Consider the following 288,358-nt stretch of genomic DNA (forward strand, 5'->3'; position numbering starts at 1 on the left):
GGCATTTTGGGGTATTTTAAGTATTTTTTTGCTTTCAAAAACGCTCAGATGTGAGCAGTAATGTATAAAACTTGTTTAAGTTCAATTTGTTACTGTACCTTAAATGTGTTTTCCATTTTATTTTCCCCTTTTTACCACAGTGGTTTGCAAGGGGGCGCATGAGTGACGTCAAATTTTTTAGTGCTATTAAAAACAGGGTTAATGACGTCATACATACGCAAAATTTTGCATGACGTCATCATATGACCTAAACTATGTTGTGACGTAATTTCATGATTTTGTGACGTCATTAACCTATGTACGTACAATTGTACACTAGACCCGTTATTTCGTAAAGTGGGAAATTTTTGTCAGGCGGTTGGGAAAATGTGTGAGTGATGTCATTATGTATGACGTAGTTGATCATTTGTAAAGGTTATTGGTGTATGTGCAGGTATGACATTGTTATGAATATGACATTGAAGTATTTTTTGTCATTGAGCAGGTCTAATAAATATTTACATCATAAGAATGTTTTCTCACTTGAAAGGTGTGTTGATTTACTTGGCTTCGTATGCAGCTACAAGTAAGTTTCTTCTGTATAGTTATTCGTCTTTTTTGTTTATGAATCACAGTTGTGACAGTTGCAAATTGGATTGATAATTCTCCTGAAGGCCTAACTTCTACTAAGATTTAACATAAAAAATTACTGATCCTGTGTTGTTATCATGATGTGCATCCAAAAATCGCCCTGTAACATACATTTTGTTATGCGCATATGTTTACTTGGCTTTGAATATACATTTTAAAGTGAAAATTCCCATCCTTTAAGTCAGGGGTGTGTACTGTGTAACTCTTAAATGTCATGGGTCAAACACACTAACCATGATTAGATGGCAAGTTGCACCTTTTCTATAAAACAAGTTAATTGTATGGTAGCAAACACTTATATTAACTGGAGCTACAAGTAACCATTAGGGATTCTAGTTGTTGACCCCAAAACAAACAAATTTCAGTTACTCGTTAAAATAGTTTAGCACAGTGGTTCCCAACCGGGGTGCCGCAGCACCTTGGGGTGCCAATTGCAATGTTCAGGGGTGCCGCGAGATATTGATATTGCAATACTGCGAGTGCGACCCATTCTTTGTTTTAGCTTTCACCCCTTAAGTGGGTTATTTATTTCTATCCGAATTTCAGTGTGTATTGAGTTTCGTGTCACGCATTTTTCGCAGCTAAATTCTGGAGATTCGCCTCGTAGCGAAGTTGCTGGCGGTAAATAGATACATACTTCGCTATAAGCATTTGTTTTCTTGCCCAGTAAAAATCAGAGTGGAAGAGATTTCGACTCGTTGCGTATCAAACCTTAAAAAAATTAGAATAGCATAACGATGGAAAATTTGAGCTTTACAAGCAGATGCCTCTCGACGCGCATAATGAAAATCTTTGCGGTGGAAACAAAGCAATTGTGCTTTGGTTGCAGTTTTCCTCAGCATATCTATGTGAGAGTGGATTTTACGTATTAACGAACATAAAAACTCTTGAGAAATTGAGAACGACTACTTATAGTCGAGGAAGAAATGCGGGTGGTTTTATCCAATGTGCCTTCACATATTAAGGGACTGTGTGCATAAAGCCAAACCCAAATTTCACACTGACTTTTGAATAAATACATTTACTTACACGCGCTATACTGTACAACTCATTCTGTTTTGTTTCATACAGTTATTTGAAATACAGTAACCTCATAAAATTGATCCAGTTTTACCAAGGTGCCGCAAACTATTTATCTCTTTGATAGGGTGCCGCAAGGAAAAGGTTAGGAACCACGGGTTTAGCATGCAACACATCATTTAAAACTCCAAGATCTCATTTGGGCCACATTTGGCCTGAAACTGCATGTCGCATACCCTGGCTGTCAGTAACTGTAGGATGATAGAAGTAAACTACCTTCTCTATTTTGTTACTCCCTGACAAATCCAAAAACAATAATAGATATTTAGCTCTGCCACGGCACGGCAGGAGGCCACTGTATTTGTCAGTATGTATCTGAATTGCTATCTGGATTTTCCAAAATAAGATTTCGCTATTATAAAACAGGTTTTGTACAACAATATTGAGGTTGAATTGAAGTAAAAAACAAAGAATAAAGCCCAATTTACACCAAGTACAAATCTGAACGCTTCTTTTTTCCTCACATGAATGACACTGAAATTATAATTTTCACCAGATGCAAACATTGCGAATAAAGCCGTTTGTTCGGTTATCTGGCATTGTTGCACTACCAATATACAAAAGAATTTACAATTAATTTCTGAATTTCCAATTTCCCAGAATCATGTTGAATATAGCTTGTTCTTTTTAAAATTTAAACACCAGTACACAATATATATATCCATACAATACTATTGACCACCAAAGGGGTGTTTTTGCAACAAATAATAGTAAATTTGTTTCTAAACTAATGTAGGTGTTGACATTGATGGGTCCCCTTCCCTTAAGGAACATATATATTGTTTTTGTCCATATTTTTTTCAGTCTAGCACTGGTTTGTTATATGTGTTTGGTCAAGAAAGAGTGCTTTTATTCAAATTTACAGAGATTTTATTTATTGATCCAAGTTTGATCCTCCTGAAGTTTGGCCCCGAGTGACCCCAGGGTTCTTCCAAAGGCCTCCAAAACGTAAATTTTTAAAATGGCTGTACTGACTAAAGTACATCATCTAGGAGTTTCATGCTTTGTTGTTTGGTGCAATGTAAAGTATTCTAAATAATTTTGTACCTTAGAAAATTATTTACCCATTTTCACCCCTTAAACCCCAAAAATATGTATTTGTTTTTGTCTAACGCCGGTTTGTTAAATGCATTTGGTCAACAAAGAGTGCTTCAGATTTATTCAAACTTACACAGATGTTGGCTATTGATCCAAATTTGATCCTCTGGTAGTTTACCCTCGATTGACCCCATAACACCACCATTTACACCTTTGAAAACAAATGTTAAATAGAACATACCTTAAACCAGGAGCCCTGCCTTAAACAATATCTGGGGTGAATCTGTATAGTTTGTACTGTACATAGTATTACTATTTATGCCTATTGCCGATCACTATGTTTTACCTTACAACACCTAACTTCTCAGGGTTATCTCTTTAAATCCATTATTTTCAACTGTCTGCAGAAACAACTAAAGTTATAAATAACGGTGGTTAATATGAAACTCATTATAAAATCAGCATAGAAAATATATTTATATTTAAAAAAAATGTTATAGTGTATGCGCAACGACAAAATGTGCTAAGCCACCCAGTAGCGTATCCTTTTTTTAAAGTTTTTTGGGTAAATTAAATAGGCTCAAATCGTTCGGTTACGGTTGCGTGATAACAGGGAGTCGTTATCTCAAAGTCGTGAGCTTCCAATCTCTTGTATTCGCTTGTTATCTAATCGCCAATTGTGACATAACAAGGGTTTAACAAGAAGTTTTATGAGCTAACAAGCGGAAAGTTACGTTCCGGTTAGAACGCTGGTTTTAATTGGTTTTTGTTAGTGTTAAATGTACCAAATGCAACTGTTTTTGCAGTAAAAGAATGTAAACTGAGTAAAAATGGTTAAAATGTTTAATGTTGTATTGTTTCTGTTAACTTTGTTAATAATAAAATAACTTAACAGTTTTGTCCTGACAAACACGTATTAGTTTGCCCCACACAGGTAAACGTAATTTGTTACTCGCCAGGCACGATTTTTGCCTTCTGCATTTACCAACTTTAGTGCGTCCGTTACATTGCGCAACTTATCGACTGCAGTTTTGCTGAGTAAGCTAAATAGCAGCGGCGGGTTTACAAAACTACAAAGCTTTTGCTAAAATATTGTCGTTCTGTCAATTGGACAGGTAGAAAAACCGCCGAAAGTTGGGCCGGGTTTCGGTTTTGGGCCTGCTTACAATTTTGGACAAAGCGCTTAACGCGTCGTTTTTACGTATAAGGACGTCATTAGGGAATTTCCCAAAATAAAACGTTGGACCCCCCCTTTAAAAATTTCTGGATACGCCCCTGAAGCCACCCTTCTAGTTTATGTTACTAAGTAGAGATGTACCGAATATTCGGTTTGCCGAATTTATTCGGCCGAATCGGCCACTTTTGCAAAGATTCGGTTTCGGCCGAATAATTTGTTGCGATTCGGCCGAAACCGAATCTTTTATAAACATACATTTGAAGCGTTAAGCGTGTCTTTCCTGCTTAGTGCCGACGAAAATCCTGTCACTTATTATATTTTTTACCATTATCGTTTTCCCCACTGCAGACAACTAAATAGTAATTCATTGCCGGGTTGGAAATTATGCTTGAGGCAATGTTAAACCCCACAGAACTGAAATAAGGACGAAACACAACCATTCTGCACTAATTGCCTGGTAGATAAACTTATGTTTTCATGTCAAACGCGTACCGTACGACTTCGCGTGACGTCATAAATGATTCGGTTGATTCGGCCGAATTTATTCGGCAAAACCGCGGAATATTCGGTTTCGGCCGAATCGAAATTTCGCCGATTCGGTACATCACTATTACTAAGTATTTTTGTGCAACTTTTTTTCTTTATTGTTTGCATTCTGCAACTTAAACGAGTACCAGTTGTTAAATTGCGATAAAATTAACCTTTTCAAGTTTAAAAATACTATGTCATTTCAAGGAACCTATTGGGTTTTAAGGTCAAAAACTTGGTTCCAGCATCTTTTCTTATGTGTTACTATATCACCAAAATAGCAAATTGTAACGTGACATGGCTGTGCGATTTGTGACTGTATAGCACTTTTTCTAGCATAAAATGACATTTTGTTAGAAAGTTGCTGCACTTATACTTCTATGGCAACAAAATATCTGACCTACCGTAATTTTCCATGCATAATGCGCACCTTAAAAATGGCATGTCGATGCTGGAAAAAAGCCTGTACCCATGTATAATACGCAGCCAAACTTTGACTCTTACTTAAGTCCGTAAACGTAAAATTATTTCAGAAACAAGGTCGTCTTTGGGAACAACCGGATGTTATTTTGCCGGTCAGTATTACTGTGCATGCGCTAGCAAACTCGATAGCGAAGAAATGTTTCGGATTTGTGTAGGGTACATTGTGACATCAAACGAGCAGGTGATCGAGCAAGCGTCTGATACAAGAGCATTGTGTTTGTATGGAGCGTGTTTGAAGTGAACAGCAGAGAAGAAAGGAACAAGGCAAAGTGTTGTGAAAAAAAGGGCAGTGTGCAGTCTCTGCTTAGTATTTGTTGAAACTAATCGGTAGAGAACTGAACTCTCGCTCTTTATTCGTTCTGCGCATCAGATCCGAATTTCCGCCACCGAGTTCGCATGTCTAGCGCCATCTAGGTGTCAATATTTAAACTAGTACTGTAATGGCGGCCTCCATTTGATATCCGTTCTGCGATGAAGAAACAAACAAATTTGACAATAACACACCATCAAGGATTGCACCATCGCATCAAACGATGTGTCGTCAATTATGAAGTTTTCCTTGTGGGACATTTTTGCACATGGCAGTTAAGGAACTGTTAACCATGTTACTCAAAACACCTCTGGTGGTTAAAACTTTAAACATTGGCCAACTTAAAAAAAATAATAAAATTTCACAGGCTGTAAAATTTCACAGGCTGTAGTTTGGGCCAGTGTGGTTCGGTTATTTGTTTGTGGGGTCCTATGAGTTTCTGCTTGCAGAAACTAACAAAGGTTACAAAAATATTGGCTATTATTGGACCCAATGTAAAATGAGTATACAAAATATAATTTCAAAATAGATTTAGTGTATTTTCAATGATATTATGTGCTAAGCCACCCTTTTTTAGTTTTATTAGCGATTTGCATGTTCAGATTTGGATTCGCTTGCAAAACTAATCAAAAACTAATTTCTTTATAAGACAAGGTGTTTTTTGATCTGGTTCTAATGTTTTTTAGCTTGTGGAGTAGTTGATTTCTCCAACATTGCTGTTGGATCTACTACAAAGTCTATTGGGTCATCTGCAGTGGCTTCATCAACATTAACAGCTGATACTACTGTTGCTTTTTCCTGGTTTCTGGATACTGTAAGTGCCGCTAACACAAGTAGGGCCACTTCTGTGGTTATGTACTACTGACTGGGACTCATTCATTTAGATGCTAAAACAGATGAGTTGTGTTAGATATCACCAACATTGTTAAACATTCATATAGATTTACTTCCAATTAATGTTTGAAATATTTTTAGGGGTCCCTTTCCCTTTTATTTGTCCAAGATTGGATTGTTCCACTCGTTTAGTAAAGAAAAAAATACTTTTTTTAAATCTATGACAAGTTGGTTAGACATCTGCAGTCCTATTCCCTTTGTTTAAAATTTTAGCCTGATCAACCCAGTGGTTATTTACATCACCAATTATGTGTCAAAGTTATCCCAGGTCCCCATAAAATAGTTAAGATTTGTTTGTTATACCAACATTTACCCAACTAGGCTCCAAAAGTAGTTGAATTTTTAAGTTTTTATGTCCTAATTAAATGTAATTGTTATAGGGGACCTATGTGTAGGACGGCAAAAAATAGTGCAGCTGCTATGCATGTTAAATCTTTGTCTTTTAAGTATTACCTTGGTAAGCTTTTGTAGCTTTTTTTCTAAAACAAATGTTTCATTGTTTACAGACAATACTTTTGGAAGCTGCTGTCAATCCAGCAAATGGGCTAGTTTCGTGTACACAAAGGAGTGCCATTGCATTCTAGTAAGATGTTGGTTTATTGTTTTAGAACGAAAGACATGATTGATGTATGAATGGGACACAGCATATCCTAATTGTACTCATAAAAAAAAGTCATGTTACTAACTTAAAAGTTTTTTTAGTTGTCCAGCAACTTCAACAGGAACCCTTTTTACGAATGTCACCACCCCAGCTCTTACTGCCAGTAACTCACAGATATCAATTCAAAGAAGTGGAGTTCTTGTAAAAGAAATCACAATTAATGTGACAGGTAAAAAAATTTTAAACCACCTTGTTTGTTGGCAAATTTTGTTGTGAGTCTTAATCCCTGAAAAGGACCAATATTGTTCTTGTTGGTTTAAGCGTTTGGTTAAGAAAGAGTTCTTAAAACAGATTCCAATTTATGCACATTTTAGTTACTTTTATGGGTCCCCTTCCATTCAAATTTGGAGAGATGTTAGTTATTAATCCTAATTTGATTCTCATAAAGTTTGACCTGGCATGACCCAGTGGTTAACCCACAGGGCCCCAAACATAAAATTTTCAAACGACTGTACTGACTAAAGTACATAATCTGGAAGTTTCATGCTTTGTTGGTTGGTGCAATGTAAAGTATTCTAAAGATTTTTTGTTCAATCAGCCAAATGATTACCTGTATAGTCCATAATATACACTGTTAGTCAGATCCCAGGGACTCACTGGTTTGAAGTCCCAGGGACTCACTGGTTTACGATTGGTTATACACCTTCAACGAGAACTCTATAAATGGTATTTTACTTAGTAATATGTCAGGCAAAACGTTGAACTTTATAAAATAAAGGACGTCAGCTTAAACAGCATGACAATAGGTCACTGAAGATCAACTTATAGGGTTAGGATTCGTTCGAATTTCATATGGCTTCCTAATCTGTAGTGATTCTAACACTGCTAGGGTTTTCTAGGAAAAAAATTAGTTGTTTTAAACTGGCCATGGAGAGCAATTTTAAGGTCGAATTATTAGAGATTATATTTGGACAGGATTGGAAATTTTTGTTTTGTTTGTAAATACATATCAATATAATGATTTAAACAGAATATCCACAAAACTTTTTAGGTTTGGTTTGATGCTTTCTGCTAATTTTTTCTTAAGAATCTAAAAATAATTATTGGTCCCCTTCCATGAAGGGACTCATTGTTTTATCCGTATTTTTCTTCGTTTTTCTGTCTAATGCTGGTTTGTTATACGCAGTTGCTCAAAAAGAGTCAAATTTATTTAAATTTGCACAGATGTTATTTATTGATCCAAATTTAATTCTCCTCAAGTGTGACTCCATGCGACCCAGTGGTTTACCCACAAGCCACCAAAACGTACAATTTTTTGAAACAGATGTACTGACCGAAGTACATGATCAAGGAGTTTGCTTTGTTTGTTGCTGCAATGAAAAAAGTATTCTAAATAATTTTTTAATTTGATTTCACCCATTTTCACCCCTTAAACCCCAAAATATTTTAGTTTTAGACCAGAAATACCGGCTTTAATGTGCTGAACAGTAGATAATCGTTTAGTATTTAAAAATTTGTCTTTATAGGTCAAATGGTTACCTTTGCAGCCTATAATATGTGTACACTGGTTTACGATTATATCAGTCAGACAGAATTCCCAAGGGAGTAATTCACTGGTTTACAATTAAGGAATTTAATGCAGAGCGGGAGTGCTCAGCTTTTCATCCAGACAGACATTTTACGAGACAGTCATCGGTGATTAGAAATCATCTGTTTTTTAGCAGCAATGCCATGTCGTTTGTTAAGTTATCATGCAGATTTTCAGATGAAGGTTTTACACCTAAGACATAATTTAAACTCTATAAATGTGTTTCGGTTTTGTATATATCAAGCAAAACTTTGTTGATCAATATAAAGAAAAAATATAAAATAAACTTGACTTTTTCGAAAGCCGCAATAAATTGTTTTAAATTCTTGTTGTTAGCTTGGCCGCCGCTTGACCAGCGATCACTAAAGGTTAAGTAGTAGGTATTTAAACACAGTTAAGAAAGATTTTTAGTCATAACGTAGCTTCTATATTTGACAGTTCAAGAATCAAAACTTAAGTCATATATAAATTAGGCCAAACCACATTGTTGCACACTAGGGACTGTTTGCTATTGAAACGGTGTCAAAGGGCTATTAAACGATGGTTCAGTGTCTGGATCATTTGAGGTTACTACAGGTCAATAGTACTTGTTTTGTAAACCCAGATTAGGTTAAAAACAATTTGTTATGTACACCTTTGTAGCAAATTGCTTTTTAATTTATAGTGTCTGTAGTACAACTGTTAAGGCTTTCTAAGAAAATTGGTGTTTGTAAACTATCAAGGTCAAAGCAAGAGTCTGAATTGAAATTATATTTTCATTTCTTTTTTTGTAATTATATGACAATAATACAAAAATAAAACAGTCAAAACTTTTTAAAAGTTGTGTTAATGCTTTCTGATAATTTGCCCCTAAAATGGGTGATTTTTTTAACAATGTGCAAAATAATACAACTTTGGAAAGTTTGTAGAATATGCTGTATATAGGTGTTAATTGTTCTGTTTTACTTTATTTTGACACTACTTACCCCTTCTTTCCTTCAAAATATAACATTAAGTAGGGCAAATTTCAAACAATGTTTGCATTAAGCCTTGCATTAAGATTTGTGTAGTTTGTACTTTTATTAGCATGATTATTTAAGCCAAGTACTGATCACTGTGTTTTAATATATTATGTGCAATGGCAAATGTGCTAAGCCACCCTTCTAGTTGTAAATAAATCGCTGTTCCTCAACAAACAGTTTAAGCTGTGTAGTTGCTTATGTATAAAAACTTGACTGTTTTTTTGATAAAGTGTAATATCAGGAAATTAACAAGTTGATTTGAGAAAATGTTTGCACAACTTGTTTTTTTAGTTTGTGCTCCAATTGGTGGTCTTGTCACTTCCACTTTTTCTGATACTCCATGTGGATTTCAATGCCAAGGAACTTTCACCTGTCCAGCTAAACATGTTGGAAATACTACAGGAACATGTCAGAGTAATGCAACATGGAGTGTTAGTCCAGTTTGCACAAGTAGGTTGCACTTTCCTTAATTATATCTTACTACAAAAGTTGTAATGGATATGAATTATTATGGGTCCCCTTCCCTGAAGGGACACATATTGTTTTTGTCCGTATTTTTTTTTCTTTTTTTCTTTTTTCTGTCTAACGCTGGTTTGTTAAACGCATTTGGTCAAGAAAGAGTGCTTCAAATTTATTCAAATTTGGACAGATGTTAGTTATTAATCTAAATTTGATCCTCCTGAAGTTTGACCCCGAATTACCCAGTGGTTCACCCACAGGCCCCCAAAATGCAACTTTTTTAAAACATGGTTTGTTATATGCGTTTGGTCAAGAAAGAGTGCTTCAAATTTGTTTAAATTTTGTCAGATGTTAGTTATTAACCAAAATTTGATCCTCCTGAAGTTTGACCCTGAATGACCCAGGGGTTCACCCACAGGCCCCGAAAACGTAAAATTTTTAACGCTGGTTTGTAACGCTGGTTTGGTAAAGAAAGAGTGCTTCAAATTTATTCAAATTTGGACATATGTTAGTTATTAATCCAAACTTGATCCTCCAGAAGTTTGACCCCGAATTACCCAGCGGTTTACCCACAGGCCCCCAAAACGTAAATGTGTCTAACGCTCGTTTGGTCAAGAAAGACACTGTAGGCAGAAGTCCCAAGAGAGTAACTCACTGGTTTACGATAGCAGGAGGGCTCAGCTTGACGTCGGACAGGTGATCGGTGATTAGAAATCAGCTGTTTTGCACAGCAATGCTATTTCGTTTTATTAAGTTGTCACTCACATTTTCAGTTTTGGCGAAGGTTTCACACCTATGACGTGATTTAAACCTAATAAGCGTGCTTCGGTTTCGTATATGTCAAGCAAAACTTGTTAATCAAAATAAAGTTGAAAAATCAAACTTGACATTTTTGCAAGATAAATGTGTTTTTTTAAATGCTCGTTGTCAGGTTGGCCGCCGCATGACCATGGGTTACTTAAGGTCAACTAGTAGGTATTACTAACACAGTTCAGAACTTTCTTTCATCATAATGTAGTGTTTTTTTGCTATCAATTTAGGAATCAACACTCAAGGCATGTATAAATTAGGTTAAACGGTTTTGTTGAACAGTAAGGACGGCGTCTATTGAAAACGGTGTCAATAGGTCAAACAGTCGTTTGGCGTGTGCACCCTGAGAGGTTACTGCAGGTCAATGGTACGACAATATCTGGGTCAAAGCAAGAGATTAAATTAAAGTATTTGTTTCGTTCTTTTTTAATGTTTTTGTAATTATATGACAATAATAGTGCAAAAAGAATACGAACAATTTTTTTATTGTTGGGTTAATGCTTTCTAAAAATTTGTTTTTAAAAATCTAAAAGTCACCGCAACATTTGTTTACCGTAAATCCGCACAAACACGCGTGTGGGGACCCATTAGTTTTTGTTTACAAAAACAATCATATGTGTGGATCAAATGATGTGTATAGTAAATTGGTAAATATCGTATAGAATATATAAAATGGAAGTATATCAGAAAGCCACCCTTCTAGTTTTACCATACTTTTATCTTCACAATAAAGAACCTGTTAAACAGAAACAATATTTTATTTTTAGAGCAGAATAGAATTATCTTGTTGTAATCTACTTAAGCATGAATGTTAGCTTTGCAAAAATTGTTTTATTGTATTTATGGGTCCCCTTCCCAAAGTTTGTCCGACTCGTTTTTCCATCAAATGTTTGATGGATTTGGCTGAAATTTACACAGATGGTAGATATAGTTATGTAGATGTGCATCCCACTTTGTTTTTGATGATAACCCCAGTATTTACCCCGCTAGCCCCCTAAAATGGGTGTTTTTACCTAAAGTTTGTCCGACTCGTTTTGCCATCAAATGTTTGATGGATTTGGCTGAAATTTACACATATGGTAGATATAGTTATAAAGATGTGTATCCCACCTTGTTTTTGTTGATAACCCCAGTATTTACCCCGCTAGGCCCCTAAAATTGGTGAGTTTTTAAACAGTGTGAGAATTCGCTAAAATTTAGATTTCTTGTATAGTATGCCATTTATAGGTGTTGATTGTTGTGTTCAACCCTGTACTACTAACATTTACCCCACAAGCCCTTAAAGTGTGAAATGTATTTGTATGTTACTGGGCACCACAAACGAAAGATTTCTTTGGAGCAATAGTGTTAGAAGGGCAACCAGTTGTATTTTACTTGTTGGTGGGTTGCTTGGTGCTCGTTTTTGTGCCATGGCAGTTAGGGGCTTGTTAACAGCCCTATGACGTCAGAAACATTAACAGTTGTTGCTCAAAACACCTCTAGTGGTCAAAATTTTAAACATTGGCGGATTGGGCTGAAATTTTGCAGTACTATTGATTGAGTCAATGTGGTTTTTATATATTTTTTAGTTTGTGTGTCCACCCAATTAGTTACCCTACTATCCCCCTAAAATGGGTCAGTTTTTTAAAACGTTAAATAGGACATACTTTAAACAATATCTGGGGTGAATCTAATTTTATAGTTTGTATTCTACATAGTATTATTATTTAAGCCCAGTGCCGATCACTGTGTTTTACCTTACATCACCCGACTTTCTCATGGTTATCTCTTGAATTGCATTATTTTACCCCCAAATATTTGTTTGTTTGTTCACATGTTAATTAGGTCAGAAATACAAGACTTAACCTGCTGACATTTTAAACAGATGTGGATAGGGTGCTCCTTATTGGCTGTTAAAAAATTTAGTGCAATTGGCTCAGTAATTACTCATACAGCCCAAATATGTTTGTACATTCTGTCTTTTGTCAAATTTGTGCTCGCTCAGTGCACAGCTGACGCAATGGGAGTGATTGACGATAGTGACACATGGAAAAAATGCCCCTCCTTGATGCATGAATGCAGTCATCACTTGACCATTTTCTCACTGGTTGGAAATAAGATGTTACGATATTAGTTATACACGCTGTAAACATCAATGTAGGTCAACTTACTCGTGTTTCGAAATGCAGAGTGACAGCGCAGCATGATTTGTTACATCTGTGTAACGTATCTTCTCAAACTGAAAACTGTTTCAGAACAGGTTTTGGACATAAAAAAGCCCAGCTAAGCAGCCGTATTGTTGGTATGTACGAACTAACGGGGCCAGACACATCCATTTTCCTCCTCATGAAAATAACGCACAACTCCATGTCGAAAGAAAGGCCGATTGGGCGCGAAAAGCGCAAACCTGCCCACTGAAAAGCGAATATCTCGGCCTTGTGCCTAACTGGATGTGCTGTCAGGCAGTCTTTTTGCACTGTGCAATTAAGATATGTTTGTAGATCATTTAAAAATGTTAGTTATGCAGTTGTTGTGTCACGCAGTGATTTGGATGAAACGTTTAATGATGGTAGATCTAGCTGTGTAGTTTTGCCTTCTTCATTTGTCTTGATAACCCCAGCAATTACCCTGCCAGCCTCCTAAAATGGGTGAGTTTTTGAACAGCGTCAGAATTGGTCAAATTTGGATAGCTCGTAGAGTGCGCAATTTATAGGTGTTGTGTTCAACCCTGTGGCCCCAATGTGTACCCCACGAGCCCCCTAAAATAGGTGCATTTTCTGAATAGTATTTAAATTAAATAAACTTTGGATAACTTGTTGAATAGGTTATTTATAGATGTTGATTGTTTGTTCATCCTTTAGCTCCTACATTGTTTTTAACAAAGTTGAATTAAATTTGCAAAGCTTGTGGAAATTGCTTTTGGTTTGAATTGTTGCATTTTTTTTGGCCTGGTACTGATCACTGTGTTTTACCTGGGAATGTATTAATGTTTAAAATAAGGTATAGTGCAGGGGTCTTTAACCTTTTTCGCTCAATCACCCCCTTTTCAAGGCAATGTCTCAAAATCGCCCCCTATGAGATTGTTATTTGTATGAAAGTTCTGCCTTTTGAGCAGAATGTAGGCAGTTAGATTCATCCAGCAACAAGAAAGCTTCAGTTAACAGTTAAACATAATTTAATTGCTACTACAACACACAAGGCCTATGCAGCGACATAAAATTAACAAAAATGACTGTAGTACCAAGTATATAATCAAAACTTTGTTGGTTTGGATTTTGTATGTGTTTGTTGGATTTACTCTTTTTTATCCCTTAACCCTGAAAAATTCCCTTTTAGCTTTTTAGTTGTTCGTGTCAGAAATACAAGCCTGAATGTGCTGAATACAAGCATGGGCGCAACTAGGGGGGCAGGTTCGTCGGCATGCCAGGTCCCTTTTCTATTCGTGTTATTGCGTATAACGGCTCTCGTACAGCGCCGAAAAAACATGGTAAAAACGAAGTTTCAGCGATGTTTTTATACAACATCCTAAATTACCGCAACAACAATCTTTGTTGGAACTTGAAAACGTATTTACATGTAAACACACAAAAATAAAATGTTTATTAGCGTGGAGCTTCAGCCAAAAATCTTTCGACAACTTGTTTGTAATTTACGTCCACGTCTCTATGTAAAGCCATCATTGCAGATCACGAGAAACTTACACATAGTATGGTACAGCACTAGTAGACAGATTGAAACGTTAACGTGTAAACACCCAGTCGAACAAGTTTATATGTTACGAAACAATGCCTTAGTTTAAAACATCAATATACTATCGCAATGGACTTTCTGACTTACAAGTGTTACTTTTTAACGGCATTAAAAGCCATACAATCCAAGGACGAATCCCAGTTTTTTTAATATTATTAGTGGAAAAACGCGTCGGACCATTCGACCAATCAGTGATACGCACTTAGCAATACAATAGGTTTTGGGAAAGCTGTATTGGTAATTCGTTGCCTGCCCCCCTAATTTTCCACTGGTTGCACCACTGAATACAAGCCTGAATGTGCTAATGTGCTGAAACTGTTGTTACAAATTTTAGCCTGATCGGTTGAGTGGTTACTTTTACAGCTCCAAATGAAGGAATACAGTGGAGGCAGTTGGAACTGTGTTTGCATAATTTGGTTAACATGCAAACATTGTTTAGCATATGGTTTAACGATGCAAATACCCCCTTACCCATAAGTGGGCAGAAATAACACAAGTAACGAAAATGTGACAGCATTTATGTTACATAACTGAACTTTTGGCTTGTATGAAAAGTATTTTTTTACCTTTACTTTCCATATTTAGTTCCAGTCTGTAGCAATGCAGCCATACCTGCAAACAGTTCATATGAGGCGCCAAACAATGGAAATACAAATTACACCAATACAATCACCTTAAATTGTATTGGAAATTACAGTGGCACTGTGACAGCAGAATGTTTAGCTGACACTACTTGGAACATTGACTACAACTGCATTGGTATTCCTTATTTATATTTGGTGTTTAATCAAAGTTTGCTAAACAATTTATGTATGCAAAGGTACATGCAACAAAAGCTTGATACCTTCTGATGTTTCACTCAGTAGCTTAGTTGGTATCGCAAACGTAGGTGATTCTGTAAATGTTCCATGTAACTCTGGGTATACTGGAAATGGCTTAGCCAATTGCACAGCTCCTGGTCAGTGGACAACTACAAACTGTTTAGGTGATTAGATTGTTTTGACTTATTATTGTTAAATCGTAAATAAAAACGTAATTTGTGTGCTTGTTTAGCCAAATGTTTGGTTTTTCCAAGTGACACAACGAACCAAACATATTGCTCAACAAACAGCAGTTCTCTCACAATAACAGAAGGAAATTCTGCTGTTGTACATTGTTGCATAAATCTAAGTTTAAATGCAACAGCCACATGTTCTCATCTTCAAAATGTCAATGTGACATTAAACTGTGCAGGTATTCATGTGGCAATGCGATGCATGAGTTAATTTTGCGTGGTTCTGCATGTTAGATAATTGAATTACCTATAATTTGCCTAAAACGTTGGTGCTGTGTGACTCAAGTCAATACAATGTGTGTAAAACAGAACAGTAAACTATGGTTTTAATTGTAAGTTAAGAATTTGTCTGTAGTGCTTGTTTATAACTTTTCCCTTGGTACTAACACATGACAATCTGTCATAGCTTTATTGGTGATGTTTGTTTTATGTTCTGCATACTCTTGTGAAGCTCAATTTTAATATATTCTGGTCCAAATTTTAACATTTTTTTGTCAAGAGCATAAATCTGTCTAGTTTGAGTGTGGTTGTATATAGCTACAATATTCATCCCAAAATTTAGACTAAATTGTTAATGCTGATATTGTGTTCCATGTTTTTTAAGTTAAAACATAACTTAATATGTGTGTAAAAACTGTTTTCTGTAGTAAACAAAGCATCAGTGACAGTAGCTGTACCAGCAATGTAGTTGTAAGAATATTTCTTAGTGATTAAGTTAAACTGTATATACGACAGACTTGGTAACAGTCACTTATGTTGATTCATATGAAATGATGTTAGTTGTACCAAGCACAATAGATACTATATAAATTAACTTTAGAGTTAAGTAGTCTTGCCTGCTCAAAACTTTCCTGTTTGTCATAAAATTTACATTGTCTAACAAATTGTTTGCTTTCTTTTAACTCTTCAAGTCAATTCATGTTATATCAAAATTATTATTTTTTGACTTGGTGTTGTCTTGGTTTTCTCTTTTATCTAATCCAGACTTTTTGCATTTCATTTGCCAATTCTGCTTGGTTTGTAGTTTTCAACAAAAAACATTTGTAAATAAAAGATTTTGATTTTTGTTCTGTAGATTGAGGGAAAACTGCACAATTTAAGTTTTGTTTTTGGTGATGTGCTCCCGCACTAAGTACATGTTTGAATTATCTTCTGCCTTTGTCTAATTTTGCTTTGTGTGGTAAACTAACATTGAGTTATATTGTATTAGCATGGTAAATTGTTTACAATGAAAAATTGAATGGTTGTTTAACATAAAAAAGAACAGGGTAATTGTGTGTAGCTACAACTACCAGTTTGATGAGCACAACACAACCTAAATCCACCATTAGTGCTAGTACTCCTCTTACCACCAGTACAAGTTTTGTTGCTGAAACTAGCGACATAACCAAGGAAGTTACCACTGTGGAAGGTGTGCATTTTCTCTTGGCAAACAATTCTTTTTTTGCTTGAAATAAAAAAGGAAATGTAAATGTGCTGTTTGTGCTTTGCCCTTATGTGTGCACTCTAAGCACATCTAGTTTTCTTGCCAGACTTTTGATCTGTATGTCATGGCTACTGTTGTGGTTTCTTATTTATTTTGACTTTCTGAAACAACAAAATGCTTGAGATCTTAAACTCTCTTTCTCTCGTGCATGGGCAACTATATCAGGAGATTAATTTTTGGAAATCTAATAAGCTCTTACTTACTTCATTTTCTTTATCAGAAGATTCTTTTTACTGTGATTCCCATAAAATATGTTTGCCAAACTTGTAAATTAATCTCTAGTTTTAAGTTATTTTTTGTGCCAAAATATGCAATAACCTAAAATAGGTTTGATCCCTCATGCGATTTACCTGGGAGTTAAAAAGTTAAAAGTGTTAAAAGGTTGCATTAATTTTTGTTGGTATTTTTAGTTACAACTGGCAACTGCTTAGCAACAGTTAGGCCTCTTTGTTAAACCTATTTTGAAACACCTGTCACAAGTGCTATAATAGTAACATAGTATTGGTACATCATCTAAAACTTCTATCTGTATTAAAACTTTCTTTGCCCAACCATTAATTGTATTCTCTTGGCTGTGACTTTAAACCTTCACTTGAGGAGTGTCCAAAATGCAGCCTGTGGGCCAAATGCTTAAGTTTGCATATGTTATTATGGTTAAAGCAGAATACGCCTTACAGAAAAACTTTTATTGTTGCTCAGAAGAGAGAAAATAGTCATAGTACAGATACTTCTTAAGCATTAGAAAATACACATTATGCAGCTACAATTTTCATAGGACATGTTTAGGACATTGGTTGCAAACTTTAACTGTATGCTTGCACAAACTGATGCCGGTTTGTAAAATGAGGAAGCATAGTAACAGTAAGGACCACAGTTGTGAAGAAAACAATTAGCTACAGTCTTTTTTAATAAATACTGGAGCAACTATACCAATTTTATCTAAGGAAAATATAGGGAAATAATAAAAAACCAACCAGCTGAAGGTAGCAGGGTTTTCATGCTAAAAAAAAACAAGTTTGAACTGCTTTTGCATAGCAATAGAATTTTACTAGGACCTGTAGGATTTATAAATATATCAAGTGTGAAACAAAATGCTTTAGAGCTGTTTCGTGTTCTCATTGAGATCGTTTGTTGCAGTTTGTTCACATTTAACAATTGCAGAAAAAGCGGGTTGCACAGCTGTGCATTTTTTTAACAATGTTGGTCTGAGTACCACTACTTGATTAAAATTGGTTCCATTTGTAAAACTCTTTGGACACTCTTGCCTTAGCAGATTGTTGTCTCTGTGTTTCTACTTATCTATCTTTTTTGGTTAACAGGACTGATGGGTTTGCATCATTTTCTCTTCCTCTCCACTTGTCTTGTGCTTTTCATACAATAATATTTGTGAATATAAGCTGTTGTTAGTTTTCGTTCTGTTGGGTAAAATGTTGTCTAATTTAAGTTTTGTTTTGTGGCTGCACTCTTGCTTGAAGTGCATGCATGTTTGAATTAAGTTACAGCTTTGTGCATTGGCAAGGCAAAATATATTGTAATGAAATTAATTTAAATTTGTTGGTTTAAATTAAAAAATGTGTGATTGTGTATAGTTACAACTACCAGTTTGGAGAGAACTACACAAACTGAAACCATAGTTAGTGCTAGTACTCCTGTTGCCACCAGTACAGGATTTGTTGCTGAAACAAGTGACATAGTCATGGATACCACCACTGTGAAAGGTTTGAACTTTCTGGTCCATAGCAAACTATTAATCTTCTTGCTTAAAATAAAAATGTTAACATGCTGTTTGCGCTTTGCCTAAATGCTGGTGTAAGCAACCAGAGCAAATCCAGTCAAGAGATGTTAAAAAACAGGCGACTTGAATGCTGGCAATAATGTACAAAATACTTTTTCCATTGTGTCTCATTTTAGACTGCTGCATGTGGTACATACTGTTGCAACAAACAGCATTAGCATGATATGTTTCTTTTTGTTTCTCTGCTTTGTAATGGATTTTTATATTTTTGTAATGTTCATCTCTTATCTCAAAGAATGCTTCGGATAATTTTTTCACTCCTGTTTTAAACCTTTCTTGGCAGGATGCGAATCTGTCCTCAATCTTTAAAAATCTGTCCTCTTATAATTTACCAATTGTTTGTTTTACCCACTATGAATTTGTCAGTCTACAAATTATTAAACATTTTCAAGGCTTTGATTAGCCAAGAAAAAATAAGTAAATTTATGTGTAGAGATGTTTTTTAAGCTATATATACCTAAAAATTGTTTACTTTATGTCCTCTATTTTTACCAACAAAAATGACTTTGTGTGTGTTTGTGTTTTGGTTGCTTTGGGCCTCTAACTGTTTGGTTTGATAGAATCTACTAACTAAAGCTGTAATCCAAAAATTTTGAAACACATTACATTTCACAAAGGGGCTGTTTTAAGAACAAAGTTCAGAATACACTTTCACACATTCAATCCATTGCCAAGTTTAGGAATTTCCCTTAAGCTTAATTGTCACACTTATAGGTTGCCAAGTTTTTCTTATGTGGTAATGTTGAGTTATTTCTATTACAGTTCCAACAACTGCAACAACAACAGTTTCACCAGCAACTACTAGTGGTGGAATTTCGGGTAGGGCTATAGCACAATACTTGTCAATTTTATGAATAAGGGGGGCAGGGAGTCAAACTAAAAATAATAGTAAATTTGTCAACCTGTTAGATTTGAAAATATTAGAACAATATTTTTGGCCATGATAATTTTAACCTTAACTGACTGTACATTTTTTTGCCTCTGTATTAAAGAAATACCCTGTAATTAAAAGCCCATTACACTTTAAATTCACAATCCAAGTTAAGTTTAACCAAAGCTGATCTGAAATAACGCTACAGGTTCTACTATTCAAATTACAACAGTAGGAGGTATTATGGCATGTTTTAGTTGGCACACAAATGGCATGTTTAAAAAAACCACCCCTTTTTATTTCAACTAAAAAATGTCTGACTTCCACCTATCTTGTTTCAGTCACTGGATTTTTGCGGAATGGCCCACTGCTGATCATACTTATCTCTCTCTATATCACCAAAATGAACCTTTAAGTTATCAAACAGCATTTCTCAATTTAATTTGTCATTAAGCGAGACATGGACAGATTAAAACAACTGTGTCACACAAATTACAGTCTGCATTGATTTCGAGTTGTTTTTGTGATGTGAAAAACCTTTTACAAAACTAACACTTTGGACCTTGATTTATTCATGTATATTTGTTGTTTGAGTATAATATTTTCAGATAGTTCCGTGTCTATGTGCTTTATAGTAGTGACATATAACTTGTACTCAGGAGCATCTTGGTTTTACAAAACTGTGCAAAAACAGAGAAATGCTGTTTATTTTCCTGCATGATCAGCTGCTTCAGTGCATGTCATAGTTTTTTCATCTTTGTGGAATGATTTAAACTCTTTTGCTGTATATATTTTACACAAACTTTAAAAGCTATCACAGAGAATGACAAATGGAAAAGTGTCTATTTTATAGCATTTAATAGTTATAAAATTTAAAAGTCACAAAATTGTGAATAATTTCACATAAAGAAGTTTGTAGTTGGTTGTTGCCTCTATATATTTACTTTTAGTCATGCCTTAATTTAGACATTTTCCATATTTAGAGCCTAAATGTTTATGTGACTTTTATTTTTATTTCTGCTGTCCTCGTGATTTTGTTCTGGTTGCTTTTATTTATCAGGTTTTAGAAAAGCTTCACCATTATTTTCTCACTTACATGCAGTATTTATATTTTTTTATACTTACCTCAAGAAATTTAAATCGATTATAACATTTGTGATGCAAACATATGATTCAGGTTAATATTAACTACATAATTTGCCTCACTTCAAAAAATCTTCAGCATTCAATTTTTTCGGAAAAAATGTATCTTATTATATATATAGTAGTCATACAAAAAGTTTATATATGGCTTTTACCCCATATACTACAGATTATATTTGTTTTGGTTGGTCAGACATTGCTTGTATGCTACAAACAAAGTCATACTACATCATACTACGGGCTTACATACCACCAAATGTTTTGTTTTAAAACACTAAATTATAGTAAAACTAAGATTTGCAACACATGTATTATTTCATTCTTTAACAGATTGGTACAAATTGTTGTGATTTTTCTGCGTGTCTACTAAAACCTTTTTATTTCTAATTTCTCGTATTTGAAAGCATATTCTACAACAGAACTGTTTTTGATTATAACACTGATGCCTTAGTTAGAAACCTGCGAAATTTTCTTTGCATGGCACAAATTGAACCTTTATTTGGGTGTTACCGCTATTGTTTGTTTGTTACAGGACATGCAATGTTTTGTTTGTGCTAGGCTTGTTACATAACCTAATTGTGTTTTAATGCTAATAAATAACCAAGTGTGTAATACAAAGTTGTGTTGTGGTAAAAGAACCCCATCTACTGTATTCACAAAGCAAATCCTTTAATTTAGATTTTTTTAAATCTTCAAAAACAATTTGCATTCACTTAATGTAGCCAATTTATGACAGTGGACTGAAAAACAAACCAGTTAATTTTGGCCAACCCATATTTAAAAATGCTTTAATTTTTTTCAGTACCTCCTCAAGGTTTGGACCCTGGAATAATTGCCCTCATAGTGATTCTATGCTTGCTTGCTTTTGGAGGAATTGTGGTAGTTGTCGTTTTGTACAAAAGAGAAACGGCATGCTTTGCTGATCAAGGTGAGTTTATTCTATTAAATAGTTGTCAATTTATTATAATATTTGTAGTCTCATTACAGCTTGATTCTCGAAACGCAAGTAAAATTCTTTTATTTTTTTATTTTACTATTAGCTCATGCATTTTTGTTTGTACTAAAACATGTTGTACTGATTATCATGTCAATTTCCATAAGTTGATAAAAAGGAAGCAGAAATTGAACCCATGTGTCAACATTGCTTCTGCTTTTTAAAATGTTCAACTTTACTGTCTAGTTACCACTTACCCACTTTTAATGTTATCATCAGTTTTGCATGACTATAATACTTCATCTGTAATATTCAGTTTTTAAAGTGATAACTGTTATTCGACATCTAAAGCTTTCTGTTGTGCATGTGCAGCAGTAACTTTTCTGTAGAAGTTCATGCATTATTATGGGTCCCCTTCCCTGAAGGGGACACATATTGATTTTACTCAAATTGTTTTTGTTTTTTTTGTTTGTTTTTTTCTTCTATTTTTTTTCTCCCCAAAGTTTGTCCGACTCATTTTTCCATCAAATGTTTGATGGATTTGGCTGAAATTTACACAGATGGTAGATATAGTTATGTAGATGTGCATCCCACTTTGTTTTTGTTGATAACCCCAGTATTTACCCCGCTAGCCCCCTAAAATGGGTATTTTTTCCCCGAAGTTTGTCCGACTCGTTTTTCCATCAAATGTTTGATGGATTTGGCTGAAATTTACGCAAATGGGAGATATAGTTATGTAGATGTGCATCCCACTTTGTTTTTGTTGATAACCCCAGTATTTACCCCGCTCGCCCCCTAAAATGGGTGTTTTTACCCAAAGTTTGTCCGACTCGTTTTTCCATCAAATGTTTGATGGATTTGGCTGAAATTTACATAGATGGTAGATATATTACTGTAGATGTGCATCCCACTTTGTTTTTGTTGATAACCCCAGTATTTACCCCGCTAGCCCCCTAAAATGGGTGAGTTTTTAAACAGTGTCAGAATTGGCTGAAATTTGGATTTCTTGTATAGTATGCCATTTATAGGTGTCAATTGTTGTGTTCAACCCTGTAGTCGTAACATTTACCCCACAAGCCCCTAAAGTGTAAAACGTGTTTGTATGGTACTGGGCACCACAAACGAAAGATTTCTTTGGAGCAATAGTGTTACAAGGGCAACCAGTTGTTTGTTGCTCGTTGGTGGGTTTCTTGGTGGTCGTTTTTGCGCCATGGCAGCTAGGGGCTTGTTAACAGCCCTATGACGTCAGAAACAGTGACGGTTGTTGCTCAAAACACCTCTGGTGGTTGAAATTTTAAACATTGGCGGATTGGGCTGAAATTTTGCAGTACTATTGATTGAGTCATTGTGGTTTTTATATATTGTTTAGTTTGTGTGTCGAACCCATTTAGTTGCCCTACTAGCCCCCTAAAATGGGTCAGTTTTTTTAAAACGTTAAATAGGACATACTTCAAACAATATCTGGGGTGAATTTAATTTTATAGTTTGTATTCTACAAAGTATTATTATTTAAGCCCAGTGCCGATCACTGTGTTTTACCTTACAACATCCGACTTTTGCATGGTTATCTCTTGAAATGCATTATCTACAACTTTGCATGTGTGGGGTCCCATGAGTTTTTGCCTGCAGAAACGACTAAAGTTATAAAAGACAGTGACTAATATGGGACCCAACGCAAAATAAGCATAGAAAATATATTTATGTTTTAAAATATGCTATAGTGTATATGCAAGGGCAATATGTGCTAAGCCACCCTTCTAGTTCATTAACAATTTGTTATTCTGATTGAAAAACATATATTGGTGTCATAAGGTTTTAGAAGCTTTACTTTTATGAAATGGAAAGAAACTAAAACTGCAATTTAAGCAACACCCTAAAATGCTGATAAAAGCCTAGCTATTGGTTGGTTATGTAGCTGTTGCTGTTTTAGTGGCTAGTTTGTGTCATTTTGGATTTAAGTATTGGAATTACTATGTCAAGCAGTTACAATCAACTTTTCTTGTATACATAATTCTGGCAAATTTTGTACCAAATTTACTAATGTTTTTGTGCAATTAATTGAAATCTGAAATGCAATTAAACAAAATTTATGGTAATTAGGGCTGACTGAAAACTCCTGGTACTAACAATAGTGGCTCGTGGCGTTGCAATGTCATTTAATTTAAACAATTGTAAATCTTTGCAAGGTTTTGTCTTTAATTGAAATGAGCATGTTATACCATAATACCAAAAACAGTTTTGTTCGTTATAAACAGGGATCAATAAACTTAAGACATCAGTTTTAGGTCTAGGACTTTTTTAAATGTACATCTATATGCAATAAAATAAAATCCCCTTACAAGGTTTTTTAAATCAAGCATGGGAACATTTCTGTTTTGAAAAATTCTTAGGTGTTAGAAATGACATTACCGTCAAACAAAATATCGGTTTAAATTGCATAAAACCTCATGCGAATTTTAAATAGAATCCTTTATGTGCAAAATATTCTATTATTTTGTAACATAAAAATTAATATGCTAGAATAGCATGACTGAGACTTGTCTTTTTAAACCTATATTGGTAAAAATTCTAAATGCTGGATTTAAGACTTGTTATGAACTGTTATATGGCACATACCAGGTCTTTGAAACCCTGTTTTAACTGTAATTTTTCACTGCAGGAAGCCTTTTGCATGCTGATTGTGTGTTTTTTTCCACTAATTGCAGCAATCTTTTGCCTGTGCAAGTGCAGTTTGATTTCAAAAATTTTGGTGAAATAAAGGCCTTTTAAATCTGTAAAGCTTTTTGGCATACTAACAATTTTCTTGGTTTTCATTTTGCTGCTACCAAATTTTACCAATAAAATTCTCAATCTCAATAAAACTTATAACAGAGCAAAATAAAGTTGCGCCAAGTGAAAAGGCAAAAGATTGCAATGATCACCCAACCGAAAAGGGTATGAAGCATATCTTTTTATAGGTTTGGCAATTTTACTAAATGATTTTTTTGTTTAATTTTTTACTAGGTCTTTGACGTTATCCAAGGTCAGTTGATGCATGTCCTGGAAATAATATGTTATGCTTTGACCCCAGTCATCATTTCCAATTTGTTTATTAGTCAATATTAGGAAAATCTTATTTTTTGCTTCATTTCTTAACAACGAATAACCCTGACAGTTCATTTGGACTGTTGGTGTTTGTGGTATTTGTAGTAAAGTCATTTTTTTACATCCATTAACATAGCTTACTTTCATTTTCATTTTTTGCTGCTGCAGCACATGTTTCTGTATGTCATGTTGCTTTATTTGGTGTATAAATGAATTTTGTAAATTTGGCTTGTGGTAATTGGTAACGTTAACTTTGAATGGCATTTGAAGTTATGTGTTTCTAAGCTGGCAAATGAAACCTATGAGTTAGTAGATACCTTATCAAGCGCATTGTCTTGCAGCTGACAAAAACCCTCCCACTGAAGGACCAGTGTGTACACCTTTAAATGAAAACCAACCAAAGAACCCTGATTCATCCAATGACAATTTATCTTCAGACAGGGTGTAATTAGTATCATTATTTTTTAGAATTTATTAGTGTTGCTACAAACTGAGAAGCCTGAAAAAGATAGCCTTCTCAAGCAACACAGCTGGTACTTGCATACTCCCAAAAAATGCAGCATATATGATTGTCAGGTTTTAAGACATTTACATAAAATGTCTAAGCATTTTGACTATTTTAGTAAACGACTGCATATGTTCCATGTTCCTATTAGTTTATTACCTGTCATTACAATGCTGGGCTGTATATTTTTAAATGTGTATTACATTTTACAGTATACATTTCTTTGTTGATGCTTATGCCTTTTTGTTATTATGTTGTTTGAAAGCACCAAGTGCTCATTTCATCCATTTATTATTGGGTTTGCAAAACAATTTTCAAGCTCTATATGCAACACTGTACATCTAATATGGAAAAAAAACTGCTGCATGTTTTTTGTCATTATTTTATATAATTAATTCTGAACTCATTTTTAATTTCAAAGCGGAATTTTAGGCATATTATAATCTATAAAACCAATGCAGTGGACAGAAAAGACTTTTTTTACACAATTAAGTCTGATTGCAGCCCTAAAAATCGTATGCCTTTTATGTTGCATGCAACAGTACATTGATAAAACACATATTGTAATACTGTTTTTCTTAATTCGTATGCATGCACATACCCTTTGTCGCTTAACTTGCAAATTTTGTTCATGACGGCATTGGTTAGGTGGTAAATGGCACAAAAGGTCAATATGTAAATTAGTATCGACATCCGGTTGTGGCTACTACGTTATCGGCCTTTTACCGTGGGCACATTGCATAATAATGACTAATTTGATTTGAATTGGATTTATCTTTCTTCATTCGTTTGTTGGTTGTTGGTTTTTCCTATTGCGACATTGCTATTCTTTTTTTACCGTTCTATTTTCACCTATGTCTCATTGCGCATGTTGTTATGCTTCGTTTCATGTTTACCCATGCAAGGCATAACACTCAACAGAGGTTCTACAAGGGACAAAAATTGATGTACATTTGGGTTTTTCCAAGATATGCATACATTTTGACATCAATTGAGATATAAAATGACCTGTCTTAGTCCAAATGGTTTTCCCAGGGCCACAAATGCGCGCTAAAAACACCCTTTTAACAAACTTATTAAAAAAATTAGCCAACATATGTTTTTGCAACAGTATTTTGAAAAAAAACTTAGTTGGTAGGTAAACTTTAACTTCACAAATTGGTTGTGGGTAAACAAGACATAAAAAGGTTGAAATCCTCGGTTTTATTTTGTGTGAGGCAAATTGTTATATTTCGTAAAGCTGTACGGATCTTGTCAATAACTTCATTGCTGTTTTTGACATTTAAATTGATGTGAAACTTTAAATGTATCCGTTAAATACAGTATCATTCAAGTAATATTTAATTTCTGGCCCCATAATATAAAATAAAGCTAAAATATTGCTTGAATTTCACAACGTTTTGCTCATTTAATATTTGCCTAAGCATTTCGTCCCTTAACCGAATTCAGTGTGTATTTGAACAATAAAGGCCGTGTGTTGACTTTTGCTTTGAATCATTGTCAAAACAACAAAAACTGTTGGGAATACCAGCCAAGAGGGGGTAATTCTATCAGCCTTGTTCGCTGGTTCTCGCCACAACAAAATTTCCTTCGCCCTTTTGTTGAAGCCGTCCAATCGCTGCCTAGTCTATGTGTTTGAATAAGGCTGTGTTGCCATCATTCCGATATTTGTATCGGCCTGGTAGTAATTCCAGCGCCAGCCAACCCACACCGTTTCCTACGTATTGAATTACACTATGGAGGATGCTGTATTAAGAGCTGAAACAATGACGCGTTTAAACCGTAAAATCCGTGGGACGCCGTGAATTCCCTCGTATTAAGTCAAGTCAAACAAACCTTAGTGCGATGTCAACTTATTTAGTCCTCATAAAAAGTAAAGAAATGTTAAATTACTCTTTACTGTATAAAATATAGCACACCCTTGTTAAATGATATTACTTTATCGTTTTGTTTCTTATCTTGTGTTTTTATCCGGCGTAATACGTGTGTAGGTGATGTTTTACAAAGTCATTCGTGTTCAAGCGAGATTTGTTTGTCTGCTTCGTGTTTACAAGTTCCTCGTTTACCGTGACTGGGGCTAGTAAAGCGTGTCTTGCATCACTAATCACACAAAACTACCCAATATTATCGCGAAACATATAAGCTATTGCTGCCAGGCATAGTAACAAGTTTAAAGATACACAACGCGTTGTGACGTGCTTGCGTTCCATTCTTTTTTTCCTTTGTTTATCGTGCATTGTACTAGTCGCATTCAGTGTTATTTACCCTGATGAAGACGACCTGTATAGGACGTCGAAACGTCGGAATAAAATCACATTTGCCAGAAGAGCTCTTTAAACTTGATTATTGCGACACTTTGGTTTTCGCTTAATTCGCGTTAAAAAGGCAACTGCGTTGATACTTTTCCCCTTACGGCTTGTTGAACAGACGTCCCCTTCCTGTAGTGTTGCTAGAAAGGGCATGTTGATGTAAACAGTACAAATTCGTCGTTTTTTATTGCAACTAAAGACCGCTGCGTGTGTGTTCCTGCTTCAAACTAGGATTTCGATTACCCTGAAGCCAGGCAGTTTCGCTTCCTCGATGGGCCTTTTTAAGGTTTCTCATTGTGCTTTTGCGTACACAGCATTACGATTAATAATTCGCGTTTCGGCCAAGTCAAAACTTGCAAAGCAAATCAATGGCTGCGTGATAGGCATGGGAAAAGTTGTACGTTGTTGATCGTAAACAATAAATTCTATTGGAACGCAAATAATAAGTTTAACTACGTCCTTCTGGAATCCGTTTTGCGCAAAAAAAACACCTAATAGCAAACATCATACTATGGGAATTGCAAACAAATTGACAATTGTTCTGCAAACTTATTGACGTGTAAAACCCAATGTTTGGCTGTTGCTGTTGGTTTCAAACTTTCCCTGATTGCGACACAGTGTCGAGCTGGGTCATTGTGTTTGGTGTTGTTTTAATGGTGAATCACCAATTAAAACTCTTTCCAAAGACCGCGAACCTTTATCCAACCTGTTGCGTATAGCGTTACGACTCATCACTGGGGTTAATCAACCAGTCACGTCACCACAACAATAGGAAATTGCCTTACAAATAACAGCCGGTTGGGCGTATGCCTTGCTGACATTTCTAAGCCTTTATATCGATGATTCAAACATTTACATGCAACTTAATGCAATGAGGAAAAAATGTGGCCATGATATATACAGAATGCCTTAAGGGCGTGTCGAATTAAAAGCGTGGCATAGTTATAATACCTCCACTGTACAGTCATCAGCAAGTGGCAATGTCGACATTTCCGCTTCAAGCTATTAATATGTGCGTTACGTAGCGCGTGTGCTGTTTTGCATTGGAGGGGGTCAATGAATAATTTATCATCTGCCGAACACGCGATAAGGTTAGGCAATTCTGGTATGTCGTCATAGCAGCTTGCAAAGCCTACGCTGTTAGCTCTTTTAAGCCCAACAACAGTATACATTTGCTAAAGCAAGCTAATGTGTCAAAGATTTTTTTTGTTTTTTTTAATTTTACTTCACTCAAACCGCCTTTGAAACTTACACTACTTTGGTCGTTGCGTTTGGGCAAGTATAGTAAATATAACTTCACTTGTCTAAGATAAATCGGTGGCCAGGACTACCATGAGTTAATTATCCTTCTACAAAGATTGCCCCGCGTGCTGTTGTGTTTCTGTTATTAATGTAGTGTCACGTTTAAAGCGTTGGTGTTCGTTTACATGGGACTGGTAGTTGCCATACAGTGTAACAGTGCAATTATAATATTGCCACCAAGCTTGACTTATAGAGCCACAATTCAAGCCTTGCTTTTGCAAAACAGTGCATTGTAAATGAACCGGCAATTCCTGTGTAGTGTAACAATGCGATTTGTAAGCATTGTTTAATAATGCAACCACAATTACAGCCTTTCTTTTGCAAAACAGCGCATACTGTTGCGTACAATGAAACAATGCTTTTCAAGCTGTTTTAGACAGCAAGGTCATAATTTATACTCGTGAATAGTTACGTTGGTTTCCATAGCATTCAGTTTGGGAAGTTTCCATTCCGCTTTGAAAACTAAATTTACCGTTAGGAGCTATCACATTTTCAAAAAAACACCGTAGCTATTTTGGTCCATGAACCGTTTGAAGTTTCGCAATGCTTGGCTAGTTCCTCTTGGAGCGAGAAACGCGTGTTTACCCGATAACTGGTTCGCGCCCTTTCTCCTCATCACGTGCTTGGCTGGCTAGACACGTGTGACGTAATCGACCGCGCCCTAACAAGCGGCGCTGAATATGCGCTTGTCCGCCATTCAGCGGATTTTTTCAAATCGTATTTGTTAACTTGGATTGTTCACGGAAAGGGCAGTTGCTTGCCTTTAGACTCGGCACGCGAACTGATTTACGCGTAGGCCCACATATATTTTTTCAGGTTTATCGGCAGTTTTGCAATATTGACACAGGCAGTATAACTGCAGCAAAAGAGCGCGTGTAAGCCTCTTTTTGCGGCCACCCACGTAAGCACAAAATATAAAGCAGTGACGTAATAAACATTTTTGACTCCGAATTTTGTGCAATGGCATTGCAGTGAAATCACGTGACAAACAGGGTTAAAATAAAGTTTCTATCAATATCCTTTGCAAATTTGAACGGTCCCAAAATGAACATACAATATACTTTTTTGTGTACCTGTACAGTGCGCTTTGGAGGAGAGACGTATACTTCGGGTTCGTTACGTACAGTACTTTTTGGTGATTTTTGCGTCATACCGCCATCCTTGCCAGCCGGGTGAAAAATTATGGTAGGTAGACAGCAACGACCCTCAACAATCCGTACCTAACATCTCGAGTAGTGAATATTTAAAAATAGAAGTGATGTGATTGTTGGTTGCTGCGGTTTGTTTCACTTTTATCGTTAGTTGAGAGAACAAGTTTTTAAAAACACGATAAAGAGACAAGAAATAAAATTGACAATCTATCGAGCGGAAGGCGCTTGTGCTAACCACTTAGCTGCCTTAAGTGGCATACTTCAGAATTATATCGTATATAGTGACATAACGTAGCACCTAAACAAGCATGCAGGTTTGGGATAATGTTTACGTCTTCAGAGGCCCTGGAATTGTTTTCGTGTTCTCGTCACCAGCTGCAATCATAAGACCTTATACGTGAGCACTGTCTGCAGCTTAACATGTATTGGCTGCTTTTTTCATATTTTTGTGTCCATTCCAAAATTTAAAGCCTAATATAGATTTACACAGCAGTTAGGTATAGCTATTGTCCTTTATTAATACCCCACACTTGTCCAGTCGTCCAATCATGCAATGTGCGATCTTTTTCAGTTTGCTTGGTCCCATTTTTATTGCAAAGGAAAGTTTTTACATCATTCGTTTTTCGAGTCGATGGCAGAGTTGTAGTTGTAACGAGGAGCATGAAAATTCGGTTCGAACCCGAAAGTAAAAGCTCGAAACCCAACCTGAACCCAAAGCCAGAATAACGACAAATTTTCCAAAGTAAAATTGCAACACAATTGTAACCGAATAAAAGTCGGGAGCAAATCGAGCCCGTGTTATTAATATAGGGCGCCGTTGTCGAATAAATTAAGTTGCAGCAAGGTAGCTAACTTGCGAATCAAGATGCATTGTGGGACATCTCCAGACATGTAGATATGAACTTCCCACAATGCACCGGGTAACTTGCGGCAACTTAGAGTCGCAAGTTAGCTAACTGTAGTAACAAATTTTTCGGCAACTTAATTTATTCGACAACGGAGCCCCATATATTAAAACTAAGCAGCAAACAGTCCCGACAACAACTCCAGGCATTCTTTGTCACAGCAAGAAAACATTCACTTCTTACTGCAACGAAAACTTGTCGATGTCACACCCTGCCCGGCGGCATGTGTCATGGCGAGTGTGGGAGTGCGTTTTCTTTCTATTCGGCCCTCGCATTTCAAACAGCACCTCATTATTAAACGTTACCGAACAACCTTGTAATCTTGCCCTCAGATATGTTATTGCAATTTGAGAAATGTCTTTTCAGCACCGCTAGCCTTGACTGAATAGATTTATTCGATTTTCCACTAAAGTTAAAGTTTATTAGAAGAGACTCAGATAAATTTTATGTTGGGGCCGGCAGATTATAATTCATTTTTAAGGAGTTGTCCGAGTCTGTTATGGCTTGCCGAGTCAAGTTGGGGCTTTACTTAAATAAAGCGGTCTTCGTTACGAACTGACGTTACACTAAGCCACATTTACGTCGTATAGTTTTCCTTTGATTTATCGGGCCATAGTTCTGGGTATGACGGTAAACTGCATCCGTCGTTCCATGGAAGTGCACTGAAAGGCAGTACTTTACCCCAGCAAGGGCCCGGTGGCTCCGGATATGTCCCCACTGGCAGTTCTGGTCTCCAATGGAGTGAAGGGTTGCTCATAACTCTTCGCCTAGCCAGCATATGAGATAGGAGAAAGGAAAACTCTGATTTCCAACCACATAGCTCGGTAGAGGATCTGAGCGGATGTGGAGAAGCAAACCTCGTCAAAAACTCCGGCGGAAGGGAACTGGGGCACAACGCGATTGTACTGTAATAAATGGTTAATTTAGGTGATACAAGAGCAACATTTTGACGAGACATTTTCTAAACGTTGCTAAACCAATGGGTTAGCAACGTTGAAGCAAAGTGTGCCAACTGGTAATTATTTAAAAAAAATAACATTTTTTTAAGAATTTGACGAACGTTGTATTCTATTAAAAGTATTTTGGGTTTTGAGTTGGAGCTCGTTTCGTTGCACGCATTGGTGACGTCATAAAAGTGACGTCATAATTACGTCCGCCACCTTGCATTTTTGTTAAACTCGGCGCCTATGGTCGCCGACGTCAGACTCTAAAAGGGCACCTCTATTGATTGATTATTATCGGGCCCAATTCGGGTATGATACTAACAAACTGTTAGGTCACGTCGGGTTTGGGGTCCAATTTTAGGCCCGCTTGCAACTCTGGGGTTCTGTTATGACTACTACAAGGCTGGAAATCATGGCCCTAAGCCGTTCGTTCGTTGTCCATCAGTGCTCGCATTTTTACGGTTCTCGAACCCAGAATGCTCCCGGGGACGAATCCCGAAAAAAAGTTTTATGTCGCGAATGACCGTGCGGCCCAGTTTGTTTCTGCCCAATCGGTGCTTGCATAGTTGCATTTGTGTCACGAATTACAACGCGGCTTTATTGCCTCTCTAGTGTCCAGTCGACGCCATCATCATATACCGCTTTCGGCGCATTATACGATAGTCCTTATGCAGCAGGATTTACCGATAATTCAATAATCAATGGAGCAAAAGCTTAGGAAAGAACCGAAGCCTATTACATTTGACTCTACAGCTGTGTTAACGCTGTTAGGGATTATTTCTCGAGAGCATCCCGGGTCAAACAAATAAATAAAAACAATTAACGAAAATATACTAACATATTATTAAATCACAGAGCACTAACCCGCAATATCATTGAAAGTAGGTTTAGACCTATGCCACTTTTTTAACCCAATAGTGGTACTCTTTAATTGCTCGAAAAGTAATGTCATCCGCTTCGATACTCGATAACGTAACGATAACTTTCAAAAATGGAGATACTTCTTGCAAGGCAACAAGTTTTATTTTCGTAAACATAATTTCGGGAAACGACAGAATAAAAGTTTGATTCAAAATTAGACAAAACATTTTATTATTGCCCTCAGTCAACATGTTTTGCGTTGCCTGATGCCACTAAGCACGTTTTTAATGGTGATGCATTAAACCTGTAACAAAACCTGTACCGGGTCCTCTGATGATACGTTTTGCATTTTAATACATGGACGTCGGTCTACGTTATACGAAAACCTGACAGATTCGACGAATGAAGTCCGAGCCATCAACCGACAACTTTGTGACACCACTTGATACGATTTATTCATTCCGTTATCTCTTTTACTTTTGTAAAGTCCGTTTCAATCGCACCACAACAAATTGGTTGGTCTAAAACAGTTGTTCTCAACTCGTTTTAGGCCACGGACCACCAGTTCAATTCAGTGAGGATAAAAAAGCATTTAACATGTTTGAAAATATTCCTTCAATACAGAATTTCGAGGAAACAACTGACAACAATAAATAGCAAATAACTTAGATATCTTTTTCGTGCAAAATATTCAATAAATTAGGTCCAACTAATTCCAGTTTATCATGAAATATAATTAACGTCATGTGGACCACCAGTTGAGAACCACCGGCCTCAGGGAATCACCGTAAGCAAACCGAACCCGTGCTTCGTCACAGTCACGCAATCAACCCTTCAGCAGAAAAGTTGACCAAACCCTGTGTGATCGGTGATCACTCATCACTGCTTTGGGATATTTCCTGTAGGCTACGTTTTCTGTCATGTTGCGAAAACCATAACTATATGCATGAACGCACGGCAAACACAGTCAAATTTGAAAGCTTTCAGAATCAAAAACCAGTAACAAAAGACCGGATAGCCATGACATTGCTGGAATTAGATGTCTAGAAGAAGTGACAAAAAGAATGATTGGCAGATTACAATACACAGGTACCCAACTTTGCCCTTGAAATCTATTTTAAATCAAAATTCATTTATATGGATATGGAGTATGTAAATAAACAGAAAGTAACCATGGTAACAGAGTGTGAAAGATACTTTAGGTCAGCTCGCCTACTACCAGATACGAGGCAATTCGTATTCGTCGTATTCGAATGCATTCGAATACAGGTTTTGCCAGCGTCGTGCTGTATTCAAATGATTTTGGCTTTCGTTCGACAGTGCATGAATACAATTCGAATAGTTGACGTTATCTTTTGAATCAACCATTCACGAATACAAAAGCTTAAGTAAATTCATTCGAATACAATTCGAGAAGTAGATTAAGTAGCCACAAGATAGTGTTGCGCTGTCTATAATTATCAGAAGGCGTGACTCCATGCGCCTCCAGACTAGTGATGCACCGAACCCGACTAAAAAGGTTCGGGCCGAAACCGAATATTCGGCCATGAGAAAATTAAATTTAAGGCCTAAATTCAATGCAATAAAAATGTTCGGTTTCGGCCGAATTTTTAATAAAGTTCGGGCCGAAACCGAAACATTGGAAAACAGCGGATTCGGCCGAAATGTTTCGGCCAACCGAAACTTCGGTGCATCACTACTCCAGACAGCACAGCAGGGGCGATCGTTTGTGTTCCTAAAATTGTCTTTAACGCGCCTTTCCTTGCGCTCAAACTCAAAGACGCCAAGAGCTTTATAACGAACTCTTTTATTCTACAATGTAGCCGAATGATGGCGCTCGAGAGTACGGCAGCACGGCGAGTACAAGAGTCAAAAGGTGGTTTCTGCAACCGTGTTTAAATTTAGACAAGGCAACAAACGGAAATTCAGTGACATTTACGCTTACCAAACTATTACAAAACTCGAGTAATTTAGAACACTACATACGGATCTGTTCATAAGTTTAATGGTGAAAATAACGGCCCGAGTAATTTAAATACAAGCAATCAGTAGTAGGTCTGTAAATTCAGCACCAATAACATCACTTCATCACACTAGTGACGGACGAAAACACTTAAGCAACAATAATCTTACGGGAGTAACACAGTTCGGTTCAGAATAACATGTGGGTGGACGACAGCGGGATTCACGTCTGAGTAAAGGTTTTCACATAAATTCAAATCCGAAATGTTAAAAACCAGGTAAAAGTCACACAATGGACGATTCAGGTTTTAACAGCATAATTTTACTGTTCGTTAAACTAAAACAAACAGAATTGACCAGTTAAAAAACGCTTGAAGACGCTGTAAGTTCCAGTCACTAATAAACACGAGGAAGCATCGCTTACAAGACGTGAAACCAATAAACAATCCAAAGGTTGTGACATCACAATCACCGATAGTGTCCCAGACAATGTTCCAGGTTGCACAACACCGCGTCGTACATATGAATCAAGGCTACTGGCGGGAAAAAAACAGAAAACATAAACATATGTACAAGGCTATGTAAAGCATGGAGTTCAGCTAAGCATATGGATAACAAGGTGTATTAATAAAATTGTTGTAACCTTATTGACATTGGTGAGTTTAATTGAACTAAAAGAATAAGTCAGTATTTTTCAAGTGTCTAAATTAGGTTAAATTTAAAAACATATGACCTTTTCTGCACAAAAATCCCTTTGTTTTGAAAAAAACAGCATTTTTAAGGTTTTTTAATTAAAACCAAATCTTTGCGAATCTGTAACTGTGTTGCTGAATTTTTTAACTACATTTTGTTTTTCATATTTAGCCTCAAACGAGATTGGCATCATTACAGCAGGATTTGCTTTTTGTACATAGAATGATCACCAAACTACAACTATAGTACACAAAGCAGAAAAATACAAACACAGTTCATTTACAGAAGTTTATATTCTCCTCAGAGCGCTCAATCTCTGCTACCCGTTGTTTTTCAGTTAAATCTTCCGCTGTTTTGTAAACTTTAATTGCTTTTGTGTAATATACGATTGCTTCTTTGATTCGTGACGTTTCCTCGCAAACCGCACCGAGATTGTTCAACAAGGTACCGTAGATTGAATACTTTGAACTTTCATTCCCGAACTTTGATTCCATAAGTTCAAGCCCAAGTTTTATGGTTGTTTCCCTCGATGTCAAATCCCTGATGTATTCTTGACTACATTCAATGTAAAGCAAACACCAAACCTCATTTTCATATCGAATTTTTTCGTCTATTTGAAAGTCGCGGATTTGCTGAATTATGTCACGCATCAGTGGGATCACGTGATCGCGCACGATTTCTCTGTTTCTAGACTCCAACGACGAATCAGAATTTTCCATAAAAAGTTCGATTGTTTCTTTAATTTCTCCCGCATACTCCGCCACATGCTTCGCTACAGCGAAGTCGGGAGTTTTCTTTACACAGAAATCCGCAGTAATACTAAAAAACAAAATTGCTTCCAAATAATCATGGTTATTTCGAAGCTTCCTGGCTTCCACTTCTAAGTCGTCAGCAGTGATCTCTAGTTGACTTTCGATTGACCTCAAGAGTTGTTGTTTAATCGCTTTTGCTTCATCAAACTTTTTTGTTTGCAATAAATCGACGTAATTTTGAACTTGTGTTGAAATGTCGTCTAAATAAAAATAAAAAGTATTTTTATGATGTTTTGATTTCTTTAAATTAAAATAACTGATACACTTATGTTGGCAAAAAATGTGTTATTATAATGCCATGTTTGACCTTATTTTGCTATATATCGTATCGTATTTTGTTCACGTGCATATAGCTAGGCTTTTACACCAGTCAGACTATTAACATACGCTCTTATTAAATTATGCTCTTATTTGAATTTTGATTGGCGTTTACGTTAGTTAGAATAACCATTTTTGCAGGCAGAATGGTTTTCAGGAGCGCGAATCCAATGCAATTAGGTTAAATTAAAGTTAAACTTTCTTAACTGATAGAATTATATTTGGTAGTGTCGCCATAACAAATAAATAAAGACTTAATAGTGTCTTGATATGCAAATAAGGTGGCTTTTTATCATATGGTCATTAAAACCAGTTACGGATTGTACGCGAGGAGCTTTCTGTTATACTGAATTTAAGTCAAAATCAAAATTGTACCTAAACTAACCCAACTGATCAGCCCTAGTTTGGACATTTCTTTTAAATTATTAAATTTGCTGGTTTTGAAAAAAGCTAGCCTGGAGAACATAAATGGGCCTATCCCTTGGTCTATCCATTAACACATGGCATAGGTGGTACGCAGCAACATAAAAAGTTGCCAGGGGTTGAGATGCACTGGTGTAGAGAGAAGGTATTCACTGACGACCGAGTGACAATTTCATAATGCTTTTCTGAAATATCATTCGTATGTTATATACCTGCTTTCTGGCAAATAAAAACTAAAAAGTGCACAGGCTATCATAGCAGCTGCCTTCCTACTGTGTAAGGAAAAGCAACAATTTTGTGCATTGCTGCCAAACCAGCCAAGAAAAAGCGAAACAACGTGACATTGAGTTTGTTATTTAATAAAACTACAGGTTCCTCCTTTTTTCCAAAACAAACGTGTCTTAAATATTGGAAGAAAATTAAAAGACCTCAAGACAAAATTTTTTTGGGGACATGTCCATTAGGGATTGCACTTGTGGTCTCCAGATGGTAAGGTTAATAAATAGGCATCTTACAAGACTAGCAGGTGAAATACTGGAGTTATGTCTTTTCACAGCAAATCGGTATAGCATTAATTTTTGTAGCCGTCACCAATTGCGCACTTAGTTGCCTGACAATGTACCCGGTGAAGGTAGCAAGTATAAAAAAAAAACACTAAACACAAATTTTAGTGTTTTTTTGGGTGCTTATGGCAGCAGTATCTGCTGGTGGAAATGTCCATGAAAAATCTTTATGTCTAATATATTTATGACAGCAAATGTGAAGATCATATCTTCAACTAAAACTTGCTTCTATTTTCACCAAATGGCAGTTTGTGACAGGGTTTCCCTGTCAAACAAATTTAGAGAAAACCTCATTACCTTTGGTTACACAAACTCAGTCCCACTCCAGGCATAAATATTAATGCTAATAATCGAATAAAACTTTTCCAAAGTGTTTCCTAAAATTAAAGAACAGGGGTCAGTAAAGTCAAATCTTACCTTTTTCTGTAGGTGTGTTAGTAGTTGGAATGTTTTTTCGTCGACGAAGTCCTGCAAATAAAGATGTTGGATTTTTATATCGTGGTTACAAAACTTTTGATAAATTCCCAAACATTTTAAACACACTCCAAATTTTTGAAGAATTTGTTAAACAAATAGGATTTACATATCACTAACCAAGATATCACTTCATAATGCTAAAAAATTATGTGTATGGTAACTATGCTAGTAGTTTTGTGTGAAATTTAAAGTACAACTTACAACCTGACAATTAATCATGTATGATCGTTTAAACGAAACATACAAACATAAGTATGTGTGGGCGATAAACGTTGCAGAACACATATGGGTAAAGATCAAGTCTTTGTGTGGGGAAAATAGGCAAAATCAACTTGGGGTTTATGGGTTATTTTTTTCAAGACAACTAGGCAGTTTTGATATAGCTTAGTTGCTCATAATGCTCAATTAGCACCTACCCAGCAATTGATTAATAATATATTTTTATAAAAACAATGTAAAGGCTTTTGTACTGACAAAAGTTTTTTCATACTAGCAAACGAGAGGCATTCTTAGTTCTGACACGTAACCTCAACATTCTAGTTGAAGAAATGGGTGAGTTTTAGTCGTGAATGTTTGTGAACAATTGTTGTGCTCAATTAGTTTGCACCAGTATCTATATATTGTAAGACTTGACTTATATAAAAGGGTCTGTGATAAAATTGTGCACAAAAAATTTGGTAATGCTTATGGTGAATGTTTCAACATGTCAACAAATTTTACCTGGTTCTCCAATGAGAGGGGTGTACTCATCGCTCACCGCTCCCATTGGTACGTTGATTATACGCATATCTCGGGAAGAGCTGGACGATTCTGCTAAAAATGTCAAGAAACAAAGTTAGCACTAGAAGGGCGGTTTTCCTATGCATTGCCATTTTATATATTCTATATCCTATTTAATGATTTACTCTGAACTACCATCAAGATTGTTTTTGCATGCAAAAATGTATGGGTCCTCACACCAGTGTGTATGCCTATTACTTATGGGATAAAAATGGTGGGATTTATTTTAGATTCTTTTTACATTTCTGTGAAATATTTACAATTGTAGTAAGTAACTAGAAGGGTGGCTTAGCACATTTTGCCCTTGCACATACACTAAGATCTTTTTTGAAACGTTAATATATTCCCTATACTTATTTTATATTGGGTCCCATATTAGCCATCGTCTTTTATAACCTTAGTTGTTTCTGCAAGCAGAAACTCATGAGTCCCCACACATGTAAAGTTAGAAACAATGTAGTTCAAGAGCATGAGAAAGTTTGGTTTTGTAAGGTCAATCATGGTGATCGGTGTTCTGCATAAATAACAAAAGTTTTCTCCTTTATTATTAGTTTTGTCATAAAATTAATGTGACATTCATAGTTCTAACACATAACCTTAACATTTTTGTTGAACTGATGGGTGAGTTTGAGTCGTGTATGGAATGTTAAATAACTGTTGTACAAAATTTGTTTGCACCAGTATCCATATAATTTAAGACCTGGTTTACATTAAAGCATCAGTGATAAAAATGTGCACAAATAGCTTTGAAAACGAATAGCTTTTAAAAGGAGGTCAAACAGTTCAATTTGGGTATACCCCTAATGATGCTCAATAATGTCATTCATTCTGCTTTGGGAAATTTTCTCTGTAAAACAGCTGTTTGTTGCCTATTCCGTTTTCTAATTCAAACCATGTGTAAAGCTGCAAACTGCTTTGTCCAGAATTGTATGAAGGCCCAAAATCAGAAATTACAAATCCTAAACCCAGTCTACCATGTAACTTTGGTACTTTCTACAGCTCAAGGCTGCTAAGGCGAGCGGCATCAGCTCTCCTTTTTATCCGATATCCAATTGACAAAAAATAAAAATAATTTATTTGCATTGGCGATGCAACAATCACCAAAGTATAAAACTCTTGGATCCCATACTGTAGTAAGTACAGTCGTTTTTAATTGAAAATCAATATGTGTTGGGGGTCCATAATATGCACTTGCTATCTTGGGCAACAGAGCCAGCATAAGTAGCAAGAATCAAACCAGTAATGTTTCAAAAAATAGTTTAGCACTAAACTAGGACACAAATAATCACATTGTTAATATATTACACCTGAAAGGTTAGTTTAGGTCCTACCTGATATTTTATGTTGATCACGTTGACGACTGGATTTCCGTTTCAGTACTGTAAGGAAAGACAAGGTTGATCAAAAAGGTATATTTTAAGTATATGCCAGGTTATCAAGAAGTTCAAATCTAATTGTGAAATTGTACTGTTTTGTGGTTATAAATGGGGTATAAAGAATTTTATACAACAACTTGACTCATATGAATTAGGTTAATAGCAAAAATTATCTAACTACGATTTAAACTGCAGCATCTAAAATACAAAATATAACATCTAAAGGGAACAATGGAAATAGGTCCAAGGGTTTTGCTGTATATTCTTAAATGTCAATAACTTTGGAGTCCATAAATATGTCAGTTTTTTAACCAATGTGTCAATCCTACATTTTAAAAAGACATATTTCATGTAGGTGTAAGCTAAGACATTTTAAGCTACGTGTTACAGCAGTCCTAAGCTATTAAATGCCGCATAATTATTTTTTTAGTGACAAGAGCAGCTACTTTTTAAGTTGGTTTTGTATTGTTTATTTTCTTAACTTAATGATAAACTGTTGTGTAATATTACTTTGAAAACAACTTTTTTGACATGATAATGGTTGAATTTCTTTGCGACATAATATGTTGTTTGTTAGCGCACAATGTGCGGTATCAAAATCGGAACAAATACTGTTACCGCTACAAACAGGAAAAATTAAATTTGGCTAGTCATTTCTGGAAATTAATGCAAACCTGCAAGACAGAAACTGCAAATGGTTACAAGCCACTAATATTACATTCTTTTATGTTTGCCCGATGAAAATAATTAACAAATATTTTGTTTTTATTACAATTTTGTCTAGACATGCAGTTACAACATGGACAAGCCCTGGCCGAAAAATGGAAAAAAATTGAAGTCATTTTTATATGTGGCCACTAAAGTATCGGGTATCTTTTTCTGCAAAATATCGGGTACTGGTTTTGGATTAAAAACTAGGTTTAGGGTCACCCTTAGTCGGAAACAAAACCAATAAAGTACATGTTTACAGAACTCTGGTGGAATGATTGGCAAGTGACCCCTTGCCTGTAAGTGCCAGCACCTATATTCATGGCAAAAAAGTAAAATAGGGCCACTGCATACACATTATATCTGTTAATGTTTTGACCACATATTTTTACTTTCGGCCACAACCAAAAATTTGTTTTACTGTCAACTTTTTGGACGAAAGGGAAATACAAAAAAAAAATTGCTTTACATGGGGACATAAACTCATCTATTTAAAAACAACAAAAATTTGTTGCAATAACAAACAGACATACACAAAAATAGGACATATTACAGCTTAAACTTACTCTTTTTGTATGAAAAGCAAATGGAACAAATCACAATAAAGACAACCACCTCAGCTACTAGCAGGATTCCGACTATATATCCAACAGGAAATCCTTTGGCTGCGATAAAAAACATTATTTCATGTATCGTTACATTTTCTGAAACATTTGTTGTTTTTGTATAGTTTAGTTAATGATGCGCTTTATCAGAATCATGAGAAAGTTTGGTTTTGTGAGGTCAAACACAACATAAATATACTGCTTAAACAAACTGCCCACATGAGATTATCTGCTATTCACATCTCATTTGATTTTCATCATTGTTTTTCAAAGAAGTTCTACCTTCACGGGCTAGTGGAATAATTGGTGGGCAGCAAATTTACACACTACAATGCCACATTGTACTTTTTTTTAAATTCTGGCACTATTCAAAAATTGTGGAGCAAGTGCACTGAATGATAATAGGCTCGGAGTAATGAAACACAAAACTATTGAAATACCATTGCAACCTACAGTGCGCATAGCAAGTAGTAAATTTTTTGGAGTCATTTTTATTATCTTGAACAAAATTTACAAGAAAAAACTCTGCCACAACTTTTTTTATTTGGTCACAGGTAAATTGTGTGTGTTACAGTAAATCCACATTTTTTCCAACATTCATGATTTTTAAAATCTGAATAGGTGGATAATGTTTTGGACACAGTTACATTTTGTTTAGGCAACAGGCATTTTTGTAAAAAACCTACTAAATCAGATTTTACCTGTGCAAGTGTTGGTTATGTTCCATGTTCCTTGCTTTGAACATTGTGCTGTTACATTTCCAATGTAATGTTGATTACAAATGAGAGTTTTTGAATAAGGATAATAGGTTGTTCCAGAGGTTGGCTGTTGGTACAAATCACTGCTGGGTATGTCCGTGTTGTTGCAAGATTGGACTAAACAGTAAAAAAGTTTATTACTTTTTTGTCTTAACCACCAAACATTTGAGCACGATTTGAACGTTCCAAAACAAGAATTTTTTTTTCTAGTAAAAAACAGATTTGTTGGGGACAAATCATCTGGGTGAGTATTTACCGCATAAATATAGCTTTACTAGCATAAGCAAAATGGCTAAAATCCCCCAAATAAAATTTCAACAAAGTTTTGGAGTGAAAATTAAACATAAAATAAACATTTTTTTTTACCCTTGGTACAAAATGATGTTACATTCCATGCAGCATCTGACTGACAAACAGCTACAGCACTGGCGGGTAAATAAAATGGCTGAATACAGGAAAATGTGTGTGTGCTGAGGTAACCTTTGTTGACAGGAACGTCTTGCGCAACACCAGGTAAGGTAACATTTCCACAATCTGCAAAATATACGAGTCTTTGACTGTTTTTCAATGCTGAGCTGTGTAGCATGGGGCCAAATACTAAGGCAGAACCATTTTTTTAAACATACCTGAAATGTGGATCACTGTTTTCCATCCAGACCTGTTTGTTTGAAATGTTACTGCTGTGTTATTGAACTTAATGCGAAGATGAGTTTTGGTTGCTAACTGACTGTAGAAGTATTCACCTGTAAAGAAAACTATAAATTTAGGAAAGGTATGTCAATATCTGACTGGGTATTTTTTAAATGTCAGCATTATGCAAAAATTCTAATAAAAGAAGGATGTCCACTTTATGTCAAAGGAGGTTGGCAACATGCAAAATGTATAAAAAATGTTTACAGTTTTGGGACTATTGGATAACCACTGGCGCACTTAAAACATTTCCTCTTATTCCAAAGAAGATTTTATGCCGAAAATGCATGGAGACACTCCACCAGAGAAAAAAGATAAATGTGCATGAATACAATTATCACAGGTAAAAGTTTCATCCTAATTCATTAAACATTTAAAGGCAGAAGAGTATAAACAAAGTACTAGAAAAAAATCAAAAAATCAAAATAGGTCTGCATAATGTTGATCTATAAAAAAGCTAACATTTGACATGTTTTTTTAAGCTTGAATTGCAATTAATATTTTTCATTGCCACATTGAGATTGCTGTCTTGGCTGTGCATTTCCTGCTCAATAGCAAAACAATCACAAATATTGGCTTAACACTATTTAATCAGTCCTAACTGTGTTGAAAAAAACTGCGTAATTTTTTATCTTCAAGAACAATATTTACTAAAATACCTGCTACACCATTTTCAGTTGGCCTCAGGTAACCTAGGTGGTTAACACATATCCACATTTTTACATCACAACAAAAAACGTATGTTATGGATTTTCTATCTCCTTACATTTTTGTCAGTAAGATGAGTTTATTAAGACTGGGTTAATACCTGAAATAACCCAGCTACATTTGAAGTGGTTCATTCGAGAGTTGCTTAAAGTATTATTTGCTTTCCAGTCAACATTGCAGGTTTCTGTTCCCAGCAACCACTTTGCGGAATTCAAATTATGGGTTTTTAGAAATCTCAGTTCATACAAATCACCAGAAAAGTTTGTAGACCATGTTTCACTGTGGGAAAAGACTTCAATATCTGAAACAAAAAAGTGCACATTATCATTAGCTAAAAAGCAAAACAAGCTGGATGTTGCGTTGTAACCAACATGTTTGAGAGTGGGATATAGTAACTGATTTAAGATTTTACTTTCATTTGCGGTTGACTGGTATTTACTGCAGTCATGAATTAATGACCCATTGCAGTTTTTTGCTTTATTTGCAAAGAAATTTTATGACGATGTCACGTTCCGTTTTCATGGATACGCAAAAGATTGGGACTGACTATGGAAGTTCCTTAGTAGTGCACATGTACTCTGATCAGCAATAAATTTGTTTACCACACTTCAGTCATCCTTATTCAAATAGAATCAAATACAAGAAATATGATTACTTACAGACACAGTAACAAAGTTAAACCATTAAATTAAATTACAATTGTATGGCCACATATACGCTAAAAGTCCTAATGTGTATACTTCTACCAGCATGAGTTTGTACGAAAAATGAGTCGTTTTACAAAACAGGGCTACTTATATCGTTCAAGTAACAATGGTGGCTGCAGCGAGTGACAGGCAACACGATAAGACTGGCACATCATTAATAAAAACAAAAGAAATGGGGGTGTGAAGCTGCAGCCTGCAACAAAAGACTTGGTACGCACAATGAATGTCCGGTGGTTGCAAGATATTGTCGCATGTGAATTAGGTCATGTACTATCGCGTGAGGTCGATCTATAGCACATTTGTGACAACATGGATATTTAAGGAACTACTAATAAAACCAATAAAGATGGATTTTCAAACATTACCAATATACTGTATATTTTATTTATTGATTATCCAAATGCACCATTTCCAAACTTGCGTAAGATAAAAATTTATTCCTTAATTTCAATTTGGTCTCTAAATTCACATGGCACTTAATGTCATATTGTTATTGCAAGCAGAAACGAATGGTTCCCCTGCGCATGTATATGCAAATTTGTTACATTATTAACATTGACTGGTAATAATTGTTAAAAGTGTGGCAAAACTATTGCTCTTAATTGTGCGTGCAATAGTAATGTGTATAGGATGACAGAGACCAACTGAAACTGACTGACTGGAATAAAATGTATGAAACTTTAGAATCATGTACTTAAGCAAGTATAGCCAGTTTTATTTAATGTTTTGAAGGCATTTGGGTAAACGGCAGGATCAAAATGTGATAAGGTAGACTTTTTTAAAACTGCCTATCATGAGTGTAAATTGTTTAAACTAAGATTTTTTAAATTTTACCTTCAGCACAAAAAGGTTTCAAGCCCCATGTAGCGTCTGCTTGACAAACAGCAACTGTAGGAATTCCTTCATAACCGGTGATACATTAAAAAGTATGTGTGCTTAGGAAACCCTTGTTTATAGGCACATCCTGCTCCACTCCAGACAGAGAAACATTTCCACAATCTATAAAAAAAGATCTATAAACTAGAAGAGTGGCTTTCTGATATACTTCCATTTTATATATTCTATACGATATTTACCAATTAACTATACACATCATTTGATCTACACATATGATTGTTTTTGTAAACAAAAACTGATGGGTCCCCACACGTGCGTTTGTGCGGATTTACAGTAAACAAATGTTGCGGTGATTTTTACATTCTTAAGGACAAATTTTTAGAAAGCATTAACCCAACAATAAAAAAAAATTGTTCGTATTCTTTTTGCACTATTATTGTCATGTAATTACAAAATTAAAAAAACGCAACAAAGACTTAAATCTAATCTCTTGCTTTGACCCAGATATAGTCCTCCAAGGTCGGGTTTTGAACACAATTTTTTTAGAAAGCTGTAACAGTTGTGTTACAGACACTTTAAATTAAAAAGCAATTTGCTACAAGTGTATACATAACAAATTGTTTTTCATTTAACTTTGTTTCGCAAAACGAGTACCATTGACCAGTAGTAACCTCTCAGGGTGCACACGCCAAACGACTGTTTGACCTTTTGACACCGTTTTCAATAGCACGCCGTCATTCGTGTTCAACAATACTGTTAAGCCTAATTTATACATGCCTTGAGTATTGACTCCTTAATTGATTGTCAAAAAAATGCTACGTTATGAAGAAAGTTCTGAGCTGTGTTTGTAATACCGACTAGTTGACCTTAAGTAACCCGAGATCATGCGGCAGCCAACCTGACAACGAGCATTTAAAAAAACATTTATTTGGCAAAACTCAAGTTAATTTTTTCATCTTAACTTTTATTAACAAAGTTTTTCTTGACATATACAAAACCGAAGTTATTAGGTTTAAATCACGTCATAGGTGTAAAACCTTCGCCAAAACTGAAAATGTGAGTGACCACTTAATAAAACGACATAGCATTGCTGTGCAAAACAGCTGATTTCTAATCACTGAAACGACGTCTCGTAAAACGTCTGTCCGACGTCAAGCTGAGCCCTCCCCCTATCGTAAACCAGTGAGTTACTCTCTTGGTACTTCTGCCTACAGTGTCTTTCTTGACCAAACGGGCGTTAGACACATTTATGTTTCGGGGGCCTATGGGTGAACCTCTGGGTCATACGGGGTCAAAATTCACATGGACCATCTTTAGACCAATATCTGCAATGTGTGTAAATTTGAAAAAGTTTGAACCATTCTTTCTTGACCAAAACGTGGGAACAATAGCCGCGCTAAAAATTTCACGTTTTGGGGGGCTGTGGGTGAACCGGGGGATGAAACGGGGTCAAAATTTACATGGACCATCTTTAGACCAATATCTGCAATGTGTGTAAATTTGAAAAAGATTGAACCATTCTTTCTTGACCAAAACGTGGGAACAAATCTGCGTTAGAAAGAAAAAAAGAAAAAAAGAAAAAAGAAAAAAGAAAAAAAGAAAAAAAGAAAAAAAGAAAAAAGAAAAAAAAAATATAGACAAAAACAATATGTGTCCCCTTCAGGGAAGGGGACCCATAAAAAGTGATTTAAGAAAAAAGCGTTTCTCCATGTTCCCAATATTGTAGAAAAAATTTTTCCTCGACAACAAACTACAAAGTTGCTGTTTTAAACTAGAAAGGTGGATTTCCTATATATATATTTCCATTTTATATATTGTGTACCCTATTTATCAATTTACTATACACACCATTTGATCTACAAACATGATTGTTTTTGCTTGTAAAAACAAATGGGTCCCCACATACATGTTTATGCGAATTAGTCATGGTAAAAAGGTTTTCAAATTCATCATAAGGCGGCCAAGCTAACTTAAAAAACAGCAAAGCATTACTGGGATGATGCCTGATCATCAAAAAGACTGCCTCGTAAAATGCCCTTCCATGCGCCAAGCAGTGCATTAAATTGCCGCAACTGTAAACCAGTGAGTTATTCCTTGGGCTTTCCAGTGTACACATATTATGGGCTGTAGACTAATGGTAACTATTTGGCTATTGAGACAAAATTTTGTACACTAAATGAGTAACCCACTGCAAAAAATGTTTATTAAATTTTAGCACATATAACGGGCTTGCATTTCTGCAGGACTGGAAAAACTAAAACCGATTATTTCGGAGTTAAAGGGGTGAATCCAAAAAACAGTTACAATTATTTTAGAAAACCTTACATTGCAACAACCAACAAAGCATGAAACTCCTGAGTGATGTACTTTAGTCAGTATAACCATTTCAAAAATTTTACATTTTGGGGGCCTGTAAGTGAACTGCTGGGTCATTTGGGGTCAAACATCAGGAGTATCAAATTTGGATTAAGAGCTAACATCTTCGTAAATTTAACTGAATTTAAAGCACTCTTTCCTGACCAAACGTGCAGCGTTAGACAAAAACAAATATTTTGGGGTTTAAAGGGGGGGAAGTGGGTAAATCTTTAAAATCAGGTAAGAGTGCATGACAGAAAAAAAAATGATCCCAGTGCTGGGCAGGGCACCACATTATTTGATGAGGTATATTGACTAGGTGCTGATGATGCAAAGCAAGATGAACTAGATAAAAATGAAAATATCTTCAAAAATATAAATGAAAATTGACACACAGGTTGCCATATATATGACACAAGATTTTTCTGGGGCACGAGAAAATGGAGCATACAATTTGCTTAAAAAAATCTGATTTATAGCAATTTGTTTTTATAGCCAAAAATTGTGTAGTACAAAAATGTTAAAGTGACATGAACATTCCTAACCATACATCTATAACTTTTATTGTGCCATAGCATAGGGCAAATGATTTTACACAAATAAAAACTTACCAGTGACGTTTAATCTGGTGTAATGTATTTTTATGTTGTCGTTCCAGATTATCATTTGATGATCAAATGTCAATTTGTTGATGACAATCTCAATTGTTTGTATTTGAAATGAATTTACTTCACTTGTGGAGCATCTACAAAAATCAATCATTCAAATAAAACTATTGTAAAAGTGATCAGAATGGAAATTAGAATAATTTCACATGTAATTTTACCAGCTAATAAAATGGAAATAAACACAAATCATGCAACGATGCAAGTCGTAAAGCTTGTAAGTTACCTAAAATCCATATCTGGTACTAGTTTGTTTTGACACTCCTCTGAGTCCAAATAAAACTTTGCGACTCCAATGGTCTAAAGCAGTGGTTCTTAACCTGTGGGTAATTACCCCCAAAGGGGTAATTTGGCATTTTAAAAGGGGTAGCATAGATTTTCTGTTATAGTTATCATTAGATTCTTGGTTATCATTATTGCAACCAGCAAACATTTTGTAATGAGGGTAAAATGTATTCAAAATAATTCAATAAAAATTCAATCTTAATAGATTTATCGGCGTCCTGCCACATTTTCAAAATAAAAAAGAAGTAACTTCGATGGCAAACGTTTCTAATAAGGGGTAATTGATATCCATCAAAACATTTTGTGGGTAACAACAGAAAAAAGGTTAAGAACCACTGGTCTAAAGTAACAAGTTAACAATAAATCTATCTTGAAAGCTTATCTTATCTGTATTAACTGTTTTTTTTAATTACCATTCTTGTTATTTGCTATTTTTAAAAAGACATCCTTGGCTTTTTATGCTATCTACTGTACTATAAATTTTGTTGCCTGAACAAACCTAGTGCAAACTTACATTTTCATGGTTGCGATTGTTTAGATGAGCTGCAATTGCATAGGTATTTGCTGAATAGCTTGAAATAGTAGCAGTAACTGTCCCAGGTGATCCTCTTGCTTGATTTGGTTGGGAAGAAACTGTAAAGCTAACATCCATTCCTGCAACAGACATCATCATGTTATTACATAGCTGGTTCATGGATTGGATTGATAGTTGAGAAGTTTACACATGCAAATTTGCTGTTTTAAGCTATGAACATTTGGGCATCTTGTACAGCAGGGGTGTCCAAATGTGGCCCGCAGGAAGGTTCTGAGTGGCCCGCGCGGTTTTTTCGAAATGACTTATGTTATGAACCTTAACGCCTGCCCAATTTATGGCGATCTTACATGCCGAGGATTGGCATTTATTGTTTACCTTATTTCTTTGTTAATAGAGTAATACACGACTGTTCAAGTTACTTTTATTACATCACAATGCACATTGTTACGCATCACATTTTCTGCATTGTTACGTCCACAATCTTACTCTTGCTTCAAGAGTCAGTCAGAAATATTTCTTGCCTTATTGAGGTTCATCTGTTACCATATCAGAGACTCGCGCAAAACGCATTTAGCAGTGAAATATCTTCAGCACACTGCAGTGATAAGGATTATGCTAAATAAAAAACAAAAAGCAAGTAACGCCAACAGAATATTCTAAGAAAAGTGGACATGTGGAAAGCCATTTTAAGATTACAAGTTAGCAGTAAACACTCAAGTGGCCCGCGCAATCATTCGTAAACCGCATGTGGCCCTTTGGCCAAAAAGGTTGGACACCCCTGTTGTACAGCAACTTTGTGCACCATTCTTTTTGTAAAGCCATATTTCCAACCTGACAAAAGCAAAAAATATATCTGTTAAATTGTATTAATTTAATAAATATAACTCGGGCAGAAGATGTTTGACTGATTTTCTATTAGCAATGTGGATTGACATGCACTCATGCAGACAAAATCATCAAACAAGCATTACATAAAGCAACTTACATAAAATTGTTCTTTACACAAAAGGAACTAGTAGCTCGAAAACATTTTACAATTAGGCTGTGAAATGTGAATCAAGCAAATGGATATTATATGTTAAGCCATGCTTTAACTAAGAAAAACCATAACATCAACATGTTTCTGTACTTAAAAATTATTTATTAAATTGGGTTGTTATTGTTATAAAGCCAAGGGTACCAAACTACCAACATTAATCTCACAGCTGTGGTCTTGAGTGCAAGAAAATCGATGTTCTTTCGCACATTTTAAATTGAGTGATACCAGTAATAACCACTACCTTCTCAAAAATTAACGGCCTGATTTCGGTCATCAGAGAACGATGGTGGGATTTTCGCAAATTCCTAAATATCTAAATGTTTGGCAAAAAGATTCGAAAATTTCGAATACTTCACCAACATCCACTCAGCCATGAACAAGTGCTGAAGTTCCATACTGCATTGTTGGAATGTTATTTTCATTAAAGCAAAAGTTGTTAAGGCTATATTCCACCGGATTTTTAATTCCTGGGAATCCCGACCAAATAAGTTGTCAACAAGTTTCGTAAATTACGAAAAATAAAGTCGTATTTTTAGTACCACTGGATGGCGCATTTTTGGAAACAGTCGGCTGGAATTTAAACATTGCCGTTATTTTTTCACAAAACTGTCTTTTTCCTGAAAATTGAAAACAAATTTTCCGGGATTCGATAACGTAATTTTCCTGGGAAATCTCTGGCATTGTGGTTCAATCATACGACATGAAAAGTGACGTAGGTTACGTTAAGGCCATATATTCAGCCCGAGGATTGTAATAATTACTTTTAGTCAGGTAGACCTGGCTGTCGGGTAGACTTGGTGAGCCCACGTTACGTACTTTGGATAACTTACTATACTGCACAAACACAAAGATATTATTACGTTATTATTAAACGTATAGTCCGCAAATTTATTATCGTAGCGTAACAATCTATTTCGTTTCATTATTGCCCTCATTGGTCATTGAAGTTGTGTGCAAATTTTGCGACATGGAATGAAAAAGTTGTGGTCGAAATGAATTGAATTATATCACAATCTGAGTCCGGTTTTATTTCGTTTTATTGTTTCGGCAAATCTGTTGCGAATGTTTTAATTTGATCAAAAGACAAAAGTTTTAAAATTAAATTTGTTTATTTACTTTCGTTAGTTTTGCGTCAACTGATACAAAGTGCCTGAATCATGATTTGATTTTTAAAAATTTCTGTAAAATGTTTCGTCGGACTTGTGTGGATACTTAGGACTTTACTTAGCCAAATAAGTGTGCAAGTCCAATGCAATACCTGCCCCATTTTCAGCAAACAACAACAAGTAGCCTACTCACCGCCAGCAAAAGTAACTCCAATAACAAAGCTGACCGAAGCAAGTAGAATATGATGGAGTTTGTCAATCCGCAACATGATTTAAGAGATAAAAGTTATAAAAAAATCTGAAATAAATAAACTAAAAACAAATCAAGAACAAATTTACAAGCCACACTCAGAAAAACATTAACCGATATTGAAAAAGTGATAGTGGTAACTATTATGGTTGCTTGGTAAATGTTATTAGGCTTTAAATTAGTTCAAAGTGGAAATCATGATCTATTGTAGGTGTGCTAGCAAACAATCCGGCGGTCTACCATACAACATTCCTATGTAACAAGCTAAACGGTAAGCCTTAAAAAACTCAATTATAGGTTTTGTCTTCCTATAAGCCTTAAAAAACACTCATTATTTTTTTATCGTCAAGTCTTCACACCAGGTTAGGCACTAAATAATAACATAGTATTTTTTTCGCTCCTGATCCGCACACATAGCATACAACTGTCCATATCTATAGGCTACTTCTTAGAGAGAAAAAGCTAAACTGTTGCTTCTGTCTGAGAATCGATTTTATTGCCCTAACGTAAACAAACAAGAACACACATATTAAAAATTATGCATGAAAACCCGATGACAAGGTCAGAAACCGACAGCAGAAACTGGTGACAAGACGCGTTCATAGGCACAGGATATCACGTAATAAAATGGCCGTAACAGTGTATGTGTTCAACGCTGCCTATGTTGTTCGTTAATGATTCACATCTTAGTCAATGTACATGGGTATTGTTGGACAAACCCCGATTATAGTGATTGTAGGCGTCAAACGGGCGGCATTTATTAAACTATACCCCATCCACAAATTAACTGTAAGAACTTATAGAGAACGCTTTGCTGGTCGTAACATATTTTTAGGTGAGAACACGGTTAATTTCATTCAACCCGAACCGAACGCGAACCGCTAATTACGATTTTCTAACAACCCGAACCGAAGTTGAACCTCACTTTTTGTTTGCCGTTGGACCCGAACCGGAACCGAACCAGTAAAAAATGCAGTCTGTTTTATTTTTTGTGATTCTTTCAAAACAGCGCACTTAACAATACACAAGATAACACATATAGGGCGTGTCAAAAATAACAGTGCATTGGCTAAATTCTTTTGGATTTTTGAAGGTCGGGTAGATATAATGAGTAGAATTAAACCAAAACGAACAAAATTTTGAACCGGTTTAAAAAACCCGAACCCGATTTTTTTCCCTTTTTAAAAAACCTGAACCGAACCCGAACCCTTAAAAACAAAACCAAGTGAATCCGAACTGAACCTGAACCCATATGACAAGCGGTTCGACTCCCTGATTATACCTAATCCACCTATTTTTATCACGGCCGAATCCTTCCGATATTTATAGCCTTTGGTTGAACCCCAACAAGTTACATCCTAGGTTTCTAATCCATTTTGTTTTGTGGGTCATAATCAGCTTTCGATTAAACCGCATGGTAACAGGTACTGTTTGTCATATTGTCAAATTATGACATCATAACACGTGCATCTTGTTTTAGGATTGCTTTAATTCCAGCAATTTTTATGTCTTTTTATCAAAGTTAGGTAGTGTATTTTTAATAACTGTACAGCAGCGGTTGCCAACCTGTGGGTCGCGACTGCTGTACAGAAACATATTAGGTTTTTACTGCCAACAAAAGTTCGTTGTTTGTACACAAAGTCCTTTGTTAGGTCAAAAAAGAAAACAAATCCGAAGGTTAAGAATTCTTGGTTAACCACTGGATTAGGTGCATAACTTACAATAGTAAAAAAAGTTTTATTTGATACAGCACGCAACAAATTAAGTAACATCTGTCTGCAGTTGTTCGGAAACTTGACAATTTGCTAATGATTAATGATAGTTAAATAAATTGCACAGTCTATTGATGTTGCGTAAACAAACCTTCTGCAAGCTTTGTAATTCATTACAATCCAGAACTATACAAATAATTTAAAAGACAGACACGAAGTAAAACACGACCAGACAAACATTCTGCGGGATATTCGATCTTGGTGTCAGGCACCATCGGGGTTTGCTATCTGGTTTTTTTAAAAGCTTTTCGCAAGCGTCGACCGCCGAAGGCCTGCATTCGAAAAATAAAGTGACAATGGTATTAATGGAAAGGTTTTGTCAGCAACCATAAACTAGGCTACATTTCGCAAACGATGACAACAGGCTTGTTGCAAATGAGAGATAGGCTTTTTGTCTGCTAACGGTAAGAGACGGAAAATAGAAAGGTGTAGAGTAAGACATAGATGCTACATCAGAGTTGAAAAAAGCCCCGAAATTTATGCTCGAACCTGGTTTAAACCCAACAGTACAAATCCGAAGCCCGGTCAGAACCTGACAGGAAAATCCTACAAAAAGTACACAACACAATAAAGAAGACATACACAATGGACATGGCTCAATAGCTTAAACAAGACGTTATGGAGTTGTTGGCATTCGGTTAAGTCCAGCAACTAGATCAGTGGTTCTCAAACTTTTTTATTGTCGGGGCCAAATGGCATTTTTTTAAGTGTGTAGGGAGCCGCAAAAAAACGAAACCTTGAGAAAATCACTAAAGATTATGACTTTGAAAGCTAAAATAGCAATATTTGGTGGTTTTCTCAGGTCTGGTGCGAGCCGCAAAATAAGCAGTTGGGAGCCGCATGCTGCCCCGAAAACCGAGTTTGAGAACCACTGAACTAGATACTTAGCTCTGTAATTTATATTTACAAATTAGGGACACAGAACGCGTTGTCACACCAGAAGCAATGTCGTTTGTTAAAAAAACGTAAGCCTGAACCCGGTCTGACTTACAACTCTGTGCAACATGTCTGCGGTAGCCTATATGCTGTGATTCTAAGATTTTTTTCTCTGTCCGAAAATCTCTCCAGACACCAATCAGTTTCCGCAAGTTTTTTCTGTGATATCCTGACTCTGACAATTTAACGTAAACGGTTTTCCCTAGGGGCGCACCCCCAGTAAAGAACATTACTTAGCAAAGGCTGCACAATACAATACTGGGTGTTTATTCCAGTGACAAGGTTACCAAAAACAAAGTGGCCAAAATTTAACAAAACGATCAATAGTCATAGACTCACCGGCTGCGTTGTTCAGGGCATTAAAAGTATTAACCCAAATTTTTTGGCTATTTGTTCGATTTTGGCCTAACATGTGTTACAACACAGCCCGCTAAGGTTCTAACGGTAATGGCTTTAAAGTATTTAATTGTTGGTTTAATGTGACGTAGTTTAAAAGTTACACTTTCTGCTCTGTTGCAGGCTGCGAACTTTTTATTCCGACGTTTAGAGGCCCAATCATTCGTTATCGGGCAGTGTTTTCGTTGCGTTGTGACATGCTTGCGTTTTATTCATTTTTTTCTTTGTTTATCGTGCACTGTACTAGTCGCATTCAGTGTTATTTACCCTGATGAAGACGACCTGTACAGAACATCGAAACGTCGGAATAAAAATACATTTGCCAGAAGAGCTCTTTTAACTTAATACTATGCATGGCAGCCAGTGGCGCAACTAGCAGGAAATTGAGGGGACAGGCAACGAACTGCCAACTTTCCCCAAAACGATTGTATTGCTAAGTGCGTATCATAGATTGGTCGAATGGTCCGACGCGCTTTTCCATTATGAATCTAAACAAAACTGGGATTCGTCCTTGGAATGTACGGCTTCGAATGCTATGAAAAAGTAACACTTGTAAGGCACAAAGTCCATTGTGATAGTATATTGACGTTTTAAACTAAGGCATTGTTTCGTAACAAATAAACTCGTTCGACTGGGTGTTAACACGTTAATCTTTCAATCTGTCTACCAAGTTCCAACAAAGATCGTTGTTGCGGTTATTTAGGTTGTTGTATAAATACATTGAAGAAACTTCGTTTTTACCATCGCAATCCATGCCGATGAAGCGATTTACTGCTGTATCGGCGCCTTGTCCTGTCATTTGAAAGTTATTTTGAGCTTTGATGCGAACGAACGTGTTTTCGGCGCTGTACGAGAGCCGTTGTACGCAATAACGCCGATAGAAAAGGGACCTGCTGAACAGGCGTTTTCGTCCACCAGGTTGCATATTTAACAAAAATGTCGTTCAACTGGTGTAATGTTATAAACAAAAATACTAGTTGTTTCTATCCATAACTTGTATTTTCGCTGACGTTTCGTCCACCAGATCGGAAGGGCTTCATCAGAGCAATGAATGACGATTGCGAGCAACAAGCGAAAAGGCGCAAGAACAGCGTGATACCATGAAAAATAATTATATTATAACAAAGGCCATACGAAAAGAGTAGCGCCCATTGCAAAACGATAAAGCGGCACTAATGTCCGAAATTTGATGGATTGGTTGGACGTAAACTTTAAAAGTTAAAAGTTTAACATTACACCAGTTGAACGACATTTTTGTTAAATATGCAACCTGGTGGACGAAAACGCCTGTTCAGCATTTTCTATTATCAGAAGAGATTATAATGAAGCGAGTCTGTCGGCGGTCAGAAGGTATGTCAAGGCAGTCGGTATACCATCAAAAAAGAAAATGGCCACATCAGATTTGGATAGACTACATTACGAACTTAGGCTCAATCGCTTCTAGGGGACAGCTCGATGTACCAACGGTTTGAAAAGGAATCCACCCAAGACGTCCAACCAATCCATCAAATTTCGAAAATTAGTGCCGCTTTATCGTTTTGCAATGGGCGCTACTCTTTTCGTATGGCCTTTGTTATTATATAATTATGTTTCATGGTATCACGCTGTTTTTGCGCCTTTCGCTTGTTGCTTGCATTCGTCATTCATTGCTCTGAAGAAGTCCTACCGTTCTGGTGGACGAAACGTCAGCGAAAATACAAGTTATGGATAGAAACAACTAGTATTTTTGTTTAACATTAACACCAGTTGAACGACATTTTTGTTAAAAGAAAAGGGACCTGGCATGTCGACGAACCTGTCCCCCTAGTTGCGCCCATGATGGCAGCAATAGCTTGTATGTTCTATTGGGTAATTTTTTTAATCAAAAATTGTTGTTTCTATTAGACATAGTCCTGACAAAACAGTGGAGTAATGCAAACAGACCGTAAAAGTTAAGTAAGCATTAAAAACTGGTTTATTTGGATATCAATCTGTTGGTTCTACTGCTCAACCTATATGTAAACCGAGAGCCAGCACGATTTAAACTCTTCACAAAAACCAACAAAAATCGAAATACAACAGAAACATGCAGGATGGGTTAAAATTGACTTGTAATAGATTCTTAGAAAAGATGTTCGATTGGATGACAAATAACTATGTCGCAATCCTTGGTACCAAGTCAAATGCATGGAGGCCGGACATCCTGCCATCTGCAGTACTCAGTGCGCACGACAAAACTTAAAAAATAGACTCGAGGCCATGATGAATTACGCATCAGTGTACTAGGTATGCAAACAGTAAATGTACTTTTACTTGGGATCCATAGACAAAAATATTTGGATTTTGAAAGTACAAGATGTTTTCACATCTTAAAAAATCATCACCAAAATAACTATTGTACACAAAGCAAAAAAGGTCAAACAAAATTTAGTTAAACCAAAATGTGATTATAACTTGTTCCACAATATATTCTCTTCGCTTTTTGCAATAAATTCTGCTCGATTTTCTTCAGATAAATCTTCTGCTGTTTTAAAAACTTCAATTGCTTTTGTGTAATATTCGACTGCTTCTTTGTTTTGTGAAGTTTTTGCGCAAACAGCACCAAGATTATTTAAGAAGTAACCGTAGACTTCATATTTTGAACTTTTATCCCCGAAATTTGTTTCCATAAGTTCAATCCCTTCCTTTATTGTTGTTTCCCTCGATGCCAAATCCCCGGTGTAATCTTGACTCAGTTCAATGTGATGAAAACACCAAACCTCCTCTACACATCGAATTTTTTCGTCTATTTCAAGGCCCCGGATTTGCTGAATCATGTCACGCATCAGTGGAATCACGTGATCGCGCACAATCTCTTTGTTTCTCGACTTCGAACACAAGCCACCATTTTCCATTAAAAGTTTGATTGTTTGTTCAACCTCCCCCGCACACTCCACTATACTTTTCGCTACTGCGACGTCAAAAGTTTTCTTTGCGTAGAAATCCGCAGCAATACTAAAAAACAAAATGGCTTCTAAATATTTGCCGTTATTTCGCAGTTTCGTGGCCCTTTCTTCCAAGCTTTCCGCAGTAAACCTTGGTTGACTTTCGATTGACTTTATAAGTTGCTTTTTTGTCGTTTTTGCTCCAACAAACTTTTTGTTTGCAATAAATCAACGTAAGAAACGACCTGTGCACCGAAGTCATCACTCTCATCTAAAAATTGAAAATGAATAAAGTTATTAAAGTTGTTTCCTTTTCTCCAAACAATTCCTAATTACACAATTAGTTTTTTTTTAAGTCACAGTACACAAAACGGCAGTTGCTTGTTTGTCATATTGATACATGCAGGAATAAAAATATCTGCAGTAACCCTCGGCTGACGTAAGAACCCACATTAAAGAAGGTTTGCTATTGACTAATAGAAAGCGCAAAGTGCATTTGCAAATATTTGAATGCAAATTGTGTGAAAATGCTGACGATTACGGCTATTCAGGGTTGGGATAAAGTTTTATAATACAACAACAATAAAACCAACTTAGAAACTAAATTTCTAACCCTATTCCAATCTCACTGTCAATTTAAATAACTGTGCTCTTCACGCCATTTATTAGTATTTTGCAACTTTTGTCTGTTGTGAGTTGAAACGTTAGTAGTTCTACCCATTAGTTCTTGGTGTTGTGCTTGTTTTAACGAATGTGTGTTCAATTAAAGGTCACCAAACACAAACTTATACACGGGGTTACCAGTTTGGTGCATTCTAAACAATCAGACAAAAGTATATTATCTATATTGCCAATCGTCGCGCCCACGTTTAGCATTAAGCATTTCTTGGTTGGGAAAAAACAATGTTGGGAAAAAATGAAGTAAATACCAAGGACACGATAATTCACGGTACTGAAGGTTGTGGGTGGGTTAGCCATCTTAAAATATGGTGGCCGACCAACCAGAAAACGGCAGGATTCCGGCTCAACGGGACCCATCATTTGCCAATGCATTACATTTTTTTATAATGTACTAAGTTGTATGTTGAAAAACATATTAGTCATTTCCTGTCGAAAATAATTTAAAGATCGATTTACGCATTTCGTAATACATTTGGATGAAACGTACCTTATTCATACTTATGTGCCGGCGTGTTCCAACCCCAATTAAATGATTTTTTTAGTTCAAGAGGTGGGTGTAAGTTGAGCAAATTCGGCTAATGTTTTCGGTGATGGCAAATACACAAATAAGTCGTGGTTTCGTCCGATTAAGGCAGGATATATAAAGAATAACACATCTTTTACTGTTTCATTGAGATTTAATAAAGAGGTCTCTTTTTTCGACTCCTTACGACTGTCCTCTTTACTAACTCGACCATCAAGCGGCCTAAGTAAAAGTTCTTCAGATGGAGTATTAGCCGTTTTTTTTGGAAAATTCTGCAAATTGAATCAAGAAAACATATAAACGGGATTAGAGTAAAATGGCAACATTTTCCACATTGCTCATGCAAATGCAGTACGACTCGATTAACCAATACAGTATGAAGGGAAGCATAACTCTTTGCGTTGTGGTCGGGAAGTTCGTAGAGCTCAGAGAGGGTATAATTTATTTTAATTTGGATTATAGCACAAATAAGCATTTGTCTTTGTTGCTGTACGTAAGCGCAGTAGTAAAATTTCTGTTGTTGCAAAATAAAATTAACAACTCTACAAAGTGTGTACTGTTTAAACCAGCGCTTCCCAACCGGTGGTCCGCGAAGCTTTTTAAACTATTACTATACCAATATAAAAGGGAAAAAAGTTACACACCATGTGCGAACGTACTTTGATTTTTACCACTTTTCTTAACAATATAATGTTACTCACTATGAATGCCGTACAAGATTTCACGTTAAACAAAGCTTTGCTCTGAAGAAGTCCTACCGTTCTGGTGGACGAAACGTCAGCGAAAATACAAGTTATGGATAGAAACAACTAGTATTTTTGTTTAACATTAACACCAGTTGAACGACATTTTTGTTAAACAAAGCTTTATTACACAGACAAACTGCAATTGTCGCGTCACAACAGTACTTGTACTAGTTGTAAAACCTTGATGGTAGAACTGTCTTTGTTAGCTATATTTGGTCTTTGCGTAGCTACAAAACGCATAGCATTTAAAAAAAAAAAAAAGCAAGGAAAGTCAAGAAAATAAAAAAAATCCCAGAAAGTAGTAGTGATCTCATCATATCAAATCAGTACGCTCAGGCTTCACATTAACAGAAGTATTGCTTGTGCGAGAAGTATTGCTCGTTATTATTTTTCTGTCTCAATTTTAGTTCTTGATCGATTAAACCAGTGGTTCTCAACCTTTTTTCTTTCGTGGCCCACTTTCATTGCAAAAAATTCTGTGGCCCAGTAAATTTTTGAGATAGAAAGAAATCAACAATAAAATAGGTTCAGAACAAAAAACAAAACAAAAACATTTCTTCTCAATCCCTCCCCAAGCCATTATTCTTGTAAAATTGAGTGTAGTGACACAAATGAAAGTAAATTCTTAAAAAAAACTTTCTATTTGGTTGGTCTGTGGCCCAATCAAAATGCTGGTGGTCCGTCAAAAAAATAATTTTATTAAAGTGGGCCGCGAGCTGGAAAAGGTTGGGAAGCACTGGTTTAAACGGTATTGAGAGAATCCGGAATTCTAGTAGGTGACAAATCTACAATGCAAATGGAAGTTGTAATTATCCGGTTTTGTCCATGCATATGCATCGCCGTACGTTAGTGTAACAAGGTCAAGGGGCGGAGATTGGCTTTTTCGCCTAACATATTTTTTCATTATTTGTAGAATGGATATATATTTAAAACTACCAAGGTAATACCAATACCAGTTGAATATTTGCAGCGGCTTCCTCATGGGCAGAATTACAATTTTGGACTTTTTTTAAAACGGCATGCACTGGAGAACAACAATATGTTCATGAGTAGTATTCATAAGCGTATTAAGATGTGTGGCATTCATCTTTTTCTCTACAGTTGATCTCGATGGTTTGTTAATGCTGTAGTGTGCAAGTTTTCCTGTTCAGCTTTGTTGGTTTTTTCGCAAGATATTGGGGTTGAAAGTGGGCGCTTTTGGCCGGTTGCACCTCTTTGTGCGTTGGTGAGCTGGGGGGACGACAATACGCCCGAGCAGTGTTTTTTTAAGGTGTTTTGGGGAACCGAAACGGTCCCCCAAATTTCTCCAGCGGTTTCCCAAAATTTGGACTTGCAACTACAACTACAGTTTTTTGTATTTAAATGAAACACTTGCGGTCTCCTAAAACTACTTAGCGGTCACCCAAACCAAACCTTAAAAAAACCTGCGCCCGAGTACTCTTTTTAAGTTAAATATTCGGAGCCGCACTCTAATGACCACAATACGAACTTGTGACTTTTAAAGAACGGCATGATGTGCACATAATGAATATGGTAATGGTTTTTATTCCGTAAACAGTAGCTCAAAATGTGTTTAAAATTCGGACCATCGTAATCCGTTATGACATTTTCCCAATTCATTGAATAATTATGTCGTGCAGAAACGATATTTTTATTTGATTTTTGCATTTGAGAGCGCAAATCCTTCACATTTACTTTTTTGTGTGTTTTATCCCTTTAAATGCCAATTCCTTACGTAACCCTTACGTAATTTCCTTACGTAATTGTTTTTTTCAAGGCGTGTTTTTGCAATTATTACATTCAATGGGTTACTAATATATTCCGATAGCTTACTTCGAGTACTTTTTCCTGTTAAAGGCAATGACCCTGCTCAGTTATCCTGGCAATTTTTATTCAAACAATCGCGATTTGGTTCTCTAAATGGGGGACCAAACTGGAATTCTGACGTTTTTTTCGTTGTAATATTTTGCAACAATATTTCAATTTTTGAAGTAGAAGCCCCAATATTTGGGCCAAACCACTTGTTTTCGCAAAGTTACCGTTTTTTTTTTCAAGCAAATCGCAACACTTCAGTCATTCCGCATTAGTTTAAGTTGCCCTTTGGACATTTTGACCCAAAATTCTGGTCTAATTGTCCCAGATGCTGTGCATGCCAAACCACAATTTTTCAATATAACAATCTTTTTGTGTTTACGGATTAAACCAATACAGTGCACTAGGGGAATTTGATCTAAACTATTTCAGTCCATCAAAATAATCACTGTATACCAGGTGTGGCCAACACGTCGATCGCGATCGACTGGTCGATCGCCTGCTTTCGACTGGTCGATCGCCACTAAATTCTCCACTACTAATCAAAAACTTATTAATTGAAAAACAAATTAAATAATATAAAACAGCACTTCTGACATTTTGACACAACGCACAAATGTGCAATAAGACAATAAGTATGTTATTGTCACTTTGTTTGTTGCGTAACAATTGTTATTTTGGCACCAAATTTTGTCGTAACAACTACAATGTTTGTCGTCACAACTTGAGTGTTTGCAAAAACGAAGCAGTTGCTATTGATTGGGGTGATTTAAAAGTTTCCATCACTGATTACTATGATAAAAATTATGTACAAATGCGACGTTTTATTCTTGTAAGAACTATAGGTGATGCTTGCCAATAAAACTCAAGACTATAAATATGTGGTAATCGTCAATCAAATCGCATGAAAAAATTTGTTTATTGCTTTGTGTTAGTGGCAGCGACTGATCAGTCGATCGCGTACAATTATGAAAATTTTCGTCGATCTTAACGACTGGCAAGTTGGCCACCCCTGCGTATACAATGACAATTAATAAAAATATGAACTATCCATAATTTCAACTTACTCATTTTGTAGTATATCAAACAAATCACAACGAAGCCAACCACCTGAACTATCAGGGTGATTCCAACTATATACTCAACAGAAGGTGACTTGGCTGCAACAAAAACACAGTCAATGTCATAAACCTAGCTAATGTGTCAAAATAGCTTTGAGTTGCGAATTATGTTACAAATATGTAAATAGTTATGTTCCAAACCAGGTTCCAAATATTTAAGTATTTTATTCGCTTGGTTTTAGGAGTTTTCATGATGTCCCTTCAAAAATATTTAACACTTGTTCTGGTGAAACTTCCAACAACATTCACAAGGTGCAAAAGTAAAATGGACTTAGAAAATTGTTTTAACACTCAAAAGTATTGACTTTACACCCAACTCTATATGCAATTGTTTCAAGTTTAGGAACCATTATTAAATGTTAGATTAATTTTAGATAATTGTGTGACAAAAAAAGGAAAAGAGAGGAGCAAACTGGTGGTAATAGATAACATAATCTTAGCAAAATCTAAAACATATGCTTAAAGTTCCACTTCATACTTTGTACATCTGACATGGTGTTTTAATCAATGATGGTCATTAAATTTAAAACTTTACTGCCTGTTGGGTATTTGTCAAAGACACACTTACTAATCTTTATGCTATGTTTACATAGGTTGGAAAATATATTAAGGGCACAGCAGGGCAATTTAAAGGAATGTTTCTTTTTACAATTTATGAAAGTATTTTTTATTTGTCCATTTTATTTGTCTAATGAAAAATCCAAACATAATGAGTCTTACTAAATCATTTCACCTGTGCAATTGTGGCTGATGTTCCATGTACCATGTTTTGAACATTGTGCTGTTACAGTTCCAAAGTATCGTTGATTACAAGTGAGAGTTGTTGAGTTAGGATAATAGGCTGTTCCTGAGGTTGGTTGTTGGTACAAATCATTGCTGGGTATGTCAGAGTAGTTGCAAACTGGAACTGAAAGCCAAAAATTATCAGTTTAACCAGTGTTAATTCTTTCATTAGAAACAAGTCCAGCATATACATATATATAGGCAATTGTGGCATATATTTAATTGCAGGCTTAATTTTCACAGATAAACTATGTTGCACTGATTTTGTTGTTGTTAATAAATATTAATAGTGTAATCTTGAAACGGGAACCTAAACAGAACCTATGACTTTTTTCTGCTGTTTCTAAAAAAAGGTATTGCTTCACATTAACCTATTTTTTGCTCCAAGTGATTAGCCATACATATAATTTTTTATGCCACTTGTTTGACTTCTTAGTGCAGGCCTTGTAGTTTTACTAAACAATTAAAGGTGTGTTTATTTATTTTTTGCCAGAAATACACCTACAAAAGTATTAGAAAACTCCATGTGACCTGCAACTACAAATTTTATGCCTGTTGGCCCTGAACGTAATGCAACTAGAGATTTCTTTCCTTTTCCTGGCCAACAGCTGTAAGCAAGTAAGTGAATTTACCTTTTATGCAAAATGAAGTTACATTCCATATAGCATCTGACTGATGAACAGCTACAGCACTGGCGGGTAAATAAAATGGCTGAATACAGGAAAATGTGTGTGTGCTGAGGTAACCTCTGTTGACTGGAACATCTTGGACAACACCAGGAAAAGTAACATTTCCACAATCTGCAAATTAAAGTAGTTTGTCAATGAACAAATAATTTAAAAGCTGTTTTTTTGCCTTTAGCAACAGTTTTCAACCCACCTGAAATGTGTACAACTTTTTTCCAAGCAGAACTGTTTGTCTGAGACTTTACCTCCGTATTATTGAATATACTGTGAAGATGGGTTTTAGTTGTCAACTGACTGTAGCATAATTCACCTGAGAGAAAACTCATAATTTGTCTTTCAATGTGTAGTAAATTAGTCTTAATTTGCTGATTATGTTTGTAAAAGAAAACCCTCTGTAATTATAAACATTAACTCCACTTCGTTTTACACAAAGTATCCTCATCAATGCATATTTTTGTCAAACAGCAACAAAAACATCTGCTAGCTACTATGCTTGAATTGTTAAGATGTGTTTATGTTGGACATAAGCTACCACTGTACCTGAAATGATACAGCTACATTTGAAGTGATTCAATTCAGAGTTGCTTAGAGTGTTATTTGTTTTGCAGTCAACATTGCACTGGTTTGTTCCTAGTAACCAACTTGCTGATTTAAAGTTTTGGTTTAGCAGAAATCTTGCTTGATACAAAGATCCAAAAAAGTTTGTAGCCCATGTTTCACTATTTTCTGTTTTTTATTTTTTTACTATTTGAGGTAACTTCAACATCTGAAACAAAGTACAACTCTACAATAAAACAAACATGGAAATTGTTGACGATAACATCTATTTTTTTTAAATGCATATATTTTAACCACAAAATGTGAAAAACAACAGTTTCTGAAGTGAACGCATTTGTTTTAAAGCAAGTAACATCTTTTTAAAATTAACCTTCAGCACAAAAAGGTTCCAAGCCCCATGTATCATCTGCTTGACAAACAGCAACTGTAGGAATTCCTTGATAACCAGTTATGCATGAAAAAGTATGTGTGCTAAGGTAACCCAGGTTTATTGGCACATCTTGTGCCACTCCAGACAGAGAAACATTTCTGCAATCTTAATTTGTAAAACATGTTTATGCTTCAAACAAAAATGTTACCAAATTAGGTTGTATTTAGCACATTTAGCACTAAAGGTTAACCCATTTGTTTCATCTGTTTGCAATTTTGCACCTAAAATAGTGTGGTTTCAAATAAAAAACATATCTGATAAGATGGTCATAAAGTTGGGATCAGCAGTAAAGTTTCTATGCAGACCAGCGATCAGGGCCAACTCATAATCATAGTATGCCAAGGCCACTGAAGGCGTTATATCAAATCAGCTAGTCACCAAACATTTTCATTTGTCAAGATGTAAGGTAGAAAAATCTAGCATGTGGTAGTTCGAGCCTACAACAGTTACTTCAGGACTCACAATGTACCAACAGAGCTACGAGGCTCAACTAATTTATACCAAAATGCGTTAACTTCACTTTTAACAGGAATTATTTTCAAATCTATTTAAAAATCAGGCAAAACATGACACATTATTGGATATTGACAAAAGAGGTCTTAAACACATGAATTTGAAGACACAAACAATAATTTTTAAAACATAGAAATTTAGTTTCAAATGCTCAGGACTTAAAATAATCTACTATTTTATAGGGCGCCATATGAGCAGTGGTGTTGTGGCGCCATCAACTTGTAATTTTCGGAAGAGTACTAAACCATAAAATGCAGAACTTGGCCAAAAAACAACCCAAAGTCCAAACACAAGAGTAACACACAAAGTACCCATAGATATAAAAAGTAAAGATACACCACTTGATCTACAACACATAGACATATAATTCAACTGTACACAAATGGTAACTTACCAATGGCATTCAAATTTATCTGATATGGATTTTTATTTACTTTCCAAATCACAGTTTCATGATCTGCTTTTATTTTGTCAATAAAAACTTCGACGATGTGTATTTTGGTTAACTAAACTTTCACCAAACAGCATCTGTAAAATCATCAATTCCAGAAATCAGTGAAAATGTTTATTCTATTTATCATGAAAACTGTTTTTTTCAATAAATTACAAACTATTATTACCTGTAAAAAGTTAAAACAAACCATGTATGTGAGTAAGCTTGTTAGTTACCTAAAATCCATATCTGGTACTAGTTTGTTTTGACACTCCGCTGAGTCAGGATAAAATTTTGCAACTCCAATGGTCTAAAGCAACAAGTTAACATAAATACATGTTCAACGCTTATTTTATTTGTAAATGTTAATGCACCTAAAGAAACAAGGATGAAAGTCTTATAATTATTTTTTATTAAGGTCTTAAAACACAAAACCCTTGTGAATATGCCATTCCATTCTCTGCATGATTTATTTTGGTGCATAAAAAAATTTGGCATGTCCAAATCTTACATTTTCATCATCATGTTTGTTTAGATGAGCCACGATTCCAATAAAATTTGTTAAAGTACTTGAAATTGTAGCAGTAACTGTCACAGGTGATCCTCTTGCTTAGTATGGTTGAGAAGAAACTCGAAAGCTGACATCCACTCCCGCAACACACATAATCATGTCAGTCAAGTTGTAAAGTGTTTGTTACATGATGTAGTTGTCAAATTTTTGATGGTGTCTTAAACTTTGAAATGTACCAACAAGGCATATTTTTTCAATCATGGTCACTAACTAATCTTGATCAGCGATGCCACTGCTTGAAATTTTACCCAAGATCTTGGGATTTCAGCTGTGAGCTTGGGATCTGGGAAAAACTTTAGATACCTTGGGATTTTTATTTTTCGTTGAATACGATATTATTCGTTGAATACGAAGGTTCACTACTTCACTTATTACAATTGCTGCCGACAAAAAATCACCTTTTGGCTGATCAGATATTTTTAAAGAAGGATTCGCATAACAGTGCATTATTAATTTAGTGTTCGAAGCCTTACTAACTCACTCGTACAAGTTGATTGTTGCTTGAAATGCTCCATCAAAACTTGTAAGCCAGGCCATGCAGGCACGAGGGGGGGTCATGATTATTAAAAACGAAATAGGCAATTATGTTGTAATTCTTTTCTATTTCTATTATGCTGAAAGTGTTGGTGTAATTGCCCAGTATAGCATTTTGTGTCTATCTTTTGATACGAAGGCAAACTAAAATATGACCCTTTGCACATGTTTTTCTCTCTCCAGGGTAAGCTGCCATCACACGCCAGTAGATGAAATGTACATAACAAATGTTTTTTCTTTTGTGATTTGCTGTTATTTCTAAGCGTCCATTTGTAGTACGTCATGTCTGGAAGCTAACATAATTATCGAAAATTATGTTGCCTGCGCCAGGTAGGATTAAGTTTGTGTATCTGTAGCCGTTGCGACATAATTTGTGCAAACTTTGCAATAATTGTTTACCAAAGTAGCTCGGTTTGACTCGCTAGCTCAAAGCTTGCGAGGATGTTAAATTGTGTAGCACCAAATTCAACTGTATTGACAAATCATGTTCGGACTTTGTAATATTTCCTGTCGCTGTTAATTGGGATGTAGAAGCGTCTTTGTGATCTGGTGTTCATGTGCTTTTGCCGTATGTTTTGTCTCGTGCTGTGATTGGACGTTGCTTTCTGTGGGAATTTGTGCAAGAGCCAATCGCAAGAGCACATGTGTACGATTTAATGCCTTTATCCGGGGTATATATAAAACCGCACTCGTTCATTTCGATTTTCTTAGCTCTCTTCTTCTGTTTCTCATTCTCTCCAATAAACAAACGAACTGAAGTGCAAGACACGTGTGTGGAGTTTCCAGGACTCTGTCCTGACAAGCCCAGGAGCTTGGGAGGTTAAGGACGGTGGTATAACTCTTTTAATTTGTAGTGACTCGGTTTATAGCTTGTACCGAGACAACTTATTTAACACTACATATCTGCCATTTTTTTATCGATTGGTTTATTGCAAACTTGACTTAGATGCTGTACAAACCCTAAAGTGCCTCAGAACTCGATGTAATACAACTCGAGACGGCGGCAGAGTGGAAAGTAATCGATAGGTTTACGATCGACCCAGTGAAAACCTGGTAACGTTGTATTTGTTTGAATTCAACAAGCTGCGTTTGCGTAGCTGTACATCAGTGAGTATTGACGCCACAATGCATTATACGACAGCTCCATTATCAGTCGGTTTTGCTGCTCTGCTGCCATGTAGAGTAGTAATTACTTAAGGTCTTTGTGACACAGAGGCAGTATATTTTCTAACAATTGTAAGCTCATGCGTTTTTAGTTTCGTTATATATGTTTATTATCCTGGGTTAAAATTAACTTATGAAACTTCGTTTTTTTGTACACCAGCGGCAAAACGTTATAGTAGTACAAGCTAATAAACTTGGCTACAGATCGGCGAGAGGTGACTGCAGGTCATACGCAATGCGCCGACTTGACGGTTCCCAACCTTTCTGGTGCCGTGACCCCTCGATAACTCTACAGTTTGACAAAATAAATTTTAGTTTAGCTGACTAATATAGGGTTGCCAAACGTCAGGATTTTCCCTGACATGTCAGGGAATTTGATGTTTAAATCTGCGTCAGGGAGAAATGTTAAAATGTACTTAAAAGTCAGGAATTTAAGAAAAAAATATAGATATACTATGAAATTAATGTACCAACGGAGAAAATTTCTAGTAGTTAGCTACAACCGCGTCTATACCATGAAACGCAAAGAGGTAAACTGGCGGCGGGCAGGTTAACACACAAGATTACTGTTTCGTTTTGCAGTGTGTGTGCGCGCGTAACAATACCTGTTTGTTACTAGTTGTCTAACAATACGCGTTAAATACACAAATAAAAATCCGCGTCTCAAGAAAACACAGCATTCGATACTACGTAGGAACGTGGAGAATTTCATTTGCTTTAACTGTGTACCAAATATGCAAGGAACTAACTAACAACGAAAAATCGAATGTCGTGAGACATAAAAACGTTTTTTCAGTGGCATTTTATTTCAAATTTAAGAAGGTTATTGTGGCTCCCGTTGTTAGTTTTTTTCTGTGTGAAATTGGTCCGAATGGTTATAAAGTGGTAAAGGTTGGCGACACCTGATATATGTGCTTATTGTTTCACGGATAGTAAGAGTAATGAGCTTAGCCTAATAAACTTAACTAAACGGAAGCCTACACAGAAAGTTAATTGACAAGGATGCACCGTAGCACCGACCACGGTATCTAACGTTTTCCTGTGTCGCCGTCCCTGTGACTTCCGAATATTCTAAATTTATCCCGGAACAGAAGTGGTTGGATCGCAAAAATGGTTAACGCAGCGGTTCTCAAACTGGGATCCGCGGTCCTTTAGGGTATTTTGCGGGGACCGCGAAAAGGTGGAAGTAATTCTATATTTATGTTTGGTGTCAGTTTGTGCAACTGAACAAGTTTAAATCAAAATGAAAGTGAGAATCGACCGTCTCCATTGCTAAACAATAGGCTGTATTGCATAACAACCAACAAAAGTGCAATTGTTCGCGCACAATTGTAATGCTTTCGCCTTGTCTGTGATGTCAGGTTTGGATCATTGTTATGCTAGGGTTGCCATATTTTGTAATACACAATCCCTGACAAAATTTATCTCAATTGCGTTAACCCAATGGTTCTCAAACTTTCTCATTATTTTTTCTAAACGGTTCCTTTGCCATTATTTCGAGGGCTCGCGGTACTTAAGCCTGAATGTGTATTTCAGAAAAACGAAAGTTGATCGCATGATTTTAGCTATTTATGCAAAATTGCGCATAACAATAATCCTAATCTGAGATCACAGACAAGACAAAAAATCATTACAGTTGTGCGCGAACAATTGCACTTTTGTTAGTTGTGTTACGAATAATATTATCAATTTCTTTATTGCACTGTTTTGTCACTCGTTTCGTTTGTTTTTTGTCACAATATGTTGTTCGTTTCCCATAATATTATTTATTTGTCTATTGCACAGCAATTTCACCATATGATACTTATTTCCATGTGTTGCTAATATTATCACCTTTGTTTATTTAGTTATTTCTTCACTGTGTTAACACTAACTTTGTTTGTTGCTTCGTCACTGTATGTTTTCTTTTATTTTTATTGTTTTCCATTTTTGCGTTTCGGACGCAACCGTCCTTGTTGCCTTGGCATTCCTGCGCGTGTCCCTAATTACAAACATCCTCGGGACTTTGCTTAATTTGCCTCAAGAATAACTGCTGTTTTTTTCCTCGTGGCTGGCTCCCTAACGTGAGGGCTGTGAAAATGTGATCGGGGAGACTTGGTTGGTCGAGCTTGGGAGAACGTGCTTCTTTGCTTGTGAGATCTTTTACCTATTTGTCCGTTTTTACATTGTATTTTTAAGTGCTACGTTAGCCCGATTGTGTTGTCGAGAACCGTGCTTATTTTAGTCCGCTTTTATAATAAGAACAAAGGATATATCGCATATTTTGTTACTGTTTGCAAAAGTGTTAAGAGTAGCGCGCGGTCTAGTTATTGGTTTTACCGGCTAGCCGTTAGAGCAGCGTCCTGAACCTTAGGCGCAGAATTAGTAGCGCTACAGTTGTCATGCAATAAAGCCTATTGTTTAGCAATGGAGACGGTCGATTCTCACTTTCATTTTGATTTAAACTTATTCAGTTGCACAAACTGACGCCAAATAAGAATATAGAATTACTTCCACCTTTTCGCGGTCCCCGCAAAACTGTGCCTCACGGAACCCCTAAAGGACCCCGGACCCTAGTTTAAGAACCGCTGCGTTATTCATTTTCCGATCCGAACACTTCTATTGCGGAATAAATTTTGAATATTCGAAAGTCACACGGACGGCGACACGAAAAAAGGTAGATACGATACTCTTATCCTTGCCAATTAACTTCTGCGTAGGCTTCTGTTTATAGTTAAGTTTATTAGGCTAAGCTCACTACTCTTACTCTCCTTAAAACAATAAGCACGTATATCAGGGGTCGCCAACCTTTACCACTTTGAAAACCGTTCGGACCAATTTCACATAGAAAAAAAAAAAACACAAAAAAACACTGGGAGTCACAAAGACCTTTTTAAATTTAAAATAAAATGCCACTGTGAGAAGGTATTTCTGTCCCACGACATTCGACTTTATGTTGTTAGTTATTTCCTTGCATATTAGATACACAGTTAAAGCAAATGAAACTTCCCACGCTCCCACGTAGCATCGAATGCTTTGTTTTCTAGAGACGCGGATTTTGTTTAACTCGTATTGTTAGACAACTGGTAACAAACAGGTATTGTTACGCGCGCATGCACACTGCAAAACGAAACAGTTAGTTGTACGTTAACATGCGTGCCGCCAGTTTACCTCCTTAGCTTCAAGGTATAGACGCGATTGTAGCCAACTACTAGAAACTTTTTCCGTTGGCACATTAATTTCATAGCATATATTTTGTTCTCTTAAATTCCTGACTTTTAAGTACATTTTAACATTTCTCCCTGACGCAGATTTAAACACTAAATTCCCTGACATGTCAGGGAAAATCCTGACGTATGGCAACCCTATGTTATGCGCAATTTTGCATAACTAGCTAAAATCCTGCAATCAACTTTCGTTTTTCTGAAACACACATTCAGGCTTGCGGTGACCGCGCGCCTTTGAAATAATGGCAAAGGGACCGTTTGGAAAAAAATAACGAAAATGTTTGGAAAAAAACTGTGTTAACGCAACCGAGATAAATTTTGTCAGGGATTGTGTATCATAAAATATGGCAACCCTAGACTAATATGAATTAGAGCAGTGGTCGTCAACCTATGGGTCGCGACCCCAAGTGGGGTCGCCTAAACTTTTTCTGGGGTAGCGAAATGTCGCCGAATTTAATTTAGCGCATTTTAAAATTGATTACAGAAAATGAAACTAATATTATGTTCTTTTAGATCGCAACTTTTGCTCTTGTTTTGTAGTACAGCTTGCTACCTCCTGTTGCAATTTATTCGTGGTAGTGGAAAAACAGAAAATGCCTTTATCGCGTAACAATGGGTTTCGACAACGTGTATTATGACTCAACACTATAAGTTTGTATTATTTAAGGTGAGACCAGAACGAGTGAATAGTTATTTATGCAACGTACCGAACTATGCCAAATTTTTCTAATCCCGTTTTCAACCACGTGGCTGTGTGAAGCAGGATTTAGTGCAATGAGTGTATTAAAAACGAAACGTCGTAATCGATTGGAAGTGGAGCATGACGTGTGGTTAAGCTTGTGCAAAGTCAAGCCGTGACTTCAAAAACTTGTGGACAGTGTACAGGCGCAACCATCTCACTAACAGTGCAAACTAAATGTTGAACAATTTGACAAGTTTGTGTTCCGAAAATTCGGTTTATGTCTTAAATGAAACGCCTTAAAAACTTTTTTCGTAATACTTTTGTATCGCCATATTTGTTTGTTATTATGTACAGTTTGTGTAATTGTTCTTTCGGTTCAGCATTACTAAAAACATTTTTCTCAGTGTTGAAAAAATGGGGTCGCATGTAAATTCTGATTTCATTTTCCCTTAAATTGGGGTCGCCTATAAAAAAGGTTGAATACCACTGAATTAGAGAATATATATAGGCTACGGCATTACTGCGAGAATACAACACAAGTTGGCTGGTGCTGACTATGTATTAAAATGCAGTACTATTAAGTAGCCTAATAAAGGTCAATGATCAGATTTTTTTGTGAAAGTCTTAAAAAATTAAAGATCTACTCTTGCAGTTACTAGTTCAGATTCTAATTAACGAAAAATGGCGGGATGGAAACCATTCTTTTGTATTTATTTGTTAAATACACTTTAAACCAAAATACATACGTTTGTTTACTGTTTTTGCTTCTAAAAAATAAAGTGGCATACGAGTTATTTTTCTTGGGGCTAGTGGTCGATGGCCTAAACCGAACTAGGAACCACTGGCTTAGGTGATTTGTCAGGCGACCCACAGGTTGGTAACGCTGATCTAGAACGAATTTTTGTACCATTGTTATAAGTCTGACTAGTACACATGGCTAGAGGTAAATACCAATTGCTGCCAACACGTAAACTATTCCATGTGACATGATTAATAGGTCTTGCGATATTTTATTACATTTGTAGTTGGTATTTCTTTGCGACTATACATGGTCAGTGTCGTAAGCAAAACTTTCAGAGTGACCTAATAAATTTTGTCCAATGCATTTTTGGCTAACAGAAGGCGTGTTTTCACCAAACCAGAGTTGCAAGCGGGCCCGAAATCTGAGCCCGAACCCGGCCCGAACCCGAAAGTATAAGCCCGAAGCCCGGCCCGATATTAAACAACAACAAAAACACCCTACAAACCACTGTTAGAAATTCAGCACTTCAGGCCTTGTATTTCTTATCTAATGACAGGTAAACCTAAAACTGATTCCAGGCAAAGAGGTGAAAAATGGATGAATCAAACTAAAAGTTCAAAAAAATGATTTTAAATAGTTTACAATGCACCAATAAAGTATGAAACTTCTAGATCATACTTTAGAAAGTACGACTGTTCTAAAAATTCCTTGTTAAGAGCCTGTGGGTAAAGTGCTCGGTCACCTGGGAGCAATCTTTAGGTGGAGAATCTTTGGAAAACTTAAACACATATGCGTTAATTTTTTTTAAAAATTAAGAGCACTCTGTCTTGACCAAACAGATGAAACAAACCACTGTTACACACAAAAAACTAGAAAGGTGGCTTTCTTATATGTTTTCCTTGATATCTGTACTATTTACCGATTTACTGTTTACACCATTTAACCTAATACCATGACTGTTGTTGCATGCAAAAACGAATCGGCCACCACACCACCACACCAAAACAATGTGTGGCCCTCATCACCAAAGCAGATCCATTAAAATACTACTATTATCTAGCTTTTACATACTGTAACCTTGTACCTAAACTGAAAATATAGGGCTTAAAATTGTAAGCACATAAACTAATATACATCACAGCAGAGTTAGACCAACAATACAATCACCGCCTTTACAGGGTGATACAAGTAACTAAAAATATGAACAATGCTATTGCCTAGTGGCATGCATGGTCATAAATGAAGCAGAAACCATTTCTCATTTATAACCAATCAATCACTCTTATAGCTTTCTGGGCAATTAAATGTCTATCAATGGCACATTGGCACTTATTAGGACTATATTTAGGATTGTAAACATAACTGTGTGAATCCAACTAAAAGCTACAATGCATCAACCAACAAAATAGGAAACTCCAACGTCATTTACTATAGTAACTGTAACCATTAAAAACATTACATTATTTGGGGTTGTATTTATTTTAGTACATAACTTATTACTTACTTGTACAAAAACTGGTGTCAGTTATGTTCCATACTCCATTGATACATTTCCCAGTGACTGTGGTGTTTATAGTACTTAAGCATGTAAAATTATGAACGGATTTCTGTCCACATGTTGCAGGAACATCTTGCTTTATATTACTTCCCACAATATTTGGACAACCTTAAAAATATAAAACTGACCAGAAAACAAACATATATGGAAAATTAACTATTAAATAGCACAGATTAGAGTTTCTTTCCCAGGAACCGGTCACTTTCAGCACAAAAATCTATCCCAGGTTACCTGGACAAGAATTGATCTTGCCAAATGCCATTTTGCCAAATAAAGTAACAAAAAAGATGCATTAATACCATTTTTGGCCTAAATTTTTGTTTTCCAGCAGTTTATTTGCGCAGTAACCGACATTTTAAAAACCATTTAAACTGAGTCTTCGGTTTGCCAAATTTTGTATAAAATATTATTTTTTCACTCCAGACCAAAAAAAAATCACCTAGTTCATTGATGAGCAAGAGGTTTCAGTTGCCCATGCAACCTTAAACTCCACAAACTAAAATGATGACCAAAAGGGTAGCGTAGCATATTTTGCCATTGCATATACACTATAACTTTTGAAGTTTGGCGTGGTGAAAGTTTCCTTTTTTGGTGTTGTAAATGAAACACAGTGATCAGCACTGGGCTTAAATAATCATGCTATTAACCCTTTAACTGCGGGGGGCGCATCTCGAGACATGCCTCGTTGTAAACAGCGTTAAAAATCATATCATTGCGAATATTTTTTCAAACTGGGGTGCGTTTGAAAGCTTGTGCATATTGGATTCAATTTATTTAAAAAAATGATATGTCAGTATTTGAAAAAAATTAATTACAGTAAGGAGAAAGTAAAAATTCAGAAAAAAAAAAGGTTTTTTCCTAATTTTTGTTTTTGAGCCGTTTTTTGTTATTTTACGCTTGGTTGATTCAGACAGCTGTTTGGAGTTGATTTCAGGGCTTTGCGTGCGTGTTGCGGCGATCTTTGTTTACAATTTGATATGTGTGCAGCTGAATTGGGCTTGAAAGTGGGTAGTTAGGGCCTGTAAATTTGACTTGATTTGCTTGAATATAGTGCTGTATCAGTCAGTTTGGCTACTATTAGTGGTGACAGCAATTATTTATCACGAAAACAACTGTTGTAGAAGCCTTTTGACTCGAGAAGTTTATGGTTGCTGACCTATATTTTGATTGTATTTGGTCATCAACTGTATTTATATTTGTCAAATGATGGGAGGATTTGGCCTCATAAATGGACAACAAATACAGAAGAATCAGTGCAAAGTTCCTTTGGAATGCTTGGAATTGTGTTTTTTCTGCTAATTTCTGTGAACTGTGTTTCAAAATTTTACATGTTGTGGTGTAATGATACATAATAAACATCCCATGTACAAACACTTGAATGCATTATGTGTACAGGTATTGGAAAAACATTAGAATAAGTCAGTAAATTGGAAAGATTACCAATAATTATTATCAAAAACAAGTTTTATACCCTCAAAAACATTAATTTTGTCCTTTACTACAGTAAAACAAGAAACTAAAATTGTTCATTATGACGTCATGGGCTAATTAATGACCTCATCGAAAAAACACACATCAATATTTTTTTAAGGAATTGTTTGTAAAACAACTTGGAACTAATAATTGTAACGAAAAACATAAATAAACTGCAATTTTATGAAAAAATATAATTGAAATGACGTCATTTCGTAAGTAATGACGTCATTGAAAAAAAAAAAATTAAATTGTAGAAAATTTTATACCCAACAACTTTCCCAGAGAAAGTTTTGCCTATCTTCTATCGATTTTGCATAAAACCTTAAAGAGCAAGAGCATGTCTAAACCATAATTTTTGTGAAAAAGAATTCAGCAGTTAAAGCAGTGGTTCTCAAACTTTTTTGACCGCGACCCAAATCTGGGCCGTATGAACATCTCACTACCCAAGCCTCAAACATCAAAAATGTATCAACGAGACGGACTACAATTTCGAGGCCATCCTTAAACGCTAATTGTTACATCTCCCGTTAAGTTACCGGGATGCAAGATTAACTTCTTATTATTTCCCGTGCTATGACGTTGCAATCGCCATGTGCGTAACAGTAAAATTGGAAGGCTATTGTCTGTATGTTGTAATGATTGGTTCATTTTACTGTACAACGTGGTCGAGTGATGTGACTTTATTTTGCCTTAAGTAAATTCGTTTGTGTTTACTTATTGCAGTAATAGTTCATTTGTGCAAAATTGAATCACCATAGCGCGACCCATACTTTGAGAACCACTGAGTTAAAGGGTTAAGTACCAACTACATATATATATCTGATTCAATTTGGACATCGTTTGAAGTTCGTCCTATTTAATGTTTTTTTTAGTAAAGAAGGGGTAAAACACAACAATGGACACCCATAAATAGCAAAATCTACAAGCTGACCAAATTTAATTTATTTTGAACATTGTAAAAACTAGAAAGGTGGCTTTCTAATATACTTCTATTTTATATATTCCATATCCTATTTACCAATTAACTACATACATTATTTGATCTACACATATGATTGTTTTTGCAGGCAAAATCGAATGGGTCCCGTTATATTTAGATTCTTAAGGAAAAGCTTTTAGAAAGCATTTACCCAACTTTAAAAAATTTGTCCGCATTCTTTTTGCATCATTATTGCCATATAATTACAAAAAACATTAATAAAGAATGGGAAAAATACCTTCAATTTAATCTCGTGCTTTGACCTTGATATTGTCGTTCAAGGTCAGTTTTTTAAAAAAATTCCAAAAATAAAAATGTACGTGATAAAATAAAACGACATAGCATAGCAGGGCAAAAACAGCTGATTTCTAATCACCGTAACGGCTTTCTCGCAAAAACGTCGGACGTCAAGCTGAGCACTCTTGCTCTGCATTCACCCACCTTAATCGTAAACCAGTGAATTACTCCCTTTAGAGTTAAGACTTCAATCTGACTGACAGTGTACACATATTATCTATTCAAAAAACCTTTCGTTACCATAAGCGTTACAAACCAGCGTTAGGCAAAAAAAAGAAAAAAATATACAATGTGTCCCCTTCATGTAAGGGGACCTATATTAAGCTAACAAAACAACTGTAATCTTTCTTTTTAATCACACAATGACTTTTAAAATTATGTTTGACAATAAAATAAAATTTATGTCTTACTTGTCAATTGAAATGCTGGAGCAGTGCTAGTTGTGGACCCAGCCACAGCAGTAACAACTCCATTGTTGTCCGAAGGTTGTAGGGCAAATATTGTCAAACTAAAGCTGTAGTATGATGAGTTTAGGGCTATAAGGCTGTTTATAAAAAATATATATTTATATTTAAGTGATTAAGACATTTACATGTTAATTATAACTAGAAAAGTGGTTTTCCTATATATGACAAATATTGTATCCTCTTTATCCTACCTCATAATTTACACATACCATTTTACTTCCCAGTATATATAATTTCTTTTCCAGGCAAAAATGAAATGTCCCCCAACAAACATGGACATGCAAATTTGTAACAGTAATAATATGTTGTGAATATATTATTCAAAAAAACAAACCTTAATGGGGCTGTAAAAACCAGTTTCACAAAAGTTAAAACTTTTCCTAGAAAACCCTTTTAGTATTGCAGACACCCATAAATAGTAAACATATTTTTTACATCAAAGGTAGCTAAATTGTTTTTCACTTAACTTTGTTTCACAAAAGTTTAAATCATACATAAGCCATGAAACCTTTACCAAAACTACTACAGTCATGCCTATGAAGTTACCACACTATAAAAGTAAACGAATTTAAACACTTTTTCCACAGTAAAAATAGCATTTTAATTAAATTTATACAATGTAACAAAATTAAATGGTAACTTTGTTTTAGTGCATACACTTAGGCCAGGGGTTGCCACCCTTTACCAATCTAGGAGCCATTTGGACCAATTTCAAGAACAAAAAAATATGCTGGGAGCCACAAAAACATTTTTTGTCTCAGGATATTCGACTTATGTTGTTAGCCAGTTTCTTGCACATTAAATGATCTGTTGTTTTTAAATGCTGATTTTTATTACTTTGTGTAACACATACTGCCAATTTTAAACAAACATGTATTACTTCCCGCGCGCACACACATTTTTTCTGTATTCTTTTTGTATCATTTTGTCATACAAAAAAGTTGTTCTTCACTGGCCGATCGCGGTTTAGGTATCGAACAACCCTTTAAAGATCTTGTGACACCTTTTTTAACAGCACATAGTCCTTAGTGATTACCAATAACAGTTCTCCAATTCTTTATTTATCTTGTGTATTGTTTCTGGAGTATATGTGTAAAAGTTAAAGAAGCTATGTTGTGACAAAACAATGATTCTTAACTGTGTTCTGCGTTTTCTACAAGTTAACCTTCAGTTGTCAAAAGGCGGTCAACTTATCAATGACCGTTTAATGACTTTTTATTGCATCTTTGGAAAACATGTAGTTTTTTACCTTCATGTTAATCAACAATGTTTGCCTGAAATGTAGAAAATCGAAATATCGTTTTAATCACTTCAAAGATATAAAACTTTCGCTAAAACGGAAAATACGTGTGCTAACTTAACTAGAAAGGTGGCTTTCTGATATACTTCCATTTTTTGTATTCTATATCCATTTTTCAATTGACTATACACATCATTTGATTTACAAATATGATTGTTTTTGCAAACAAAAACTCATGGGTCCCCACAAGCGTGTTTGTGCGGATTTACGATAAACAAATGTTGCAGTTATTTTTAGATTTTTAAAAGCAAATTATTAGAAAGCATTAACCCAACTTTAAAAATGTTTTGTCCATATTCTTTTGCATTAACATTGTTATATAATTGCAAAAAAACAGAAAAAAACAATGGAAAAAATACTTTTAATTTAATCTCTTGCTTTGACCTTGGTATTGACGTCCAAGGTCAATTTTTAATCACAAATTTTCTAAGGAAGCCTGAACAGTATTATAGATACTATCAATTAAAAAGCCATTTGCTGGTATACATAAGAAGGGTACACATAAGAAATTGTTTTTTACTTAACTTTGTTTCGCGAGTGCCATTGACCAGTAGTAACCTCCCACAGTGCATGCGCCAAATAACCGTTTAATGACCTTTTGATACCGTTTTTAATACCATGCAGTCCTTAGTGTTCAGCAATACCATTTTGTGTAATTTATACATGACTTAAGTTTGGATTCTTGAATTAATTTGTCAAAAATAAAGACGCTACGGTATGACAAGAAATCTGACCTTTAGTAACCTGTGGTCATGCGGCGGCCAACTTGACAACAAACAGTGTATATTTTGGACTATAAAGGTAATCATTTGGCCAATTAAGGCAAAAAAATTCTTTAGAATACCTTACATTGCAAAAGCATGAAACTTCTAGATTATGTCCCATGTAGTCAGTATGGCCATTTAAAAATTTTACAGTTCGGGGGCCTGTGGGTGAACTGCTGGGTCATTCTGTATTAAACTTCTGGAGGATCAAGTTCGGATTAATAACTAACATGTGTCCAAATTTAAATAAATTTGAAGCACTCTTTCTTTACCAAACGAGTGTTACAAACCAGCATTAGTCAGAAAAAAGAAAAAAAATAGGGACAAAAACAATGTGTGTCCCCTTCATGGAAGGGGTCCCATAATAAAACCATGAAGCATTACTGCTCTGATCTAATCATCAAAAAGACTGCCTCGAAAAATGTCTGTCCACACATCAAGCAGCAATCTCCCGCTAAGCATTAAATCGCCACAGTTGTAAACTAGCAAATTACTCCCTTGGGCTTTCCAGTGTACACATATTATAAGCTGTAATAGGAACCATTTGGCCATAGAGCCAAAATTTGAAACACTAAATGAGTAACCCGCTGCAAACATTTTTTTTTCTTACATTTTTACATTTTAGCCTATATAACAGGCTTGCATTTCTGACCTAAGAAACTGGAAAAAATAAAACGATTATTTCGGTGTTAAAGAGGTGCAAAAAGGGTGAATCCAATAAAAAGTTAGAAAGTTATTTAGAATGCACCAACCATCAAAGCATGAAACTCATTTATCATGTACTTAGGTCAGTACACTCATTTTAAGAAACATAGTGTTTTGGGGGCCTGTGGGTGAACCGATGGTCATTTGGGGTCAAACTTCAGGAGGACCAACTTTGGATAAATAAATAACATCTGTGCAAGTTTATATAAATTTGAAGCATTTTTCTTGACCAAACAAGAATGGCGGGAAAAAGTGGGGAAATGGGGATGCTCCATCCCGGGAAATCGGTCACACCTGCAGGATATTTTTAGCTCTTTGTGTATAAGACGAACACAAAAGTCGAAAATAAGTTTTGGGGTGCAATAACACAACAGCGCCACTTTTTACTACTGGTTACACCCGGCGATGCAACGAAATGTGACTAAAAAATGCTGCAAAACGTAGTTCAACACACAAGGTGCTGAGTGTCTTTGTTCGCATTGTGTGTGTGTGTACGCACGAGCACAACAATATGCATTTATTTCACGACAATTATAGCAATGGCGTGATAAGCTGCGTTACTTTTGTATTCCTGTTGCGTATCAACTTGGGGAATTTACCGAAATATGGCGGGAAATTTTGGTGGCTTCCCGTGAAATTTGCATTTTTTCCAGCCCTGCAAACGCTTATAACAAACCAGCGTTGGACAGAAAAAATATAGACAAAAACAATATGTGTCCCCTTGATGGAAAGGGACCCATAACAATGTATCATGGTTGTACTAAACCAGCTGATTTATAGTCACAGAAAAGACCGCCTAGTAAAACTTGCTTTAAGTAGAGACCTCCTGCTCTACATTAATCACCATAATTGTAAAGTTGAAAACCAATGAATTACTCCCTTGGGACTTCTGTATGTCCAGTGTACACATTGTGTACATATTATGGACTGTAAAAATATCACTAGGACGATTGTTCTAAACACCAAACAAGGAACCCACTACAAACAATTGTTCAAAATTTCACAACATTAAGTCTTGTATTTCTGACCTAAAGGTCTGGTAAATAGGGATGTTTCAAGTGGAATAACTGGGTATTCTTGAATAACTGTTTCGAATCCAGAAATTTGAATCCAATTAAATATGCATATATATATTTAATCTGGACAACAATGAAAGTAAACCAATTGAATACGTTATGAAACATATTTTTTCATTTAAAATGCAATGAAACAAACTAGCAAAACAAATAAAATCCACTATAGAAAAAATCGCACCTCTTCATTAAAACAAAATACCCCCAAAAGTACAAAGACAAAAAATATTTGAACAAAAAAGATATATGAAAAATGGAAATATATATTTAATTTGGTAGTTTTTATTGCCCTTGTAGGAGTAATGTAAGCGTGCTGAGGTAATTTGCTTTTAGAGGAGTTTCCAGAGTGCAATTTATTTAACTTATAACAAATGTTCCAAAACAGGCAGCCTGTAAACAAAATTGGGACATTGGGTCACTATTAAACTACTTGTGCTTTTGCAGCATTTACTCACTACATTTTTATGTTTGTCGGGTGCAGAAATGTCCCAAACGTCATGTGTTTTTACACTGGGCATGACTGATTTTTTTAAGGATAGTTACAGACAATCAAAAGCTTGGAAAAGTTTCTCTTTGTTGCCTAATGCAAAATCGTTTCTTTCAAAGTCAAAATCGGAAATCGATGAAACAACGACATAGTGTTGCAAACCGCATCACACAAACGTAGTCACTGACTGATGCATAACATACAAGCTCCACATACTAACGGTTAAGCACGCCATACACCACCGTCGTTATAGTGCCTTCTGACTTGACGCATACGTTCTTTATCGTACTTTGCGATGGGTAAAAACACAGGGCGACGACGCAAACAAGTACACATGTGTTTACATTTTTCCAAACAGTCAGAGTTCCAATTACCCGATATAAACGACAAAATTGAATTCGAATCTCATTGGATTATATTCTACTTTACACATCTCTACTGGTGAAAATGGATGCATCTGAGTAACTAACTAACATGTGTGTAAAAAACTAAACAAGTTTGAGGACACTTTCTTAACCAAACACATGAAACAAACCATTGTTAAACAGAAATATATAAAAAATAAATATAAAAGATATGAACAAAACAATTAGGCCCTTTAGGGGGGCCCTTCCAATGTTTGGAAAGGGCACCCAAAAAGACAGAATTCAACAAATATCACTTACTTAAAACCGTGAGTTATCTCAGTGTACGGAGGATTGTAGCTTGTTCTTGTAGTGATAAAATTGTGTGACACAATGTCATCCTGAAATATGAAAAGACAATTCCAAAACTTTTAGAAGTATACATGGCATTATAAAAAACATTTTCTACACGTTGGTAGCAACAACTACTAGAGGATTGAATGCCTTTCTAAAACTGATGATCCAACTGTTAAGTTACACAAGTCAAACACGTAATGGCATAAATTATGCCAGGCATTTACCAATTACATGAACCTAAACAACATAGTTTGATTATCTGCGATTTAACATTTATGACAAACATTACGTATTTGGAGGGTCATAAACAATATATATATATAACAGTACCTCGTTTTACATTTAACATTGTTCAAATTTCAATACAGTTTGACACTTTGATGTTTGACGTGGTTTTTAACCTTATTTTGTTTCTTTTTAACCTTATTGTTGATGTGGACCACCTAAAATATGTTTAAATGGTTAGACTAATAGTCCGGCCTGCTTGGGATTATCAGGTCAAACGAAGCAGAAGCAGATGGCACATCTACATAACCATATCTAACATCTGTGAAAATTTCATCAAATTCTTTAAAGATTTGATGCCAAACGTGCACAGACAAACTTTACTGAAGAAAAAAAAGATTGAAATCACAATGCTTAATTAATGGTATAGAAAGAAATAGCTGATCACTAATCATGGAATAGACCGCTCAATTAAACGCATATTTGTGTATACAGCAGAGACCTCACGCTTTGTATTACAATGCCACATTTGTAAACCAGTGAATTACTCTCTTGGGACATTTGTTTAGTGACTGACTGTACAGTTTGCACATATTATGAACTGTATTAGTAACCACTTTGTAAGGTAAAATGTTTATAACAGACAAGAAACACACTACAACAAGTGTTCAAAGTCTCAGCACAATAAAAGATGTGTTAATAACTTGGGGCAAAGGGGTAAAAAATGCCTAAAACCGACTTAAAGTTACAAAGTCATTTAAAACACTTTGCGATGCACCAACTAACAAAGTGTGGAACTCCGGGATCATGTGCCATAGTAGGTAAAACTGTTTGTTTTTTTTACTTTCACTTTTTGGGAGCTGTAGGTGAACCACTGTCATCCACAGTCTACTACTTGACTGGGTAACTAACTAACATGCAGGGTTTTTTAAGGTTTGGTTTGGGTGACCGCTAAGTAGTTTTAAGAGACGGCATGTGTTTCATTTAAATACCAAAAAATAGCCATATTTGCTTAAACGAATTATTTATTAGGCTACTGGCAAATTTTGGAAAACCGCTGGAGAAATAAAACACTGCTAACATGTATGAAAATTTGAATCAGTTTTAAGCCACCTTTCTTGATGAAATGCATTGACCAAACCAGCTTTGAACAGGAAAAAAACATGAACAAAAACGAAACGGCTTACCTTCATATAACTATAAGCAACATTTGTAAACTTAGAATGTCAATTTTCTTGAACAATAAACAATAAAAAAACTGAAGGCACTACATACATTAAGCTTTAGTTAGACACATACCCCATTAAATTGCCAAGAAAACAACACACAGGCTCCACGCGTAAAGGCTTCTGCACTCAGTGTAACAGAAGTGCCATACAAACTGTTAAAAGCTCCTTCAATAAAAGAAACTTCCTTTCCAATGCATTGATCTGAAAAGCAAGAACTACTGTAAAGATTACTTTTCAGTTTGTTGCCCATTTACATTTTCTATATTCTAATAAATAATACCAGGAGTATCTCACATGAACATACAGCCACATCATTTTTATCTTATAATTCCTACCCATGTCAATGTTTGATGTACATTGTTCAACTAACCATACTTATACTGAATACAGCTCCTCAAGTGCTTGAATAATCGTAATTGTGTTGGCAAAATACAGGCTAAAGTTTCAACGATTAATTCTTTTTAGGTCAACCTTCTTTAAAAATGAACAGATTTCAATTTTTTTATCACACAACCAAGATTAAATGGTTTTTTTAAAATTGACAAACTATGACAAATCATTAATATAAACTTTAAGAAATCTTGCTTTATTATAATTTCAAGAAATAAAAAAGCAAAATTCTAAGTTCTGTCACAGCTTAACACAAAACCATTAGTCAATGTAGAAGCAAAGCTTTGAACAGTCTTCTGGGTCTAAAAGTAGAGATATTTGACAATTGGTTGAATTAGTTATAAAAGGTACATATAGTATTAAAAATTCCACCAACCTACCAGACGTTTGAGAATTAACTTTCAATAAAAAAACACTAAACACCAGCAATATAATTCTTTTGTCCATTTTTTTTGAAAACACTTTAAATTTACCTGTAAGAGCAAAGCAGAAATAAAAACTACAGATAAAATACTCTTTTGGGTCTAGTGTGCAATTGTACGTACATAGGTTAATGACGTCACAAAATCATGAAATTACGTCACAACATAGTTGAGGTCATATGATGACGTCATGCAAAATTTTACGTCTCTATGAAGTCACTAACCCTGTTTTTAACAACATCAAAAAATTTGACGTCACTCATGCGAAGCCTTGCTAACCACTGTCGCAAAAACGTCGAAATAAACTGCCGAACTATAGTTAGGTACCATAACAAATTACAACTTAACTGGTGAAAGACCAACAAGTAAGCCGCTATGAAACTAAAGTGGTAAAAAAAATACGTCGAAGTAAGTGTCAAATTTTAAGTTCCACAAAAGCTTACGATAATTAGCACCACAAATAAGAGTATTAACAAAACACACGAAAAAATACAAAGCATTATATCTCTGTCGATATTGGGTTCTTTCTTACCTGTTTCATATGGAGCGCCGTTGTCGAATAATTTAGGTTGCTGCAAGATAGCTAAGTTGCTGCAAGACAGCTATCTTTCGTCGCAAGTTACCCGGTGCATTGTGGGAAATCGAAGCTGGTTCCGGTAACGTGGTTGTAATACCCGCGAAATATGATGTTTAATCCTTTTGCTCCAGCGTTGCCAGGTTGCGCTTTTGTCGCCGAATTGGGCTACTTTCGACCTCGAGTTGCGGGATTTTTTCATGAGCTGCGGGTTGCGCCTTTTTGGGCGGGTTTGTAAATGACATTTTCTACCGTATGACGAGTAATGATTGCATCATTATTGTAACATGGAAAACGTTGTAAGTTCAATTTCGACAAGAAAAGAACCAATGAAACCGCCGAGCGTCGGAGATTTAACATTCAGCTGAGCAAAAGAATGCTTTTAGTCCACGCAATGCGGTGTTCATTTTTCAAACAAAGAAATTTAATAAACGCCTTCGTTGTTACCACGTAACAGGAATTGTCTCTTGGCAAAGACCCCTGTTTCAAAGGTCATTTTACTTTGTTATTAATGCGAAACATGTTTATTTAAGTAGAGATTACAAAACTTTAAAAAAGCATGAAAAGTGGGTAAACAGAGTGTGTTCAATACAGTGTTACTGGAAACAGCTCAATTTCACGTGAACAAAAATTAAATGCACAAAAATTATATCTGAAACGGAGAAACCTGAATAAAACAGGTAAAAGCAGTAAAAATCAATTGTATTTCAGATATTTGTAAAATTGGACTCCTTTTGACGGGTAAAGTTGCGCCTTTCCACAATTTGACCTGGCAACACTGTTTTGCTCATTCATATCGTTTCATTGCACTTGAGTGCGTATGTATTCTGCTATAAGTACATAATAATAGCGGTTTGGATTGTATGATGGAATCCAACGATAAATACGTGCAATTAGACTTGCAAGAAGTTGTAAATCACTTGACTTCAGTTGTTACTACACTATCAAGGCAACAAACGGGACGCGTCAGTGCTAATACTTGTAACTCTTGCTGGACAATCAACTTCCAGGAGTGGACAGGTACATCACCAGGGGACAAGGCAGACAAATAATGTATGTAAAACCACATGCTATAGATTGCTAAGCATGTTTGTATCTGTTTATACCCGGGATTACTACGGCAAAATGCTTTTGCTTTATATGATATTTGTGATGTAGGCCTATTGACAGAATCCAACTTTTGATAATGACAAAAATGAACCAAGTCATTCCACTCTAACAGATAGTGATGATGATGACTTTCAACCTGTAAGCTTGCATGTTTATATTTGTATTTGGATACATGCAAAAAATATTATACATGGTTTTTGTCTGTGTTAATAGGAGCGGAAGAAAGTTTTCCGTCCATTTCATTCATACACAGGAAAAAGATACACACCAACTGCAATCAAAGGAGGTCTTAAACTATCTCTTAAAAATAAACAAAAACAATGGTACTGTTCAAGGACTGTGGTGTGCATACCGCTTCAAGAGTTTTCCCAAACAATACAAATAATGAATGGTGAATGATTTATGGCTATACCAAGATGCCAAAACAAATTAAAAACATTCGGTTTGCACAGTGTTTTGCAAATTAACAATGCGTGGAATGCTTGTATTAAATACTAAATATATATATATCTGCACAAGCGATCATCTTGCAATCAAAACTGTGGAAATTGCAATTAACCATTGTGACTTGGTATGTTAGTTTTACAATTGCCATTCATTCTTTTGTACATTAACCTAATAAATTAAACTTCATTCTTTAGGAATGCAATGATACTCCCACCAGTTCAAAAGGCAATGTTTTAGAAGATACATCAAATGAATGTTCTGAAACCACTGCAGAATTTCCAAATTTTTTAGAAGATACAAATTTGCAAGTTAAATCTTTTTTCTGTAGTGAGTATGTCAATCTCATTGCGAGTTGCAATGACGAATTTAATTGTTCAAGTGATAACAGTGATGGGGGACATCCAACAGGCCATTCAAGAATCTTTGCTTGCAGAACCATCCATATCAGAATCAGTTACATATGTATTTATATTTCCTTTAATTTTTGTCAATAATGTACACTGTCACCAACGAATATTTACATTGCAGAAAATCCCAAAACAATGTCACCGCAGAACATGAACAGTATAATTTTTGAAGGAAAACAAAATAAAAGATTTCTTACTCACAATCCGATAGGTAACACTTTAAATTTTTTTTTTTTTTAAGCTTTTGTGTAGTCAAATTCTAAATCTCCCGAGGGACTATATGGAGGCTCTAACGCAGGGGTGAGCAAACTACGGCCCGCGGGCCGCATGCGGCCCGGCAAAGGAGTTCATGCGGCCCGCAAAATGTTAGTAAATTTTATAGAGAATGTTAGTGACGCTGAATAGTATTATGAGCACAGCTGCAAAGTTTTAAAAAATACCGGGGGTGCGACTTGCCGATACCTATACCATGGGCAGTATCTGTACCCGTACCATACTTACTTTGGAACTAAACACAGATACTTTTTGCGTGCTTTAGCCTGTTGTTTTTGCCATGTTATTTTGCAAATCGTCACTTGACACAATTTCTTGCTTCGATAAAGGTAAATAAAAGTAAAAGCGATTCACGTTTTCAAATACAGCCCACTTTGCACTGTTGACGCCAAAACTTTGTGTAACGTCCCGTGAACGCGCCCCGGTTATAGCGCGGAACGTCACACGAGGAGAGAATTGAAACGCGATTCCTAATAGCCTCCAACAACCAGTCCACACAGATAGATGTTTTGCTGATCTTATTAGGCGAATTCTTTGAATGTAGGACGATGAAAACGAATAGGAAACGTATAGGAAACGTTAGGAAACGTATCGGAATCGGTTTCTGCACAAAGCATGACATTAACACACTGCGCTTTAAATGCAGAAATATAGCACAAATCTTACCAACTGTTGTGGTAACCGGAGAGAGTAAATAGCACGGGTATTCAACTCGCATCAATTACTGGTACACACCTAAACATTCAATTACATATATCACCACACTGCGCCTTTATGACGTCACACACAGTTCTTACCAAGCTATGTTGGGTGACAGTTCAGAATAAGTCACGCTTCACGTGAAGATAAAACAGAAATACTGCGTAAACAAAATGCAACTTAAGCACCTTGTCTAAACCCAATTACACGTACAGTACAAATATTACAAAGCGAATGACATATTAAGTCATTGCGGTTAAGTTCGCATTCATTACAATAATTCACATTTTGGGGTCATTAAACACATATGTACAAAGTGACTCACCAATAATCGTCAACACGACAATAAATAGCCTTTTCTAATTCAACCGACGCAGCACCGTGCTCCACGGAAGTCAGCAACAAAAAGAACTGAACCACGTTGCGTTATCACACAAAACTGGCAGCCGATTATTACGTCACACAACGCCATAGATTACAACACAAGTTGTACTGAGGAAATGCGGGAATCAATAGAAATCTGCAATTACTGGCAAATAAGATGTAACATACCCCCCCACAATGTACGAATCCAAGGAGTACATTTACAACACAACACACAAACATCGGCAGTAATTGCGAACACAATAAACACACAACTAATCACGCATCGCGTCGTCGCGGCATAGCAAGCACAATTTTGCAATTGGGCGTCTGAGTGCTCCAGTGTGAGTCTTGACGATCACCTGACGCACTACTCCCTTCCGATCAGGAAGCACATCGGTCACGCGACCCAGAAGCCATTTGCTCCTAGGCTGATTATCATCCGCTACAAGCACAATGTCGCCGACCGTGAAATTAGAATGTCCATTTGCCCACTTCGATCTGGGCATTAGCGTCGGCAGGTACTCGCGCGACCATCGCCGCCAAAATTGGTCGGCCAAGTATTGTACTTGGCGCCAACGGTTACGATGGAAACAGTCCTTCCCCGTAAACAGTCCAGGGGACATATTCGGCGCTGCACGTTGCAGCAGTAGGTGATTTGGTGTAAGGGGCTCCTCATCCTTCGAATCGAACGTCACCGGAACCAAGGGACGAGAGTTCAGGATGGCCTCGACCTCCACCATCAGCGTCATCAATTTCTCATCGGACAATGTCTGCTCCGAAAGCAGAGCGTTGAGAATTTTGCGCACAGAGCGTATCATTCGCTCCCAAACCCCACCCATGTGGCTGGCAGTGGGAGGATTGAAGCTCCACGCAATATCACGTTGTTGCAGATATTTGTAGATCTGCCTTTGATTCCACCTGTTCAGCTCTTCGCGCAGGATGCGCTCAGCTCCAACGAAGTTTGTGCCGTTGTCGCTGTAGATCTGGTCTGGTCGTCCTCGACGACCGATGAAACGTCGGAGAGCTCCGATAAAGGAGTCCGTAGACAGTGAATGCGCTATCTCGATGTGCGCGGCCCTGGTGGAGAAACAGCTAAAGATGCACCCGTACCTCTTTACCTCACTTCGTCCTTGCTTCACAAGGAAAGGTCCAAAGTAGTCGACACCGACCACTGAGAACGGCGGCTTATTGGCCTGCAGTCTCGCAGCAGGAAGGTCTGCCATCATCTGTTTGCCCAGAGAGCCATTTCTTCGTCGACAGGAAACACACTTGCCGAGAACACGACGAACCGCTACCCCTCCTTTGATGATCCAGTAGCGTTGCCTGAGAGACGACCATGTGTGTCCCATTCCAGAATGGCCAACCTCGTCATGCTGCTGCATAATCACCAGGTCTGTAAATCGATGGTCGTATGGAAGAATCATCGGATGCTTCACATCAAACTCGACACATGCACGCTCGAGCCTTCCACCAACTCTCATAACTCCATTGACAAGAATTGGGTTAAGCTTTCCAAGAACCCTCTTTTTCTTTGGTAAACGAACAGGTTCGCCTTTGGCCTTTGACATCGCAGCCATAACGTCTGGGAAACTTCGTCTCTGCACATACTTTACAATCTCAAGCTCGGCAGCCTTGAGTTCAACAACGGTCAGTTGCCCAGTAGGTGCTTGATACTTGGCAGGAAACCTCCTTGACATCAACATCGATTTGAATCTGAGCAACCAGCTTACAGCCCTTTTCAGCCGATTGAGTGATGAGTATCTGGCAATGAGTCGATCCGTAGCGGATTCGCTGGCGACCAGACAAACGGTTTGAGTTTCTTTCTTTAACAAAAGAAATTCGATTGGCAATGACGACAAGTCCGGACAGGTAGGCCATCCATCTTCTTGCTCCCAGAGAAACTGGGGTCCAGTAAGCCATCGGCTGGACCTAAGGAATTTATTCACACTGAGTCCACGAGACGCCTCGTCCGCTGGATTTACCTTGGTGCTGACGTGTCTCCATTGACTAGGCCGGGAAACATCCTCGATTTTGGCCAAGCGATTTGCAACAAACACTGGAAAGCGCTTATTGCAGTTGCGAATACTTTGAAGAACCGCAGTCGAATCCGTCCAGAACACGGATTGGCATTCGTCCAGTTGCAGCTCCTTTCTCACAAGTTGATCCAACTTGGCTGAAACAACGGCCGCCGTCAACTCCAAGCGGGGAATCGAACATGTCTTCAGGGGGGCAACGCGTGCCTTGCCTATTACAAACGAGCAGTGAATGCGTCCTCGCTCGTCTACCAGCCTCAGATAGGTCACCGCACCGTAAGCTGTAGATGACGCATCTGCAAAATGGTGCAATTCCGTTTTTCGCACCTTACCAAATTCGTGGGGCTTCACGCATCTTGGCAGAACGACGTCTCCTAACCGCGGTAGTTGCTGCAACCATTTTGCCCACGATTCGGAGTCTTCATCGGAAAGAACGTCATCCCATCCCAGCTGCTTTCTGCAGAGATCTCTTTGCATCGTCTTTGCCACCACGATCACAGGCGCTGCAAAGCCAAGAGGGTCGTATAAGGAACTTACCACCGACAGGATTGACCTTCTGGTGTAGGCTGTAAGCTGCTTTACATCGACATTGAAACCGAACTCGTCCGAAGAAACGTTCCATCGAACGCCAAGTACCCTCTCGCACGAGGAACCATCCACGTCCAGCTCCTTCACCGATTTAGCCCGTTCCTCTTCATCAATGGACGCGAGAACTCGCTCGCTGTTGCTAAGCCACTTGGTTAGCCGAAATCCCTTCTTCTTAAGAAGTGCACAGATCCCTTTGACCAACTGAACTGCTTCTGCTTCAGTCGACACGGATTTTAAACAGTCGTCAACGTAAAAGTTATTTTCTACAGTCTCGACGACTTCATTAGGAAATTCGCTTCGCAAATCATCAGCGGCTTGTTTAAGACAAAAACTCGCACAGGAAGGTGAAGAAGTTGCTCCAAACAAATGAACAAGCATCCTGTGCGCGGTGGGCCTTTTCGACACATCGCCATCAGGCCACCACAAGAACCGAAGTGCATCGCGATCTGTCGTCTTCACACGTATCTGATGAAACATGGCCTCCACGTCGGCCACGAGAGCTACCTTTTCCATCCGAAACCTTGAAAGAACTCCTACTAAGGAATTGGTCAGATCCGGACCCTGGAGTAGAGCATCATTCAACGACTGGTCGCGGTATTTGGCAGCACAGTCAAAAACTACCCGCACCTTTCCGGGCTTGTGTGGATTTGTAACAGGGTGATGCGTCAGGTACCATACTACCTCTGCTGACTGTTCCTCATCTGGAACTTCTTCGGCATAGCCTTTAGCTATGTAACCCTGCACCGTCTTGGTATACGCATCGCGTAGCACGGCGTCGCGTCTCATGCGACGTTCCAAAGAACCCAAACGATTTAGCGCCATGTCCCGGTTGCACCGAAGCGGTTGTGCGTTCGGGCGCCATGGCAACGGCAACTCGTAATGACCTTGCTTAAATTGCACACTGGTTTTCATTTTATCCAAGACGAACCTGTCTTCACGCGACATAGGCATCGCGTCGGGGTTGGTGTCTTGAAAGTCGGTCTTCCACATTCGCTCTAACTTCCCTTGCAGCGAATCATCGGCAACTTGAGTAAAGTTGACGGAAAACAAATCGGTTGACTTGCTAGAGACAGGTCCTGCCAATGCCCATCCAAGTGGAACTCTAAATGCAACAGGTTGCTTCGGTTTTCCCTTTCGTACCTCTTGCACGAGAAAGGCCTCTGGAACGTCCAGCCCGATGAGCAACAAAGCTTCACTGCAATCTACCTGTGGGAATGACAGGTCTCTGATATGTGGCAGCGCATCCAATTCCGCGTTTCTCGGAAACTTGTTGGCGGCAATAGGCAGACAATCAACAGCGAACACCTCGGGAAGTTCCACAGTTGTGGAGCCATCGAGCGAAGCAACAGATAAATTTACTCTTTTGCCCTTGCGCCTGCGACTGTCCCCGTTGATCGTTTTAAGCGTCACGTTGCTAGGTTCACCTTGCAGCCCAAGCTTATCTGCCAGTTTCTTGTCGCACAAGGTAATGCCCGAGCCAGTATCTAAAAGAGCGTATGTATTAACAGCCCTACCGTTAGCACGGACTTTGACCGCAACCATCATCAAGTTGACGCTCTGTCTACCAGAGGAAGCATGACAGTCCTTTCCAATCGCCGACACAAGCGAACAAACTGTCCGTTCCAGCGCAGGTCCTTTGACAGGAGACTCGTCCTCTCTCTTCTCTGGCGGATGCAACAAGGTGTGATGGGCTTCATTGCAGTCCCTCACGGTACACGCTTTGGGGCTGTTGCACTTAGTGGCAAAGTGCCCAAATCTGAAACAATTATCACAGAGTCTACGGCGCCGGGTGACGCGCAGACGATCGCGGTAAGGAAGGGATTTAAATTCCTCGCACTTAGCAAGCACGTGGTTTCCCGAACAGCACTGGCACAACGGGGTAGTGGGAAAATGGGAAGGTCCGGCACGAACCTTCGGCCTAGATTCTTGTTCGCTTACAACGACATGACTGGAAGCCTTTACATGACTACTTTTACCTTTCGCCTTCTTAGCTTCGTTGCGATGCTCATCGAGCATGCGGCTGAACAACGAATTTGCAATCCGATCCTCAGTTTCCACAAAGTCGACAAGATGCTCAAACAAAGGTTCACGGCCAGTATCTCTGAGGATTTTCTCAACACGCCGTTTCCAAGCCTCCTGCATCTTAAACGGTAGACGATTCACAACAGCAATCAACGTAGGGTAATTATTCATCTCGGAATGCTCGTCAATGTCTGAAAGTGTAAGTAAACAATCGCGCAGCGACTGCGCAAACTCGCTTAAACCAGCAGCATCGTTCGGTCGCAATTCTGGACCGTTGACAACACACCTCACACATGCATGAGCGATTATGTGTGACTTGCCAAAGTGGTCGTACAGTAACTGTCTCGCTTGTTGGTACCCGTTTACCTTTAGTCTAAAGCAGTGTTCAATCAATTTACGGGCTTTGCCATCACAATGCTGCGCCAAATATGACAATTTGGCACCGTCGTCATCGACCTTGTCGTCGATACGAGAATCAAAATTGCGGACAAACTTCCAATAGTCCATTGGATTGCCGTCAAAAACGAGAACTTTAGGCTTTGGTCTGTTTATGTGCTTCACAAGCGATGCAATCTCATTGTCATGTACGCCAATTGGCTTGACTGAACCATATATACAAGAATTATTTACAATTGGGTTTGTTGCGGTGAAAGAACCTTTCTCATCAACCGAAGATTTAAATTTAGGCGCATATTGGGACAGGGGATCTGACGGAGCAACATAGTCAACCACATACCGCTGGTCAGGAGGGCTTCTCTGCGACGTGACAGGCGGTGACGTGAACAACACGCGACGTTGATCCCCGAGCGGCTCCTCCAGGGGAGGCGTGGTCGATTCACCAGAACCTTCCTTCACCGTCACGTACTCCGTGTTTCCTGACATCTCGTCCCAAACCTTCTCTTCAATCTCTGCGGCTTGTAGCTGATGCTGCAGTTCCAACATTTCTATTTTATCTCTTTGGCGCCGTTCTTCTTCAGCACGACGGATTTCTTCTTCGGCCCGTCGTCTGTCTTCTTCTGCGCGTAGTATTTCCGTTTGCCTGACCAGCTCCTGCTTCTGCGCAGTCTGTTGAATAGCAAGACGCGCGAGCTGTGTCGTTACTTTAACTCTAGTTCTACTGTTAGTCGAAGAACTCGAGCGCCTACTTCGTCCGCAGAACGAGTCGTTGTCCTTTGGACTCTTATCACCGCTTCCACTCGGACTAGCTATGTTAATAGGTAAAACATTGCTAGATAAAGAATTTACGTCACGAACCCAGTGGGAAACACGGTCATCGAATTCGGTCTTGTTTTTTCTCACGCTTGCTAGTTCTTCGGCAAGATCAGGATGCGCCTCGTAGGCAGCAACAGCATCGACAAAAAGATGTTCAAGCGCAACCAATACCGTCTCGAGCATCTGTTTGTTGTGGTGGTCCTTCATCAGGTACTCGGCGACTAGGTATTGTTCACTGAGACGTCGACGACAATCAGCGACCGCATCAGGAGTCGTGACGTTTGATTGACTCATCTTTGAACCGCTTAAATATTTAACAAACAGTTAAACTTGTCTCCAACACACAGTTGAAGCTTGATTTCAACTGTATTGTTCTGTTCAACGAACAGTTGAAACTTTCTTTCAGGAAGCAGTTGAAACTTGATTTCAACTGCAATTGTCTTCAACACACAGTTGAAACTTTCATGTAACGTCCCGTGAACGCGCCCCGGTTATAGCGCGGAACGTCACACGAGGAGAGAATTGAAACGCGATTCCTAATAGCCTCCAACAACCAGTCCACACAGATAGATGTTTTGCTGATCTTATTAGGCGAATTCTTTGAATGTAGGACGATGAAAACGAATAGGAAACGTATAGGAAACGTTAGGAAACGTATCGGAATCGGTTTCTGCACAAAGCATGACATTAACACACTGCGCTTTAAATGCAGAAATATAGCACAAATCTTACCAACTGTTGTGGTAACCGGAGAGAGTAAATAGCACGGGTATTCAACTCGCATCAATTACTGGTACACACCTAAACATTCAATTACATATATCACCACACTGCGCCTTTATGACGTCACACACAGTTCTTACCAAGCTATGTTGGGTGACAGTTCAGAATAAGTCACGCTTCACGTGAAGATAAAACAGAAATACTGCGTAAACAAAATGCAACTTAAGCACCTTGTCTAAACCCAATTACACGTACAGTACAAATATTACAAAGCGAATGACATATTAAGTCATTGCGGTTAAGTTCGCATTCATTACAATAATTCACATTTTGGGGTCATTAAACACATATGTACAAAGTGACTCACCAATAATCGTCAACACGACAATAAATAGCCTTTTCTAATTCAACCGACGCAGCACCGTGCTCCACGGAAGTCAGCAACAAAAAGAACTGAACCACGTTGCGTTATCACACAAAACTGGCAGCCGATTATTACGTCACACAACGCCATAGATTACAACACAAGTTGTACTGAGGAAATGCGGGAATCAATAGAAATCTGCAATTACTGGCAAATAAGATGTAACACTTTGTTCACATTGGATCAAGTTTAGGTGGTTGCAATACTTTGCAAACGGACATTAAACACGGCTTTAGAATCGTTAACACTAACCCGCAAACCACCTAAAAATGGATACTAAAAGCGGCTCGCTTTGTATAATGTTGGCGCAAGAATTTATCAACAAAAAGTCGTAATGAAGCCAATGTTGCAACAAATGCTTGTTTGTTTTGAAACAATGCAATTGTGGCGTTTCAACCGACGTTTGTCCAGTAATTTCAGTGACAACAGACGTATTTGCACATAGCGGACATAGATATTACTATTTTGGGCTAAATCGAGGGTGCACAACCTGCGGCCGTACGGCCACATGCGGCCGCGGAGACGAGTTTGTGCGGGTGTGACCATGTATGTTGAAATACACGTGCTGGCGGCGGTGACGTAACTAAAATTATTTTGCCAAATATTTTGATTTTGAAACTGCTAAAAACAGATTTCGTGAAACTGGATAAAAAAGATTACCAGCCTAGTAACCATATGTACCAGGCTTTTTATCCGCTTATTGTGTGCAAACAATGCGAAAGAACAGGCACCGCAATCGTCACAATACAGATTATGACGTCATAAACAGTTAGCTCAGTTTAGCTAAACTTATGCGTCAAGTAAGAATATTTATATGATATGAACCTAATTCTTTACACCAGTTATTTAAAAAAAAAGCAAGCAAGTGGCGGTCGTTGGTGAAATACTATGCGGCCCCTTGAGATTAAGAACTTTTGAATGCGGCCCTTGCACTGAAAAGTTTGCCCACCCCTGCTCTAACGGATATGACTGATATTGGTTGTGAATATATTTCTCAGCTTCAGACGGTAAAGCAATTTTCATCATTTCCTGTTTGTATATATGTGTGCATTTGTTACATAGTTAACTTGTTTTGCTTATGCAGATACATGATGCAGTATCCCTTGATGAACTGAATGATTGCTTGATGGATTCATTTAACTTTTTAAAATTAGCTGGTTGCCACACACATTGCACAAATTTAGCGGGTAAAAATGAAATTATAAAGACTGCAATGAAGTTTTACACAGAAGGCAAGTCAGAACCACTTCACAGGTTTGTTACAATCAAAATTGTCATTTGCAAGTTCAATAAGGTTTGTTTATTTTTAGGTTCAGTTTAGGCTTAAATCAAACTGACCTCTTGGAGCTGTTGCAAAAAACAAGATATTGGCCGTTTTATGCGGTGCAAACGTTAGGTTAAAGAAGAAAGTGCGCGATCTGACTCCAAAAATAAAGAACTCTGACGACACCTGACTAATTACAACTAGAACGTAAAACAAAGTTTATTAAAGAATACATGACAAACTACAACAAACGTAAAGTATAACGTTAGCAATAACTTTGTCTAAAGTAAGTGTAAGTTAGGCTAGATCCACACAGGTTTTCTCGCGGGCTTAGCGTACGCCCATGAGCTGCCCCGCTGGCGCAGTGATGTACACACAGACATAAAACTCAAGCTTGCGCGCTGGCGTTCTGGCTAACACACAGCCGCACTTTTACTATGGAGAATGCTATCCTTATTATTTATTATAATTTGAATTTAGTTCTGTTTGGTATGCTTATAACAGTGGTTGAAGAAGTTTGCATTGGCTAAATCAACATGTGTTTTGCTACCAATAAACATAGTTCAAAGTAATGCTCCAATTTGTTTTATTTGCAAGAGTTGTGAACCACATCATGAAATAAGCAACTTGGTGGTTTCAAATAAATGTGTTGCAAAAAGGCTAAATGCAGTTTTAACAGAACCAAATTTTCTAAAAAGTAAATTCACCTAAACATAAACCACACAAACAATGTTAAACTAAACACAATTAATCAGCCTTCTTCTGCTTCATAAACCATTTACAATATTTCTTTCCATCAAATCCTTCTAGGGAAAAGGCCAGTGTGGCACAAACTGATCATTTGTATCTAAAAACAAACAGATGAGTAAACATTTGTCTAACTGATTGTAAATGTGTACTTTGGCAGAAATTATACATTTACAATTAAAAAATACCTTCATTTGCAGTGTTTCCAAGATAGGTAACACAATGTTTTACAGCATCAGTCGGTTTTTAGCGTGATGACCTATCCTGAACCTCTTTTTACTGGTGTTCCATGTTTTTCTGTTAAAAGTATTTTGTAAAGTTTTTAGAAATAAAAGAGACCAATGTTTGCTTTCCTTTTTCCGTTTCTATTTTATAAACTCTAAAATACAACCCTGGCTGTGTTTACATTTTCACCTACACATATACAAGGCCAGTGTTTTTTAAGGTGTTTTGGGGGACCGTTTAATTTCTCCAGCGGTTTCCCAAGATTTTGGACTTGGCTATTTTTTGGTATTTAAATGAAACACTTGCGGTCTCTTAAAACTACTTAGCGGTCACCCAAACCAAACCTTAAAAAAACCTGTACAAGGCAATGTCAGTTTTATAATTATATTCCTACTAAGTTTCCAAAATGCATAACCAAACCTACCACATAAAAGTTTACTTTTCAAAATTATTTTCTTCCAGGCATTTTTAACCATGTCTTCCGGGTAGGCTTGAACACATACAATATAATTTAACAATTCCTGATTGCTGTACATTGACAAAACCATGCTGAATACTAAATAGTGAATACAATCTTATTTTGCTGAACTGTAGGGCTACTTCAGAACAATAAAATAGTTTCGTGGGAGCACAAAAACGAATACGACTAGAGCAGCGGGATACGAAAAATTAATTAAACTCGAACGAAGGCTATCAGGCACGTGCCCCGAAAAGAAACTGTGCACAATTAATGTGTGATCAAGTGCCTGCCATCATTGCAATAGAGGACATTCAAATTGGTACTTCGGTTTTTTCGACTTAAAAAATAGAACTACATATGTATTTCTTGCCCGAAAATCACTATACATTACACACACGATACACATTTCGCCGAGCAAGTAAAGTTCCTGAACATCAGAAGTTCACAATTCAAAACTGCGCTGGCTTGCCGGCGTTAGCTAAATCAATTTTATTTGGCCAGCGCTCGCGCGTTTTTTTTTTTCACGGGGTTTCAACCCAGGAACCTCCCGGGGACGAATCCCGATCAGGTTTTTTATGTCTGTCTGTATATGGGTCAGGCGCGCCAGACCATTCGGTTTAGCAAAACGCGAGCGTGGTTTCAAGCTCCGCGCCACCTTGCGGGCGAAACCTCACGCTTTGCAACCCAGTCGAAAGCGTACGCTCGCGCGCCGGCGTTTTACGCTGGCTATAAAGAAACAAACCAACTATGCGCTGGCGCGCGAGCGTGTGTGTGGATCTAGCCTTAGTCCGTAAGTAAGTTAGCAAACGCAAATATATAGTGAAATGACAACGCATTATTGTAGCTCGGAGCGAAGGTGGTGTCGCTCCGAAACAAAGGAAATAATTATTGTGCAATGAAGGCCGTTACAAGAAACGTTTTTACGATTGCGAAAGTGCTAGGGCGTGTAGTTTTAGAAAACGCGACATCTAAGGCCGCTAGACTTTAAAGTAAATACAAAATTGCCTTGACGTGTCAGATGTGCCGCTAAAATAAAAATACACAAAAATATAAAATACGCATTGCTACAGAAGCCCCCCTCGCTTAAAATGGTTTCCGGATTGTTTGATATAAGTCCTCCTGTTCCATATCTTCTTCTTGTTTCTTTCGTGATTCCAATCATCCAAATGCATTGTCTATTGTTCACGATGCGCAAGTTGCGATGTTCCATCCAATCGTCAATGTTCATCAGAAGCAAGTCTGCCAGCATATGTAGTTCATTCGTCAATGACGACCTTGTAACAGTTGGCTAATCTTGAAAAACTTGCTTGTTGGCATGACGACTGCTTCTGGAATTTTCGAACGTACATCAAGCGACATGTTGCGCATCAAGGAAGTTGGGTTGTCTTCTGCTTGGTGTTTGTTGCGTCTTGGAGATCTGGTAAAACTTAAAGAGGGCTTTGGTAACCGTGAAAACAATATCACACTAAATACATAATGTAACGACAAGTAATTTTACAACTTTGCGTCACCAACTTCTTAGTAGAATCGAACTGTCATGTCAAATATTGGTAACGGGCCAAACAAGAATATATGCGCAATGCTACGCTTGATAACGGTCTGCAAAACAATCCACACCCTAAGACAAAACTCAGCACGTCAACATGCAATAACGAGGAGCTGTCGTACCCTAAAATTCAAGGACTTTAAATAAGACTGCGGAGCGCTGTGTACCGGTCACCGTATCTCGGGATTCTTCGTCAAAAGTATCTGACGGGGATTTGCGACTATGCCATCTCTAGCCAGTTTGTCTGTGGAGGACTGGTCTCGTCAACTCCAACCAGACCGTGGGGTAAAAATAGTAAATAAAGATAATGAATAAAAATAGTGGCTGCCTTGAAAAGTCAAACGATAGCCCACAATATCGTACCTCAGTATAGAAAATGGAGGATTTCTAAAACTAAATAACAGACTAGTAGATTGCTATTCGACCGTTTCAAACTCTCACGTTGCATATTTCTTAAACAGTTAAAGTTAACTGACATGACACTCTTTTCTATGCAAAAGTTGGCAAGACTCAAAGTGGCGTATTTGCGAAAAAAATACAACACATATCTCAAAAGGGTAGGGCAAGATAAGGGAGCAAAGGTAAAGAGAGAGCTTTAAAGAGGAGATGGGTTAAGTAGCGACAATAGTCATCGATTACAGTAACCTGCGGATTACATGGTCTGGTAGATTGATGGTACTGACCTTGACCTGAGCTGGTCGCTGTAACAGGAACAGAATCTGGAGTAGATTTTGCAGGTTCCGAAACAGAAGAAATAGTGCTAGTAGGCAACACTATGAGGGGAAGAGAAGATTGGAAACTAGAAAAGGCTGACTCAAACGCACAAAGATTGAAAACCGAGTTCGTAGTAATCTCTGAGACAGCAAACGAAGTATCTTGGTTATAACGATACCAACTACGCGTTAACGTGGTAAGAAGCCGAGCAAACATTATGCTAGCTGACAAAAGGAAATGAAACTACACAAAAACTAAACACAACACAAACAAATTTATAACAGGCGTACAACGATTATTGCGGTAACTTTTAAAAAAGCGAACAACAATTATAACGGATTTGTATTCAGAAAGTTAATTGCGTGTTCAAATCACACGAGGGCTCACCACTGTTGCAAAGGAAAAAAATTGTTGGCCGATGCTGCGGTGCAGCGTTAGGTTAAAGAGGAAATGCGTCTGTAAAGGTTCGATACATAAAATACACACATTAAAATACACCACAAAATAATAAACACATTGATACATAAGCCCCCTCGTAAATGGCACATTATGAATGTAAACAATTAATTTTATAATTTTCACTTAATTTGTCTAATTCCTTCATTTCTTGTTTTAGTCATTAGGTTTTTGTGGAATCGACCACTGTTGATCATGATTATCACTTTCTATCACCAACTAAATCTTTAGTCATTCTTTATGGAAAAGGATTTGTGTTAATAAATTTTGCACTAAAATTATACCTCTTTAAGTAATGTTATAATTGCCAATTATTGTCTAATCTTTATCAAACTGTTTAACTGGACAAAATAGTGTTTTGTTTGTTTTAATATATTGCGCTAAAATTTACATTGCAAATATTTATTATGCACTAAATTTTAACATGATTTTTTTGACTTATTTAATGGTAGATGCTCATGCTTCCACTGAACTACTTTATTGATTTGCTGGATATTGGTTTTGGTACAATAACTGTGTCCTAAATATTATTCATTACAAGCTTTGATTTTATTTGATACTTTTTTATCAATTCATTATTTGCATTTAGAACTTTTGTGCATCTAAATCTGTGTGTTTTGACCTATTGACCAGTGCAGAAATTTTAACTTATCATGACACAAATTATATTTGGTTTTACTGCCATTTTTATTTTAGAAAAGTGCACAATCAGCCATTTTTGTTGCGAATTTGACACTTTTGGACCTCACTGTTGTTTTAAAGTTCATTTTTTTCTCATTACAAGTGCAATAAAAAGCATATTTTTCAGTAGCACTGTATTATACATAACTTAAGCTAAATAATATGGTTCTAATCAACTTAGGCAGAATAATGTATATTTTAATTTTGTATTTATCTGTAAGTTTATTTAGTTCCTGCAGATATTTAAACAAGTTTTTTGAGGACTTTCAAAAACACAAACTTGTATCTAAATCAAACTCATAATGATCTGATACCACACTTCCTTCCCTCATCGCACATGTTTCTTGTGAACTTAAAAACTAATACATTTATGTAAAGTGTTTTACATGTTGTGTCATGTCATTATGTGTCTACGACACGTCACAGCCAACACTATTCAGTCAAGTTAAATATTGTATATTTACTGTTTCCCAAAAACTTGTGTTATTTTGTGTTTTAAACTTGTATGAATGGTTTTTCTATAGTAAATCTTACGTTTTAAATTTGTGACATATTTCTCGTTGATCCCAATTACTGTCAAATTTTAAAACTTAATTTTACACATTTTGATAGGTACTATTGCATGTTTGTTGTGATATACTTATTTGTTGTTTATATGCTTTACATTGGTACAAATTAAAATGACTTATTGCCATTGTAAGCATTTTGCATGACATTATTGCGCCTACTTTCTACCCAAAGTGCAATTTCCTGTACCTTGTCATGTTACTAACTCTATTGCTTCCTGTCATTTGCGAAAGCCATTTACTATGAAAATCTTATGTTGGCATTATAATTACTCTGATTATATAATTGTAACAAAGCATTTTTTTCTTGTGGTCAGACTTTCGTTTATTTAACCACTGAATATTTTTTTTTTCTAAAATGCATTTTTGTGCAATGAACACATAAGTTTTAAACTATCTACATTAATATATTTGTGCATGGTATATAATGCAGATTTTCACTTTATTAAACAAGATACAGCACACTATACAGATGTATTAATACTGAATGCAAATAAATTAATAAGCTTAATATAATGTTAGTGTATGTTATATTTAGCCCAGTTTTAAGTTTGTTATTAAAGGGGAACTAAACACTGTGTAAATGTAGAACTTACTGGATAAATGGAAAATGATTTTATTATCCAAACAAAGATACTATTGTGTTTAATTTTATGTCTAGATTACAACACACAACTTGAGAATAGCTGAGAATGAATCAATTGGATAAAATACTGCCTTAGATTGATGATCAATGATTAAACATGATGTGTCAATGAATTTTTAAAGCTTGATTAAACTTCTCTGTCTGTAATGAAGTCTCAATAAGCATGACATGGAACATATACAAACACAACCAGTTTTTTTTCTGCTTTCTTAAATGGCCAGTGTTATCATTTGCATCAAGCTTAAAAAAAAAAAATTTTTTACAATATTGAACTTAGTTTCATTTCAGCTTGTAAATCAAATCCACCAATAAATGAAACTCCATTTATGAAATGATGATTAGAAATGTCATCAGTGCAATTTAAGGGGAAGGGTTTTAGTGCCCCAAAAATTTTTTTTAGTGAATCTTACATGCAACATAATTTGCTCAAAATACTCCCTTGAAAGGATATTGTCTCCTGTTAGTGCTTTATTTGTCACCGAACACCATCAACCCAGTTTGAACTACATGTCATGGTAATTTTTATTTTTTTACTTTAAAAAAATGATTTTTGTTCTTTTAGTTTTACTGAGTGTGATTGAGTTCTGTGTTCACTCTGACAACAAACACAACTAGGAAATCAGACTTTATATGCTTTTTGAATTTAAATCATAGCATTTTTTACTGTCTTTACGAATTAAAGCATGATTCAAAGGTTAATAAACACCTAGATTATTTGTGTTTTGTCGATGCTGATATTCTTTTTTAAATAAACAAATTTGTTAAAAGTGCACGTTCATGGTTTTATGTTGACTTTATAACCTTGAGTGAATGCTGTTATTTGCTGGTTATTTGAGCCTCGTTGTAATGAATTTATGTTTGAACAATTTAAATATTTAGTTTAACAGCTTTTAGTGGCAAATTGATTGGTAGTCACGTGTTACCACGAAAATAGAGTTGCTACATATGCACCATGTTTTTTGGAAACATATTGAATGACATAAAATGTGCTTGCAATTTTTCATTTCATTAGACATTAAACTCGTGAATTTTGCAAATAAACCAAAAAGGGGATGTAAACCTCATTTCTCTAAATTATCTCCAATTTTTTTCTTTTGACTCTTATCACCCATTTAAAAATGGTTCACTAATTATTATTGTTACTGAATAACAAACCAAAAAATGTTACATTCCAACATGGTCATTTTTGCTCATATAGGTTTGATATTATATAGTAATGCTGTAGGGTGGTACCTTTTGTGTCATCTAGAAACAGAATATAATGTACATGAAAACAAAATCACACGCGTTTATAGGCGTTCGGTCTCGAAAAAGGCATTTAAAGCTATTCCTTTGCCGTGTAAAAAGATCAAAATAAATCATTAAAGGGAAATCCCCATACTTTTATACTGCGGGGATTTCCCCAAAACAAACATTTTCTGTCAAACACATTTTCATCAAAAATAAATGCTAAAATATTTTCCAAAGTGATAATTAGTAAAAGAAAAAAACCTTTAAGCGAACTACACTTCTATTTTCACGTCAAAAAATGAAATGTTTATGTCATAATATCAACAATATCGTTTCGCGCATGCGCTGTTTTATAGCAGAAGGCATAAATTAAACGTTAAAGTTAAGTATGACTTTTAAGTAAAACTAAATGATCTGAAACGTAGAAGTGCTAGATTCGTCAAATTGCACTTACTTGAACTTAATCACCAACATTTTGCAGAAGTAAAGAACTAATTTTGATGAAATTGATAGTTCACAGTTTGTGCGAAAAGACATTTTGTATGAATAGAGCCAAATTTAATTTGAAATGTATGGTTTTCTTTTCACTTGGAACAGTCTTTCCCGAATACGACCAGAAACGAGCACTTCTATACTGAGTATTTTTTAACTTGATGCAACCACTTATTTCTCTGTATGCTTCGTTTTGCTTTCATTTGTTGTAGCCTATGTATTAAAAATTATTTTAATGCTTTGCCATTACCTGTAATCAGGGGTTTCAACATGAACTTTTTAACTTGTTTCGCGCATTACACCGGTTACTTATTGTACCACTGAAATTAAATCAAGGCCATGATTTAAATTTGCCGTCGTTTTGTTGATTTTCAAAATTAGATTTAATTTTGCTCACTCAGTATTCTTGTAAGTCAATGACAACAAAACAAACGCTAGGTAATTATGTTCTTATGCCATTAAAATGTGATATTATTGGGGGCCTAGAAGTTAAACGTGTCTATAATCGCACAACTGATGGCTTGGTTTATTGTTTTACTGTATTAACGCTCTTTTACATCCTATTTGTGTTTGTTTACAGTAACTGAATATAAAGTAACTGAATATGTATACCGGTTGATTAGCTCGTGGACATTCAGCGCTTTTAACAGCTAGGGCCGTTAACAACAATTCCAAAATATATGCAACCATATTGGGTCCTAGCAGTTTATAATCGATAGTTTTTAAGACAAAGTATAGTTACAACTTATTCAATTCTGCTCTTCCATACGTTTCAAAAAATGTATAACAGGTACAAAAAAGTAATAAAGCTTTGATAACAACACACAGAAAAAAAATTCCATTATAATAGGCCAGGGGTCGGCAACCCCTGGCACCCGTGCGAAGGTTGGCACGCGAGGTGGTTTTTCATGGCACGCCAACCAATTTGCGTCTTTATATTACTGTAGCAATTTAACCTTTTTAACTGCTGCTTGCTTCCAGTCGTTATCATGCCATTGTCATGAAATTCAGCCTTACATGCACAAAGCATTCTGCTATCTCTTTATGATTGATATCAGCTGGCACGACCCACTATTATTAAAAAAAACCTTGGCACGCGAGGTCATTAACACACATAGGCGTCGATTTTTTAGCATAAATTTTCTTTTGTGGGGTGGCGAAATTTGGTCAAGTGGTTCCTTACGTGATCAAAACATACTGGAGTACACGTTAGGGTTTGTGGATGGTGTTGCGGTTATTGGAAGGAAATAAACACGTACATTACTATGTACGCAATATTGGTTAACTTGGATGTAACACGAAAGTCACGTCACCAACCGCCTGTCTAGTTGTGGAGTTGTAATGTCACAGTACGTTAGCGATATAATGACAGCAGTGTACTGGTTACTGGGGGCAAAAGTGTATCTCGTGCTGGGTAGCGTTAATAATCCGTAAGAAGTAGTGCGGTTTGAAAGGTAACATAACGCACAAAGCGCAAACGTGCCTTGGAATACTTGAGCTCTGCAGAGGTCTGTACATTAATTTTACATGTTCAATTTTTGCAGAAGTATCGAATCGGCATTGCAGTTCCCACACGAAGTTTCGGTACATGAGTGGTCACTACAATTATATTTTCCACACATGAAAACGGAACACTTATGTAACAATATAATCCCCAACTGCCAATTAACATCCAGAATACATAAAAACGTGAAAATTGCAATTGTTACGTCAAAAGTCTTGTTCAGACTTGCTTTTGAGGAGCAAACTTGGCGAAAATCACTGAAGCGAGTGGCGCAAAATGGGTTTCCCCCATGCGTTGTTCAAAAACAATAACGATTTCACATAGCTTGCGTTGCACATGCTCGATATATACCGACCATTCGAAAGAGCGCATGTAAATGAAAGAAACGCATATCTGTAATGCACGAATATAAATACGGCCAGGCAATTTCTGGGGTGGCAGCATAGCTATTTTACAATGGCTGCCACCCCAGAGATTTTTAGTGGGGAGGCCGCCACCCCTGCCACCCCGGGAATCGACGCCTTATGTTAACACATGGATATAACAAGTAAATTGGCACGCGTCATCTAAAAGGCTGCCGACACCTGCAATAGGCTATGGTTTTCCCAAAATGGCACTTGACCAAACAGTTAGACAGTTCAAAATGTATCCTGTATGTAGTTGTTGATGCATCAACGTGGTTGGCACTTTATTTTCATGGCTGTGTGCAGATTTGCTGTTCTCTTTCGTTTTGGGGCCCATCGAATGTTTGGATAAGCCCTCCTCTGTTTTCGTGGACCGTTGAGGTTAGCAAATCCGCACTCGTTAAACCACCAGCCTCCGCCACGCCTCTTAGCACAATGTTCTGTCCTGCTAAATACAAACACTGAGATTTGGAAGTCTGGTAAAACTTAAGATTTTAAATTACATCATAGAAACAAACATAAAGTACCAGTCTGTGCATAAATTTCGGCAAGGTTTGGGTCTCACTTCAGGATTAGGGCCTCAATGATCTTATTTGTTTAACTCACTGTGTTTTTCAACTGAGGCGCAGAGGTTATATTAAATCATCTTTTTGTCATTTAAAACACAATATGTTGGTAGAAAAATGGGATGTTTTTATCTATATTTTAATATAACACAAAAAAACAGAAAAAAAGAAGCCAGATACCATCAGTCCATCTCAAGATTATGTAAAAAAATGATTTACGACTTATCGTTGTCGGAGTCCGTGGTACTGAACTTCATTTTGTCGTGCACTCCATTAGGCTTAAACGCAACATCTGTCATTGCGTCCCCAGCTGTTGATGACGTGTCGTAGTTGGCGATATGCAGCTTGTATTTGGTTCCCTCAGGTCCAATCGAAAATGATCTGAAATTGAGATATTTTGACAAAAATTTGAAATTTCCCAACCGCTGCATCGTAAAAACGAGTATACGATCTAAACTTACTAAAGAAATCTACAATGTTAAACGCTCGTAAATGTTAAGCATTTACCAGCTACAGTCGTTCCACTTTTCACCAGCGATCTAGCGGTCGTGTGTCGCTAGTGTTAAAGCGTCTTTTCAACAGACCAGCAAGGATTTATTTTTGACGGTCGCTTAAACCTAATTCTAGCAAGCAATTACACTGCGTTTTAATCTAGTTCTGTGAAACACCATACTGTTGCAAAGACGCACTAAGCAATACTTCACTGCAATTAATAAAAACTGTTACCACGTGTACCTGTACAAAGCATAAGTGTGAATTCCAGATGTATTGAACAGTTCAATTCGAAGCATGCAGTTGGCGTTTTTTGTCAGTTGGTGCACCTGCTCAAGACCTGGAAAAAGTGTTTGTTAAGAAACTGAAAGTAAATTGAACCCTAAATCGTTTGGTCACAAGATTTCTGTTGTGAAAATCCTAACCAGTTTACAAGTATTTGAAATGCTCGATAGTGTGACAGAAGTTTGATTGAACTGTGGGAAGGAAAGTACAAGGATCCCAGACTATTACAAGCATAAAGCACGTTTTTGTGCAGCTGCTTTGCCCATTTCTTCTTTTTCCCACGCAAGAAGTGTCGAGTACGGCGGCATATCTTGTTACAAGCGACATGATATTTTTAAATTGTGTTGCACATTCACATAGTGCAATAAAAACAGACTTTTATAGAAGAAGCGTACAAACTCCTTCAAATGTGATCAAACGTGATAGTAATGAAGTTTATGTAAACTTTGGGTTGCATATACTTTATTTTACCGCACTTGTTAGCATATTTCCTTTCAACACGAAAAGTGCGTGAAAAAGATCGTTAAAGCTATATATTTGTAATTATTTAGGTGTCTATTCTGAATAAAGTTTGGGGTAGCCTGAAATTATTAAAGTTGATCATCATTGAAAAATTTGAGCATCCCTGCCATATGCAATAATACGCAACTTTTAAACTTACCCCACCAAAATTCACCAGATAGATTTCCAAATCCTGTTTTGTACTGTTCCCATCCTCGGGTAAAATTAACGCTGTCATCACCAATCCTTCTTTGCATTACCTGCGCGCAAATTACATAACGCACAAACGACCGGTGAACTGTATTGGACATCATAAAATCTACAGGATTCACTCGTAACAGTTATTTAGGTTTTCTCTTACCGCCCATCCATTGTCGCAAACTGTGTTGGTTCCGTCTGCGGAAACTACACGAGTGCTGTATTCGTCCAACCAGCACATCTGCTTTTCTGAAACCGAAAATAATTTGATACAGACCACTTACTTTTTAAAATACGTTGACTTTTTGAAATAAACTTCCAACTTTGTTTACTACCTGAGCTAATTTGTAGCTTTAAATACAAATAAACAGGCATTAACAAATTGAGAACACATGCCAGCATAGCAAATGTGGAAAATAATGTCACATTACGCCCAGAAGACAACAACACAGATGTGTTACGTCTCAGTCAAAGCCGGCTAATTGTACCTTGGCAATATCGACCAGCGAACCCTTTTGGACAAAGGCAGAGATATTCAGTTATTCCGTCGACGCAAGTCGAGTTGTTTTCACACCGGTTGTTGTAATCACACTCATTGAGATCACCTAATTAAAAATAAAATAAAAGTACAATTGACTTTGTCCCATTAGTGGGTTATATTTGTGTCTCAAACACACCAAATGTTGTACATACGATTAAAAGAAAAGGTATGGGAAGTAGTCCAGCAACTCTTGTCGTTTGCAGCAGCTGTTTCTCCTAAATCAGTGCGTTTGTAGAAAGTAACGAAGTTACTCTTTCCTGAAATAAATACAACGATGGCAATTTGCTTCTGATTGAAAAATAAACAAAAAGTGTTTTAAAAAAAAATAAAACACCATGATTACACTCTTTTTGTGGAAATTTTAAGGTTGTGATTTAGTACACAACATAGCTTTATTTCTGTTCCTCTATCCCCCGTAAATGACGCTTGAAGTATAAACATAGTTCTTGTATCAAAATCACGCTTTGATACATATCAGAAATTGTTTGGCCAATTATTCTATGTAAGGCTGCTGTAAACAATAGTTACCATCCATTTCTCCGGCTAGCAACGCTGCAGAACACACTGAAGAGTTTTGATGGTAAAATCCTGTTCCACAAGGGAAAACGGCAGGTGCTTTGCATTTCTTTGGGCACTGGACTTTAGTGATTGCAAATTCAGCGTTCCCGTCAGTCATGCACGTCACTAGAAGCGACGTCACGAATTTAGACTGAAGTCATGCTTTAATTACGTTTTTGTTGCGGTAGTATGCTTGGTTTAATTCTACTAATTAAATTTTTGATTGAAAACCTTTTTTTCCAGTTTTTCCGTTTTATTTTTGTATTGTTTTAAAACAAGTAAAGTTTCATAACAGTCATGCCTTCTGTTTTCAAAGACATTTTGACACCATATTTAGGATTCATAAACTCGCTCCTCTACACATTACAACATACTTCTGAACGCGTATGAAACGTTGGCTGCCGAGCAAGTTGAACTGGTAACACCATTTCGAAAGTCCCCTTTATATCGAAGCTTTCCAGATGTTTTGAAGACTTCAACCAAACCTCCTGAGTCTGAAACACAAGGGAAGAAAATGAGTTATTTCGCTAAAAATACAATCGCTACTGAAACATCATGATAAAGAACGCAGTAAATTTCCAAAAATGTTCCAACAAAACGAAAAATTACATTTTTGGGCCACTCTTAAGTCATTTTTGTCGTATCGTAATGTATCTAGTTCAAGTACACCTTGTGGCACGAAAAAACATGGGACATAGCTGCGAAAAGCTGATGTGTTTTTGCTTTTTTTTTGTTCTGAGTAAAGAAACTGGCCGGTAGCAATGTATTATAAATGATTTAAAATTGTACCATGATGTACAAAAAATTTCGTCCAAAGGTTGTGACAATTGTTACGAATTGGTGACCAAAATACTCTTAACTTTTATGCAGCAATGTAGTAATCTCGTTGAAGTTTCAAATTGTACATTCTTGACTAACAGCATTTCTCTTAGTCATTCATTATGGTAACATATAGGGGTACGGAAGAAGCTTGTACTTAACATTCAGAGATTTGTGTATTTTGCCTTAACAGCTTCATCGATGTCTTATTCAAATATAATCTGACAGTCTACGTCAGAGTAAAAATCGGGCCTGGCTTTTCGGGTCGGATTCTGAGTTAGTTTTTTTTTTCAAAAAACGGGCTTGATTCGGACCTGACTTTACGCTCTTTGTCTACTATTTTTTTTATCAAATTTAACCAGCTAAGAAACCAGTTTCTAGACCTGGCCTTATGCCAAACAGCCCTAAAACAACTTGTTCAAGACCAATTATCTATTGTGTTAATTTGTTGTCTTGTCTTTCCTGAGGCCTCAATGTATAGGCCTGTCAATCAAACTTTTTTATGTGAATAAGCGTAAACGGGCGTTAGTTGATCTTAGCGATCATCATTACATTGTGGGAAAAATCGTGTCTCGAGTCACATCGCTACAGCGATTTAAACTTACTATCAATGCGCTGATCGTGAATTGCTGCGAGGCAAATAGGACCTCGGGCGTAAACCCCGCTTCCACACAGATTGGAGTGTTTCTTCCAACAGTCAGCTGGACATACCATCTTGGTTATCGAATGCTTCAAGTCCTTGAACTTCGTGTCACATGTCACTGTAACAGATTATTATATGATTGTTACCACACTATTGTCGAAGAGCTAGCTTTCTTGTGAACTAGTTTGTTTTCGTTTAAACGAAATTATACAGTAATGTCGATCGGGTGAAAGTTAAACTTTTTTAGATCTTTAAATTCACTTCTCGGGGCAATGTATATATTACGCTTTTTGATATATTTTTTGTTAGATTTGGGCACAGTAATGCAAGTAAAGACATTTTCTACTACTTACAGAGTCATCAACCTACCTTCTAAACTCGACGCGCAGTGCACATACAATAGTATGGCAATGAAGTAAATCTTGTTTGAAATCATGTTGGGGGGTCGCCCTGGGGGCAGTTTTTTCGGATAGAGACCCTTTTTAAGTTTCGACCCCCATTTGCAACCTTACCTTGCCTCTGAGGCCACACAAACTCTACATGCAATCTGACTTAAAAGGTGCTTTGAAAAAGATTGGTAACTAATTATTGCTTGTTACATGCTGAAATATTTAATACGCATAGACAAACTATTATACACATGTTCCTCGAAAGTGCTAGTCAGTATAAGTAAGCAACCTGCACACAAATTCGATTATTGTAGTTCCTTAGGGCCGCGACCCGGTGCCGGTTTTTCAGCAGTTCGTTATCTGGGCCGTATACTTTCTCATCGAATCAAAGTTAAAATAATTTAGATGAGCTAAAAAAAATTTCATTGCTGAACATCTTTTTTTTTTGGAGGCCGGTCTGTGATAAAATTATAGTTTTAAAACGATCTGCAGTGCAAGAAATGTCGCCAACCGCTGAGATAGTTAACAACACCTATAACCGAACACTCGCGCAATCAAAATGATGTTATTGGTAGTGCAGCAAAAGTGGAAACACGCGCACTTCCGCTTATTTATTAACGTAGCACGAAGAGCCAGTACAAAAAAGTGATTTCCTTGGAATATTTGACCGTTACTGGGAGTATGCAGGTACAGCCTTGTCAAAACATGTAATTTTTCACTGAACCGTCTGCTGTAATATGTTTTGTTTTATCATACGATTGTACCTGGCTAACCCTATGAATATTGTTAATATTGTCCACCTGCACGCAAAATTGCAATCATCTTGTTTTTCAATTATTAGAAATTACAAAATTAAATCATTATTATCTATGACAGTGGTTCTCAAACTTTTTTTGTTGCGACGCCTTTGTAAAAGTTTTCTGGACTTGCGACGCACCGGCAAATACAAGTCAAAGAGGAATTTAAAACCAAGTTTAATGCCCGCCAAGTGTCGCCCCAGAAACTCACCGATTACGCACTTGCTGCATGCTGGGCTGTTTAACCTCGACGTGCATTAACGGACAGCCGCATTTTTGACATAAGTTTACGTCGATCCGCACTCTACGCAAAACGTCTTTGGACGTAGATATACGTCAACCGCACTGAAAGTGTTACTGAGTTCAGCCACCAAACGGAACTATGCTGCGACGCCCTTGGGAAATTAAAACGACGCAAAGTTTGAGAACTACTGATCTATGAAAACAATTTTCCATATTTAGCATTTAACCCTTTAACTGCCACGGGCGCATAAATGCGCATGGAGACATGCCTCGTTGTTAACAGCGACAAAAATCGTATTAGTGCGAATTTTTTTTCCAACTGGGGTGCGTTGGAAAGCTTATGCATATTGGCTTCAATTTATTTGAAAAAAATGATATGTTAGTATTTGAAAAAAATTAATTACAGTAAGGAGAAAGTGAAAATTCAGAAAAAAACAAGTTTTTTTCAAATTTTTGTTTTTGAGCCGTTTTTTGATATTTTACGCTTGACTGATTCACAGACAGCTGCTTGGAGTTGATTTCAGGGCTTTGCGTGCGTGTTGCGGCCATCTTTGTTTACAATTTGATATGTGTGCAGCTGAATTGGGCTTGAAAGTGGGTAGTTAGGGCCTGTAAATTTGACTTGATTTGCTTGAATATACAACTGTATGAGTCAGTTTAGCTTTATTATTAGTGGTGACAACAGTTATTTATCAAGAAAACAACTGTTGCAGAAGCACTTTGGCTTTGGAAGTTGGTGCTTGCTGACCTATATTATGATTGTATCTGGCCCACAAATGCATTTACATTTGTCAAATGATGAGGAGATGTGGCCTCACGAATGGACAACAAATACAGAAGAATCAATGCAAAGTACCTTGGGAAGGCTTGAAATTGTGTTTTTTCTGCAAACTTATATGCACTGTGTATACAAATTTTACATGTTGTGGTGTAATAATACATAATAAACATTCCATTTAAAAAAAACTTATGAATGCATTATGTGTGTACAGCTGGTTGGTAAACATTATAATAAGTCAGTGAAATGTCAAATTAGCCAATAAATATTATTGAAAACAAGTTCCATACCCTCAAAAACATTAATTTTATTATTTAATACTGTAAAATAACAAACTGAAATTAATGATTATGACGTCATGAGCTAATTAATGACGTAATCAAAATAACACAGATAAAATTTTGTAACGAAGTGTTTGTAAAACAACTTGTAACTAATAATTGTAACGAAAAACATCAATAAACTGCAATTTCATGAAAAAATAGAATTAAAATGACGTCATTTCATAGGTGATGACGTCATCGAAAATTTTTTTATCTTAAAATTGTAGAAAATTATATACCCAACAACTTTCCCAGAGAAAGTTTTTGCCTATCTTCTATCGATTTTGCATAAAACCTAAATGAGCAAGAGCATGTCTAAACATCATTTTTTGTCAAAACAAATTCGGCAGTTAAAGGGTTAAAGGCAAAAATAGTAGCTACTTTGCATTTAAGAACAGACTAAAAGCTCAATGTTGCGTGCTGAGTTTAACATTCCTCTCCGTGTTTCCTCACAAGACATTGCGGTCAGTTTGGGTCATAAAAGGGACAAAGAAAACAAATAGGTTATTTTTTTCTTCCCTGGAGTTTGTCCACCCCTATTTGCCATGAAATGTTTATAGGATTTAGAAAAAATGTTCACAGCTCTTAGAGATAGTCAAATAAATGTGCCGCATGTTTCATTTGACTGAATATAGCCTCAGTGGTTACAATGTTAGCATCAAAACTGTTTTTCGTGTTTTCATTTGAAATATTTTCAAACAATGTCCAAATTGGATGAAGTTTAGACAGTTGGTGCAACATGGAATTGTAGAGTGTTAATTGTTGTGCTGCACTCTGTACCCCCATTTACCCGACAATAGCCCCCAAAATAGCTGAATTAGATTTATATGTTTAAATTGGTAAGTTTTGTTATTAGTTTCAGATTTGTTGTATATCATTACTATGAACAAGGCTTTGTGTGATGTGGTTTGTGTATTGCGACATCACATTGAAAATAGGATTTGCGTACGCAAATAGGCCAGACACGTGTCATCTGGCCTATCGGCACCTTATTATGAATACTATCCTGTATTTACATTTTCCCTACATTAATTTTATTAGAATCCGCTTGTGCTAAAGACTAAAACTTTATCCATTTAAAATTAACTCAACCTTTTATTCAATAGACGCATTGACCATACACAGTGCTGGATTAACCTATAAGCAGTATAAGCACGTGCTTAGGGCATCAAGTAATGGTTTCTGGGTAAATTATTAAACCTAACAAAAAACTACAACTATATTCAAAATGTAATGAAAATGAATAATTTCTCTTTATAAATCGAGAAAATCAAATATAATAACTGACAAAAGGGATTGATTGCGTGCTATATGACCTAACAACGTTGCGTTGTTCTGTCTGTTAAAACCTAAAACAGTCAAGACTCATGGGTGCCCAACCCGTCGATCGCGATCTCTAAAAACGCATTACAAAACAAGTATTTTCAACACACCAAAACCACCGGGCGACGTGGTCGCACTGTCGGTGTGTCTAAGAAGAAGTAAACAATGACCTTCTTTAACATGAAAAATTGCTGCAACTTTACAAATTGTGCGGCAGGTTACTCTACAAATAGAGAATGTTGCCCTACATATATGACTTTATTGTGAAAGTTATTCATTAGGATTTGTTAATGTGTTCATACCACAAACACTCAGTCGACGCTTTACGTCGCAAAAGTAATAGTTACGTCACAAAAATAAAAGTAACAGTAGTAATGGCTACTTTGTGCTGGTACTTTTTCTATTATCAAGATTAGCATTGGATAAATTATAAAAAAATAAGTTCAATGAGTTAAAAGTCACACTCAAACCACGATAAAAAACGTAAAACAGGGCTCGGAAAATGCTAGTTTTCCTTTGGTAATACACGCATAGTCTTGCATTATCTTGTTAGTTTGTATTGGAATGGTAGATCCCGAGAGTTGGACTACCTCAAACGACTATAAGTTATAGTCTATACCAGTGGTTCTTAACCTTTTTGGGATAGTTTCCCACTAAAGCCGATCACCAAGTTCGAATTTCCCCCTCTGTTTTTTTTTCATAAAGATGTTTTGTGGTCGACGTAAACAAAAAAATGATTTGATTGAAATACTTTTGTGAAGCAATTTGGTTGGGACCATATAGGCTTACTGCAATGTTATTTAGTTTGAATAGTGCTACCGTGAGAGAGCAAAAGTGTGTGGGATATTGAAATGTCCTTTCTGTTGCATTACTCATCTTTTGATCAAAATCAACAAAGGGAAGGCATTTATTCGCGCACAATAACAAAAGCATTGATATTTTAGACATGTCTGTGATGTTACAAATGACCTTCTAACATTAGGTGAAATTAATCTTACATGATGTTGCAAAAAATGTATTAAATTAACTTTAACAGTTAGTTCAAGGCCGGATTCGACGGAGGGCTGGAGTGTGGTTACTCCCGACTTACAAAATTTCCCTCTGAATGCAACAAATTTCCCACTAGTGGGAAATTTCCCACCGGTTAAGAACCACCGGTCTATACCCTTAGTGTATATTTTGTTAAAATCGAAATTTCGGTGAATAATTTTGTTTTTACGTATATATTTCGAATTAACAATGGTGTAAGGGGCACCAAATTGTTTTAGTGCTTAGGGCCTCTAATGGTGTTAATCCGGCCCTGACCATACATTATTATAATACCCGAAGTTACGATTTGCCATGCGTCAGTATATGTCAACATGCTGCCAAGGGAGCGACTGAGCAATACGCAAATGTATTACTTGCAATAAAATGTCGATGAGTTCTGTCATTTAACCTTTGACGTAATTACTTGCAGATTAGTTGAGGGACTTTGTCTGTGACAGCTCTTCAGTGTTATAAGTGACACTAGTGTTTTGGGTGGTTGGACGGATTGCACCTTGCAGGCTAATATCAGATAATAACATTTTGCTCTGTTTTCGGATACTATTGACAAACATAATGTTTCATCCCTTCATAAAAATATTTAACGAAGGAAAGCACGAAAATAAGTTATTTCTTCAGTTCACATCTGAGGGAAAACCCCACATTTTTGCTCGGTAATTTCTCTAAAACTTACGATAAGTCACAAATGTAGTTCTCGTGGCAAAACTATATCTAGAGTTTTGTCATAAAAAATTAAAATCGTATCGTTTTTTGTTTGTTTTTGGGACATCGACATTGTGCGCTAGTTTCATTCTGGTCTATATTAGACTCAAACTATGGTTGGACATGCAAAGAGACTGCTGAGTGGTGAGTCTAGCTTGCTCCCTGCGCTGAGCGAGTCTGTCTTGTTTGATATACTGGACGGTCTGTAGTTTTGGTGCAACCACGTGCTTTAAAATAGTTTTAAATATTGACTGAGTCCAGATGTTTACCTTAATTTTATCTTCAGGGCATGAATCTGTTAGGAACCATAATTAGTATTTGTGTTTTACCAGAAATGTTGAAGCTGGCACTTACTGGTTGGATTTTCCTATTAGTTTCATAGTGCAAGGTGTATCTTACATTTGGGTTGTTAATTTTTGTTAAATGCTAAATATGTTTTGATTGGTTTAAAGTTTGTTATATATAAATATAGTTCTAACCAGCAGAAGCAGAACTTACATTTCTGGTATTTTCTGGTACATATTATGAAGTTGTGTGCTGTATTAAACTCTATAGCACAAAATTTACACACACTTAATAATATTTGTAGAGTTTATGTTGAATGAACATAATTATATCTCTATGTTTTGCAGTAGTTGATTGTTAAAATATGGTTTGTGGGCAGGGAGCAATGGACCAAGTATCTTTTTTCAGTTCTCTAAAGTGATTTTATACATCAAATCTAAAATCTCTATTTCTGCTTATTTCTGTAATGTGAACATTTTAACTATTTCTAAGCAATTCCAACAAATTTAAAGCTTTAAAAAAAACTAAAATACTGCCAGCGCATCAAAAACTTTAGTGACTCTAGGTGACATTGGTTAGAGAACAGCCCGATTGTTAATAGTCTAACTGTAAAAAACCAGCTCTTCATTTGCTCACTTTGCTTGATACAAACCTATATCTATAGCAGGGCTTCTCAAACTGTGGGTCCAATTTGGACCCCAATTGAGGTCGCGTAATATGATTTTGGGGTCGCAAAACATTATGGGTTATTATGTCAATCACAGTAAATAGTATACGAGCATACATTTATTGTTTAAACATCATTCCCGTCTATTTAAACTGCTCTAAACAAATTTTGTAGAACTTCAAATAGTATTGCCAGCCTAGTAGCCATATGCGCAAGACTTTTTTATGCCTATTGTGCGCAAACAATGCGAAAAAGCAGATACCACAAAGCATCACAATATAGTTTATTACGTCATACAAACTAAGACTGTCATTCTGTGTAACAAGTCAGAAAATAATTTAGGCTTTTTAGGTACTATGAGATGGTATAAATAAATAAATAAGTATATTTCTTTACAGAATACCCATCAAGGGGTCGCGTAGAAATTTCTGTTTCAAAATGGGGTCGCAGAGCAAGAAAGTTTGAGTAGCCCTGATCTATAGTATATGAAACAGTAAATTGAAGGTTAACAGTTTGTTTTGTGTTTTTTTTGTACAAAAAAATCATGTTACAAAGTTATGAGCATAACATTTGTTTGTAGGTTTTCTTTGTAACTGCTGAATCTACTCCAGTCTTACGTAGGTGGAGGGCTTCTTGGTGTCTTCTGTCAAGGTTGGTGTTCATTCTTGTCATAATAGGTCTAAAGTAGAGCTGTACTGAATATTTGGTTTGCCATATTTATTCGGTCGAATTGATCATTTCTGCTAAGATTTGGTTTGGGCCAAATAATTTGTTGCGATTCAGCCGAAACTGAATCCTTGAACGCACATTCAAAGCATAAACAGGTCTTTTTTTGCTCAGTAAGGTACCATGCAATCTTTTAACTACCCCATAACGAAAATCACTAATTTTTTATATTTTTTAAAACATTATCGTTTTTCTACTGTAGACAAAAAATCAGTAATTTATTGGCAGGTTAGCAATTATGCTTGAAGCTACTTTAAACTCCACAGAACTGAAATAAGGACGAAACACAACTATTCTTCACTTATTGCCTGGTAGATAAACTTATGTTTTCATGACAAATGCATACCGTACGACTGCACATGACGTCATGAATAATTCGATTGATTAGTCCAAATTTATTCGGCAAAACAGCCGAACATATTTGGTTTCGGCCGAATCTAAATTTTTTTGATTGGGTTCATCACTAGTCTAAACTGCCTAAAATTGTGTTATTTATTAATCCCACTACTATATGGCTTAAATTTTATTGTAAATTTGGTTGTTGCTTCTGTTCATACAGTTTGTCTGACCCTTTCACAGGTGATTGAAATAGTCATGTACATATGCCATATATTTTGTTTGACATGATTTTTCCAGTCATTATCTTGTTAGCTCTTCAAAACGGGTCAACAAATAAAAACAGTTGTAGGGTACTTGATGCACCAAAATTTCTATTAGCCTGATGGCCGAACATGTTATTAAGTTGATATTTTGTTTTTAACCCAAACTTTTCCAAAAATCAGCTAAAAACAAACTCTTTGGGGGGGTTAAGAACCAAGAGCCTAAACTTTCAATGCCGCCAATCCAAAAAACGCATATATAACCCAGTTTGCATCCACGAGCTTTGAATGTCATGCCTTAAGGTCATTTGCATTACCGCACTAGATTCAGTTGAAAACTTACACAATAAAGAAGGTTTTAGGTTCAACTTTGGGCCTCACTTTGTAAGCATCTATTTAAGTTTTGTAACATTGCAAAATCTTGGTTGGCCAGGGAATCTCCCATAAACCTTCTCAACAAGAATTATTTAAAACAGCTGTACTTGTGCAAAGTGCAATAGAAGTTTTTGACATTGTTGGTTAGTGTAATTCATTTTGTCTCTTTTTTAACAGTCAGACATTGACAATAAACATTTTAAAGTTGTACAGACACAAGCCCAACTAATGTCACGTGGACAGTTTCGTTGTTCAACATAACATTGGGTGATAAAATGCTGGAAATTCAAAATGCTTTCACCCTCCGGCCGTTGGCCTCAACAACATTGAATCCTTCATGTGAGTAAATTGTGTTGATTGTTTTTTGACCTATTTCTCAAATGCCTGCTAGCTTCCTTGCCTGAGTCTTATTAATAAACATTGATTGTGGTGTAGGTGGTTTGAAAATGTCTGATTGCATAATTATGGCCCCCCTTCCCTGAAGGGGAGGCATCTTGATTTCACTCATTTTTTTTCTTTTTTCTCTGGTGAAGTTTGTCCATGCACCTTTGGTATAAAATCTTTGGTGGATTTGGATGAAACTTTCATAGGTAGTAGAGAGGGGTTTTAACTGCCTTATGACATCAGAAGTATTAACAAATGTTGCTAATAACACCTCTAGTGGTCAGAATTTTAAACATCGGTCTAAAAAAAAATTACACAACTGTTAATTGGGTCATTGTAGTTTTACATTTTATACTTTTGGGTGTTGAACCCCATCAGTTACCTCACTAACCTCCTAAAATGAGTGAGTTTTTTAAACAGTGTCAGATTTAAATGAAAATTGGACAGCTTATAGAATTTGTCATTTATAGCTGTTGTTGTTTTGTTTAACCCTGAAACCCCAATATTTATCCCTCTAGCCCCCTAAATAGTGAGTTTATAAACAGTTGCGGAATTGTCTGAAATTTGTATAGCTTGTAGAATTTGCCATGTATAGGTATTAGTTGTTGTGTTGTACCCTGTAGCCTCACCATATACCCTATTACCCCTAAAATGGGTGAAATTGGTAAACAATTTTAAAATTGGATGAAAATTGATCATTTGTTAGATTATGCTATTTTTAGGTGTCATTAGTCTAACCCAGGGGTGGGCAAACTTTTCAGTGAAAGGGCCGCATTCAAAAGTTTTTAATCTTATGGGACCGCATAGTATTTCACCAACGGCCGCCAATGGCTTGCTTGTTTTTTGTTTCAAAATAACTGGAAGAATTAGGTTTATATCATATAAATATACCATTCAAGGTCTTCTAAACGCTCAGATTAATAATTTCCAACTTGATGAATTAGTTTAGCTGAAAGGAGCTAACTGTTTATGACGTCATAAACTGTATTGTGACGATTCCGGTGCCTGTTTTTTCGCATTGTTTGCACACAAGCGGATAAAAAGTCTGGCGCATATGGTTCCTGGGCTGGTAATCTTTTTCAAATCCTCACGAAATCCGTTTTAGCAGTTTGAAAATCAAAATATTTGGCAAAATAGTTTTAGTTACGATACGGTCGCCAGTACATGTATTTTAAAATACATGGCCACGGCCGCCCTAACTCGTCTCCGCGGCCGCATGTGGCTTTACGGCCGGCGGGCCGCATAAACTCCTTTGCCGGGCCGCATGCGGCCCGCGGGCCGTAGTTTGCCCACCCCTGGTCTAACCCAACAGCTTTAACATTTACCCCACCAGCACCCTAAAATGGGTGAGTTCGTTTAAACATTGTCGGAATTACATGAAAATTGGAGAGCTTGTAAAATGTTCTTTTTATAGGTTTCGATTGTTATGTTTTATTATATTTTGCCAGTATTTATTCCTTTATTATAGAAACAGAACATTAAATAGGACAAACTTCAAACAATGTTTGTGTAGTTTAAGAACTACTGCTATAGCCTATCATTTGTGTAAAAAAAACATTATTTGCATCTGGTGAATCTTGGTCACATGGATATCACCTGATACAGGCAGTAAACCAAAACATTGAGGTTTTGTGGAAGTATCACAATCCATCAAATCTGACATTGTACTTACGTATTTATTGGCAACGTGTAGAAGTCACTTCTAAAATTATCGTTGCTAGACCTCTAGTTTGTAACTTTTTTGTCAAATTTATTTTATTATTTGTGAACATTTTTTTTGCAATAGATTGTTCTTCACCACAACTTTCAAGTGATTTTAACTTTAAGTGAAACCCCATGTGGATTTGGGTGTGCCGGAATTTTTTCTTGTGCAACACCTGCATACACTGGTGGTGCTGTTGGAGTTTGTCTGGCGGATGCAACATGGAGTGTACAACCTACATCAACTATATGCAAAAAAAGTAGGTTGAGTTTACTATAGTTGGATCCGAATACTGTAGTATCTTTGTCTGTTCCTTTTATACAAAGACATTTCCTCACACTTTGCAAATAAACAAGCAACCTTGCATCACAGCATACAATAGTGTAAGTCGGTGTGGGCCAAGACTGAGAGGATAGAGGTCCACACTAAGGTTTCGTGAGTACTTGGTGGGCTTCAAAAAGGGGATTGGTGTTGTTTTGTGTTTAACTTAGTAACACTGAATTTACTGTTCTAATGGATTCCATGTTTTGAGACCCAAATAATATTGAAAACATAAATGTGTGTATATCAGCATTAGGTTACCTCACAATCAACACATATTGCTGTGCAAATTGGTAATTAGCAACTTATTTGGGCATTGACCATGCAATCCAGTAATGCTATTTTTGGTTGGACAAGTGTAAAAAGCATGTGTTGTGTTTAACAATTGCACCATGTTGAATCATCCATTGGTTGCTTCATCAGGAAGAATAATATATATTTTTTAAAATTTAAGGGTTATTTTTTTACTCTTTTTCCCTGCTACAAACCTTTTGCTGCACTAAGACTGACAGGCTGTTTTTTGCTTTCTGTTGTAAGTCATATTTTAAAGATCAATACTAAAGTGTTTACAATATTTTTCTGCTCACCTTTTTTTGTGAGCATCAATGCGATCTTCTTGTTTGCATCTTCGTATTTGTTGATTTTTAAGTTTTTTTTCTTAAATTCAGTTTTAAATTAAAATTTGGTTTTTAGTCGGTTGGTTGTATATAACCTGACTAACTAAGTTTTTTAATTTAAGTAAGTTTTTAAACTTTTTAATTTATAATTTAAAGTTATTTCTGTTTCAGTTGCAACAACAACCCATCTACTTTCAACTACTAGTGGTGGAATTTCAGGTGAGCAATTGTGAAAGTAAAATTGAACAAAACATTTGTTGCAATAAAAAAAAAATATTAAATTAGACACAAGATAAATTCCTACACGTTGCCATATGGTGGTGAATGCTTGGTGCCCGGCTGATTCAGTATTACGCCTTCAATTGGCCTGGCGCTCAAATTCCGCGTTTTTTTTGGTCATAAGTCGTTTTACAGCAAAAATACTAGACTATTGCAAGTGTTAAAATAGGGCACATCTAGACAAATAGCGGGGAGTCCAACATTGCAACTCCAGTCGCTACACCGCCATCATATTGGTCCTTAGTTTCGATCGGAGCAAATGTCCAGCAGCGTAATTCTCCAACATCTTGTCACCGCAGGCAAGGTAGACTACGTATATTCCTAATTCCGAAATAACTTCTTCCTTCGTGGCGGTTCCCCCACATATTGCATAGTTCGGAGTCGGTTTTGGATTGATAAGGTCCATGAGGATGTAGGCACTCCGTCAGCTGTCGTTTTCTATTTCTCTCAACAGTTTTGCAATATCTTCAGGGCTGATCCCAGTTGTGAATTTATGTTCATCTTAATTGATTTCTTTTGGTTCATGGGTTCAACAACTCTAATCTAAACCACAAGTAAAATTCAAGCAAATATAATAACTAAATAACTAACAAATAATATTATAATAGCTAAAATGCAGTATAGCATGTATTATTAGCATGTTTTAAATGGCAAATTATGAATGTTACAATTACTTTTATAATTTTCACTTATTTTTTTCTAATTCCTGCATTTCTTGTTTTAGTCATTAGGTTTTTGTGGAATCGACCACTTTTACATTTCAACAAGTACTATTGTCATCGTCAGGTTATAAGAAATAAAAGCGACAGAAGGCACACAACAGGGTGACCCACAAAGGTAAAAAAAGGCGACACGAAGTTAAAATGTAAAAGCAATTAAACGGAGATAAAATAAGAATGCACGCGGAAAGGGTGCAAACGAGTGTACCCGAGGCAAAGCACGACCGCTAGATATTGGATAAGTAAAGTGGTGTTGATTCCTGGTCTTTGTTTAATTCCGGGTTATATTGTTGTATGTATGACCACTGTTGATCATGATTATCACTTTCTATTTCATCAACTTAAATCTTTAGTCATTCTTTATGGAAAAGGATTTGTGGTAATAAATTTTGCACTAAAATTATTCCTTTTTAAGTAATGTTATAATTGCCAATTATTGTCAAGTCTTTACCAAACTGTTTAACTGGACAAAATAAGGTTTTGTTTGTTTTAATATATTGCACTAAAATTTACATTGCAAATATTCATTATGCACTAAATTTTAACATGATTTTTTTTGCTTATTTAATCGTACATGCTCATACTTCCACTGTACTACTTTATTGATTTGCTGGATATTGGTTTTGGTACAATAACTGTGTCCTAAATATTATTCATTACAAGCTTTGATTTTATTTGATACTTTTTTATCAATTCATTATTTGCATTTAGAACTTTTGTGCATCTAAATCTGTGTTTTTTGACCTATTGACCAGTGCAGAAATTTTAACTTATCATGACACAGATTATATTTGGTTTTACTGTCATTTTTATTTTGAAAAAGTGTACAATCAGTCATTTTTGTTGCGAATGTGACACTTTTGAACCTCACTGTTGTTATAAAGTTCATTTTTTTCTTATTACAAGTGCAATAAGAAGCATGTTTTTCAGTAACACTGTATTATGCAGAACTTAAGCTAAATAATATGGTTCTAATCAACTTAGGCAGAATAATATATATTTTATTTTTGTATTTATCTTTAAGTTTATTTAGTTTCTGCAGATATTTAAACAAGTTTTTTGAGGACTTTCAAAAACACAAACTTGTATCTAAATCAAACTCATAATGATCTCATACCATGCTTCCTTCCCTCATCACACATGTTTCTCGTGAACTTAAAAACTAATACCTTTATGTAAAATATTTTACATTTTTTTGTGTCATCTCATTATGGGTCTATGACTCATCACAGCCAACACTATTCAGTCAAGTTGAATATTGCATATTTACTGTTTCCCAAAAACTTGTTTTAAACTTGTATGAATGGTTTTTCTATAGTAAATCTTACGCTTTAAATTTAAATTGTTGACATATTTCTTGTTGATCCCAATTACTGTCAAATTTTAAAACTTAAGTTTACCCATTTTGGTAGGTACTATTGCATTTGTAGTGTGATTACTTATTTATTGTTTGTATGGTTTACATTGGTACCCAGATAAAATGATTTATTGCCATTGTAAGCATTTTTACCTGACATTACTGTGCATACTTGCCACCCAAAGTGCAATTTCCTGTACCTTGACATGTTACTGACATTATTGTTTCCTGTCATTTGCAAAAGCCATTTACTATAAAAATCTTATGTTGGCATTATAATTACTCTGATTATGTAATTGTAACAAAGCATTTTTTTCTTGTGGTCAGACTTTCATTTATTTAATAACTGAACATTATTTATTTTTCTAACATTAAATAAAATGCATTTTGTTCAATGAACACATAAGTTTCAAACTATCTACATTAATATATTTGTGCATGGTATATAATGCAGATTTTCACTTTATTAAACAAGATACAGCACACTATGCAGATGTATTAATACTGAATGCAAATAAATTAATAAGGTTAATATAATGTTAGTGTATGTTATATTAAGCCCAGTTTCAAGTTTGTTATTAAAGGGGAACTAAACACTGTGTAAATGTAGAATTACTTACCTGATAAATGGAAAATGATTTTATTATCCAAACAAAGATACTGTTGTGTTTTATTTTATGTCTAGATTACAACACACAATTTGAGAATAGCTGAGAATCAATTGGATAAAATACTGCCTTAGATTAATGAGTAATTATGAACATGATGTATTAATGATTTTTATGCTTGTTTAAACTTTTTCGGTTGTGATATGGAACATATACAAACACAACCAGTTTTTTTCTGAACTACTTTCTTAAATGACCAGTGTTATCATTTGCATCAAGCTTAAAAAAACACAAAATTTTACAATATTGAATTTATTTTCATTTCAGCTTGTAAATCCAATCCACCAATAAATGAAACTCCATTTATGAAATGATGATTAGAAATTTCATCAGCGCAATTTCAAGGGGAAGGGTTTTAGTGTCCCAACAATTTTTTTTTAGTGAATCTTACACGCAACAAAATTTGCTCAAAATACTCCCTGGAAAGGATATAGATTATTTGTGTTTTATGGTACATGCTGATATTCTTTTTTAAATAAACAAATTTGTTAAAAGTGCATGTTCATATGGTTTTATGTTGACTTTATAACCTTGAGTGAATGCTGTTTAGGTTATTTAAGCCTCGTTGTAATGAATTTATGTTTGAACAATTTAAATATTTAGTTTAACAGCTTTTAGTGGCAACTTGATTGGTAGTCACGTGTTACCACGAAAATAGAGTTGCTACATATGCACCATGTTTTTTGGAAACATATTGAATGACATAAAATGTGCTTGCAATTTTTCATTTCATTAGACATTAAACTCGTGAATTTAACTCGTGCAAATAAGCCAAAAAAGGGGATGCAAACCTCATTTCTCTAAATTATTTGCAATTTTTTTCTTTTTTGACTCTTATCACCCATTCAGACGGTAAAAATGGTTCACTGATTATTATTGTTACTGAATAACAAACCAAAAAACGTTACAATGCAACATGGTCATTTTTGCTCATATAGGTTTGATATTACGTAGTAATGCTGTGGGGTGGTACCTTTTGTGTCTTCTAAAAACAGAATATAATGTACATGAAAACAAAATCAAACGCGTTTATAGGCGTTCGGTCTCGAAAAAGGCATTTAAAACTATTCCTTTGCGGTGTAAAAAGATCAAAATAAATCATTAAAGGGAAATCCCCATACTTTTATCCTGTGAGGATTTCCCCAAAACAAACATTTTCTGTCAAACGCATTTTCATCAAAAAACAATGCTAAAATATTTTCCAAAGTGATTAGTAAAAGAAAATAACCTTTAAGCAAACTACACTTCTATTTTCACGTCAAAAAATTGTTTATGTCATGATATCAACAATACCGTTATGCGCATGCGCTATTTCATAGCAGAAGGCATAAATTAAACGTTAAAGTTAAGTATAATTTTTAGGTAAAACTGAAATTAGAAGTGCTAGCTTCGTCAAATTGCACTTACTTGAACTTAATCACCAACATTTTGCAGAAGTAAAGAACTAATTTTGGTAAAATTAATAGTTCACAGTTTGTGCGAAAAGACATTTTGTACGAATAGAGCCAAATTTACTTTGAAATGTATCGTTTTCTTTTCACTTGGTACAGTCTTTCCCGAATACGACCAGAAACGAGCACTTCTATACTGAGTATTTTTTAACTTAATGCAACCACTTTTATTTCTCTGTATGTTTCGTTTTGCTTTTATTTGCTCTATGTATTTGAAATTTTTTTAATGCTTTGCTAGTAACTGTAATCAGGGCTGCCACTGAGAAATTAAAAATATCCAAAGGTTTAATTTAATAATTGAATACACATACTTGTGTTTTTAAACACATTGCCGTTGTGCATATAAGGCGTTTGATATAACAATAAAAACTAGAAATTTAGAACCTGTGTTATCAACACGACTTGTGGAAAATATATAGGCAAAGTGCGCAACTCCATACGCGCACATTTTTCGAAAATGTGTTGGTGCCAAAATGTGTGCCAAAATGTGCGCACGAAAATGTGCATTGAAACAAGTTTTTCTGTCCCGTTTACACAAACAAAACTTCGCTGTTGGCTTGTATAATCTGGTATAAGGTATAACATAATAGAATGCAGTAGGCCTATGTTAAACAAGCCGTATACGCAAAGAACTAAACTGATTCTGAAGTTTACACTTTGATGATCAGACGAAGTTCGCATTATTTTATAGCCTACTTAAAACAATAATTTAACTTGTAATTTTTAACATAGCGACATATTGGTGTGGGTAAAGTTTTATTAATGTTCCTTCGTTAAACACTCGACGGGTGAGTGAAACAAAAAAAGATTAGTATTTAGCCGAGAGCTGGTTTATGACCTGGTGCAGTGATTAGCGAAACTTGTATTGTCAGATTAGTAGCCGGTAAAGATCTTGTGCAAAAAAGCACGATAGTACCAGGTCAAATTTACAGTCGGAGTTCCCTACAGTTTCCATAGCGTTTTGGAAGTTTCCATTCCGCGTCAAAAACTAAATTCACCGTTAAGGTTCATGAATTTTTAAAATAAAACACCGTACCTTTTTTAGTTGTTTTGAACAATTTGAAGTTTCGCAACCCTTGGCCAGTTCCTCTTGGAACGAGAAACGCGTGTTTAGCGGATAACTGGTTCGCGCCTTGTGTATGACGTAATCGACCGCGCCCTTACAATCGGCGCTGAATTTGCGCTTGTCCGCCACTCAGCGGATTTTTTGAGTGCTTACAGTTTTTGGCTTATTTCGTGAGTGACCGTTACAATGTCTAAAAGCGTTATGTTTATGTAAATACGCGTTCGAGCTCCCTGTCTGTTTGCGGGATTCTTATTTATTGAATATTAACTCAGGGTCTCTCAACTGTTCATAGTTGGGTCCCACTTTGAACTTAATGCAAACCCGTGTACTTTTGTGCTACATACGCGAGTATCTCACGCTACTTCATATCGACGCAGAGGTTGGGTGGAAAATGGTCGACTAAATCAGATAAAAAAGGATAACCACTGGTAATAAAACGCTTTCGTTAAAATTTTAGCAGCCTAATTCTGTACGTTTGGTAAACAAAACGACACTTGCGCTAGCCGCTATCTTATTTTTTGCACACGCGAATTATCACAATATAATACAGCATTTCAACAAGCCGAAAAAAAATCAATATAGCGGCGTACAAGTCATCAGAGCAAGAATGTCACCCTTAAAAATTAGACGTCTGGCGGTAATATTAAATCAACATGTAGTTAATGCGTTTGCAACCAAATTTGGTCGTTGCACAAAATTTGGCAGCGGATTTACTCCGAAATAAAGAAAACAGATACAAGAAAACATACATGCGTTGAATAACGTCAATTAAAATCTGCCAAGGGGAAGACTAAATAAAAAAAGCCGAGAAGTCAGAAACATTTTTGGCTTGTAGGTATTGACAACACACTGCTGTTTCAGTAACGCGTTATTATACACGGACGAAAAAAAGGCACAACACCAGAAATAATTTGTTTGGGTTAAATTATACAACCTTTCAAACAAAATAGTTCTATTTTTAGGATTATTATGACAAAGAGTCATCAAAATTCAGAATTGTACACAAAGCCAATTATATGTTGAATTAAAATTTTTACTTTTTTCTTAATTCTGTACTCTCTGCAATGTCTTTTTCTCGTTCTATTTCGTCTGCATATTCAGCTGTTTTGAATCCTTCAACTGCTTTTGTAAAACATTCGAATGCTTCTTTAGGTCGCGAAGTTTCCTTGCAAACAATACCGAGACTGTTCCACAAGACACTATAAATGCGATGCTTTGAACTTTCATCCCCGTACTTTGATTTCATTCGTTCAATTTCACAGTTTATTGTTTTTTCCATTGATACCAAATCCCCGATGTAGAATTGGCTTCTCGCAATCCAATGCACCCACAAAGCGCGCGTTTCACATCCATTTTCAAGGTGGTCGATTTTCCCAGGCATGTCAAGCATTAATGGGATCACAAATTCGCGCACAATTTCTTTGTATCTCGACTTTGAATATTTACTACAGCTATTCAAAAAAAGTTTTATTGCTCGTTCAATCTCCGAAATACATTCTGTAACATTTTTCACTGCCTTGAAAGGATTTTTATTCACATCGAAATCTGCAGCAATGCCAAAAAACAAAATGGCTTCCAGATAGTTTTTGTCATTTTTTTCTTTTGTGGCTTGTTCTCTTATTTGTCCAAAAGCCTTTGGTTGATTTCCAATTAAATCTGAAAGTTGTTTTTTGTTCTTTTTTGCATCATCAAACTTTTTTGCTTGTATTAAATCTAAACACTCTTCGAGTAGTTTGAATACTTCATCTTTTTCTAAAATACATCAGTTAAATATTGTGAGCTTTCAAAATTTAAGGAAGGTACTGCAATAAAAGTTGCAAGCTAAGGGAAAAGTTGCAATCACCGACTTGTGTCAACGCGGTTGCAAATGAATAACACTATTTTTTTGTTCTCCGTACGACTTTTTTTCATATGGAATATTTAAAAAATCTAAAGACGTCTATACAGGGCCCTGGAGAGAAAAAAAATATGCTGGTGCAATTCAATTTCTGGGCCCCCCTTTGAACATTATTTGTGTGCTGATGATCAAGCGTTTAATACGTTTATTCGCCAAAAGAACAAACAAAAGCAAGCTAGCTGCACTCATTAAACAGCTTGGACAATAACGTCAAACCTTTACAGGTTTAAAAACCTAAAATTCCTGTCTTTTTACTGCATGCACTATAGCGTTCGTACAACAAAGTGAACGCTCAAAAGCAAATATTGGTCTTGACATGTACTGTGTTCGCTTAAACCAGGGGTCACCACAACCTTTTGCAGCGCCAAGACATGGTATTTCTAAAATCCCAAAGTCGGGTAATGCGACTGTTAAACTGTATAGTTCAAGGATCGGCAACCTTTTAGGCGACGCGTGCCAACGGCTGAATTAAAGAATTACGTGTAACAAATGCTTTTATAACGTCCAGAAAACTCACCAGCACATAAAAAAGAGATCTCGCTACAATTCGCGCATGCACCAACGTAACAATCATAAAACTTGTTGCATAGAGTTGCACTACAAACAAATCAAACTCCACATTCGGCAATCAGCATCAACATTTTTCAGTTTAAAATTTTAAAAGTACACATTTCACCCTGGAATCTTCAACTTAATAATTATGGGCCCCCTAGACTCTCATGGGCCCCGGTGCGGCGGCGAGAAAGAGAAATTGTACACCAACATAATATGTATTTTTGCATATACACAATTGTATACCTCATCAATAAATACTGTGAATTTCATAAAAATCGATTGTTCGGAACAGTGTTTTATTTTGGAAAGGTGTTGGCAGGTCGTTATGACGGGCGGCGGCTCGTGGCTTTGGAGATAGCCGTCGATAAGGTCTGAAGTTTGAAGTCCCATAACTTTTGTTAAACAAAAAGGTAGTTAATGAAATTTTGCACCGTGTTTTATTTAACATTTTAAACAGGTCAATTGTCCATATTTTTCTGCCTTCTCTTAGATTTTCCAAACAATATATTTTAATTTTTGCAATTTTTTGGGTTTTGCTTCATAATTTGATGTTATATCTAGTACTTCTGCAATTTTCAGATCTTTTCATCTTGTTTTGGTAATGTTATGACCGTTTTTAAAATCGGCACTTTTATCCGACTGCCTGCAACCATGCGGCTGGCGAAAGTGCGGCGGGGGAACCTTTGGTCAAATATACTGCTGAGTGGCAGGGCTGCCACTCCTTGGGATTTTTCCCAAGATCTTGGGATTTCAGTGCTGAGCTTGGGATCTTGGGAAAAACTTTTTAAACCTTGGGATTTTTTTAAACTATCCGTTTAATACGTTTAAGATTCAATTAATACTATTGTTGCGAACAAAATTATCCTTTTGCAAAAATCATCTTTTTATGTAACGATTTGCGTATCAGTGCTTCACCAATTTTGTGTTCGAAGCCGTGTAAGTTGATTGAAATGCTCTGTCAAAACCAGTGAGTCAGGCCTAGGGTTCCTCTATTTCTCGAGAAACGAGAAATTAAAAATCCATTTCTCCAGAATCTCGAGAGTCTCGAAATTTTTATTTAAGCCGATTTTGTAACAAAAACAAACAAAAAAATTTCCGATTGTACGTTTTTTCGCTTCTAGTAGCGATCACAAGTAGTGATTCGCTAGCAAATCAGCCAAAAACGAAGCGACTGTTATAGATCTTACGCAACCAGGCGTGACTTCTGCTTGGGAAAGGTGAAAGTTTAGCGGCAACGCACGTTAAAAATCGCTGTTTCGGAAGCAAAATAAGAAAGTTATGTGCCCAGTCCGCTCTAGAGGCGAGTTGAAACGAAAAATGCACGTAATAAGAGGTGTCGCATTTACTTTTTGTTTAAGATACGTGACGTAATTTTTCTCGAGAAATTTTTATTTATTTCTCGAGAATCGAGACTCGATTTTTTCGAGATTTCTCGAGAATTTCTCGTCGAGAAATTCTCGAGAAGGAACTCTAGTCAGGCCAATACTACAGGTTTTTCGATGTGTCATGTGCCAGTAAAAAATGTACACAAAAAATATTTTTTCTTTTGTATTTTTCTGGAATTTTTTTTCAAAGATACGTGATGGCTGGGACCTGGTGTAACTATAAAGATTATGTTGCCTGCACCAGCTAGGATTTAAACTGTGTATTTGCCATTTTTTGGTTATCATGGGATTTGTGGACAAACCTTGGGATTTTTGGTGAGGGAACCTTGGGATATCTTAAAATTCTCAGTGGCAGCCCTGCTGAGTGGTGACTGGTGAGTCTAGTTTGCTCTCTGCGCTGACCGCTGAGCGAGTCTGTCTTGTTTGATATACTGGACGATCTGTAGTTTTGGTGCAACCACGTGCTTTAAAATAGTTTTAAATATTGACTGAGTCCAGATGTTTACCTTAATTTGATCTCCAGGGCATGAATCTGTTAGGAACCATAATTAGTATTTGTGTTTTACCAGAAATGTTGAAGCTGGCACTTACTGGTTGGATTTTCCGGTTAGTTTCATAGTGAAAGGTATGTATCTTACATTTGGGTTGTTATTTTTTGTTAAATGCTAAATATGTTTTGATTGGTTTAAAGTTTGTTATTTATAAATACAGTTCTAACCAGCAGAATGATTTGAGAACTTTATTTGACTAAAACTGATTATTTTTTGTGACTTACATTCCTGGTATTTTCTGGTACAAATTTTAAAGTTGTGTGCTGTATTAAACTCTATAGCACAAAATTTACACACACTTTAATAATATTTGTGGAGTTTATGTTTAATGAACATAATTATATCTCTATGTTTGTGCAGTAGTTGGTTGTTAAAATATGGTTTGTGGGCCGGAAGCAGCGCACCAAGTCTCTTTTTTCAGTTCTCCAAAGTATACTTTGATTTTATACATCAAATCTAAAATCTCTATTTCTGCATATTTCTGTAATGTTAACATTTTAACTATTACTAAGCAATTCCAACAAATTTAAAGCTTTAAAAAAACTAAAATACTGCCAGCGCATCAAAATCTTTATGGACTCTAGGTGACCCAGTTAGACTGACAACATTTTTTAAACTGCATACCTAACATGTAAAAATTGGATTTCTATATGTAGTTTCTCATAGTCCAAATTAATTTTTTGGAGACACTTGGCCAAACTGCATCAATCGTGAGGCTTTCTTCTTCTCCCAAGCAAGCTATTGGGTCAAACCTAACTGTTACAGCAAATATCATTTTTCCGCCAAGAACAAATGTTCTTATTTTGATTGATGGGGTATGGTTTACAAATAGAAATGTGTGGTTCTTTCTATTTTTTGTTAAATGTTTTAAATACAGTCAACTTTTCAATGACAGCAAAATATATTTATTATTGCTCCCTTTCCCTGAATCCATAAGTTTCATAGTTTGTTAGTTGGTGCATTGTTAAGTGTTATGAATCTTTTTGTAACTGAAACTGAACATCTCTAAACATTAAAATTAAATCTGTGTGACTCCTAAAAGACATTGCAATAGATTCATTATTAGCTGAATAACTGGATAGCTAGAATATCCATATATATTTGTTAACGGGATAGTAGAATTAATTCATATCTGGACTAACCCTAAGTATTAGCTTGATCAGCGCAGTGATTACCTTTAAGGCCTTAAATATGTGTCATTAGGGTATTTTTCCCACACTAAACACTTCATTCCCACAAGACAGGATAAGACTAATGATTGATGTCTGATCAGGAATGACCTTTGCCTTGTGTATGACCATGCATGCGACTGGACAGTGCTTTTTTTGCTGTGAATTTGCTGTTGCATAATTAAACCCTTGTATTTTGTTGTGAATGATATGTTTGGTACATTTTCTGTGTATTTGTTTGTTAACTATAGTAAGCCCATGAGTTTTTGGTTCAGGCACAGGTTTTTTTACATAAAAAATTTATACATTTTACATTGAGATAAAGCATCTCTCTTACCGTTGATAATAAATGTCATAATAACCCTATTTTACCCAGAAAAGTTTAAATTAGCAATTTTGTTAACAATTCGTACTGTTAATTCAGGATCTCAACATCTGGTTAATTCTATCAAAAGGCCTGGCAAATTTAGCTTGTGATGACAAAAATGACTTGTGCAAAAGTTTTAGAAAGCAGTTTTTAAATCCTGTTTTCAGCCCTGAGTTTTGTGGAAGACATTGGTTATAGAACAGCCCAGTTGTTAATACTCTAACTGTAAAAACCAGCTCTTCATTTGCTCACTGTGCTTGATACAAACCTATACCTATAGTATGAGAAACAGTAAATTGAAGGTTAACAGTTTGTTTCATGTTTTTTTTGTACAAAAAAATCATGTTACAAAGTTATGAGCATAGCATTTGTTTGTAGGTTTTCTTTGCAACTGCTGAATCTACTCCAGTCTTATGAAGGTGCTGGGCTTCTCGGTGTCTTCCGTCAAGGTTGGTGTTCATTCTTGTCATAATAGGTCTAAAGTAGAGCTGTACTGAATATTTGGTTTGCCGAATTTATTTGGTCGAATTGATCATTTTTGCAAAGATTTGGTTTCGGCCAAATAATTTGTTGCGGTTCGGCTGAAACTGAATCTTTGAACGCACATTTAAAGCATAAACAGGTCTTTTTTGCTCAGTAAGGTACCATGCAATCTTTTAACTACCCCATAACGAAAATCACTGAATTTTTTATATTTTTTAAAACATTATCGTTTTTCCTACTGCAGACAAAAAATCAGTAATTTATTGGCAGGTTAGCAATTATGCTTGAAGCTATTTTAAACCCCACAGAACTGAAATAAGGACGAAACACAACTATTCTGCACTAATTGCCTGGTAGATAGACTTATGTTTTCATGACAAACACATACCATACAACTGCGCGTGACGTTATGAATGATTTGGTTGATTTGTCCAAATTTATTTGGCAAAACAGCCGAACGTATTTGGTTTCGGCTGAATCAAAAGTTTGTCGATTGGGTTCATCACTAGTCTAAACTGCCTAAAATTATGTTATTTATTAATCCCACTTCAACATGGTTTGAATTTTATTGTAAATTTGGTTGTTGCTTCTGTTCATACAGTTTGTCTGACCCTTTCACAGGCGATTGGAATAGTCATGTACATGTGCCATATATTTTGTTTGACATGATTTTTCCAGTGATTATCTTGTTAGCTCTTCAAAACGGGTCAACAAATAAAAACAGTTGTAGGGTACTTGATGCACCAAAATTTCTAACAGCCTGATGGCCGAACATGTTATTAAGTTGATATTTTGTTTTTAACCCAAACTTTTCCAAAAATCAGCTGAAAACAAACTTTTTTAAGGGGTTAAGAACTAAAAGCCTAAACTTTCAATGCCGCCAATCAAAAAAAAACATATATAACCTAATTTGCATCTACAAGCTTTGAGTGTCATGATCATTTGCATTACCGCACTAGATTCAGTTGAAAACTTACATAATAAAGAAAGTTTTAGGTTTAACTTTGGGGCTCAGTTTGCAAGCATCTATTTAAGTTTTGTAACATTGCAAAATCTTGGTTGAGCCAGGGAGTCTCCCATAAACCTTCTAAACAAGAATTATTTAAAACAGCTGTACTTGTGCAAAGTGCAATAGAGGTTTTTGACATTGTTGGTTAGTGTAATTCATTTTGTCTCTTTTTTAACAGTTAACAGTCAGACATTGACAATAAATATTTTTAAAGTTGTACAGACACAAGCCCGACCAATGTCACATGGACAGTTTCGTTGTTCAACATAACATTGGATGATAAAATGCTGGAAATTCAAAATGCTTTCACCCTCCGGCCGTTGGCCTCAACAACATTGAATCCTTCATGTGAGTAAATTGTGTTCATTGTTTTTTGACCTATTTCTCAAATGCCTGCTAGCTTCCTTACCTGAGTCTTATTAATAAACATTGATTGTGGTGTAGGTGGTTTGAAAATGTCTGATTGCATAATTATAATGGGTCCCCTTCTCTGAAGGGGAGGCATCTTGATTTCACTCATTTTTTTTCTTTTTTTTCTGGTAAAGTTTGTCCATGCACCTTTGGTATAAAATATTTGTTGGATTTGGATGAAACTTTCACAGGTAGTAGATATGGTCATTTAGATGTGACTTCTGCTTTGTTTGACTTGATAACCCCAGTATTTACCCCGCTAGCCCCCAAAGTGTAAAAGGTTTTTGTATGTTGCTGCGCACCACAAACAAAAGATTTCTGTGGTGTAATAGTGTAATAAAGGCAACAGAACATATGGTACTTGTGTCTGTGCAATACTTGGTGGCTGTTTCTGCACATGCCATTCAGAGGGGTTTTAACTGCCTTATGACGTCAGAAGTATTAACAAATGTTCCTAATAACACCTCTGGTGGTCAGAATTTTAAACATCGGTCTAAAATTTTTTTACACGACTGTTAATTGGGTCATTGTGGTTTTACATTTTATACTTTTGGGTGTAGAACCCCATCAGTTACCTCACTAATCCCCTAAAATGAGTGAGTTTTTTTAAACAGTGTCAGATTTAAATGAAATTTTGACAGCTTGTAGAATTTGTCATGTATAGCTGTTGTTGTTGTGTTTAACCCTGAAGCCCCGATATTTATCCCCCTAAAACTAGTGAGTTTATAAACAGTTTCGGAATTGTCTGAAATTTGTATAGCTTGTAGAATGTGCCATGTATAGGTATTAGTTGTTGTGTTGTACCCTGTAGCCCCTCCATATTACCCCTAAAATGGGTGAAATTGGTAAACAATGTTAAAATTGGACGAAATTTGATCATTTGTTAGATTATGCTATTTTTAGGTGTCATTAGTCTAACCCAACAGCTTTAACATTTACCCCACCAGCACCCTAAAATGGGCGAGTTTGTTTAAACAGTGTCGGAATTACATGAAAATTGGACAGCTTGTAAAATGTTCTTTTTATAGGTTTCGATTGTTATGTTTTTATTTATTTTGCCACTATTTATCCCTTTATTATAGATACAGAACATTAAATAGGACAAACTTCGAACAATGTTTGCGACGCACCAGGGCGTCACGACGCACAGTTTAAAAACTACTGCTGTAGCCTATCATTTGTGTAAAAAAGACATTATTTGCATCTGGTAAATCTTGGTCACATGGACATCAACTGATACAGGCAGTAAAACAAAACATTGATGTTTTGTGGAAGTATCACAATCCATCAAATCTAACATTGTACTTATTTATTGGCAACGTGTAGAAGTCACTTCTAAAATTATTGTTGCTAGACCTCTAGTTTGTAACTTTTTTGTCAAATTTATTTTATTATTTGTGAACATTATTTTTGCAATAGATTGTTCTTCACTACAACTCTCAAGTAATTTTAACTTTAAATCAAACCCCATGTGGATTTGGGTGTGCCAGAAATTTTTCTTGTGCAACACCTGCATACACTGGTGGTGCTGTTGGAGTATGTCTGGCGGATGCAACATGGAGTGTACAACCTACATCAACTATATGCAAAAGAAGTAGGTTGAATTTACTATAGTTGGATCCGAATACTGTAGTATCTTTGTCTGTTCCTTTTATACAAAAAAACATTTCTTCACATTTTGCAAATAAACAAGCAACCTTACATCACAGCGTACAATAGTGTAAGTCGGTGTGGGCCAAGACTGAGAGGATAGAGGTCCACACTAAGGTTTCGTGAGTACCTGGTGGGATTCAAAAAGGGGATTTGTGTTGTTTTGTGTTTAACTTAGTAACACTGAATTTGCTGTTCTAATGGATTCCATGTTTTGAGACCCAAATATTATTAAAAACATAAATGTGTGTATATCAGCATTAGGTTACCTCACAACCGACACATATTGCTGTGCAAATTGGTAATTGGCAACTTATTTGGGCAGTGACCTTGCAATCCAGTAATGTTATTTTTGGCTGGACAAGTGTAAAAAGCATGTGTTGCGTTTAACAATTGCACTATGTGGAATCATTCATTGGTTGCTTCATCAGGAAGAATAATATATTTTTTTTAAATTTAAAGGTCATTTTATTTGACTCTTTTTTCCCTGCTACAAACCTTTTGCTGCACTAAGACTGACAGGCTTATTTTTGCTTTTTGGTGTGAATCATATTTTAAAGATCAATACAAAAGTGTTTATAATATTTTTCCGTTCACCTTTTTTGTGAGCATAAAGGCCAGTCAGAAGGGTGTTAACTGCCTTATGACGTCAGAAGTATTAACAAATGGTGCTAATAACACCTCTAGTGGTCAGAATTTTAAACCTCGGTCTAAATTTTTTTTTACACACTGTTAATTGGGTCATTGTGGTTTTACATTTTATACTTTTGGGTGTTGAACCCCATCAGGTACCTCACTAACCCCCTAAAATGAGTGAGTTTTTTAAACAGTGTCAGATTCAAAAATGATTATAATATTTTTCCGTTTACCTTTTTTGTGAGCAAAAAGGCGATCTTCTTGTTTGCATCTTCGTATTTGTGGATTTTTAAGTTAATTTTTGTGCTTCAGTTTTAAATTAAAATTTGGTTTTTAGTCGGTTGGTTGTATATAACCTGACTAACTAAGTTTTTTAATTTAAGTAAGTTTTTAAACTTTTTAATTTATAATTTAAAGTTATTTCTGTTTCAGTTGCAGCACCAACCCATCAACTTTCAACTACTAGTGGTGGAATTTCGGGTGAGCAATTGTGAAAGTAAAATTAAACAAAACATTTGTTGTAATAAAAAAATACCTGAAAATAAATATTAAATTAGACACAAGATAAATATATTCATACCTGGACTCCTGTTGTGGTTTCGAATCCCACCGCAGGCTAAATTTTATATAGCCTACACCTTGCCATATGGTGGTGAATGCTTGGTGTCCGGCTGATTCTGTATTACGCCTTCAACAACCCTGGTGTACTATAATTTAAATTAGACCCGTAATAATTATAATGTGGACCAAGTATACATGTTTATGCATGTTGTTTAAAACCCCGAGATTGGTAGAATTGATTTCTTTTGGTTCATAGGTTCAACAACTCTAATTTTAAACCACAAGTAAAGTTCAAGCAAATATAATAACTAAATAACTAACAAATAATATATTTATAGCTAAAATGCATTATAGCATGTATTATAAGCATGTTTTCAATGGCACATTATATGAATGGAAACAATTACTTCTATAATTTTCACTTAATTTGTCTAATTCCTGCATTTCTTGTTTAAGTCATCAGGTTTTGTGGAATCGACCACTTTTACATTTCGACAACTACTATTGTCATCGTCAGGTTATAAGAAATAAAAGCGACAGAAGGCACACAACAGGGTGCCCCACAAAGGTAAAAAAAAGGCGACACGAAGTTACAATGTAAAAGCAATTAAACGGAGATAAAATAAGAATGCAAGCGGGAATTATGCAAACGAGTGTACCTGAGGCAAAGCACGACCGCTAGATATTAGATGAGTAAAGTGGTGTTGATTCCTGGTCTTTGTTTAATTCCGGGTTATATTGTTGTATGTATGACCACTGTTGATCATGATTATCACTTTCTATTTCATCAACTTAAATCTTTAGTCATTCTTTATGGAAAAAGATTTGTGGTAATAAATTTTGCACTAAAGTTATACCTCTTTAAGTAATGTTATAATTGCCAATTATTGTCTAATCTTTATCAAACTGTTTAACTGGACAAAATAAGGTTTTGTTTGTTTTAATATAATGCTCTAAAATTTACATTGCAAATAATTATTATACACTAAATTTTAACATGATTTTTTTGATTATTTAATGGTAGATGCTCATGCTTCCACTGTACTACTTTATTGATTTGCTGGATATTGGTTTTAGTATAATAACTGTGTTCTACATATTAATATTATTAAATATTATTCATTACAAGCTTTGATTTTATTTGATACTTTTTTATCAATTCATTATTTGCATTTAGAACTTTTGTGCATCTAAACCTGTGTTTTTTGACCTATTGACCAGTGCAGAAAGTTTAACTTATCATGACACAAATTATATTTGGTTTTATTGCCATTTTTATTTTAGAAAAGTGCACAATCAGCCATTTTTGTTGCGAATTTGACACTTTTGCACCTCACTGTTGTTTTAAAGTTCATTTTTTTCTCATTACAAGTGCAATAAAAAGCATGTTTTTCAGTAGCACTGTATTATACGTAACTTAAGCTAAATAATATGGTTCTAATCAACTTCGGTAGAATAATATATGTTTTATTTTTGTATTTATCTCTAAGTTTATTTAGTTTCTGCAGATATTTAAACAAGCTTTTTGATGACTTTCAAAAACACAAACTTGTATCTAAATCAAACTCATAATGATCTCATACAATGCTCCCTTCCCTCATCACACATGTTTCTTGCGAACTCGAAAACTAATACCTTTATGTAAAGTGTTTTACATGTTGTGTCATCTCATTGTGTGTCTATGACTCATCACAGCCAACACTCTTCAGTCAAGTTGAATATTGTATATTTACTGTTTCCCAAAAACTGTTGTCATTTTGTGTTTTAAACTTGTATGTATGGTTTATCTTTAGCAAATCTGACGTTTTAAAGTTAAATTTGTGACATATTTCCCGTTGATCCCAGTTACTGTCAAACTTTAAAACCTAATTTTACACATTTTGATAGGTACTATTGCATGTTTAGTGTGACTACTTATTTATTGTTCATGTGGTTTTCATTGGTACAAGGTAAAATGATTTATTGCCATTGTAAGCATTTTTGCACGACATTACTGTGCATACTCGCCACTCCAAGTGCCATTTCCTGTACCTTGTCATTTACTGATTCTGGTGTTTCCTGTCATTTGCAAAAGCCATTTACTAAAAAAATATTATGTTGGCATCATACTTACTCTCATTTTATGAAAGTAACAAAATTTTACTATTTTGCACAAGTTTTTTTTTTGTTTTTTTTGGAATTTTTTATTTAATCAACATATAAGCTATACATTATCTACATTACTATGTTTGTGCATTGTATACAACACAGTTTCCTGAAAATCTTGTATTGGCATCATAATTACTCTGATTATATAAAGTATCTGAGTATAAGTTTATCTTTTAAAAAATCAAGTTTTCTGCCAATTAACTGTTTGCCAAATGATTTCAAGATACCAATGGGCTACAAACAAATCTAGCAAGTTACTGTGCTATTATTGCTATGGCTAACGTTTCTGGTGTTGTTGTGTTTTCATTTTAAGTCGTAAACTGGTGGTACTAAAAGCCGCATGTTAACCCACGTGACCGCACGTACTTAAAATACTGCATGGTATGTGAAATGTGAAAATACAGGCCTCCAAAAAGGGTAAACTAGATCAGGTTCCATTTTTTTAAATTACGAAACCTCACCCAGCGAGAATACCTCAAACCGTCAGCGCTTTCAAAAGTCCACAAAATTATATTTTCGTAGAAGCATTACATGCGGTCACTTGCGGTATACCATGACAACGTATTTAGTACCACCGGTTGCAATTAATTCACGATGGCGACATCCAGATTGATGTAAAATACTGAACGTTTAAAGTTAGGAAACAAGTCCAAAATGAAAACATTTCTCAGAAATAAAACATTATCATTTTTACGTCGTTGATCCAATACAATACAGGGCATATCTAGCAAATAAGGATGTTTTGGCAACTTTATAGGATCTCTTTCATAGAACTCTAAATCCAGTGTTTAAAATAACGAGGTTCAACAGTCTTGGGTTAGGAATAGCATTTGTTAAATGTTTATTCGATTTGGAATCTAATCTAACTATCTATTCCAAAAAAGGGAGCGAGGTTTACCAATACCCAAGACGTTTATCGATACTACATTAAATTACCACGAGTCGTTCAAATACGAATTTTATCCATCCCTTTGCTACGTATAAAAATTAAAATAAATCATAGATGGGAAATCCCCTTACTGTATCCGAAGTTAATTTGCCGAAAGCAAATGGCCTTTCCATTTGTAACAAATTAACCGCATTTAAACAAAAAATCAATGCGAAAATATTTTTAGTAAAAATCAGAAATTTGTAATTACCTTTCAGCAAACAAAGTTTCTATTTAAAAGTAAAAAAGTGTGTGCGTCATGAAATTGACAATATGGTTCTGCGCATGCGCCACATTATAGCAGAAGGCATAAATACAATTTAAGGTTAAATACGACTTTTAAGTTAAACTAAATGGTTTAAAATTTAGTGCTAGATGTTTTTAAATGCCTTTACCATCACTTACCAACATTTTGCTTTAGTTAAAAAATATGTTTGGTGAAATACACCATTTACAATTTGTGCAAAACGAAATTTGGTTCCAAATGAGGCCAAAAAAATGTTTTGACATGTTTAATGCCGATTGTTTGGAATATGTAGCACCGCATCTTTTTCCACTGTCAGTGTATGGGATTGTATTTGCCCAATTCCGCCTAAAACAAGTTTGTTTGTGTCTACAAGGTTTGAGTTTTTTCTAATCCAACCAATTTTATGTTTAATCCACTGTATATTGCGTTTTTTAATTATATCTAGTTTTTTCGAAATGTTTGTGGTGCTTTGCTATAGTATCAATAATGTGAATTTAAAGTCATTTTGTGGTAATGGCCGCAAAATATTGCTTTGCAAATTTTTAAAATATGTATACACATAGGTGAAAAATGCTTTTTGTCATTGCTTGTTTCAATACATTTGGTTTAAACTATTTTTCTTTCTCATTTTATTTTGGGTAAAAATTATCGGTTTAACAATAGTACATCGTTGGGTGTTGTACCTTGCTCAAATATGTATAAGAAAAAAGTTAGAGGTCCAATTCAGCTTTTTTCACTCACCAGAACTATAACAGTTAAAACAGCAGTCTTTAAAATGACTAGCGTTCTTACCAACGTTTTTAAAATATAAATAGAGAAAAGTTGGTTTTTAGACTAGTTTTGGCAGTTTGTAAAAATCGTGTGTCAAAACTTTTGTTGAAATAATATGTCTAGAAAACCGTGTTTTATGTACAAATTTTAGTAGCATAAATCAGCTTGATCTGCCATAAACAATGCAATATTATTTGTATTTAGATATGCATTACATTGTTTATCATTATCAACAAATTTCATCTATGCATGCTTTGGAAAATTGTTTTGATTGAAATATTTTGTTCTGGGACAGGAAAAAATAACTTGAATTTATAAGTTAAACTTAGTTTTAACACTAAAATGATTAATTTGCATTTTCAGCAAACAAAAATGAGAAACAAGAGAACTTGAAAGAATGTGGTCAAAAGTTTTTGGCCAGAGATTACTGTGAGTGTTATGACACAACACATTTTGTGATTTATTGTGAGATTAAACAAGTTGGTTAAAAACACCTCACTAATTATGGGATTTAGATAGATACATGTTTACTTTTGGGAGGGCAGTCCCCTGGCTCCTAGCTACAAACAGCGAGAAACCAGCATAATGTTCAAAACTGATCTGATGCTAAAGTTTAGACCAAATGTTCTACAGTTTGTATCCATTTCAGTGCACAAACTTTTGTAACAAAACATTTTTCAGTTATTAATGCATATATTTTTGAATTGTTATTCATTGATGTGATTGTCATAGCATTAATTGTGCTCAATCAAACTTTCACATAAATTTTTGTTGTTCTGAACGCAAACATCAAGGCTTGATTTAAAGATATATTTTAGGGAACAAGAAATGTAAATTTAACAGAGCAGCATTGAATTTTAGGGCTCAAACACACTGTGTATCTTAATTTGTAATTTGTATGTATTCTTTCATTAAATTTTATATCTGTTCTTTTTACTACATAAGAATTTTTGTAAAACATTTTTCTATAAGTTTAAACTGAGATAGGTAGCAACCCTCCTGTGCTATAAGTACATATATTGACAAAGTTTAGAAAAGTCACTCATGTGCCTTTTTTCATTACCAGGCAATTATTGCAGACTTTTGTTTGATACAGTGGAACTTTTTTTATGATACTGACTTTTACAATTCTGAACAAGTAAGCTGAACAAAACATCCTAATTTGTTAAAACAACTTGTCTCATCCTTTCTACATACAACAATTAGTTTATTTATGATGTTTTAAATTGATGACCTAAAAGTTTGTGCATTAATTTTGTACACAACAAATTTTCAGACTGAATTATTATCAAAACAGCATAGTTGGCTGAAATGTTTTGGCCCACCAAAACTGAAAAAAATGTATACCAATTGTACTATAATTATTTATTTTACTCAATTTGTTTGTTCTTTCTTGTTTTTAATTTTTTCTTCCCAAATTTTGTCCAACATGTTTTGCTATCAAATGTTTTATGAATTTAGATCAAACACAGATGGTACATATAGTTATGTAGATGTGCACTCATTTGTCTTGATAACCCCAATATTTACCCACCGCTAGCCCCAAAATTGTTTGTAGAATTTGACATTTTTCGGTATTGATTGTTGTATTTAACCCTCTAGCCCCCTATGTTGCTGGGCGTCACAAAGAAAAAGTTTCTGTGGTGTAATAGTGTTACAAGGGTCTGGTGAGTTTTACTAACTTCCTGAGATTGTGTCCAAACCCCAAACACCCCTGTCTGAAAGTACTGATCACAGTTTTGCAAACCAAACTTACTCATAGCGACCTCTCGAAATGCATTGTTTTTACTGTGCTTTTATGGGGACCCATGAGTTTCTGCCTGAAGAAACAAATTAGGTTATAAAAGATGGTGGATAATATGGGATCCATTTTCAATGAAGTAAAGGGAAAATATTAATGTTTCAAAATGGATTATACTGTATGTGTGATGGCAAAAGGTGCTAAGCCACCCTTCAAATATTTTCATTAACTTTATGGCATTATACCAACAAAAGATTTAAAAGTTTCTACAAATGTATAGTGTGTCAATAGTTTTTTTTTTTTAAAAAGGATATTTTGCACTAATAAGCACACACTTGCAGAAGTTATACAAAATAGGTTAATGTATATCTATTTTGGAAATTGGAACATAGCCAAGGCAATAACTCTAGTTATGGGTCCTCTTTTTTCATAAACATTTTTTTGAAATACCGTATTTTACGGACCATAAAGCGCACCCAACTATAAGGCGCACTGTCAATAAATTGCTTTGATTAGATTTTTGTTCATACATAAGGCACACCGGGCTATAGAACACAGCGTATTTTAAGGAGTATCGGTTACCGTATAAAGCATGGTTACCGTATAATAGTATCGGTACTGGTTGGAGTGTAGGCAATAAAGCACTACTTGATCCATACATTAGGCGCACTGGCTTATAAGGCGCACGATCAATTTATGAGGAAAAAAAGGATTTAAATTGCGCCTTATGGTCCGTAAAATACGGTAAACATGGCACTTGGTAGAATAAACCATGTCATTACGCCATACCTTTTATTGCACTTTATTGTTCCCGTGTTTACTTTGTTGGCTTGACATTTGACAAATATTTTACACAAGTTGCATGCACCAAAAATCACTACCAATGAAAAATTTTTGTTTGTGCATATATTTTTGGGCCTTATGATTTCGGGACTTACATGGCACATTGCAATACAACTTTTTTTTATGGAAATTTGAAACTGATTATCTTGCCCATTTAAATAAGAAGGTTTAATGTTTAGGCAAATGCTTTGTCAGTGGAATTGCTTTGGAGCCTGGGAGTTCATTTACCACTGCACTTGGGGGAAGCTTTTCTGTGTCAATCAACTCACACATTACTTCAGCATGCAACTTATTATTCTGGGCCTTTAATGAAGTACACAATATATGGTCAAATGGTCAACTTATCACCTGCATCATTTATCATTTATTATGAGTCCTCCTCCCTGCAGGGGACACATATTGACTTTACTCTGTGCTTTTTTCTTATTTTTTCTTCTCAAAGTTTGTTTTTATATTTTACTGGTCTGGGTGTAGAACCCCATCAGTTACCCCACTAGCCCTCTAAAATGAGTGATTTTTTTAAAATAGTGTTAGATTTGAAAGAAATTTGTATAGCTTGTTGAATTTTCCATTTACAGCAGCTGATTATTGTGACTAACCATATAGCCCAATATTTACCCCAATGGACCCCTAAAATGTTTGAAGAATAAACTTTCTTGTAACTATCCCTTGAAATGCATGATTGCAACTTTGCATGTGTGGGTACCTTTCTGCCTGCAGAAAATAAGATTAGAAAACAGTGGGTGATGTGGGACCTAACATAAAATAAGTATAGGGGATATACTAATGTTTCAAAATATGTCACACTGTCTGTGCAAAGGCAAAATATGTTAAGTCACCCTTCTAGTTTTAGTTGAACTGAATGTTTCCATTGACAAGTATATAAGCCCAGCACACTATTACAAAGTAATGAAACAACTTTTTTCAGACAAATGTTATACGACACACGTTTAGTACCAATCAGACGGCCTATGATACAGCATACAACTCATCTCAAGTAGCTGTCAGGTGGGTACACCAAAGTAAAACAAGTATTTTTTGCTTTTTTTTGGTTTTTGTGCACACTCTGCAACTGAGTATCTAGTTTATGGGTTATCCTATAAAAGGCGCACATGTTGTCTTTATCCCATTAGTATTCTTATTTTTTTGTGGTGTGTCTACACAGTTTAGCCAAGGAAGTCAAACTTATTTAACTTTATTGTAATCATGAGGGCACTTTTAAACAAAATCATGGGGTACTGTCATTTTTTTGCAATATTTAAGTAAACTCATCATGCATGCATTTGTATAAGGTATACTATGTGTCACTAAACTGGTGAAAAGCACCCTTTACTTGATTTCTAAATGCACATATTGTCAAACAAAGTTCAGCCCAACTTGTAATGACAATAAAGTTTAGGATTATTTTTATTCTGTTTTTTTAACCACTCTTTTGTTGTTAGTTTGTTGCTTGCCAAGCATTTTATGGCAAGATTTCAACAGAAAAATAGGAACAAAAATACATAAAAGCACTTTTACATAACACCGAAAAATAGGAGCAAAATACAAGCACTCTTGTCTAGCAGGGTAAAATTGTGTCGCATTCGGTTTGTATTAAATCATCTCATTTTCTGTCTGATGGTTACTTGGCAACTAATTAAAAATTTCATAAAGTTAAATTTGCTTGTCAAACACAACATATGTTGGTTTATGCTTTTCTAGTTATAATATTGTTACTACAAGTGTATGCTACCAATTTACAGCACAGTGGTGCATTCTTACTTTTTGTAGCCTCAAGTACAGTTACTCTGTTACAATTAACTTGTCACCTAAGTCCTGCATTAGTGACACTGTCTTTGAGGTTTTGGTTTGCGTCCCATATGCTTGACTTGTCTGAAAAATAATGGCCACGTGTAATAATTTTTTTAAAGTAACAAATGTCATTATTTTTGTAGAATCTTAAATTTTTGAATTAGGAATTTCGGACAGAACTTACCTTGACCAATTACACACTTAACATACGTAAAAAACTATGTTGTTTTAATTTTTTAGGGCAGAAGTTGTATCCCCTACTGTTACAAAAGTCTTTCTCACTTTTCCAGCAGTTACAAATAGATTTCAGAGTTTGAACATCTCAGCATGCAACTCTGGCACGTTTGCATACACAGGTCTTCTGAAAGTCAATGGTAAGTAGCTGTGTTGATTGAACTGTGCAGTATTGGAATAGTTGATATTTTGAAAGTAATACAGGTTTCGTGACTTTGTAAAACAAGACATTGTCATGTGTTGTTTGTGTCTTAATCCAAAATATGGATATTATCCTCAAAATCCAAGACATTTTTTTTCAATTGGGAATTGGACAATGTTACTTTATGATGTAGGGTTTTTTGTAATTAATTGCATTCCCCACTGGTATTTTTACTCATTCAGAATGCCCCACTCTACCTTCACCTGTTATATCAAACATAACAACTTCACCTTGTGGACTGGGTTGCAAAGGAATATTCTCATGAGCGATGGGCTATTCTGGAAGTGGAGTGGGAACTTGTCAAAACAATGCAATGTGGAATATTGGCACATCTATCTGTCATCAAAGTAAGTTATTGTTATGTTTAATGAATTCTACAAGCCAAACATTGGCTTGATGTTTACGCTGATACCATGACACTAACCTGACATCACTTTGGTTCTCAAGCAGTTGCTTGGCCATTGTGAGCCAGTTTTCTCTGTGGTGTAATCAAACAGAATAGGGAGGCATGGCATTAAGCCTGCCAACTGTTGTGTCATTGGATGGCTATGCTAGCCCATATGGTCATCTCTTGTCGCAACCTGCACTCATGGGACCTAACAGGTTGAGTGCGGTCAGTGTTATGTAATTTTGTGTGCCCAACAATATTAATCCAATGAGTTTACAGTTGAGGTACAAGTTTTTATACATCAGTATTTGTAAATAAAAGCTGGTAATTTTCTCGGTAATAAAATGTTGTATAGTTCAAATTTTGTTTTGGCTGCTGCGCTGCAGTGTTAATCATATCGATAATTTATGGTACATTTTTGCCTATTTTTCTGTGTGTTGAATTCCATCATTGCTTTGTGTGGTTTAGCAAGATAACAAGTATGTTGATGATAAGATTGCCAATTTGATGTTCAAAGGCCAAAAAAGTGTGATTGTGTATAGTTGCAACCCTAAATTTTGAAAGCACAACACAGCATAAACTGGTACCACAAGTGCAAATACTCCTGTCATCACCAGTACAAGTTTTGCTGCAAAAACAAGCGCCATCACCATGAAATCCACCACTGGTGCTTGCAAACAGTTAAATCTTCTTGCTTAAAAACAAAAAAGTAATGTTAAGTACGTGCAAGAGCAGCCACTCGTTTTACTGATACTGTTGTTAGTACTAGTAAGTGAACTTTCATTGTTTACTTAGGTATCATTTACCACTTTTTGCTTCACTAAACATTAATTTAATCCAAATACAAATTGCAACATACTTCCCAACTTCATTTATCAGAAAAATAAAAGATTTTTTGATGTTTTCTGTCCACCTTTTTTGTGTGTAAAAATGTGATCTTGTTGTTTGCTTTTTTATGATTGGTGTCTTTTTTAAGCAAAAATATGGGTTTTTAGCTGGTTAGAGTTAATAAACCTACTACCTTAAGTTGTCATCTGTGAGAAACATAAAAATAAATAGTAATATTAGGTTACTTATTTTGCAGTTACAACAACAATGCCTCAACCATCAACTACTAGTGGTGGAATTTCAGGTGAGTTATTGTGAAAGTAAAATTAAATAAAGAAAAGCGGAATTATTGTGATCCTAAATGTTTGAAAATAAATTTTAATTTGACACATAATAATAGTGCGACCATAAATTTTGTTTTGAAACCAGTTATAACTGTTCTATGATGTAAAATTTGGTTTACCAAATCTAATCCAGAATAGAAGTAAATTTTGAGTGAACCTAAAACAAAATAACTAAAAAAATTTGTTATTTGAAAGTCAGTCCAAAATGCAATGGAGGATCTAGTATGGCAAGTTTTAAATGTAAACAATTAATATTTATGTTTTTAGCTTTAGTTTATCTAATCCCAACCTCTTTTGTTACAGTCGCTGGATTTTTGTGGCATGGCCAACTGCTCACCATGCTTAGCTACTTCTATATCACCTTCTTTTATTAATTCGTTGTAAAATAGATTGTGTCTTGCACTAACAATTTAACAGTAACCAGGTTCTATGCTTTGGTTGCCAAATAATGTCAAATTTTTACTTGACCTATTAAACCGGATAAAATGAGGATTTATATTGCAATTATGTATTATATAAACCCATGGCTATTTCTTGTTTAGTGGATCATGTTCATGCTTTAATTTTTTACTGTATTACTTTATATTAACTAGACAATTTTTTTGTACAATAACCTTGCCCTAAATATTTTTTAATGTGACCTCTGTTTTCATTCAGTACTTCTTTCACCGATTTGCTATTTGCACTTATAACTTATGTGTACTTATCTGAAATCTGTGTTTTTTGCTAATTGATGTGAAGAATGATTAACATTGCCATGACACAAATTGTTTCTTGGTTTACTGCCATTTTTTAGAAGCATCAATTTGTATTTCCGATTACAAGTGCAATAAAAAGTATAATTTGCAGGCCCACTCTATTATGCATAACTGACGATAAATAATCTGTCATATAATTTTTGTTTTTATCTCTTCATTTAATTCATTATTATATTTAAACAGGTCTTTGTAGGACTTTGTAAAAACACTAAACTAGTATTCAAATCAACCTTATAATGATCTCATATCAGGTATCCTGCCCCCTCATCATGTGTTAATTGTGAACTTACAATCTAATAACTTTATGTAAAATGTTTTACTTGTTTAGTCATTTTATTCTGTGTTCCAGGATATGACTAACTATGGCTAACACTAAGCAGTCAAGCTAAATATTGTGCATGTACTGTTTGCCAATCACATTTGAACATGTGTATAACCCCTTTTTGGTGTGTGTTCAAAACTGGTCTTATGTTTTAAATTGACAGCTGTGATTATTTGTTGTTGAGCCTAATTACTGTCAAATTTCAATATCATTATTTTTTCCCATTTTGATGTTAAAATTGCATGTTTAGTGTGATATGCAATACTTATTGATAGTTTATAAGGGCCGATAACAAGTTATAATGATATGTTGCCCATTGTAAGCATGTTTGCATGCCATTGCTGTGCCTACTTGCCAACCAAAGTGCACTTTCCTGTACCTTGTCATGTTACTCACTCTATTGTTTCCTGTCATTTTATGAAAGCCTTTTACCATAACAATTTTATGTTGGCTTCATAATTATTCTCATTGTATAAATGTAACAAAGTGAAATTTTATCTTTTAAAAAAATAAGTTTTCTGCCAGTTAGCAACTACACATCGTTTATTTTTTTCTAAAATTGAGAGAAATGCATTTTTTATTCAATGAACATATAAGCTATACATTATGTACACTAGTATGTTTGTGCATTGTATACAATGCAGATTTCCAATTTATTTTTAAACAAGAAACAGCACACTATGCAGATATATTAATCCTGAATGCAAATAAATGAAAAATCATAGCATCATGTTAGTCTATGTTATATTTAACAAGGTTCTAGGTATATCATTACAGAGGAAATGGACACTATGTAAATGTATAACTCACTTAATAAATGGAAAATAGTTTGATCAGTAAACCAAACATATTAATGTGTATTAAAATGGTTATTTATGTTTAGATTATAGCACACAATTTGAGCATGGCTGAGAATCAATTGGATAAAATATTGCCTTGGATGGATTGAGTATTGATTCTTTTTTATGTTTGGTTAAACTTCTCCGTCTGTAATGAAGTCTCAATAAGTATGCGACAAGGAAATTATGCAAACACAACCAGTTTCTTCTGATTAATCCCAAAATAGTGAGTTTTATCATTTGCATTAAGCTCAGACAGTCACAAATTTGTTACCATTTAAATTTTCATTTTAGCTTTTCAACTCAATTCATTGATCAATAAAAAACACTTTTCAAAGTGATGATTCACAGAAAAATGAGAACATTGGTTTGTTTGCTTCAAGGGATAAGAAACAACAACAGCAGCAGCTAGTCCAACATTTGAAAGAAATTTTGTTTGTGTCGTTTGAGCTCATTAACATCAGTGCCGGATTAAGGGTCTGCTGGCCTGTAGGCACATTTCATAAGTGGCCCGAAAATCAGGATTGCCAACTAAAAAATTATAATTATCAGTGTTGCTCATTGTTGCTCAATCATTGTCAAAAAGATCGTTGTGGCAAATGGCCTGGATTTTTGACCAGCCTGTAGGTACATGCCTACTTTGCCTAACGGTTAATCCGGCACTGATTAGATTAACATGCATCCTTACAGTTCTTTTTGCGAAATTCAAATATTTAGTTTGGCAGTTTTTAGTAGTAAGAATCACTTCACTAAACAATCACAATGACTCCAGGCAGATTGGTTTCTGGTTGGATACACAGTTACCATGAATTCTAAGTTGCTTTGCATGTATATTTACGATACGTTTGGAATTGACGTGATGTATGTATGTGTTCAGTTTGAAACCTGAAAATAGAAAATGAAAAAAAAGTAACACAAAAGCAATATGTGTAAAAAAAAGATTTTTTTTAATCTTTAGTCAAGTTTTCTGTCCTACGATCTTCTGGTATAACTACGTATTCTGACTAAGGTTTTAAAGTGTTTTCCCATCTAAAAAAACATGAATATTGTGATTGTGATGCAGTCAAGAAGCGTGGTGTTTTACTTACAATTCTATCAGCACATGCAAAAAGAATCCAAGCACTTGCCAAACTTCGATAAGTATTTCATCCAAAAACGGAAGAGTACTACTAATAAATATAACGCATGCATTTAAAAAGAATAATTGGTTCTTTACTGTTTGATGAATGGCAGTTCGCACAAACTTATAAGTGGTGCCAACGCGCTGCAGTTACACCGTTACCACAACCGAGTTGTCATCAATATAAATATTATGATTTCACAATTAACTGCAACTTTTTTGCCCAATAATTTTTCGAAAAACACCATAATACTACAAACAAATGTAGCAAGTTACTGTGCTATTATTGCTATGGCTAACGTTTGTGTTTTTTTTATTTTTTTTTTATATTAAGTCCAAAGGGTGGTACTAAATACCGCATGTTATTCCGCCTAAAATAGTAATTAGGGTCAAATGCGGTATCATAAGGTATTTAGTACCACCGGTCGCAAATCATGATGGCGACATCCAGATTGTAGTAAAATAGTGAACGTTTAAAGTTAGGACACAAGTCTGAAATGATAACATTTCTCAAAAATAAAAACCTTATATTTTTCACGTCGTTGAAACAATTGATGATGTATTTAGCAAATAAGGATGTTTTGTCAACTCTGTTCATAGGACTCTGAAGTCAGAATGCTGTTTTTAAAATAACAAGGTTCCACAGTAATGGGTTAGGAATAGAATTAGTTAAAATAATTATTCAATTAAAAACCTAATCTAACTATCCATTGGAGAGAAAGGGGGCGATATTTACAAACATCCAAGTGGTTTATCGATCCTACACAAATTAAATGCATTTCCATAAGTCATTCAAAAAAAGTTTTTTCATTCCTTCGCCAAGTAAAAAAATAAAAATAAATCACAGATGGGAAATCACCCTACTGTATCCGACGGTGATTTCCCGAAACAAAGCTTTTTTATGTTTAATATATTTACCGCATTCAAATAAAAATTTAATGCAAAAATATTTTTACTAATATCCAGAAAATTGTAGTTGGCTTCTGACAATCTAAGTTTGTATTAAAAAGTTAAAAATTGTTTACATCGTGAAATTAATAATACGGTTGTGCGCATGCGCTACATTATAGCAGAAGGCATAAATACAACTTAAAGTTAAGTGTGACTTTTAAGTTAAACTGAAGATCCAAAATTTAGTACTAGATGTGTTAAAATGCCAACACTTTGCTTTAGTTACTTTACCAACATTTTGCCTTAGTTAAGAAATATGTTTGGTAAAATAAACAGTTTACGATTTGGCGAAACGAAATTTTGTTTTAATTTTAACGTAAAAAATGTTTTGACATGTTTTATATCGATCGTTTGGAATATGTAGCACGGCATCTTTTTTACTGTGGGTGTATCAGGTTGTATTTGCCCAATTCCGCCTAAACAAGCTTATTTCTGTCTACAAGGTTATTTGTCATCCCACCGCTTTTATGCATAGTTCTCTGTATTTTGTGTGTTTTAATTGCTCTCTAGTTTTGTCTGAAATTTGTGTGATGCTTTACTAGTATGAATAATGTGAATGCAAAAACACGCAGACAGGATTAAATTAATAAAAGCCAAAATTTTGTGGTAACGACGGCAAAAAATAACTTTGGAAATATTTTTAACATATGGCAGAAAAATACTTATTGTCATTTTACTTTTTTCTACAGTCGGTTTAAACAATTTTTCTATCACACTTGAATTTGAACTAAAAATATCGGTTTAACGATAATACATTTTTGGGTATCGTACCTTGCTCAAACATATACAATAAAAAAAGTTAGAGGTCCTATTAAGCCTTTTTCACTCACCAGAACTGTAACAGTTAAAAAAGCAGTCCTTAAAATGACTAGCATTCTTACGAGAGTGCCCTAGTGGCAGCGCGCAGGTCCTGGCTGTTGTTCAGGAAATGTCTACAGTTGTACTAAAGGGTTTTATATCTAAAAGATATGATAAATAAGTTTCATAATTTATAAACAGATAAAACTTAGTTTTAAAAATTTTCGGGCTGTTTAGAACGAACTTGTGTGGACCTTTTTGTTGAGACTGAATGCCTTGTTGCACAGAAATTAGCGTTCCGTTTGTGTTAAAATTAAACAGCTTAAATCGCGATAAGTTGCCGTAAATATTGCAATATCATGTGTATTAAGGTAGTCATTAGATCATTATTAATAAAAAAAACTTAGACATGTATATTTTGTATAATTGCATTAATTGACAAAATTCTTTTCATGACTGAAACTTGTATTTCTAACTTGCGAAAAACATAAAAAGCAATAGATCAGATTTGTATTTGTTTAAAGATCTTGTTTTAATAAACATTTAGTACCAAAGTTAAAAATGCTCAAATTTGCGTTTTGCAAATTTCTTGTCGGAATGTTTTATTTTTTATATTATGTTTGCTCTTCAAGGTCCTCTGATAGAAACAACCACGGTTAAACTACTAAGCCCTTGTCTAATGTTCCTATATTTATTGTATCGGTCTATAGTGTTGGCACTATACCATTTTTTGCATTTTCAGGAAATCGAAAGAGAGCACCAGAAAACATGAAAAGAAATATGGGTGCAAATTTTATGGTGGTGATCACGGCAATTGTTATGCACACTACGAGACTTGATGCATTTATCCGTCATATCTTGTAAAGTTTGAGTATAATAGATGTCACTGACAATCCAGGTATAAATTGTGTTTTAATATCAGTTATAAAAGCACTTGTTTTATTGTTCCTCTAGGTCTTAGTCTTTTCAAGAAATGAATAATTGATTTGACCCAAATTTTGCTTCTTATTTTTTTTCGGTGACATTTTTAAACCGAGGCAAAAGATAACAAAATGTTATGCTTGAACGGTTCATAAGACTAAAGCACATCGTTTTGAATGCATTGTGGGTAACCTATTCGCCACATAGTTAAAGCACATATCCGTATACATTGCTCCTAAGGATGTGGGTCCGTGGTATTAGGAACATAGTGTTTAAACTCTTCTTTATGATATTGTGATCTTGTGTAGGAAAAAACAATCAAGACCCATTATCGTTTAATAAGATTGTGTTAGAAAGGGTGTACTTGATAAGAACACTCAAAATAATATTGTGTGTGTAGTGAGTGGTGATTTTTTTTAACTAGTTTAAAACGTTAAACTTAACAAAGATATTGAAATATTAAGTTTTATAATTCTCCACATTTCATTTTTCGCAAGTTTTAAGTCATTTGTTGAGACTGCATTTTACGTATAAAAAAATTATGTTTAATTCTAAACAAATATTAAACAGTCAATGTTTTGCGATAAAATGAATATTCCTGGCTTTTATTTATTTTAAACCATGTTACCAATCCAACAAATAACGACCAACAAATAGCAAGTGTTTATGCGAGTTAAGTCAACGTTAAATTATACAGAATACAAAATACAACTTTGTCCATCTTTGACTATTTCTTACAGCTGGAATAAAAGCACCAAAAAACACTTTGAAACGTAACTTTATTATTACAAATTTATAACTACTGTAAGTAGATGGAAATGTATATCTAGACACTAGGTGGAAACATTGAGCGTTTGAATCGATATTTTGACACGTTTGCTCTTTTTTCTAGTCCTGTGCACGTGATTAGATGCACCGCAAGTCAACTACGTATGCAAAACCGCTTACATAAAGGTCACGTATGGTTTAAGCTTTTTAAATACAATTAAAGCCTAAATTTGTAACGCCTAAACATTTCTGTTCCGATTTAATCATTTTTTGCACGAATGGATGTGCTATGTTTCGTTTGGTGCAGCTATTGTTCCGTTACTTTTGGTTTAGTCTTTCCTGTCAAGTTGACTTTTTTTGTAAATTCTTTTGTATATACATTAGAAACCTACAAAATGGCAAACCCTAAAACAAATCGGTCAATTGTGTGATACTACATCAAAGTATGGCTTTAGACCAAAAAGCGACATTGCCTGATACATTGTACGTAGTAACATTATGCTTCTAACAACCATCGATGAAACATCATTTAAGGCAATTGTCGGCACCGCCAGGCACGATGGGGACGAGTTCGTTACAAGGTCGTTTGATTTTTCAGGGTAAATGCTACAAAACATTTAGCCTCAATATCCCGGGGATGATAAACTAAGTTATGCGTTTTCATTGCTAAATATTTGAAGGTTTTTCGAAGGCCGGTCCTTTTTGTGATGGCATGTTCTTGTCATGTATTTAAAGACCTAAACCGAAACGCGGATGGTAATCATAATTGTTTGGTTTCATTATATTTAAGTGAAAAGAAGTTCATTGTATATTAATGATATAGCTCATTAGCATTTCCGGGCATGGGGTGTTTCGAAATTCCGTTTTTAATATGCGCGCTGAACTTTGTTTGCGTTCACAAGCGCTAGTGTTTTTTTGGCGCTATACTAAATTTTAAATAAACTTCCAGTTATTTAAAGGATTCCCCCTGATGCCCTCTTTTGTTGAATAAGTTAGTAAAATAATACACCACAAGAATAAACGTATGCGTTATGTGCAAGAAAAATATTAAACGTTACATGACTGTGTGATTGGACAAAATTGATTCTAATAACGTTATGGAGCTGAACATGTTTTATTACATCTGTTAGTATGCTCCCGACTATCTCCTTTACAAAAAATATCCTCGCGTTTGTTCTTTCACAACATACCCACAAGGCGTTTAGTGTTGTAGTGTTTAGTAAAGTAACTATACGGAACCACTATGTTGAAACAAAAAATATAAACGGAGCTTCCAACAATAGATTCCAACTATGAATATACCACGTGGGTCTGTTGTGCAAACTTTGGCTTTCCTGTGCGTTGGATAACACAAACAGTTTATCGAGCTATTTTCGGTGTTTGGGAAATGACTGGCGGACGTAACCTACACTGTTGGAAGTATCTGGTTCTTAATACAGCATGTGTTGGCGCTGCTCAGCTCTTTTGCAGCTCAAAAACAACAACAGCTATGTGAGCTACAGGGTAACCTCCTCCTGGTGTGTGTCGCAAACTTAAATGGTATGATTCAACACAACATTTGAGCAAAAATGATGATTTTAAACGTTTAAGATATCCCTAAGGTTTGTTTTCAATCCATTGAAGCATAGCTATTACATGATCTGGTTGGGGAGGGCCAGCACTTATCAGATTTCGGAAGGCAAATATGCATTTCCGCAGTTGGCAATGCTTTAAAAACACAAACAGAGATTAAGCTTATGTGTGCAATAAACGAAGGTTAACGTAAATGTAATAAAATCAGAGTTGAATTAAAAACAACTACAACTAACTTACTAACTTTAGTTGCATATCCGAAATTGTTTAATCCGTTTTAAATTTCTAAATCCATCTAAATTTGAAGTTTTCTTGTAGCTAGTAGGAAATAAGCTGAATTTGTTCTACTGCAGACCACAGATAATTGTTTTGGCTTGTTTTTGAAATAATTTATTGATGAAAAATCATAGTTCGACAATTAAAAATTATGGAGGCACACTCTTGACTACAGTGAAAGTACATGCAACAAAATAACAGTTCGTATTGACGCAAAGAAACGCCACTGAACGCATTAGGCAAATACCTAAAAGCGTATTGAGCATGTCCATAAAAACATAAGTGCCTAAAGTATATGAAAATGTTAAGCACTTGAAACTAGATTTCAAATTTCTCTAATAATCTACAAGCATTACAATAACACATTTAAGAAACAAGTTTGTTACGTCAAAAGAAGCGCCATCAAAAGTATTTAAAACTATAGATAGCTTAACAAAAACGTTCATCAAATGTCGTTTAAATACTTTGTGTGCAATTGGGTGTTCATGTTTGCCTGTTGGGTACGATGTTTTGCGTTGTATGTAGGAACTTGCGTTATACTATGTAACTTAGTTATATAATGGTACTAAATTAACCACAAAGCCGGAAACAGATGCTGAATAGCGAAACAATCAATATGTAAGATGGTATGGATCACGGTAATTCAAAGCAAACGCGCCGAAGTCAACATGCCAAAAAACAAAATAACTCACATTATTTGAATTCACAATATTCATACAAAAGTTGCCAGTGCATCAACAGCAAAATACGTAATTTATTAGTCCGTTGTGCTTATCATCCATCATAGTTTTCAAGGGTTTAGCTTGTGTATTTTTGTTATATTTGTTGTATTTTTGGTAATTCTTACATTGTGGATGCTTTAAAACTACAACAAGAATTTTCAATAAAATACACACAACTAAAACACAGGCAGAATATTTTTGTTGTCAGTATGCAGTTTTTGAATTGTTTCTTCAGGTATCCACTCTTAATCCTTTAAAACATAATACAACATGTTATTTAAACTTACATGTAGTTTTACACACTTTTTTCACACACAAAATAAGGTAAATTTTTTCACATATTTCAAAAAAATCTTTTCTTCGTAAGGTAAATCAGACAAAGAAACAAACTCAGAACATGATTTTTAGTTTCATTTGCTTACATTTCACATAAAGTCTTCACTGCTGGTCTTCCTGCTACATCAAGCAAAGTTGTTTAATATATTACAAACAGTGCTATCAATAAAGCACATTACTTACTTTTCCATGTAAGTCGACTTCAGCATAAGGATCATCATCTGTACCTAATTATAAACATACTTGAGTTTGAGCAAAGCAGAACAACTATCAACAAAGTTTGTTCTTCGATCATTTATTTAATACGGCGTCTCAATTACACTATACATCAGTTTCTAAAGTGTGGCGTGACCTGAATCTGGCGGAGGGTCATTTGGTGGCTCTTTCTTTTTCTTTTTCGGTTTGCTTACTACAGAGTATGTAGCACCCTTGCTGGATTCACCATGTTTATTTCCTAAAATATCAATGGGTAGTAAGTATATGTGCAACTGATTGGTAACCAGTAATTAATAGGTCAGAGATTTTTCCGGGGCAGGTAGTTTTTGTTCATATAAATAATTACCTTTTGTGTCTGCTTACCAGTTTTTTTCTTTCTTATGTCAACCTGTGCATAAGCATCATCCATACTTGCACCAGCTTGGGAGGTAGCATACAAAATATTGTCCTTCATTTCACTTTCCCCAGAGTCTAAAAACGTTTTAATTCGGTATAATAATAATTTCACCATAGAAAAAGTAAACACTGTGATACTTGTTTTTGGTTTCTTTCCCTTGTTTTTCTTTGTCTTGTCAACTGCTGCATATGCTTCCTCTGGAGCATCAGCATTTTCCGGGGTGGGTACGTATGCCACATTCACTTTCATTGGAGTTTCTGCAGAAAATCTTTACTGATGTAATAAGTTTCTCATTTTTTATGTCAGCAAACCTTTCTTTAGCTTTTTCTTTTTATTCACTGCTGCATAAGCTGCTTCCACTGTTTGTGTTGATGGTCCAGCTGTATCATATAGTATATTTTTCTTCATCACCTTTTCATCTGTTTACAGTTAACACAACATAGGTAAAAATTCATTGATTCTGCAGTGAAGCAACAAATTCAGTAATAACTGCATAAATACATAACCTTTAGTATTTTCCAGACTTGGATTTTCTATAGCACCAGGAGATTTGGTAGTTACACTATCCAGAATAATTTTTTTCTCTTTATATTTTTTGTTTTTCTTGTCAACTACAGCATATGTTTCTTCATTGCTTCCACTATTTACTACACCATAAAGCGGATTGGGCCTGTCTTCCTTTATACCTGGTATGAAACAAACATCTTAGAGGGTTTGGTATTTTTTTGACTTCTAAATCTTTTAGATAATAGTGTAAAATGAATAACTATCATATTTAAAACCAAGTAACAGGTGCATTGTGTCAAACAAAACTTTTTCTAAACATGATGTAGCTTTTTGGTCATAAAACTGTTGCCTATAATTTATTGTATTCCTATTGATATTGTTTATATCGCACACATATTTCACACTTTACTAACAATTCACATCTATGTGAATATACAATTGTATGTTGATAACCAAAAGTATACAATTTTAGAAACAACGAAACCAAATATATAAAAGTGAAATAATAAAAGAGTAAAGTTAAAACTTTAAAATAGTTCACTTACATTTGTTTCTGTTTCTTTTCTGATAACAGATACATGATATGACAAAAATCAAAACAGTTACAAAACTTCCAGCTATTCCCAGGCCTGCATAAAGTCCAAGACTTGGTTTGTTTTCTACTGTAATAACAATGGTCAGATCTAAAGTTCCATTTATCTCAGCAGTGTAAGTGCCCATATCCTGTGCTGTAACCTGCATGAATGATTTGAATTAATTTTCACAAATTAATGAACCTGTCCACCAGAAAAATAAGCACCAATTGTAACCTTTTTAAACATCCTTATTTCCAAAATTTTTACTTACCTTCTCTTTTTGAATTTTGAAATGTTGGAAATCAGTGAAAATGGGTTCACAAACAAATTGAACAGTTATATTAGCAGGATGATTGACTAAAGTACAGTTAGTAGGGGGGTTGGACCGATATTGAAGAGAACAAATTCCACTTTCACCTACATACCATGTACACTCATTTTTTGAGGCTTTAACAATTTCTGGCGAAACTGAAACATACAAAACAATGTTAGTAATTGGAAAAAACATTTCTTAAAAAACATCAAAAATCTGATTTAATGTTTGGGTCCAATCGGCTAAAGACAAACCCAGGTTTACTTTACATATGGTTTGCTTTAGGGATTTTTAATCTCCCAAACCTACATACAGCTACACAAAGATAAGGCAAAACTTAAAACTTACACAAAACATTTAATAAAAAAGATTTCTTGTAGCTTCCAAACAGATCAGTAGCATTGCAGGTATAAGTTCCAGAGTCCAAATAAGTTGAATTAAAAATCACAAGGGAACTTTTATTAAGCAATGTTTTCATTCTTTCACTATTGCTTGTCCATGTGTAATGTGGATATAAAACTGAATGTGATGGCAATGAGCAGTTGACAAACAAGTTTTCATGTTTAGTTAATGTTGCATTATCTTTACCCAATCCATCCAGTGTAATATTTCCTAAATATAGGACATTCTGCACCACTGTTGGCCAAGATTTCAAACGGCAGAAAATGTACTCACTATTTGCTTCAATTATGGTGAGGTTAAGTATGTGACTGTCAAGGTTGCTAATTTCATTTTTTGAATTGCAACAAAAACTTCCAGTTGAAAGACGTTTAAAATAAGCAATGCATGTGTTACGATGTTCATTTATGTTACTGATATTGATATTGTTGTTAAACCACTGACAAGTAGGAGCTGGGTTCGCATCACTGAAGCAGTTAAACTTGATGGTTTGATTTGTTCTTATTACAAAACTTTGATTTCCACTTTGTTTAATAAAATCAGCTTTTTCAGATACCAGTTGTAAAAACATATTTTCTGGACCGTCTATCAACAAATTAAGGGTAATGTACTAGCCTGTACATTTTTGGATAAAAATGTGATTAGAATTGCATCACTTTTATTCAAAGATCAAAACTATAGCATTATATTTGTATTGATCAATCAACGAACTCGCAACAAGGATCTGTTGTTGATGTTTAGTTTTGAATTCAATTGAAACTAAACTGCAAATACTAAAAACACTTGTATCAGTTAATATTATATTATGTTCTTTTGTAATTGAAACCAATATTATAAAGCAGGGGTGTCCAACTCGAACACACAGCCGTACCAATTTTGGTTTCAAAATATACTCGCATGCCAACGTTTGGTACTTTTTCCAAACCATGTCTTAAACGTCTTAACGGTACGGGCTCAATCCGAATATTTGGCCAATATGTAAAACCCTAATACATGGTTAGACAAAAATATGTCGTCAAATGCGAGTAAACTTGTTTATGATACTCCAGAAACCTTTTATTCTGTTTATGCGACACAAGATACAAATATTTTGCAACGGGGCTTAAGTTTTGTCAAAAAACGAACCATTTAATTAGTGGGTTGTGTAACTTTACTACAGACTGAAGTTATAACTGAACGAAACTTATGAATAAAGGCGGAGAAAATCAATAGAAACAAGTGTAATTGCGTGACAAATCCTAATGTTTACCATCTAAATGTACAAAAGCTTGTATGCCATTTTCAAATGCTCTCCGTGCCACTTTTGGCACACGTGCCACGTGTTGGACACCCCTGTCATAAAGCATGTACTTAAACTAAAATTTATCTCAAACTGACTTATAAAAAATGTGTAAGTTATTTTAACTTTATATAGAACTTTAATATACTTACACTTTACATGCAAAACTGTATTTATAAGAATATGGACATGGTGTTTGTTATTGATTGTAATATTACATGTCACATTTTGATTATTGTGTGAAGAATCTAGTATTGCACCACTGACATTCTGCAACAAAATGAAATCTGATACATGTAATCTTGACATCAAGGATCTAAAAGTGCATAAAAGGTTTAAAAAAATGTAGAATGAAAACAGTTTAAGTTACATGTACGTTAAACTTTAAATTATGATAAAGTAAGTAATTTTTGTTTGGACAAAATGTAAAGATTTTATAGTTTAGCGAGAACAAACATTTTAAATAAGCTTCTGTTTCCTGGTAAAGCGGGTCTGTTTGGTAAATAGCTTCTATTAAGATGTTTTACCACATATATTTTTATTAATGTCATATGTGTCATCATACTAACAAATTCATGTACAGCTTAAACTTAAAAGAGTATTTAGTTTATTAATAAAAAAGTATGCAAATGCACCTAAAAAAGAATTTAAAATAATAAACTATGAACCTAAAAATTGTGTCAAATTAGTAAAGATCAAAATTACCTTTCCAGCAAGAGTAACTTCTGTTGTATAATTTGAGAAAGGTGAATCTTCCAAGAAACAAGTCAGTTTTAAAAGATCATTTTTTGTGTAGTTGGTTTTTCCATTAAAGACAGCTAATAGATGAAAACACAACCAAATTGGTAACAAAAATATTTATTGCATCAATACAGTGGCAAATGACAAGAAATATGTAACAGAATCATAAGAAACATTCACCTTTCAAGCAGTATATTTCTGAAACATTAACACCATCCCATTCCCCACATACATTACATTCATTCAAAATAGTATGGTTAGTCAACAAATCAGGACCATAGAAAAGCTGAGATTGATTAAGACATTGGATTTTCATTTTGTCACCATATCCTGCCTCTGTAGGTGAAGATATGTTCATGAGACTTGTGGTGTGATTAAAATTCCTGCAAGCTAAAATATTTTTGTTTTAGATATAGAACTAAACCAGCAAATTTTCATACCAGTTGGACTACTAAGTTACCTAAAGTTCTGAAAAAAACGCCAAATTTAACATTAAGCATTAGGTGCATATATATTTTCCTTATTTTGTTTTGTGTATCAAGATATTAATGTTTTTAGTTGCATGCTAGCTTATTTGATTTAGTGTTCCACTTTAATTTTGTATTATTGCATTATTGTGAAATTATTGTAGCACATGTTTCCATCTTCAGAAACAAATCTTGCATTTTCTCACTTATAAAACTAGCAATATCATTTTCTGATTGCAATTAAATCACTGTTGACATCAGATCTGTACAATCAGTCAGCCAAGAAAGTTTGCTAGTTTGTGGCAGTCATTTATAAACGAATTCAGCCCCACCAAACACTACTAGATCTGGCATTTACCAACATACAATGGTACTCAATCCCTGTTTTTTTTAATTTTTACATTTAACTCAAAGGTTAGTTTGTTACATGTTTTATTAAAAATCAATGCAAATATCAGGATTAAGGAATTAGGCACTACGTAATTAACTGGATGATTGTCTTAACAAATGATTGTCTATAGCTGAGTTGCGTTGATTTGTGCAGTTTGGGTATTATTTTTCTCTTTGCAATTTGAACAACTAAAAAAATTAAATTAAACAAATTTGTGATTTACTCAATTTTGCAGTTTGTTATTGTTTATACAAGCAAAAACAAATGGTTTACCACTAGTGTTGCACTTAGAACGATTATGTGAATTTTAATTACCTTACATTTGTTTGTCAGAAAATATTGGAATACATTTCCTGTTGGAAATGTAATAAATTACAAACAACAATACCATGTCACAAAATTTTTAGATTTAACACCCTATTCATAGACTATCACTTCAAATAATTTTTAATTCGTAGCATATTTTCTTATGCTAAGCTCATTCAGCCTAACCAAAATAAAAGTACTTTTAACACAAAAATTACGATAAGTTATCATTGTAAACATAATTTTCTTAATAATATATAAATGTATGCATGCAATTATTTACAAATTTTAAGTATAACAGAGGTATCATTCAATATGTTTTTTATTTATTAAACCTACCTTTTAATTTTAATACAACAGATTTGTCTTGTTTTGTTGATGGGTGTGTTTCTAAAATCACAGTCACTCCATGAAAATTCTTTGTAAGAGTTGAATTAACAGTAATTTTTAAGTCAGGGTTGCAAACTAAATAAACTCCGTTCATGCTATGCGGAAGACATCTTGAGCCAACAAAGGTTGAAAAGGTTTTGGAAAATATTTCTTCTTGACTTTTTAGGTGTACAGAGAAAGTATAAACTGTTTTATTTTCAAATCTATACTTAAAATTAACCATTGGTGCATTAATGGCTCTGTAGGTGATGTCATTTGTTGAAAAGGGGCAAGTAGTATCTTGAATGTAGAAATCGGACTTGTAAGCATCTGCAAAGAATTGTGAAGGGAGAGTTAAAAACTAAGCACCCTTGGTACACATAATTTGAAACCCCGGATTTGGAGATGAAGATTTTTCAGGTTTTAAACAATTAACTATTCCCAAACCTTGCTAAGAAGCACTGGAAAAGCAATGCATGGTAATTTTAGAACAACGCTTCCTAATCGGAACTCTTAAAGGGGCACCGTTAGTTAAGCCAGTTCGCGAGGTGGCCACTATTTCCCTTTTTTCGGTTAGGGGAGATGCGGGACCATTGGGCCAAAATTCAGTTTTTCATGACTATTTCTTTGAGTTCGAAAGAAAAATTGCCATTGAACACCTGTACTAATACTACACGTTTTAACACACTTACACAAGGGCATAACTTTCTTATTTGGAAATGAGTTGGCAAAATATTCCGTTTTAAAAATTACAAAAAATATGGCTCAAAGGTCCTTACCCTTGGGGACCATTGAGCCTCGCATAAAGGACCTTTGGGCCAGTATTTTCATGTGATATTCTGGACCATTGAACCACGGATGAAGGAGCTTATTAAGTGTTGTTTTGAAAATAAAACAATTTTATTGAAAAAGAAATCTAATATTAATCAAAAGAAATAAATACAACCAGCCTCAATAGCTTCATAGGCCAAGGACCTTTGGGCCATGCCCAATGGTGTAAAGTCAAAGGGCCATGCCCAATGGTCCTGTGAACAACTGGCTCAATGGTCCTGTATTGCCGCCATTACGAACTTATCTTACTGAACTACGTTACACAGATTAACTTAAGAAATACTAATGCTCATCTAACGCTACAATTAACTAACTAATATCCTGCAAACTTCGTGTTTTAACTAGCTTTCTCTTATAAAGAAATTACAAAAATGTAAAGGAGCAAAATATTTACTTTCAAGCTGCGAAAACTTAGTTATGCTCACAGTTTCTTCTGTAAGTGACTGACCTTCTTGTTGTTACAGCTTTAAAACTATTGCAACACAAGTACTTTAACGTATGACTGAGAACTCGCTACAGCGGCCAGTTTGAGAGAAACGCATGATGGCCCAAAGGTCCTTCATGCCCAATGGTCCCGCATCTCCCTACTACTAGTAGGTCATACGAACTTTAGAAGGTTGAGAACCTTTTTTCGAATACGATTTATTAAATCATTCAAAGTAGTTTACACTAAAACTGTTTCAATAGTACTACAAATAAAAGGTGATTTACACCATGCTAAAGGTAAAGAGACATTTGCAAAATATGTAATCTACGAAGAAGTGGTTCAATAAAGCACATGGATGAATGCTATTGACAGAACAATTAGATTTGTGTAAAAATACTTTAATCAGTGGTTTTGTGTTTGCTAGGAGTAAATTTAAATAACTTAACACATCAAAAAGGTAAATACCTGAACTACCCAAAACCAACAACCAAAGAACTGAGGCCAACAACAAATATGGTTTCCGCTTCATCAGCATAATGCACGCTACATAAACTTTCTACGTGGTTAACCTACGTATTTACAATAAAGTTATTTTTGACAATATTTCATATTTTATTTGTTTCCTTTTCCCATCGTAAATGAACTAATGTCAGTTTATTGAAAAGTTTATGAAAAAAAACGGACATAATATTCTCGCCAACTATTGTCTAACTCTAAACTTTCGGCAACCATTTCAGCGCAGCAGTTTTAGCTCTTATGATAGCATGGGCTTCCATGCCACCCGTTATAACTACGGAATCAACAAAGAAAAAGGTGGTTGATTGATACCTACAATGTGTTCGGGAAGCTTTTATTCAAGAATTCGGCCTATCGTAATGTAATCGTGTTTAAATTGCCACTCTGGTTAAAGGGTTGTACCAAAAAATATTTCTTCATTATCAGACTTTGCCCTCAAATACCATTTGCCTCGTTTATTCAACAACTTTAACCGATACGGCAGAAACGCACTTTCATTAAAATGTGCATTTGTTGCACCGCAATACAGATACACACTACAACAGCAGTTCTCAACGGGGGCGCCAGCGCCCCCCTGGGGGCGTTAGCTCTCACTAAGGGGGCGCTGGAGAACAATTGGGCGATTGGGGGGCGCTAGGAAAAGACAGAGTTTCCATTTGCCACCAGCAAAAGTAGATTTGACAAAGTATTCACTGTATGGTGTACTTTGTTTGCTGTGCGTTTTTGACTGTGATGTCACAATGCATTTTATACAAATCACAATGCGTAATTTGTCGGGGCTTTGATAGCAAAATGTGCAGGTATCAAATGACTTGTGCTTGGCCGAACCGAGCTAGAACCCGAATACTTGATACCGAGCATCGCACATCGCAATTTTTGATGCTCGGCGCTCGGCCGCATTAACTGAGCCGTTAGACCAGGGATCACCAAATTACGGCAAACTATGACGTCATTTCATCTGGCCTGCGAGAGTGTTTCGTCCTTATATATATCTTGAAAAAATTAAAGTTTGAGTTAAACGTTAAAAGTTAATTTACTGGAAAAGTATTACTGCAACAACATGTAGGACTAAGCTTTCATTTTTGTGCGCGAACAATCGGCTTCCAGTTGTTAATTGTGATAGAATAAATGAGTTTTGTCTGTGGGAGAGATTCTATGTTTTTCAAATCAATTTTTCTATTTGACAGTAGCACTATCTGACTCTAACAAAGATTGCACTTTTGTTGGTCCCGGAATAACGCGCGTTAGGGCTTGTAACCTATGTGACCCTCGCAAGATATTTTTGATGTTATCCGGTCCGCAGTGAAAAAGGTTTGGTGACCCTTTCGTTAGACAAACACTACAAAACCGTACTACGAATTGATTACTTGCTTATTACCCAATAATGCAAAAGGCAAGTCATAAACGGTTTTTTTGACATCACAATTGAACGTGTGGTTTGTTTACTGCGTGTGGTTTAAAACAATTGCAGTTTTGGGCCGTCACGTGTACCAAGCTAAAAGCGACGAGCACTCTTTGTAGTCGGTGGTATTATGTTGAATTAACCATTAGAATATCTATGATTAAGTGCTTAAACATAGCTTGTTAAACATTCGGCTCTTAATTTGCATTCAAATGAAATCGTATTTATTTTTGTCAGTTTCGAGGGGGGGGGGGAGGGGGGGGGGGGCGTTTATAAATAACGAGCACGTAAAAGGGGCGGTAGAAGAAAAAAGATTGAGAAACACTGCACTACAATATAGAATTCACACAATAAATCAAACAACAGACTTACTGTTGCGTAATCCAACAGTGTGCGATTTGCCAACCATGGATGAACGGCACAAGGATGTGATATGGCTCGGTTTGCTCGGGTGGGACAGGAAACGTTTAGGCTTGCGTTGTTAAAAGCAACAAACCATGCATTTCAAAAACGAATAACTTACGCATTCTTTATCGCAACTCTTGTAACTTGACTCGCGTGTATTCTCTTTTTATTGTGTTAAGTTACAAGCGCATTATGCAAGCTGGCAACCGGATATAAAGGCCGCGCCCAGTTGCGTCAGTATATATAGGCCTCGCCCGACTGCGTCGAGTTTATGTTTTATGATTATGATTATGTTTTTGACTTTGTAAATCTTTGTTATTGTATAATCTTACATTGCATCTAATAAAATCAGGTGTTAAAGGTTGTAAGTATTTAGGGGCATAGCCCTGCTAAATAATTTAGGTCTAATTTAAACTAGAAGTGTTGCACAGAGGTCTATCACCCGATTCGTCAACAAGTGCTCGATTAGAAGCGCTTGTGTTATGAAAAAATCCCCGTTTCAGAACATGTGTTATAACACAGCCCGATTTTATCGGCAATGGTAGTGAAGCATTAAATTTATTTTTTATTGAAAAATATTATTTTTTCTGTGGAAATAATCGAAAGTGAAATTAGTTTTACATGAAATTGGCAGTTAAATGTGAACTGTTATGACAAACGCAAACGCATTTTAAGCATTGAAATAGCAGCAGTACCAGATTCTCCTCGATTGTAAACTGTAAAATACAAAATGGGCCAAGGTTGTTGTATCTAATAGGCATCCATGTTCTGATAACAAATGGAGTAATGAAAAGTGACAGTTCAGGGTGGGGGAAGCATTTCTAGTGCTTCATGAAGCAAACTAAGGCCTAGCACACTATCAAATGAAGGACTTGGGACATTGGATTTGAAAAGCAATGATACATGGTAAGTGGTTGTCAATTGTCATGATATGCTTGTCATTCTCAACTGTTTCTATTATTTTAGCAGATGGTAATTTGTTATTTTTTTAGGCATGTTTAAAAATATGGTAGCTCATCTCTAGTGTGATCCTGGTTTTGTAAAACATTGGCTTTCATTTCTACTGGCCTAACTCAAGCATTTTTGTGTAAACTCCTACTTGTCAAATTAAATGTTGCATACACTTTTTCTTTATTTTTTGTTGCAGTTCAACATCTGGAAAACTGAATAGAAGCAGAAAAAAGCAGCAGAATCATTCCAAAGGTAATTCAAGATTGCCTTCGACAACATGGAAGAAAGTAATTGATTGTGGAAGAATGGTGTGGGTGAAATGAGCTCACTGAAGTGTCAGCTAAATCATTGATGCATACAAAATGATTCTTGCCTCACTTGCAGGGGAACATTTTATTTTAAGATATTCACCACACACTTCAGTTTTACATGAATCAAATCAAAATATGTGTGTTTTTGCCGCTGTACTACCCGAAGGCAGGTTTATTTAACAATTCTTGTGCCCAATTTAAAGCAAACTTGTTATGTTAGATGTGTTCAATGATTTGTTGGTGTTATTTTAATCTCGTACCCAAATTAAGGCAAACTTGTTGTGTTGGTTAGATGTGTTTAAACATTTGTTGGTATTAACACTATCTTACCTACATGACATAATCATGGCGTCCCAGCGGGCACCGGGCGTTGCCTAAACGTCATATTCACGTCGAAATTTCATATCGACGTCTTTCTGACAAAAATCGACCATTATGCAAAACTAGGACGTCAAAAAGACGTCAAAGTAAGGTCGAAAATTAGTCACAATTTTCAAGGTCCGAAATCAACCGGTATTCGACGTCGAATTAATGGCATATTAGGCACGTTAAAGCAACGTTGAGTTTTTCACGTATGTTCGACGTCGTAATTTGGTGTCTCCGCAACTTAGTCGTAAAATGGATTAAATTTCGACGTCGTTTTTTTCACGTTGAAATTATGTGCCTTTGTCGACGTTGAAATGAAGTCGACTAAACGTCGCCGATGAAACGTCTTTTGTTGGTTTAAAAATCTACCACATTTCAACGTTGAAATCCGACCCAAACCCAACCCAAAACTTAAAATACAATTTGAAACCATTATTGAACGTCGATTTAACTACAAGTTTTAAACGTTTAAGTAACGTTGAGTTTTTCACGTACGTTCGACGTCGTAATTTGGTGTCTCCGCAACTTAGTCGTAAAATGGATTAAATTTCGACGTCGTTTTTTTCACGTTGAAATTATGTGCCTTTGTCGACGTTGAAATGAAGTCGACTAAACGTCGCCGATGAAACGTCTTTTGTTGGTTTAAAAATCTACCACATTTCAACGTTGAAATCCGACCCAAACCCAACCCAAAACTTAAAATACAATTTGAAACCATTATTGAACGTCGATTTAACTACAAGTTTTAAACGTTTAAGTAACGTTGAGTTTTTCACGTACGTTCGACGTAGTAATTTGGTGTCTCCGCAACTTCGTCGTAAAATGGATTAAATTTCGAAGTCTTTTTTTCACGTTGAAATTATGTGTTTATCGACGTTGAAATAAATTTGATTAAATGTCGCAAAAGAAACTGTACTTTTGGACAAATTACCCACAATTCAACGTCTTTTTTACAAAAAATGTAAACCATTTTTAAACGTCAATTTAACATCATATTTTCTCGCGTGTATATTAACATTAAATATCGCAATTTGATTTTCAGAAGAAAAATCTATGTGTATAATTTAGTAGCATGAATAACAAAAGTAGGTATTGACATCTTAATTTGATAAACACCAATTCAAAAAATATGTTAGCGGTGATCAGAATAAAATACATATTTATTGTCGATCAGGCTCGGATGCCTGTTTTTTCATAAGTATCGGGGAATGACTCTCCCATGGGACGCAAACAATGGCATTTTTCCCTTCAACGTTATCAGCTTATAAGTTCTAACTCCCGCTGTCAGGCACTTTAATGCCAGTTTCAATAAATTTCATTTTGCGCTCATCCCTTCGCGCCTTTTTCGTCTCGTTCTCCAGCGCAAGTGTCATGTGACCACAGGATCCAATAAGCGCTAAGGGCGTGCTCGTCACTTTGGTCCAGTTCACGCGAACTAAGTTAAGAGTGAGATACGAATATGAGCAGTAGGGCCGCATATTACAGGCGTTATAGAACGTTGATGAAGGCTGCCAAAGCATATTCTTCCAGTTCTTCAGTATCAAGCGACGAAGAAGATATAAGGCCAAAAAGAATAATTTTGCATGAAGTGGCAGATGGTATTGACGAAGAGTTTTCTTCGAGTTCCGAAGAACAAATCAACAGTAATTCGGACACTAGCATAAGTGGTTTTAATTTTAGTGAAGACATTGAACTTTCACCAGAAAATGAAAACAGTAACAAAGTTTTTTCAGAAGCTGATTTACTGGTAAAGGAAAAACTGTCACAGCTATGTGCTCAGCATCAAGTGACGCGTGAGTTTATAAATGGCTTACTAAATGTTTTGATAGTACATGCTGGTTTAAATCTTCCAAAAGATGCAAGAACACTCATGCAAACACCTAAAACTGTGGAGACTAAAGCCTTGTGTGGTGGAACTTATGTGTACTTAGGCCTAACAATTGGACTTCTTAAGTTTTTAAAATCCCTTCAGAATCCGTTACTGGAGAACTCCTTACTTTTAAAAGTCAATGTTGATGGTGTACCACTTTTTAAGTCCAATAATGTACAAATGTGGCCAATTTTGTGTATGGTTGAAGTAAGTAAGCCTTTTGTGGTTGCAATTTTTGTAGGTAATCACAAGCCAATTTCAGTTTTTGACTTTATGAAAGATTTTTTAACTGAGTATGAATTTCTCAACAAGAATGGTTTGAAACATAAAGATATTACGCATAATGTCGAAATCAAGGCTTTTATTTGTGATGCCCCAGCAAGAGCGTATTTGAAGTGTGTTAAAAATCACAATTCTTATTTTGCTTGTGAAAGGTGTAATCCCAAAGGTGAATGGCAAGGCAGAGTGGTTTCATGATCCTTTTGAACATCAACTAAGAAATGATCGTGACTTTAACAGATTTATGTTTAAGGAACATCAAATTCAAATATCGCCCCTTGTTTCTTATGGTGTTTCATGTGTGTCAGGCTTTGCTTTGGATTATATGCACTTTGTTTGTTTGGGGGTTGTCAGGCGAATGTTATTGTATCTAAAAAAAGGGCCCAAGAAATGTAGACTTTCATCTAACCAAATTGCCATTATTTCGCAACGTTTGTCAACTTTGAATGGTAAATTGCCCAGAGAATTTGCAAGACAACCTCGTCCACTTTCAGAGTTGGAAAGATGGAAAGCCACTGAATATCGTCAGTTTTTGTTGTACACTGGAATGGTTGTGCTTAAAGGAGTGGTGTCCAGTAAAATTTATGAACACTTTTTATCACTTGTTGTGGCAATGACAATATATCTTTGCCCCAAAGAACAATTTCGCTTGCAGTATTTAAGTTATGCAAAACAATTAAGTGCATACTTTGTTAACAAGTCAAGTTTTTTGTATGGTAAAACTTTTATTGTGTACAATGTGCATTGTGTGCAACATTTGGTGGATGATGTTGAATATTTTAAGTCAGATTTGAACTCTTTTTCTGCTTTTCATTTTGAAAACCATTTAAGAATATTAAAAAAATTTGTCAGAAATTAAAAAAACCCAGCAGCACAAATTTGTTAACGAATTTCAGAGTTGGACAATGTGTCAATTGAATCTGTTAATCAAAAGATACATGTTTGTACTACACGAAAAGATAACTGCTTTTTACTTGACAATGGTTGTTTTGCATTTGTCAAAGAAGTTTCTGAAAATAACTGTGTTTGTGACATGGTTTTCAAAAAAAACTGTACAGTTTTTTTTACAAAGCCCTGTGATTCAAAACTTTTTAACATTTGCTACATGCCAAATCATGTTTCCAGCAATACCAAGCTTATAAATAAGAAAGACTTGCACACAAAATGTGTCTGTGTAACCAATGAAAAAGGTTTTGTCTTGATACCTTTGTTGCATGTAATTTAATTGTCTTGTTGTTCAGTATATATTTGATAAAAGTTAGAAAAAATGTGGTCATTGGCGGCATGGAAAGAAAAAGATAGAGAGGAAGAGGGTGTGATTCCATCAAACTGGATAAAAAACAATCAAGTTTTCTGGCCAAATTGTTCGAATGCTGAAAAAGTTATTAAGACAAGAGAAACACCATCAGGAGATTGGTTTGCATTTCCTTTGATAAAAATTAAGAAGAATTCAGGTAAAATTAGTTCATTTTGTGATGTTCTTGGTAACAAACTTTTTGAGCTTTTTATATGTGCGAAGAGAATGTCAGCAGTTCAATGAATCCACCACCTCATTTGAGGATTCAGACGTGGATGAAGAGAGAAAAAAGACAAGGGCGTCTAGAAAAGCAAAACACCCAAACGACTTTGACATAGGTTTGGAAATGTTTTAAAGCAAATAGTTTTATTTTTTAACTCATTTTACTGGTTTTAGGTGATATACCTCAAAAAAAGAGGATTGTAGTTGAGTTGGGTATGTAGATTAGTTTGTTGAATAGCTTGTGTTAAGTCACGTTTCTAAGTTTTAAATATTTGTTTAGAAAGTGACAGTGGTGATGACACTGAACCTTTGCTACCTAGTCCTCCCCAATCAACAGATACACACTCTGATGTGGAAAACCTGTCCTTTACAAGTACAGATGATAATTTACCACACGGTAAGTTTGTGTGTTCTGTGTTGGAAAAAAATCTATTTTTAAATAAAGTCACATTCAATTTTTTTAACCTTTGACGTTATAAAGGGGCCTGCTCAGCTACTTTTCTAGACATATCAGTGCACCTTGTTGCAAAGGTTAAAACTACTGTTTTCATGTTTAATATTGTAAAAGTGCTGCAGTAATACATATGTGTTTGACTATTTGGTGTCATCCAATGACTACTCTATACATTTTTTAGGTTCAGATGAAAGTTTACAAAACTTCCATGTTTTGGAAAAATGTAAGTTCTGGTTGTTCTGACCATATTTTTAGTACAAATGATAGTTTACATATATGTCTATGTGTAGATCTAAAAAACATTCAAGCCACCAATAACAAAATGTTGAGGACCATGATGGAAATGAAGGAAAGTATGGCAAAGAAAGAAAACAGCGTCACAACTGCCAAGGATGTCTTCAACCAAATTACAAGTCTGGAGGAATTTCAAAAAATGGAAAGTGACTGTCAAAATGAAGAAACGAGAAATCAGCTGGTATGTTTGTAGATTGTAGTTCAATTTTTTTTGCAACTTGAATGAGAATGTTGTGCCAATCACTACAAAATAAGTAGAAGTACAAACAACTACAAGCTCTAATGGTAAAAAACAACTCCTAACTACTTTAAGGTTCAACAATTAAAGTTGATTGGAGGGAACAGTGAAGTGGACACTGTGAACAGAGTCATGCGCGAGTAATAATTTTCTTTTTGAATTAAAAATTATAGGGTTAAACTAAATAGCTGCAAAAGTGATTTCAGTTTATTTTTTGTAATTATTTTTTATTTGCAATAGGTTGTTCAGCAATTTGTTTATGGCCACCATGAACCTTAGAGGAAACCATGCAAAGCTGGCATTTGCCCACACCAATCTTTGCAAAGTTGTGCAAGGTAAATACTTGTATCATTATTATGAGGCTACTAACCTGTCAGGGACTCTTATTGTTTTCATTACCTAACCAGCTTATTTCCAATTCCCCCTCACCCTGCATTGTATATGAAAAAGGGTTCAAGTATATTTAAACTCCTGTGAACAACTTTCTAAACAACCTTTAATGTGTGGGGACCGATTAGATTCTGTTTTCAGAAGCAATTGGGTTGAATTTTTGTTTCTCCAAATGTATAGTAGGCCTTATGGCAGTGGTTCTCAACTGGTGGCCCATAGACCTCAATCTTACAAGTTGTCCATGGTGACGTTTTGGGTGATCAACAGGGCATTGGCTATATAAACTGGAATTAATTGCATGATATTCAGTGCAAATAAAGAGTATTTAAGTACATTTGCCAGAAGGGCTCAATAAACTTGATATTATGCTGGGCAGCAATAGCTTATATATTATCTAAGTTATTAGCCATTTATTGTTAGCTGTCAGTTGTTTGATATCATTCCTCAAAATTCAGGCATTAAAGGTATATATTTCAAGTTAATATGCTTGTTGTGGATGCTTTCTTTATCTTTACTTAACAATGGACTGGTCCACGATATTGGTTTAATTGAACTGGTGGTCCCTGGCCTTAAACTAGTGGAGAACCACTGCCTTATGGTGTATGTATAAATACATAAGACTTATGTTTTTCCAGTGCTTTTGATTAAAGCATGTTTGTTGCACAGAGAGTGTTCGTGGAAATTACCCCGGGATTACCGAGGCGAGTCTGCTTCAGAAAGTCGGAAACTATCTGAAGCATGCGAAATCCCGAAAGGGAGGAATGTCCCCTAACAAATAATGTTATATTTTATTCAACGTGTTTCTTCGTTGATATTTCTTTCAATTTCAATTTTCTTTTAATAAATTTTCCATTTGTTATACAGGTAGTGTTGAAGTTTGTGTTCAACCTTAGCATGTATTGCAAAAAGACGTCGGTAATAGACGCGATTTCAACGTCAATAAAAGTGGAAAAACTGACGTCGTTGTTAGACGTCGAAATTCCTAAAGTTTGTTGCATTTTCGACCTTAGAATGTATGCAAAAAGACGTCGGTAATAGACGCGATTTCAACGTCAGTAGAAGTCAAAAAACTGACGTCGTTGTTAGACGTCGAAATTCCTAAATTTTGCTGCATTTTCGACCTTAGAATGTATGTAAAGAGACGTCGGTAATAGACGCGATTTCAACGTCAGTAAAAGACGAAAAACTGACGTCGTTGTTAGACGTCGAAATTCCTAAATTTTGTTGCATTTTCGACCAAAAAATCTTAGTGGAAACGACGTCTGGTCCGAACCTCATTTCGACTTTATTTCGACGTCGCGGTGCCTGCTGGGGTCGTTAAGAAAGCATCTTTTGGGTAAATATTTATACATTTTCACTTTGATGTAGATTCTTTCAGTAAAAGTGATTCATCAGACAGGAATGAAAAACCTTCATTTTCAACCCGTAATCTCTATGATAGCTTGTTTGATACAATCTCATCTTTCACATGGTAGCTGGTTTAATTTTATTTCAGTAACTCGCAACACATTGCATTTTCAGCTGAACAATGTTGTTTCACCTTTTTTGTTTCTCAGTCTGTTTACTTGATGACCCCTTTTTAGTGTACTCATTGTAAATGCAGGTTTTTGCTTGATAATACAATCTTGTAATTATTTATCCTCTTCACATTTATTTCTTCTTTCATATAAGTGTGTGCCCTTAACTGTGCATTTGTTATTTCATCATTTTAAGTACTAGTCTTAACTGGTTTAAAATCACAAAGGGCTTGATGTAAACAAAAACGGTTTTCACAGGTCAACTCTAAACTACATCTAGTAAACGCATAAAAAATATCTTTAGAATCTGACCACCACATGATAAATGAGAGGCGTACATCATGAGCGAACGAAGGGCATGACCGCTTTAAAATGATTTTTCGCGCTGACGACCCTTGTAGCATATACAGGCTCCAGATCACAAACGGATTAAGATAAATGAAAACGGTTTTCACAGGTCAACTCTAAAATACATCTAGTAAACGCATAAAAACTATCTTAAGAATCTAACCACCACATCATAAATGAGAGGCGTACATCATAAGCAAACGAAGGCCATGGCCGCTTTAAGATGATTTTTTGCGCTGACGACCCTTGTAGAATATACAGGCTCCAGATCACAAACGGATTAAGGTAAACAAAAACGGTTTTCACAGGTCAACACTGAACTACATCTAGTAAAGGCATACAAAATATCTTTAAAATCTAACCACCACATCATAAATGAGAGGCGTACAAGCGAACGAAGGGGATGACCGCTTCAAAATAATTTTATGCGCTGTTGACCCAGTAGCATGTACAGGCTCCAGAACACAAACGACATGTATTGAAAACGGTTTTCACAGGTTAACGTTAAACTAGACCTACGTCGAGTGAACGCATGCAAAATATCAATCAATTCCTATCATTACCCTAAAACCAAGAGGCGCTCATCATCACTATACGTTGAGATTGTATTCTACACGCTACAAGAAATTTACATGCTATAGGCCTACATGAAATCGACAGCACTAGCGGTCGTGCCCTGCGCTCGCTTATGATGTACGCCTCTTGTTTTTGATGTTCTTCTTAGAAGATAAATATATTTGGTATGTGTTTACTCAATGTATTTTAGAGTTGACCTGTGAAACCATTTTCATTTACCTTAAACCGTTTGTGATCTGGAGCCTGTATATGCTACAAGGGTCGTCAGCGCAAAAATTCATTTTAAAGCGGTCATGCCCTTCGTTCGCTCATGATGTACGCCTCTCATTTATGATGTGGTGGTTAGATTCTAAAGATATTTTTTGTGCGTTTACTAGATGTATTTTAGAGTTGACCTGTGAAAACCGTTTTTGTTTGCCTTAAACCGTTTGTGATCTGGAGCCTGTATATGCTACAAAGGTCGTCAGCGCATAAGATGATTTTAAAGCGGTCATGCCCTTCGTTCGCTTATGATGTACGCCTCTTATTTATGATGTGGTGGTTAGATTCTGAAGATATTTGGTATGTGTTTACTAGATGTAGTTTAGAGTTGACCTGTGAAAACCGTTTTTGTTTACATCAAGCCCTTTGTGATTTTAAACCAGTTAAGACTAGTACTTAAAATGATAAAATAACAAATGCACAGTTAAGGGCAACATTTTATTAATGAAAAAATAAAGCACCTCATAAACCCAATTTCCACACAATAACATACTCATATTGGGTGCCACACTTATATGAAAGAAGAAATAAATGTGAAGAGGATAAATAATTACAAGATTGTATGATCAAGCAAAAACCTGCATTTACAATGAGTACACTAAAAAGGGGTCATCAAGTAAACAGACTGAGAAACAAAAAAGGTGAAACAACATTGTTCAGCTGAAAATGCAATGTGTTGCGAGTTACTGAAATAAAATTAAACCAGCTACCATGTGAAAGATGAGATTGTATCAAACAAGCTATCATAGAGATTACTGGTTGAAAATGAAGGTTTTTCATTCCTGTCTGATGAATCACTTTTACTGAAAGAGCCTACATCAAAGTGAAAATGTATAAATATTTACCCAAAAGATGCTTTTTTAACGACGCCATGATTATGTCATGTAGGTAAGTCAGCTGTAATACCAACAAATGTTTAAACACATCTAACCAACACAACAATTTTGCCTTAATTTGGGTACGAGATTAAAATAACACCAACAAATCATGGAACACATCTAACATATTTCGATTTGATTCATGTAAAACTGAAGTGTGTGGTGAATATCTTAAAATAAAATGTTCCCCTGCAAATGAGGCAAGAATCATTTTGTATGCATCAATGATTTAGCAGACACTTCAGTGAGCTCATTTCACCCACACCATTCTTCCACAATCAATTACTTTCTTCCATGTTGTCGAAGGCAATCTTGAATTACCTTTGGATTGATTCTGCTGCTTTTTTCTGCTTCTATTTAGTTTTCCAGATGTTGAACTGCAACAAAAAATAAAAGAAAAAGTGTATGCAACATTTAATTTGACAAGTAGGAGTTTACACAAAAATGCTTGAGTTAGGCCAGGAGAAATGAAAGCCAAAGTTTTACAAAACCAGGATCACACTAGAGATGAGCTACCATATTTTTAAACATGCCTAAAAAATAACAAATTACCATCTGCTAAAATAATAGAAACAGTTGAGAATGACAAGCATATCATGACAATTGACAACCACTTACCATGTATCATTGCTTTTCAAATCCAATGTCCCAAGTCCTTCATTTGATAGTGTGCTAGGCCCTAGTTTGCTTGATGAAGCACTAGAAATGCTTCCCCCACCCTGAACTGTCACTTTTCATTACTTCATTTGTTATCAGAACATGGATGCCTATTAGATACAACAACCTTGGCCCATTTTGTATTTTACAGTTTACAATCGAGGAGAATCTGGTACTGCTGCTATTTCACTGCTTAAAATGCGTTTGCGTTTGTCATAACAGTTCACATTTAACCGTCAATTTCATGTAAAAACCATTTCACCTTCGATTATTTCCACAGAAAAAATAATATTTTTCAATAAAAAATAAATTTAATGCTTCACTACCATTGCTGATAAAATCGCCGATATTTACCAAATTACTATACATTGCCGATATTTACCAAATTACTATACACATCATTTGATCTACACATATGATTGTTTTTGTCAACAAAAACGAATGGTCCCCACACGCATGTTTGTGCGGATTTACGGTAAACAAACGTTGCGTAAGCATTAACCCAACAATAAAAAAATTTTGTCCGTATTCTTTTTGCACTATTATTGTCATATAATTACAAAAACATTAAAAAAGAACGAATAAAATAATTTCAATTGATTCTCTTGCTTTGACCCAGATATTGTCGTTCAAGGTCAGGTTTTAAACACATTTTTTTTCTAAAAAGCAGTAACAGTTGTGTTACATACACTTTGAATTAAAAAGCAATTTGCTACAAGTGTATACATAACAAATTGTTTTTCATTTAACTTTGTTTCGCAAAATGAGTACCATTGACCTGTAGTAACCTCTCAGGGTGCACACACCAAACGACTGTTTGACCCTTCGACACCGTTTTCAATAGCACGCCGTCCTTAGTGTTCAACAACACCGTTTAACCTAATTTATACATGCCTTGAGTATTGATTCCTAAATTGATTGCCAAAAAACGCTACGTTATGACGAAAGAAAGTTCTGAACTGTGTTAGTAATACCTACTAGTTGACCTTAAGTAACCCGTGGTCATGCGGCGGCCAACCTGACAACGAGCATTTAAAAAACATTTATCTTGCAAAATTGTCAAGTTTATTTTTTCATCTTAATATTGATTAACAAAGTTTTGCTTGACATATACGAAACCGAAGCACGCTTATTAGATTTAAATCACGTCATAGGTGTGAAACCTTTGCCAAAACTGAAATTGTGAGTAATAACCTAATAAAACGAAATAGCATTGCTGTGTAAAACAGCTGATTTCTAATCACCGAAACGCCGTCTCGTAAAACGCCTGTCCGACGTCAAGCTGAGCCCTCCTGCTATCGTAAACCAGTGAGTTACTCTCTTGGGACTTCTGCCTACAGTGTCTTTCTTGACCAAACGAGCGTTAGACAGATTTACGTTTCCGCTGGGTAATTCGGGGTCAAACTTCTGGAGGATCAAGTTTGAATTAATAACTAACATATGTCCAAATTTGAATAAATTTGAAGCACTCTTTCTTGACCAAATGCGTCTCACAAACCAGCGTTAGACAGAAAAAAGAAAAAAAGAAAAAAAGAAAAAAAGAAAAAAAGAAAAAAAGAAAAAAAGAAAAAAAGAAAAAAAGAAAAAAAAATACGGACAAAAACAATGTGTGTCCCCTTCAGGGAAGGGGACCCATAATAACTACTGCACAACGAAGGCGGCTACGAGACACGCTTTTACGATTACCCAATCTAAGGCCGCTAGAATTTAAAGGAAAGACAAAATTACCTTGACGTGTCAGATGTGCCGCTAAAATAAAAATACACAAACATTATAATATACACATTGCTACAATAGTAATATAGACTAAGTTATTTACTAACTGTCCTCACTCTAAGTTGTCTATAAAAAGCAGGGCGAAACATGTGCATTTTTATACACAAAACGTAGAGATGTTTAAATAAACAAGGCTGATGAATTAAGTGGAGTTGTTAACTTTGTCAGTTTTAATACCAATAAAAGCATTATGGCTATTTTTTGGAGTGGCAATAATCTGTGAAATGTGTCGAAAAAAAGGCTGTGGTTATACCATATTGCTGAGTAAAAAAGTAAAGAGATTGACTAGATTGCAAGTGGTGCTGCTTCGTACCTGAGCTAATAATCAGTTTTAACTGTTATAATAGTATTTTTCACAAAAAAGACTATTTTATTAGGTTTTCAATAAAACTGGAAATTTCACCTCGATCCTCGATCAAAAGTCGGTTTATTACATGTTTAAACGAAAAAAAAACAGGGCAAGATTAAACACACGTAATGATATCGTGGGGATTAGAGTTGACCTAGTATTCCTACGATTTACGCCACCGACTAGGTACACTGAATATTGTTCCTGATCCTGGACAGAATCCTTCCGTTATAATCGGTGTAGATGAATACAGCCGATATCCTTTTGTTTTTCCTTGCAAGAGAATGGGTTCATCTACCGTTATCGATTGCCTTTTAACCCTATTTTGCTTTTTTGGTTTATCCGACTATATTCACAGCGACAGAGCAACCTCTTTTCTCAGCAAGGGAACGTGTCAATTTTTACTTTCGCTTGGCATCGCTACTAGTCAATCCACGCCATACCATCCGCAAGGGAACGGTGAATGTAAAAAAAATGTCTGATGAAAGACCATGAAACTTCTGCTTTACAACCACGATTTTTTCTACTGTGCACCTTTACTAACCAAACGCCACACGAACGTTTTATTAGTTGTTTCCGCCGAGTCCTGCTATGAGCCTCAAAGCTGCCTTGGCTGCTAAACCGTGGCACTGTTTTTCTTCGTAGGTTTGTTAGCTCGAAAGGAGACCTGTTGTGTGATCCTGTGACCTTGCTGCATGCAAACCCATCTCACGCCCTTGAGCGTTATTCCAACGGACTGGAAAGCACAGGCTCAAGTTCTAACCTTGCTTCTTGTCCGGACTTTTCGAACTCAGCAGAAGAAGAGAAGTCTTTTGCCATGAAGTCGCAAATCAAATGGACAATTCCATGCCCCTTAAATCTACTGAATCATCTGACTAACCAGTAGCCACCTAATTTTCGCCGTTCTACTCGTGAACGCAAGAGTTCGTTATGGCGAGAGGACTGTGTAATTTTATATTGTTGTAACTTTGCGTGGACAATATTTTTATAGAGGGAGAATGCAGCGAGCTACTGAGCAACTTATGCTTGAGGACGCCACTCCGTGTATTGCGCACATTTACGTTTTTGCGTTATTTAGTTATTTTGGAACGTTTTAAAGTCTCTTGTTTTTAGTTGCTTACCTCAGTTGCAGTTTTTGCGTTTACTTCATTTTTGCATTACATGACCTCTAGTTTCAAACGCGTTTTTTTGGAATTTACTGCACACCATCAGATGAAATAGGGTTAGTCATAAGATCCTAATACTCCAGACATTAAGAGTGTTTTTAAAAATATATATAGGACACTTGATTTTACGCCAAAATTCCGACTGTCTTGTAACCCTTATGTTGCGTAATCCAACTTTGTGCGATTTGCTAACCAAGGTGTTGTAATAACATAGACAATCAATCAATCATTTCCGTCATGCCTCCAATTGCAGGCGAACGGAAGGAGGATGTGATATGACTCGGTTTGCTCGGATGGGACAGGAAAGGTTTAGGCTTGCGTTGGTAAAAGAAACAAACCATGTATTTCAAAAACTAATACCTGACGCATTCTTTGTCAAATCTGTTAAGCAGTAGTAAGGTTAGTTTTATTTTATGTGTTTAATTGGACCTACGCGATCAAAATTCAGAAATATGGCAGTGGCTTTTATCCCGTGAAAGGTATCAAAGAGCATTGAGTGTTCAGCTCTGTTTGGTTCGCGAGATATAGGGGTCGAAAGTGACCCCTTTTTGGACATTTTGAGCGGTCGCGCGTCATTGTTTGCTGGCGAGCGAAGACGGCGGCATTATGCGCGAGTTATGAACTTCAAGTTAATATTCGTAACAGAGCCCCCGAAATTCAAATAACGAGTTATGGCTTTTTGAAAACGGCATGCTCTGCAGAAACAGAATATGGCAGTGGCTTTTATCCCGTGAAACGTATCAAAGAGCATTGAGCACCCATATTTATAAGCGTATTAATATTCGTGGTTTTAATATTTTTTCAAACCAATGCCATCGATGCTTTGTTTGGTTGGCGAGATATTGGGGTCGAAAGTGAAGCCCTTGCGTGGTTTCTGGAGTCGTTTTTTGCTGGTTGCCAGGATCGCGTAAGTTTTAATTGGCATGTTAAACACAAAATGTAAAACTTTTGTCCCCCTGCTGTTCAACCCCAAGCCAAAACTTGACTAAATATTACAGGAAACGGTATCAAAAATTATTAATTCTTGATTAAACTTAGCAATAATTCGTATATCCAGTGATGTGCTCATGTTTTCTGCCTTCATCAGCATGTTGAACATGTTAAAAAACCCAAAACTTGACCAAATAGTGCAGGAAATGCCATCAAAAGTATTTTTACCACGTGTGGAGCTGTAATCCTTGATTAAACTTAGCAATATTCCGTATATCCAGTGATGTTCAACATGTTCACCGGCATGTTCAGGTTCGCAACATGTATGTACAGGATGCGCACCGGGTGGCGTATATGCGCCACGGCCTCTGTTGCTCTATTGATTACTCTATGTTTGCTAGATACAATTATTGTCAAAAGCCTTGCTTAAGTCGGTCCACTCTGAGTCGCCTGGCCTTAGAAAACGAAGCACAAAGTTGCATTTATCATTCAAAAGTGACATGATGACCCATAAAACGGCAGTTCTAAATTCAAGACACGATGTTTGGAAAATCACTAGCCCTTTGTGTTTGCTTTGGTTCCAGCATCGTATTTAGTTGTTTTATTATACAGCATAACTGTAACGTAGAGCTCTATATCAAGTTTGTTTACCTTTGATATGCAGTTGGAGGTGGAGGCTACGATTTGAAGCTTTGGAGAGCCTTACATTTCATATGGTGCTGCAGGCTGCAGCTGCATAGTGCATCAATTACTACCTAAATTTGTAAACATATATTTTGAAGTTTAGTTTATCCTAGTTTTTTTGTATGGGTGAAAACAAACTATAAATTTGAAAAAATGGCAGCTGTTTTGGTCACATTCTTTTTATGTCTGCAAGTTGTGCCAGGTAACTTTCTGTCAATTTGTTTGAGATCTGTGTGTTTAATAAATTGCATTTATACCTGCTAATCACATAAATCTGGGTAATCATATAAAAACCTTGGCAATATGGTGATGCAATAAGGCGAAATCATCTGCACATATATATGTTGTTGCCTTTGTTACACATACATGTATATATGTGTAACCTTTAAATATACTTTGAAACTGAAAATTGGTACAATTATTTACCTGAAAATAAAATTCTCTCGGGTAATTCATATTGAATACTGTTTTTAGATGTGTATGGCCAAATTACATCACCAGGGATAACAAGTGGAAATGAGATTTTGCTTTGGGGGACTGATGCACTGTATTCTGTTACTGCAACTCAAACAGGAACCAGTAATGTTGCTGTTTACACCTGGAGCTTTGGGGTACATTTTTTTTCTACTTAACTGAAAGCTTAAGTCAAACTTGTTTAAGAACTGATTGCCTGAACAAAGTATCAATTGTTAAGATGCAGTGTTTTTTTAAATAAATTAACAAAAATGTCTTACAGGGTGTTGATGTGGTTCAGTTTGTAAATGATGTTGGAGGATCTGTTATATCTCGTGTTAATTTGAATGAGACATTGCTGATCCGAATTGATGCAAGGTAAATATTGTTTTCCTTGGCCAAACCTGTATTGGCAAGAACTTATGATATATAGCACAGAAAGTGATTTTGTAAAGTGTTAATTCCATGTATGTAATGCAAGAAAATTGTTTGTGTCTTGAAATGATGTAACAATTGCTTGCTTTGTTATTGGTTAGATTCTAAAACAGGTATTCAGCGAGTTAATTGTAGGTCATTACATTGTTTTGATCCATATATTTTGCAGTCTAATGCTGGAATGTTCTACCCACTTAGGAGATAGAGCTTAATGTTTTTAATTTACACATGTGATAGTTAGGTATCCATTTGCCCCTGGATGGCCCAGCAGTTAAAACACAGGCAAGCTAAACATTAATTGAAAAAATGGCTATAATTGCGTACAAAACCCAGGATGTATGCTTTTTTAGTTGGAACGTCGTTAAGAATTTATAGCACTATGTAACTCAAGTCAAGTCAAGTCAAATTTTATTTGCATTGTCACTATATCCAATTGTCATTGATGAACAGTTTAATAAAAACAGCAAGGACACCGACTTTCAATTGGATTTACACAGTGTTTACCTTTTTACCGCCCATGTAAACTTTTATGTTTTCAGGTCTTTCTTTTTAAAGTACAACCCCCAATATACTGAAATTTTATACAATTGTTGTTAGAGTGGTGTCTGTTTGTTGTCAAAAATTTTGACCTGATCGACCTATTGATTGCCAGGTGGTCTTAAAACTATCCCATTTTTTGTGCACCAATTATCGAGCCAGAAAAAGGCCTTCTGTCAGGGCCAGGTATGACAAATTCATGCGATAAGTACAGATTGACAGGTTAATGAGGCAGCTCTGCAAGACATGAAAGATGAAAGGATGAACAAGCACAAATAGTTTGTTGCTTGTGTTTTAGGTCTTTTTTGAAAATATTGAGTTTTTTGTTTTTGGCTTTTAAGGGCAAATGACAGAAAGACATTAACGAAGTTACTAACAGTTTAGTTGTTGTCAACATCCGTTTAACTGTACTGCAGTTCTCAAGACATCAAAACCTGAATAAATCAAACAATAGTTGGATTGTGGACAAGTCCGGTAAAATGTTGTTAATGAATGAAAAGATGAATAGTAGACCAGTAAAACTGTATCAAGATTATTATGGGGTTATTGTCTACTTTGCTAAGGCACATTCAGCCCTGACTACAATTTTTAGCTCAGAAATTGTGTAATACAGAAAAAAGTCTTTGTTGGTATAGCTATCTGCATGATACAGTTTACTGAAGGTCACCATACAAAACAAAGTTTAGAACAATGTTACCACAGCACAAAATTGTTACTGCAGTATCTGCATTTGGGTAGTTTGGTTAAATTTAACGTTTTTATAAGAAACTTATCAACTGTTTCCATCAGAATTTAACATGATCGCTTTTTATTGATACCATTATTTCTTGTTTTTGCAGTGCTGTTCGTGGTGAATCTTCAAATATAGTTACAACTACATTTACCATTAAAGGTTTAATTGCTTCAGACAATAATAGAAGTGTCATTTTGGAAGACAGAGTAGGAAATAATTTTTCAAGGACAGTCACACTTTTAACCTTTCGTAAGTGAAAATTTTTTTGTGTTGTGTATTTAGCATTATTACATCAGAAACATTACCAGTTATTGCTAAAAACGCCTCTAGTGGTAAAAATTTTAAATAAAAATCTGATTGAGATGAAATTTTACAGGACTGTTGATTGAGTCATTGTGGTTTTAAATCTTTAGTTTGTGTGTCGAACCCCATGAGTTACTCTACTAGCCCCCTAAAATGGGTAATTTTTTTTAACAGTGTCAGATTTGGCTGAAATTTGGACACCTTGTGAGATTTGCTATTTATCAGCTCCAATTTATGTTTTTTTTACCCTTTAGCCTCAACATTTACCCCACCAACCCCCCAAAATGGGTGAATTTTCCAAATAATGTTTAAACTGAATGAACTGTGTATAGCTTGTAGGATTTGCCATTTATAGATGTTGATTGTTGTGTTTCACCCTAAATGTTTTCCAGTATTTACCCCACCAGACTCCTAAAACAAGTGAATTTTTGTCAGAATTGAATGAAATTTGTATAGTTTGTACTTCACGAAGTATTATAATTAAAGCCCAGTACTGATCACCAAACTTACACAAATATTTCCCTATTAATGGTTGCTATGTGCACAGATTGTTATTCCTGACCATGTTGTTTTTGAAAATTCCTAACATAATGAAAACTACTGTCCACTAGCATATTTAAAAAAAAATAATCCTTCTGTTAATGAAACAAAGATTTAGCAACAGTTTTTAACATTGTTTTATTTTAACCCCACTTAAAGGAAAGGGTACGTCATAGTTTAGCATATTTAAAGACCATACCATTGGACTAACCCAAAATTAATTTTGTTACTGTGCAAAATGTATGGTGAATATAGAGAGTACAATAGAACCATTGGTAATGTGGGCACCATTGTATGTTTAATGATAATGATGTTGAAGTATGCTATTGTTTTTGGGGGTTTAGCCTTTCCGGAATAAGTATTATCTATGGACTAACAACGTTTTGTTAAAATACATTACATGTAAATTTAGCATGTCCAGTACCAAGTACTTTAACTTCTTCAACCCAATGTGGACTAGGATGTACTGCTACATTAAGCTGTGGTACTGGCTTAACTGGTATTGCAGTAATTGGAACATGTTTACGTAATGCTTCTTGGGACAATTTGCCAGCATGTACCGGTTAGTCAAATATCCACCAAGTTTTGTTTAAATTTGAGTTTATGTTGTATTATTAGCTCAAATTTGTAAATTTTTGTTGTTTAGCAATATCTTGCATTAACAACGACATTCCAGAAAGTGAAATGTTTGAAACACCAAACCCTGGATCAACATTCACTCCAAACACAATAAATTTAAACTGCATAGGAAACTACTCTGGCACAGTGACAGCCCAGTGTACAATGCATCGCAATTGGAGTTTAAGTAATAATTGCATTGGTAAATAGCCTTTTTTTTCGTGTTTAAAGCCAATGAAATTATCCTACATTTTGTGCACAGGAATATGCAGGCAAAACCTAATTCCATCTGATATTTCACTTAACAACAACTTGATTGGTGTTTCAAACATTAATGATGTTGTAACAGTTCCTTGCCAAATTGGATACACTGGAATTGCTATCGCAACCTGCATAGGCCCTGGTGACTGGACTAAACCAACATGTTTGGGTAAATAATACCCTATACTTTTTGGATTGCATACAGAAAACAAGTAGTATATTTTCTCCATATTTTAGCTGTATGTGAGGTTTTTCCAAATGGCACTACAAATGAAACATACTGCTTTGCAAACATCAGTTCTTTTTCAATAACTGAAGGAAGTCCATTTACTGTGCAATGTTGCGGAAATTCAAATGCAACTGCAACAGCTAGTTGTTCTCACATGCGGGAGGTAACTGTGACTTCGGATTGTTCAGCCTCAGGTATACATACAAACATATAATTGTGTGTAAAAAACATGTGCACTATACAATTTGGCTTGGTTAAATATGTTGGCATGGTTACTGCAAGTGTTTATACACCAAAATGCTGGTGGTCCTCCTGTGTGCAAGAAACAAACAAACAACAAATTGAAAATTATCAATTAAAAATTAGAAACACTGCAATTGTAAAATTAAAACATTAATGCCTATATTACTATATTTATGCATTAGATACTACACCTCCTGCTGTAATTAGTACTGTCAGAACAACTGATAGTTCTGTTGCTGCTTCAGTAACTTCAGTGTCAGTAGCAAATGTCAGTAGTTTGACAGAGCAAACTACTTTTGTGTCAGGTAGTATTTGCATGTTAATAAAACAGCAAAATATTTTGGCTTAAACAAACAATTTCAAGCTTTTTAGGCACTAAATCCTATCAATGCTTATGTACATGTTGGTGAATACATTTTCATGAACACATTGTTTATGATGCATTACATCAGCTTGACTCATTTTTTCCCCCAAGGCACACCCATAAAAAAGTTTTGAGGGCCCACAATTAGTAGTGATATTAAAAAGGCAGTTATTAAATTAAGTTTTATCTTTTTAGGATTATATCTTATAAACTCACTTTTTTTGTTTTCTTCGGTGCACCTGCATACCATTTAGAACACCTAATTTGAGAATGGATGCAGTAGGAGAGACTGGGGATGGTTTGGACGAGATTTTGAAAAATGCTAATATAATTTTTTAGTTGTGTTGTATGAATATAATTATAAGTTAGTTGTTAAAGTAGTCCCTTGCCCAAAATGGGTTGGAGTAATGCTTGGCAAATCCAACCAGAAATGCATATTAAAAGCCAAATTCCCAAAGCACTGAAATATCCGATGTTGCCCTGGTGTCGTCCATCTCGGACAGTATACTATTTTTTTTTGTTTTTTTTTACAGTATATCGGCTTTTTTATGTAACAAATATAATTTTTCCAACAGATTGAAATGATATAAATCACAAAGTCCTGGTTTAGGAACGCTTATTTTTTTTATCTAGGCTCTAAATCTATTGTAAGTATATGGTTAAATCACAACATTCACCCGGGGATACTTTGGCCGAATTATCGTCGATTTAACCCAACACATGTGGTATGTGTATAACAAAAAACATAGCTGCCAGGTTATCTGCTGCTCAAAATTAAAGTACGCTATGTTGAAGATCTGCTTCCAAACTACGCCTGTTACCACTATAAAGTTACTATCGGCTAACTACAATAAAGTTATAATCTTACAAGCAAACGTTTAAATGTAGTTATGGCTTAAAAACCAACTATTTTAATTATTACTCAAACAAATGTTTTACCTGAAGAACACCTAAAAATTGACCCTAAACATGTTTGTAGACGGTGGTAGAAAAACATGGTACAGTTGTTTTTTAACTACAGTTCATTGGGAAATTGTTATGTTTTTTTACCCTCCAAACAAGAAAGTAACAAACTCAATAAGTTTAATATATAATTACTAGTCCAGGTTCCTAAAAGTTATAACATTCTGAGTCAGCATGCTAACAATACTAGAGATCAGACTCAGTGTGGTCAAAGTTTAACCTTATACCTTCTGACTTTGCAACCCTGGATTAAATATTCTTTGGGTGCTGTAAAACAGAAACAAACAATAAATAAACTAACAACCTTCTTTAATTGTTGGAATTTGCATGAAATTATTAATCATGTTTGCTTAGTTTTGTTGCTTTGCATGTTGTAGTGATTTGTATTTTACTAATATACATGCAGTAGGTTTGCAAACATTTAAATTATTGTTTGATGATTGTTTTTTAAGTACAATACTAGTTTTTGTTATTGTTTTAGTACATTTTTCAAACAGTCTGTACTGATTTTCTTTTTAATTTTTAAATATTTTAACATGGATGATTTTTTAGAAAGTACAACACAAACTGAAACAGTATTAACCCAAACAACATTACCTGCTGCTACTGGTACAACTGATCAGGGGGGTGTTCTCTTTACATCTGAAGGTGGTTATAAATTTTTACCACAAAATAAAATCCCTTAAATGATGCAAGTCTGATATGCAATAATGGATATAATAGAAATAGAAAAAACAATCGTCGAATTAGTTCCCTTTAGCACTTATGTCTTAAATTCTTATAAATTGAACAGCTATCTTTTGTTGCTGTGCTACTACATTATAGCAGATAATGATAACGTTTGAAAGAGTGACTATTTTTACACTCTAAAGCAAAGCTTACTTCATTCTGTACTACCTGCCATTAGGCATGTTTTTGAAAGACGGTAGCTGTTTCAACTGTTAAATCTACTTTTAATCATTTCCACCAGCTTTTATAAAAGGTAAAATTTATTAGCTTTCACAACATCTATAATCCTGTTATAATCCACCTTTTTGTTTTGTTGTTACTTTATGTTTATCAGTCAATGTAACTGCATGTAGTAATGACTTTTATATTAGATTCGTCTATAAATACAAATTTTTGATTGTATTCCATATGTGATGTGTTGTGTTTATTTTGTTTTGTGTTTTCTGTAGTGACTTCCACTGACAGTGGTGTTAGTGCTGCTAGTTCTGTTAGTACTGATAGTTCAACTTCTACCATTAGCACAGGTACTGATTGTAATGCATTAAACTAACTCTGGCTACAGTAAGTGGTTTGTGTATGCATCTTGCATGTATAAAACATTGAAGTATGATATTGCACTCACATATTCCACACATTTAATCCAGGATCATGCACAATGACAAGTATATTCATAAAATAAGAATATGTAATTTATAATGTAACAATTGTTTTTTCTAGCTTTGCATCTATCTGATTTGCACAACCTTAACTGTGCCAGCCTTTTTAGCATTGTTCCTGTCTAATTGTCTACTCTGAAGCAACAGTTTAAAATTCATGTCAATATATTTTTTTAATTCATTGTATGAATATAAATATTATTTGGTTGTTAAGGGTAGTCCCATTGTTTCTGCTGTTAAGTTTGTCTCCAAAGACATTGTAATCGTTTGCACCATTTCTAATCGCACATTCTTGCGATAATCGACAAGTTGGCTTTAGGTGTTAAACATTTTCTCACTTGAAGCATACTGTAGGTTCATTTTCTTATATATGTTCTCATCACATTTTTATGCTCTAAAACTATTATAAGTATATGGTAAAATCACAACACTCACCCGGGGTTACTTTGGGCACTTATGTCTGACATAACCCCACACGCGTGGTGACTTGTAAAACAAAAAACATGACTGCCAGGTTATCTGCTATTTCAAATCAAAGTTTGCTTGTTGACGAATCATTTGAAAACTATGCCCATAACCACATTCGAAAAGTATCCGAAACATTTATAATCCTGTTATAATGCACCTTTTTGTTTTGTCGTCACTCTATGTTTGTTAGACAATGTAACTGCATGCGCTAATGGCTTTCATATTAGATTTAGCTGTAGATACAAATCTTTGATTGTATGTATTGTCTGTTGTGTATTGTCTGTAGAACAAAATTATGCTAAATTTGAAAACTGCAAAATAAAACAAGCACCCAATCTAGCTTTAAATGGCAAAATAGCTGGCGAACAAATAAATGAAAAATTAAATACGCCAATATAACAATCAGTGCTAAACTATTGTGTTTTTGCTGCAGTTGGTTGATTTTTTCTGCATGTTGTGATCCTTGGTTGCATGGCATTCTTTTAAAAATGTGTTACAGAAATTTTGAGAATTCTATTTACATGTTAAACTATTTGACTTTTTTTTTGTATTGGGCTAACTTTTTGGTCTGATTTAAGATTTTACTGGCTGCTTTTGTATCAGTGGACCACACTTTTTGCATCTACTATTTTTGCATTGTGTGTTGATTACTTTGGTTCAATATAACAGTTACCTAGATTTAAAAAGAACCACTTTTTAACACACAAACAGTGTGTTTTTGCTGCCCAATTGCAAAGAGTTTAATTGTTAAAATACATATATATCCACACACTAGGTAACAATATTACATTGTAAAACTTTTTAATGTGAATGACATAATGCGAAATAAGTAACTGGTGGTGTGTTTGTTTACAGAGTGAATTTGCTGATAACAATTTTATTAAACAACACAATAGTTGTTTTCATTAAAGTTAACAAGACAGTTGACTTATATGGGGCCACGAGCAATAACGTTTATACTATGTACAACTTAGTTTTCAGTTTTCATTGTCAAAATTGACACAGATATGAGATATACTAAACAAGGCAGCAATGTTTTTGTGAGGCAAAGTTATTTGGTCTGTTGATTTGCATTACAGGTTCACGAGGTGGGAAAACGGGAGGAAGTGTGATTGGATCCATATTGGGTGTGGCTTTGGTGGTGTTCATAACATGTGATTGTGGTGGATGTGTCACATGTACCATATTTGAATGGGCTAAAACCAGTCTTTGCCAATGCTGTACCAGCAGCCGTTATTTGTGTTGCACAAGTGATGCATTCCGATTTGTTTCACACAAAAAGATGGAGGATGACCAAACTATAGGTAAGTAAAATGCTGCTCAACAAATAAGGTAAATAACAAAACACATTAATGAACCTTTTCAAAAACAACTCCTGTTGTAACCACATATTGTAATTTATTTCTCAACTCTTGATTCTTTGCTGTATTAAACTGTGTCAAATTTGAATAAATTATTATGGAACAAGAATGCACAATGCCCGTTAGCTCATAATTAACATATCCATTTAATTTCTCTGTTGTCAACCAAAGTAAGCTTGTGGCCAAACGGTCTTCCAAAACACAAAAGGTATAAAGGTGTATTAGTTTGGGAACCACTGATAGTGTGATTTGGTTCTGCTTTTATTCCTTTGCATGAGTTTACTAACACTTGGTTGATAGTCTTAAAAATATGTTACTGTTGAACACGGAATGCATGCTACTGAAAATCATGTCAAAATATCATAAACAGTTGTTCAGTTCGTTATACATACCTTTGCTGCATAATATACCTTTGCAAAAATTCTTAATTTGACAGTGTCTGTAATAGTGTCAGCATTTTCTAGGACAGGTTTAAAAGGATTGGAAGTTTTTGTTCCCATTTATTTTTACCACTTTTGTACATATAAGATAATACAATGGAAAAAACATTTTAAGCTTGGGTTGATGGATGCTTTCTACTAGTTTGTCCTTAATAATCTAAAAAAATACATCTTTTTTATACCATAACCAAATTGTAAAAACATGGGTGTGTGCGGACCCATTCTTTGCTTTTACATAATGATTGTGTGTGTAGGTCAAATGGTGTGTATAGTAAATTGGCAAATAGGTTGCAGAATATATAAATAAAAATATATAGGAAAGCCACCCCATTTAGGTTCTTTCAAGGTTTGTGTAAAATTCCTGTTGAATTTAGTGAATGCATGTTGGTAATAACAGGTTTTGCCAGGTATCATAAGTTTTCAAACAGTGAATAAATAGAAACAATCTCATAAAACTTAACATTTTGTAAACAAATTTCAGATTATGGAGGTGCCAACAAAAATAAGTTCCTGCTTCGGCGCAACATCATGATAAAATAAAAGGAGCAAAAAACCCTCCAAACCAATGTAATTAAAACAAGCATTAAAAACTGACTTGTAAAACCCACTGTAGATAAAAAAAAATGAAGAAAGTGAAATCACACCTAAGGAAACTGATGGAAATGCCAGCTAACTTTTTGCTAAAAAAGGACATAAATAATAATAGCAACATTACAAGTGTTGTCAATACTGTTTATTGAAATGACTTTATCAATGTAGTTTGTTTAAGATTGGGCTGTTTATTTTTATTACCAAATCTATTGATTTTCTCTGCACTTTTAAGGAACATGTTCTATACTAAAAGTATAAACATTTAAAACTATATTGAAGCTTTAGCTTACAAAGCAGAAAGTATTAAATGTTACAGTACAAATTGTGATCAGCATTTAATGCTTTACCAAATGCAAACTGTAACTATAATTGATTTGGTGTGTTTAACTTTTGAAGTCTTTTTTACTTGGTTTTGTCCAAAAATTTATTTTTCCTGTAAGTTCATTTTTTACAAAAATTGCAAATCTGCAAATAAAATTTAAGCAATATATGCAAAGTTGATTTTGTTTATCTCTCTTGCATTACACCCCCTGCACTTTTAGCAGTCATTAATGTGAACAAAAATGTTTTGTGCCTTTAATGTTGTTTGACATTTACCTGTTTTTCTCATTGGTGGTTTTAAACTGTTAAAAAATGACAGGTTTCAGTTTTATGTAGGATTAGCAAGTCTTTTAAGAGTTTAAGAGTTAATTAAGATGCTTTTAACATGCTTGTTTGTGCACCATATTTCCAATTTATATCCGTATTTTTAAAAAATGTATTATTTTTACTGCTTTACCCTGAATAGTCTATGTGTCTAGTAAATATGATTTGTTACATGTTTGTGCACAATCTTGTTTCATACTGTTTTTAGTCTTCTTGCATTGTAAATAAAACTGTGTATTATTTATTGTTGTGAAAAAGTTTTCATTGGATTTAAAAAAATAACTTAAACCTATGCAGAGGCTTTGGAATGAAAATACTTGCACTTGGTTTTTGCCGTTACAATGCAAATTATTAAATGTTTGCCTACAGGCCAACAGTAGGCTTAAAATCTGTTGGACTGTTTTGTATGCGCTGTCATGGTCTAATATTAAAGTAACTATTCAAGACAGGAGGGTGCTGTATACGAATTGTAGGCATATTTCGATATCTATCAATCTTGTTTATAATCTGTTTTCACTTAAAACTTTTTGTTGGGTTAACTTCCATTTTTGTGTGAAAATGTATTCGGTGTTATGGGACCAATTGCGCTTTGTTTGGTAGGTAAAAATTCCAGTTGTTATGACACTCACAGTAAGCTATGGTTTGAAAGTTTGGCTGAAATTTCTGCCACAAATAGGAACATTATTACTGTTTTTGTGTATCGTTGGTTTCGAATTTTTTCGGGTATAGTTTGGATGCTTCTTGCGTTCGCCCGTGAAAAGCGTTTTGCTGATAAGCACACTCTATTTGTCTCGCTGTATACCTTAACGCTTCGCTGCAAGCGCTGCTATTGAACTATAACGTTATGGTCGACGAAATTTGCTCGGTCGGGTCTGTTACAACTAATTGCAGAAACGTTTTTGCAACAGCCATTTTTATGGACCAATTGCAATGTTTAAAATATAGTTGTCGTCCAGCATTGAGCTTATTTTGCTATGGTTGGTCAATGGGTGATAAATTGCAATAATATCCATAATTTGAAATCTTATTCCAAACTAGATTGAATTAAGCAAAGTTTGATTTAACTCAACACTTAAAATTTGTTGTTGGTGGTTTTTGGACTGCTGTGGTATTATTTATTCTTCAACCGTTTGGTTCACGGTGTTCGATTTACCACCCTTCCTGACTGTTTGTTCGTTCTTGATTCGGTAAAGGTTTTTAAACTGGTATGGCTTCAGCCATTCTTTAACTGTTTTGTTCACGGTTTGTGATTAACCGCCTTCCTAGCTGTTTGTTCGGGGTTTCAAGTTTCACCTTTGGTTCAATGAGCGTCTAGCTTGGGGCACGGTGAGCTCATTGTGAGGTGAATAGGCTGAGTGGTTCCTTTTTGAAATCGAGCCCAATACATTATCCGGACCGTACTTCGGCCAGCAATTGTCTTTGTAGCAAACCTTGTTACAACCAATCTGCTTTTAGTTGAATTCAGTTTGAAGTGTCATTAAAGGCCTAACGTGTTCAGATTGGAAATATATTGATTATCTTCGATAGGAATTGAAGCAATTAGTAGTTTTAAAAGTACATGACGTTAATTAAGGTAAAATGATTAATCCGACTTTAACAGCCAAAATGACACTCACGTACAAAAATCGGCTTGCACATTCATTATTCTGTAACGAAACACTTGACTTCCGACATGTTATGCAGTAAAATCAAGGTAGAAGGCGTCCACGATGTTGCAGATTGCAATAGACCATTTATCAACCCACGCGTGCACGGCGTTATTTCTGCTTCTTGCATTCAACACGTCAGTTCCTGTCAACCAAGGCCTATAATAGTCTGTACGCCCACACTTAAAACCACCTATTCATGGCACAAACAACAAACTACCTACATATTGTTTACCAAAAACGCCACACACAAATGTCATTGTATACATATTAGGTGAAGATTTGTGTTGTGATTGCGACATACAATGCCAGAAGGGAATTTTCACTTAAATGAACAAGCACGCTATTTATTCATCTCCAGAGGTGCAATGTCACGCATATAGCGAAAAACAATGATGTGCATTTTAGCTACAAAGGAACATACATGTACGGCGGAAAATTCCGAAGAATAACAATGTGAACTTTTGTGTACATTCGAAAACACGTATTGTAGTGGATTGGGTAACAGGAATTTTATGGAACATTATGCCATAGGCATAGTCACAACAATACAGACTGACGTTTCGTAAACATTGACTTGTGGACACATATGAGGACGATGTTGTGTTTGAAACGATCCTAGCCAATTAAGTCAGCCACCCGTTGCGCAAACGGCACAAACAATGAGGCTGCTATGGCGACGGCTGGAAAACACCATGGACTTTCCAAACCCTTTGTGTGGCTCGCGGGCTTTTCGTTAAGGTTGGGTTGCGAACACAAACCTTTTTATTGTTTGGTTGCCACCGACCCTGTTGCGTTTTTTTTTTTTGCTCAGCAGAACTTCATAGTCATGTTGTATTGGTGGGCTTCGGTGCTGTGGTTTTTAACAGACTTGCTGATTATGGGGGGAAATAATATTCAAAACAAAACAAACTTTAGAAAACATTGAACCAAACAAATTGTGACATATTATAACCACTTGATGCTTAAAGAAGGACAATTATTCAGACAAATCTCTTTCCAATATCAAGTAGACTTGAAATAAATGCATTGTGGTTCCGTATTTTTAACTAAAAAAATAATAATAGACGGTAGCCACTCGTCGTTAAAGTAAAAAGCTTGTTAACCCGCTATATTGTTTACTCAAACGTGGAAACTAGAAGCGGTTTCAAAAACCGAAGAAAGTTTAGACTTAAAATGGTGCAATTCATATTTGTAGAGCAATTGAACGTAACAGTTTGGACATGGTCTGATGAGTTTGATCCTGTTTAGCGAAGCGAGCAAGGTGGATGTGAACGCCTTCGGCAAGGTAGAAGTCAAAAGAAATCGATCCTGTGCACGACCTAGTGGTCAACACCAGTATTACGCAATTTGCACTTAAATCACAGGGTTTGGGTCCACATATCATGGTTTTAAAGAATCTGACAAGAAACAGACAATCCAATATATTTGTAAAAGACACATTTTGACACACCTTGTGCCATTCTCAAATGAGATAAAAAAATTCACTCAGAATTTAAAACCAGTAAAATCAATAAAAAAGACAAAAATACAAAGCGAGTAGCAGGAACCCCGTGGAGATAAAAGATAAAAAAGATTTTGAACTTTGGTTCACATTAAGGTCTGTGTTCTTGTATGTTAAAGGACTGCAAAAGCAGGCGTGTGCGATCGTTTGATTTAGCCAACACATCTGGAGAGTGGAAGTTTTCCTTTCTTTGTCACATTGCTCTGCAAGTGGGTTGTCCGCCTGGTGTCATGCAGCGCGTCTACCATCCCTTCACCAATTGTACCCTCGACTTTGTCGCGCTTTTAAACGTCTGAACGTTGCGCAGCTATTTCCGGCCTGGTGAATATTTTATCGCTTTTGCCCGGCGAAATAAACTCAACTCAACTCAACTCATGTCGCAGAAACCTATCCGAACGGACCGGTGCGCCTGCTCCATGCATAGTCCTGGGTTCAAACCTTTTGAATAGAAATATACACATATGTGCATAAATATTGGCTTAATTGTTTGTTCCATGTCAAATCACAAAGGGCCGTGTATTATGAGATAAAAGTTATTCAATATGAAACCGACTATTTTTCTTTACCCTTTAAAATAAGCCAATCTAGGATATCTTGCTGCTGCTGCAGTACAAAGTGCTGTGACTGTGTAAAGACGCTTAGTTGAGACATCTGATTTCTTCGAGTAACGAAAATTTATTTCCTTTTCCACATAAAAATTTGTGGTCTTATTTGGCACAGAGCCACTTTGCGCTCCGTAACTGCGCAGCTATTCCCAGATTAGTGATTGTTCAGTGTAATTGTGGCCAGTGGCGTAGCAGCCACTTGGCGGTTCTGGCTCTGCGCCAGGGGCGGCAGGCTGCAAGGGGGCGGCAAAATGACTTAAGCGGACACTTCTGGATAAAAGTCAATACTTTTTTTAAAAACGTTTTTGTTCTAATAAAAAAGGAAATTTTATCAGGATTGTGAATCTGTAAGCCTTTTTTCATAATTCAAACTATTTATTTGTCAAAACTCACTTCAAAGTGAGGCACCTAAAACCTTCAGGAGCACCCCCAGTTGTACAGCACATAGAATATGGTTGTCCCTAGAGGAAAAAAAATACTCAAACTGCTCGATTTAACCAATTCCAACAGGTTTTTCCAACAACTCAGTATCAGTAAGGTTGTGGTACTTGATTCGACACCATATTTATGCTTTTGTCTGAAACTTTATCTTACAATTGGTGTTTAAATTGCGAGCTGTGAGAGGAGTTTCTTAAAGCTCAAAATGATAAATGTCGTATTTACGTTCTACCGTGAGTGATGGTCGGCTATCAGCTCTATTGATTCTTTATTTAGAAAGATACTACATTCAAAAACTTGATTTCGAAGATATTATCACTGATTTTGCTTCGGCGAAAGCTCGAAAATTTAATTTTGAGGCAGCTAGTGATCTTTCATTTGCCTAATACATTTGTTCTCCATTTTTTGTCTTTTGTTTCTGGCCTTAACGCTGCGACAGTGAGCCTTATTTTTTGAGAAATATAGAACTTCTGAGACGCGGCACATTATTTGTGATTATTTTTATTGAAAACATTGCTTGAACATGAAACTATTTCAAAATTTGCTGCAGTCTACTTAGGGCGGCAATTTCAACGAAAGCCAGGGGCGACAGCATATGCTCATACGCCACTGATTGTGGCGCTATCGTTTTTTTTGCCACGCGTAACCTAATCACAAAACACTAAACAAGCAGCTAAACGTTGATATTGGTCAATTCAACTTTCCGTTGCTGGAGCATAAAGTTGCTAACTAATTTAATTAGCTATTTTAAACGAGTATTTTGTTTAAATCAGACATATTTTATAAATAATAGTTACGATAAAAGTACTAGCAACATATGTAGTTTTGCTTTCGTGATAACGAATTCATCGCCTTCACTTCTGTTCGTGCTTGCTTTTTCTTTCTCAACAGCATCGTTAATAAGTTTTTTAGGATCAATGGGTTTGTAGCATTTCTAAATGACTATGGTAAATTTCAGTGGTTATTTAAATTCTTTGCATGTGTAGCCACTGCTGCCTCGATGACGACTTGTGAATGGCGGCTACAATGTAAACTATGATGTTCATTGGAAATTATTTGGAGAGTCTGATCTTTGCATCTCAATAACAGCTGACTGATTAACAGCCACACATATGTCTCTTCTTTCTTTGTATTCTTGAATAACATTAAAGGCGAACGTCCAAATCAGCTACACTTCCACATGGGATAAAAATAGAAGCCAAAAATAGAAGCTTTCCCGGTGGAAATAGAAGCCACCAATAGCCTCAAATAGAACGACGAATAGAAGGCCGAAAATAGCCGGCCGCAAACATCAAAGTCCACGCTTATATCACAATGCGAAACATAAGCCGGTGTACGAATTCTTTTTCTCATATTACTTATATTATTTATTTTAAGGTAGCCATGTAATTTATAGTGCCATAGCGCCTTTTGGTGAACACCATATGCTTTTTCACAGGGTGGAAACGTCGCGTTCTAATACGAAACCCAACTGCGGAAACATTGCGAATACCGACGGAAATATGTGTCATAAGGGAATAAACACTATGTTTACTGTTAGATCTTTCTGGAACCCGAAAAATGGCTGAAAATAACTTATGACTACCATAGAAACGGAAATATAAACATTAGTCTATGCAGAACTGAAGGTAACCATTTCCTTTTCGTGGTGTGAAACGTTATTGCGAAATAACATGCAATCGTTTTCATAAACATTGCATAATAATGTTGTAACCGTTACACATGTAATACTAAAGAGGTTTTGAAAAAAACTTTTTGTTTTGTTTGAAAACATTCATCAGTTTCCAGAGTGGGAAATTCCCTATTTTGGTTAAAAGCCAACCATAGATATCATATTTTAGATGGGGTCTAGTGTCTCAAACTCAGATCGCTGCTGCAAACCTGTTATTAGTTTTGTAGGAAAAGGTAAAAAACTTTTTTTACTAGAGCAGTGTTTTTGTGCATGCAATCTTTTCTCATTTTGTGCCGTATGAAAATTTTTTTCAAAATATTTTACTGCATAGACTTACTGCCTATTTTTTGTTTAATCGTTATTCTACGGTGGCCCACAAGTGCAATTCAACATTTTTCAGTGCAAAACATTTATTTTTTGATGCAAACATTTTATTTTTCAGTGCAAACATTTTATTTTCAGTGCAAACATTTATTTTTCAGTGCAAACATTTATTTTTTGATGCAAACATTTTATTTTTCAGTGCAAACATTTATTTTTCAGTGCAAACATTTATTTTCAGTGCAAACATTTATTTTTCAGTGCAAACATTTATTTTTTGATGCAAACATTTTATTTTTCAGTGCAAACATTTTATTTTCAGTGCAAACATTTATTTTTTGATGCAAACATTTATTTTTCAGTGCAAACATTTATTTTTCAGTGCAAACATTTATTTTTCAGTGCAAACATTTATTTTTCAGTGCAAACATTTATTTTTCAGTGCAAACATTTTATTTTTCAGTGCAAACATTTTATTTTTCGATGCAAACATTTTATTTTCAGTGCAAACATTTATTTTTTGATGCAAACATTTTATTTTTCAGTGCAAATTTTTATTTTCAGTGCAAACATTTATTTTTCAGTGCAAACATTTATTTTTTGATGCAAACATTTTATTTTTCAGTGCAAACATTTATTTTTCAGTGCAAACATTTATTTTCAGTGCAAACATTTATTTTTCAGTGCAAACATTTATTTTCAGTGCAAACATTTATTTCTCATTGCAAACATTTATTTTTTGATGCAAACATTTTATTTTTCAGTGCAAACATTTATTTTTCAGTGCAAACATTTATTTTTTGATGCAAACATTTTATTTTCAGTGCAAACATTTTATTTTTCAGTGCAAACATTTATTTTTTGATGCAAACATTTTATTTTTCAGTGCAAACATTTATTTTTTGATGCAAACATTTTATTTTCAGTGCAAACATTTATTTTTCAGTGCAAACATTTATTTTTTGATGCAAACATTTATTTTTTGATGCAAACATTTTATTTTCAGTGCAAACATTTATTTTTTGATGCAAACATTTTATTTTCAGTGCAAACATTTATTTTTCAGTGCAAACATTTATTTTTTGATGTAAACATTTTATTTTCAGTGCAAACATTTATTTTTTGATGCAAACATTTATTTTTCAGTGCAAACATTTATTTTTCAGTGCAAACATTTATTTTTCGATGCAAACATTTTATTTTCAGTGCAAACATTTATTTTTTGATGCAAGCATTTATTTTTCAGTGCAAACATTTATTTTTCAGTGCAAACATTTATTTTTCAGTGCAAACATTTATTTTTTGATGCAAACATTTATTTTTCGATGCAAACATTTTATTTTCAGTGCCAACATTTATTTTTTGATGCAAACATTTTATTTTCAGTGCAAACATTTTATTTTCAGTGCAAACATTTATTTTTTGATGCAAACATTTTATTTTCAGTGCAAACATTTATTTTTCAGTGCAAACATTTATTTTTTGATGCAAACATTTATTTTTCGATGCAAACATTTTATTTTCAGTGCAAACATTTATTTTTTGATGCAAACATTTTATTTTCAGTGCAAACATTTATTTTTCAGTGCAAACATTTATTTTTTGATGCAAACATTTAATTTTCGATGCAAACATTTTATTTTCAGTGCAAACATTTATTTTTTGATGCAAACATTTTATTTTCAGTGCAAACATTTATTTTTCAGTGCAAACATTTATTTTTTGATGCAAACATTTTATTTTCAGTGCAAACATTTATTTTTCAGTGCAAACATTTATTTTTTGATGCAAACATTTTATTTTCAGTGCAAACATTTATTTTTTGATGCAAACATTTATTTTTTGATGCAAACATTTTATTTTTCTGTGCAAACATTTTATTTTTCGATGCAAACATTTTATTTTCAGTGCAAACATTTTATTTTCAGTGCAAACATTTATTTTTCAGTGCAAACATTTATTTTTCAGTGCAAACATTTATTTTTTGATGCAAACATTTATTTTTTGATGCAAACATTTTATTTTCAGTGCAAACATTTATTTTTCAGTGCAAACATTTATTTTTTGATGCAAACATTTATTTTTTGATGCAAACATTTTATTTTCAGTGCAAACATTTATTTTTTGATGCAAACATTTTATTTTCAGTGCAAACATTTATTTTTCAGTGCAAACATTTATTTTTTGATGCAAACATTTTATTTTTCAGTGCAAACATTTTATTTTCAGTGCAAACATTTATTTTTCAGAGCAAACATTTATTTTTTGATGCAAACATTTTATTTTTCAGTGCAAACATTTATTTTTTAGTGCAAACATTTATTTTCAGTGCAAACATTTATTTTTCAGTGCAAACATTTATTTTTTGATGCAAACATTTTATTTTTCAGTGCAAACATTTTATTTTTCAGTGCAAACATTTATTTTTTGATGCAAACATTTTATTTTCAGTGCAAACATTTTATTTTTCAGTGCAAACATTTATTTTTTGATGCAAACATTTTATTTTTCAGTGCAAACATTTTATTTTCAGTGCAAACATTTTATTTTCAGTGCAAACATTTATTTTTTGATGCAAACATTTATTTTTCAGTGCAAACATTTATTTTTCAGTGCAAACATTTATTTTTCAGTGCAAACATTTATTTTTCAGTGCAAACATTTATTTTTCAGTGCAAACATTTATTTTTCAGTGCAAACATTTATTTTTCAGTGCAAACATTTATTTTTCGATGCAAACATTTATTTTTCAGTGCAAACATTTATTTTTTGATGCAAACATTTTATTTTCAGTCCAAACATTTATTTTTCAGTGCAAACATTTATTTTTCGATGCAAACATTTATTTTTCAGTGCAAACATTTATTTTTCAGTGCAAACATTTATTTTTCGATGCAAACATTTATTTTTCGATGCAAACATTTTATTTTCAGTGCAAACATTTAATTTTCGATGCAAACATTTATTTTTCAGTGCAAACATTTATTTTTCAGTGCAAACATTTATTTTTTGATGCAAACATTTTATTTTCAGTGCAAACATTTTATTTTTCAGTGCAAACATTTATTTTTTGATGCAAACATTTTATTTTTCAGTGCAAACATTTTATTTTCAGTGCAAACATTTTATTTTCAGTGCAAACATTTATTTTTTGATGCAAACATTTATTTTTCAGTGCAAACATTTATTTTTCAGTGCAAACATTTATTTTTCAGTGCAAACATTTATTTTTCAGTGCAAACATTTATTTTTCAGTGCAAACATTTATTTTTCAGTGCAAACATTTATTTTTCGATGCAAACATTTATTTTTCAGTGCAAACATTTATTTTTCAGTGCAAACATTTATTTTTTGATGCAAACATTTTATTTTCAGTGCAAACATTTATTTTTCAGTGCAAACATTTATTTTTCGATGCAAACATTTTATTTTCAGTGCAAACATTTTATTTTCAGTGCAAACATTTATTTTTCAGTGCAAACATTTTATTTTCAGTGCAAACATTTATTTTTCAGTGCAAACATTTATTTTTCGATGCAAACATTTATTTTTCAGTGCAAACATTTATTTTTCAGTGCAAACATTTTTTTGGTGCAAACATTTTATTTTTCAGTGCAAACATTTTATTTTTCAGTGCAAACATTTATTTTTTGATGCAAACATTTTATTTTCCAGTGCAAACATTTTATTTTCAGTGCAAACATTTTATTTTCAGTGCAAACATTTATTTTTTGAGGCAAACATTTATTTTTCAGTGCAAACATTTATTTTTCAGTGCAAACATTTTATTTTTCGATGCAAACATTTTATTTTCAGTGCAAACATTTTATTTTCAGTGCAAACATTTATTTTTCAGTGCAAACATTTATTTTTCAGTGCAAACATTTTATTTTTCAGTGCAAACATTTTATTTTTCGATGCAAAAATTTTATTTTCAGTGCAAACATTTTATTTTCAGTGCAAACATTTATTTTTCAGTGCAAACATTTATTTTTTGATGCAAACATTTATTTTTTGATGCAAACATTTTATTTTCAGTGCAAACATTTATTTTTTGATGAAAACATTTATTTTTTGATGCAAACATTTTATTTTTCAGTGCAAACATTTATTTTTCAGTGCAAACATTTTATTTTCAGTGCAAACATTTATTTTTCAGTGCAAACATTTATTTTTCAGTGCAAACATTTATTTTTTGATGCAAACATTTATTTTTTGATGCAAACATTTTATTTTTCAGTGCAAACATTTTATTTTCAGTGCAAACATTTTATTTTCAGTGCAAACATTTATTTTTCAGTGCAAACATTTATTTTTCAGTGCAAACATTTATTTTTCGATGCAAACATTTATTTTTCAGTGCAAACATTTATTTTTCAGTGCAAACATTTATTTTTCGATGCAAACATTTATTTTTCAGTGCAAACATTTATTTTTCAGTGCAAACATTTATTTTTTGATGCAAACATTTTATTTTCAGTGCAAACATTTATTTTTCAGTGCAAACATTTATTTTTCGATGCAAACATTTTATTTTCAGTGCAAACATTTATTTTTCGATGCAAACATTTATTTTTTGATGCAAACATTTATTTTTCGATGCAAACATTTATTTTTCGATGCAAACATTTTATTTTCAGTGCAAACATTTAATTTTCGATGCAAACATTTATTTTTCAGTGCAAACATTTATTTTTCAGTGCAAACATTTATTTTTTGATGCAAACATTTTATTTTCAGTGCAAACATTTTATTTTTCAGTGCAAACATTTATTTTTTGATGCAAACATTTTATTTTTCAGTGCAAACATTTTATTTTCAGTGCAAACATTTTATTTTCAGTGCAAACATTTATTTTTTGATGCAAACATTTATTTTTCGATGCAAACATTTATTTTTCGATGCAAACATTTTATTTTCAGTGCAAACATTTAATTTTCGATGCAAACATTTATTTTTCAGTGCAAACATTTATTTTTCAGTGCAAACATTTATTTTTTGATGCAAACATTTTATTTTCAGTGCAAACATTTTATTTTTCAGTGCAAACATTTATTTTTTGATGCAAACATTTTATTTTTCAGTGCAAACATTTTATTTTCAGTGCAAACATTTTATTTTCAGTGCAAACATTTATTTTTTGATGCAAACATTTATTTTTCAGTGCAAACATTTATTTTTCAGTGCAAACATTTATTTTTCAGTGCAAACATTTATTTTTCAGTGCAAACATTTATTTTTCAGTGCAAACATTTATTTTTCAGTGCAAACATTTATTTTTCGATGCAAACATTTATTTTTCAGTGCAAACATTTATTTTTCAGTGCAAACATTTATTTTTTGATGCAAACATTTTATTTTCAGTGCAAACATTTATTTTTCAGTGCAAACATTTATTTTTCGATGCAAACATTTTATTTTCAGTGCAAACATTTTATTTTCAGTGCAAACATTTATTTTTCAGTGCAAACATTTTATTTTCAGTGCAAACATTTATTTTTCAGTGCAAACATTTATTTTTCGATGCAAACATTTATTTTTCAGTGCAAACATTTATTTTTCAGTGCAAACATTTTTTTGGTGCAAACATTTTATTTTTCAGTGCAAACATTTTATTTTTCAGTGCAAACATTTATTTTTTGATGCAAACATTTTATTTTCCAGTGCAAACATTTTATTTTCAGTGCAAACATTTTATTTTCAGTGCAAACATTTATTTTTTGAGGCAAACATTTATTTTTCAGTGCAAACATTTATTTTTCAGTGCAAACATTTTATTTTTCGATGCAAACATTTTATTTTCAGTGCAAACATTTTATTTTCAGTGCAAACATTTATTTTTCAGTGCAAACATTTATTTTTCAGTGCAAACATTTTATTTTTCAGTGCAAACATTTTATTTTTCGATGCAAAAATTTTATTTTCAGTGCAAACATTTTATTTTCAGTGCAAACATTTATTTTTCAGTGCAAACATTTATTTTTTGATGCAAACATTTATTTTTTGATGCAAACATTTTATTTTCAGTGCAAACATTTATTTTTTGATGCAAACATTTATTTTTTGATGCAAACATTTTATTTTCAGTGCAAACATTTTATTTTTCAGTGCAAACATTTATTTTTTGATGCAAACATTTTATTTTTCAGTGCAAACATTTTATTTTCAGTGCAAACATTTTATTTTCAGTGCAAACATTTATTTTTTGATGCAAACATTTATTTTTCGATGCAAACATTTATTTTTCGATGCAAACATTTTATTTTCAGTGCAAACATTTAATTTTCGATGCAAACATTTATTTTTCAGTGCAAACATTTATTTTTCAGTGCAAACATTTATTTTTTGATGCAAACATTTTATTTTCAGTGCAAACATTTTATTTTTCAGTGCAAACATTTATTTTTTGATGCAAACATTTTATTTTTCAGTGCAAACATTTTATTTTCAGTGCAAACATTTTATTTTCAGTGCAAACATTTATTTTTTGATGCAAACATTTATTTTTCAGTGCAAACATTTATTTTTCAGTGCAAACATTTATTTTTCAGTGCAAACATTTATTTTTCAGTGCAAACATTTATTTTTCAGTGCAAACATTTATTTTTCAGTGCAAACATTTATTTTTCGATGCAAACATTTATTTTTCAGTGCAAACATTTATTTTTCAGTGCAAACATTTATTTTTTGATGCAAACATTTTATTTTCAGTGCAAACATTTATTTTTCAGTGCAAACATTTATTTTTCGATGCAAACATTTTATTTTCAGTGCAAACATTTTATTTTCAGTGCAAACATTTATTTTTCAGTGCAAACATTTTATTTTCAGTGCAAACATTTATTTTTCAGTGCAAACATTTATTTTTCGATGCAAACATTTATTTTTCAGTGCAAACATTTATTTTTCAGTGCAAACATTTTTTTGGTGCAAACATTTTATTTTTCAGTGCAAACATTTTATTTTTCAGTGCAAACATTTATTTTTTGATGCAAACATTTTATTTTCCAGTGCAAACATTTTATTTTCAGTGCAAACATTTTATTTTCAGTGCAAACATTTATTTTTTGAGGCAAACATTTATTTTTCAGTGCAAACATTTATTTTTCAGTGCAAACATTTTATTTTTCGATGCAAACATTTTATTTTCAGTGCAAACATTTTATTTTCAGTGCAAACATTTATTTTTCAGTGCAAACATTTATTTTTCAGTGCAAACATTTTATTTTTCAGTGCAAACATTTTATTTTTCGATGCAAAAATTTTATTTTCAGTGCAAACATTTTATTTTCAGTGCAAACATTTATTTTTCAGTGCAAACATTTATTTTTTGATGCAAACATTTATTTTTTGATGCAAACATTTTATTTTCAGTGCAAACATTTATTTTTTGATGCAAACATTTATTTTTTGATGCAAACATTTTATTTTTCAGTGCAAACATTTATTTTTCAGTGCAAACATTTTATTTTCAGTGCAAACATTTATTTTTCAGTGCAAACATTTATTTTTCAGTGCAAACATTTATTTTTTGATGCAAACATTTATTTTTTGATGCAAACATTTTATTTTTCAGTGCAAACATTTTATTTTCAGTGCAAACATTTTATTTTCAGTGCAAACATTTATTTTTCAGTGCAAACATTTATTTTTCAGTGCAAACATTTATTTTTCGATGCAAACATTTATTTTTCAGTGCAAACATTTATTTTTCAGTGCAAACATTTATTTTTCGATGCAAACATTTATTTTTCAGTGCAAACATTTATTTTTCAGTGCAAACATTTATTTTTTGATGCAAACATTTTATTTTCAGTGCAAACATTTATTTTTCAGTGCAAACATTTATTTTTCGATGCAAACATTTTATTTTCAGTGCAAACATTTTATTTTCAGTGCAAACATTTATTTTTCAGTGCAAACATTTTATTTTCAGTGCAAACATTTATTTTTCAGTGCAAACATTTTTTTGGTGCAAACCTTTTATTTTTCAGTGCAAACATTTTATTTTTCAGTGCAAACATTTATTTTTTGATGCAAACATTTTATTTTCCAGTGCAAACATTTTATTTTCAGTGCAAACATTTTATTTTCAGTGCAAACATTTATTTTTTGAGGCAAACATTTATTTTTCAGTGCAAACATTTATTTTTCAGTGCAAACATTTTATTTTTCGATGCAAACATTTTATTTTCAGTGCAAACATTTTATTTTCAGTGCAAACATTTATTTTTCAGTGCAAACATTTATTTTTCAGTGCAAACATTTTATTTTTCAGTGCAAACATTTTATTTTTTGATGCAAACATTTTATTTTCAGTGCAAACATTTTATTTTCAGTGCAAACATTTATTTTTCAGTGCAAACATTTATTTTTTGATGCAAACATTTATTTTTTGATGCAAACATTTGATTTTCAGTGCAAACATTTATTTTTCAGTGCAAACATTTATTTTTGATGCAAACATTTATTTTTTGATGCAAACATTTTATTTTCAGTGCAAACATTTATTTTTTGATGCAAACATTCATTTTTTGATGCAAACATTTTATTTTTCGATGCAAACATTTTATTTTCAGTGCAAACATTTTATTTTCAGTGCAAACATTTATTTTGCAGTGCAAACATTTATTTTTTGATGCAAACATTTTATTTTTCAGTGCAAACATTTATTTTTCAGTGCAAACATTTTATTTTCAGTGCAAACATTTATTTTTCAGTGCAAACATTTATTTTTCAGTGCAAACATTTATTTTTTGATGCAAACATTTATTTTTTGATGCAAACATTTTATTTTTCAGTGCAAACATTTTATTTTCAGTGCAAACATTTTATTTTCAGTGCAAACATTTATTTTTGATGCAAACATTTATTTTTTGATGCAAACATTTTATTTTCAGTGCAAACATTTATTTTTTGATGCAAACATTTTATTTTCAGTGCAAACATTTATTTTTCAGTGCAAACATTTATTTTTCAGTGCAAACATTTATTTTTTGATGCAAACATTTATTTTTTGATGCAAACATTTTATTTTTCAGTGCAAACATTTTATTTTCAGTGCAAACATTTTATTTTCAGTGCAAACATTTATTTTTGATGCAAACATTTATTTTTTGATGCAAACATTTTATTTTCAGTGCAAACATTTATTTTTTGATGCAAACATTTTTTTTTTGATGCAAACATTTTATTTTTCGATGCAAACATTTTATTTTCAGTGCAAACATTTTATTTTCAGTGCAAACATTTATTTTGCAGTGCAAACATTTATTTTTTGATGCAAACATTTTATTTTTCAGTGCAAACATTTATTTTTCAGTGCAAACATTTTATTTTCAGTGCAAACATTTATTTTTCAGTGCAAACATTTATTTTTCAGTGCAAACATTTATTTTTCGATGCAAACATTTATTTTTTGATGCAAACATTTTATTTTTCAGTGCAAACATTTTATTTTCAGTGCAAACATTTTATTTTCAGTGCAAACATTTTATTTTCAGTGCAAACATTTATTTTTCAGTGCAAACATTTATTTTTTGATGCAAACATTTATTTTTTGATGCAAACATTTTATTTTCAGTGCAAACATTTATTTTTTGATGCAAACATTTATTTTTTGATGCAAACATTTATTTTTCAGTGCAAACATTTTATTTTTCGATGCAAACATTTTATTTTCAGTGCAAACATTTTATTTTTCAGTGCAAACATTTTATTTTTCGATGCAAACATTTTATTTTCAGTGCAAACATTTTATTTTCAGTGCAAACATTTATTTTTCAGTGCAAACATTTATTTTTTGATGCAAACATTTATTTTTCAGTGCAAACATTTTATTTTTCAGTGCAGACATTTTATTTTTTGATGCAAACATTTTATTTTTTGATGCAAACATTTTATTTTTCAGTGCAAACTTTTTATTTTTTGATGCAAACATTTTATTTTTCAGTGCAAACATTTATTTTTCAGTGCAAACATTTATTTTCAGTGCAAACATTTATTTTTCAGTGCAAACATTTATTTTTTGATGCAAACATTTTATTTTTCAGTGCAAACATTTTATTTTTCAGTGCAAACATTTATTTTTTGATGCAAACATTTTATTTTTCAGTGCAAACATTTTATTTTTCAGTGCAAACATTTATTTTTTCGATGCAAACATTTTATTTTCAGTGCAAACATTTTATTTTCAGTGCAAACATTTATTTTTCAGTGCAAACATTTATTTTTTGATGCAAACATTTATTTTTAAGTGCAAACATTTTATTTTTCAGTGCAGACATTTTATTTTTTGATGCAAACATTTTATTTTTTGATGCAAATATTTTATTTTTCAGTGCAAACTTTTTATTTTTTGATGCAAACATTTTATTTTTCAGTGCAAACATTTATTTTTCAGTGCAAACATTTATTTTCAGTGCAAACATTTATTTTTCAGTGCAAACATTTATTTTTTGATGCAAACATTTTATTTTTCAGTGCAAACATTTTATTTTTTGATGCAAACATTTTATTTTTCAGTGCAAACATTTTATTTTCAGTGCAAACATTTTATTTTTCAGTGCAAACATTTTATTTTTTGATGCAAACCTTTTTTTTTTCAGTGCAAACATTTATTTTTCAGTGCAAACATTTATTTTTTGATGCAAACATTTTATTTTTCAGTGCAAACATTTTATTTTTTGATGCAAACATTTTATTTTTCAGTGCAAACATTTTATTTTCAGTGCAAACATTTATTTTTCAGTGCAAACATTTATTTTTTGATGCAAACATTTTATTTTTCAGTGCAAACATTTATTTTTCAGTGCAAACATTTTATTTTCGATGCAAACATTTATTTTTCAGTGCAAACATTTATTTTTTGATGCAAACATTTATTTTTTGATGCAAACATTTTATTTTTCAGTGCAAACATTTTATTTTCAGTGCAAACATTTTATTTTCAGTGCAAACATTTATTTTTCAGTGCAAACATTTATTTTTTGATGCAAACATTTATTTTTTGATGCAAACATTTTATTTTCAGTGCAAACATTTATTTTTTGATGCAAACATTTATTTTTTGATGCAAACATTTTATTTTTCAGTGCAAACATTTTATTTTCAGTGCAAACATTTTATTTTCAGTGCAAACATTTTATTTTCAGTGCAAACATTTATTTTTCAGTGCAAACATTTATTTTTTGATGCAAACATTTATTTTTTGATGCAAACATTTTATTTTCAGTGCAAACATTTATTTTTTGATGCAAACATTTTTTTTTTGATGCAAACATTTATTTTTCAGTGCAAACATTTTATTTTTCGATGCAAACATTTTATTTTCAGTGCAAACATTTTATTTTTCAGTGCAAACATTTTATTTTTCGATGCAAACATTTTATTTTCAGTGCAAACATTTTATTTTCAGTGCAAACATTTATTTTTCAGTGCAAACATTTATTTTTTGATGCAAACATTTATTTTTCAGTGCAAACATTTTATTTTTCAGTGCAGACATTTTATTTTTTGATGCAAACATTTTATTTTTTGATGCAAACATTTTATTTTTCAGTGCAAACATTTTATTTTCAGTGCAAACATTTTATTTTTCAGTGCAAACATTTTATTTTTTGATGCAAACCTTTTTTTTTTCAGTGCAAACATTTATTTTTCAGTGCAAACATTTATTTTTTGATGCAAACATTTTATTTTTCAGTGCAAACATTTTATTTTTTGATGCAAACATTTTATTTTTCAGTGCAAACATTTATTTTTTGATGCAAACATTTTATTTTTCAGTGCAAACATTTTATTTTTTGATGCAAACATTTTATTTTTCAGTGCAAACATTTTATTTTCAGTGCAAACATTTATTTTTCAGTGCAAACATTTATTTTTTGATGCAAACATTTTATTTTTCAGTGCAAACATTTATTTTTCAGTGCAAACATTTTATTTTCGATGCAAACATTTATTTTTCAGTGCAAACATTTATTTTTTGATGCAAACATTTATTTTTTGATGCAAACATTTTATTTTTCAGTGCAAACATTTTATTTTCAGTGCAAACATTTTATTTTCAGTGCAAACATTTATTTTTCAGTGCAAACATTTATTTTTTGATGCAAACATTTATTTTTTGATGCAAACATTTTATTTTCAGTGCAAACATTTATTTTTTGATGCAAACATTTATTTTTTGATGCAAACATTTTATTTTTCAGTGCAAACATTTTATTTTCAGTGCAAACATTTTATTTTCAGTGCAAACATTTTATTTTCAGTGCAAACATTTATTTTTCAGTGCAAACATTTATTTTTTGATGCAAACATTTATTTTTTGATGCAAACATTTTATTTTCAGTGCAAACATTTATTTTTTGATGCAAACATTTTTTTTTTGATGCAAACATTTATTTTTCAGTGCAAACATTTTATTTTTCGATGCAAACATTTTATTTTCAGTGCAAACATTTTATTTTTCAGTGCAAACATTTTATTTTTCGATGCAAACATTTTATTTTCAGTGCAAACATTTTATTTTCAGTGCAAACATTTATTTTTCAGTGCAAACATTTATTTTTTGATGCAAACATTTATTTTTCAGTGCAAACATTTTATTTTTCAGTGCAGACATTTTATTTTTTGATGCAAACATTTTATTTTTTGATGCAAACATTTTATTTTTCAGTGCAAACATTTTATTTTCAGTGCAAACATTTTATTTTTCAGTGCAAACATTTTATTTTTTGATGCAAACCTTTTTTTTTTCAGTGCAAACATTTATTTTTCAGTGCAAACATTTATTTTTTGATGCAAACATTTTATTTTTCAGTGCAAACATTTTATTTTTTGATGCAAACATTTTATTTTTCAGTGCAAACATTTTATTTTCAGTGCAAACATTTATTTTTCAGTGCAAACATTTATTTTTCGATGCAAACATTTTATTTTTCAGTGCAAACATTTATTTTTCAGTGCAAACATTTTATTTTCGATGCAAACATTTATTTTTCAGTGCAAACATTTATTTTTTGATGCAAACATTTATTTTTTGATGCAAACATTTTATTTTTCAGTGCAAACATTTTATTTTCAGTGCAAACATTTTATTTTCAGTGCAAACATTTATTTTTCAGTGCAAACATTTATTTTTTGATGCAAACATTTATTTTTTGATGCAAACATTTTATTTTCAGTGCAAACATTTATTTTTCAGTGCAAACATTTATTTTTTGATGCAAACATTTATTTTTTGATGCAAACATTTTATTTTCAGTGCAAACATTTATTTTTTGATGCAAACATTTATTTTTTGATGCAACCATTTTATTTTTCAGTGCAAACATTTTATTTTTCGATGCAAACATTTTATTTTTCAGTGCAAACATTTTATTTTTCGATGCAAACATTTTATTTTCAGTGCAAACATTTGATTTTCTGTGCAAACATTTATTTTTCAGTGCAAACATTTATTTTTTGATGCAAACATTTTATTTTCCAGTACAAACATTTATTTTTCAGTGCAAACATTTATTTTCAGTGCAAACATTTATTTTTCAGTGCAAACATTTATTTTTTGATGCAAACATTTTATTTTTCAGTGCAAACATTTTATTTTTTGATGCAAACATTTTATTTTTTGATGCAAACATTTTATTTTTCAGTGCAAACATTTTATTTTTTGATGCAAACATTTTATTTTTCAGTGCAAACATTTATTTTTCAGTGCAAACATTTATTTTTTGATGCAAACATTTTATTTTTCAGTGCAAACATTTTATTTTTCAGTGCAAACATTTTATTTTTTGATGCAAACATTTTATTTTTCAGTGCAAACATTTATTTTTCAGTGCAAACATTTATTTTCAGTGCAAACATTTATTTTTCAGTGCAAACATTTATTTTTTGATGCAAACATTTTATTTTTCAGTGCAAACATTTTATTTTTCAGTGCAAACATTTATTTTTTGATGCAAACATTTTATTTTTCAGTGCAAACATTTTATTTTCAGTGCAAACATTTTATTTTCAGTGCAAACATTTATTTTTTGATGCAAACATTTATTTTTCAGTGCAAACATTTATTTTTCAGTGCAAACATTTATTTTTCAGTGCAAACATTTATTTTTCAGTGCAAACATTTATTTTTCAGTGCAAACATTTATTTTTTAGTGCAAACATTTATTTTTCAGTGCAAACATTTTATTTTTTGATGCAAACATTTATTTTTTGATGCAAACATTTATTTTCAGTGCAAACATTTATTTTTTGATGCAAACATTTATTTCTTGATGCAAACATTTTATTTTTCAGTGCAAACATTTTATTTTTTGATGCAAACATTTTATTTTCAGTGCAAACATTTATTTTTTGATGCAAACATTTATTTTTCAGTGCAAACATTTTATTTTCAGTGCAAACATTTATTTTTCAGTGCAAACATTTATTTTTTGATGCAAACATTTTATTTTTCAGTGCAAACATTTATTTTTCAGTGCAAACATTTATTTTCAGTGCAAACATTTATTTTTCAGTGCAAACATTTATTTTTTGATGCAAACATTTTATTTTTCAGTGCAAACATTTTATTTTTCAGTGCAAACATTTATTTTTTGATGCAAACATTTTATTTTTCAGTGCAAACATTTTATTTTCAGTGCAAACATTTTATTTTCAGTGCAAACATTTATTTTTTGATGCAAACATTTTTTTTTCAGTGCAAACATTTATTTTTCAGTGCAAACATTTATTTTTCAGTGCAAACATTTATTTTTCAGTGCAAACATTTATTTTTCAGTGCAAACATTTATTTTTCAGTGCAAACATTTATTTTTCGATGCAAACATTTATTTTTCAGTGCAAACATTTATTTTTTGATGCAAACATTTTATTTTCAGTGCAAACATTTATTTTTCAGTGCAAACATTTATTTTTCGATGCAAACATTTATTTTTCAGTGCAAACATTTGTTTTTCGATGCAAACATTTATTTTTCAGTGCAAACATTTATTTTTCAGTGCAAACATTTTATTTTCAGTGCACACATTTTATTTTCAGTGCAAACATTTATTTTTCAGTGCAAACATTTATTTTTCAGTGCAAACATTTTATTTTCAGTGCAAACATTTTATTTTCAGTGCAAACATTTATTTTTCAGTGCAAACATTTATTTTTCGATGCAAACATTTATTTTTCAGTGCAAACATTTATTTTTCAGTGCAAACATTTTTTTGGTGCAAACATTTTATTTTTCAGTGCAAACATTTTATTTTTCAGTGCAAACATTTTATTTTCAGTGCAAACATTTTATTTTCCAGTGCAAACATTTTATTTTCAGTGCAAACATTTTATTTTTCAGTGCAAACATTTATTTTTCAGTGCAAACATTTATTTTTCAGTGCAAACATTTATTTTTCAGTGCAAACATTTATTTTTCAGTGCAAACATTTATTTTTCAGTGCAAACATTTATTTTTCAGTGCAAACATTTATTTTTCAGTGCAAACATTTATTTTTCAGTGCAAACATTTATTTTTCAGTGCAAACATTTATTTTTCAGTGCAAACATTTATTTTTCAGTGCAAACATTTATTTTTCGATGCAAACATTTATTTTTCAGTGCAAACATTTATTTTTTGATGCAAACATTTTATTTTCAGTGCAAACATTTTATTTTCAGTGCAAACATTTATTTTTCAGTGCAAACATTTATTTTTCAGTGCAAACATTTATTTTTCAGTGCAAACATTTTTTTGGTGAAACATTTATTTTTCAGTGCAAAAAATTTTTTAGGTTCAATTACAGGGTGTGTCAAATTTTTTCAAGATGGTGGAAACGCGATAAAATGCACATTACACCGGCAATTGGTTGTAAACCTTGGCCACTAAACAATTCAGTACTTTCTATAGTTAGTAAAAATTATAATAACAAGTATGTTGTGGATTTCAAGTTAATATGATTTTTTTTGCACTTGTCCACATTTACATTCTGTCTGTAGCCTACTCTCTGCACAGTGTGCCAAAGACCAAAACGCTGGAGTTGTTTGTCTTAGCTGCATTGCAGGACATGTAAAATGTTGTGTTGTTTTTTCATTAAAGCTTGATAATAGGCTTCATTGTCAAGCAATAAACATCACAATTCCTATTATTGTTTAGTTTAAAATAAAGGTCCAATACTTCAACTACCCCTTGTGTTAACTTCTCAAAAAAAAATCAAATTGTCCGTCACATCGAACTATAGTTTTCTTTATAATGCCAAAGTAAAGTAGGTAAACCGACACATATATTTAATTCAAGTAAAACTGCTTTTATTTGTGCACTATTAGTAAGTGGCCTAGTCCTTTAGAAACCATTGCTGCATATGGGTTTATTGAGCCTTCTTCTTCCCGGTTACGCCTAAAGTGTACTCCAGCTTCGCTCGCACAGCCAGCTTAGCCCGCCCCCAATCTGTCCATATAGCCCTTACTTAGCCCATGTTAAATTTGTTAAGCCTTTAGTTGACTTTGTTTAGTTCGCTAAGCCCAGACTTAGCCCCTGTTCAATGAACTACGTCAGTGATTCTCAACCGGGGCCCTCTGGGCCACGCGCGTCAGTTCACCAGAAACATTCGCCAAGAGACATTAAGTCATTTTTCCTTCGTGGCGTAAACCCTTTCTTTCGCAATGCACAGAATTAGGGATATGTTACAGATGTCTTGACTTTGGATTTATCACATATGGATGTTCATTCGTATTTTTGATTTAATCGACAAATTGTCACTCGGTCTTCGTGGCACATTGGGGCCACCAAGTACCATACCTACTTATTTTGATGTGATTAAAGCTGAATTTTAAACTTTAACTATTCTGGAACTAAAAAGTTGATTTGCCGTTACCTATTTTTAGGATTCGGCGTTTTAATTTCACGGCCATAGCAATTTGTAAAACGTGAGCACTGTCCGTGTTAAGGTACGCATGGCCCATGTCTTAATATTTATGCCGTTTGTCTGTTTTATAGAAATTTATTACTATCCCTATAAATCCTGGACTTTAATTTAAGTAAGTTTTTTATCTATGGGGTTACTTATTGGGGGCACAGGTCCTGAAGGTTACTTGAATGGGGGGCACGATCTATGAAAGGTTGAGAACCACCGCATTAAGCCATCGCTTAGCACACTTGGCCCGGACAAGGCCTGATTAAGCGGTGACCTAACCAACTAAACAGGGTCTGGTCTAAGTCGGCGGTTTTGACGGCATGCTAAAGCTCCGGCTGTAGGCTGCGCAATAATGTCAGTTTGCAATTTTTGACACGCCGTATAAGTCTTAGATGATGAAGTCATTGTTTGCTTAAAAAACGTTTGCAACAAAAAACATTTTTGCACTGAAAAATAAATGTTTGCACTGAAATAAAAATGTTTGCACTGAAAAATAAATGTTTGCATCGAAAAATAAATGTTTGCATCGAAAAATAAATGTTTGCACTGAAATAAAAATGTTTGCACTGAAAAATAAACGTTTGCATCGAAAAATAAATTTTTACACTGAAATAAAAATGTTGCACTGCAAAATAAATGTTTGCACTGAAAAATAAATGTTTGCATGGAAAAATAAATGTTTGCACTGAAAAATAAATGTCTGCCAAAAAAATGTTGAATTGCACTTGTGGGCCACCGTATTATTCTGTAAATGTTGCAGTAGAACATTTATTTTTTGCAGAGGTTTTATAATTTCTTGTAAAGAATGGAATATACTAATTTTTTTTCTGTTTGAGTTTGGTTTAGGCGAGTTTCAAAGAAAGACTGGATTCCTCAAATGTTACAATTTATATAACACAACAAAAACAGCTAGCATATTTTGGTTTGTTTCTTTTCAATAACACATAATGAAGTTTGGTTCAATCAGGTAAGGTTTTGTGAACAAGGTTTTGTATTTGTTAATGTGCACCTTGACACAATAAACATAGTAACATATTGTGTTAATGTGGAAATATGCATGCTTAAAGAACATAGTCTTAAGATCTAATAGTTATAAAAAGGCATAGCCTAAGTGTTAAAAAACTCAAAGTGGACTGAGTCAACTTTTGTTTGTACAAGTAGATAAAATCTTTAATGCATATTTCTGCCATACATTTTTAATTAGTTCAATATTAATATGGTTATTGGTCAACTACGTCAATCAAATTTTAAGAAGAAATGTATACCGCCTTTTAAGTGACACATTTAATGGCACTAATTTATTTATTTTTTTAATTTTTGACTTGGTATCTTTATGTATTTTGTAACAATTAGTAGAATGAATAACCAAGACTGAAAAATAGGGTTGCATAAAAGTATGACTGAAAAATAGGGTTGCATAAAAATGATTACTTTAACATCAAGAAACTTTTTGCAATAAAAGAATAAGTTTGCTGCTTTATTCAATTTCATGTTATGTGATTTAAATACTGTTTTATTAACATTTGCAAACATCTAATTAATTTATGCTGTGTCTTACATATGAAAGGAAACAAAAAAGAACGCCCTCCTCCCCCTAAGCAGCAACAATACAGACAGACGTTTCGTAAACATTAGCTTAAAGGCACCTTTGTTGGCGATATTGTGTTTTGAAAACAGACCTCGATCAACTATATCAGCCACGTCATTATGGCAATGGCACACACAGTGGGCCACAATAACGATGGTTTAAAACACCTCAAAATGTTCAAGTCATTTGTTTGGCTTGTAGGCTTTCTGTCAAGGTTTGGTTGCTACCGCAAACCTGTTGGGTTGTTTTGGTTGCTATACCCACCTTTATACTGTGTTAATTTCATCTGTAAATATGTATAGTCATGCTGTGTTAACTTAATGGGTTTTGTAGTTGTGTTTTAAAACCAACTTGGTGACTATGCGGTAAAGAAATTTCTAAACACGTATCCATTAACAAATCTACAAAAAAATGCATTTCAAAATCAATTCATTTTTTCCCGGTTTTATGCAGAAAAAGCTAGATTACACAAAAAACGTTTGTATTCAAAGAAATCGCTTGTGATATCTAAAGTAAAAGTGTAGCCTGACATGCAGGTGCAGCTCATCTTTTTGGTAGATTAATATACGCGCCTTTGATGTTTCACTGTGGTCTGGTTATCCTGTTTGATTATTGGTTCAGCAAATCTTGCGAGTTCTGTGAAAAACGCAAAGACACCTGAATCAAAACAAAAGTCAAAAGAATCCATCCTGTGCACCACCAAGTGATTCATTGCCATCCTGAATGCAAACTGTCAATTACATCACAGACCAATTTTTCTCCTGTACATTTATCCCTAGTGGAACAAAAAAAAAAATGTTCATATACCTTTTGAGGCAGTCCTAGAAATTTTAATTTAAACGTTTGGTTATGAAAAATACTACAAATGTCTTTTTGCTTAAGAAATACACAAAGGCCATGAACAATCACAACACACTTCACAAAAAGCATACATCACGAGGCCAATTCTGTGTGCAGTTGCTTTGTTGGAAAGCAGAGGAAGCGTCTGCTGAAATCTTATTTATCTTTCATAAAACGCAGAAACATATCGAGTTTTTCATGTTGCCATCAAGTTAGCTTATTTGTATGCTAATAAAGTACAGTATTTTTAAATTGTTGATCGTTTATCTGTGGTTTAAACTCTTGTCTTCCTCCTCAACAAAGAGAAGAATAAACGTGGTAGCGTATTTTTTAAGTTTCATTGATCAGGCCATTGAAAACCATTTGTTCTATAACAAGGTGAGCGCTAAATTTATAAATATATATATATTTTATTTTTTTTCAAAACCCTCCCTTTGCCATTATTTTGAGAGCTCGCGTCCCGTGAGCCCAAATATGCATTTCATAAAAACGAAAGTTGATTTCAGGATTTTAGCTAGTTATGCAAAATTGCGCATAAAAGTCATCCGAACACAGCTTGTGACATCACAGACAAGACAAACGCACTACAATTGTGCGCGAACAATTACATTTTTGATAGTTGTCATTCAATAAAGGCTATATTGTTAAGCAATGGAGGCAGTTGATTCTCAATTTTACTTTGATTTAAACTTATTTAGTGGCACAAACTGACACCAAAAAAGATTATAGAATTACTTTAACCGCTTCGCCGTCCCCCCAAAATCGCCTCACGGACCGCTAAAGGACCGCGGACCCCAGTTTGGGAACCGCTGCTATAAAACTTCATTTAAACTCCAAGACAGCATGAGTTTTATAACGAACTCTTTTATTCTGCAAAAAGGGTCAGTAGTGGCGCTCGTGAGTCGAGAACATAGCAGCATGCGAGCACAAGTGTAAAAAAGCGGTTTCTGCAAACATGTTTTAAATTTAAACAAGGCAGCAGGCACAAATTTAGCGGCATTCACGGTTACCAAACTAACAAAGGAACAGAGTCATTTAGCGATCAGTAGAAGGGTCTTTGTATACAGCATCAAATAAAAATCACTTAACCACACGTATGACCAGAATAATACAGTTTGGTTTAGAAATACCACATGGATGGAAGACGGACCTAAAGTCTATCTCTACATAAAACACGAGTTGTCTAGCCCAGTGGTTCCCAACCTTTCTACGCTGTGGGACCGGTAAAAATGTAAACAAAAATCCAAAAAAAAATGGCATTTAGCGTGCATTATTACACTCAAATGTTAAAACCCCAGAATTTTATTGAATTTAGCCAGAAAAATACGCCGTAAAAGATTTTGTAAAGTAAAAAGATTCATCAATTTTGACATATCATTTTGGTAATCCTTCCTTTTTGATTGATGACATTCTTCTACCATCAACAATCATATTTTGTTAATTTATCACTTTCGTGTTAAACAAGTTGTCAAAGTAATGCTACAGAGCAAAAAAAAACTGTGTCTTTTCAACGAAATCGTATCGGCCTTTAACATTTATACTTTTCTTCAAGGTCTGTAGAGCATAGGTCGTAAGCAATTCCTGTGTATAAGTCTTGCATTATGTGAGGATAATAAAACCTCCGACGAAGGGGATAGTTAAAATTTTACGATTTTTTTAAACAATTGGTTTTGCTCTAAATACCAGCAGGAGCCTTTCTTTAGTTTGCCTTGTCATCATGTGCAAGGAACTTAATCGGTTTTTGCGGTTTTCTGTCCTCTGCATGACTTTCCTCTCCCCGCAAGAACACAAGGTCCCGGGTTCCGAAGAGTGATGCTCTTGCAGCCTCTCCGTACGACGAATCGTGGACACGGATCTTGTCAATCTCCCATCCGGAAAAATCCTGAGAAAGTAGAAAAATACTAAACTCAATAAGACATAGTAAAATCAAGTATGATTTTAACTTACACCAATAACAAACTGTCGAAAAAGGGAATATGAGATAGTCCATGCGCTGTACTTTTAATACTTTGTTTAATTCCAAGTGGCAAAACAAAAAGTATAAGTAGTCATGTACCGACTTTTTGGTTTGCCGAATTTGTTTCGACTGATCGGCCGTTTTAACAGAAATATTTTACGAACATACGCTAAAGGCGTATAACGTGTCTTTTTGCCTAATATAAGTACCACACAATCTTTTAAAGTACGCCATAACTATAATGATTATAAATATCATTATAGTTATAAGACGTAAAGATTTGTAAAACACCATCGTTTTTTCTTTACAGACAAAAGTCAGCAATTAATTGGCGGGCTGGCAGTCATGGCTGTAAAAAACTTGACAAATTACAAAACTAAATGATAATAAAACACACCTATGCTCTTGTGTAACACCACTGTTTGCCTGGTAGCAAAAATTATGTTTTTATCTCAGAAACTGTGGAAAATGCGGTTTTGGCCGAACCCAATTAATTAGATGCATTTCAGTACAGTGCTTTCAAACGGATGCATGCACCATGGTGCATCGTACGATAGTTTTAAAAAGGGTGTACAACTTTGATGGGGTGTACCAGATGCAACAGTACAACATACCTCCAAACAGGTATCACAATAGTTACTATATTCTAAAGTTACTAAATTCTTGTTATGACGTCACAATTTTGCATTTTTAATGACAATCGTTGGTAAGTGTTCCTTTTGCAGTTGATCATGGATTTACATCTTTATTCCTGTTAGGGCTACATTAAGTGTACAAGGGTGAAGGTTGACTGCCCTTGTGAAAAGCGTAAAACGTTTGAAAACTTAAACACAAAGTGTGGAAGCAAAAGATATCGATACACTTTTAAAAAAAACACGAACTCTTAAATTCTAACCAAGAAGCATAAAACGGTTATTACCTTGGAAAAACTCCTTTTGATAAGTTGTGGGTGAATATGCAGCATATAGTTGTCGCTCAAATTGTAATTGGATTTTACAATCAATTCTTTATCGGCCCACCCATTTGGTCGCTGCATTGAGGTCTCCTCAATGTGAATTGGAAGATCTTTACGAGTTAATGAGAGGGTTCTAGGCCGAACGCAGCCAAGGTGTGATGGATGTTTGCCGATCTACAAAAAACACATTACGTTTCGTCAGTTTATAAAAGTGGGTATCTACAGTGGTTACTTGCCATTTTTGAATCTTTGTAGCCATTTAAAAGCTCCTCAAGAAAAGGCGCATTTGGTTCCACCAAGAAAGCTCCATTGCCTATAATTACATACGTAGAACCGTAAAAATATGAGTAAGTTGAGTTTATTTCGCTCAGTGAAGCAATTGTAGAAACACAATTGCACTAAAACACTCATTTTTTTGGAAATACTTGCGCAACGTTAAGACGTTATAAAGCGCAAAAAAGTAGAGGACCCACATCATACAGTGAGGCAAAATAGTTTTAAAAGTGGCAGGTACGATACCCAAATAGATTAAACATATTTTTTTTATAAAAGTGCACCAAATTTTACAAAAATGTGTACACTTTTTTTTAGAAAAATGTGTACACAACCTTCGCAGATGATATTGTCTAAAGATTAACAGATTCTTGTAGAGAATAAAAATCCCTAACCAGTGATATCAATCTCCGTTGGGAGAAATTTAGCAAAATGATACCCAAATACTTTGAATTTTGACTTTTACGCATATGACGTATAAAACGGTCAAATTCGGGGCATGTTCAATTTGGTTTTTCTAATGTTAATTATAGTTATACTATGATTGATTTTTCAAATCATTTGTTTCTTTTGTATGTAAGTGTTCTAAATTTTGTAAAATTGGGTGCACTTTAAAAAAAAAAATGTTTAATCTATTTTGGTATCGCACCGGCCACTTTTAAAACTATTTTGGTATGGTCTAGCTACAATTCTGCCAGAATGACGGTAGTTGGTATCAGGGATGGGCAAAATTGACATTATTCTGCTTGGTCGATCACGCGTTGTTTTGGAACGGTCACGCACCGCTCCCATCTACATGGTGTTTCTTGTTAATTTTATGCCTCTTGTTTAGATACCGGGGCCGTATTCAAGTTGTAAAGGTGCATTCTGTGTAACATGTGAAGCAAGCCAACGCCAGGTGACACCAACGTTTTTCAAGTAACAACAGCACGAATAGAAAACACATTTGAAAACACGCACGAATAGAAACTATTTTTTAAAAACAGTTACTCTTATTCTTGGAGGCCCTGCTTCCGTACGTAAGCAGTGAACAAATTACACGTTTAATTGTGATGTAAACAAACGGGTTTGTGACTTGCCCATTGAATTAAAGCTTACAATCAATTCGTAGCACGGTTTCGCAGTGGGTATAACGCTCGGCTTAGTTAATGCAACCGAGCGCTGAAGTACCGAGTACTCGGGTTCTGACTCTGCTCGGACAAGCACAAAACTATTCCTACCTGTCAATTTTGCTCTTAAAGCGCAGACAAGCCCCGACATATAAGCCATTTTTATTTGCACAAAATGCATTGTTACATCATCATCATTGAAATCACGTAGCAAAGCAATTTAACAACACAGTAAATACTAATTAAATTTACTTTTACCGGTCGCTGGATGAAAAAATTGCTCTATATTTTCCCAGCGAATCCAATGGCTAAGTTATGGCCGAAAATTAGACACAAAGTTTGGTTGCCACAGACCCCTCTGCGTTTTTTTGCTCAGCAGAACTTTACAGTCATGCTGTGTTGGTGGGCTTCGGTATTTTGGCTCTAAACAGACTTGCTGACTACGAGGGAAAATAATATTTCAGACAAAACAAAGTTTATGAAAGCATCAAGCCAAACAAACTGTGACTTATTATAAACACTTATTACTGACTGAAAAACAAAACGAATAGACATTCAACGCGTCAGTTCCTGTCAACCAAGGCCTAAAATAGTCTGAGTGCACCCACTCCCAAAACCGCTTATTCATGGCACAAACAACAAACTACCTACATATTGTTTACCAAAAACGCCAAATACAAATGTCATTATATTAGGTAATGATTTGCGTTATGATTGCAACGTACAATGCCAGTAGGGAATATGCACAAACAAAAACCCAATCGATTGGTGGTATGTACAAACTCGCTCTTTATTCATCTCCAGAAGTGCAATGTCGTGTATTCAACGGAAAACAATAAGGTGGATTTTAGTTACAAAGGAACATTAACGCCTGTGTGTCATACATACATGCATGTACGACAGAAAATTTCGAAAAGTAACAATATGAGCTTTTGTGTACGTTCGAACACGTAGTGGATTCAACTACAGGATTTTTTGAAACATTATGCTATAGGCTCAAGTCACAATAATACAGACTGACGTTTCGTAAACATTGACTTGTGGACACACATGTGGACGATGTTGTGGTTGCCACAGACCCCTCTGCGTTATTTTGCCCCGCAGAACTTTATAGTCATGCTGTATTGGCGAGCTTCGGTATTTTGGTTTAAAACAGACTTGCTGACTATGGGGTAACATAATATTCAAAACAAAAAAAAATTATAAAAACATTGAGCCAAACAAACTGTGACATATTATAAATACCTAATGCTTAAAGAAGAAGCAAAGGGGATAGGCTTGAATTAAAACAATTATTCAGATAAACCTCTTTCCAACATAAAGTTTTTAAAAAAATGCATTGTGGTTTTACAGTTGTAACTAAAATTGTTAATATACTGTAGACCAGGGGTGGGCAACCTGCGGCCCGCAGAGACGCTTGGATTTCAAAAGTACTGGCAAACGAGTCCAATTATTACATATTTTTAAGCTGATTAATGCGCCTGATGCTAGTTTTCTGCGATCTTGCAAAATGTGGCTAGAATCAAATACGAATTTTACTAGTAGTTAAGCATATTTGGCAAGAAACAAACAAAATCACTTTGTGTGATGCACATGTGCGGCCCTCGATCCAATTTTGACATTTATAATCGGTCCTACAGTAACAAAGGTTGCCCACCCCTGCTGTAGACACTCGTCGTTAAAGTAAAAATATTGTTAACCGGCTATATTGTTTTCTCAAACGTGGACACTAGAAACGGTTTCAAAAACCGAAGAAAGTGTATGACTTAAAATAGTGCAAGCCATATTTGTAGTAGAGCAATCGATCGTAATGGTTTCGCCATGGTCTTATGAGTTTGCTCATGTTTAGCGAAGCGAGCAAGGTGGATGTGAACGCCTTCGACAAGGTAGAAGTAAAAGAAAATCGATCCTGTGCACTGCCTAGTGGCCAACACCAGTATCACGCAATTTGCACTTAAATAACAGAGTTTGGGTACACAATTTTTGATTTTAAAGATTCTGACAAGAAATATACAATCCAATATATTTGTAAAAGACACGTCTCGACGCATCTTGTGTTATACTCGAATGAAATAAAAAGTAAAATCCACGCATCATTTTATGCCATTAAAGGCAGTAAATAGACTAGCAAACACGTGCAGATAAAAGCTATAAAAGATTTTGAACATTGGTTCACATTAAACTCGGGGATGTGTTCTTGTGTGGTAAGGGACTCCATAAGCAGCAACCGTATACTATCTTTTGATAAAGCCAACACAATAGGAGAATGAGAGTTTACCACACCGTCGAATTGCTGTCCTCCTGGTTGTCTAAAGATGTACCGTAGTATTTTTTTACAGCAACCTATCCAAACGTTAGGCAGCTACAGACATAAAAAGCTGACCGGGACTTGTCCCCAGGAGGGTTCTGGGTTCGAACCTTGTGAATAGAAATGTACACATATCCGCATAAATATTGGATTAATTGTTTGTTTCATGTCAAATCACAAAGGCCCTGTATTATGAGATAAAAGTTCTTTAATATGAAACAGATTCTTTGTAATAACCCAAAAAATAAGCGAATCTAGGATATCTTGGTGCTGCTGCAGTACAAATTGCTGTGACTGTGTATAGGCGCTTAATTAAAACATCTAATTTCTTCGAGAAACGCAATTTTATGTCCTTTCCCACATAAAATTTTGTTGTCTAAATTTCCACAGAGCCACTTTGCGCTCCGTAACTGCGCAGCTATGTTCGGGTTAGTGATGGTTCAGTGTAGTTGTGTCGCTATGTGTTCTTTTGCCAAACGTAACTTAAGCAAACTCAAAATAGTCACAAAACACTAAACAATTAACCCAATGTTCACATAGGTCAGTGGTTCTCAAACTTTTTTTTGTTGCGACGCCTCTGGAAAAGTTTTCTGGACTTGCGACGCACTAGCAAATAAAAGTTAAAACTTATCAATAAACAGTTAATTTAAATCCTTTAAACAGCACTTAGAGAACAAATTTAGCCTAACTGTTTTTCGACAAAGTTACTCAACACTTTCAGTGCACCCGGCAATTACCTGCGGACTTTTGTTAATTGTTTTAATTATTGCGCACAATTGCATTGTCTTGTCTGCTGCAAGGCCTTAACAGCATCAATAACGAATTACAATGAAAGTAATGTTTCAACTTACGCACAATATGACTGATGCACAAAAAATTACTGCTAAAACTCATGCACAATAATTACTTCAAACTTTTCTAACAATTATACGTTATAACTACCTCAAGCCTTTGCTAGAAAAGTCGCCTTTGTTACATTGTTAAGAAGCAAGACTCCGTTCACATAATCAAGTTTAATGCCCGCCAAGCGTCGCCCCAGACACGCGCCTATCACGCACTTGCTGCTTGTACTGTTTGGTCTCGACGTACATTAACGGACAGCCGCATTTTTGGTCAAAAACTTTTGAGGTAAATTTACGTCAATCCGCACTCTACGCAAAAAGTATTTGGACGTAGATATACGTCACCTGCACTGAAACCTCATTTTTTTAAAATAAACTGAGTTCAGCCACGAAACGGAAATATTCTGCGACGCCCTTGGAAAATTGAAACGACGCACAGTTTGAGAACCACTGACATAGGTTAATCCAACTTTCCGTTTCTTAAGCATAATGTTGGTAAAACTGCTAATTTAAACAAGTATTTTTCTTAAAGCAGAACAGGTATTTGGCAAAACATTATTCGTTTCCAAAGGAACTATTGATTAAATGTTGTTCACAAATACATTTTGTATAATAGTTACGATAAAAGTACTAGTTACATATACTTTTGCTTTAGTGGTAACCAGGGAGTCGAACCGCTTGTTATACGGGTTCAGGTTCGGTTCGGGTTCACTTCGTTTTGTTTTTAAGGGTCGGGTTCGGTTCCGGTTTTTAAAAATGAATATTTTCGGGATCCGGTTTTGTTCCGGTTTGGACAAGTCATCCAGTCCGAACCGGTTTGCGGTTTTTCAACCGGTTCAAATTTTTATTCGATTTTAATTAATTCTTTCCATCATCTACCTGGCTGTGTAAAACTCCCAAAGAATGTTGCCCGTACAATGTTATTTTCGACACGCCCCGTAAGTGTTGTCTCATGCACTGTATTCGACAATGCGATGTTTTAAAAAAAACTAGCAAAGTATGAAACAAACTGCAATTTTTACTGGTTCGGTTCCCGTTCGGGTCCAACGCCAAACAAATATGGGGTTCAACTCCAGTTCTGGCTTTTAGAAAATGGTCTAGTAATTACTTTTACGTCTTGAAAAACAACGTCCAAACCAGCGACGACGAGAGTTAGCTAAAAATCGATACTGTTCCCCATCTAGTGAGCGAAGTCAAAATGTGTCGTTATTTATTTCTATTGTTTTATATTCTCCACGTAAAACGACACAGAATAGTACAAAGCGCAACACCAATATCGTAGAATCTAGAAATCTTTAAAACCTCACAGTTTATAAGGTCAATGTATAATAAGAAATATAGGGGGCAAAATAAAAAAGTACATCGAACGAAAGAGTGTTGTAATAAAAACTTTATTGTGTGTAATAAAATGGGGGGATTTTAGGCGGTTTTCACACATGAATGGCTCCTACGCTTACCCAGAATCGGCCAACCTTACTCTTGTAGCCTTTAGTCACATAACACTTTTAATACGAAGGACCGTTTTGTCTCGGTTATTTCCGCCTTAGCGATTGCGTCGTTATATTTTCTTGTACAACAACAGTTAGTTGATCTGTACAAGAACAGTTAAACGAGAAAACGAACTGTATCCAATATTACTAATTCAAACTTTAATTTTTTTTGTAGATATACCACGTGATACTATATTACAAAATAGTATTTCGGTTACAGGAACTGATGATGCCACATAGGCGAAATATATATTCCTTCATTTAAAACCGACTGATTCTGTTTAAACCAAGGATTTACAGTCTTTCGGTTTTACTGTACAAAATAGTCATTACGCAGTCTTTTTTTGCCGGGAAAGTCCCCTTTTTCTGTAAAGTCCCTATTTTGATACTACACCAGAATAGATATTACATATCATTCAGGTGTTATGCGCTGCACAACATATCGTTAGCAATAACAACGTTGTGCAGTAAGCAATGTATCATGTAAGTGACAGCTAATTTCAATTGGTTAATTACAACTTTAAGTTCGGGTTTTCTTAAAAGTACTTTTAATGCGTATGTAAAAGGTTTCAAGCGTGAAAAAAAACTGGGGAATAAAAACATGAAACTCAGTTTATAGTACCTGGCTTCATTTTGTGTGCTTACAAATGGTTTAAAAGAATACAATTTTTCTATTTTTCGCAATACCATTTACCTCTCCTGTGAAAGTAGCAATATAGTGATACCTTTAACAGAAAAATCAAAAGACTTGTGCGTTGAACCAGGCACAGACCCAAGAATGCCTACAAAAAGGTGCTACATGCTTGTGAAGATATCTTTTCCTGTGCTTGAGCCATATCTTTTAGCATTCCTAGGAGACAATCGGCAAAGCTTGTGAGACGTCAAAAATTGTGTCTTCACTGTAACTGACAGCAGTCTCATGAAAAAAGTCCCTTGGTGTGGAAATACCAGGTGGTTTCCCTGGGGTTGTGCTTGTGCAATACCTTTCAGCATTTCAGAGACAAATGGCAAAGTGTGGGTGGCATCGTAGAATTTCAAGGGAAGGAAAAATCTCCATTTGTGAAAAAATTCCCTGGTATGGTATACTAGGTGGTTCCCCAGGTGACATGTTTTGGGATACTTACAGTACGTTTGTGCAACGATTTAGCATTATGGTTAATCAGTGTTCAGAGAACAACTTAGTCAGATCAACAGTATCCAGAGTGTGTGGAACTAAGAAACTTTTAATAAACCAAACCATCTGTTTTGGTTGCTTCATTGGCTAGTTCAACCTACAGTTTTACAATTCTGAAAAATGTTCCAATCAGGGCACATTGTATTTTTCTTGATGGTCATTGGTGTCCTTTGTAAACTCGGTAAAGTTTTAGAGGTTATTATCAGAATTACTTAAATAGTTTAAAATTGAATTTCTTAGTGGTGTCTTTATGTTTTAAAATCCTACTGTGCTTTTGAAGAAAGCAGAATGTATTTAAATACAACTTTTTTTCAGTTGCAGCAAATACTGAAGTTTTAACCATTCTAGTCTCTCCCTCCCCCAAACAAGCTATTGGAGCAGATGTCCGTATTACACTTATTATTAGATTTAGATCTATCACATCTGTCTCTTTTACTCTTGATGAGGTATGATATGTTGGATATATTTTTTTCTTTGTGCGTCAGTGTTATCAATTTTATACCTAGTGTATGGGAGGGCTTGTTAAATTTTTCATCAGCACCATGACAACGGAATGAAACAACCAGCATGCACTGGATACTTGTCACTATTATATTACTGTTTTAAACCATACAAATGCATTTAAGTTTTGCTTCTATCATGAAAAACTTGGCTCTAAAATATTTAATTTCTTCTAACAACATGCAGATATGTTTGGTAGTTAGTAATAATTGTTTAACTGTCATTAGTGATTAATGATATGTTTGTTGTGCTTTCAGAAACCTGTTGGACAAATACAATCTCAATCACCAGTGGTTTGTTCTAAAAATATAGAGTAAGCTCTTTATTTATTGGTTACATGTCTGTTTTTTTTCATTTATTTTGCATTATGGCTCCAGGGTATTCAAACTCCATCAACTGTAAACACATTTCAAAGAAATTAACTAAACTCAACATGTCTCAACATTTAGGTTTAAATGTTTATGCTTTACGACATATAAGCTTATAATTAAATAAAACACACACACACCCATAAGTTTAATAACTTGTTATAATAGTCATGATTAGTATGACAAAGTTACAGTGTGACAAAAAATGACTTTTTGGGCACATCCACACATATCCAAATGTCTGAAAAAAGGCAAATTACATGATTTATAGGTGTTCAACAGCAGGTCTCTACTCTCAACTGATTGAATCGACTACAATTTTGAAAAATCTAACATCAAGTAATCATTTGTTCCAAATACTTGATGATGCTGAAAATGACATAGGAAATGTAACTTTGCTGCCATCATGTAAGTTTAATAAAACAGTCAGATTTTTTGACTGCTTTATGTTAAAATTTTATGTTTAGTAAAAACTTTCTGCATAGTTCGAATAGGTTTTTCAATAATACAATCATTTTAAATTAACATTAATTATTTTTTACAGTTTGTACCAACTTGACACAACCTGGTATTGAGCAAAATGTACCACAAAACCTAGGTTTTCTTGGTATTCATAAATTCACATGCTTATCGGGTTACATTTCGGCTGAAAGCACTGCCATATGCCTGGAAGATGGAACATGGAGTGATGTACTTCATTGTGTAAAAGGTGTGTAATAACCTGCGTTAACATTTAACAAATAAATGTTATGACAGTGCATCAAAATCCGACAATGACAACACTTAGCATTTTGTTTACAATACAAAAGTAAGTAAAATCAACGTCTGTTGAACAGAAAGCTGCAATCAAAGCAGGATTCCTGTGGATGATTCACTTAATAATACACTATTTGGAATTACGCCAGTCGGCGAATCTATTGATGTACCATGTAGAAATGGACACAGCGGCATTATTAAAGCATACTGTGATGGCCCTGACCGATGGACCACAACTGGGGTGATATGTTTGCGTAAGATATTTGTTATTTTTGTTCAACACAGACTTTTAGGGTACAGCCTAATTATGCCTTTCCTTCGCAGCAACCGGCGCATGGGCAGGAATCGGCATCGCTTGCTGTATAGTTGTTATTGGTTTGGTGAGTGCCGCTATTTATTATTGGCGTAAACGACATGCCAAGAGCGAAGATAAGGACAACACACAATGACGTAATCGTTGTGTTTTTGAACAATACGAGATTGCAACATGTTGAATCATTTGTTTTGTTCCGCACATTGCTTTCTTCTTTTGATGTCTCACGTTCCTCGCGTCGCGCGAAGCTAATTTCCCCATCCCGAAACTTGTGTTTCGCCTCTCGCGTTTGCCGGTTTGTTGTTCTGAAGCAGGGGTCCACAACCAGCATGTTTACGACTGAGACAAACTTATGTGGTGGTAAACATGTACACTAAAATGTATGTACCAGCGGCCGTAACGTAAATAAAACTCTTTTGCTAAATATTTGGATTTCAAAACTGCTCTCTAATAGATTTTGTTGGACTGAAAATTATCAGCCTAATAGCCAAATGCGATAGACTTTTTGAAGGCCAACTGTGTGCAAACAATGCAAAAAAAGCAGGCACCACAAGTGTCACAATATATATGGTGATGCCATAAACAGTTAACATCGATCGCCGGACTGTTAAGCTCAATCTTTGGATCAAGTTTTAACCACAATGCATAGTTGCACTTCTTGTAAAACAAGGTTCTAAAAAAAAAACTAAGGAACACTTACTAAAAAAAGCACAAGATTTTTTCTAAGTTTACCATTAAATCTTCATAGACAATAAAATGAAAAGTAGAACTCTTTAAACTTCTTTCGGTTACAATTGTTCCACAGATCGGCAATTTGCTCTGCATACGATATTTCCATTTACATTTGAGGTACACAAAAGTCATCCAGCTAAGTTTGTTACGATGCAATGTACAATATAACGCTATAGCGCGGGCTCGTGAAGGCACAGGGCTAGGATCAAGCGTCGTGTTACATAGCTACAATATTAGTGTAGCAACCATTCCCGATGAGAAAAAAAATTTTCAGCTTATTTCTGCGTTTACAGTTTAAAAAAAAATCTTTTAACACACAATTATTCCGTACAAGTTACGGTACGAACATAAAAACAAAGTCGCACAATCAAACGTTTTTGTAGCGCGTGCTATACGATTTATCTTCTGTGCACAAAGTATTTGTCACTTTTGTTTTAATCAAATTATTTTATTACTTTAAACACACTTACACAATAATGTCAAGTTGCATACACTGACATGGATATCAACTGGTTAAATCATGGTGGAAGGCTTGTACAACGTTATTCTTTGCAACAGACGATTAATGAAATGAAGTGTGCTATGTCTAAGTGACGCGCTGGAGGCTTTCAGTACGCTTCAGTTGCTATCAGAGAGACGATGTTATTGTGTTGCGTTGGTGGCTTTCTACCGAAACAACATTAGTCAAAAAAATGTTTTTTTGTACTAAAGGTATTGGGTCATCAAATGACAAACGTAAACAAAGTAAACTTTGTGAATACAAATCCCAGAGTCGAACATAATTTTTTTACCATCAACTTAGTATTGTGTAACTGACAATTTAAAACCGAGAAATCACAAAAGTATCTAGTAGTTTCACATTTTAGTCCTAAATCAAAACAGAGTTTAAATATAAGTTGAAGTTTGTATGCAAAGATACAGCTCGACATAGTATATGTGCACAGATAAACGTTTAAAGCGAGTCGGTAATAAATAAAGAACGCTTTTGACCGAAAATGAGCAAAGTTTACTATTTTACAGAGGAACTTCCCCATACGTCATGGTCCAGTGAAATTCAATCGTCAGGGTCTAGTGACTTCTTTCCTGTCGCGAAACGTGAAAAAAATCGTTGACGGCCGCAACTATGAGAATGATCTAGTCCGCCATCTAGTAAAAAATACAAATAAGTCGTTGGTTAGGTCAGGGTAGGGGAACCTTTTTGTTTATAAAGGCCACACAACATTTTATCCACACTTGGAGGTCGCATCAACTATTTCCCAGCCCTGGGACAGTGGTTTCCAGACTTTTTGGTTTACATAACCGTTTTGTAAATCGTTTTTGTAAAGTGGAACGATCCAAGCTGAATACAACGTTCAAGGTAAATAAATTTTTCGCTACATTTTTATTTCCACTACAACATTCCGGATTTATTTCACCTGTGGAATCGCGTGTTTGCGCATTTCAATGACAAAATCTAAGAGCAATTTGTTACATCACAGACAAGTCCAAGACATTAGATTATGCGCAAACAATTGCTTTGTTAGTAACACAAATAAGATTGTAGAGCTATGAGCTCTTGGTAGTGCCACAGAAACTGCTTCGTGAACCATTTGGGGACCGTTGACCCCAATTTGGAAACCGCAGGCCTAGCAATATTTTAAAAGCAATGTAACGTAAGAAATAAAGGTGAAAAAAGTGACATTTCCACATATTTCTCTTTTACTGTGGCAGTATGCAATATAAAGGTCTTTAAACGTAATTTGACATTGAAAGCCGCACCTATTGCCCAAATAGGCCGCATTTGGCCTGTTGGTCGCAGGTTCCCCACCCCTGGATTAAGTGCTTGGCAGCTACTTTTTGATTTGAGTTGAGTTTATTTCGCTCGGTCAAACAATCGCAGTAACAGAACTGCACTAACATATTCCCTTGCCGAAAGTGGCTGCGCAACGTTGAGTGGCTACGAAGTACGACAAATTAGAGGTCAGATTTGGTGGAAAGATGGTAAACAGGTTGCAGCTGTACACTGTTAATTTGTCATTGCAACGATTGAAAGATTTTAGAGATTACATCATACATCAAACATGCTTCACTTTACCCAAATACATTTCACTAGTGACGTTTCCTGCTTTAAAGTATTATGTACCGCATTATTGTGCAGAAGAAAAAAAATACGGATTTCTTGGCGAGTTGCCAAAAAGTTGCGCTTTATTTACGGCATGTGAGTGAATTCTCAGACGCGTGGTCATTCAAATGGCTATTAAATGAGCAGAATGAACTTGGCTGTTTATAATGTACCGGATGTGATTTTTAAAGTCTGCTGCACGTGGCTGTGCTGTCGTTGTGGAAAAAGTCATAACATATCGATTTTGTGGCATGCTACTGTTACAAGTTTCTTCCGTTCGTTAAGCATCACATGTACAAAAAACATCACGTTCACTTTATTTAACACACCAATTTACGCCTGAAAACTTATTTTTATTTATAAGGATAGGAGTAATTTCTACTAAATTCCAATGTTGCTGTTAAGAACCCTAAACATATCCAGTGGTTAAAGCGAGAAATTCAAGCAAACTATTACCCTGTTATCAATACAGCTATTGTCAGTAACCAAATTGACGTGTTTCGTGATATATATGATGTAACAATAAATTAAGGGCTGTTTAAACCAGTGATTCTTAACCTTTTTAGGATGGTTTTCCCACTAAAGTCGATCACCAAGTTCGAATTTCCGCCTATGATATTTTCATAAAGATGTTTTGTGCTCGACGTTAACAAACATTTTAATTTTTTGATTGAAATACTTTTGTAAATCGATTTGATCGGGACCATATAGGCTTAGTGTGTAGCAGACCAAGTACATAAAATGCTATATTTCACACGAATTGCACGTTATACGCTGCATTAGAGCAGTGTTTGCAGCCATTATAAAGAACAGACGCAAATCGTCCATAAAATGCACATTTCACACGGTTTTCATGTACATGTTTTGCTTGTATCGGTGAGGTCATATTATATTTTTAGACATTTTGCCTTGTATTTCGCAGTTGTAAATGTCCGGTCCCACTGACGTCTATCCGCCTGTTTTCGAGTACATTCTTAACACATAAAAAAGGCAAATGTGGACTTTGCCCAGTTAAAAGTAACATAAACAAACGTAATTATGTGCAAAAGAAGAAGTTTACTGTTGCAATGTGGAGGTATAAAAGGCGCTGTTTCCGCCTTGAAATCAGAAAGGTTTTGGAATTGTGAAACGATAAATATTGTGTAATTACTTAGAATATAATTGGGAAGAGATAATCTTGCATTATGTTTCAGCTGATTTAAATATAGGATGTCTCAAATTAATGTTGCTGTAGTTCGAGTCAAGAAGACAGCGTTCAACAAGTTAAAGCAGACAGAACGAGGATCCATCAATAACCGAGGCAATAACATTGTTGTTTCTTGTAGCGTTTGGAGTAAATATAGACGCCATCGAGGTAAACGCTACAAGTGCAATGTTATTTAGTTTGAATAGTGCTACCGTGAGAGAGTAAAAGTGGGTGGGATATTGAAATGTCCTATTTGTTGCTTTACACAATCAACAACGGAAAGGCATTTATTCGCATTTATTTAAAGGCATTCATTTATTTAAGAACTACATAAACAAAAAGAGTGCATTTTTTGAAACGGGAATTCCCTGTTAGGTAAACTCCTTGTTTTAATACTATATCAGCATAGATATCATACAAATGAGCATTTTATGCTTAACGGAATATCAAAATAAATCTATAAAAGCACATTTCTGGGTCTTCTGTTTTTCTGCATTTTGATACAATTGAAATGAAACCGTAGATTGCTTTCAAATAATTTGTAGAAGGGAACTCCTTTCAAAAAAAATAGAAAAAAAGAAACAGATTACGTCTTTTCTAGATATTATGTTATAAAAGGTACAAACTGTTTTCTGTTTAAATTTACCAAAACACATACTCTTATACTTTGTATTCGTGTGAACACTATGACGTCGTTGCATCAACGTCGCTTCTACACATAAAAGACGTTTGTAACAAAAGAAACAAGATGTTTTCGTATGGTGGATTACCTTTGTGATACTTGCGCAATGTTTGGGCAACCATTCAACAATCAAAACAAGCTCACCAGCTTTCTTTGCGTCAATTTAGTCAGAGGAACAGATTCCAAAAACAGGTAGTTAATAGTATGCCACCAGGACGTTTTCAATAAACCAAACCATATTTTTTTGTTTAATACATTTGCTACTGAGGCCAGTTTTACACCTCTTGAAATATGTCTCCCTTAGAACACTTGTTTTACTTCTTGATGGTCATTGGTGCTTTTCAAGCATCTGGTGAGGCTTTAGAGTTTGTGGCACCTGTTTTTGGTTTGTTGTGCTTGTTTAAGATATGCTTGGTAGGTTTGTAGAGAAGTTTGTGATTGGTAGCTTCTTTTTATTAAACTTAATCCCTTTTTCGCTTGGGTAGCATTGAGTATATTGTTTTCTTACATACTTTTCAACTTTTTCAGTTGCGTCTGGCGCTGAAGTATTGAATTTCCAAGTTTCTCCCTCTCCCAAACAAGCTGTTGGAGCAGATGCCCAGCTTTCAGCCAACATAGTGTTTAGCTCAATTACCAATGTGTCAATAACATTGGATAAGGTATGATATGTCAACAATTTTTGATCTTTTTTTATAGCAAATTGCTCTCAAAAATCATTTTTTACAATTTGGCCTATCTATAAAGCCAGGTTGGGAACCACTGGTATTGATGAACCAGATAAGATGCTGTGTCAAAGCAATTTTGTGTGATTTGTGTGTGATTGATTGTCAACATACATTTATTGCACTTATATCCTTTCTTTCAGAAAGTTGTTGGACATGCACAAAATCAAGAACCTGTTGTATGTTCAGAAAGTTTAGAGTAAGTAATTTAGTTGTTGTGTCTAATGTCTGTTATAAGGATTATGGTTATGTTAGTGAATAACAATAGCAATGTTTTGAATTTATCCTGATATTTTAATCTCTGGCTAGGCTACTGCACATTATATACAAATATATTTTATGATAGTTGCATATAGAATTGACAATGTAGTTGCTTGCTAACAATTTAATGTGCAAAGATTTATGCATTAAGCTTCAAATTAAAAACTTATTTGACATTGTATAGTTTTCCAAATATAAGGAAAAAGATAGTTTTCCTAACTTTCACATAGATTTTGAGTTTTATATAAACATTAGACATTTTTTGAACAGTGGCAACAATCTTTTTTCTGTACATATTGGTTAATGACCATTTTAGTCTCCTACATAATAACAAGTCCGATTGTGTGTTTTGTTACTCAATAGGTGTCCAACACCAGACACCTACTCTCAAGTGATTAAACTTACTTTGAAAAACATCTCAGCAAATGATAATTTACTTGAAATCATTGATGCTTCTGGACAACAAATTCAAAATACATCTTTGCAACCATCATGTATGTTTGTATTAATAAAATACAATTTCTGCTCCTAAGAAATTGTGTGTACACATAGTACTATGTACTATTTTAATCATCAAGTTTTTGTCACAGTTTGTACCAACTTGACTGAATCTGGTATTGAGCAAAATGTGCCACAAAATCAAGGTTACCTCAGCATTCACAAATTTACATGTTCATCTGGCTATGTTCTGGCTGAAACCGCTGCCATATGTCAGGCAAATGCAACATGGAATGTGACATTAAATTGTGTAAAAGGTATGTTATCTTTTCTATCAGTAAAATGTAATTACTCAACTGTTAACTTTATAACTCAAATTTCATAGGTGAAATGTAATTCTAAGTTATTCAAACAAAATTGCTTCAGTCATAGTTTAAATGTAAATATTTGTTGAAGCAATAATTTTTTCTTTTCTTCAAATTTTCATGTTACAGCCTGTAACAACGTCACCCATCCTGGTGTTAAGCAAGATGTACCACCAAACCAAGGTTACCTTAGTCGTCATATATTTTCATGTTCATCTGGATATATTCCAGCTGAAGCCAGGGCCGAATGCCAAAAAGATGGAACATGGTGCCCTAATTTGTATTGTGTGAAAGGTATACGTTTTATCTGTTAGAGAAAGGTTATTTAACGTCACCTTTATAAAAAATATGTGGATTACATGCTGTAAAGTGTATGTTCAGTGTAGGTAAACAAGATTGCTTGGTGGTTTAATGGTTTGAAGATTTTTTAAGGTAAATCTAGCATTGTAATTTTCTTATCTATAATTTGAAATAAACTTTAGCATAAGATTATCTTGTTCAGCTTGCAACAACTTGACACTACCTGATAACCAGCAAGATGTGCCACTAAATCAAGGTCACTTTAGTGCTGAATTTGTCTTTTGTCCATCTGGCTCCTTTCTAGCTAATATTACCATATGTCAGGCAAATGGAACATGGGCTACATTTCGACATTGTGTAAAAGGTATCCTATTTTCCTTATTTACAAGTGTCCCAAATCACCCTTATCTTTTGTAAAACTGACTTAAAATTATTTCGAGCCTACAAAATCAAATAAATTATTTATTTTAAAGGCTAATTCATAATTTTTTAGAGGTTTGTTACTGAAATCTTAAAACAATATAGATAACTTTTTTCAACAGAAACTTGCAACCAAAGCATGATTTCCGTGGATAATTCACTCAAAAATGCTCAGTTTGGTGTGACACCAGTTGGAGAATCTATTGGTGTACCGTGTAGAAATGGATACAGAGGCAGCATTACGGCTAAGTGCGTTGGCCCTGACCAATGGGACATTTTTGGGGCGCCATGTTTGGGTAAGATATTTTTTTATTTTTGTTAAATACGAACTTTTGGTGTACAGCCTAATTATGCCTTTCCTTTGCAGCCATCGGCATATGGGCAGTAATCGGCATCGTTAGCTGTGTAGTTTTTATTGGTTTGGTGATCGCCGTTATTTGTTGTTATCGTAAATGTTGTGCCAAGAGCAAAGATAAGGACAATACACAATGACGTAATCGTTGTGTTTTGATCCATTCAAGATTGCAACATTAGCAGCGCGTTTCGTTATTGTCTGATGTTGAAACATTTGTTTTGTTACGCACATTTCTTTGTCGTTTTGTTGTCTCACGTTTCTTATATGGCGCAACGCTTGAATTTCCAAAGGGCGAAACAGTGAAACTGTTGTTTCGTCTTGTTTTCACGTTTGTCGTCGTGCGGTTGTGCAGGATTTCGTAGATAGTTGACAATCCTTGTATTGTTTTTAAAGTACTGTAATAACATTCATTTTAACCTACACAGTATTGCTTAGCGTTGCGCAACCCACCATGGACTCAATCTGGTTTGTTACAGATTTGTGCATGACCAAATTGGATTGCGCAAAATATGTGTAAAAGTATTCTGCAGTGGTCGTTTTCTTATCTAATACAAAAACTTATCCTTTGTAACTTGAAATTGCCAATGACCGTACACTGAATTAAAAAAAAAAAACCTTAGTTGAATTAGGTGAGCTGAATTGGGTATATTTTGCTCGAAAAAACAAATCAATTCAAAGCGAAAGAAACACTCACTCTACCATCTACACAACCATGTAACGCCCTTGGTAAAATGCGTTTCCTCACATACAAGTGATCGCTACGTATTTCAAAAAAAACGAGCAAATGCGAACAAGTTATAAAGAGGCAAACTTGTGTCTTAGTCCTGAAACGAGTTGTGCCTTTAATGCTTTTAGTCACATTCCTGTCACATTCCTGTGTTTAACTTATTTTTTTTCAACTGGCATACGACTCCTTGCAATGCTGATGTCGGTCAGTCGATCAGTCGATCAAACAATTGTGTCGTTTACCATTTTGAGCTTTGAAGTTTGCACAATATTACTTTAATGTTGTAACAAATAAGCATTTTTTGCTTATTTGCGTATGTTGCAAAAGAAAATAAATTTGTCTGATTTATGCGGTGCAACGTTAGGTTAAAGAAGGAAAATGCGCGATCTGACTCCAAAAATAAGAACTCTAAAGACTCCTGACTAATACAACTATAACGTTAAACAAGGTTTATTAAACAAAATATATAAACGACAACAAACGTATAACTTCGTTAGTCTAAAGCAGGGGTGGGCAAACTACGGCCCGCGGGCCGCATGCGGCCCGGCAAAGGAGTTTATGCGGCCCGCCTTGCTAATTTTAAATGTTAGCAAATTTTAAAAAGAAAGTTTCCGAGTAACGCTGAATAGTATTATGAGCACAGGCGTAGTGTTTTCAAAATACCGGGGGGTGCGACATGCCGATACCTATACCGTGTGCAGTATCTGTACCCGTACGATACTTTGGAACTAAACACAAATACTTTTCACGTGCTTCAGCCTGTTGTTTCTGCCACGTTATTATGCTAATCGTCACTTGACACAATTTCTTCGTTCGATAAATGTAAATATAAGTAAAAGCGTTTCACGTTTTCAAATACAGCTCACTTTGCACTGTTGACGCCAAAACTTGGGTCACTTTGGATCAAGTGCTTTGCAAACGGATATTAAACACGGCTTTAAAATCGTTAACACAGACCTGCACAACACCCAAAGATAAATATTAAAAGCGGGTCGCATTGTTTAATGTTGGCGCATGGAATTTATTGACAAAAAAAACGTGGTTCAGCTTATGTTGCAACAAATGCTTGTTTTTTGAAACAATTACAATGATAGCGTTTCAACCAATGTTTGTACAATCATTGAAGTGACAACAAACGTATTTGCACTAATATTTTGCGCTAAATCAGGGGTGCACAACCTGCGGCCGTAAACTATTTTGCCAAATATTTTGATTTTCAAACTGCAAAAACAGATTTCGTGGGGCTAGAAAAGAGATTACCAGCCTAGTAACCATATGCGCCAGACTTTTTATTCGCTAATTGTGTGCAAACAATGCGAAAAAACAGGCACTGCAATCGTCACAATACAGTTTATGGCGTCATAAACTGCTCCGTTCAGCTAAACTTATGCACAAGTTAGAATTTATTAATCTAAGCATTTTAGGCGACTTTAAATGGTATATATATATGATATGTATAAACCTAATTCTCTACACCAGTTATTTTAAAACAAAAAACAAGCAAACAATTGGCGGCCGTTGGTGAAATACTATGCGGCCCCATTAGATTCTAAACTTTTGAATGCGGCCCTTGCACTGAAAAGTTTGCCCATCCCTGGTCTAAAGTGAATGAGCAAGTGAGAGACTCGGTCCTTGGTTTAGCAAACGCGAATGTATAGTAAGCGACAACGTGGTATTGTAACTCGGGGCAAAGGTAGTGTCGCTCCAAAACAATAGAAATAATTACTGCACAACGAAGGCGGCTACAAGACACGTTTTTACGATTACGTAAGTGCTAGGGCGTGTGGTTTTAGGAAACGGAATCAAAGGCCGCTAGACTACAAAGTAAATACAAAATTGCCTTGACGTGTCAGATGTGCTGCTAAAATAAAGATACACAAAATATAAAATACACATTGCTACACGTACTAACTTATTTACCAGGACTAAATTTTCATTTTTGTAAACAGTAGTTACAAAGTTTTCTCATGCATTTATTCATTATTTGCAGCACTGTGTGTTTTGTTGTTGATGCTTTTTAATCGTAACATTTCAGCATTTTTGGCTTGTACGTATATTGTTGGTGCCGTTGCCGTTGAAAAAAACTAACAATATTGGTTATAGGCTTGATTTTTCTTCGTCTTTTATTATGTGGCGCAATCAATGTAGACATAATTAGATTACCGCAATTTAAATTCACCAGGCCCTTACATGTTTGCTTTTTTGCAGAAACTGACGATGCCTATTTATTAAGGCGAAATATATATTTCTGTATCAACAAAATTTTCAGCTCTTCCGGCAGTTTTTTATTCTACTGTGCCAACGTTTCGATGTCCCATACGAAACACCTTCATCAGGGTAATGACATACATTGCAAACACAAGTTATTATAAAGCGAAAAGGGCGGCGAAACACACACAAAAAAGGCGGTAGAAAAAACGCAATGCGCACCAATGGTCGTGTGATAACACCTGGCTCAATGGTGCAAAAGCGACCGATAAGTTATCGGCATTAGAACGTCCGTTTTAACGTTCATCGTGTTGGTGTGAGAATGTATGTTCCACGACTCCAGGAAACCTCGCTTGTGAAAATCGGTTTCTCTCGCTGACACCTGGGCAGCAGAGAAGTTTATGGTGTGACCGAGGACAGTAGCATGTTGCGCTAATGCCGATTTTTTAGCACCTTTCTTGGCTACATCCCTTTCATGTTCTTTACGGCGCGTATTCAGAGATCTTCCCGTTTCGCCAATGTAAATCTCCTTGCACTGTTGACATGGGATCGCGTACACCCCAAAGACCCCATTGATACAAACGTGGCAAGGGGTGTGGTGTACGCGATCCCATGTCAACAGTGCAAGGAGATTATACCGATCAGAAGCAAGAATCTTTCTTTTATACATTTTATTGTCTGCGGGAGATTCGTTTAATAACAAAACTGTTTCACCAGGCCCTGTGTATTAAATAATAAAACATGTTTAAAAGGTAGTAACTTAGTACATTTTTGTTACATAATGCAAACAGAGCTAAATTTTGTTTTTTCTTGTATTTTTAAATCTAAAATTATATATTAGGACAAGAGACTCGCCTTGAGTGTATTTTTTTGAGAATTTTTTTGACTGAAAGGTCCTAATCAGCGAGTCGAACCGGAACTGATCCCGAACCCGCGAACCGGTTTGAGCGGTTAATTTCATCAAACCCGAACCGAACCCGAACCGCTCATTAGGATTTCCTATAAACCCGAACCGAAATTGAACCTCATATTTTGTTTGGCGTTGGACCCGAACCGGACCATTAAAAAATGCAGTATGTTTTATATTTTGTGATTTTTTTCAAAACAGCGCACTGAAGATTATGCGAGATAACACTTATAAGGCGGGACAAAATAAAAACAGTTCCTGGTCGAAATTATTTTTGAAGGCCAGGTAGATTATGCGTATAAATTTAAACGAATGAAGATTTAAACCGGTTTAAAAACCGCAAACCAGTTCCGACCGGATGATTTGCCCAAACCGGAGCAAAACCCGAACCCGAAAATATACATTTTTGAAAACCTGAACCGAACCCCAACCCCTAAAAACAAAACAAACCGAACCTGAACCAATACCACAGGCGGTTCGACTTGCTGGTCCTAACAGCTATTTCCTGTATGTGCACCTGTAGACTATTGCATGTTTTTGTGCGTGAGTTTTTTTTTTTAATTGCGAAATAAACTCCATTAGTATTATGTTTGATAAAGCAACCTGTATACTTAATAGTGCTTAAGAAAATGAAATGTGTAACATAATATATTCGCCTCGGTTATTAGAAATTTAAAGCATGTCACAAAAAAGTTAAATTCACTTTGGGAATTCCCCTTGTTTGAATTTTTGCACGTTTTATGGTAAAATTTATTAAATTGTAATGCTGCGATTTAAATAAAAATCAGTTTAGTTTTTTATTAAATTTGTAGTAATGTGTTGATTCGATATTCAAATGCTTAAAATTTTTATTTAAAGAACTCCACTTTTTGGGAAATAAACTCGTCACGCTTGAGTAACAACAGTACGCAGGGTTTTAGAAAAACGACACATGCAATGTTAAGGGGTGCCTTCGAATACTACAGGTCCGCTTGGTGCGCTAGGTACGCTAGGTGCGCTAGGTACTTCGCTTGGACCGCTAGGTACTCCGCTTGGTAATTCGATTACTACAGGTAATGCATTTAAATAGCGAAAAACGTGGCCAAAATTTAAATGCTGCAGGTAACTCGTTTGCACTCGACTAAACTCGTATTTAGTGCAGGTAACCGTTTTTGACACGAAGAAACTTGTAGTTGGTGCGACGTAACTCGAAAATGCCACAGGTAACTCGTTTAGACTCGACTCAACTCGTATTTAGTGCAGGTAACCGTTTTTGACACGAAGAAACTTGTAGTTGGTGCGACGTAACTCGAAAATGCCACAGGTAACTCGTTTAGACTCGACTAAACTCGTATTTAGTGCAGGTAACCGTTTTTGACACGAAGAAACTTGTAGTTGGTGCGACGTAAGTTTAAAATGCCACAGGTAACTCGTTTGGACTCGACCGAACCTGTAAGCATCGCAGTACTTCGCCAGGAACGTCGCTTACCACAGATAATACAGAAGATAAGGCGAAAACTGGCTTGTGACTTCATTTTCATTGTGGTACCAACAAGAATGGGTTCAGAACCACCGACATATACTATCATTTACCATAATACCATCAGGAAAACAAATTCATAAATTTAACCATTTTTCGAACACGTGAAACCTTCTTTCTTTTTAGATTCAAGAACGCTGCAAGTACACGATCCTTAAAAAGCTTTGACTGAGGCAAAACCGACAACTGCTGGGTGTTCCAGATACTTATGAAAACGAAAAAGTCAAAAAAGCATTGGTTTTAAAAAATCATTAATATCCTCATCAAATTCTTTGTATTTTTGTAGCATTGTTTTGATTGTTTTGTGTGGTCCGCAGTAATTTAAAGACACTCAAACACTTCGAATACGAGTAAACTAAGAATGATGTAATAAAATTATTCTATGTCTTTTCAAGTTATTGAGTTCACGAGATTTTTCGGTAAGTGTTTTCACGAAATTTATATTTGCTTTGTTTTATTTCATTACGTTAATTGTGTGGTTGTCAGTTAATCTTGTTTGTATTATGACGTAAACTATAGTGATTATAGTAACCAAAAAAGAGGTCCAACATTAAGTATTGCTGATACTAACGGATTGCATAATTTTTGCTCTAAAGACAGTTTTTATGACTGACAGATGGACAATTCTTTCTTTACAAATATATTAGGATAGTAATAGAACAACCATAGGCATTAGCGAGGTGTGACTTTTTGCACAAAATGTGCACCTATAACAAAATTAGATAAAAAAGCTTGTCACAATTAATTTAAATAGAGATAATGTTAGAGAAGTTGTAAATAAGAAAACATATTTTTGTACTAAATCGGTTTCAAGAAAATTGTTGTCTGATAACATACAAGGAAAACAGAATGTCAAAACAAGCTTTGTGGCCGTGTGGCTGTTGCAAGAAAAACTGCGACAAAAAAGGAAACTCGGTTTTATGCGAAGTTTGTGTTAAATGGTTTCACCAGGATTGCTTGTCCCTGTCAGATACAAGTTTTCAAATCATACAGGAAATCAAAAACTATCCGTTTCTGTGTTCTTCTTGCAGAACCTCGGCTGAAGACGCATTTGACTTTTTCGCTTCTCTGGCTCGCTTGGGCAAGGTTGTTCAATAACGTTCTTTTGTAACCGATCTTGAGTAAAAACTACGCATATGTCTATTACGCCAGCTTATGATAGAACATTCGCAATGCATTTTTAATCAATGAATAATAACATACATTGTCAATATTTAGGATAAATCTGCATTCTTGGCGGTAGGCTACCAGTATTAGAGAAATTTCACACATCTATTTCTTTTGTAGGCAGCTAAAGACGGACTTGATTCTCTCACGAAGGCTGTCGCGATTGAGGATTTATATATAAAGAAAAACCTTGAAATTCCAGTGGCTGAATTAAACTATCGTTTAGACGACCAAGCCAAAAATATTATAGCAGAACATAATCTTTTAGATGATGCTTGGATACCTGTGGAGACTGTCGCCGACGGTAACTGTTTGTTCCATGCTGCCTCCATATGCCTCGTTGGAAACTCCAGTATTGCAATAGAGCTAAAGGCGCGAACTTGTATTGAAATGATTAAAAATCGGAAAATGTACATCAACCATTCGTTGGCAAATCAACTAATGTTTGTTTCGCCGGCGTATAATAATTCATGCGTCCATTGTGCGGTTAATGGAGCGTTTTCAAGTGCTTGGACGATTCTTGCTTTAAGTAATGTCATTGGGCGTGGCATTAATAGTATTTACCCACCTTGCAATGGACCATTGGACAAAACCATTGGCATTCTTAATCGAATAATTTCGGCACAGCTCTTCACAGTCGAACCTATTTCGATAATGTGGACAAAAATCAGCACTAGGTCTGTGAAAACTTGGGTTCCCGACCACTTTGTTGCCATATGCAGAGACGTTACCCACATACGCCATTCAACCCCGATTAGCTCAATGGATTATTTGGAAAATGACTCAATCGAAATTAGTAGCGACGATTTATTTCTTGAAGATGTGCCTGTCCACGGTTCATCCCCATCGACGAAACCGCCCTTAATTTCTTCCTCATCGACGAAACCGCCCTTAATTTCTTCCCCATCTACGAAACCGCCCTTAATTTCTTCCCCATCGACGAAACCCCCCTTAGTTTCTTCCCCATCGACTACACCGCCTAAATCCACTGACTCTTCATCAGATGACATAGACAGTCACCAAGCTGCGGTCGACGGTACAATCGACGAAGTCCAAGGTGACTGCTCAAAAACAGGCAAATTAAAATACGAAAGTTTTTTGCCGACCCGGAATGTGGTCGAACTCCTTAAAAGCTCGGTCCATTTCCATCACACAATTCCAAAGGGTATCAAAAACAACGCATACTTTGTATTTAATAATGCAAAAAATGTAGAAAGACAGAAAGCAAAGTTTCAGAAAAAGTTTGCAGAAGACTGCGGAGCTTGGTGCGATTTTAAGTACACAAGCATTACTTACTACCGTTTGGATGATCAGTTGATCGATGTGCGTTTGTATAGGGGAAAGTTTTGCATCCGAAATCCAAAGACAAATACGTTCAGAAGCGTGCAACCACAACCCAAAGCAGATGATATAGTTAAAGTTGGTGTGTACTACTGCAAACTCAAAGCCGACAAGTCATTCAAGCGCAAAATAACGTGGTTGGACAGGTCAATTGTTCCACACCTTGGTGTCGCAGAATATCTTGGAATCCATCCTGGCCATGTCCCGCACGGCAATACAAAAGATGGAAAACACATTTATGTAAGAACAAAACCGGAATTGCTTGAGGAGGTTGGCAACAGACTCAAAGGAGGTGAAAGCGCAAAAGCAGTATACGATGAACTTCAGGACCGACATAACCCCTTGGAGGGTCTAAGAGGGCTAAATCAACTACATAGAAAAAAACATTTTGACCAGACCAAACACAATCCAAGACCTGGAAAAATAGAGAAATACGCTGAAGAAATAATAGAAGTGGTAAACATGGCCGTAACACATGATTTCGTAAGGCGGGTTACACATGGAAAGGATGTACCAGTGAGTGTCCACCTTTACACAGACGAACAAGTATGTGACTTTAAACGGTTTTGCCTTTCCGGTAAAACGGTATTTTGTACAGACAAAACATTCAATTTGGGTAAAATCCATGTGACAGTCACGACATTCAAAAATCTTAGCGTCATTAAAACCTCTACAGGCCAACATCCCATATTTCTGGGACCAGTTTTTTTGCACAATCGTTCAGATTTCACCACTTTTTTTGATTTCTTCGCCAATTTAAGTGCAGTTGTGGGTGGCACGTTTGAAAATTTGATTTTTGGCTCTGACGACGAGCAGGCCATGCACAAAGCTGCACTACAGGCGTTCCATGGGTGTCGGCAGGTGCTATGCAGCAAGCATTTAAAAGAGAACTTGCTGCGGTATGCTGTCGATAATGTTGGATTATCAGCAGATGATCGAAAATCGCTACAAGCTTTGTTTTTCATCGTTTTAAACAGTGAAGAAGAAGAGGTTGACTATTTTGGACATGAAGCGAATTTAAGAAGTTTTTGCCAAAAATGGCCTAAGCTTCTGCATTACGTGGAACATCGTTTTTTACCACTTCTAAAAGATCAGGTGTGGAATTTGAAAAAGGAGGTTGGGTATATTTGGACTAATAACAATGCCGAGTCAATGAACCACGTCATTAAATCAAAAACCAACTGGAAACAACAAAAACTGCCACAGCTTATAGAGATGTTGCATGGTATTGTCCAAAGTCAATACACTGACGTCAAAAAAGCATTCGTGGGATTGGGTCCATTGCATTTTGCACCGGAATTTACCGTATTCCACTGTCAGTTTTACGCATGGGAACAGAAGACAGATAAAGAAAAACAACAGCATTTTCTTAATTTTATGAAACATAGAAAGCAAGGCAATCCGCAATTACTTACAAAAGTGCCACCGAAAACAGCAGGGAAAAAGAAAAATCAAAAGCAAAGAATGCGATCCCACAAAACCCAGCAGCAAAACTGAAATGTTATTGTACGGGTTCTCAGAGTACTTTGTTACAGTGTTTGTTGATTATGTTTCTTGTATTCGTTCGTTTGTGTCTTGTTTTTAGTTCTTTGATGACAACATTAAAAAAGCACGAAATTCAAAAGTTTTGTTAACTAAAATTTTGTTATTTTTTAGTAGTTCAACTTTGGCCTCATGAAATTTGATCGCACCACAACGGGTTTCCTGCAGCAATTTATCAATTGATTATCGTCACATAAAACGAGTTACCTGTGGCATTTCAAAGTTACGTCGCACCAGCTACAAGTTTCTTTGTGTTAAAAACGGTTACCTGCACTAAATACGAGTTTAGTCGAGTCCAAAGGAGTTACCTGTGGCATTTTAAAGTTACGTCGCACCAACTACAAGTTTCGTCGTGTCAAAAACGGTTACCTGCACAAAATACGAGTTTAGTCGAGTCTAAACGAGTTACCTGTGGCATTTTAAACTTACGTCGCACCAACTACAAGTTTCTTTGTGTCAAAAACGGTTACCTGCACAAAATACGAGTTGAGTCGAGTCTAAACGAGTTACCTGTGGCATTTTAAACTTACGTCGCACCAACTACAAGTTTCTTCGTATCAAGAACGGTTACCTGCACTAAATACGAGTTTAGTCGAGTCTAAACGAGTTACCTGTGGCATTTTAAAGTTACGTCGCACTAACTACAAGTTTCATCGTGTCAAAAACGGTTACCTGCACAAAATACGAGTTTAGTCGAGTCTAAACGAGTTACCTGTGGCATTTTAAAGTTACGTCGCACCAACTACAAGTTTCTTTGTGTCAAAAACGGTTACCTGCACTAAATACGAGTTTTGTCGAGTCTAAACGAGTTACCTGTGGCATTTTAAAGTTACGTCGCACCAACTACAAGTTTCTTCGTGTCAAAAACGGTTACCTGCACTAAATACGAGTTTAGTCGAGTCTAAACGAGTTACCTGTGGCATTTTAAAGTTACGTCGCACTAACTACAAGTTTCATCGTGTCTAAAACGGTTACCTGCACTAAATACGAGTTTAGTCGAGTCTAAACGAGTTACCTGTGGCATTTTAAAGTTACGTCGCACCAACTACAAGTTTCTTCGTGTCAAAAACGGTTACCTGCACTAAATACGAGTTTAGTCGAGTGCAAACGAGTTACCTGCAGCATTTAAATTTTGGCCACGTTTTTCCCTATTTGAATGCATTACCTGTAGTAATCGAATTACCAAGCGAAGTACCAAGCGGACCAAGTGAAGTACCTAGCGCACCTAGTGCACCTAGCGCACCAAGCGGACCTGTAGTATTCGAAGACACCGAATGTTAAGTGCTTACAATAAAAGGGCTAGTTTGTGAATATGGATTAACATGGTCGGCGGTAAACTACCCCACCCACGAACCTATGACCAAACCTTGACATGTTTTTGACACTCTTACAGGTCAGTATCCATGACGTTATAATAGTCAGTGCAAGTGTTTTTGTAAAATATTGCTTCAACAAGTAAGTACACTTGAATGCAGCTAGTAGTTGTTTTGTCAAATTGTGTTTTTCCAATTAATCATGTTTTTGTTTTCAGTGCCCATAAAATAACAACATATAGCAATGTATCTTGAGTAAAGCAGCCACATTGAAAAGGGATCAGTTTGAGCCACAGGTGACTATTGTTTGTAACTTGCACTGTCTAATTAAAATTGGGGTAAAATACGAGTGACTAAACATTCCTTTAAAACAAAGATACTCTGAATATATATAAATAACCCCAAAATGTATCTTTGAATGAACAGATGAAAAGCCAATGACATTAGAATGTAGAAATAGATATGGTATCTGTTGCATGACCGCAAGAAATTTGCTCTCAGTTACATAAGATTAAATGTATGGTAACTCTATAATTATAACTGATGATTGTTACTAAAACTTTACTCAAGTACACTTATGTAAAGCTTCGTAAAGTGATGTTAGTGACAGAGAAATAATAAAAATGTGTGATTTTTCAATCACCTGTTATATTTGTCCATATTCAAGGTCAGTGACTGCCTTGCTTGTACAATATACATATAACCACTTACATCTTGTGTTTTACCAGGTACGGTCTGAAGCAATCAAATATGTTACTAATAAAAACAGTGACATTTTTTGTGATTACTGACTTATTTAAGTAGATGTGCAAAGACAGAGTGCTTCCATCGATCTCAAATTTGAAGTATTTTATTTAAGTACAGAAACATTTCAGTTTTTAACAATCATTATCTTTTCTTTGACAATTAAAACTACTTAATCAAATTTTTACTTAACATAATGGTGTGCAGTAAAATAGGATACAAAAGTACTGTTTTAGTATGTATTTAAACAAACTTGATTGTGAGTCTTTTCACGGGCTTGATTGTTTATAATGGTGTGTTGCCATTGTACAAGCCAAACTTGTCTTATTAACCAACTGTTTACTGTATTTAATAGGTTTTGAAAAAAGACTGCAGAAGCGCCAAATGTCATCTTGGTCAGTGGGAAATATATACCCAGTCCAATGATTTGTGTTTTTGCAAAATGTTTTTATGTCTTGCATGCAACTGCCATGGATTTATCAAAAGCACATGTAGAATAAACATTGAACAACTATGTGTAAGTATTTTTGTAATGAAAGCACTTGTCATGACAAAAGTATTATTCAAAAACATGTTACGTCTGCTAGTTTGGTATATATATACATATGTTTGAAAATAGAACATTGTGTTCACTAAATTAAAGTTTATCAATGTTTCTTGCTTGTATTTTACACATGCCATATTTCTCTTTTGACTGTTGATAGATATCTCTTCCATATTGCGATTCGTTTCCATTTTCAGCAATCCATTTTGATTGCCAACAAAAGAAAAATATGCATCCATATTAGAGGCTCTATCAGTATTACACCTCTGGTAGTTTGGTTTACCGCGATTTACATGTTATTTCTAGTTAATACATCCAAGAGCCAAAGCATTCTTGCTTTACTCATTGTGAGTCAGTTATTAAAAGTAGCCACATAAATCACACTACAAGCATGTGAACATTTTTGTCTATTCTTGGTTATTTAAGTTGAATACCAAGTTATCATGTTCAAATTTACTTGTAAACTTTGTAGGAAGTGTTTGAAAAACAAATGTTTGCTAAGAGCAAACTATAAATTTGAACTGGCATCCATGCATGATATAAAGTTTAACTTTCATGTACAATTGCCCAAAACAAACTACAGGACCTCAACCACAGCAACCAAAGTACCAAACATTAACAAGCGAAAGCAATGGAGAGGATTTTAACAGTTATATTTTCATATAAGTTTGTACAAAGATGGTTTTTACTAGAGAAGGGGTGTAGAAAATGATCAACTTTTCAATTGACAAAAATGTTTTGTTGTTTAGTGCACGCTTTATGTTACTTACTTAATGACTGATATTGATTCATGCATCGGCACAAACACTCCAGTGGGATTCTAAAAGCTATGGTCATTCAAACTTTTGATGAGTGTTTCAATTTCATACAGGTAATTTGCTATTTTTGGTTTTGCTAAGTTGTAATAAATTAATCAATCAATTTAAAGACAAAAACAGTTAGATTGAGACATTTTAGGTGTCCAGCAAATTGCAAATAGCAAAACTCAAGCAAAAAAGTGATTTAGGTCAACAATACTTTCCTCCTAAAAAAACAAACCACTAAGCGTTATGAGTTACATTTATTTATAGCATTCCTATATGGCCACGTTCTCCCATAATTTATATATTGACACTATAATTTACTCTGTCATGTTTAGTGTGTTTTGTTTGTGTTTGTTCTTGGAAACGTCATACTTGCAATAAAAATACGTTTCGTTTGTTCCACTCAAACTGTAAAACACCGTCCAATGTTTGCCTACATGATGAATATGTTACAATGTAAACAGTTGTAAACTGGGGTCATATACAACGGGTAAAGTTATGCTCTTTGTGCTGAAAATCTTTTTCTACTTGTAACGTAATTAAATTCGGAATGGCCACCACATACGTTCAGATTTCACCAACACCCATGTATAAAATTTAATAAGGGCGGAACTTGAACAAATGTTTGCAGTTCCCAGGTTAAAGTGACAAATATCTAGTTTTTGATAAGGTAACGTTTTAAGTGGTTTAAAAAATTTCCAAAGCTGGTTAACAAGCAATACTCAAAATAAGGTAGTATCCGAAATATCAAGCATCGCATACACATTAGGCTTTTGGCAAGAATAGTTTGATTACTTCACCATTATTGACTTTGACTAGATCATTTACCGGTCACCATTATTTTTGTCCACGTTCGGTTTATCATAACTTTGCCAAAAGTATGATTGCATCAAATTGCTTCAGTTGGTCGTTAAAAGTGCAAATGTTTCTCCGCGCCCCTTAGAAGCACTTTAGTGGGGTGCTGACACTTGCTTTGAGAATCGCTTGGTTGGACATGTTTGCCTTTTTTAAATTTCGGGCATGATGCCGACTTTGTTAAATTGGGTTTAACGCGGGTTTGGGGCGTTTGCTTTCAATTTTACTGCCCGGTTGGAGCTAAATTTCAGTATCACACACTCTTACGACAAACATGTGAATAATCATATTGTAATAAGGGGCTTCATATTTTTTAAGCGACCAAAATTGTCCCTGAGAAGGTTAGATAAACTGTCTACGCCAGTGGTGCTGAACCTTTTTTGCTTTTTTTTTATCACCACGCGACCCCTTTACATATGCAGACAAGAAGTTTAAATAGCAGTATGTGTTGATTGTGTTCATCACACATTTGCAATCTAACGTGGCTGCAATAGTTCGGCATTTTACTGTACTCAAGAAAACCCTAAAAATTGTGTTCTTGGCTCATTTTCACTAACCATTTTACTATTTCGTGTTTTTATGTTAAGAAAAGCAATTATGGATTGATACAATCGCAAATATTCTTGCGCCTGTTCGAAATCAAACGGTCGTGTCAGTTAATATGCGAAAGAGAAGTCACAGGGAAAGTTTTTATGATACGGATAAAATCGTTCCGAATTGGTTTGCGTCTTCGCGATCCCCTCAAAAGTGCTGGCGACCCCCAGGTTGAAAAACACTGGTCTGCGCTGTAACAGAAACCAATAAAATAGAATAAAGCCAAGTAACCCATTCAATAAAAGCGAATTAGCATATAAAAACCATAAGCGTTGTCCGTTAAAAAATCTTCCCTCATTTAAAACTAAGCAAACGACGTTTGGCAAATAGCAACAAGGCTACAAACAAGTTCACCTTTGCTATTCGATACAAAGATGTTGAAGGTGCTTGGAGCAAGAGAATTCCCTCCGACGTCTTGAATTAACCAGTATACCATAATGTATTTTGTTCATAAATTGTAGTTTGTAATAAATTCAATGATGCGAATAAACATAAAACGATAAATCTCGTCACTCAACAAAGTTTAAGCTTTAACACCATTCAAGTTGCTTCGCAAACAGTAATTAAAAAACAAGTCCATTCCTGCCCTAGCGCAAACTCATCAGAACAAAGAGTTGGATGTGCTTGATTTGAACTTCGCTCTCGCTGGTCACAAACTTTAGGCTGCAGAGCTTGTTGCATCTGAGCTCTTAATAATATTGTTTTGTATGTTTCAGGTTAATATTTTGCGACAAAATGATTCGCCACATAACTGTTTATGTATGGTATGTTCCGACAGTAGCGGCAGCTTTCTTCAGAGATGCTCGATTGCATTGCAAAATAGGTATTATGCAAACAAAAATTAATTTTGTTCGAAGGTTCTGAGTGCAGCTACTTTTGGACGATGTAAACATTAATCAAACATATTAACGCATTTTTATGCTATTTTCTAAATGTAGTACAAATTAACGTTTAGTATTTATGACATAGGCGATTTTCCAGGAAAACCTTACCAATGTATAGGTTAGACTTGTTTGACATTTACTGGTTGTAATACAAGTTGTAGTAAAAGCAATTGTAGAACATGCAACTCTTGGTAGCTTTATTCCTTTTTCAAGGTTTTTTTTACCAGGAATATTATTGCTCGATTCAATTATTAATTTATGTGGGCAGTGAATGGAAAAAGACTTCTGTCCATTTTGCTGTTTTTGGCGACGGCATCGACGTGCAACCCTCGTCTTTTCATCAGACCGGAAAACAGTAAGTGCATGCGACGCTGAATAGATTACTGAATTTTTTTTCGAAAACGCAAGTAAAACACGTAAGTTAGTCGTAGGGGAAAGTGGGGTAAAACGAAGTGATGATCTAAAATGATGTTGGCCTTTTAGACGACCTACATATGATACTGTGCGTTTAGTCTGTTTTTGAGTGGTCATCTTAGGTATACTATTCTTGTCAAAGTAAAGGTTTTATTTTAGTCCTCTTGGAAGTGTTAAGACTAAAAAGATAAAAAATAGGTGTTTTTTAATGAAAATTTACTTATTTTGATTTGATTCCATAAAAGACACATACATTTTGGTAACTTAAAGTCTTAACATGGATTTGTTAGCGTTGAGACGAAGTAATTGATTTCCAAACTTTTCTTGTCTCCAACTTTTTTGTGTGAGCATTGTCAGACTGGTGTTAGAGTAAAATGAAATGGGGTACAGTGTAAAATTGCAATAATAATGACATATTTTTCATGTTCAAGAAAATTCAACGTAAAAACCACTAAATCAGTCGCTGTGTTTCATTTGTTTTTCAAAAACAAATGCATTTCGCTATTATAAGCATCATCAGTGTCTGAAAACAATATATAAATAGATTTGTGTTTTTACGAGAGCGAGGGAACTAGAACTTTTATTGGTATAGTTTCTGTTACGCAGTTGCTAAACAAAAGTTTATAAAGGGATTTATAAATAGTTTCAAAGACGAGAATTTGATTAAGTTGGTGTCATTTAGGACCTGATAAGGCAAAACGGGAGACAAAGTACTCTTGGGAAATTGAAAAAAAAAGTTTTTACTGTCTATAAGGCACGGCAACTTCAGGTGATTTGTGTGGTACATAGATCAAACTACCTGTCGTGCAAGTTTGGGTCGAAAATTTCCAGTTTTGGCTATGCTATGGTTTCGGAATTTTTGTCCTATATACCCCGCTTTTCTCTATATTCCTATACATATTAAAAATGGATGGAGTGATAAGGATTTAAAATACCACAGTACCATGATTGTGTTATTAAAGAGAGGTGTAATTCGTATTGGTTCATTGATTCAGTTTAAGCCTTGACACTAGGTTTCGTTGGAATAAGTGGTAAACCTATTTGTTTTATCCAGTTTTTTCCATAACAATATTTTTCAACGATTTTTGCAGGTTTAGTCCGCAGTTCATTTATTCGCATGATCTCCGGTATGTCATCGATCAAGCAGGTTACGTTCCCAAAAAGCAAATATCAAACCATCGCTTTGGTTGATGGGGTGTTAGTACCTGGAGAAAACTGTACTGTAAGTAAAGAAACACAAAAGTGCTAAATTGACTTTTTTTGTCACCACTGCAATAAATATCTACTAAACCTGGCATATCTTATTTTGGCGCGAGACAAAATAGTTCCTACCGTGTAGCACAACTATTAACATAAAAAAACGTTAAACCAGTTAAGATTAATGAAAATTGCAATGGAAAAGATATATTCGCCGACAGTGCAAGAAACGTTATGCTCCAAAAACAATTTAGCAATAATAAGCTTCAGACAGAGCACGCTGTTTCGACCTATAATGCCTCATCACCTCAGCTGGTGACGAAGGATAAATTTAGAAATGACTTAAATCAGTGTGCAACGTAAAGACAATACAATAAAATTGCCAACGCCTTTGTTTCTGCTATTGTTTAACAGGTTCACTTAAGACTGAATTCATTCTCTGAATGATTTTTATGTGTAGACCACTTGCGAAAACCAACCACCAGTGGAAGTTTTGTATGTTGGGTCCAACGCCTCCTGTTCTGGTGTTGTAGCTTTTCAATGCTCTAACGTGACTTTGACGTGTTTTCTAAACAAGACAGTCCCCACCTACATCATTTTTATGCTTGTCGCAGGTGATTTGCTTTTATTTCATCTGTTAAATCTTTTTTTCAATGTAAAAAGATGTTAATTAGGCTGAAAACAAAACAGGTTAGTTTGTGTTGCTTTAAAATTAAACAGCTTTGTATTTTGTTGATTACGTCTAGAACTTGCGAAAGCATCAAACAGTACCAGCAAAATCATTCCCTATTCCAACCTTCCCACAACCTTTGCAGCACCAACGCAATTAAATGCATCGTTTTATGAATGGCGGGTCGACTGTCCAATTGATAATTGCGTCTTCATGTTAACAATGACAAACATAAACTGCAATACACACACCGAGCATCTATTTGTAAGTAACCTAGAAGCAAAATTTCCTAACAGGACCTTTTTGTGTCTAACAGTATTTTAGAATTGTTTTATTTCATTGAATCCTGTTTAAAAGACATTTGCTACACATTCCAATTACAAAACAAAACATTTCTGTCGCTAGGTTGTGACAAAGTTTGTTGATGGGTCTCTTTCGTATTGCAATGACGTTTCTTCTTCACATTTTCTCCAATTTACGACGGTAGGGAAATACTTTTACATACAGTTTCAAGTTTTCTCGAAATATCCAGTGATTGGACAGAGATTTCTGGCAAAACTGGACGCGGGTGTGTAAGCAAAACCAATGATGAGAAAAAACTGTGTTTTGTAGTTCAGTTTGTGACGAGCTTATTATTCATTTTTCAGAGTACAACCTGTCTTACATGGCTGATCAAAAGCTAAAAAAACGAAGCTTAGTTCGAACGAACGGAAATATAACTAGGTAACATATTCATCATTTCAACTTATGTAACACCCTTTAATGGTAAAATATTTTGCTTGAGGTCAATGATACCCCATGAAAATTTCTCAAGAGAAGTGGATTTGCAACTTTTTGAAGACGATTTGATAACCCAAGTGTCGACTAATTCCAACCTAAACCGCTTTAGCACTTTATATGCTAAGTTCATTTTGCTAACATCAAATCCAAAGGATCTGAAAAACACCGAGCTAACGGTATTTCGCTATTGTCGTTGTCGAAATGAATTAAATGTTTGAGTTTATTTCCTCTAGTAATTATGGAGAAATCGGTCCTACACCACTTAAATCAACCACCTTAATTTGGACGGTGGTTTCATGATAGTGACTACTTCTAATATAGATCCGTAGCCTATAGGCCTTTGCCACACATTTACGTTTACCTACATTGCGTTAAAGTTTTTTTTTACTCTCTGCTAATAAGTCTTACTATTTTGTTATGTTAAGATTCAAACCTGCTGGTTGTATGTTGAATCCCAAGGAATTTCGAAGGAAATAAACGTTTCAGTTACAAACAGGTATGTCTAGTAGCATATTTGTTGTTAAAGAAGATTTTGATAATTGCAATCTGGTCAAATGCGGATTTCGTTTAATTGCATCCCAAATCCGAAACTGCAGCTTATCATTAGTTGAGTTTATATATCCCGATCAATGAAGGGGGAAAACCTAAAATCTGTACCCAAATCGGTAGCCTTGATCAATGTAAACATAAGGTTAATGTGTATATATCTTCCCTAGTTCTCAGAATGTCAGAACCGTGGAACGATCTGCATTTAGTATTCGACCATTTAAAGAGATTTCCAAAATGAACGCAGTGGACTACGTGTCGATCACATGCAAAGCCAGAGACTGTGATTGGTTCACAATGGGCGAAGACGAGGTTGATGCAATATTTAACAATATGGCTTAGTCTATTTTCGTTTATAATAAAGGCGTTACACTGTCACTTATAGACAGCAATTACTGGGTACAAGCATTAAACACTGTTACCCAAATTTGGATGCAAAAGTGTTCTGCTTTATTGTAAAATTCTAATTTTGTTTCTCTTTAAAATTCCAGAATATATGTTACTGGAAGTCGGAAACTTTGCAAGCGACAAAAAATATGACAGAAATCAGCAAAATGCTTCTGAAAAACCGGAGGGATTGCAAGGTAAAAGTAACTTGACTGACATTTGAATTTTCAACGGTAAAACAAATGTAGATTATAAGATACCCACAAAAAGTGACAAGTTACATGCTTTGTTGCTGCGGTTCGCTATTTAATCACTATTTAAGATTTAAGTAATAAATTTATTGGTGCACGTTTACGTTATTGGCTTATGGCTTCAGCAAAACACAAAAGGCTGCTCGGATCGATGTGATGCCACTACACGAAATGTTACGTGTTTATGCGAGGAAGGTCGCGTTTTGCGGAACGACAGAAAAACCTGCGAAGCGAAATCCCAATTTACCAAGAGTAAGCTATAAATGGGGTTGTGCATGTTTTTGCTATGTGTTTTTGTATTTCCAAAATCAATACGGTGTCTCAGATTGACTTCTTACGTTTGTTTTGACAGAGTTGGAAAACGTTGCTCGAGTATTTCATGATGTGCGCTCTTTGACGTGGCCGATTTCATTTTGCTCTATATTTTTGCTGGTAATCGTAATATGTCAACGTAAAGATGTATCCAAAGGTAAGTTATATTTATACCATGATTTAGGGATATTTGAGGTAATCCAGAAAAGCTTTATTTTTACAGTGGATCTAACTCTTTTGTTTACTGTTGTAATTTGGTTTACGATGATAACAATATCCAAGGCCGATTTGCAGCCCAATGGTATGTTTTGTTGCTTGAAGACTTTATCGTTATACACTCTATCCGATAAAAAAAGCCACTGCAAAGTTTTGAAGGATTAACATTTTTTATTAGTTGCTTCTAACATTAAACCTTGTATTCTGTAGCATACTTTCTATACAACATAATTTGTCTTGTTGTTATCAGATGACAGCGATAAATGGGCATCCAATTACAGTGGGGTTTTATACAGCGAGTCTATTCAGGAAATCCAAGGGGTCGCTACAACAGCTTGGAAACTCAACGACAAATCATCTGTTATAAATTGTATTGATAACAAAACTAGTAACTCCCATCGAGATGAGTGCTGGGCTACATGTAGACGTTCAGGAAACTTTTACCAATCCAATCTGAAAGTAAAAAACCTGCGCAAATCGAATACCGTGGTTGAGTTCCAGGGTCCACAAACGGAATGGAAGATTACCATTATTGTTTCTGGTAAGAATTGTGTACAAACTAAAGTTTAAAATCGGTAAAAAATGTTCGTCTAGTAGCTGCAACATGCCATTTTTGTCACAATACAAATTTGAGCATATAAAAATGGTCAAAAACTAATGGCTTGCTTTTTAATACAATTCTGTTTGATAAACTTCGCTATACCCTTTCCAGCGTCCATTTTTACCCAGCACTACGAAAAAAGGACATTATAACTAAGCTGATAAACACACTTTAGTGACTTGTTTAAAAATCACCTTATTCGTATTCGAGACAAAACTAAAACCTACAGCAAAGATGTAGCTGATTATTAAAGCTTATGATTTACTTTTCCTCAACGTTTCCCTTTTTTTCATTTTAAAAGGTACATTGTTTTTCAAGTTTATGCATATGACGGGAACGTCGGAACATTTAAATTTGGGTAGCACCGCAGAGCGTGCAATTAGTAGAGCACTAGGAAAATTATGTATTTGCGTTGTATGATTTTTAAACCCTGCTTTGTTAACTGGAATATTAAATATGTTAAATAACACTGCTAGACATTAATGCAAACTTAAAAATTACACTTTCTCATTTTCGATTGTTTTAGATTGCGGAAACTCGAATTTTCATGGCCTTAAACAAGATGTTCCACCCAACAAAGTTTACCAATCTACACACACATTTTCATGCATATCAGGTTATCATGGAACATCCCAGGTTGCTGTTTGTCAAAAAAATGCTACTTGGGACAGAAAGCCTTTCTGCTTTCGAGGTAACCCAACCATAACAAAAACAATTCTTTTATATTTTTTTAATCATAAATCAATTCACTGTTTAATTAACGAAAAGTTCTGTAAATGCAAGAGCTTTAAGCTGGCCCAGAGCCCGAATTATATATAAATAATACTCTTGTTAGCGTTGCCATTGGAATGTTGCATTTATAAAATGTGTAGTTTAAAGAATTAAAGTGAAAAATCGGTAATTATTCGCTTGATGATGAGTAAAATGTTCATAAATCTCATTATCTGAGTGCTTAGGTGCTCAGCCCATTCTTAGAATAAAGAACAAAACTGGCAATCAAAAGCTAAATTAAGAAGTGAGAAGAAATACTCTACTGCAGACTTGCTGATTGCTCTTAATTCTGTCCACAGATCATGCTCCCGGCAGTCATGTTAACATTTTCTGGTACATCTTCATCTTCATCATCCTGTTGTTATTTGAATTAACACTGACATTATTTGTATGGAGGTGGTTATAAAAAGATTGTGTAGGCTTCTATTTTTCAATGTTCAAAAAAGCACATAATATGCACTCTCAGTTTAGCCGTAAACAATTACCAGAACAGAAGATGCAAATCGGCTGGTAGATTTATATTTCAGTTGCGTTTTGTTGTTGTGCGACTGGTCGGGGATACAACGGGCATGTGGCACAAGGTTTTTCCAGCAGAGACGCGTTATCAATTGTTTGTCGACATTAAAGTACATTTCGGATACAAAGTCTGCTTGTATAATAATACCTACAAAGTTCAACTCAAAGGCAGTTTTAATATTTTTCAAAGTATGATGGAGTAATAGTCGATTGAAGTGAAAAGTTGAGTTGAGTTGAGTTTATTTCGCCGGTGATACAAATCGTAGCAGCACAATTGCACTAAAATATTCACCAAACCGGAAATAGCTGCGCAACGTTGGGACGTTATAAAGCGCGACAAAGGTAGGGGCACAATTGGTGGAAAGATGATGAACGCGCTGCAGCTACACCGTTACTAAAAGCGTTATGTGGCAGGGACTCACATCAGAGGGTGAGGTTGGCGCATTGGGACATCAAGACTGGGGGGGGGGGGGGGGAACGTTGGTGGAACCAGCCAGGTTGGGACCTAATCTAACCACCCGTGTTAGGGAAAGAGGGTGGGGTTCAACAGGAAAAGAAACCACCAAAAGAAACCCTGTTGGATAGTTTCCGGCGCCGGAAGGAAGGGTGCAGCACAAACATAGTGACGATTGAACATGAAAGTTACATCTTATTTTTTTTTACTTTGTTGGCTTTATTCAAAGCGTGGATAAAAGACCTCTAAAGGTGCAAAAAGATCTTTCAACATAACACTTTTCATTCAGAATTTTGTATTTTTTAACCATAGTCGCTTTCCAAAAGAGCCCTAAACAAGTACAATGCTTACTTGACTTAATTGGGTAACTGGTATTTAGTTATTCGTTCGCCTTAAATAAACTCATTTATGAGATGACAAAGTGATAACAAACGAACCCTTAAAGTACAACTGTACATCTTTGTGCTTACAAGGCGATTTCGAAAGAACGTCTTCGTTTTGTCTGTCAACTGAACGTGCGGTTTAAAACAGGCATTATTAATCGCCAGACAGTGCGGCACGCAGAAATGTTTTTAATGTTTATTTAAAAAATGTGAGTATCGTTGATTATTTTCACCATTGTGCTGCTTTATGACTGACGAGTTGTAACGAATTTGCATTGATTTAAAGCAAATTATCGAGTTTTTTTTACAATTTTGTTCCTATCCGGATGACCAAGGTATCACTGTATAGTCTTGAACGTTCATTTTTCACAGATGCTCATCCTCGAGTCACGGCCGGAATTGCTACTTTGTTTGCAATTTTAACCATTGTCATTGTTTTTTGCTGCTGTTTATTTTGTCAGAATTTGGCCAGAATTTTCTTTTTCTTTACCTTCGGCAAATACGAAATCATATCCAAAAGATATTGCTGCCCCACCAGTCAATGTAATAAACTCTAGTCCTGTTTTCATGTACATATTAATCTTTTGTCAAGAATATTTTGAATACTTCCACATTTCCCCGTATGACTTTAACTATATCATTTTACAGTCACCATTGTTTTGGTCCACATTAGCTTTTACGATAGCGTTGCCAAAATTTTACTTGCATTTCACCAAATTGCTTGAGAAAATTTTAACCACTGGCCAACACAATTTTTGGTGTCTTTAATGTTGAAACTGATATTGACTAATTTTGGGGTGCTGATTTCAAAAATCATTACGGTTTTCTTCAATCAGATCAACTTTTTGAGTTATTTACAAAATCAAAATTTATGACCATATTGATTCAATGACTTGAAAATCATGCTTTGATGTGTTTGTTAAAGTTTTGTTACATTATACACAATAATTTCCTACAGTGCAGTCAGTTTCATAGCATGAATTTTCATTCTATACCTATGCTTTGTCTAAAAATGTTTGGTGCAGGCTAGCGGTAACTTTAAACTATACGTGTTTTATGGAGTGATTTTCAGACTAGTAAAGCAAGGTGGTAAAACTAAAATTAATAGTGGCTAGGTCATCTATAAGGTGTTGCATGAAATAACAAGATGTTTTATGCTACATTACTGGTGAATACCCATGCAACACAACTAAAAAGAAAAAAAAAAGATCTGTATCAAATGTGCATATCTTGCACACTTTGATGTGGCTTTAGGGGTTTAGGACAACCAATGGGCACCACTTACCTAATGTTGACTGGAATATTGCAGTAATGGACAAAAACAGTAGAAAGGGACTGAAATTATCAGAAAGAGTACAAAACTAAGTTATTAAACGGTCTAAGAAATTCGGTACGAAAATGGGTATAAAGCCCTTAAAACGTAGGTGATATAAATGATGAGAATTAAGCTGAAAGGTTCCAACAGGATATCAGTAAAACGAAACGTGTCAGGGAAGAGGGAATAATGTGATCCTGGCTAACTGCTGTTGGTCAATTAAACGGGACTGTATTGCTGGGCCTCAGTTCCGAAAGTTACCAAAGTACATGTGTAGGCCTATACCTGATAACTTGCAAATTTGAAACATTTTTTTTTGTTTTTTTTTTGTTGAATTTTGTTTGTTAGGAGTGTCCACCTGTAACATTTAAAAGTAAATTCGAAATTTTGTTCTTGCAATAACGTTAATTCCAAATAAAATACTCAAAACCAGTTTCACTATACTGTACACATATAGATTGTTTTTCGAACGTGGATGTACCATAACAGGAAAACTAGATGTGATACAGATAAACCGTTGGCAGTTTTGAAATCAGGGCACTAGAATTAGTCAAAACCAGTTAAAACATTACAGACACCAGAAAAAAAATATTTTTTTGTTGCCCAGTGTAACATGTTCCCCTTACGAACGCCCTTATAGGGTTATAAACTTGCTTTGAGAATCTCTTGGCTGAACAAAGCAAATTTGTAAGTCCCGACCTGTTTTTCGGAATCTGATTCGGTCTTGACTCGGGCCTGACTTTACACTCATTATTATGGGTCCCCTTGCCTGAAGGGGACGCATCTTGATTTCACTATGTTTTTTTTTTCTTTTTTCCGCCGTGAAGTTTGTCCATGCACTTTTGGCAACAAATCTTTGTTGGATTTGGATGAAACTTTCACAGATTGAAGATATGGTTAGGTAGACGTGCCCTTTGGTTTGTTTGACTTAATCACCCCAGTATTTACCCCACCAGCCCCTAAAATGGGTAAAATTTTAAACAGTGTCCCAATTGGATGAAATTTGGACAGTTTGTTTTTTGTGCCATAATTAGGTGTCGATTGTTGTGTTTCACCCTGCAGCCCCAATATTTACCCCACCAGCCCCCCCAAAAGGGTGATTTTTAAACAATGTCCCAATTGGATGAAGTTTTGATAGTTTGGTCATTTTGCCATAATTAGGTGTCGACTGTTGTGTTTCACCCTGTAGCCCCAATATTTACCCTACTGGCCCCCTATTATTGGTGAATTTCTTAAACAATGTTCGAATTGGATGACATTTTGACAGTTTGCCATAATTAGGTGTTAAATGTAGTTTTCACACTGCATCCCCAAGATTAATGCCACTGGCCCCCTAAAATGAGTGAATTTTTTAAACAATGTCTAAATTTAATGAAATATAGACTGTTTATAAAATACATCATCCATTGATCTTTTTAACCTGTGAGCCCCACCTTCACCCCAGTAACCCCTAAGTGGGTGTGATTTTTAAACATTGACCATGTTGCATGAAATATTGACAGTTTGTACAATATGGCACTTTTAGGTGTCGAATTTGACGTTTTACCCTGTAGTCCGATCAGTTACCCCATTAGCCCCTTAAAAAAGGTTAACTTTTTAAACAATGTCATGAAATTTAGAAATTGTTTATAATATTCTATTTTAAGGTGTTGATTGTTGAGTTTTGCTCTGCAGCCCCACCATTTACCCCATTAACCCCTGCAATGGTTAAATTTTGCAAACAATTGCCGAATTGAATGTGACTTGAATAGTTGTACCTCATATAGCAGGTGTGGCCAACACGTCGATCGCGATCGACTGGTCGATCGCCTGCTTTCGACTGGTCGATCGCCACTAAATTCTCCACTACTAATCAAAAACTTATTAATTGAAAAACAAATTAAATAATATAAAACAGCACTTCTGACATTTTGACACAACGCACAAATGTGCAATAAGACAATAAGTATGTTATTGTCACTTTGTTTGTTGCGTAACAATTGTTATTTTGGCACCAAATTTTGTCGTAACAACTACAATGTTTGTCGTCACAACTTGAGTGTTTGCAAAAACGAAGCAGTTGCTATTGATTGGGGTGATTTAAAAGTTCCCATCCCTGATTACTATGATAAAAATTATGTACAAATGCGACGTTTTATTCTTGTAAGAACTATAGGTGATGCTTGCCAATAAAACTCAAGACTATAAATATGTGGTAATCGTCAATCAAATCGCATGAAAAAATTTGTTTATTGCTTTGTGTTAGTGGTAGCGACTGATCAGTCGATCGCGTACAATTATGAAAATTTTCGTCGATCTTAACGACTGGCAAGTTGGCCACCCCTGTCATATAGCATGATTATGTCTGCAGACTTTTTATCGCCTTGTTTAAACAGATAGCACCAAAATTTTTCATAGTTTTTTTGCAAATTTGCAACTTTGCATGTGTGGGGGACCCATGAGTTTCTGCTGGCAGAAACAACTAAGGCTATAAAAGACGGTGACTGATATGGGACCTATTAAAAAGAGTGTACGTAGTGTATGTGCAATGGCAATATGTGCTGAGCCACCCTTCTAGTTATTTGTCAGTATACAACTTTGGGAGGGGGAATTATAGTTTGACGATATAAAAATTTGGGAGAGGCCACGGCCCTTTGCCCCTCCTTGGCTATGCCAATGCGCTGGTTTTAATGGTGGTTTGAGAGATCAATAAAATAGAAAGCAACAGCACACATTCAACAAAAGCGAATCAGCGCATAAAAAACCACAAACTTGGTTCTAATAACCATTTCTTCAATAAACGAAGTTTGGCAAATATAAGGCACAACAAGTCCACTCTTGCCAGGTTTCTGGAAACGAAAGATGTTTTGTGACCTTCGTCTCCCCTGTCATAAACCTTAGGCTGCTTGATGATTCGCAAACAGTAATCGCAAAAACATGTCCGTTCCTGCCCTATCACAAATTGTCCACAACAAAAAGTTTGAAAGGTGCTTGATTCGAACTTCGCGATCGCTTGTCATAAACCTTAGATTGGAGAACTTGCTGTTTTTTTTAGCGTGGAGCGTTTTAAAATAGTTTTCTTTTTGATTTTTTTGTTTCACGTTTTCGTTTTGCAAAAAATGATTCGCCAGATAGCTGTATGGTTCTATTGTGTATAACCGAGTAATTCTCATTCAGGAATTTTATAAAAGCAATCGACGTTTCGACGTCCTTTACATATTGCGTGTTACGTCAATTCCAATAGCTTCTAACAGGCGTGCAGTACTGCGTTGCAAAACAGACGGTGCAGCGTAACAACAAAATGCTACTTGTGTTGCCCGTTAGCGTGTAAAAAAAGAGAGCCGACAATAGTATTTTAGTCTGTATGGTCAAATGCAATATGTATGGTCATGGTTAAATGGTACATTTAAAGTGCGATTTGAATATTTTGCGATTCGGCCGAACCAAATTATTTATAAATACTAATTACGAGCGTAAAACTTTTTTCTGTGTATCACACAAATCTTTCAAACTTTGCAATAAATGAAATTGCGACAACTACTCTTAATTTTAAAGCATTATCGCTATTCCATTTCAGACAGAAAGGTATGTCCAGTTAATATTTTAAATAATAATGAAACACAACTATTCTGTAGTGGTAACATCACTGCTTGCCTTGTGTTGAAACTTATGTTTACATGTGAAGCGCGTATCGTACGAGTTCGCGTTTAGCCTTTTTATATGAGTTAAATTTGAAAATCATTTTCAATTGCTTCAACTCATATAAATGCAGCATGTAGTATTTAACAGTTACAATGTTTTTCGAAACCTTACTTTACAATCAAAAACTTTTTGAATTGTGTTTTTCTATTTATTATTTGTTGCAATTGTTGCATCTAGACTACAAAATGTTGTAAAAAGGATATGTATTTAGTAAGAATATTGTTGTGCACTGGTGGGGTGATATGGTTAAATCACCAAGTTTTGGCTGAAGTTGAAAAGGGTACGTATGTAGTAATAAGATAGCCTACAACTCTTTGCACTTTACTTCAGATACTTCAACGTTTTCGTTTTAACGGTGCAGCTGCGGCGCGTCTACCATCTATCCTTCAGTTGTAGCCTACACTCAACTTGTCGCGCTTTTTAACGTCTGAACGTTGCGCAGTTGTTTCCGACTTGGTAAATATTTTAGGGCAACAGTGCTGTTTTACGATTTTGCCCGGCGAAATCAACTCAACAAGTGTGTAGGTGCAGCTGTAACATTAAATCATGTTAAACCATTTACTTTTTCTGGCGAAGACCAGCAATCATTCGTGGCAATAACGAGATCGTTGCATAAGTACTTTAGAACACCATATAAGGATCTGTTTTTAAGTTTAATGGTAAAAATAACGACCCACGTTTAAAGCGACATGCTTTATTTTTCTAACGTTTCGGCAAATGCTTGTGCCGCCATCATTGATATCACTTTTACGTCTATTTGGACCTTTATTTTCACCATGTAAAAAAGGAACCAGACAATATTGCAACATTCCCCACAAACAAATGATTTAGATGGAAATGCAAGTTAAATGATGTTGCGACATTTTTATTGAATTTTATTCAACAAAATAAAGGTTGACAAGTTTTTTGAAACCATTTTTTACTAAGCCAAGACACAACCTTTTTTATTATGGTCTTATTTGCCAAATATTAGTGTAGAGCTCATTTTTTACCCTTTGCCTTTCTATTTTACTCCACGGGTCAAGTAAACTGTTCATTTATGCGACTTATCTCAGGAATAACTTCAACTCACCATATCACTCATTCAGGAAGGAAGTATCGAACAATTGCATTGGTTGAAGTGCAATTGGCTCATTACAGAAATTGCACGGTATGGATTGTTAAAAAAGGAATTCAGCATTGGACAATTCCTAAAACAACCTAAATGAACAAATGGTGGCCTAAAATTGCTTCCATATGTGTAGTCATCGTCGGTTCATTTTCCGCGGTCAATACCTTAAGGCAAAATTTTGTGTGAAATATTTTGACGCACTTTTATTTAGTTTTTTAATGCTCAAAAACTTCCAAACGAATCTTTTGCCGTTATAAACGAATAAAAAAGCACAAAAACGCCATAGCACTGCCTAAAAACATTTTGGACTTTTGCAGCTTATTTCTTTCGATAATGGAAACATCAACGCTGTCATTTACCTCGGTCTTGGAGAGTCATATTTCGCTGTCGAAACAGTCAAATGTTGTAATATGGCCGTGTCTTTTATTGATAATGAAGTATCTTTATGCAATATAATCCTGGAATCGAGTAAGTTACCTTTTGTTGCTTGTTGTTTTCTAATCAATTTTTTAGGTGGGTTTCAGTGTATTTTTTTCTTTTTCAGAACTGGAAACAATATATGATATACATTTATTTATTTAACTTCAGATAAATTGACACTTTTTGTTTCTTACAGCGTGGAGGAAGGTATTAAAAGTGTTCGAGCTAAATCAATTTGAATCTAGCCCTCCAAGTTTAAATACCACACTGTTAGTACTTATGATTGTGGTGAAAATAGTGACTGAACAAAAAAAAGGTAAGTTAATTTTTCACTTTTTAACTCATCGGACAGGCAAAAATTTCAATGCATTTATTTATAATAGCACATTTTATAAAGTCGCACATTTCAGCCAAACATGTCATATAGTTATACAAACGAAACGAGTATTATTACCGTCGCTGCTCACTGTACTGACTTCATATGAAATGCATTGTTCACAAAGTTCACAAAAAAGCAAAATTTGTAGTTCATATTTTGGCCTAAGCTTGTCCATGTTGTATCAGCATAACAAAACAAAATTACAAAAAAAAATTATCGGATATATTTGTGAAACAAATTCCTTGAACGTACGTTAAATAATCCACTGTCGGTTGCATGTAGCCAATTTTAGATGCTGTTGTGCAGGTTTGCATTAGTCACTCCAAAACAGTGTTTTGTGCTCAATTGCAAGCACTGTAACGGCCTAAACTTGATTGAAAAGTGCAGAGTAGGCTTAATATTTGTCAAATAAATCGCTTTTACTTTCATGTTTTTTTGAGTGTCCATTTTTACTCGCTACCTGTTGGTTACTTGTTTTACAGGAAATCAAGAAACTTGTAAACTATTTTTGTTGTATTTGACGATAATATCGATGTGTGATGCTCTTCCGCTGACAGGCGCTAGGAATAGTGAGTATCGAAAACAGAGTTTCTTTAAACAATGTATAAGTTTCTTCAAATAGTTCTTTGAACACGATATAAAACGTCAACAGATGCTATGGACTCTTAAAACAAATCAAATATCAATAAATAAAGTGGATTGAGTTTAAATAGAAGTAGACGCGTTCAAAAATCATGCACGAACACACATATCTTGACTGTCATTACACTTAGTGAATGTTTATTTTACGGGATCCAACTTTCTGATGGTAGAGTAACGAAAATGTAGTTGTCTCAGGTGCTTGATGCGCAATTTGAACAAACAATGTCACAGGGCAGAAAAAAACTAATTGAACAGTGGTGTTGGTACACGCCATTCATTTGACACTTGCGGTCCATCAGTGAACCAAAGAGTTTTTATTTCTTAATTATTTTATTGGATAGCCTATTTTCTTACTTAATTTGTTAAACAAATTTCCTGAATAACATGTAAAGATGTTTTTGCTAAATCAACACAACTTATTTAGTTTATTCTGTTGAAGACGTGGAGCAGGTGGACACATTGGCGTTCAATTACACAGGAGTTGTGTCAAGTGCTACAATTCAAACAAACCAAATGGAAGTTTCTGTAATGTGGGTAATAGGTGGAATACGTGTAATTGGGAATTGCGTAGAAAACAAAACATGGTTTTCTGATTCGAGCACTTTTCGTTTCGCCTGCCGATGTTTGGGTACCTCTTGCCAATCTGACCTTGAAGTCATCACACCATTTAAATCAAACGCAACAGTGGAGTTAGTCGGTCCTAAAAAATCATGGAGAAAGGAAATCGTTCTTGCGGGTAACTCTTGGCAATGATTGCTTTTGCTTTTTAAACTTAGCATATAAAGTGCTGAAGCGGTTAAGTTGGAATTAGTCGATACTTGGGTCACCAAATCGTCTTCGAAAAATTGCAAATCGACTTTCTGGGCAAATTTTTCATGAGGAATGGTTGATTTAAAGTTGCGCTTTAAACTTACTCAAAGATGTTAACGCCTTTTTTCGTTGTTAGACTGCAGAAACTCGTCTCTTCCTGGAGTTAAAGAAGATGTTCCACCCAACAAGGGTTACCTCAGCATACATAGATTTTCATGTATACCACCATTTGAAGGAGATCCTCAGATCGCTGTTTGTCAAACGGATGCTACCTGGAATGTCACTCCGTTTTGCACTGGTGAGACTAGTAGATTTCTGATGCAAAGTCTGCTTGTATAATAATACCTACAAAGTTTCACTCAAAATCAGTTTTAATATTTTAAAAAAAATTTAAGATGGACTAATACATGGTTGAAGTGAAAAGTTACAGGTTATTTTTTTAACTTATTTGGCTTTATTCAAAGCGTGCAAAAAACACTTCTGAAGAGGCAAACAATCTATAACAAAACAGTTTTCATCCAAAATTTTGTATTTTTTGAACATAGTATCTGTCCTAAACAGCCTTAAATAGGTATATACAATGCTAACTTGAACTAGCATTTAATTATCCGTTCGCCTTAAATGAACTCATTTATGAGGTGACAAAGTGGTAACAAATGAACACCAATATGTCTCCTGTAAAACAACTATACATCTTTAGGTTTACAAGGCGAATTCATAAATACAGCTTTGGATGTGAATATCGTTCTTTATTTTAACCATTGTGCTTCTTAATGACTGACGAACTGCAACAAATTTGCATGGATTTAAAGCGAATTATCAACATTTTTTTACGATTTTGTTCCTATCCAGATGATCAACGTAGTAATCTTAATCGTTGATTTTTAACAGTTTTTCATCCACTGCCCCCAACGAGTCACTGCCAGAGTTGCTGCTTAGTTTTGAATTTTAACCATTGCCTTTGTTTTTGCTGCTGTCTATTTTGTCAGATATTTGCCAGGATTTTTTCCCACTTTACCTTTGGCACAAGCAGAATCATATAAGGAAAATATTGCTTATACGTCAGTCAATGCACCTTTAAGCGTGGTGAACCGTGAATGTTTCTGAACCCTAGTCTCTTATACCATGCATAATTACAATTTGCGTTTATGGCATAACTGTGTACCATTCCAAATTTTCAAGTTTAGGTTAACATGGATTTGAATCGTTAATAAAGAAATCGTTATAACTAGTGGAGTGTTTGGTAAAAAGAACCTATCTTTTGCGCAGCTCTAATCGCACACATCGTCACACAGTAAGAGCTAAATAAAAAGCGGTCAACTATTCCAGACTCAGGTAATTTGCTAAACAAGTTCCTCCCATTTCCGCTTTTGTACAAAAAATGAATCGCAAACATCGGGATAAGCCGTATTCGGAACAAAAAACTTGTCTCAATCTGAACTGCAATACCGAATTAAAAACAAAATACGGCGTATTTTATCAGTATTTTTGTTAACATACCTGCGTCTAGTTTTGCTGAAAACCTGTTTCCAGTTGCTGGATATTTCGAAAAATTTGTAACTGAATGGAAATGTATTTTCCCACCGTCGTAAATTGAAGAAAACTACAAGAATAAACTTCATTGCAATATGAAAGAGATCCATCAATGGTTTAGGTCACAACCTAGAGGGAGAAAAATCTTCATCATTGGAATGTTTTGCAAGACAAACCATTTTATTTACTGCTAAATTATGCTAACGTATACTGGTTGTCATGCAAAAGCATTTAGATTTTACTTAAAAATCTATAAAATTAAACAAATCTACATGACAAAGGGCATTTTAATGTAGCGCTTTAGTTAGTGTCGTGTTTGTGTATTGGCTATTGAATCGTTGCTGTTTACTTTTATTACTTTTGGTTTAAACTCTTTTTCTTATGGCAGTCATTCACAAACCATTAATCGATTAATCACTCACACACCAACCAAAAGAGTAAAGGACTAATCGTTATTTTAAACTGCGGATTAAATGTGCTTACAAATAGATGCTCCGTGTTTACATCGCAGTTTATGTCTATCATGGTTAGCATGAAGTTACAGTTGTTAATTGGACAGTAGACCCGCCATTCATAAAATGATACTTCCAAGTGGTTTGGTGCAGATAAAGTGGTTGGCAGGTTGGCACAGGGAATGATTTTACTGGTATTGTTTAAAAGCTTTGCAAATTCTAAGCACAGAAACAAAACAAATTGGTAAAATGACTGACAAAACCACTGACCAAAACCAAATAGAAAAAAAAAACACAAACAAAACTACCTGCAACAAGCATAAACATGGCATAGCCTGGAGCAATGTATTAAAAAAAAACTTAATTCACCGATACGTTTGAACATTGAAATGCCACAACACCTGAACAGGTAACTGCAGTGCTAACATATAAAACATCTAAGTGATGGTCTTCGCAGATTCAACCAATCAATCAATCAATCAATGCTCAGGACTTGGCGTCCCCTCGCTTTGATGGACACAAGGTTCTTTCTTCTGATCGCTTCCCTCTCTAACGTCAGAAGAGGAACTCCACACTCTTGCCTGATGGCGTCTGTCCATCTCTTTGGTGGGCGTCCTCTTCTTCTAGCTTTACCAAAGTCTTGCTTGTAGCTGGAATTTATAAGTTCACTGCTTCTGGCGACATGCCCGAACCATCGAAGTCTCCTCGCCGACACCACATCTTCTATGGTCTCGGTCATGCCCAGCATCTTTCGAATGTGCTCATTGCTGAGTCTGTCCCTCCGTGTCACTCTTAAGATTGTTCTGAGCAGAACAATCTTCGCAGATTACCTAAAACTAAAAATAGTTTGAACGGTAGGCTATATATGTACAAAAGATACTTGCATGCGAGAATGCGCAGAATAAATGCTTTAACAGTTTTCGTTGCGTGCTAACTTCCCATCAACCAAAGCAATTGTTTGATATTTGCTTCCTGGAAACGTAATATGTTTGGTGAAGAAAATCCAGAGATCAAGCGAACAAACGAACTACGGATTCCATCTGCAAATATATCGACATGAGCAAACTAGTCTCAAATCAAAGGAACAAGCTATTGGGCTATAAGTTGTAGTAAAAAACGCTGAATGGGCGGGACGGGCGGGACGTCGCGGAAACCGCTAAATATCGGATAAATTGCTGACGGTTAGTGCTATTAGGGTTGATATAGGTTTTATAATAGTATATGAATCAAACAATGTCCCTGCCTAAAACTTATTCAGCTGTTTCCTAACATTCAGCTAAAATGCTTGGGCGGGAAGTCTCCCTCAGCCGCTGAATGTTTCCCTCGGCCGCGGAAGGTATCCGGGGGACATATTTTTAATGATTTTCTATTATAAAACCTTATCCCAACCTTAATAGCACTAACCGTCAGCAATTTAACCCGATATTCAGCGGTTTTCACGACGTCCCGCCATTTTCCACGCTTGGACGCATGATCAGTTAAGACCAGGGGTTCTTAAACTGGGGGGCGCGCCCCCCTAGGGGGGCGTGAATGGTTCGCAAGGGGGGCGCAGCACAATCTGGCTGCAAAGTTTTCACTTGCAAACAATTGTAAATGAATGCATTGGAATTATGTCGGCGCTGATTTCGAACTTATTGTTTAAAGTAAACGCTTCATTACCTCTGAAATGGATGTCCAGTACTAACCAAACTTTTCTACACTGCGGGCCGGATACGTTTAATACTAATTCGCGCGTACCGCATAGTTTACATGCCCTAGTGCCGCCTTCTCAAGCTTAGCCCACGAGAATATTTTTATAGGGGCGCCAAGATTATTTTTTTGGTCTTTTTAAAAACCAATTTAAAATCTGTTAAATTGTATAGTTAGTCTCATCTTACAAGGAATGTTTGTATATTACGTCACAAGTAACACAATAAGGCAATTGTTTGCGCACAATTAACACGTTTTGTTTTGTCTGTGACGTAATGAACTGGCTTTGGATCAATCCTGGGCGTTGCAATCCTTTGAGAGTCGGTAATATTAATTTTACATATCGTAACAGTAAGCTTTCGTAAGGAGTAGATTAATTTTTGACAGTAACAAAGTTATCAATACGTTTTGGCAAACCTAAAAAATGGGAGCGCGGGCCGTAGTTTGGTGACCACTGCACTATATTGTCGACTGCACATTCTTTATTTGTTCGCAATTTCGCATTAGAGCTTGCCTTGGCTTTGAGTGAATCAACAATTTCTGGGCAGAATATGCGTAGTTTACAAGAATGCTGGCAACGTGGCTCTGTGCCCGCGCAAAAAACTTTTTTTCGCAACTTATTAGTGTTGAAGTGGCTTTTTATAACGATTAGAACTAACTTGACAGTAGCTTAAGGTGGACCTACGATGTATGTTGTTTTCAAAAAAACAAGACAAGCATCATCAGTGCTAACGTTTTTTAGGGGGGCGTGAGAGTAAATAAACAGTGTCAAGTGGGGCACGGCCGAAAAAGTTTAAGAACCCCTGGTTAAGACGAAAAGTAAGGCACTGAGTAAAGTTCCGATGTGAAGATACAAATTTCAAAAATAAACCAAACACGTTGTGAAAAGGCAATTTCCCCTAAAACAAACGGTAAAATCTTCCACAATGGAATTGTGTATCGAATTCACAGTTCACATTTCGAAAAGTGTAGCAAAGGCACTTGTAGTAGATTTGGACGGTATAAAGACCATGTTTTTGGAATTTGGATGATGAAAACGTGCAAAGTCTGCATCTGCAGTTTACAATAAAGCAACCTAATCTGATCCAAGGCATTTTAGAACGCACAAAGAATGTATGAATACAATCAAAGCAAAACGATGTAGGTTAAGTTTAATCTTGTTTTAAAGTTATGTGCGTTTGTAACAATTTAACAAGAGTTGTTTTAATGGACAAAGTTTACAGAACTGCAACTTGTCATATTGAATGTTGTTGCATAAATGTTTAACTTCTTATTAATACTTAAACAAGCACCAAAGCAAACAAAAACATGCATAGAAATGCTACAGCATTCCAAGTCCTGCATTGCAAAAACTAAAAATAATTCTTGATTTTTTTCCTAAACGTTAGAGTTTAAAAGTTGAAACTTTCTGGCTATGATTTGCATAGTGTTTTGTTTAACTGACTTTTAGTTCCCTGTCTCATAGGTTACTGGTTACTTGTTACTTCTGTTGTGTTATATGTGAATCAACTGTCAGAATGAAAAACGTTATGACTTTTGCTTTATTGGTGATAATCATTCAAGATGTTGAAGGTTAACAGTACAATAGTTATCTAAATCACTTGTTATTAGAATAAGAATAGTTGCAAATTGGACTTGTTGCATCAGTTAAATTTTTGATAAACTATAAAATGGTGTTTCGTTTGTTTTTAATTCTTTCTGTCTGAATTGTTTTTAGATCAGCAGTGTGCGACACTCAATAGCATACTTCATACAACTTTTTGTACACAGGCGATATCAACAGCTCATTTCTTCGACTTATATCAGGATTTACTTCTACAAAACACCTCAAATATCCCAAGAGCAAATACGTAACAGTGGCATTGGTTGAAGGTGTATTGGCATCTGGTGGTAGTTGTACAGTAAGTACGAAGAAGTTTAAACACCCACCACTCACCAGCATTCTATATAATAGTCAATATATAATACATAGACTTTTTGTTCTACATAAAACAATAGTTTGATGAACAACTTTTGCTTCAAACTATAAACCTAAACAGTGTTTACCTTTTATCATTAAGAAATTGACATTCGAGTTGCTTGCTAATTCCTACATAAAATCATGTTCATGATTATAATTAAAATTTAAAAATATTAGTGAGGTATTTTTTTCTCATAACATGTGCTTTTTAGTCACATTTGAAACAAATAAGAATTTCAGGCCTCTTAAAACTTTGAAAAAAACCACTTTCAGATGTCATGTGAAGACAGAAAACCAAGTTTGCAAAGTATTATGCACCTTGATGCTGGGGTATCATGTTCTGGAGTGGTGGCATTTACATGTTTCAACATTTCTTTGGCTTGTTCTCACACTGACACAGGAACAAACTATGTTATTTTCATGCTTGTTGCAGGTACAACTAATGTCCAGTGCCTAACTTTTTCCTCATCATATTAAATGTTCTATTTACCAAATGGGATTGTATATCTCATACCATTTCTTACGGTGGAAAAAATTCAGTTAATTGCATATATATTCTAGGTATAAGCTTAACAACACTGGTGTCGACCTAGTAGCTTGGACCATGATATTAAGAAAATTTATAAACGCCCAACATGTAAATCAAAATGTTTGGAAACCATTGTCCTAGATCTGAGAGTGGATGCGGCCTACATGAGCGTCAATAGAAAAAAGTTGGATAACCTTATGAATCAAAAGGTTCCCCACCCCTGATCTAACCTCACTTGCCTTTAACACAGTTTTTGTATTGACATAATTGTGTGATATGAAATGAAAAAAAAAAAACAATCTTGATTTGGAAGAACTTTTTCACCCTACCAAAAACAGTAAATCTGTAACAACATGTTGCATGTTTATTAATGCAGTTTACCCTATTAAATGTTTACTTGACTTAAATATATATATATATATGTTTATACTTTAGAGTTTTCAAAAAACTTGAGTGCCACAACAAATGTGATTCCACATGCCAATCTTCCCATCACAATCTCTTCCCCGATTCATTTGATTGCATCATTTTATGAATGGAGATTCGACTGCCCTGTGAACAACTGCAATTTTGTGCTGACTATAAGAAGAATTAAATATGAAACCAACAATGAACACCTGTTTGTGAGTATTGTAATAACATAATTAAGTTTAAATCAAGCTCACTGGTACTCCAATTAAAAACAAGCGTGGAGATAATTGTTTTTTGTAAAGAAGCAGCTGTGAATGTATTTATGAACTATAACAGGATAGAGTAGTAAGGGATCTTGCTAGAAAAACAAGCGTTATGACTAAGTAGTATAGCATGGGTGGATATGTTGATTTTATCATTGAATAAAATTAGAAACGGGCTGAGCCCAGCCAGAACCCCAGTACTCGGTACCGAGCATCGCTGTTTTTGGTGCTCCGTACTGGGCCTAGCAGTTGCACAAACTGACCCGAGCCTTAAAATTGCATGTTCATGTCCTGCTAACATACGAAACTAGTGTTCCCATGTCTTTACAGCTTTATACACCGCTGGTCACCTAAGGACCAAACTAGTGTGGAATAGGGAATGTTTGTGATGTTAAAAATGCACCTAGCATTTAAGTGAGTCGGTTCTTGACCAAACAGAATGTTTGCTGTTTTGACCCATACCAAGATCAAATATTACATTTTTATTGTGTGGCTTATACTGCTATTTTGTACGCAAGATAACATCAAAGACTGCTGATGGAACTTTGACATATTGCAACGAATTCCCATCACCAACCAACTACGTTCGATTGACAACAGAAGGAAAACATGCTTACATACAACTACAAGTCAAGTCGAAATATCCAAGAAACGTGAGACGCTTTATTGCTTCGGTTGATGCAGGTATATAGCAGCAATGTGGAGACTTAAAAAAAAAAAACTTTCAGTTGTGTTGTATATTGAAGTCATTCTTTACATGAAATATCCATGACTTATTCAATTTGACTTAAATTATGGCCAAGGTAGCACTGTTGGTTTTTTTTTTCTTGTAGACTACATCAAGACTACGACCACTGCAACCACAACCATGACAAAACGGTAAAAATGACACATACTGGTGATCCGAGTTTAAAAAATGTTTCCTACCTAGGGATGTTCAAAGTAGAATATCGAATCCATTGGTTTCGAATCCATTTTTGCCGTTTATATCGGGTAATTGGTGTGCTCTCGCCGTTGGTAAACACATGCAGTATGTTTTTACTTCGACTCCCGGTGATTGTACCAGTTGCAAATAGACCGTCTCTGTCAATTCAGTGAACGCTATAACAACGTCATAGCGCCAAGTCACATGGCACTATAACAACGCTATGAAGACGGTGATGCAATGGAGGCATAATTAACGATTGTCGCACCTTCTGTTACTTTTCTGATCACGTGATTACGTTTATGCCACGCGTTTTGCAATGTGTTACGAGCGTCCAATTGTTTTCCGACTTTGACAACAAAAACTTTGGAAGAATGGGATTGTCTGTTAATACTGCAAAAACAGTGAAGAAATCCCAAAACATATGACGTTTGGGCCATTTCTTAACCCCATACAAACATAGTTTAATTGGGACTTGAAAATTAATCACCCTATGTCCCAACTGTTCCGCAAGAGTGCCTGTTTTGCCTTTGGTAAAAACAAACATTATACATTTGTACACCAGGGAGTCTATGTCAGTCAGCTTCCACCAGACAAATCCAATTACCTCAACTTTCTTTTAACATAGTTACTCTTCCTGAAAGCAATACAAATCACTAAATAAAAATGTTATGATAATTTTTGACCATAAGCTAATTCTTCTGTTAAGTTTTTCTCAGTGTTTTTGTTCATTTGGGTTATTCCCTTTTTACAGTTTTAATGAAACATACTTTTTATCAAGATGATTGCACAGTCAAAAATAATATAAGACATTTCGATTTTCTAGATTCGAAACAGTTGTTCTAGAATACCCAGTTATTCTAATTTGAACATCCCTAGTCCTACTACATATCTGTAAACAAACAAACAAAATATGTTTTCTCTTTTAGGTCAACTATTGCCCCCAGACATTTTTCAAGGCGGTTTGAACTGCAACTATACGAGTCAAACTTGGGGTCAATGATTTCCGTTGATTCAAACTTAAACAGCTCAAGCATAATTTATGCGAGAATCCTTACCGCAACCTCAGAAACTGGAAGTAACAAAGGGCATAACCTTCAGGTGGGATCGGCTGTGAGGATTGTTTGTGTTGTGGTTGCTATTTTAGGGCTAGTAAAATAAGTGGTTTGTTCAATTTTTCCTTTTACTGCAAGAGGGCGCCATATAGTTACCAAGCCTAACGCTGCAAGGCCGTTGCCTTAATGCAGTGGATCCTAACCTTTCTATGGCCGCATACCACTTTGAGGTCGTCATCGCACACAACCTGTGTTTTAAAATAAGAGTTTTTAATCACACAACTGTTATATGCTGAATCTAAAAATGTAGTACAACGAAAAAGCTCAACACACTAGTGCGTAATCTATATAATGCGAGACAACACGTTATTTGACACAATGTATTGTAAATCATGTTTTATTTTCGAAATTGTACAAAAAGAATTTAAAATTAATACATTTGATGCGCTTTTTGTACTTGCAGTACATCTTAATTCCCTAGAAACTAGTTTAATGGTGACCGCAAATTGTTTTAGTTTTAGTTGAGAAAAAACAGTTCAAAACAAAATATTTTGTCCACAAAAAGTTACTAGCGTCTTCAATTTGCACCAGCATAGTAAGTGTTACACAAGTTAACACAACCCGCTGTTTTAGGTAACAATTTTTTACGTCAGAAAAATAAGCAATTCATGTGCAAAAATACAGAATAAATAAAATACCGAAAGGTGTTCGCGTACTACCAGGAATGCTGAGGTGGTTTTTCATGGCACCCCAACCGATTTGCACGTTTATACTGAAGCAAGAATTTAACCTGTTACACTGTATGACATACAGTAGTGTTTGTTTATCGTTTTTATCGTGCCATTGTTATAAAATTCAGCCTTACATGCACAAAACACCCTGCTTTCTCTTTATTATTGATATCTTCTGGCACGAACCACTATTATTTAGAATAACGTTGGCACGCGAGGTCATTAACACATGGAAATAACAGGTAAATTGGTACGCCTGGCCTAAAAGGTTGCTGACCCCTGCTCTAATGTTTACACAGACAAAAAGTGATCGACCTATGTAATGGGTATTTTGTTTGTAACTTTACATTTCTGATTTACTTTGAATTATAAAATGTGGTGTCTGTAAAACTGTAAAATTTTTAAATGCCCTTCTGTTGATTTCATTCTATTTTTTCGTCATGCATTAAATTATTTGTAGATTTTACAGTGTTGGATGAATTTGGAGACCCGTGGAACGGTAATTGATGTTCGTCTTGCGGATAGGTAACATTGAAATTAATTCGTAACCCAGCTTTGTAGTCATGTTGTCACATTTAGATGCACCGCAAATGCAAATTTGGAAGCAAATTTTTCACTGGATTTTGTTGCGCTTCGGCCGTTTGACTTCATCACAACTATGGACTCAGTTGGTTACGTTACAATCACTTGCAAAGCTTGGGTTTGTGTTGAAATTGGAGAAAACAAATGTCAGGTACAGTTAACCGAAAAGATTTGTTTTACCAAATGAAGGACTACGAACTACCAAGCAAAAACAAATTATTATAATAAACTGGGTCAGGGTACTACAGCTAAACGGATTAAAACATTTGACTTTAACATGTCAATACATAGACTTACCTATGCGGTTCAATGGACTTGATGCGTGAAAGTTTTAAACTGCGTGTCAATAAACACACCCGGCACTCAGTCCACTAAACTGCGTGTCAATAAGCACTGCCGGCACTCAGTCCACTGGAGGCGCCGTGGAACAATTTGTCACCCTATAGCAGGGGTGGGCAAACTATGGCCCGCGGGCCGCATGCGGCCCGCCAAATGTTTCCGAGTAACGCTGAATAGTAGTATGAGCACAGGCGCAGAGTTTTAAAAATACCGGGGGTGTGACTTGCCGATACCAATACCATGTACAGTATCTGTACCCGCACGATCAGTGTTTTTTTAAGGTTTGGTTTGGGTGACCGCTAAGTAGTTTTAAGAGACCGCAAGTGTTTCATTTAAATACCAAAAAATAGCCATTTCCAAATTTTGGGAAACCGCTGGAGAAATTTGGGGAAACACCTTAAAAAAACACTGCCACGATACTTTGGAACTAAACACAGATACTTTTCACGTGCTTTAGCCTGCCACGTTATTATGCAAATCATCACTTGACACAATTTCTTCGTTCGATAAAAGTAAAAGCGATTCACGTTTTCAAATACAGCCCACTTTGCACTGTTGACGCCCAAACTTTGGCACAAGGACTTCATTAACAAAAACGTGGTTCAGCCTTTGTTGCAACAAACACTTGTTTTTTTGAAACAATTACAATTGTAGCGTTTCAACCAATGTTTGTACAATAATGAACAAGCGTATTTGCATAAAGCTGAAAATATACTACGTAATAATTTTGCGCAGGGGTGCACAACCTGCGGCCGCAATCTATTTTGCTAAATATTTTGATTTTCAAACTGCTAAAACAGATTTCGTGGGACTGGAAAAAAGATTACCAGTCTAGTAACCATATGCGCCAGGCTTTTGATCCGCTTATTATGTGCAAACAATGCGAAAAAACGGGGACTGCAATCGTCACAATACAATTTATGACGTCATAAACAGTTAGCTCTGTTCAGCTAAACTTGTGCACAAGTTAGAAATTGTTAATCAGAGCATCTTAGGCGACTTTAAATGGTATATATATGATACAAACCTAATTCTTTACACCAGTTATTTAAAAAAAAAAAGCAAGCAAGTGACGGTCGTTGGTGAAATACCATGCGGCCCGATAAGATTATAAAGTTTTGAATGCGGCCCTTGCACTGAAAAGTTTGCCCACCCCTGCCCTATAGGGAATTGGGAGGACTGTAAACAAATAGGAGAATGACTTTGTTTTTGCTTAGTAGTTAAAACTCTAATGAAACTTTGGTTTATTGTTTTGCAAGGTAAAGCAGATTTTTTTATTATTTAAATAAGCTGTTACTGCCAGTCATAGCGTAACAACAATTATTGCTCTTTTAACAGATTTTATTATATGCTACGAAACACTACAAAGCACATAATCTTGCTTTTGCAGACAAACTGTTCTCTTTCCGAGGAAACAGCACAAGCTACAAGAAACATCACAGAAATAAGTAAACGTTTAATCCGAAACATAAAGAAATGTAAGGTAAGTTATATGCTACGAACGAACCGCCCAATGCTAAAAGTTTGTTGTGTATAACCTAACGCTTTTCTTAACATGTAACCACAGAAAATAAGCGGTTGCCAGCTAAAATGTATGAACAAGTATTGCTCTTCCAGTAGTTTTATTACATAAAAAACGACGTTTCGACGTCCCATCCGAGACACTTTCGTGTGACACATCTTGAATGATAAAGTTTTTACAAAACGAAGAAAGCATCAGTAGCACATAAAAAACAGCGATAACAAACATATGCGGCTACAAGCTTGCACCAACCGAGCGGTAAAACGAAATTTAATGGTTTAAAACCATAGTTACAAAACAAGTGCAAACAACAGTTTAAAAGCTTCTGGTATGGAAAAATGGTTTATTTGCCAAAAAAAAACACAAATACGCCCGCAATAGGATATTAAGCTAAACGTTGTGACCAAGTTTTACAGCCAATCTTCGTTGTGGCGATAAAATACAACTGTGCCTTTGTAGGGATTGGCAGTTTGGAATAGGTATTAATCTATAAATATTCTATAATACATAAATCAAATCCACAATCTTATTCTGGTTTGTATACTTTAAGTTTTTCTCACCTTAACGAAACTACAGTCATTCTAACCGTACAATTGGTCTGTGCGTATCTTAATTAAGTTGAGTTTATTTCGCTGCATGAAACAAATCGTAGCAGCACAATTACTCTAAAATATTCACCAAACCGGAAATAGCTGCGCAAAGTTGAGGCGTTATAAAGCACCACAAAGTAGAAAGTAGAAAGCAAAACTGGTGGATAGATGGTAAGTGCGCTGCAGTCACACCGTTACTACAAGCGTTAATTGCGGGGAAGTTGGAATTTTAAAAACTAAATCCAAAGATAAATTTGCAAAAGCGATACAAACCGAATCCTTTTTTTCGCTTAAAGTATTGTTTTAGTCTCAAATTATGTGGAATTCTAATACCCCAGATCGACACTTTAAAATTGTCTATTTTTACATGTATTTGTTTCCTATGGTTGCAATTACTTCCAAAAATATTAAATCGTATTCGAGTTTCACCTACATTTTTGTATGTGTGGTTTATTTGCAGGAGAACGACGGCGGCTGCTCGGATCTATGCGAGGCTAGCACAACGAATGTCACGTGTTTATGCAAGGAAGGACGCTATCTTGGCAACGACGGAAGAACCTGCCATACCATCGCTTTGACAACCAATATCGTGATGAGTAAAACAAAAACACGCTACAGTTTCTTTACACAGTGTTTCAAAACAATAAACAAAAGATACAAACATTTCCAAAGTACATACATATACATAATTCACAATACATAATTTGTTTCATTTTTCATTTTTTTTTCAGTCCTAAATTGAACCATCTTAACTTGATTTTCAACATGTATCTATTTTTAGGTGTACCGTTTTTATTTCGAAAGCAGAATATCACAGACAATGTAGATATTACAACACTTCCCTCCCAATATAACGAATCACAATCCAACACGACAAAAGGTATTTTTCTCATCTATGTTTCTAGTACATAAAATTGAGAACACTTAAAATGCCAACTGAAACACTTTGGTAATGGAACATACTGTGATTGGCAGTAAATCATAAACATTGTTATCTTCTCGCCTACCATTTAGAGGTTACATTTGGTGTCTGACAGATCATGACACCAGTTCCTGGCTGGGGTGGGTCCTAAGGCACAATGTTTCAAACAATGTAGAAGACTAAGTATTTCCTTAGTTATATTGTAAAGCAGTCTAAAAATTTTGGCAGTTGACCTCTGCGCCCGTCCTCTTATCTTTTATAATGTCACTGTGGTTGACTTGATTGAACCAATGACCTGGGTAACTTAGGATATAGATCAGTGTTTCGATTCTTTTCTTCCATATCGTGTTTACACAACAGAACTATCAAAAACTTAAAAATACAGTATAGTGTATAATGGGGAAAATGTTTAATATTTATTAAACCTAATATTAATAATTAGCAGCCCATAGTTAAAAGACAAAAAACAAAACAAAAAAATAACATGATACAAGTACAAGTGGAAGACTAGTGAATACGACGCAATACCATTAAAAAGAGTTATAAATGAAAGATATTTGCTTTCTTTTAGTGGTTAGTGGCACCTGAACAATGTTTGGGAATCCATGATCTTTACTTAAAACAACTATTTTAAATCCAACAATTTTAAAAGAAAAAAGTCATCGGTTTTAAGGCGACTGGTAACATTTTAAAAATTCAAACATAATTTGGAAATATGTATGCCTTTTGTTTGATTATGCAGCGCTGTTACATTTTGTTAATATTCCTTAAATTTTGTACAGGTAATCAAATGCACAACAAGGATGCCAAGGATCAACAAATGGAATCATTGAACACATTGTTCATCTGCTTATTTAGCATTTTGTTGTTGATTATTTTATCATTAGTGGTGTGCTGTTTAAGAAAATAATGATTTTAAAGTCGAATATTGATGACCGGTTAAATTTACCGTTTGGCCCTGTGTTACGTCACTACATCATGATTATGTGTTCCTATTCCAGTGTATTCCTATTCCAGCTTTTATGATGGATGCTGACTTGCTACAATCTTCAGAGATCAAACACTGGTTTATTTGCTGCCTCTTGTAAAAAAAACTTTCTGTTAATTGTTTGAGACCTGGGGCATATCACAACTTTTTAACAGGACTTTGGATCCTCAAGTAAAATTTCAACCTTCTTCACACATGCGTATGGGAATTCTGAAAAAGAGCTAGAACTATTTTGTTTTACTTATTTCTTTATTGTTTTTTCCTCTATGGTGGGGTTCTTAACCAAGGGTGCACGTACCTATATGGCGGGGCTCTTAACCAAGGGAGAACTGTTCCAAGGTACTAAAACATATTACCCCACCTCAAAGTCTGTCCCATGAATATCAACTACCAATAATGTTGACAAAAAATGTAAGTATTGTTTGTTTGATGCTTTCGTTTTCTTATGGCCTAAACATGTAAACTGCCAAGTATTGTTTGTTTGATGCTTTCGTTTTTTTCTGTCAACGACTGAATGAGTTATGCTCGCAAAATGTCTATTCGTGAGCTGCCTGCTTTGTGGTTAGTCTGTTAGGTTTTTTTTTATTTGATTTGTTCCCCATTTTAAATAGTTGGTTTTTATTATGTGAAAACAAATGCATTTTCAGTCAAATGTGGTGCAACTAAACAAACGATATAAAATATGTACAGGAGTGTAATACTCTTTGTCAGAGGCATTCTTTACTTCAGACGTTTAACTTATATTTTTTCAAAGTAGGCAAAATGACAAAGTTCCATTGTCATTTATATAAACCACTGATTCATTGTTCTTTCTAGAACAAGGTTTTCACCACTAATACTGCAATGACTATCGGTATTAAGACCAAGGCAATAAAGTAAATAAGCATGGCCGCGTCGGCAAACCAACGACTTTGTTACCAGGCCATAGGCCGTATACTTTTTCAGGTTAAACGCTTCAAAATATTTTGCCCATGTATTGTGGGGATGATAAACTCATTGCTGAATATTTGTAGTTTTTTTAAGGCCGGTCCACGATAAAATTTCGGTTTCAAAAACGGTAGGCAGTATAATGGGACGGTTGCCAGTTTTTTAAAGCGTACATTTTTTAAAATGCTGCAGGCGATAAGTTTCACACAAACAAAACCAAGACAATGATTGTAATATTGCTGCGAGTGATGTTATAAGTTTTATGTACACAAAGCAAGAAAGAATATTCATTTAAATATGCAGGTGATTATTAAACCTACAATGATCAACATTAAAAGGGCCAGAAAGCAAATGGACACCGTGTTTAAGGTCTCGTTCGATGGGTCGTCTTGGGTTTCTGGAAAAAAATACTGTCATGAAAAGGTGCTACCTACGCAGCCAAATACGGCCTAACGGCGTTTTGCCATATAAACGTCAAACTTAAAATAGACGTAGATTCATAAAATCCCCTGTACCAAAGCGACGAGATAAGGATAATAATAATTTACTTTGCTTTTTCTAAAAATATCCTTTGGCTACCTGTATTTTTGTCATGTTGATTTGAGATTCATTGTATGGAAAGAAAACTGTTAAAACCGGATAACCTCCATTAAGACAAAAGCAATGTGACAAGTAAATCGTTGTATTAAAGGTGTAAACTTTAAAAACAATTATCTTGTGTACTTACTTGATACGAAATCTGACACAATGTAAATCGATTTAACAGCTGTTGGTCCAAAACCATTAGAAGCATGACAGCTTATGTTAGATGTGGAATTGAAGTTTGTCGTTAAATCACATTTTGACGATGTGTGAGCCAATTCGGTTTTCAAGTTGTACCATGTGCAATTGGATGGAGGGTTTGAATCAACAATACAGTAAATGGTAACATTGCTGTTTTGTTGGATGGTGAAGGGTTTACTACTTTTTTCATAAGATCCCACAACAGTAAGGTTTATAATTGTGGGTGCATCTAAAACGTATACACAGAAGAACATTTTTTAAAATATAGACCCGTGTATACAATCAGTATGTACAGGCCATGCAACGTTTGTTACTATATTGTACAAGCAAATTTATGTGTATCACTTTTATAATTGCGTTTGGGAGCAATCGCCTAAATCAGTGGTTCCCAAACTTTTTCCCATTTTTTTCAAAACGGTCCCTTCGCCATTATTTCGAAGGCTCGCGGTCCTTAAGCCTAAATGTGTATTTCACACAAACGAAAGTTGATTGCAGGATTTCAGCTAGTAATGCAAAATTGCGCATAACAATTATCCAAAGACAGCATGTGACATCACAAACAAGACAAAAACATTACGATTGTGCGCGAACAATTGCATTTTTTGATAGAATTCATTCAATAAAGGCAATTGTTTAGCAATGGAGACAGTCGATTCTCAATTCTACTTTGATTTAAACTTATTTAGTGGCACAAACTGACGCCAAATAAGATTATAGAATTACTTTAACCGCTTCGCGGTCCCCCCAAAATTGCCTCACGAACCCCTAAAGGACCGCGGACCCCAGTTTGGGAACCGCTGGCCTAAATGATCATTGAAATTGACAAACGCCTCGCGTTCGCCGCAAGTATCACCAAAATATTTATTACTAAACTACTATCTTCTGACTAATACAAGTGGTTAGACTAAATTGACTGGATCTAAGAATGTTCCCCCTAAACTCCCGAATTTTCAACACGCGAACCTTAACGTGGAAGAAATCCCCCACTACTTTACATGACACCTTCTTATAACGTTGTACAGCCTCCAGCGCGTTCTTTTTCTATTCACCAACAGTGGGTGAAATTCCGTTACAAATGTGGTCGAGTGTGAAGTCAAGCCTAAAGCAAACCAGTTCTTTTAAACTTAAGCCCGACCCAACTTGCAACACTTTGGTGGGTTAGTTATGCTTTTAACTCCAATCAAAGTTTTTTATGTCTGTGTGTGGATCAGGCGCCCCGACCATTCGGCCAAGTTTGAACACTGATCCGCTATAACATAAAAAGCTCCAGCACCGCATCCCATACTAAATAACGCAACGCCGGCAGGTGGGGGTGTTGTGCCGTATACCTAAAGTATTGCAGAATTGGGCTTTGCAAATGCTTAAAAATATAAAACCTATTGTTTTGGGAAACTACTGTACCTTGCGATAGCCGATGAAAATACGCCTTTGCACTAATTTCCAGATTCACTAGTTTTTTGTTTCACCGAATGGACGACAATAAACTAGTACAAACACAATTGACGTTCCCCTTACATTGATCGTCAATGACAATATGATTTCATCACACACACGATAAGTTTAGCGAGCCCGAAAATTTCAGTTTTCATGTGCGTTTGCCGCGCTATTTGTGTTAAACAATTCCAAATGCAATTTTGCCATGTAAACTATGTAACTGGTTTTTGGATCAAATGATCCAACGAAATATTATGCGACAAAAATCCCACATTAGAAATCGCCACACCTTTTGCTCAGTTCAAAAGTGCATACCGTTTTTGTTTA

The 288,358-nt window shown here is 35.1% G+C and overlaps 14 protein-coding genes, 6 long non-coding RNA genes and 1 pseudogene across 50 annotated transcripts; 13 read left to right on the forward strand and 8 right to left on the reverse strand.

Annotated features, from left to right (window-relative positions):
* The first annotated feature begins 477 nt into the window (after positions 1 to 477).
* Positions 478 to 102,682, forward strand: LOC145213425 (uncharacterized). Of its 8 annotated transcripts, none has more exons than XM_080081694.1 (13): positions 478 to 565; positions 5,933 to 6,060; positions 6,647 to 6,723; positions 6,843 to 6,970; positions 9,622 to 9,780; positions 14,914 to 15,087; positions 15,149 to 15,313; positions 15,382 to 15,561; positions 19,426 to 19,482; positions 19,743 to 19,772; positions 21,480 to 21,605; positions 24,615 to 24,633; positions 25,164 to 27,526. In XM_080081694.1, the coding sequence occupies exons 1-12, from the start codon at positions 511 to 513 to the stop codon at positions 24,620 to 24,622; spliced, it is 1,287 nt and encodes a 428-aa protein (XP_079937820.1). In that variant the 5' UTR covers positions 478 to 510; the 3' UTR covers positions 24,623 to 24,633; positions 25,164 to 27,526. The 8 variants fall into 8 exon arrangements, with proteins under 8 accessions (XP_079937820.1, XP_079937819.1, XP_079937815.1 ...); XM_080081693.1 differs by lacking the exon at positions 25,164 to 27,526 and adding an exon at positions 25,037 to 25,152; XM_080081689.1 differs by lacking the exon at positions 24,615 to 24,633 and having other exon boundaries at positions 25,037 to 27,526.
* On the reverse strand, positions 34,463 to 49,199 carry LOC145214987 (uncharacterized). 3 transcript variants are annotated; one of them, XM_080083639.1, is made up of 12 exons: positions 49,119 to 49,199; positions 48,909 to 49,048; positions 45,087 to 45,251; positions 43,646 to 43,846; positions 42,774 to 42,890; positions 42,514 to 42,681; positions 42,091 to 42,264; positions 41,351 to 41,449; positions 40,032 to 40,079; positions 38,641 to 38,733; positions 37,861 to 37,911; positions 34,463 to 36,339 (listed from the first exon to the last, which is right to left on the reverse strand). In XM_080083639.1, exons 4-12 carry the CDS (start codon positions 43,677 to 43,679, stop codon positions 35,603 to 35,605), a joined length of 1,521 nt encoding a protein of 506 aa, XP_079939765.1. In that variant the 5' UTR covers positions 43,680 to 43,846; positions 45,087 to 45,251; positions 48,909 to 49,048; positions 49,119 to 49,199; the 3' UTR covers positions 34,463 to 35,602. The 3 variants fall into 3 exon arrangements, with proteins under 3 accessions (XP_079939765.1, XP_079939763.1, XP_079939764.1); XM_080083637.1 differs by lacking the exon at positions 45,087 to 45,251 and adding exons at positions 48,056 to 48,189; positions 48,336 to 48,429 and having other exon boundaries at positions 48,909 to 49,196; XM_080083638.1 differs by lacking the exon at positions 45,087 to 45,251 and adding an exon at positions 48,056 to 48,189 and having other exon boundaries at positions 48,909 to 49,196.
* Positions 56,360 to 64,416, reverse strand: LOC145215400 (uncharacterized; annotated as a pseudogene). The gene is made up of 6 exons (XR_013857293.1): positions 64,224 to 64,416; positions 63,877 to 63,993; positions 63,630 to 63,797; positions 62,948 to 63,121; positions 62,161 to 62,253; positions 56,360 to 57,602 (listed from the first exon to the last, which is right to left on the reverse strand). The product of XR_013857293.1 is annotated as an uncharacterized LOC145215400 (transcript).
* LOC145214989 (uncharacterized) lies at positions 64,367 to 84,645 on the reverse strand. Of its 2 annotated transcripts, XM_080083640.1 has the most exons (9): positions 84,548 to 84,645; positions 83,848 to 83,978; positions 82,288 to 82,367; positions 77,237 to 77,370; positions 74,021 to 74,182; positions 65,854 to 65,927; positions 65,579 to 65,712; positions 64,612 to 64,776; positions 64,367 to 64,449 (listed from the first exon to the last, which is right to left on the reverse strand). In XM_080083640.1, exons 1-6 carry the CDS (start codon positions 84,612 to 84,614, stop codon positions 65,899 to 65,901), a joined length of 603 nt encoding a protein of 200 aa, XP_079939766.1. In that variant the 5' UTR covers positions 84,615 to 84,645; the 3' UTR covers positions 64,367 to 64,449; positions 64,612 to 64,776; positions 65,579 to 65,712; positions 65,854 to 65,898. The 2 variants fall into 2 exon arrangements, with proteins under 2 accessions (XP_079939766.1, XP_079939767.1); XM_080083641.1 differs by lacking the exon at positions 64,612 to 64,776.
* LOC145214079 (uncharacterized) lies at positions 87,800 to 95,631 on the reverse strand. Of its 7 annotated transcripts, none has more exons than XR_013856967.1 (3): positions 95,053 to 95,631; positions 88,425 to 94,624; positions 87,800 to 88,135 (listed from the first exon to the last, which is right to left on the reverse strand). XR_013856967.1 is itself a non-coding variant. In XM_080082529.1 (3 exons), the coding sequence occupies exon 3, from the start codon at positions 94,612 to 94,614 to the stop codon at positions 88,738 to 88,740; it is 5,877 nt and encodes a 1,958-aa protein (XP_079938655.1). In that variant the 5' UTR covers positions 94,615 to 94,624; positions 95,053 to 95,121; positions 95,411 to 95,631; the 3' UTR covers positions 88,186 to 88,737. The 7 variants fall into 7 exon arrangements, 3 of the variants coding, with proteins under 3 accessions (XP_079938655.1, XP_079938653.1, XP_079938654.1); XR_013856966.1 differs by having other exon boundaries at positions 88,198 to 94,624; XR_013856965.1 differs by lacking the exon at positions 87,800 to 88,135 and adding an exon at positions 88,186 to 88,259.
* LOC145215407 (uncharacterized) lies at positions 96,427 to 96,868 on the forward strand. Its single transcript, XM_080084104.1, has 3 exons — positions 96,427 to 96,474; positions 96,552 to 96,721; positions 96,778 to 96,868. The coding sequence occupies exons 1-3, from the start codon at positions 96,433 to 96,435 to the stop codon at positions 96,866 to 96,868; spliced, it is 303 nt and encodes a 100-aa protein (XP_079940230.1). The 5' UTR covers positions 96,427 to 96,432.
* LOC145215157 (uncharacterized) lies at positions 97,439 to 98,251 on the reverse strand. The gene is made up of 3 exons (XR_013857217.1): positions 98,128 to 98,251; positions 97,667 to 97,775; positions 97,439 to 97,578 (listed from the first exon to the last, which is right to left on the reverse strand). It is a non-coding gene; the product is annotated as an uncharacterized LOC145215157 (long non-coding RNA).
* A 3,391-nt stretch (positions 102,683 to 106,073) lies between the features above and the next one.
* LOC145213916 (fibrinogen-like protein A) lies at positions 106,074 to 108,902 on the reverse strand. Of its 2 annotated transcripts, none has more exons than XM_080082324.1 (5): positions 108,608 to 108,902; positions 108,407 to 108,506; positions 107,704 to 107,800; positions 107,188 to 107,349; positions 106,074 to 106,847 (listed from the first exon to the last, which is right to left on the reverse strand). In XM_080082324.1, the coding sequence occupies exons 1-5, from the start codon at positions 108,683 to 108,685 to the stop codon at positions 106,670 to 106,672; spliced, it is 615 nt and encodes a 204-aa protein (XP_079938450.1). In that variant the 5' UTR covers positions 108,686 to 108,902; the 3' UTR covers positions 106,074 to 106,669. The 2 variants fall into 2 exon arrangements, with proteins under 2 accessions (XP_079938450.1, XP_079938449.1); XM_080082323.1 differs by having other exon boundaries at positions 106,074 to 106,850; positions 108,608 to 108,901.
* Positions 108,903 to 116,572: 7,670 nt separating this feature from the next.
* On the forward strand, positions 116,573 to 124,201 carry LOC145214917 (uncharacterized). 4 transcript variants are annotated; one of them, XM_080083542.1, is made up of 7 exons: positions 116,573 to 116,751; positions 118,140 to 118,210; positions 119,465 to 119,598; positions 121,471 to 121,604; positions 122,455 to 122,502; positions 123,287 to 123,307; positions 123,582 to 124,201. In XM_080083542.1, exons 3-7 carry the CDS (start codon positions 119,535 to 119,537, stop codon positions 123,591 to 123,593), a joined length of 279 nt encoding a protein of 92 aa, XP_079939668.1. In that variant the 5' UTR covers positions 116,573 to 116,751; positions 118,140 to 118,210; positions 119,465 to 119,534; the 3' UTR covers positions 123,594 to 124,201. The 4 variants fall into 4 exon arrangements, with proteins under 4 accessions (XP_079939668.1, XP_079939665.1, XP_079939667.1 ...); XM_080083539.1 differs by having other exon boundaries at positions 123,287 to 124,201; XM_080083541.1 differs by lacking the exon at positions 123,287 to 123,307 and having other exon boundaries at positions 123,349 to 124,201.
* A 7,653-nt stretch (positions 124,202 to 131,854) lies between these two features.
* LOC145214434 (uncharacterized) lies at positions 131,855 to 139,895 on the forward strand. Its single transcript, XR_013857052.1, has 7 exons — positions 131,855 to 132,034; positions 132,230 to 132,285; positions 134,126 to 134,196; positions 135,454 to 135,587; positions 137,070 to 137,244; positions 138,369 to 138,416; positions 138,954 to 139,895. It is a non-coding gene; the product is annotated as an uncharacterized LOC145214434 (long non-coding RNA).
* Positions 139,896 to 142,827: 2,932 nt separating this feature from the next.
* On the forward strand, positions 142,828 to 150,769 carry LOC145214613 (uncharacterized). Of its 4 annotated transcripts, none has more exons than XR_013857083.1 (7): positions 142,849 to 143,020; positions 145,355 to 145,488; positions 146,104 to 146,183; positions 147,207 to 147,340; positions 147,585 to 147,749; positions 148,875 to 148,922; positions 149,266 to 150,769. It is a non-coding gene; the product is annotated as an uncharacterized LOC145214613 (long non-coding RNA). The 4 variants fall into 4 exon arrangements; XR_013857085.1 differs by lacking the exon at positions 142,849 to 143,020 and adding an exon at positions 143,040 to 144,258; XR_013857084.1 differs by lacking the exon at positions 145,355 to 145,488.
* A 6,767-nt stretch (positions 150,770 to 157,536) lies between these two features.
* On the reverse strand, positions 157,537 to 161,323 carry LOC145212837 (uncharacterized). Its single transcript, XM_080081098.1, has 11 exons — positions 161,029 to 161,323; positions 160,312 to 160,508; positions 160,011 to 160,200; positions 159,465 to 159,644; positions 159,270 to 159,377; positions 159,096 to 159,215; positions 158,925 to 159,032; positions 158,698 to 158,799; positions 158,529 to 158,572; positions 158,432 to 158,462; positions 157,537 to 158,260 (listed from the first exon to the last, which is right to left on the reverse strand). Exons 1-10 carry the CDS (start codon positions 161,321 to 161,323, stop codon positions 158,448 to 158,450), a joined length of 1,359 nt encoding a protein of 452 aa, XP_079937224.1. The 3' UTR covers positions 157,537 to 158,260; positions 158,432 to 158,447.
* Positions 161,324 to 168,389: 7,066 nt separating this feature from the next.
* LOC145214961 (uncharacterized) lies at positions 168,390 to 169,441 on the forward strand. Its single transcript, XR_013857162.1, has 2 exons — positions 168,390 to 168,792; positions 169,034 to 169,441. It is a non-coding gene; the product is annotated as an uncharacterized LOC145214961 (long non-coding RNA).
* Positions 169,442 to 172,884: 3,443 nt separating this feature from the next.
* LOC145214960 (uncharacterized) lies at positions 172,885 to 175,417 on the forward strand. Of its 3 annotated transcripts, XR_013857161.1 has the most exons (8): positions 172,885 to 173,117; positions 173,185 to 173,298; positions 173,357 to 173,395; positions 173,463 to 173,579; positions 173,818 to 173,859; positions 173,927 to 174,111; positions 174,409 to 174,503; positions 175,225 to 175,417. XR_013857161.1 is itself a non-coding variant. In XM_080083605.1 (7 exons), the coding sequence occupies exons 1-7, from the start codon at positions 172,931 to 172,933 to the stop codon at positions 174,310 to 174,312; spliced, it is 753 nt and encodes a 250-aa protein (XP_079939731.1). In that variant the 5' UTR covers positions 172,885 to 172,930; the 3' UTR covers positions 174,313 to 174,394. The 3 variants fall into 3 exon arrangements, 2 of the variants coding, with proteins under 2 accessions (XP_079939731.1, XP_079939732.1); XM_080083605.1 differs by lacking the exons at positions 174,409 to 174,503; positions 175,225 to 175,417 and adding an exon at positions 174,244 to 174,394; XM_080083606.1 differs by lacking the exons at positions 173,357 to 173,395; positions 174,409 to 174,503; positions 175,225 to 175,417 and adding an exon at positions 174,244 to 174,394.
* A 2,262-nt stretch (positions 175,418 to 177,679) lies between these two features.
* Positions 177,680 to 179,017, reverse strand: LOC145214962 (uncharacterized). The gene is made up of 2 exons (XR_013857163.1): positions 178,757 to 179,017; positions 177,680 to 178,515 (listed from the first exon to the last, which is right to left on the reverse strand). It is a non-coding gene; the product is annotated as an uncharacterized LOC145214962 (long non-coding RNA).
* A 4,786-nt stretch (positions 179,018 to 183,803) lies between these two features.
* Positions 183,804 to 194,363, forward strand: LOC145214957 (uncharacterized). 2 transcript variants are annotated; one of them, XM_080083598.1, is made up of 12 exons: positions 183,804 to 183,902; positions 184,175 to 184,311; positions 184,437 to 184,531; positions 185,965 to 186,107; positions 187,114 to 187,263; positions 187,348 to 187,521; positions 187,582 to 187,749; positions 187,818 to 188,003; positions 189,932 to 190,027; positions 190,558 to 190,632; positions 192,312 to 192,536; positions 193,515 to 194,363. In XM_080083598.1, exons 1-12 carry the CDS (start codon positions 183,854 to 183,856, stop codon positions 193,571 to 193,573), a joined length of 1,557 nt encoding a protein of 518 aa, XP_079939724.1. In that variant the 5' UTR covers positions 183,804 to 183,853; the 3' UTR covers positions 193,574 to 194,363. The 2 variants fall into 2 exon arrangements, with proteins under 2 accessions (XP_079939724.1, XP_079939726.1); XM_080083600.1 differs by lacking the exon at positions 187,114 to 187,263.
* Positions 194,364 to 229,260: 34,897 nt separating this feature from the next.
* LOC145214959 (uncharacterized) lies at positions 229,261 to 232,254 on the forward strand. Its single transcript, XM_080083604.1, has 7 exons — positions 229,261 to 229,819; positions 230,208 to 230,338; positions 230,651 to 230,706; positions 231,033 to 231,169; positions 231,306 to 231,470; positions 231,598 to 231,771; positions 231,842 to 232,254. The coding sequence occupies exons 1-7, from the start codon at positions 229,723 to 229,725 to the stop codon at positions 231,964 to 231,966; spliced, it is 885 nt and encodes a 294-aa protein (XP_079939730.1). The 5' UTR covers positions 229,261 to 229,722; the 3' UTR covers positions 231,967 to 232,254.
* Positions 232,255 to 235,760: 3,506 nt separating this feature from the next.
* Positions 235,761 to 239,963, forward strand: LOC145214958 (uncharacterized). 3 transcript variants are annotated; one of them, XM_080083601.1, is made up of 9 exons: positions 235,761 to 236,017; positions 237,060 to 237,190; positions 237,397 to 237,452; positions 237,878 to 238,008; positions 238,093 to 238,269; positions 238,447 to 238,611; positions 238,820 to 238,981; positions 239,160 to 239,333; positions 239,405 to 239,963. In XM_080083601.1, the coding sequence occupies exons 1-9, from the start codon at positions 235,873 to 235,875 to the stop codon at positions 239,527 to 239,529; spliced, it is 1,266 nt and encodes a 421-aa protein (XP_079939727.1). In that variant the 5' UTR covers positions 235,761 to 235,872; the 3' UTR covers positions 239,530 to 239,963. The 3 variants fall into 3 exon arrangements, with proteins under 3 accessions (XP_079939727.1, XP_079939728.1, XP_079939729.1); XM_080083602.1 differs by having other exon boundaries at positions 238,105 to 238,269; XM_080083603.1 differs by lacking the exon at positions 235,761 to 236,017 and adding an exon at positions 236,730 to 236,883.
* Positions 239,964 to 249,976: 10,013 nt separating this feature from the next.
* LOC145214963 (uncharacterized) lies at positions 249,977 to 252,269 on the forward strand. 2 transcript variants are annotated; one of them, XR_013857165.1, is made up of 5 exons: positions 249,977 to 250,196; positions 250,335 to 250,412; positions 250,845 to 250,974; positions 251,216 to 251,377; positions 251,877 to 252,138. It is a non-coding gene; the product is annotated as an uncharacterized LOC145214963 (long non-coding RNA). The 2 variants fall into 2 exon arrangements; XR_013857164.1 differs by lacking the exons at positions 250,845 to 250,974; positions 251,877 to 252,138 and adding an exon at positions 252,154 to 252,269 and having other exon boundaries at positions 249,992 to 250,196.
* A 3,782-nt stretch (positions 252,270 to 256,051) lies between these two features.
* LOC145214956 (uncharacterized) lies at positions 256,052 to 261,093 on the forward strand. The gene is made up of 15 exons (XM_080083597.1): positions 256,052 to 256,176; positions 256,612 to 256,765; positions 256,898 to 257,085; positions 257,227 to 257,389; positions 257,469 to 257,544; positions 257,606 to 257,777; positions 258,027 to 258,097; positions 258,318 to 258,459; positions 258,639 to 258,731; positions 258,911 to 259,037; positions 259,138 to 259,254; positions 259,321 to 259,398; positions 259,564 to 259,854; positions 260,441 to 260,605; positions 260,985 to 261,093. Exons 1-15 carry the CDS (start codon positions 256,072 to 256,074, stop codon positions 261,089 to 261,091), a joined length of 2,049 nt encoding a protein of 682 aa, XP_079939723.1. The 5' UTR covers positions 256,052 to 256,071; the 3' UTR covers positions 261,092 to 261,093.
* Positions 261,094 to 274,996: 13,903 nt separating this feature from the next.
* Positions 274,997 to 285,585, forward strand: LOC145212838 (uncharacterized). Its single transcript, XM_080081099.1, has 13 exons — positions 274,997 to 275,069; positions 275,841 to 275,971; positions 276,304 to 276,463; positions 276,995 to 277,182; positions 277,752 to 277,917; positions 278,067 to 278,112; positions 279,088 to 279,259; positions 280,405 to 280,469; positions 280,524 to 280,677; positions 282,256 to 282,348; positions 283,438 to 283,573; positions 283,759 to 283,857; positions 284,682 to 285,585. The coding sequence occupies exons 1-13, from the start codon at positions 274,997 to 274,999 to the stop codon at positions 284,807 to 284,809; spliced, it is 1,611 nt and encodes a 536-aa protein (XP_079937225.1). The 3' UTR covers positions 284,810 to 285,585.
* The last annotated feature ends 2,773 nt before the right edge of the window (positions 285,586 to 288,358 follow it).

Source organism: Phallusia mammillata, chromosome 2 (genome assembly GCF_965637545.1).
Source record: "Phallusia mammillata chromosome 2, kaPhaMamm4.hap1.1, whole genome shotgun sequence".
NCBI lineage: Eukaryota > Metazoa > Chordata > Ascidiacea > Phlebobranchia > Ascidiidae > Phallusia > Phallusia mammillata.

Bases quoted from the DNA above. Each gene is read 5' to 3' on its own strand.
- LOC145215407 (XM_080084104.1), top strand. From the start codon at position 96,433: ATGACTGATATTGGTTGTGAATATATTTCTCAGCTTCAGACG. The intron at 96,475-96,551 runs GTAAAGCAATTT...TTGCTTATGCAG, and splicing joins ATATTTCTCAGCTTCAGACG to ATACATGATGCAGTATCCCT. The intron at 96,722-96,777 runs GTTTGTTACAAT...GTTTATTTTTAG, and splicing joins AAGTCAGAACCACTTCACAG to GTTCAGTTTAGGCTTAAATC.
- LOC145212837 (XM_080081098.1), bottom strand. From the start codon at position 161,323: ATGTTTTTACAACTGGTATCTGAAAAAGCTGATTTTATTAAACAAAGT. The intron at 159,645-160,010 runs GTAAGTGAACTA...GTTTCATACCAG, and splicing joins GAAAAGAAACAGAAACAAAT to GTATAAAGGAAGACAGGCCC. The intron at 158,800-158,924 runs GTAAGCAGACAC...TTGATATTTTAG, and splicing joins CATAAGAAAGAAAAAAACTG to GAAATAAACATGGTGAATCC.
- LOC145214957 (XM_080083598.1), top strand. From the start codon at position 183,854: ATGGCAGCTGTTTTGGTCACATTCTTTTTATGTCTGCAAGTTGTGCCA. The intron at 187,522-187,581 runs GTAAATAGCCTT...TTTTGTGCACAG, and splicing joins TTTAAGTAATAATTGCATTG to GAATATGCAGGCAAAACCTA. The intron at 190,028-190,557 runs GTGGTTATAAAT...TGTTTTCTGTAG, and splicing joins TGTTCTCTTTACATCTGAAG to TGACTTCCACTGACAGTGGT.
- LOC145214959 (XM_080083604.1), top strand. From the start codon at position 229,723: ATGGCAAAGTGTGGGTGGCATCGTAGAATTTCAAGGGAAGGAAAAATC. The intron at 229,820-230,207 runs GTGACATGTTTT...ACTTTTTTTCAG, and splicing joins TATACTAGGTGGTTCCCCAG to TTGCAGCAAATACTGAAGTT. The intron at 230,707-231,032 runs GTAAGCTCTTTA...CATGATTTATAG, and splicing joins GTTTGTTCTAAAAATATAGA to GTGTTCAACAGCAGGTCTCT.
- LOC145214958 (XM_080083601.1), top strand. From the start codon at position 235,873: ATGTCTCAAATTAATGTTGCTGTAGTTCGAGTCAAGAAGACAGCGTTC. The intron at 237,191-237,396 runs GTATGATATGTC...CCTTTCTTTCAG, and splicing joins TGTCAATAACATTGGATAAG to AAAGTTGTTGGACATGCACA. The intron at 239,334-239,404 runs GTAAGATATTTT...TTTCCTTTGCAG, and splicing joins TTTTGGGGCGCCATGTTTGG to CCATCGGCATATGGGCAGTA.
- LOC145214079 (XM_080082529.1), bottom strand. From the start codon at position 94,614: ATGAGTCAATCAAACGTCACGACTCCTGATGCGGTCGCTGATTGTCGT.
- LOC145214917 (XM_080083539.1), top strand. From the start codon at position 119,535: ATGCTGGAAATTCAAAATGCTTTCACCCTCCGGCCGTTGGCCTCAACA. The intron at 119,599-121,470 runs GTGAGTAAATTG...TTTAACTTTAAG, and splicing joins AACAACATTGAATCCTTCAT to TGAAACCCCATGTGGATTTG. The intron at 122,503-123,286 runs GTGAGCAATTGT...TTCTTGTTTTAG, and splicing joins TACTAGTGGTGGAATTTCAG to TCATTAGGTTTTTGTGGAAT.
- LOC145214960 (XM_080083605.1), top strand. From the start codon at position 172,931: ATGTGGTCATTGGCGGCATGGAAAGAAAAAGATAGAGAGGAAGAGGGT. The intron at 173,118-173,184 runs GTAAAATTAGTT...ATGTGCGAAGAG, and splicing joins AAAAATTAAGAAGAATTCAG to AATGTCAGCAGTTCAATGAA. The intron at 173,860-173,926 runs GTAAGTTCTGGT...GTCTATGTGTAG, and splicing joins CTTCCATGTTTTGGAAAAAT to ATCTAAAAAACATTCAAGCC.
- LOC145214989 (XM_080083641.1), bottom strand. From the start codon at position 84,614: ATGGACAAAAGAATTATATTGCTGGTGTTTAGTGTTTTTTTATTGAAA. The intron at 77,371-82,287 runs GTAAGTGATATT...TTTTATAAACAG, and splicing joins GAGATAACTCACGGTTTTAA to CCTTATAGCCCTAAACTCAT. The intron at 74,183-77,236 runs GTAAGACATAAA...TATATTTTTAAG, and splicing joins TCCAGCATTTCAATTGACAA to GTTGTCCAAATATTGTGGGA.
- LOC145214956 (XM_080083597.1), top strand. From the start codon at position 256,072: ATGATCTCCGGTATGTCATCGATCAAGCAGGTTACGTTCCCAAAAAGC. The intron at 259,399-259,563 runs GTATGTTTTGTT...TGTTGTTATCAG, and splicing joins GGCCGATTTGCAGCCCAATG to ATGACAGCGATAAATGGGCA. The intron at 260,606-260,984 runs GTAACCCAACCA...TTCTGTCCACAG, and splicing joins AAAGCCTTTCTGCTTTCGAG to ATCATGCTCCCGGCAGTCAT.
- LOC145212838 (XM_080081099.1), top strand. From the start codon at position 274,997: ATGGAATTGTGTATCGAATTCACAGTTCACATTTCGAAAAGTGTAGCA. The intron at 276,464-276,994 runs GTACAACTAATG...TTTATACTTTAG, and splicing joins TATTTTCATGCTTGTTGCAG to AGTTTTCAAAAAACTTGAGT. The intron at 280,678-282,255 runs GTACAGTTAACC...TTGCTTTTGCAG, and splicing joins TTGGAGAAAACAAATGTCAG to ACAAACTGTTCTCTTTCCGA.
- LOC145213916 (XM_080082323.1), bottom strand. From the start codon at position 108,685: ATGTGCTGGTTGGACGAATACAGCACTCGTGTAGTTTCCGCAGACGGA. The intron at 108,507-108,607 runs GTAAGAGAAAAC...ATTTGCGCGCAG, and splicing joins TTTGCGACAATGGATGGGCG to GTAATGCAAAGAAGGATTGG. The intron at 106,851-107,187 runs GTAAATCATTTT...GTTTGTATTTAG, and splicing joins GACTCCGACAACGATAAGTC to CAGGACAGAACATTGTGCTA.
- LOC145213425 (XM_080081689.1), top strand. From the start codon at position 511: ATGTTTTCTCACTTGAAAGGTGTGTTGATTTACTTGGCTTCGTATGCA. The intron at 566-5,932 runs GTAAGTTTCTTC...AATGTTTTTTAG, and splicing joins GGCTTCGTATGCAGCTACAA to CTTGTGGAGTAGTTGATTTC. The intron at 6,061-6,646 runs GTAAGTGCCGCT...CATTGTTTACAG, and splicing joins TTTCCTGGTTTCTGGATACT to ACAATACTTTTGGAAGCTGC.
- LOC145214987 (XM_080083637.1), bottom strand. The intron at 42,265-42,513 runs GTAAAAAAAAAT...TTTACTGTTTAG, and splicing joins AACATCATTTTGTACCAAGG to TCCAATCTTGCAACAACACG. The intron at 37,912-38,640 runs GTAAAATTTGTT...CTTTATTTGCAG, and splicing joins CCCTCTCATTGGAGAACCAG to GACTTCGTCGACGAAAAAAC.